The sequence below is a fragment of the Bombina bombina genome, chromosome 4 (assembly GCF_027579735.1).
Source record: "Bombina bombina isolate aBomBom1 chromosome 4, aBomBom1.pri, whole genome shotgun sequence".
Lineage (NCBI taxonomy): Eukaryota > Metazoa > Chordata > Amphibia > Anura > Bombinatoridae > Bombina > Bombina bombina.
The window spans coordinates 614,257,278-614,541,573 of record NC_069502.1 but is presented as its reverse complement, the minus strand read 5'-3'; the positions used below and the strand labels follow the sequence as shown (position 1 = coordinate 614,541,573).

The 284,296-nt window shown below is 38.6% G+C and overlaps 3 protein-coding genes across 3 annotated transcripts in view; all 3 read right to left on the bottom strand.

The window, feature by feature from the left end:
• Positions 1-5,226, bottom strand: part of LOC128657701 (coiled-coil domain-containing protein 162-like) — a 110,462-nt gene extending 105,236 nt beyond the window's left edge. Inside the window, exons 1-3 of the mRNA XM_053712104.1 lie at positions 5,141-5,226; positions 4,851-5,049; positions 3,649-3,869 (exon numbers count right to left, since the gene is read on the bottom strand). Coding sequence (XP_053568079.1) covers positions 3,649-3,869; positions 4,851-5,049; positions 5,141-5,226 — 506 coding nt within the window. The remainder of the gene's footprint in view (positions 1-3,648; positions 3,870-4,850; positions 5,050-5,140) is intronic.
• A 39,090-nt stretch (positions 5,227-44,316) lies between these two features.
• Positions 44,317-158,333, bottom strand: LOC128657700 (uncharacterized). The gene is made up of 13 exons (XM_053712103.1): positions 158,321-158,333; positions 157,237-157,355; positions 150,432-150,628; positions 150,088-150,199; positions 149,304-149,504; positions 132,671-132,792; positions 127,908-128,136; positions 110,559-110,761; positions 104,387-104,542; positions 98,731-98,824; positions 98,437-98,577; positions 74,682-74,833; positions 44,317-44,458 (listed from the first exon to the last, which is right to left on the bottom strand). The coding sequence occupies exons 1-13, from the start codon at positions 158,331-158,333 to the stop codon at positions 44,317-44,319; spliced, it is 1,881 nt and encodes a 626-aa protein (XP_053568078.1).
• Positions 158,334-283,859: 125,526 nt separating this feature from the next.
• The window catches only part of CEP57L1 (centrosomal protein 57 like 1), a 56,257-nt gene continuing 55,820 nt past the window's right edge, over positions 283,860-284,296 (bottom strand). Inside the window, exon 11 of the mRNA XM_053710623.1 lies at positions 283,860-284,198. Coding sequence (XP_053566598.1) covers positions 283,965-284,198 — 234 coding nt within the window. The 3' untranslated portion in view covers positions 283,860-283,964. The remainder of the gene's footprint in view (positions 284,199-284,296) is intronic.

The window sequence follows — 284,296 nt, the reverse complement described above, 5'->3', positions numbered from 1 at the left end:
CAGGTGTATACACATATATATATAGAAATATGTATTTAAGAATAAAAATAACATTATCCTTTAAGTGAACATTTGAATGTTAAATATGTACAGTAAATATAGAGCAAAACACATAAATACATGTACACACAATACATGTACACACACATATACAGTATATATATAAATATATATATATATATATATATATATATAGATAGATAGATAGATAGATAGATAGATAGATAGATAGATATAGATAGATAGATGATAGATAGATAAATAGATGCAGGGACATGGCACACTCCAACAGTTCAATCACCTGGTGCTCTGCAGAAAATATGTATACACGATCACTGGATGTTACCCACGGCTGGCAGCCATAAATCCTGGGATATCCAAAAAAGCAGGCAGACACAGGATTTCCTCAATCGCCTTTATTCAGCAAGGAAAGGCTAATTTCCAAACGTTTCAGCTCTCGCAGGAGCCTTTCTCAATGGAAGCCAAACATGTCTGCTTTTTTGGATATCCCAGGATTTACGGCTGCCAGTCGTGGGTAACATCCAGTGATCGTGTATATAAATGTATATATATATATATATATATATATATATATACTGCATATATATATATATATATATATATTTATATATATATATATACTGTATATATATATATATATACACACATATAGATATTTAGATATTTATATGTATGTATCTCTATGTCAAAGCCCTTTGCACTCTTTTCTTCTAACACCTAAGACCTCATATCTTTGAGCCCTTATAACTTTTTATTGCAATTTTTATTCAATATATTTTTTATCAGACAGTGTTATTATGAGTGTAACTGTACTTTTACATTTATTTTTGATGTTTTTTGTGACACTTTTTATTCAAGCGTAACAGTTAACCTGAGCTCTGTAGTTGCACTACCCCAACGCGCATTAAATTCAATTGTGCTCGAGCAAATGCGTTTACTTCAAACTTGTAATACACACGCTACTTCCGGCATGCGCAAATAGGCGTGATAAACCCGATATCGCTCATGAGCAACCGTTAGCGAGCCACTCGGATTCTGGCACAAAATATTATATTTTCTAAGTCATTTTCATCCATCAGAAAAGCTGCTCTTTGCATTTATCATGTATATTTTTAAACTATCTACTTTAAACACTTCACTTAAACAATAAATGAACATTCTGTTGTCCGTATTTAAAGGGACATAATACTCATATGCTAAATCACTTGAAACGGATGCAGTATAACTGCAAAAAGATGACAGGAAAAAAAATCTCCTGAGAATTTCTATGTAAAAAAGGAAGATATTTTACCTTACAATTTCCTCAGCTCTGCAGAGTAAGTGCTGTGTTAAAAGTTATACTTCAGCTGCAGGTAAACAAATTAAATAAAAAATGAAGAAATGAACTGCAGCCAATCAGCATTAACAGTGCTGAGGTCATGAACTCTTTTACTGTGATCTAATGAGATTTGACTTAACTCTCATGAGATATCATAGTAAACTTCCTTAAACTGAATAGGGAAATAACAGGCTCACTCCCTGGCCTGTCCCGGGACAGGCATACTGATTTGCTGCTTAAAGTCCTTTGCAATGCGGTGTGAATACTTTTTGAGATAAAATATATTTCTTTTTTACATAGAGATGTTCAGGTGATATTTTCTAGTCAGCTTTTTACAGCTATGCTGCATCACTTTCAAGTGTTTCAACATTTGGGTATCATGGCCCTTTAAGATGTTTGCAAAGTTCATAGTATAAAAGTGTGTTATTTTTTTAATAATTATTATTAATTTCTTAAAGCAGGAAGCAAACTTCTTTATTTACATTTGCATGCACAAAAACATTAACCACAACATGGACTGATTTGTGGATGCTCATTAGGTTGCAAAGAGGCATCGTTGTTCAGACGAGTTCATGTTTGAAATTCATTGAGTCTCATTTGACCTATCTTTTTTAGTAGTTTGTTAGTTGGAGTTCCATAACATATTAAGACCTAGTTTCCATTGAGGAGGTAAAGTTTGGAAACTGATGGTAACCTAAAAATTATCCATAAACTTTAATGGAGATAAATGTTTTTAACAACAGTTTCCAAATTCTACTACCTCAATAGAAACTAGGCCATAGTTGGGTGAAGTGCAGCAATACATGAAATCTCACACAGTATACAAAAACTACTAGCTAGGACACAAACCATCAAGGAAAACTCTCAGCTGTGAATGAGCGGCTGACCGTAGGACTTGTGATGTATCCTAGAAGGATGCTACAGGTTTTTACCTAAACTTCTACTCAGCATGCAGAATTTATAAATACAAGATTGCTCTTTGAAGTATCTTACGTTGAGGGGGCGTGTCTTGCTATTTCAAAACTGGCATGTTTTATTTTTCTTTAACAGTTTTTAAGTATTCTTTTATGTATAGGTTTTGCTTGTTTAGCAATGTTTTAAAGGTGTTATTGTGATGCTTAACCATGCATTTTTTTTTTTTTTTTTTTATTGAATATTTGATGCTACCACGGTAATTTATACAACAAAAAGACGTTACAGGTATCTTATCTGGAGACGCAGCTCCAAGTAGCTATACATCTGATAAATCTAATGGCATCTAAACAAAAAACGCCTAAACAGAATGGATATTGTCAGATACAGATTCCAATCTTCTTTAAAACTGAACAATTCTTATCAGGTACCTGACAGGTCATAATGTGATTTTATATTTCTACCTTATATACCTATAATAATAAACAATTATCAAGTTTCTTTATTACATTTTCCTACATTTTTTTCCTTTTCGGGTTCCTTCCCTCACCATTCCCCTATCCCTTTTCCTTCCTTCTCATCTTCCTAACAAAATAACAGGGATCTGATGGAAAACAGAAGGCAGACGAAGAGACAAACAAACAAACAAAACAAAACAAAACAAAAAAAAAAGGGGAAAATACCTGCATAAACATAAGTATTTCTCTCTTTATTTCTTCTTTTGGTATCCTTTGTTGAAAAGCATAACAAGGTAGGCTCAGGAGAAGTAATACACTAACTGCTGATTGGCGGATGTGCATATATGCCTCTTGTCATTGGCTGACCCCAGTTGCGGGCCTACTCAACAGAGGGCCCTGGTGCAAAGATTTGTTAGACCCCAAAAGGTAACTCAGTCCAAAGCATTAGTAAGAATATACCTGCTGCTCTGTATAATGATATTGAGGATAGATAGATGGATAGTTAGACCTGCAATCTGCACTAATAAAATGCTCCCTTGCATTAGGATTGTACAAATTCTGCATTCTGTGTATGTGAAGCTGAGGGCCCACAAAGCATTTGGGACCTGGTGCCACTGCCCCTGCTGCACCAATGATAGTTCCGCCCCTGGCTCACCCTTGGTGTTCAGCTAGCTCCCAGTTGTGCTCAAAAAAAGAATACCACAAGAATGAAGCAAATGTGATAGAAAAGTAAACTGGAAAGTTGTTTAAAACTGTATGCTCTATAATTGAATAATGAAGGGAAAAATACTGCTGCTTTCGTGTCCCTTTACCAAATGATACCAAGAGAATGAGTAAATTTGACAACAGAAGTAGATTGTGTGTGTTTTTCTTTTTGTTTAATATCTGCACAATCTAAATAATTTAAATAAAACAATAAGAAAATAATTTTACATTTACCTGTATTGTTCACAAAATTGCTTGTACAGCTGTGTCGTGTTAATGTTTTCTGCTCTTAGTTTTAATTTGCCCCACTGCTCCTTAAACACTTCTAACTGCTTCCACAAAATCAGAAAGGATCTGAGTAGCTTAAATATTGCAATAGGATTATGAAGTACAAATGGAGGCTGTACTGATCCTCTTCTGAGTGGCTCCTGATAGTCATCACCCACAGGATACATCTGCAGGAATTAAGTAGTCAGTGCATGATCATGAAAAGGCTACCTTGACAACAAAAATGCTAAACATTACTGAAGGCAGCGTTCAAGTTATTTTCTCTTATATTCCTGGACTACAAAAAAAAAAAGAAAGAAACCTGTCATTTTGTTAGTATAAGTTGTATTATTTTTCAGACCAGGAACATGCCCGTTGAAAAGCCATTTTTAGTGGTTTTCAACCAATGAATGAGCAGCGTGTAGGAAGATCATGATTCTGCATTCCATGGAATGCAGTCTCTTGCATCTCTGGGGTCATAGAAAACCTACAATATTCAGATTTAAAGGGACACTGAACCTAATTTTTTTCTTTTATGATTCAGATAGAGCATGCAATTTTAAGCAACTTTCTAATTTACTCCTATTATCAAATTTTCTTCATTCTATTAGTATTAATTTTTTTTGTTCTCTTAGTATCAATATTTGAAAAGGCAGGAATATAAGCTTATGAGCCGGCCCATCTTTGGTTCAGCTTGTTGATTGGTGGCTAAATGAACCAACCACTCAGCAAGCGCTATCCAGGGTTTCCGAACCAAAAATGGGCCGGCTCGTAACCTAACATTCCTGCCTTTTCAAATAAAGATACTAAGAGAACGAAGAAAAATTGATAATAGGAGTAAATTAGAAAGCTGCTTAAAATTTAATGTTCTATCAGAATCCTGAAAGAAAAAAAATTGGGTTCAGTATTTCTTTAAAAAAACACGAAAAGCAGGCAAAATAAATCGAGTACATTGTAATTTTATGTAGCTGTGGATAATTACAAATGAAAATTTTGAATTTACTGTCCATTTAATTAAGATTTTAGAATCATACTTAAATTAAGATAGTTAAAAAAACTTAATATTCAAATGATATATCAAAACATATTGTCCTAAAAGTCTAAAGTCCAATAAAACAATTGATAAGTATTTACATTTCCAATATGTTGTATTTTAAATGTCAGTTTACCTGTTTGGCTTCTTCATCACCCTTGATGTTAAAAGAAATAAAATGATGTTTCTCTTGTAGGATATCCTCCATTAAAAGTTGTACCCCAACCAGCTCTCCATGAGCTACACTGCGTTCCTGGTCATTCAAATCACACAAGCACAGCTGAGAAACAGAGAAGGGAAATGATTCAATGATATGGAAAGATGATAGAGAGATTCTGTGCCAAAGCAAAAGAAGAAACTAAGCTGGTGCAGGCTTATTTATCCTACTGATACCCAATAACATCATCACATGTTGATCACACTTACTGATTTTGGATACATTCATATAAACATAATACAGCTGATTTAGTAATGCAGGGTTTTGATAGTAAGACATAGGTGATAATAAACATGTACAACAATAACATAAAATCATAATGTAGTATACATAAAACTTACCTGCATGTTGTATTCTATTGTGTTCAGACCACTTATTGCCAAAGGGAACAGCCCTCCATTTGCTATAAAAGCCCTCCAAGGATAGTGTAGGAATGTCTATAAACAAATGATAGTTCATTATGTTTTATGTTGAATAGTTTTACTGTGTTCATTTTATTATGTGTACCATTTCCAAAACAAAAGGAATCAAGCACAAACTATATGGAAAAGACTAAATGAAATTACACACTTGAAGGAAACAGTGCTTAAAGGGACATTAAACCCCAAAATTTTCTTTCATAATTCAGATAGAAAATACAATTTTAAACAACATTCCAATTTACTTCTAATATCTAATTTGCTTCATTCTTTAGATATCTTTTGTTAAAGAAATAACAGTGCACATGGGTATACCAATCACATGAGGCATCTATGTGCAGCCACCAACCAGAAGCTACTGAGCCTATCTAGATATGCTTTTCATGAAAGAATATCAAGATAATGAAGCAAATTAGATAATAGAAGTAAATTAGAAAGTTGTTAAAAATGGTATTCTCCATCTGAATCATGAAAGAAAAAATGTGGGTTTAATGTCCCTTTAAAGGGATATAAAACCAAAAATGTTTCTTTCATCAGAAAGAGCATGCAATTATAAACAACTTTCTAGTTTACTGCTATTATCACCTTTTCCTTTTCCTCTTGGTATCTTTTGTTGAAAAACAGGGACGTGAGCTTAAAAGCCGTCCCATTTCTGGAACAAATTTGATAGAAGTAAATTAGAAACTTTTTAAAAATGTTATGCTGGGTCTGACTCACAAAAGAAAATTTTTTGAGTTTCATATCCCTTTAAAGTGATGGTAAACTCTCCCCTTTATAAAAACAGATACAGCATTTTTCTGTGAGCTAATGGTTTGAATTGTTTTCCAATCAGCACTCTAGCTACAACAAAAGTACTTTATGGGGAGAATGTTAATATACACATTTTTTTTTTTTAATAAGGGGGTCTCTAGGCACTTATAATAGGCCATTAAAAAGGCAGAGAGACCCCCAGGACTCCTTGTTTTAAAGACTAGAAGCCCCTCTTTTAAAAAAAAATGTGGTAATACTGATCACCTGGCATGAATAAAATGTCCATTTATTTGAGAATAGTCTCATGTGAGCCCCTATATACACATCAAAGTTATATAATCACTAGTTGGTAAGCCTGTTGTAAATACAAAAAATAAAAAATAGAACAACAGAAAAAAATAAACACATTATCCAAAATAAAAAAATCAACCTACTCTCTATGAAAATAAAAAAGTCCTCCAAAATAAAAAACATAATTTATGCTTACCTGATAAATTTATTTCTCTTGTAGTGTACCCAGTCCACGGATCATCCATTACTTGTGGGATATTCTCCTTCCCAACAGGAAGTTGCAAGAGGATCACCCACAGCAGAGCTGCTATATAGCTCCTCCCCTAACTGTCATATCCAGTCATTCGACCGAAAACAGAGAAAGGAAAAACCATAGGGTGCAGTGGTGACTGTAGTTTAATTAAAATTTAGACCTGCCTTAAAAGGACAGGGCGGGCCGTGGACTGGATACACTACAAGAGAAATAAATTTATCAGGTAAGCATAAATTATGTTTTCTCTTGTTAAGTGTATCCAGTCCACGGATCATGCATTACTTGTGGGATACCAATACCAAAGCTAAAGTACACGGATGATGGGAGGGACAAGGCAGGATTAAGTGGAAGGAACCACTGCCCGAAGAACCTTTCTCCCAAAAACAGCCTTCGAAGAAGCAAAAGTATCAAATTTGGAAAATTTTGAAAAAGTGTGAAGCGAAGACCAAGTCGCAGCCTTGCAAATCTGTTCAACAGAGGCCTCATTTTTGAAGGCCCAGGTGGAAGCCACAGCTCTAGTAGAATGAGCTGTAATCCTTTCAGGGAGCTGCTGTCCAGCAGTCTCATAGGCTAGGCGTATTACGCTCCGAAGCCAAAAGGACAGAGAGGTTGCCGAAGCTTTTTGACCTCTCCTCTGTCCAGAGTAAACGACAAACAGGGAAGATGTTTGACGAAAATCCTTAGTAGCTTGTAAGTAAAACTTCAAGGCACGGACTACGTCGAGATTATGTAAAAGACGTTCCTTCTTTGAAGAAGGATTAGGACACAATGATGGAACAACAATCTCTTGATTGATATTCTTGTTAGAAACCACCTTAGGTAAAAACCCAGGTTTGGTACGCAGAACTACCTTATCTGCATGAAAAATCAGATAAGGAGAATCACATTGTAAGGCAGATAGCTCAGAGACTCTCCGAGCCGAGGAAATAGCCATCAAAAACAGAACTTTCCAAGATAAAAGTTTAATATCAATGGAATGAAGGGGTTCAAACGGAACTCTTTGAAGAACTTTAAGAACCAAGTTTAAGCTCCACGGAGGAGCAACAGGTTTAAACACAGGCTTAATTCTAACCAAAGCCTGGCAAAATGCCTGAACGTCTGGAACCTCTGCCAGACGCTTGTGCAAAAGAATAGACAGAGCAGAAATCTGTCCCTTTAAGGAACTAGCTGATAATCCTTTGTCCAAGCCCTCTTGGAGAAAAGACAATATTCTAGGAATCCTAACCTTACTCCATAAGTAATTCTTGGATTCACACCAATAAGGATATTTACTCCATATCTTGTGGTAGATTTTCCTGGTAACAGGCTTTCGTGCCTGTATTAAGCTATCAATGACTGACTCAGAGAAGCCACGCTTTGATAGAATCAAGCGTTCAATCTCCATGCAGTCAGTCTCAGAGAAATTAGATTTGGATGATTGAAAGGACCTTGTATCAGAAGGTCCTGTCTTAGAGGCAGAGTCCATGGTGGAAAGGATGACATGTCCACTAGGTGTCAGGATTTGACTTCCAAACTTTGCCTTTAAGTCAAATCTCCTCCCCATTCCTGCACCCTATTTAAGATCATTACTTCCAGTGTCCAATGCTTGATTATTGGATCACTGAGGGAAGTACTGCTGCTCCCTTTATTTCTGTTATCCATTTAAAGCCTAAAGTTATCATTACTTATTATAGTACTAATTCTACAATCCTTATACCTCCTCTCTAGTGTGACATCTGAACAGTGTTTGGGAACAAAGATGTCAAACTTATTTATCCAAACTGTTATCTGTTTAACCATTGGATCTACAACAGCGCTGCAACAATCTCCATGAACTAAGTCGGAACTTGGTGACGTCACCCGCTCTTCACTGATCAGCTGGATGTACTACGCAGCTCCCGCTCTGCTCAGATCAGCTGTAGACTGCGCGCCTAAAGACCTAAGCTTCCGTGTTTGCAAACACTAAGTTCTACTCGAACCTCCTTTACTCCTTAAGGCACAGTAAGATATTATTACAACTTTAAGGTATGACTTTATTATCAAATGTCCTCAGACTCAGCATGTCGTTATGAAATCAAAACGTAATATTATTCAAAGCAATATCACTTCTACTTTGATTGAACTATATTTATCCTGCTTGTTCAAACTTACTAAAACGAGATCTTTATGTATCAACAATATCTTGCTTCAAATACATATCCACTTCTTGAAAGCTAGTTATGAAATCTAACCATGAATTACCATTTCATTTTCTGTTAATATCAAAGATAACATATGTTTGTTAAGAATTACAATTTGTGTTATTTCCACCATTTTAAATCCATTCAGATAAATTGCTACCATACTAAATCCTGACATCTAAGATATGATATTTGGGAGTTTATGGTAGCATACACTCAGTGAAATAGTAACATATAATTTAAAATTGTTAAAAGAAATTAACAGATTGTTACATAATAATCAAGCCTTTTAAAAAAAAAAAAAATATATAGTGAATTTTTATATATTCACAATTTCAGAATTGATTATGGATCCTGTTGAAATATCCAATCAAATTACTACATTAAATCAGAAAGTTGAAATATTAGCTCAAGGATTAACTGAGCTAAAAAATTAAAATAGCACATTAAAAAGGGTAATAAATGAATTTATCACTCAAAAGACTAATGAAATGCCTGAACCTCAGGTAAATCCTCCTATTCCATTTTCTGGAGATCGTACCAAATTTAGAGAATTCAAAAACGCCTGTATTTTGCTATTTTCTCTAAAACCTAGAACCTATCGCACAGAAAAAATTAAAGTTTTCACAGCCATCTCTTATTTATCTGGCGAACCCAGAGCATGGGCAGACAGGTTTTTGGAATCTGAGGATTCAATATTAAATTCATTGGAAGATTTTTTTCGTACTATGGCTGTTTTATATGAGGATGTGAATAAACAACAGACAGCAGAGCAACGTTTAAGATCCCTTCGACAGGGCAAACGAGCAGTGGAAGACTACATAGCTGATTTTCAGTTATGGGCCACTGACTCACAATGGAATTCAGTAAGCCTAAAAAAACAGTTTCGGTTGGGCTTATCTGAATATCTAAAAGATGAGCTATCAAGAGTAGATTTCCCTGAGACTCTAGAAGCTTTAATCAAACTATGTATCACCATGGATAGGAGATACTGTGAAAGGAGATATGAAAAACATCAACAAGAAGTAAACCCCAAAAAACCATATCAAGCTTATCCAGAAAAAGAAAGATATCAAACAGCACCTGTACCCATGGAAATAGGCACTATCCGAGCTCCCCTCACTCAAGAAGAGAAACAAAGAAGACGCTTGGCGAATCTATGTTTATATTGTGCCAACAAAGACCATGAGGTGACCTCTTGTCCTATTCTTTTACGCCAAAAGAAGGGTAAGTTGACAAATAACTGTCCTTCTGAATACACCAAAACTTCCTCTCATCTATCCATTACCTTGTCATTACAGTGGGACCAACAACAAGTACAGAACGAAGCTATCATTGATTCTGGGGCTGATGGTGTCTTTATAGAAGATTCTGTTGTAAGGTTAAATAAAATTCCAATTATGCAGAAATCTGCTCCTGTTTTTGTGAGAGTCATAGATGGTTCACAGATTCTAAAAGGTCCTATTACACATCACACCATACCACTCTTAACCATAACACCTGATGGACATAAAGAATATTTATCTTACGATATCATACCCAGTTCTATACACCCTATTATACTTGGTTTCCCATGGTTACAAAAACACAATCCATCAATTGATTGGTTAACAAACAACATCACTTTTGATTCTCATTACTGTCAGAACACATGCTATCCCTATGTAACAATAGGACAGATCACTTCTAAACTACCTGAAGTATATAACGACTACAATGATGTATTCAATCTAAAAAATGCTGAGACACTCCCGCCTCATAGGCATTTTGACTGTCCTATAGACACAAAACCTGGGGTTGAAGTACCTTCTGGAAAAATATTTCCTTTATCACATAAAGAATTAAAACATTTAAGAGATTACTTAGATGAAAATCTGAAAAAAGGTTTTATTTCACCTTCATCTTCCCCCATAGCTTCAGCAATATTTTTTGTAACTAACAAAGATGGCACTTTGAGGCCAATCATAGATTATCGTGCTTTGAACGCAGTCACTATTAAAAACAGATACCCCTTACCACTCATCCCAGAATTAATTGAGCGTCTCCAGGGCGCAACTATTTTCACGAAATTGGACTTAAAAGGAGCATACAATTTAATTCGGATGAGATCTGGAGATGAGTGGAAAACTGCGTTTAAGACAAGGTATGGTTTGTTTCAGTACAATGTCATGCCATTTGGCTTGACAAATGCACCAGCAACTTTTCAGTTTTTCATTAATGAAATTTTTAAAGAGTTGATGGATGTTTGTGTAATAGTTTATCTTGACGACATACTAATATATTCAAAATCATTAGCTGAACACATGAAACATGTACGATGGGTCTTAGCAACATTAAGAGAACATAAACTCTTTGCCAAAATGGAAAAATGCCATTTTCACAAAAACACAATAAAGTTTCTGGGATATATTATATCCCCGAGAGGAATTCAAATGGATCAAGATAAATTAAGTGCAATAGAAAATTGGCCCATACCTACTTCATTAAAATCTTTACAAAGATTTTTAGGGTTCACAAACTTTTACAGAAAATTCATCAACCATTTCTCCACTATTGTTCAACCTCTTACTCAACTTACAGGAAAAAAAAGATTTGTTTGGGATCAAAAAGCTAACCAAGCATTTCTTCGTTTAAAGAAAGAATTCACAACAGCACCCATCCTTCGGTTGCCTGATCCAGAGATACCTTATGTTCTGGAAGTAGACGCCTCAAACGTAGGGATTGGTGCCATTCTTTCTCAGCAAAGAAAAGAGGATATTATACCTCATCCTATTGCTTATTACTCCCGGAGGTTAACCTCCGCCGAACAAAATTACTCTGTGGGTGATAAGGAATTGTTGGCAATGAAATCCTCCATGGAACATTGGCGACACCTTCTTGAGGGAACCAGTATACCATTTCAGGTATTCACTGACCACAGGAATTTACAATACCTCAAAAGAAATAAACTTTGTCATCCAGACAAGTAAGATGGTCCTTATTTCTAGACCGATTCAATTTCACACTAACTTACATCCCTGGAACAAAAAACATTAGGGCAGATGCTCTTTCAAGGTCTTTTGAATTAAAGGAAGACAATGATAGTTTATCACATATCATTCCATCTTCTAAAATAATTGGTTTTACAACCATAACAACTTCCGATTTGTATCAAGCTCAACAAGCAGATAATGCAATTCCTCCAATCTGCGTAACAGATTCGGAAACAGGTCTTTACATGCACAAAGACTTAATATATGTACCAAACTCTCTAAGAAATCAGATCATTCAGCAACATCATGAAACCCCCTTAGCAGGACATCCAGGTGTTGAAAAAACAACTGAATTGATTAAGCGAATGTATTGGTGGCCCCATTTGAAATGGGTTGTTCATGACTACATTTCTAATTGTCAGATCTGTGCAACCAAAAAGAAAGAACATCATAAACCCTATGGGTTTCTCTCTCCACTACCCATACCCCAAAAACCGTGGGATATAATATCTTTGGATTTTATTGTTGACCTACCATTGTCACATGGACATAATACTATAATGGTTGTAGTTGATCATTTCACTAGATTAGCTCATTTTATCCCATTGAAAAGAACTCCCACAGCTTATACAACAGCTATTGCTTTTAAAAATCATGTTATAAAATTACATGGATTACCTACATCTATAGTGTTGGATCGAGGAACACAGTTTACCTCAAAATTCTGGAGATATCTATGTAAAACTTTACAGATTACTTTAAAATTCACTACAGCTTTTCATCCACAATCTAATGGATTAACTGAACGTGTTAACCAAATTCTTGAACAATATCTCAGGTGTTTCATTTCATCTCACCAGGATGATTGGTTTGAATTATTATCTAATGCAGAATTTGCATATAACAATTCAGTGAACAGTTCAACCAAATACTCACCTTTTTTTGCAACTTATGGATATCATCCTCGCACTTATCCGTCTTCTCTTAAGTGTTCTGAATCTCCATCAGTCTCCCAATATACTGACAGATTGAGGGAAGTCACTTCAAGTTTGCAAGAACATTTACTTAATGCTAAAACCACTCAAAAGTATTATTTTGACCAAAAGAGGAAACCAGCTCCTGTATATAAAATTGATGATCTAGTCTGGTTATCTACTAAAAACATAAAATTGCCAGTTCCTAGTAAAAAACTAGCAGATCAATTTATTGGACCATTTCCGATATCGAAAATCATAAACGAAAATGCTGTGACTTTAGGTTTACCCTCTACAATGCATATCCATCCATCTTTTCATGTATCGCTTCTAAAACCCTATTTGGGAAAGGATTGTCCGCACCTTAGTGACTTTCCTATGTCTATCACAGACCCTCTTGAATATGAGGTTGATGACATACTGGATTCTTGGAGACGTCACAGGACTCTTGAATATCTTGTTCACTGGAAGGGATATGATGCTGATGATAATTCCTGGATACCTGTTCGTGACTTACATGCCCCGGATTTGTTGTCTGCTTTCCATGCCGCTTATCCTTTGAAGCCTGGGCCTAAGAAGCCTGGAAGGGGCTCTTGACAGGGGGGATCTGTCAGGATTTGACTTCCAAACTTTGCCTTTAAGTCAAATCTCCTCCCCATTCCTGCACCCTATTTAAGATCATTACTTCCAGTGTCCAATGCTTGATTATTGGATCACTGAGGGAAGTACTACTGCTCCCTTTATTTCTGTTATCCATTTAAAGCCTAAAGTTATCATTACTTATTATAGTACTAATTCTACAATCCTTATACCTCCTCTCTAGTGTGACATCTGAACAGTGTTTGGGAACAAAGATGTCAAACTTATTTATCCAAACTGTTATCTGTTTAACCATTGGATCTTCAACAGCGCTGCAACAATCTCCGTGAACTAAGTCGGAACTTGGTGACGTCACCCGCTCTTCACTGATCAGCTGGATGTACTACGCAGCTCCCGCTCTGCTCAGATCAGCTGTAGACTGCGCGCCTAAAGACCTAAGCTTCCGTGTTTGCAAACACTAAGTTCTACTCGAACCTCCTTTACTCCTTAAGGCACAGTAAGATATTATTACAACTTTAAGGTATGACTTTATTATCAAATGTCCTCAGACTCAGCATGTCGTTATGAAATCAAAACGTAATATTATTCAAAGCAATATCACTTCTACTTTGATTGAACTATATTTATCCTGCTTGTTCAAACTTACTAAAACGAGATCTTTATGTATCAACAATATCTTGCTTCAAATACATATCCACTTCTTGAAAGCTAGTTATGAAATCTAACCATGAATTACCATTTCATTTTCTGTTAATATCAAAGATAACATGTTTGTTAAGAATTACAATTTGTGTTATTTCCACCATTTTAAATCCATTCAGATAAATTGCTACCATACTAAATCCTGACATCTAAGATATGATATTTGGGAGTTTATGGTAGCATACACTCAGTGAAATAGTAACATATAATTTAAAATTGTTAAAAGAAATTAACAGATTGTTACACTAGGTCTGCATACCAAGTCCTACGTGGCCACGCAGGTGCTATCAGAATCACTGATGCTCTCTCCTGTTTGATTTTGGCAATCAGTCGAGGGAGCAGAGGAAACGGTGGAAACACATAAGCCAGGTTGAAGAACCAAGGCGCTGCTAGAGCATCTATCAGCGTCGCTTCTGGGTCCCTGGACCTGGATCCGTAACAAGGGAGCTTGGCGTTCTGGCGAGACGCCATGAGATCCAACTCTGGTTTGCCCCAACGATGAATCAATTGAGCAAACACCTCCGGATGGAGTTCCCACTCCCCCGGATGGAAAGTCTGACGACTTAGAAAATCCGCCTCCCAGTTCTCCACGCCTGGGATATGGATTGCTGACAGGTGGCAAGAGTGGGACTCTGCCCAGCGAATTATTTTTGAGACTTCTAACATCGCTAGGGAACTCCTGGTTCCCCCTTGATGGTTGATGTAAGCCACAGTCGTGATGTTGTCCGACTGAAATCTGATGAACCTCAGTGTTGCTAACTGAGGCCAAGCCAGAAGAGCATTGAATATCGCTCTTAACTCCAGAATATTTATTGGAAGGAGTTTCTCCTCCTGAGTCCACGATCCCTGTGCCTTCAGGGAGTTCCAGACTGCACCCCAACCTAGAAGGCTGGCATCTGTTGTTACAATTGTCCAATCTGGCCTGCGAAAGGTCATACCCTTGGACAGGTGGACCCGAGACAACCACCAGAGAAGAGAATCTCTGGTCTCTTGATCCAGATTTAGCAGAGGGGACAAATCTGTGTAATCCCCATTCCACTGACTCAGCATGCATAATTGCAGCGGTCTGAGATGTAGGCGCGCAAATGGCACTATGTCCATTGCCGCTACCATTAAGCTGATTACCTCCATACACTGAGCCACCGAAGGGCGTGGAATGGAGTGAAGAACACGGCAAGCATTTAGAAGTTTTGATAACCTGGACTCCGTCAGGTAAATTTTCATTTCTACAGAATCTATAAGAGTCCCTAAGAAGGAGACTCTTGTGAGTGGGGATAGAGAACTCTTTTCCTCGTTCACTTTCCACCCGTGCGACCTCAGAAATTCCAGAACTATCTCTGTATGAGACTTGGCAACTTGAAAGTTTGATGCCTGTATCAGGATGTCGTCTAGATACGGAGCTACCGCTATGCCTCGCGGTCTTAGAACCGCCAGAAGTGAGCCCAGAACTTTGTAAAGATTCTCGGGGCTGTAGCCAACCCGAAGGGAAGAGCTACAAATTGGTAATGCCTGTCTATAAAGGCAAACCTTAGAAACCGATGATGGTCTTTGTGAATCGGTATGTGAAGGTAGGCATCCTTTAGGTCCACTGCGGTCATGTACTGACCCTCTTGGATCATGGGTAGGATGGTCTGAATAGTTTCCATTTTGAAAGATGGAACTCTGAGGAATTTGTTTAAGATCTTTAGATCCAAAATTGGTCTGAAGGTTCCCTCTTTTTTGGGAACCACAAACAGATTTGAATAAAAACCCTGTCCTTGTTCCGTCCGCGGAACTGGATGGATCACTCCCATAATTAGGAGGTCTTGCACACAGCGTAGGAATGCCTCTTTCTTTATCTGATTTGCAGATAGCCTTGAAAGATGAAATCTCCCTTGTGGAGGGGAAGCTTTGAAGTCCAGAAGATATCCCTGAGATATGATCTCCAACACCCAGGGATCCTGAACATCTCTTGCCCATGCCTGGGCGAAGAGAGAAAGTCTGCCCCCTACTAGATCCGTCGCCGGATAGGGGGCCGTTCCATCATGCTGTCTTAGAGGCAGCAGTAGGCTTTCTGGCCTGCTTGCCTTTGTTCCAGGACTGGTTAGGTTTCCAGGCCTGCTTAGATTGAGCAAAAGTTCCCTCTTGCTTTGAAGCGGAGGAAGTTGATGCTGCACCTGCCTTGAAATTTCGAAAGGCACGAAAATTAGACTGTTTGGCCTTTGCTTTGGCCCTGTCCTGAGGAAGGGTATGACCCTTACCTCCAGTAATGTCAGCAATAATTTCCTTCAAACCAGGCCCGAATAAGGTCTGCCCCTTGAAAGGAATGTTGAGTAATTTAGACTTCGAAGTCACGTCAGCTGACCAGGATTTAAGCCATAGCGCCCTACGCGCCTGGATGGCGAATCCGGAATTCTTAGCCGTTAGTTTAGTCAAATGAACAATGGCATCAGAAACAAATGAGTTAGCTAGCTTAAGTGTTCTAAGCTTGTCAATAATTTCAGTCAATGGAGCTGTATGGATGGCCTCTTCCAGGGCCTCAAACCAGAATGCCGCCGCGGCCGTGACAGGCGCTATGCATGCAAGGGGCTGTAAAATAAAACCTTGTTGAATAAACATTTTCTTAAGGTAACCCTCCAATTTTTATCCATTGGATCTGAAAAAGCACAATTGTCCTCAACCGGGATAGTGGTACGCTTTGCTAAAGTAGAAACTGCTCCCTCCACCTTAGGGACCGTCTGCCATAAGTCCCGTGTAGTGGCGTCTATTGGAAACATTTTTCTAAATATAGGAGGTGGGGAAAAAGGCACACCCGGTCTATCCCACTCCTTGCTAAGAATTTCTGTAAGCCTTTTAGGTATAGGAAAAACATCAGTACACACTGGCACCGCATAGTATTTATCCAGCCTACACAATTTCTCTGGTACTGCAACTGTGTTACAGTCATTCAGAGCAGCTAATACCTCCCCAAGCAATACACGGAGGTTCTCAAGCTTAAATTTAAAATTAGAAATCTCTGAATCAGGTTTCCCCGAATCAGAGACGTCACCCACAGACTGAAGCTCTCCGTCCTCATGATCTGCATATTGTGACGCAGTATTAGACATGGCCCTTACAGAATCTGCGCGCTCTGTATTTCTCCTAACCCCAGAGCAATCGCGCTTGCCTCTTAATTCAGGCAACCTGGATAATACCTCTGACAGGGTATTATTCATGATTGCAGCCATGTCCTGCAAGGTAATCGATATGGGCGTCCCTGATGCAATTGGCGCCATATTAGCGTGCATCCCCTGAGCGGGAGGCGAAGGGTCTGACACGTGGGGAGAGTTAGTCGGCATAACTTCCCCCTCAACAGAACCCTCTGGTGATAATTCTTTTATAGATAAAGACTGATCTTTACTGTTTAAGGTGAAATCAATACATTTAGTACACATTCTCCTATGGGGCTCCACCATGGCTTTCAAACATAATGAACAAGTTGTTTCCTCTGTGTCAGACATGTTTAAACAGACTAGCAATGAGACTAGCAAGCTTGGAAAACACTTTAAACAAGTTTACAAGCAATATAAAAAACGTTACTGCACCTTTAAGAAACACACATTTTTGTCAAAATTTGAAATAACAGTGAAAAAAGGCAGTTACACTAACAACATTTTTACAGTGTATGTAACAAGTTAGCAGAGCATTGCACCCACTTGCAAATGGATGATTAACCCCTTAATACCAAACACAGAATAATAACTGACAAAAACTGGTTTTTTTGTGTTTATTTTTTTGTTTTGTTTTTAAATAGTCACAACAACTGCCACAGCTCTACTGTGGCTTGTTACCTCCCTCAAAAACAACTTTGAAGCCTTTTGAGCCCTCCAGAGATATCCTGGATCATGCAGGAAGAAGCTGGATGTCTGTGTCTGTAATTTTTGCTGCACAAAAAAACCCTCCCACTCATATTACAACAGTGGAAAGCCTCTAGGAAACTGTTTCTAGGCAAATTCAAGCCAGCCATGTGGAAAAAACTAGGCCCCAATAAGTTTTATCACCAAATACATATAAAAACGATTAAACATGCCAGCAAACGTTTTATATTACATTTTTATAAGAGTATGCATCTCTATTAATAAGCCTGATACCAGTAGCTCTCACTGCATTTAAGGCTTTACTTACATTAATCCGGTATCAGCAGCATTTTCTAGCAAATTCCATCCCTAGAAATATATTAACTGCACATACCTTATTGCAGGGTAACCTGCACGCCATTCCCTCTCTGAAGTTACCTCACTCCTCAGAATATGTGAGAACAGCCATGGATCTTAGTTACTTCTGCTAAGATCATAGAAAAAACGCAGGCAGATTCTTCTTCTAAATACTGCCTGAGATAAACAGTACACTCCGGCACCATTTAAAAATAACAAACTTTTGATTGAAGAATAAACTAAGTATAAAACACCACACTCCTCTTACGACCTCCATCTTGGTTGAGGCTTGCAAGAGAATGACTGGATATGACAGTTAGGGGAGGAGCTATATAGCAGCTCTGCTGTGGGTGATCCTCTTGCAACTTCCTGTTGGGAAGGAGAATATCCCACAAGTAATGGATGATCCGTGGACTGGATACACTTAACAAGAGAAACACCCCCTAATCTAATGCTAAACCACCAATATCCCTTAAAAGGGCTTTTTGTAGGGCATTTCCCTAAGTTAAACAGCTCTTTTGCAGTTACAAAAAATTCTAAGTCCCCCCTAACAGTAAAACCCACCACCCACCAAACCCCCCAAAATAAATAAACCTAACACTAAAAAACCTAAACTACCCATTGCCCTGAAAAGGGCATTTGTATGGTCATTGCCCTTAAAAGGGCATTTAGCTCTTTTGCTGTCATTAAAAGTGCATTTAGCTCTTTTAAGCATTGCCTATACCTAATCTAAATAAAACAGGTTGGTACTCACGGTTCCTGAAGTCCGGCGGAGAAGGTTCTGTTCCAGGCGGTGAAGTCTTGCAAGCGGCGACCTCTTCTTTCTTCTTCCAGGAACAAGCTGGAGCGGAGGGCAGAGCTGAAGACCAATGACCGCAGAGCTGAAGACCGGCAACCCTGGAACTGAAGACCGGCGACCCTGGAACTGAAGACCGGCGACCGCGGAGCAATGGAGTGTGGAGGATCCTCTTCGTACGATCTCCGCCGTACACTCAGCCAATAGGAATTCAAGGGACGCCATCTTTAATCACGTACCTTTAATTCACTATTCAGTGTACGGCGGAGATCGTATGAAGAAGATCCTCCATGCTCCATGGCTCTGCGGTCGCCGGTCTTCAGTTCCAGAGTTGACGGTCTTCAGTTCCAGGGTCGCCGGTCTAAAGCTCCATGGTCATAGGTCTTCAGCTCCGCCCTTCGCCGGCTTGTTCCTGAAAGAAGAGGTCACCGCTTGGAAGACTTCACTGCCTGGAACAGGACCTTCTCCGCTGGACTTCAGGAACTGTGAGTACCAACCTGGGGGTTAGACTTAGGTTTTTTAAATTTTTTTGGGGGGATTTGTTTTATTTAGATTATGGATAGGCAATTCTTAAAAGAGCTAAATGCCCTTTTAAGGGCAATGCCCATACAAATGCCCTTTTCAGGGCAATGGGGAGTTTAGGTTTTTTAGTGTTAGGTTTATTTATTTTGGGGGGTTTGTAAAAGAGCTTAGGGCAATGCCCTGCAAAAAGCCCTTTTAAGGGCTATTTGTAGTTTAGCATTAGATTAATGGGTGTTTTTATTTTGGGGGAGGGCTTTTTTTATTTTCATAGGGATTAGGTTTAATTTTTTTTATTTTTGATCACATATTTATTATTTTAGTTTAATTTAAACTTAGTTTTTTTATTTTTAAAGTAATGTTAGTTTTTTTATTTTAATTGTAATTTTTTATTTTTTATTTAGGTAATTGGTTTTAATTTAGGGGGTTTAGGTTAGGGGGTGTTAAGTTAGGGGGCTTAGTAATTTAATTAGTTATTTGCATTGTGGGTTTTGACGGTTTAAGGGGTTTATAGGGTAATTAGGTTTATTGTGATGTGGGGGTTTTGCGGTTCAGGGGTTAATAGGGTAATTAGGTTTATTGTGATGTGGGTGGTTGACGGTTAAGGGATTAATATGTTAGGTTATTTGTGGATTAAGGGTTAATTACTTTATTATTTTGTGATATGTGGGTTTGCGGTTTAGGTGTTAAAACTTTGTGTGGGAGGTTAGGCTTTTTTTGTTATACTTCGTGCGGGCAGTGTTTTTTTTTTTGTAATGCTCCGTTTTCCTACGCTGCATCCCGGGGGATTATGAAAATGACAGGGTGGCACCACCCTGCCATTTTCGGAATCCACCTGGATGCAGCGCGCAGCAAGCATTCTGTTGAAGGCCTTGCACTGCCAACATTCCATTGAGGATGCGTGCACAACTGCCGACGGGGACGGACCTTACAAACGCAATTATAGTATAGATAACCTAAGGCCCCTATTTATGTGAGGATAACCTCTTCATCTTTTAATAAAAGTGTTTAGATCAAAGAAACACACACACACACACAATTGTTTAAAAATTTTATGAAAATATAATTTTGTTTTGCACATTTTGTTGTTGAGTTTTAACATGCCATGATATATACATAAAATAATGGTATCATTTGAATCTGCTGGCTCTGCTAAAAACAACAAAATATAATATGTGTGGATTTCTCACAGAAAAATACCCTACAACAGGGCTTAAACATGAGAAGCATTTAAACACTCCAAAACAGCTCAGCACAGGGATGGAAATGGCTCAGCGGTTAAGGGGTTAAATCAATAACTAGGGCTCATATTACAAGTTAAAAGTAGCTCAAGAGCACTAACATCTAGAAGTTGGATAAAAAGCCTGTTATGGCTTTCGCTCACACGTTAACTTGAAGATGCAATAGACAAAGTTTCCAAAAGCCAAAGGTGCATTAAGAAATACTTGAAATAGCACTTTTCTTCACTCAGAAGAAAATGTCATTTTTTTAATTTTAATATCTCTCTCTTCTATCTATCTATCTATCTATTTATCTATCTATCTATTTATTTATCTATCTATCTATCTATCTATCTAGCCATGTCACATTTGTTTTAACGGTTGCTTTCAACTTGTGCAAGTTACCTTTTACCAGGAAATACTTGTCAGCTGTCACTCGAGTGGTCCCCCGTACCTATGTCCTTTAGTACTCCTACGTACACAGGTACTTGACCCTCTCCTTGATCAGCAGGACCCGGAATTTGTATATCTGTTGCACTTCCTTAGAAGCAAACAATAGTAGCCAGTAGTTCAAACTGACACTGCCTTCAAAGCGTTTCACCCATATGTGGGCTTTAGCAACTTGAAAGCAACCGTTAAAACAAATGTGACGTCACCGGCAGCTGATTTTCAGTGAGAACAAACACGGAGGTAAAGTTAACGCTCTCCTACAGTGCGGCGGCACTTTTTGCAACATTAACACTCAGTACTGGTGGTACTGGAAGGATATTACTGTGGAGTCTGTTCATCTATAAGGACTTAAAGGGACACTGTACCCAAAATTTTTCTTTCGTGATTCAGATTGAGCATGAAATTTTAAGCAACTTTCTAATTTACTCCTATTATCAAATTTTCTTCATTCTCTTGGTATCTTTATTTGAAATGCAAGAATGTAAGTTTAGATGCCGGCCCATTTTTGGTGAACAACCTGGGTTGTCCTTGCTGATTGGTGGATAAATTCATCCACCAATAAAAAAGTGCTGTCCAGAGTACTGAAACCAAAAAAAGCTTAGATGCCTTCTTTTTCAAATAAAGATAGCAAGAGAAGAAAAATTGATAATAGGAGTAAATTAGAAAGTTGCTTAAAATTGCATGCTCTTTCTGAATTACAAAAGAAAAAATTTGGGTACAGTGTCCCTTTAAGCAAGTAAGGAACTATTTGTCTAGAGATTGATATACCAAGCACTTTTAGGATCACGGACATCTGATCTGGGGAGACATCCCCTTTCTTAAACATATTTTGTAATACTTTCTTACTCTGTGTTTTTTAATGAAGTTAAGGTTTGATTATTATGCTTATTTGAGTCATTTTATGAATTTATATCTGCCTAGTTATTAGATGGTGTGAGACATGTTCGTACATCATTAGCTCTGGGGGTGTATAACTGTTTATGATGATATGAAAGTTGTCTTTTTTTCAAACTGCTTGTAACTTTTAATACTATTCTTTAATTTACTCATTAAATTCACATGGATAAAGCGATTAGATGGTATGAGCACATTGTACTTATTTAAGGATATATTATCACATAGATTTGAGGAATCACATTTTTTATTTTTGGATTTGGATTTTGCACTCTTTGCTTCATTAGCGCCTCACTTTTTTCATTTTTATTATTATCTTTCACTATCTAAGAAGAAGATAGTTATTTGTGTCTAGCAATACGAGTTTCTGAGGTTTTGTGCTGCAATTTTCTGATCCTAATTCTATTTATATGTGTGTATGTATGAGTGCACATATACACATAAACACATATTAATATATACCTTGTCAATTACCATATCACTTAAAAACACTTTTTACACATTTATTTTAATAATAAACATAAATAACAATTTACTTAAATTGTTGCTATCTATATCTGCAGCCCACCCACCCTGCATTGTACTCGCATTAAAACATTTTGGTTTTGCAAACATAAAACAGGTAGGTAGGGTGTGTTTTATTCTTAACATGGAAGTCTCTGTGCAAGCATAATTTATGTGCTAGATTTCCAATTATTCCCATTCAAGTTAGCTACATTTAAAATAATATATAAAAAGATTTAGAATAAATACCAACTTTGTCAATATATTTTTTGAGCTGCAAGTTCAATAGCAGCTAATAATGCAGTGAAAAAATATTTTGTACATCTACCATCATATAACTTATAGTTTTTATGCAGTTCAAGGATACAGCAAGTATATGCTTCTGGAGCAATAATTAGGATTTCAGATCTCAGAAAATGAAGACAGCGAGTGTAGAATGAAAACCTTGTTGCATTCAAGTGATAAAGGAGAAAGGTCACCTACTATGTAGATGTTAGTTAACTTCTTCATGTAAGTGTTATAAAATGAGATGTTAATTAGCTATGTGATATTATGTAGATATTTTTTAAAAGGATACTCAAGTCAAAATTAAACTTTCATGATTCAGGCAGAGTATGCAATTTTAAACAACATTCCATTTTACTTCCATTAATAAAATGTACAGACTTTTTATATTTATGCTTTTTGAGTCACCAGCTCATACTGAGCACGTGCAAGAATATATACGATATATGTAAATGCATTTGTGATTGGCTACTAGCTGTCACATGATACAAGAGGAGTGGAAATAGACATAAAAAAAATGTACTACTCATTTGAAGTTCAGGCTTAGTGCTATTGTATTGTCTTTTTATCATGCATTTGTTGATTATGCAAATCTACTGTATTTACTGGTCCTTTAAGTGAATATAAGGTTTTGGGACACTAGGAATTTAGCATTTGTACATTTACTGAATTTGGCGGCGCTGTACAAATAAATTATAATAATTTACTTACCCTGTGACTACAAGGATCAAGAGGTTGTGGCACTGGCAACAGCGAGGAAAATGCGCTCCTGTTTACGGAGTTACTCAGAGCCAGTAATCCATGACACATATTGTCCGTTGTTGTATCGAACGCACTTGTATTTCCAGCAGACAGAAATGCCTCCCTGCAGCACACAAACACATTTACAAAATTCATACATAGTTTTGTCACATAAAGTGCACATACGTAAGAGTATTATTCAATAGCAAGCAGTATATGATGTATGTAACGTACCACGGCTATGCCAATACCGTGCCTACATACCGAATCAAATGCCGCACTGCTGCATCAAACTGCAGAAACATCACCTCGCGTCGCAACAGCAGGAACGATGCTACTTCCTTGGGATCTTGAGGGTTTTGAAGGTTGTCTATTAATTTCTGTATCTCCCGCAGCTCACTTCCTGCAGAAAACAAAAGCATATCAGCCAACAACTAGGAAAAAACACAGATTTCTTGCAAAATATGTGTCACACTAATTAACAGTAAAATCTTTGTTAGAAGAGCTGGCCAAAAGCAAATACAACTTCATGGTTACCACTGCCATGGTGTTGTCTAGATCAAAGTAGCATTGTAATACAACTACTTATTACTATGAGCATCCTGATAATCTAAGGCATATCCTGGTATTATATAATGTGCTGCTTATTGGGTATGATGTTTTCAAACTAACAGGGAAATATTATTATCAACTATTATTATGAATGGTTAGTATACTATTTCCACACATGCAAGAAAAGTTATTATTCAGGTTGAGTTAGACATTTATTATATTTTGTTAAAAACACAACACAAAATGACAGCTGTGCTTTTGTTAATGCATTAAAAATGAATAGAAAACTATTAATGATAATAGTAATAATGATATTAATACAAATAATAATAATAATGAAAATTAAAGCAAACAAAAAGTATTAGGATGACAGGTGAAAATAATCAATTTGCTTTTTAAAAACGCTCCTTTTAAACGGAGGTAAATGTAGCCCTTAGAACCATTGCTTTATAATGTGTGCTTTTACACTGCCATGATAAGCTGATAGCTCCTAATTGTCTCTATGTGACCCAACTCTATTTATATTTTCAGACATGCCATTATATTTTCAGACATGCCATTATATTTTCAGACATGCCATGAGATTTGCTGTCTCCCAAATACAAACAAGCAAACCAAGATTCGATTTGATGCTCAGTTAATTGTGTGTCAGCAGCAAACTAATAACACTAGACGTGTGATTGTTTTGGGACAAATGCTAACAAATTAATTTTCACTATGTTTTGCGTACATGCTGCTACTGGCTTGTAGCACTAGTACTAGCTACTACATTAACTTTATTTAAGTTTAAACTGCTTTCCAGCTGCTTCTCTGCTGCCCTAACACACAAATTCTGAACAACTCAAATATCAGAAGAACGAACAATTGGTCCAAAACAATTTTTTTTGTCCATTCACGTCTGAGTAGTACCGTGCTGTTAATATTTGCAGCGGATATGCCATTAAATTAAAGGTGAACAAAGTAATACTGACAGCAGTTTTCAAGTTCCCACTGCTTTCTATGGGATGATCTAAAAGCTGCCAATAAATTACTTTAAAACAACAATTTTTACAACAGTTCTTAAAACATATAGGGGCAATACTGATGATTTTTATGTATGCAGCTTTGTGCAGGCATCTTATCTCTAAGGCATTATGTTTAGGTTTTAAATGCTTTTATTCAATTATTTGAATTATTTTACAAAGTATTTCAATGGTAACACTAAGGGCTCCATGTACGAAGCAGCACAAGCTGCTCTGTAGCCCTTGCAGCCTGTTTCCAGCAAAGTAAGAAGCAGCGGTCATCATACCACTGCTTCTTATACTCTTCGCTACCTCTGAGATGGCGGAGAGAAATCATTGATTGACAGGCCATTCTCTAACATGATTGGTCTCACAAAAGAAGGGGCGGGATTTACACGCTCACTTGAGCATGTAATGATACATATGGGCAATGGAGGAACAGAATACACTGTCCACATGCCACAAAGGTGAGCAGACAACTTATTAAGTTAAGAAACATGTCTGCTTGCCTTATAACACATGCAAGCCTAAGAGATATAATTATTGTTAATACTAGTGTCTACTTTTGGCTACTTTCTGCATTTTTGTCATCATATTATGTAATGTAATGTAGGTATTAACCTCGTACCTGACACCTCTCACCTCCCTGATCCCTCCCAAACAGCTCTCTTCAAATCCTTATCCCACCATCTTAGGTACTGGCAGACAGTCTTTGTTGATTTTGCTAGGATTATTATTATAGTCATTATATGTAGTGACTACACATTGTTATCATAACTGAGACCTGTACTGACTTTTTTTTTTTTGGCTGAACCCATTTAGGATTAAAAACTTAAAAACATGTTGTAAATATTGCCAGAAATGGAAATCTCGATATTGGGACCCAATATTGGAAAGCTTATTATCAAGACCCTTGGGGACCAAGTTTGGAGAATTACACTTGGGTGTGTGTTACACTTGGGTGTGTGTTACACTTGGGTGTGTGTTACACTTGGGTGTGTGTTACACTTGGGTGTGTGTTACACTTGGGTGTGTGTTAATTCTTATGAGCTTAGGGAATAGCCTACTCTGAAGAGATTTTTTATGAAGTATTAAAAATATTTAAAAACTTGGGAAGAGTTTGACAGACAGTAGGAACTGTGGTTAATGTAGAAATTGTGTTGTAATAGTTAATACATGATATTATAAGTGAGCAGATCACAGGGGCTGAACCTGAGGAGTTTGGAGGACAGAACAAAGGGAGGTAACTTACCTAAAGATAAACTGAACATTTACTAACATCGCAATCTTCAATAGGATTTTTTGGATTTAATCGCTACTAGCGAACACAAAGACACAGGAGCTGTCAGAATTACAGAGGACCTAACCATTGCCCTCTGACTACACAGAAGTGAGTCACGTGACCCCCGCTGCTCCCGAAACAGGCAGGACAGGACAAGCTGGATGCTTATGTCGGATGCCTAAAATCACAGAGGTCTGTGTACATCACCCACATTGGGACTGTAAGGTAATATACCTCTCTTTTTCCAGGTGTAGATATTCCTCTGGACGTGGCCTGGACCACTGAGGGTACGAATCACACCAACAACCGCACCTTAACAGGGGTACGCTACCCAAGGTATACCACTGACTTTAGAAACTAATTTCCACCACAGAGCTATATAGGCTCCATATAAGTACATCTTGTCTTAAAGGGACAGTCTACACCAGAATTATTATTGTTTAAAAAGATAGATAATCCCTTTATTACCCATTCCCTAGTTTTGAATAGCCAACACAGTTATATAAATACACTTTTTACCTCTGTGATTATCTTGTATCTAAGCCTCTGCAAACTGCCCCCTTATTTCAGTTCTTTTGACAGATATGCATTTTAGCCAATCAGTGCTGGCTCCTAGGAACTCCACGTGCGTGAGCACAGTATTATCTATATGACACACATAAACTAATACCCTCTAGTGGTGAAAAACTGTCAAATGCCCTTAGAGAAGAGGCGGCCTTCAAGGGCTTAGAAATTAGCATATGAACCTCCTAGGTTTAGCTTTCAACTAAGAATAACAAGCGAACAAAGCAAAATGGGTGATAAAAGTAAATTGGAAAATTGTTTAAAATTACATGCCCTATCTGAATTATAAACTTTTATTTTGGACTAGACTGTCCCTTTAAGGCCAATACTGAAAGCACCATATTTCTGCCGCAGATTATAATCAGCCGGAGCATGTTATTTCAGATCTACTTTGTAAAGATATATACTGGGAGACGTCCCAGAATATAATTATTTATTTATTATTTATTTTTTACTTTTGGTTTTTAAGTGCTAATTTTTAACTTGATTCAATAAATATTAATTATATTTTTATATATTGTATCCTCTTTGACCGTTAATCCTAGCTTAAAGCTCTGTCTCATTTCTGTTTTGCCGTGACACCAGGGCCCAAGTGCTGGCAGTAGCCCATAGCAGCAAGTCTATAGACAGACATATAGATATTAATATTATTACACTATAAAGTGTGTTTACTATTAGAGTGGCGGTGGGCTTTGTGTTTTGAATAAGAAATTGACACATATTTGGCTGTTTTGCAAATATAAGTGTTGGGATTTGGTGGCTAGGGTTGAGTATTATTCCAAGTCAGCAGATGTAGCAGATGTAGAACATGGTTATGATAGTAGAGTTGTTGACAGTGATGGAGATTTTTTGTTTTATAGTGTTGATATAGGAAGGAAGCAGTAAGCATTTATTCTTGATTTTGAGGTGGCAGGAGCTCATCCAGTAAGAAGTTAATGAGATAACCTGTGATACATTTTATAAGGGAAGGGATAGGTTGGGATTTTTTATGTGTCATTAGCATAGAAGTGCTGTTTTTTCAAGTGAAGAAGTCTACATTGACAATGGGGGGGAGGATTTAACCTTTGAGTATTTTAAAATTAATCCTAGTAATTTTGAAGTTTTCACAGCCTGAAAAATGACCAGAAAATAATTGCCAATTCTTAATATTTACCTATGCCTTCTGCTCCTCCCCAATCTGCTGTTAATGTTTTGCCTTTTCCATAACTGTAATTGCTGGATGAATTTCCCAGCTGTGCAAAGGCAAATATGTAAGAGATGATGTCATGCATAGCTGCTAAAATCTGTAGTGTGTGGTTCAGGGCTTGAGCACCTGCCTGAAAAGAAAAGACAGTCACAGGTGAAGTTTATTTGGAATTTGTAGCAACACTGTATAATTCTCACAGGATAGTATGTGAGCTTTAAAGACTGTGTAGATAATGTTTGCTTTCACACACAGATTACTTCCAAATCATGTAATCTTGACCATATGCAGATTTGAATTTTTGAAAGGCTTTCAGTATCCTTTTGATAATGTAAAAAACATGCACTTAAACTTGCAGCATAAAATAAATATAAAAAGAATATATTGTATTTAATTGTTGGAACAGGAATACAATGTTATATAATGGTTAAAAATAAATGGCTAGATTACGAGTTTTGCGGTAAGAGCGGTGCGGTATTAACGTTACTGTCACCGCTCACTTTCCTACAGTGCTGGTATTACAGGCTTACAAAAACCCGGCATTATCAAAAAGTGAGCGTAGAGCAAAATTGAGCTCCATACCGCACTCAATACCAGCACTGCTGAAAGCCGCAGTGAACTGGTTTTACGTGCTCTTGCATGATTTCCCCATAGACATCAATGGGGAGAGCCGGCTGAAAAAAAGTCTAACACCTGCAAAAAAGCAGCCAATAGGATTTTTCACCTTTAATTCCGATTGGCTGATAGAATTCTATCAGCCAATCGGAATTCAAGGGAAGCCATCTTGGATGACGTCATTTAAAGGAACCTTCATTCGTCGTTAGTCGTCAGAAGAAGAGGATGCTACACGCCGGATGTCTTGAAGATGGAGCCGCTCCGCGCCGGATGGATGAAGATAGAAGATGCCATCTGGATGAAGACTTCTGCCCATCTGGAGGACCACTTCTGCCGGCTTGGATGAAGACTTCTCCCGGCTTCGTTGAGGACTTCTTGCCGCTTGGATGAAGACTTCTCCCGGCTTCATTGAGGATGGGTGTCATGTCTTCAAAACTGTAAGTGGATCTTCGTGGGTTAGTGTTAGGTTTTTTTAAGGGTCTTTTGGGTGGGTTTTATTTTTAGATTAGGGCTTTTGGGCTGAAAAAGAGCTAAATGCCCTTTTAAGGGCAATGCCCATACAAATGCCCTTTTCAGGGCAATGGGAAGCTTAGGTTTTTTTAGTTAGGATTTTATTTGGGGGGTTGGTTGTGTGGGTGTTGGGTTTTACTGTTGGGGGGTTGTTTGTATTTTTTTTTACAGGTAAAAGAGATGATTTCTTTGGGGCAATGCCCTGCAAAACGACCTTTTAAGGGCTATTGGTAGTTTAGGCTAGGGTTTTTTTTATTTGGGGGGGGGCTTTTTTATTTTGATAGGGCTATTAGATTAGGTGTAATTAGTTTAAATATCTGATAATTTCTTTTTTTATTTTGTGTAATTTAGTGGGGTTTTTTTTGTGGTAATTTAGGTAATTGTATTTAATTAATTTAATTTATTTCATTGTAGTGTAATGTTAGGTGTTAGTGTAAGACAGGTTAGGTTTTATTTTACAGGTAAATTTGTATTTATTTTAACTAGGTAGTTAGTAAATAGTTATTAACTATTTAGTAACTATTCTACCTAGTTAAAATAAATACAAACTTGCCTATAAAATAAAAATAAACCATAAGCTAGCTACAATGTAACTATTAGTTATATTGTAGCTAGCTTAGGGTTTATTTTATAGGTAAGTATTTCGTTTTAAATAGGAATAATTTAGGTAATGATAGGAATTTTAATTTAGATTTATTTTAATTATATTTAAGTTAGGGGGTGTAAGGGTTAGAGTTAGACTTAGGTTTAGAGGTTAATAAATTTAGTATAGTGGCGGCGACATTGGAGGCGGCAGATTAGGGGTTAATAAATGTAGGTAGGTGGCTGCGATGTTAGGGGCGGCAGATTAGGGGTCAATAATATTTAAATAGTGTTTGCGAGGTGGGAGTGTGGTGGTTTAGGGGTTAATATGTTTATTATAGTGGTGGCGATGTCCGGAGCGGCAGATTAGGGGTTAATAATTTTATTTTAGTGTTTGCGATGTGGGAGGACCTCGGTTTAGGGGTTAATAGGTAGTTTATGGGTGTTAGTGTACTTTTTAGCACTTTAGTTATGAGTTTTATGCTACAGCTTTGTAGCATAAAACTCATAACTACTGACTTTAGATTGCGTTACGAATCCTGCAGGATAGGCTGTACCACTCACTTTTTGGCCTCCCAGAAAAAGCTTGTAATACCGGCGCTATGGAAGTCCCATTGAAAAAAGACTTTACGCAAATTGCGTAAGTGAATTTGCGGTACGGCCAAAAAAGTGTGCGGTGCCCCTAAACCTGCAAGACTCGTAATACCAGCGGGAGTGAAAAAGCAGCGTTATAACCCATAACGCTGCTTTTTTACTCATAACACAAAACTCGTAATCTAGCCGATAGTTAGGTAAATACTATATGTTAAACAAAAATGAGAAAACAGAGCGCAAAACCACTCTAAGTGTAAACCAATAAAATGATTTTATTACAGAAAAAACTTATGAATGACACACTCACATGAAGTACCCTCAAACAAATATGAGGTATGATGCAGGCGATTATCGCATAAAGCGATAGTGCAGATCCAAAGTGTCCCTCTGATTACCAGTCTATATCCTGCAGGCTGAGGCAAGTCCACTCCGTAAGCAGGCATTGTGTAACCCGGCACCAACAGATCAAGCAAGTTCTTAAAATCGCCAACTTCCAAAAGATACCATGGACTCTGTGAAGCACCCTCTAAGCCGGCTAAAGGGAAACTGCTTTCAAATTGATCTCGTGGTGTAATAAGAATCTTTAGAACACTTTGAGGCTGATGATCTAAAGCTATCTGGTCTGGTGAGATTATCTAAGATGTCTCGTTAGAAAGTCACATTTTAGTTTTAGAGCTGTTTTATCTAGTTATGCAGCGTTCTTGGTGTGAAGTAGAGACACATTCATTGCAATATAATTCTCAAAACAAGCCCTCTAAAATGATGCCCGATTTCTCTCCATGCTGACGAATTTTTAATCATTAGGCCCTTAGTCTGCTGTTTATTAACATATTTTTCAAAGCCATGAACCATAACCAGCCATTTTATACCTAGAAAATATGTGTGACTGCCAAGTAAATGTGGCTTAATTAATTTAAAGGGATATGAAACCCAATTTTTTCTTTCATGATGCAGATAGAGCATGCAATTTTAAGCAACTTTCTAATTTGGGCCGGCTCCTAAGCTTACATTGCTGCTTTTTCAAATAAAGATACCAAAAGAACAAAGAAAAATGTATAAGAGGAGTAAATTAGAAATCTGCTTAATATTGCATGCTCTATCTGAATCATGAAAGAAAAATGTGGGTTTCATATCCATTTAACTTTATTCATCTACGCTCGGAAGTTGTTGCATGAATATGATATACGTCCATGCAAGTTGGCTCCAATCGTTATCAGAATGTCAAATCCCACATTAAACCAACTGAGGTTTCATTTTGCTTATGTTTTAGAATATAGGCTCACTAGATTCTTGGTATCCGCAATTAATGTTTATATGTCTGTCTATTTTTGTATTCTGCTCTCTCATATAAATGCATTCTGATTTCTGTTTACTTTTAATACATTTTTCATCAAAGTTAATTAAAATCCCCTCTGTATCTATAAACACTTACATTAGTAAATATGAACATGACCAGTTTTTGTTAGTTTCCCATCATACACTTGGCCTAAAGTTGTTTTTTAGTGGCATACATACATATGTTGTGAGTACTCCATGTAACAGCATTTAGACACAACACCTTCTCAGAGAGTCATGTGTGGCTTTTATAACACAAATTAAGTGTTCACTGAAGCAATACAAACCACTGCCAGCTCCCTAAGCAGGCATGGGGATCAAATCCTGATCCTCCCAGGGGTGATCAACTTTGGCAATTAAGTGGTTTTGGAAATACATTTCCCATCATGCTCAGAATTTCAGCTGGCTAAGCATCATGGGAAATGTTCCAAAAACTCTGGAGTTCCAAATTTGATCACTCTTGCTTCTAGCACTTGTAGAATAAGTGTGAATGCTTCATCACCATTTAAAATGTAAATGCATCCATGCACATTTCAACTTTTTATTACTTTAATCTTCAAAATAGTCTTACCATGACCTATGGATCCTTAACATGAATCTGACAGAAGTTATAGGATCTCAATATAAACCTGTCTGTGAGCTGTAGTGGCTAAAGTTATCTTTATAATAAACCTGATTACGAAATATTTACTTAAAATATAATTTTCATGTATGATCCATAAGAATGTTTGATTTTTTTACTCCTGCTATATAGAATTTTCACAAGCAGTTATGGAGGTACTCTACCCATTAAATTGCAACAAATTTAGAAATGTGAAATACCATTACAATATACCTTCTCCGGCAGCAGTTTGAACATCACAAGCACTTCAGATGGGGGAGGAATATACCATAAATTGAGCAAAAATTGTCCATCTTCGGTGAGCAAACTATGTGGGCGCTCCTGAAATATTCTATAGATAAAGACAATATATGTATCTTGTCATTTAATATAAGCAGTTTCTTATCCACTACCACTATTTGATATGACAGCCAGGTAATTTCTGTTGGTAATATTTCATTACTCGAAACTAAGAATAAATGTATTCCTACAAATTCTTAATATTTCCTTGTTGCATTTAAATATAAAAACATGTTTAAATAAATATAATTCACAAAACAGTTTTTATTCAATATTTTTTATAAAACAGCATATTATGGGGGCCGATTTATCAAGGTCCGAATGGAGCATAATTCCCCCTTGTCTAAAGACCGCTGCTTCATAACTTGTCTGCCTGCTCTGAGGCCGAGGACAGAAATGAACCCGATTGAATATGATTGGGTTGATTGACACCCCCTGCTAGCTGCCGATTGGCCTCTTATCTGAAGGGGGCGGTATTGCACAAGTAGTTCTGGCTACATTGTATCATGTCCGCTCGCACTTTCATAAATATACCCCATTGTAAAGTAAGACTGTCTAAATATAAATTCAAACAAGCAGAATAAACAAGCCTGTGAGTTATTAATGTTGTTCCTTTAAAGAGACATTCCAGCCAAAATTGGAAACCACATGGGAGCATTTCGCTATTGAATAGAAGCATTTTTGTCATATACATGTATTAGCAAAAATGCTTCTAATAAAAGCTATAGCTGTTTTAAAAGTGTATTTAAGTATGCAACGTGCACCAGCATTTTAAACACAGCACTTGCTCAGAAGGCCTAAGGTGCTTTTACCATCTGGTAATGACTCAATTTGTTAATTGTTGACATGATACAAGCCCCACTGATAATCTGAGCAGCTGTATTATTTAAAATGTGGGTGCAGTAACAATATCTAGCTATGCTTCACATGCAGAGAAAAATGCTAACACTAAAACAGTGATAACTTTTACTAGAAGCATTTTTCCAATACATGTATATTGCAAATATGTTTCTATTCAAAGATATAATTAATCTATGTGCATTTAAATTTTGACTGGAATGTCCCTTTAAGCTCTTATTGGCTTATAGGGACAACTCCCTTAGTTTTCTTGGTTGGAGTGGAAGAAGATTCTACATGCCTGAGGTTGATCTAGTCTGCACATGAACATTCATTTGCCATGTAATAAGGTAATCGTGTTACAAACCTGGGATCTTCCTGTGTCCTCTCTTTGGATACAGATTTTTTTTCTTGATGTTGACCGATAATAAAATAGGTGTCTCTTATACCTGGGAATTCCTCTAGAAGCTGCTTTATGCTGTTGCAATAAGCAATGATTTGCCCTCTAAGGGAATAGCTGGATATCCTTTTGTTTAACCTAAAGATAAGTTGCATGTCAAAAACAATTTTTGGCTTCTACAATATTATAGCAAATGCACAGTTCTCTAGTACGTACTATAATATGTCAGTAAACACAGTACATTTTATTGTACATTGGTTCTCTTTTGTAAGTTATAGGTAGTAAGATCAACTGACTATGACAACAAAAGCTATGAATGCAACAATTACATTAATTCCATTGAGCCATTTGAATGGTAGAACAAATGTCATGGGGAATTCTGACATTCAAACGTCAACAAAACAGACATTGGGCCTGATTCTCATAAACTCACTGACTTAGACAGAATTCACCATATTGTTTTACTGAGCCCTATGTTGTAAAGTCAGTGGGGCCGAATTATCAAGCTCCAAATGCAGCTTGATTCCCCTGTTTCCGCACGACACTTCAGGCATAACTTGTTCGTCTGCTCTGAGGCTGCAACATCAATCCGCTCAATCCTATATGATCAGGCTGATTGAAACCCCCCTGCTAGCGGCCGCAAATCTGCAGGGGGCGGCATTGCACAAGCTGTCGGCATTTATCAATGTGCAGCGGACATGATACGCTACATCGTATCATGTTTGTCCGCACTTTAATAAATCGGCCCCAGTAGCTCTCCTTCACAAAAAAATGTTGGTGAACTCCCCTTAATGAGATCCCCAAGGTAAGAATTGCCTTTAAAATACTCCATGAGGGGCCTCATAATACTGATGATGAGGTGTCTTATAGAGTCTCATCAGACCAGAGAGCTTTAGAAAATCAGGCTCATACGTTTATCACTTATATAATTTATTTAATTTGATCAAAAACATATGGGAAATTTAAAAAGGTAAGTATGAAGAATTTAAAAAAAATATTAAGCTTGGAATTATTATTAGATGTATTAAAGCTTAAAATAAAACTGCAAAAGAATATATGATTCAGTCAGTTAGAGATACAGTTTTGCAACTGCCCTGCCTGAAACCAAAAATGCCACATTCCACTGTAATTAACTCACACTAAGTTGCCAAGTTTTGCTTGCTTGTGCAATATGCCAGCTCTAAGATTTATTATAATACTTGTAGGCCTATACTATACTCAGTGAGCCATAACACTAAGTGCAGCTCGCTCCTGCTGTCAGACACTATGTGCAGAATTATATAACATTATATTTTATGTTTACTGACACTTTAAACCTTTAAAATGCTGCCTGTTTCTAATTCACTACAGACAGTCTCTTATCACATGTTTTTTTATTTGCGTTTCACAACATGAGACTGCTAGTTCATGTGGGCCATATAGATTACATTGTGTTCACGTCCGAGGAGTTATTTAAGAGTTAGCACAACAAAGTACTAAATGCAAGTCAATAGATAATAAATAAAAAGTCATGTGATCAGGGGGCTGTCAGAAGATGTTTAGATACAAGGTAATCACAGAGGTAAAAAATATATTAACATAACTGTGTTTGTTATGCAAAACAGGGGAATGGGTAAATAAAGGGATTATCTATCTTTTGAAATAATAAAAATTCTATTGTAGACTGACCTTTAACTAACATATTACAAAAATCACCAAATGTAATATTGGGCTACTAGACATACTGGTGTTAAACATACTGCTTCCCTTTGGCAAGTAATGCACCATACATTTTAAATACCAAGAACTCCAAGCAATGAAAGTAGGGGATATTAAAACATAGCTTTTATTTAGTCCAAGAAAGTAAAAAACAACAGTAATGGCTCACTGCCAGTTACACCAACAGACTCATATTAGCTCAGCACTTCGCCAGGGTTCACCATAAATGTTAAAATCGGGGTCTATTCCTATTCATTCAAATAGCAATTAGAAGTAAGTTACACGACCTTTCCAAACCATTAGGAAAGATTGTCAGAATTTTGTATTCCAATAGCTATTTGTTAATTTCACTAATGGTCTAAATCATAAAGGGTCAGATTACAAGTGGGGCGTTATTTAACACTCCCGGTCGAGCATTAACTGCACTAGAAAAGCCAAAGTTAGAATATTGCGTGCGCGTTTACGTATTCCCCAAAGAAGTCAATAGAGCAAGAAAAACACATTAAATATGAATATTGAGTATGTGGAAAAACATGCATTCATATTAGGCAGTCATCAGCAATACTCAATGAAAAGGCTGTCATGTCTTACATGTGTTTTAGCTGTGTATATTTTACTCCTGTATAGGTCTGCAAAAATACTGTGAAAAGCATGTGAAAAGCCTGTTTCTTGTTGTTTTTCCTGAATCAAACAAAATGACCTGTTATATTATGCACAGGTACAAAATAATAGTACCTCCTGACTGCTGGTCACTATAACCAAACACAAAGGAATTTCTAGTCTCATTAATATCTATTTTGCAGAGGCACTAGTATTATAACGCATTACTGCTGCTAATGGGATCCAACCCACAGCAATTAACCCTAACCAGATTCTCCACCATTCTAGGCTATTATTTTCTCTATTATTAACTGCACAACTATTTTTAATGGTGCATGTGTGGCTTTTATTGAGGAGGTTGTCATGAGTTGCTGTTTTTGTAAGTGAAGGAATGGTCACGGCCCAGATATTGGTTTGAAAAGTCAGACAAATAAATTAATGATCTGACAAAAAGAGTACAAAGAGAGATGAAGATTAACCAAAGCAGTTAGAAGTCATATAACTTGAAATGTGTCAAGAGCTGATATGGAACAAACCTGTATCATTTTACAAGGAATACTGTGTCCTGTGGAGTTGGTGGTAAGGTCCTTCAAAGGAGAGAGACAAGAGACGTGATGAAGAGAGACATGCTTCATATGAAGAGAAGGTGAATGAGACCAGGGGGTCAAGGACCTTGGAAAACATAATTTATACTTTCCTGATAGAAATTAATTTATTTCATGTTGGGAATGACTCTTCCTTACCAAAACCCCAAGAGACCTATAAAAACCCTCCCACCTCACAGGTACCTCAGTCTAATGTATAGCCAAGCAAAATTAGGTAAAAGGAATAAGAGCCAAAAGTGGAACAGGGAATAAAGATGTGCTCAAGAAAAAGCTAACCCTGAAAAACATAGGGTGGGGTCTCGTGGACTCTCACCACTATAAAAGAAATGAATTCATCAGGTAAGCATATTTTTTTTTTCTTTTCATAGAGGTGGTGAAAGTCTACAATCCATTACTCTTGGGAACTAATACCCAAGCTGTGAAGTCCACGAGTTATAACATAAAGATAGGGGTTAAGAAATATTTTTTTTCACTGAGAAACTAAATCCACAACCCCACTGAAACCAAAAAGGGCATAAATCTTTCTGTTTTTTTTTTTTTTAATGCACTTAAAAAATAATCAATGAAGTGGCAACTGACTTAGTAGAATGAGCAGTAATCCCTTGTGGTAAAGGCTGACCTACCTCCAAGTAAGCCTTGTGAATCAAGAGTTTCAACCAAGAGGCAAAAAGAAACAGCAGAAACTTTCTGTCCTTTTCTTGTAGCTGAAAAGTTAACAAATCACTCCCATAGTTTCCAGAACTGGTACTTACTGAAAGAAGGCTTGACCTTCAAAGAATTCCTTGGAACATTGGACAGAAAAAAAACCTCCTCTGGAAGGCCTTGTTCTAAATCTTATTCGATAGGGAAAGTATATTCAGAACCCAGGGATCTGGAATAGGCTGGAACCAAGACTCCTGAAAAAGGCATAACCTGCTCCCTACCAAAACCTCTTGATCAGGGGCCTCACCTTCATGAAGTTTTGGTAGTAGGGATAGATTTCTTTGTCTGCTTGTTCCAGTAAGCACTTGGTCTCCAGACTGGGCCAGAGGTAACTTGCTTCTGAACAGAGTAGTCAACATTTTGTTCCTTATTCCAAGGGAAGGAACAATTATTGGAAGCTTTAGATCTTCTCTTAGGCTTCTTTTCCCAAGGAAGAAAAGCCTCTTTACCTCCAGTAACAATAGATATAATATAATCTAAATCAGAACCAAACAATTTCTTTCCCTGAAAAGATAAAGATAAAAGTTTGGATTTAGAGACCATGTAAGGAGACCAGGATTTAAGCCAGAAGGCTCTTCTAGCAAGGACTGCAAAAGACATGCTTTAGATACTGAATTTCATAATATCAAATACAGCATCACATATAAAGGAATTAGCAATCAATAGCAGAGTCATTTGAAGACTAGATAACCAGTAAGATGAGGCAGCAGCCACATTAGGAATATAAATAGCCAGCCTTAGCAAATACCCAGCTTGATAAAAGGCCCTTCTATTAAAGGACTCTAATTTCCTATACAAAGGATCTTTAGAAGTCTTCCAAAGCCCCATCAACTTTAGGAACAATCTCCCCCAATTTAATATTAGCAGCAGGTAACTTCTTATACCTTGCAGAAGAAATAAAGAAATTACCTGGCTTAGACCATTCGCATATCAGAGACAACTTCACGTATAGGAAAAAACTCAGAGAGCTTAGCAACAGTTTAAAAACTGAATCAAAATGATTAAAAGGCTTATCCTCAGAAACCTTAGAATCTTTTACCCCTAAAGTAAGTAAAACCTCTTTCAGAAGAGAAAGAATATGTTCAATTTTAAATTAAAAAAAGATGTATAAGGTTCAACATCAGAGGAAGACTCATCATCTGAGGAAACCTTACCATCTGAAGAAACAACAGTATCCCTGATTTCAGGGGACATAGTACTGGTAGAAGGTAAAATATGAATAGATGTTTTAAACTTACTTGAAGGCGGGAAAGCAGTCGCACCTCAAAAATAGCAGATTTTATGAGATTTTTCACTCCTGGTGATATATCTGTAGCACTATCCTGTAAAGAACAGACAGAAGGAGCAGTAATACCCATAGAAGCAGCATTAGGTTGGTCTCATTGCATTACCATAGATAAACATGAGTCACATAAATTTGGAAGAGAGACATCAGCTTTTTTACAATAAACACACTTAATAATAGTAAAAAGGTGTTCAGGGGACTCGGCTTCTAATGTAGATTTAGAAACAGAATCAGACTCCATTATAGCATTGAGCAAAGCAAAGCAAAAAACAATTATATCCCCTTCTAAAAAAAGCTCTTGCGCAATGGAAAAAATATACTCCTTCCTAATATAGCTTTAAAAGACTAACAAATACAAGGTGCGCTAGGCCGAATGGCAAAACAAAGCAGGAAACAAATAAACTTTTGAAGCCAAATAATGCTCATCAGTATTGAATAATGTGTGCGAAAAAAAAACCATACAGTTAAATAAGAGATTAGCACGCCAAACCTGATGTGCGCAGGACAGAGGACATACGTGCGATAACCCAGCGTGCGCAATCCAGTGTGAAAAAAATGAACACTACAGAGAGCACCAACATGTGCTATCCTAACATCAGACTTGCCCTATCCCGACGAAGGTAAGCGTGCCGGGAAACAAAAGTGCGCAAAAAAGCAAGGTGAATAATGTATAGATTCTTACACAGGACAATATAATAATAATTGCCCATATTAAAGCTATAGAGTGTCTAAACGAAAAAATAATGATACTTACCAATAGACACTCATCTACCTTGCAAACAACCGGTAGACAGCCGGTAGACAGCCGAAACATATCAGCAAAGGTTATGGAATAGGAGTATATTGTAGATCCAGAGAAAGAGGCAGAAGACAAGTCCCTGCAACCAATTATGGAAAGCCTGTGACAGAATTACCATGAGGCAAAGAAAGAACCACAAACCATACCCCATACACGTCCCTCTGACAAGCACTGTACTCTGAGGGGAAAATGGGCCTCAATATAGACTGAGAATTCCTCTCTCTGAAGAATCAAGTGCACATCTTCATTCTTCGATTTAAAGAATGAGGTACATGTGAAGTGAGAGGGGTTTTACAAAGTAATTCCCAGGAGTAATATATCGTGGACTCTCACCCCCTGCATGAAAGAAAGATTCTTATGCATTTAGCATTTGATACATGTAGGCCATTTGTCTCAAGGTTTTGGCACAATTATGTTATTAAGAAATGTAAGCAGTTACTGGAATTGTAAAAAGTACTGTTATCATGAAGATTTGTTCTGATAAAAAATCAATTTCTGCAATTAATTATACGTTCTGTAACAAATGCTGTGGATTTATGAAATTGCTTTCTAAAGCACAGTTCGGCACAACTATACTTAAACAGCATGCTTAATGTATACATAAATATCATTATAGAGGTTTACAATACCCATGGGAACCAAACCTTTACACTTGTGAAACTTTACATTTAATCAGATTTAGATATCCGTTAAACTAAACAAAATGTATGCTGTTTTTTTTTTTGTTTTTTTTAAAGCTTTTTAAAATAAAATTATTTTTGTGTAAAAAGGTTAAATTACAGCTGTTTAAACTGATATTAAAACAGGGAAGTGTTTGTTAACACCTTGGATTTCAGTTACTTATTGATTGCTAAGAACATTTCCCTCAGTTCTGTTGGAACCTGGGATATACCTCTAAAAGCATAAGCAATCTCTATTTAAAAAAATAAAAAACACATTTTAAAATAACCACTTTTAGATGCAGTACAGAAAATGTGTGCAATACTAACAAAGACTAAACGCCCAGAAAAATATAACTCACTTTCTACAGTATTCCGTAACAAGTTCTCTTTTTATTTTTTCAACTTCTTCCTGTAAAAAAGAGAGAATTTTTTAATCTATAAACTGCAACTGTCACTGCTTAAAAGAAAACAAAAATGATAAAGCAATACCACATACAAAGTACAACTGATAAAGGGCTAGATTACAAGTGGAGCGCTAATTTATCACACGTCCGCAAACGGGGAAATTCGCCCATTTGTGGCCATGTGATAAATAACCAGCCATTACAGCTGACAGTAGCAATTAGTGCTCAGAAAATTAACCAGAGATCAGATTACTTGTTAATTTTCTAAAAGTGCCTCTCTCGTTTCTTTTGCTCTCTTTCTCCCCTCTCTTTTGCTCTCTTTCCCCCTCTCTTTTGCTCTCTCTCCACGTCTCTTTTGCTCTCTCTCTCCCCCCTCTCTTTTGCTCTCTCTATACCCCCTCTTTTGCTCTCTCTATTCCCCCTCTTTTGCTCTCTCCCTCCTGTTTCTTTTGCTTTCTTTCTCCCCTCTCTTTTGCTGTCTCTCTCTCCCCCTCTCTTTTGCTCTCTCTCTCCCCCTCTCTTATGCTCTCTCTCTCCCCTCCTTTCTTTTCCCCCCTCTCTTTCCCCCCTCTCTTTCCCACTCTCTCTCTCCCCTATTTTGCTCTCTCTCCCCTTTCTTTTGCTCTCTTTCTCCCCCCTCTCTTTTGCTGTCTCTCTCCCTCTCTTTTGCTGTCTCTATCTCCCCTATTTTGCTCTCTCTCTCTCCCCTTTCTTTTGCTCTCCCTCACCCCTCTCTTTTGCCGTCTCTCTCCCGCTCTTTTGCTTTCTCTAATCTCCCCTCTGTTGCTCTCTATCCCCACTCTTTTGCTCTCTATCCCCCCTCTTTTGCTCTCTCTCTATCCCCCTCTTTTTTGCTCTCTCTCTTCCCCCTCTCTCCCCCCTCTCTTTTGCTTTCTCTCCTCCCTTTAGCTCTCTCTCCACTTGCTCCCCACTCTCTTTTGCTGTCTCTCTCCCTCTCTTTTGCTCTATCTCTCTCTCCCCTATTTTGTTCTCTCTCTCTCCCCTTTCTTTTGCTCTCCCTCAACCCTCTCTTTTGCTGTCTCTCTCCCTCTCTTTTGCTCTCTCTATCCCCCTCTTTTGCTCTCTATCCCCCCTCTTTTGCTCTCTCTCCCCTCTCTTTTGCTCTCTCTCGCCCCACCCGCGTAATGCCCGGCCCCGCCCCATCACGCACGGTTGGCCCAGGTCCAGCTGCCAGGTCAGTGTGTTGAAGGCCAGGTGTGTTTGTCCTCGTGCTGTCTCTACTGCTCATGACAGCTTTGGACAAACACACTTGGCCTTTTATATTATAAGATATATATTAAAATATATATATATATGTTTAAAGATGTGAACATATTTTTATATGTATTTATTTATGTATATATGTATAAATACATATGTATACATATATATATATATATATATATATATATATATATATATATATATATATATATATATATATATATATATATATATATATATGTGCATTGGAGCCCTTTGCAGTTATGTAGATAAAAACATAAAAAAATATTTATGTAATATTCATTTTTAGTAAAAGTTATAGTGTATATTTACTGTAAATATTTCACATTCCAATGTTCTGCACATAGCAGAATATGTTCTATGTATTTATAAATAGATATTCTTTTATATATTTGTAAATATCTATACCTATATACAGTATATATCATCTATATATATTGGTATAGATATATATTGTACAAAAACACATCAGATATATATAGAAATATTTATTTATGAATAAATAGAACATATTCGATGTGAAGAACATTCAAATGTGAAATATTCATATTTTCATGTCGGTTAGCGCCAATGAGAATATGCGATTGGGTTTGCGCGAGAGTAAGGTGTTTTCCACTTTTTTTACTCCATTGACTTCTACGGGGGAATACTTGAATGTACACGGGATAGTCTAAGTTTGGCTTTTTCGCTCTTTGGGTTAGTGCGTGAGTAAAAACAATTTAATGCTTGAGCGGGAGCGTTAATTAGCGCCCCACTTGTAATATGGCCATAAATTGTTAATTCATAAATATGTAATATTAAAACCATAGGGAAAATATTTTAACTAAACATAGGAGTCATAGATGTAAATTAAATATTCTATACTTATCCAAAAATATATGGGCATGTCAATCACAGGTGAGGGTTGCAAGTGTAAAACTAGTCTTCTACAGCATATTGTTATAGTTGCTAAGCAACAAACTTTGAGATTCTAATTTTCCTCTAAAAGTTAACATATTGCTGGACATTAACCTCTTAGCTGCCAATGAAGACATGAGGTCTTCAGCCACACAATGTTTATGTTAATGCTGGTAAATATCACTACGCCCCAGAGACCAGGAAGTGCATGGCTGCAGGAAGGATCTTAAAGGGACACTAAACCCAATATTTTTATTTCATGATTCAGATAGAGCATGCAATTTTAAGCAACTTTCTAATTTACTCCAATTATCAAATTTTCTTCGTTCTCTTGCTATCTTTATTTAAAAAGCAGTAATGTGATGCATAGGAGCCAGCCCATTTTTGGTTGAGAACCTGGGTAATGCTTGCTTATTGGTGGGTAAATGTAAGTGTCCAATAAACAAGCGCTATCCATGGTGCTGAACCTAATATGGGCTGGCTGCTAAGATGTAGATTTCTGCTTTTAAAATAAAGATAGCAAGAGAACTAAGAAAAATTGATAAAATGAGTAAATTAGAAAGTTGCTTAAAATTTCATGCTCTATCCGAATCATGAAATAAAAAATGTGTGTTCAGTATCCCTTTAAGGGAGCTGGATGGTGGAGCGGGGTAAGTATGAAAACCCCTCAATTTCTGCTCCCTTAACCCCTAGAAACCCCCAAGACCCACCATTTGAATTAAGGTAACCAGGGAGTATAAAGCATAAGTACACATTTTGAAAAAATAAAGTTAAAAAATAAAACATTTTAATTAATGAGGAAGTCTCTAGGAACTTATAACAGTTCATCAAAAATACCTACAGTCTCTCTAAAATAAAGCATAAGAATTAAAAGCAAGGTGATCACTGTGGTAATAGTGCTTATCTGGAGTGAATAAATGTGAATTTGAGCAGAGGTATGTGCAAATAAAATTACACAACTATACCCAAAAGTCCTGTTTTATAGGATAATCCCTTCTTTTTACTATAGAGTTTAGGTGTGTGTGTGTGTGGGGGGGGGATATTTTTTCACACTTTTTGTTGCAGGTTTCTCACATGTCATGATATATAAAAAAATAATTTAAAGTTTAAATCTGCTGGGTCTGCTGAAAGATAAATATGTGTGTGTGGGTTTCTTACTGAAACAAATGGCTACAGTAGGACTTAAATGTGACCATCCTCTAAAAACTCAAAAATAGCTCAGCACATGGGTGGAAATGGCTCAGCAGTTAAAAGGTTACATGAAAATGGGGAAGGGTTAATTTTAAAAAGCATACAAATTTTAGAGGAGTTATATAACAGAATGAGGAAATATACAAACTAGGTGAAAAATGTAAGCCGATAACACCAGCTGAATGATTTATTACCAGCAATGGAAACTTGGACATAGAAATTCCAAATGAAAGATAAATATTATTCTCTCAGGTGCATATAAACACTTACAGGATTTCTCATTGCAGTGCTCATAGATTGCTTCTTCTGAATAAACATGTTCAGCATTGTATCTCGCAGACCCACCTTTTCTAACTGAATCGATACAAATGCTTCTGGAAGTCTGAAATAGAACATAATGAATAAATAGTCTTCACATGAGATGGTTTAAGTCAACAGCTAGTTATTTGTAAGAGACTTCAGGAAAGAAAAAGTCCAGTCATCTAAGGATCAAATTGTGCTGTAAGACAAATAGTTTAATATATCTAAATAATGGAACTAAAATTCATAGTCTACAAATATTCACATACTTTTTTTTATTTTTTTGTTTAAAGCATTTTGTTAATATTGTGAGAGGTTACATTTCCACTAACATTCCTCCTTACTGCTGTGTCCTCTGGGCCTATACCTACAATAGTACCTACTAGCCAATATCCACTGCTGTGTCCTGTCGGCCTATACCTGCAATAGCACCTACTAGCCAATATCAACTGCTGTGTCCTGCTGGCCTATACCTGCAATAGCACCTACTAGTCAATACCCACTGCTGTGTCCTGCTGGCCTATACCTGCAATAGCACCTACTAGTCAATACCCACTGCTGTGTCCTGCTGGCCTATACCTGCAATAGTAACTACTAGCCAATATCCACTGCTGTGTCCTGTCGGTCTATACCTGCAAGGGCACCTACTAGCCAATACACACTGCTGTGTCCTGCTGGCCTATACCTGCAACAGCACCTACTAGCTAATACTCAATGCTTTGTCCTGCTGGCCTATACCTGCAATAGCACCTACTAGCCAATATCCACTGCTGTGTCCTGTCGGTCTATACCTGCAAGAGCACCTACTAGCCAATACACACTGCTGTGTCCTGCTGGCCTATACCTGCAACAGCACCTACTAGCTAATACTCAATGCTTTGTCCTGCTGGCCTATACCTGCAATAGCACCTACTAGCCAATATCCACTGCTGTGTCCTGTCGGTCTATACCTGCAAGAGCACCTACTAGCCAATACACACTGCTGTGTCCTGCTGGCCTATACCTGCAACAGCACCTACTAGCCAATACTCAATGCTTTGTCCTGCTGGCTTATACCTGCAACAGCACCTACTAGCTAATACTCAATGCTTTGTCCTGCTGGCCTATACATGCAATAGCACCTACTAGCCAATATCCACTGCTGTGTCCTGTCGGCCTATACCTGCAATAGCACCTACTAGCCAATACCCACTGCTGTGTCCTGCTGGCCTATACCTGCAACAGCACCTACTAGCCAATAATCAATGCTTTGTCCTGCTGGCTTATACCTGCAACAGCACCTACTAGCCAATACTCAATGCTGTGTCCTGCTGGCCTATCCCTGCAACAGTGCCTACTTGTCAATACTCAATGCTGTGTCCTGCTGGCCTATACCTGCAATAGCACCTGCTGGTCAATACTTGCAATACTACCTACTAGCCAATACTCATTGCTGTGTCCTGTTGGTCAATACCTGCAATAGTGCCTAGTAGTCCATACTCTCTGCTGTGTCCTGCTGGCCTATACCTGCAATAGCACCTACTAGCCAATATCCACTGCTGTGTCCTAATGGCCTATACCTGCAATAGTACCTACTATCCAATACCCACTGCTGTGTCCTGCTGGCCAATACCTGCAATAGTACCTACTAGCCAATACTCACTGCTGTGTCCTGCTAGCCTATACTTGCAATAGTACCTACTAGCCAATAACAACCCATTGCTGTGTCCTTCTAGCCAATATCTGGAATAGTACCTACTAGCCAATACTCATTGCTGTGTTCTGCTGGCCTATAACTGCAATAGCACCTTCTAGCCAATACTCACTGCTGTGTTCTGCTGGCCTATACCTGCAATAGCATCTACTAAGCCAATACTCACTGCTGTGTCCTGATGGCCAATACCTGCAGTAGTACCTACCACCCAATACCCACTGCTGTGTCATTCTGGCCTATACTTGCAATAGTACCTACTAGCCAATAACAACCCACTACTGTGTCCTTCTAGCCAATATCTGGAATAGTACCTACTAGCCAATACTCATTGCTGTGTTCTGCTGGCCTATACCTGCAATAGCACCTTCTAGCCAATACTCACTGCTGTGTCCTGCTGGCCTATACCTGCAAAAGAACCTACTAGCCAGTACTCACTGCTATGTCCTGATGGCCAATACCTGCAGTAGTACCTACCATGCAAAACCCACTGCTGTGTCATTCTGGCCTATACCTGCAATAGCACCTACTAGCCAATACCCACTGTTGTGTCCTGTTGGTCAATACCTGCAATAGCACCTACTAGACAATTCCCATTGCTGTGTCCTGCTGGCCAATACCTGCAATAGTACCTATTAGCCAATACCCACTGCTGTGTCCTGCTGGTTAATACTTGCAATAGTACCTACTAACCAATACTCACTGCTGTGTCCTGCTGGGCTATACCTGCAATAGTACCTACTAAGCAATACTCACTGCTGTGTCCTGCTGGCCTATACTTACAATAGTACCTACTGTCCAATACCCACTGCTGTGTCCTGCTAGCCAATATCTGGAATAGTACCAACTAGCATATACGTATTGCTGTGTCCTGCTTCCCTATACCTGCAATAGCACCTACTAGCCAATATCTGGAATAGTTCCTACTAGCCTATACCTACTGCTGTGTCCTGCTGGCCAGAACCCACAATAGTACTAACTAGCTAATACCCACTTTGATGTCCTGCTGGCCTATACCTGCAATAGTACATACTAGCCAATACCCACTGCTGTGTCCTGGTGGCCTATACCTGCAACATATTAAACAATACTCTTTGCTGGCTTATACCTTTCATAAGTAACCTGCTGGTTAGGCTTGCCACGGTATCCATGAATTATTATTATGCAATTAAGCGAATCCTTTTAAAAACCTGATTTTTATAATGCCAGAACTAATGAAATTTAAAAGCACGCCATTTGTAGATGTTATTACCCTGAAGTGACTATAGAAATATGTCCATCTTGCCAAGCTACATATGGCATTAATATGGTTACTGAGTAGAGAGGTTGTATTCTGATTACAATAGGTCAATGTCACACGTGCAAATGAGTATTTACGAAACAGAGAGCGGAGGCTCCACCATAGGGGCAGGAGGGGCAGCACCCCATTAGATTTGGTGCAACAGAAATTAAATAAATAAAAACAAAAATAAATAAATAAAATTAAATAAATACAATTTTATTGTAAGGTGGGACAGTCAAGTTACTATTTTGTTTTCAAAAAGGGGTGGGGGTTTGTTTAAAATATTAATAAAAATGGTTATAACATATAAAAAATAATAGAAAACATTGTAAAACTTTTGAGTAAAAAAAAATGTAAGGGCGTTTTTTTAAATATGCCCTATCTGAGAGCACTTTGCACATCTTCAGTCTGTCCCAATAATACATTTCTGATGTCAGCCATTCAATTTCTTTATGGACGTCTAAGCGCAGACATCCTTAAGAAAAAAGAAAATGTCTCATTGACCAACAGCATAGTGGGTGGGATTACATGTACACGCTGGTTGGTTATACAGTGGCACCCTATCGAACACAAGACACAAGCTTATTATTTGGTCTACTCTTGAAAGTGAAGAAGCGGGAATAAAACAACTTTTATTACTGCATATCAACATTAAAAACTTGTGCAATATGCAGGGGGACAAAACAGCAGTAGAGGGGACTGTTGATTGGCTGACGCACGGGCATATGCTTCCTCACGGGACCTCCCCTCTATCTGTATGTGGTCTGTGGCATGGAGGGCAGCACCAAAGAGCCACTGAGCCAGGGAGGTTGTTGAACATGCCATTGGTGTTGTGGGCCCACACAGCGAGAAGTGTACTACCGCTTACAACCGCTGGATTGATCACATGGATGATAAGAATGGTCCCAGGGATGCTTCCGCTTCTAGGCTAACTGAACAAGTAGGTTGTATGAGCCAGGTTAGTATTGCTCATAAGGCAGCAGACTGGATAAAGTTAAAAGTTACTTCAATTTATTGGATTTAGGCTAAGCACCCATCTGTGACAGATTGTGTAGTAGGGATTTTAACTTTATCCAGTCTGCCGCCATTTGAGTAATACTAACCCGGCTAATAAACCTATAGTCTATAAAAGAGGACATGGGAAATAGTATATCGGGTGAAATTACCCAAGCCTCAACATGGAGGAACTATACACAGATGTGTACATGCATGGAGACATTATTGCACTGTCCTGTGAGTACAAATTGGTCATTGTTCTCCATAAAGCGTGGTGTGCAGTCACTGTTCGCTGGATATATTTTTTTTAACAGCACTGGTGATTATTGCAGTGCGTCAGAAAGACCCGCCGCTGAAACACAGTGAGTAACAATATTTCATTATACTGTTTTTGCATTAATCTCTCATGTGGCACTGTATCAAATGCCTTTGCAAAATCTAAGTATATCACATCAACTGATTCCCCTTTATCTATATTTTTACTTACTTCCTCGTAGAATCTAATTAGATTAGTTGGACATAATCTATTTCTCCTAAAGCCATGCTGATTAGAACTCATAATCTTGTTTACACGAATATGCTCATCAATATAATCCTTTATAATCCCTTCAAATATCTTCCCCACTATTGATGTCAGACTAACTGGTCTATAGCTTCCTGGATCATCCCTGCTTCCCTTTTTGAAGAGTGGCACCACATCAGCTTTACGCCAATCCTGGGGTACCATGCCTGAGGATAATGAGTCTTGAAAAATTAAGAGTAAAGGTTTGTCTATAACAGTGCTAAATTCCCTTAACACCCTTGGATGTATTCCATCTGGGCCTGGAGTTTTATTTACCTTAATATTTTCCAGTTTTTTCCTGGTATCCTCTAAACAAAACCCAGTTAGTGGTATGGACTGGCATGTTCTATTCTGTTCTAAAGTATCATTCAATGGTTCCTCTCTTGTGTATACTGAAGAAAAAAACTGGGTTAGTACCTCAGCCTTCTCCCTGTCATTATTTATCATGCTACCCTCCATGCATTTTAATGTACCTATATTATCCTTCTTAGATTTTTTGCTATTTATGTACTTAAAGAACCTTTTAGGGTTAGACTTAGAATCCTTGGCAATTAATTTTTCATTTTCAATTTTGGCTAATTTGATTGCTTTTTTGCATGCTTTGTTACATTCCTTATAAATATTGTATGTTGAGTCTGTACTATTTTCTTTTAATTATTTAAATGCTCTATGTTTTTTCCTAATTTCTCTTAACACATTTTTATTTAGCCATAACGGCTTTGTTTTTTTATTTTTATAACCATATGGTATGTGTTGATATGTATATTTATTTAACAAATTTTTAAATATTATCCATTTATCCTTTGTATTTTTATTAGAAAATACATTGTCCCAATTTATATTATTTAATGATTTCCTTAAATCGTTGAATTTTGTTTTCTTGAAATTAAAAGTCTTAGTTAAACCTTTAAAACACTGCATATGAAAAGAGATTTAAAATGTGACCATGTTATGATCACTGTTACCCAAATGTTCTTTAACTTCTATGTTTGATATTATATCTGTATTGTTTGATAGCACTAAATCCAATATAGCTTTACTCCTAGTTGGCTCCTCTATTAATTGTGACAAGAAGTTATCCCTGAGAACATTTAAAAATCTATCCCCCTTAGCTGAATTACTAGTTTCATTGGCCCAGTTTATATCAGGGTAGTTAAAATCTCCCATAATTACAGCAGTTATTAGCAGCCTTACCTATTTGTATTAGTAGTTGAATTTCATCCAGGTCACTAATGTTGGGGGGCTTGTAGCATGTTCCTAGTAATATTTTTTTAGGATTTTTCCCCCACTCTTTATTTCAACCCACAGGGTCTCTACATTGTCACTTGTATCATAAATATCTTCCCTTATTGTAGGTTTAAGGTTAGGTTTAATATACATGCATATTCCTCCACCCCTTTTATTATTCCTGTCCCTCCTAAATAATGTATACCCCTCTAAGTTAACTGCCCAGTCATGTGAATCATCCCACCAAGTTTCAGTTATACTGATAACATCATAGTCCTCTTCTGCAACTAAGAGTGTCAGCTCCCCCATTTTACCTGTCATGCTTCTTGCATTTGTTGTCATACATTTAATTTTCATGTGCTTTCTGCTGCTACTTGGTGTGCTTTCCTCTATACTTTCTAATGTGACATTTCTTAAGTCATCCCTTCCTTGAGATATTAAGGGAGTGACATTCACAGACTGATCTCTCTGTTCTATTTTGTTCTAACTGACCCTCCCCCCCTTTGCCTAGTTTAAAAGGTTCTCTAAACGTGCTACCATCCTTTCCCCCAATACACCTGCACCCATGTCATTCTGGTGCAATCCATCCTTACTGTACAAATTGTACCCTAGTGAAAAAAGCCCAGTGTTCTAAAAAGTCAAACCCCTCATTTTTACACCATGTTTTTAGCCATGAATTAACAGACCTTAGCTCCTTCTGCCATAATGAGTTAACACACAGCACTGGCAATATCTCAGAAAATATTACTTTGGAGGTCCTTGCTTTAAGCTTGCTACCTAACTCCCTGAAGTCATTTTTTAGGACTCTCCATCTCCCACCGATTCCTTCATTAGTACCAATATGCACCATGACTGCAGGATCAGACCCACATCCCTCTAACAATCTATCAATGCGCTCCACAATATGCCTAACATGAGCCCCTGGAAGACAGCAAACTGTTCTATGTAAAGGGTCTGGATGACAAATTACCCTATCAACCTTCCTAATAATAGAGTCTCCTACCACCAACATTTGCCTCTGGCCCTGACTTGTATGCCCCTCTTCAATGACTGAAGGACTGCCCACCATAGTATGCTCCTCTTCCACAGCTAAAGGACTGTTCACTATACTAGGCAACACAGCCCTCTCTGACACTGCCACCCCTGAACTGATATCCCCAACATCTTCACTTAATCTGGCAAATCTATTGGGGTGTACCAGCTCAGAACTGGCCTGTCTCTTCCGCTTACCTTTACTTCGCCCTCTAACTGTGACCCAGCTACATCCTGGAGTCTCCTCATCTGAATCCTCCCCATTCCCACTGCTGGAACCATTAACAACCAGCTCAGTCCTATCCATTTCCCTTTCAAGTGTCTGAATTTCATGTAGTATTGCAATTCGTTCCTCCAGATCCCCAATACGAGTTTCTAAAGAGACAATATGCTCACACTTGCCACAAACATATAATCCCAGAAGCGGCTGCTCCAGTGATGCAAACATGTGGCAAGCTGTACACTGAATGAGATTCTCACACATTCTTAATAAAAGGTTTAACTTAAAAGTATAAAATAAATATATTTCCCCTTGGTTACCCCAAAACCTTGTTTGCCTAACTACCTTGGTTAGCTAACTATTATACTTAAACAGACAATGTTACTTTAACAGAGAATCAATAGAGCAACCCTGAAAGAGCAAGCTCACAGAGTAAATTTGCTAAATGTATAGGCTTGCAAGGCCCACACAGATGAAAATAATCCCACCCCTAATTACCCACACAGACAGAAAAAAAAATGGAATGCTAGAAATAAAGTTATTTAGTTATTTCCTTTTTAAAAAAAAAAAAATGCAACCCTTGTAAAGCAAATAATTTATAAATTAGCTTGGTTAGCTATTATACTTAAACAGACAATGTTACTTTAACAGAGAATCAATACAGCAACCCTGAAATATGTGTAGGTTTGTGTGTGTATAGGTATATGTATATGTTTGTGTGTATAGATGTATGCATATGTGTATGTTTGTGTGTATATAGATGTATGCATATGTGTATGTTTGTGTATGTATAGGTATATGCATATGTGTATGTTTATGTGTGTATATAGGTGTATGCATATGTGTATGTTTGTGTGTGTATATATATATATATATATTAATGTCATGGGCGGAATCTTCCGAGGGCAGGGCTTTATTTCAAGGGGTGGGGTCTAGCTCCCCACCATCTTCAAAACTCACCAGCCGCCACTGCAGACTGAACAAAGGAATGAATAGAGTATTTCTGTAACCCGTGAATGGGCTATTGTATCAATCAATTTCAAGAGACCTTTCTATTTTGAAAAAGTTACTTAACACACGAAAAGTCCTTTTCTGGGAGGTTTTTGGTTGTGGCAGGGTTTCAACAACGAAAAGATATAGCATTGTGATCACTCAAGGAACTCGACGGGAAAGCAAACAGAGGCCCAGATTACGAGTTTTGCGTTAGAGGCTATGCGGTGCTAACGAGCAGTTTTGTCTCACCGCTCACTTACCTACATCGCTGGTATTACGAGTTTTCAGAAACCCAGCGTTAAAAGACAAGAAGTGAGCGGTAAGCAAAATTTTGCTCATTACCGCACCCCAATGCCAGCGCTGCTTAAAGGGACAGTAAACACCAGAATTTTTGTTCTTTAAAAAAGGTAGATAATCCCTTTATTACCCATTCCCCAATTTTGCATAACTAACACAGTTATAATAATATACTTTTTACCTCTGTGATTACCTTGTATCTATGGCTCTGCAAACTGCTCCCTTATTTCAGTTCTTTTGACAGACTTGCATTTTTAGCCAATCAGTGCTTGCTCTTAGGAGCTTCACGTGCCTGAGCTCAATGTTATCTATATGAAACACATGAACTAATGCCCTCTAGTGGTGAAAAACTGTCAAAATGCTTTCAGATTAGAGGTGGCCTTCAAGGTCTAAGAAATTAACATATATACCTCCTAGATTTAGCTTTCAACTAAGAATACCAAGAGGACAAAGCAAAATTGGTAATAAAAGTAAATTGGAAAGTTGTTTAAAATTCCATGCCCTATTTAAATCATGAAAGTTTTTTTTTTACTTTACTGTCCCTTTAAGTCAGCGGTGAGCTGGTGGTACGTGCTTGTGCACGAGTTCCCCATAGGAATCAATGGGGAGAGCCGGCTGAGAAAAGTCTAACACCTGCAAAAAAGCAGCGTAAAACGCAGCCCCATTGATTCCTATGGGGAAATAAAATTTATGTCTACACCTAGCACCCTAACATGAACCCAGAGTCTAAACACCCCTAATCGTACACTTATTAACCCCTAATCTGCCGCCCCCGACATCGCCGACACCTACATTATACTTATTAACCCCTAATCTGCCGCTCTAGACACTGCCGACACCTACATTATACTTATGAACCCCCCAATGTCGCTGCAACCTACCTACACTTATTAACCCCTAATCTGCCGCCCCCAACGTCGCCGCCACTATAATAAACATATTAACACCTAAACCGCCGCACTCCCGCCTCGCAAACATTAGTTAAATATTATTAACCCCTAATCTGCCGTCCCTAACATCGCCGCCACCTACCTACATTTATTAACCCCTAATCTGCCGCCCCCAACGTCGCCACCACTATACTAAATGTATTAACCCCTAAATCTAAGTCTAACCCTTACACCCCCTAACTTAAATATAATTTAAATAAGTCTAAATAAAATTACTATCATTAACTAAATTATTCCTGTTTAAAACTAAATACTTACCTATAAAATAAACCCTAAGATAGCTACAATATAACCAATAGTTACATTGTAGCTAGCTTAGGGTTTATTTTTATTTTACAGGCAAGTTTGTATTTATTTTAACTAGGTAGAATAGTTACTAAATAGTTATTAACTATTGACTAACTACCTAGCTAAAATAAATACAAAAGTACCTGTACAATAAAACCTAACCTAAGTTACACTAACACCTAATACTACACTATAATTAAATAAATTAACTAAATTAAATGCAATTACCTAAATTAAATTAAATTAGCTAACGTACAAAAAACAAACAAACACTAAATTACAGAAAATAATAAATAAATTACAGATATTTAAATTAATTAAACTTAATCTAATAGCCCTATCAAAATAAAAAAGCCCCCCCAAAATAAAAAAAAAACCCTAGCCTAAATTAAACTACCAATAGCCCTTAAAGTGAAGGTCAATTTTCATCAATGAGTGCCCGGTTTTTAAAAATATTTTTAAAAACAGGGGCACTTTCATTGATGAAAATTTACATTGCACTGGATTTGAAGAAATACTTACCTTTTACTTCTACAAAACCGGATCGCCGATCTCAGTCTCAGTTCCTCTGTACTGACGTCAGAAATGACAAAACCGGCTTCCTCCAATCATGGCTTGCACCCCAGAGCGTCCACCTCGTGATGCCCGGCTGTGATTGGAGGAAGCCAGTTTCCTCATTGCTGTGGTCTACAGCAGGAAGAAGAAGGAGGGGGATCGTCGATTCGGCTTTGCAGGAGTAAAAGGTAAGTATTTCTTTAAATCCAGTGCAATGTTAATTTTCATCAATGAAAGTGCCCCTGTTTTTAAAAGTATTTTTAAAAACCGGGCACTCATTGATGAAAATTGACCTTCACTTTAAAAGGGCCTTTTGCAGGGCATTGACCTAAAGTAATCAGCTCTTTTACCTGTAAAAAAAAAATACAAACAACCCCCCCAACAGTAAAACCCACCACCCACACCACCAACCCCCAAATAAAATACTATCTAAAAAAACCTAAGCTCCCCATTGCCCTGAAAAGGGCATTTGGATGGGCATTGCCATTAAAAGGGCATTTAGCTCTTTTGCAGGCCCAAACCCTAACCTAAAAATAAAACCCACCCAATACACCCTTAAAAAAACCTAACACTAACCCCCTGAAGATCGACTTACTGGGAGAAGTCTTCATCCAAGCCGGACCGAAGTCCTCAACGAAGCCAGGAGAAGTCTTCATCCAAGCCGGGCGAAGTGGTCCTCCAGAAAGGCAGAAGTCTATCTTCATCCATCCGAAGCGGACCTTTAAGTGACGTCATCCAAGATGGCATCCCTCAGATTCCGATTGGCTGATAGAATTCACTCAGCCAATCGGAATTAAGGTAGAAAAAATCCTATTGGCTGATGCAATCAGCTAATAGGATTGAAGTTTAATCCTATTGGCTGATCCAATCAGCCAATAGGATTGAGCTCGCATTCTATTGGCTGATTGGAACAGCCAATAGAATGCGAGCTCAATCCTATTGGCTGATTGGATCAGCCAATAGGATTGTACTTCAATCCTATTGGCTGATTGCATCAGCCAATAAGATTTTTTCTACCTTAATTCCGATTGGCTGATAGAATTCTATCAGCCAATCGGAATCTAAGGGACGCCATCTTGGATGACGTTACTTAAAGGTACCTTCATTCATCTTTAGTCGTCGGATGAAGAGCATGCTCCGCGTCGGATGTTTTGAAGATGGACCTGCTCCGTGCCGGATGGATGAATATAGAAGATGCCGTTTGGATGAAGACTTCTGCCCGTCTGGAGGACCACTTCGCCCGGCTTGGATGACGACTTCTCCCGGCTTCGTTGAGGACTTTGGCCCGGCTTGGATGAAGACTTATCCCGGTAAGTCGATCTTCAGGGGGTTAGTGTTAGGTTTTTTTAAGGGTGTATTGGGTGGGTTTTTTAAGGGCAATGTCCATCTTTTATTTGGGGCTTGGTTGTGTGGGTGGTGGGTTTTACTGTTGGGGGGGTTGTTTGTATTTTTTTTACAGGTAAAAGAGCTGATTACTTTGGGGCAATGCCCCGCAAAAGGCCCTTTTAAGGGCTATTGGTAGTTTAGTTTAGGCTAGGGTTTTTTTATTTTGGGGGGGCTTTTTTATTTTGATAGGGCTATTAAATGAGGTTTAATTAGTTTAAATATCTGTAATTTGTTTATTATTTTCTGTAATTTAGTGTTTGTTTGTTTTTGTACTTTAGCTAATTTAATTTAATTTAGGTAATTGTATTTAATTTAGTTAATTTATTTAAATATAGTGTAGTGTTAGGTGTTAGTGTAACTTAGGTTAGATTTTATTTTAAGGTACTTTTGTATTTATTTTAGCCAGGTAGTTATTAAATAGTTAATAACTATTTATTAACTATTGTACCTAGTTAAAATAAATACAAACTTGCCTGTAAAATAAAAATAAACCCTAAGCTAGCTACAATGTAACCATTAGTTATATTGTAGCTAGCTTAGGGTTTATTTTATAGGTAAGTATTTAGTTTTAAATAGGAATAATTTAGTTAATGATAGTAATTTTATTTAGACTTATTTAAATTATATTTAAGTTAGGGGGTGTTAGGGTTAGACTTAGATTTAGGGGTTAATACATTTAGTATAGTGGCGGCGACGTTGGGGACGGCAGATTAGGGGTTAATAATATTTAACTAATGTTTGCGAGGCGGGAGTGCGGCGGTTTAGGTGTTAATATGTTTATTATAGTGGCGGCGACGTTGGGGGCGGCAGATTGGGGGTTAATAAGTGTAGGTAGGTTGCGGCGACATTGGGGGCGGCAGATTAGGGGTAAATAAATATAATGTAGGTGTCGGCGATGTTGGGGGCAGCAGATTAGGGGTTCATAAATATAATGTAGGTGGGGGGTGTCCGGAGCGGCAGATTAGGGGTTAACATTTTTATTATAATGTTTGCGATGCTGGAGGGCCTCGGTTTAGGGGTTAATAGGTAGTTTATGGGTGTTAGTGTACTTTTTAGCACCTTAGTTATGAGTTTTATGTTACTGCGTTGTACCATAAAACTTTTAAAGGGACACTGAACCCAAATTTTTTCATTTGTAATTCAGAAAGAGCATGCAATTTTTTTTTAATACATTTTTATTGATTTCCAACAGATTTATACATACAAGAAAAGCGAAAATAAATAATTACAAAACATAAATATTCAATACAAAGTCAAAGAAACATTATATATCTAGTTTATTCCTAGATAAATTTAAATAAAAAAACGAAAAATATAAAAAAACAATCTTTTTTAACTAATATTTCATGTTCTTTATAATTTTCTGTTGGAAATATTTTTTTTCTTTTTTTTTCCCCCCTTCTTCTCCCCTTTCCCTCTGTCTTCCCCTTCATCTCTTCCCCTCTCTGCTTCTGCCCTTCCTTTGTGTGCTCCCTTCCCTTCTCTCCGAGAAGGAAAGACAACACAGAACAGAGCTTTCCAAGGAGTAAAAACAATTAATAATAAATAAAAAAAAAAATAAATAAAAAAAAAAAAAAAAAAAAAAAAACACCCCTCTGTGTAGTGGAATATTACCATAACCCCAAAAGGACTAGTTCTGTATTTCTAAACGGATAAATTAAGTATTCAGTTTCACTTGGGGAAAAGGATTTAATGAAAATTGACCACTTTCTGAAGAATCGTATTACGTTATTTTCATCATTTGGGTCTGTGTCTATCTGCTCAAGGATGCACTGTTTTTTAAGGCAGTTTTTAACCTCTTGGATACTGGGGGGTGTCCTATTTTTCCACTTTTTAAGAATTAGATATCTTACTGCTAAGATAGTTAAGTTTACAATCTTGGTATTTATGAGCCGTTCCTGCGGATCTTTCCAGAGATATATTATATGTAATGGTGATAGAGTCGGAGGGGAGGCTCCTATTACCCCAAGCCAGTACTGTATTTTTAACCAAAGTTGTTGAATAATTGGACAATCCCACATCATATGTATAAGATTTGCCAAAGGTAAAGAGCATTTGGGACAGCTTATAAAGTCAGCACTCCCACATCTAAAGCCCTTCTCGGGAGTGAAAAAAGTCATCAATAATAATTTTACATGGGACTCTCTCCATGTGGATGAAAGAGTAATTTTTGAGACCTCAGCTATTGAGAATCGGATTACTCCAGAATCTCCGCAGTTTTGGGGAATCACTGCTGCCCATTTGGAGGATATTTTTTCCAAGTTCAGGTCTCCTTTCAAGGAGCTTAAGTCTAGATAACTAGAGGAAATAGACATAATACCATTTTTGGCTAAGACTAGCCATTTTTCTATGGGCCCAAGTGTCCAATTCCATCCAAAATTATGTACTAAAGTCGAGGCAAAATGCCTCACTTGCAAAAAGGCAAAGAAGTCCTTATGTGGAATATTAAACTCCTCTCTTAGGGAACCAAAAGTTTTTATACATTTCCTATCAAGATCAAGTAATTGTGAGATCTTACTGAGGCCCAGCGTTTCCCATCTTTGAAAAAAAGATGATTGGATTCCAGCTTGAAACTGCGGATTCCCTGTTAGCGGCATGAGTTTGGACACCCTATGTTCTATATTTAAAAGTTTGCACACTTTCCACCAAGCCTTAAGTGGGTTAAACATGGATCTCATTTTTTTCACCCCTCTAGGTATGGCACTAGGTATACAATGAATAATTGCCGATGGTGCATAGGGGAATATTACATTTTTCTCGAGTTCATTATCAGTCACATAATTTCTTTCTGAAATCCAGTCCATTATTAAGCGGACCTGGCATGCATAGTTATATATCTTAATATCGGGTAGGGCCACTCCCGCGTATCTTTTGGGAAGAGATAATTTAGATAGAGAGATTCTGGGCTTTTTATTTTGCCAGATAAATTTTCTTAATGCAGTATTAAATGTTAAGACGTCTTTTCCCTTAAGAATTAGAGGGGTATTTTGTAAAATATATAATATTTTAGGGAGGCAGACCATTTTAAAGAGAGCAATTCGGCCAGACAATGAGAGTGGAAGGGTTTGCCAATTTTTTAAATTATCTTTAATTTTATTCAGAACTGGGGGAATGTTAAGACTATACCACGTATTAAGATTGGATGAAATTGTAATACCCAAATATCTAAAAGAATTAATCACTACTTTAAATGGTATGTTCACTAAAGAATCCTTAGTTTGCCTAATCCAAAGTAGTTCAGTTTTTGAAGTATTTACCCTATAGCCCGAGAAAGAACCAAATTGCTCTATAATAGAAACTAGCTTAGGAATATTTGTAGAGGTATTAGAAATGTATATTAGAATGTCGTCGGCATAAAGTGCGATTCTCATTTCTTTCTTACCAATTCTAATGCCATTAAGATGTTGCCTAATAAATATGGCTAAGGGCTCAATGGAGATGTTGAAGAGAAGGGGAGAGAGAGGGCACCCCTGACGAGTTCCTCTTTTGAGAAAGATGTCTGAGGAGATCAGTCCGTTGACTAGCAATTTAGTGGAGGCTTTTTTATATAAATTATTAATGATATTAAGAAAGTTACCATAAAAGCCAAATTGTTGAAGAGAATGTAACAAATGGTCGAAATGGACTGAGTCAAAAGCTTTCTCCGCATCTATAGATATAATTGCTGCATCAGGGGGGTCCCTCTCATCCGCCCTCTCTGTCCCCTCCTTGGTTTTATGGTAATCTATAGTGAGAAAAAGTTCTCTTATCTTGGCCGATGAGTTTCGTTTAAACATGAAACCTGCCTGGTCTTTGTGGATAATTTTGGGGAGCAATGTTTGTAGTCTTGAGGCTAAGATTGATGACATTATTTTATAGTCTACATTTAACAATGCTATGGGCCTGTAGGATTCTTTTTTATCAGGCTCCTTCCCTGGTTTAAGTATTAAGGTAGTGTATGAAGCTGTGAAGCTCGATGGTGGAGTATTATTCTTTATATAAATATCATTGTATACTGAGGATAAATATGGTAATACTGTCGAAGAAAGCAATTTGTAGAATTCATTAGGGAGCCCGTCCGGGCCCGGGGCTTTATTAAAAGAGAGGTCTTGTATTGCTCTAGAGATTTCGGTTTCCGATATAGGGGAGTTAAGGGGTTCAACTAGGTCCGAAGACAAAGTTTCAGACGTAATTTTTCCCCAGAAGTTTTCTTGTTCCGTATAGTTCGAGACCTTTAAAGAGTATAGATCTTGGTAATAATCAGAAAAATATTGTAAAAGTTCATCTGGTGCCGTTATAGTTTTACCTTCTTTCTTTAATGAGTCAATGATTGGAGATTGTTTCTCCCTTTTTACTAGACTAGCTAAGAGTTTTCCTGTTTTACTACCATATCTGTACATTCTAGATTGAAATTTTAAATCTTTCTGGGTAGTCTTATATAGAAGGAAGGAGTCTCTCACTTTCAACGCTTGTGTGTATCGTGCCCAATTTTCAGACGTTTTTTCTAGCAGGTAAGAATTGTATGAGTTAGAAATAGATTTCAAGACTTCTTTTTCCCTGATCTTAAATTTTTTTGTTCTACTTATACTGTAGGCTAGAATCTCTCCTCTTAGTACTGCTTTAGCAGTTTCCCAAAAAATAATAGGACGGTTTATATATTCTTTGTTAAATGAAATAAATTCTTGGAATTTGGTATTCAGCCAATTCTTAAACTTAAGGTCTGTTGCTAAGTAACTTGGGAAAAAGAATCTGGAATATCTTGGGGTGGTGTTAGTGGGACAGAACTCTAGAAAAATTGGAGCATGGTCTGAGATACAAATAGGGAGGATTCCTGCGGTTAATCTTAATTTAGATAATCTTTCATCCACAAGAAATAAATCAATTCGCGAAAGCGACTTATGTGCCTTAGATAGACAAGTATAATTTCTAGAGTCTGGATTCTGTGTCCTCCATATATCTGTGACCCTAAGGTTCTGATAAAGTTTTAAAAACATCTTAGATTCTAAATTATCCCTCTTGGTTCGGGGAAAGGAGTTCTTATGTCTTAATCTATCTAAAGGATATTGAGGTGCCATGTTAAAGTCACCTCCTATTATTAAGAATCCCTCTGCATAAGTCATTATATTAGCTTGGAGAATGTCCCCAAAGGAAAAACTGAACACATTAGGGGCATAGATATTGCATAGTGTATATAATGTTGTATCTATTTTTATTTTTACCATTAGGAACCTCCCCTCCGAATCTGTTTTTGTATGTTTAATTTGATAATTTAATTTTTTCCCCAGTAATATCGCTACTCCCCCCTTACGTTGACTACTAGGTGAAGCAAGAACCTCTTTGACCCAGGAACTTTTTAATTTAGAAACTTCTTCTGTTTTTAAGTGAGTTTCCTGTATGAAGGCAATGTCTGTGTTTATTTTTTTTAAGTGGGCAATTATGGTTTTACGTTTGATAGGTGATGTTAAACCCCCAATATTCCAAGAAACTACCTTAAAACCCTTTATTGTTTCTATCATCTAAATAAAAAAAAAATTAAAACCAGTCCCCCTTTTCATATAGTAGTCAACATGGTCCAAAACTTTTAGCCTTATCAAGGCCCTTGAAGTAACTTTTATAATCTTAGCCATTCTTTTGAGACTTATTTAATTGCTATATGCTTGCATAAGTATTAGCTTGAGGCCCTATCCTGTTCCGTCGGGAGCTGCTGAGTGATAAATCTCTCTGCTTCTCTCACGGAATCAAAAAATTGTGTCTCATTATTAATTGTTATTTTCAGCTTCGCTGGATATGTAATGGTAGTGCGGTAACCCTGCCTTATCAGCTTAGTACATAGTGGGGCCAACTCTCTTCTTTTAGCAGAAGTCTCTGCTGAGAAATCTTGAAATAGCATGATTTTAGCGCCCCCCCAGTGTTATAGGCTGATTCTTTTTAAAGTACTGTAATAGTAAAAGTTTATCCTGGTAGTTAAGTGCCTTGGCAATGATTGGTCTGGGTCTGGCTTCCTGTCTGTCTGGGTTCTGCCATCCTAATCTATGGGCTCTCTCAAGCACTATCCGTGGGTGGGTTTGGGGAATTTGTAAAAGTAGGGGCAATGTTATAGTTAACAATTTGTCAAGGTCTTCATATTGTTTTTGTTCGGGTACCCCTATTACTCTAAAGTTATTGCGTCTAGCGCGGTTCTCTAAGTCTTCTAGCTTTGCCTGAACTTTTGTGAGCTTGGAATTCATTATGTCTATCTTAGTCTTATAGGTTGCTGTGTTGTCTTCTAACTCTGAAATTCTTTGTTCTGCCTCTGCAATTCTATTTGAGAATTGACGAATTTCTACTGTAAGTACATTTATATCCTGTTTAATTTCATTTCTGAGAAGATCCAATTTTGGTGTCAGGGCCTCTGAAATACTTGTAACTAAAGCTTGTAAGTCTATTGATTCTTTTGTCTGTGGAGTATTCATGTTAATGGGGTGCGTGTCTACTGTGGTATCTACCGTGTTTTTGTTTCTCTTATCTCGTGATCTCCCAGCCATATTGGAGGGGGGAGTTTTTGTGTTTGTGGAAAAAATTTTATCCATGTGTTAATAAAATGTGAAGAAAAAAAAAAAAAAAAATTCTCTCTCCTTTTTCTTTTATCTGTGTTGGGAATGTGTATTGTGAGGGGGGGGGTGTGCCAGTTAAGTGTATAAGTGTGAAATTGATAAGTAATTTAATTATTTCCTTTCTCTCCTTCTTCTTTTATTCAAATAGGACTTAGTAGCTCTGTTTTTGGCTGATATTTTTCTTTTAGTGACTACTGAAACTCAAATTTTTTTTTATTTTTTTTCCCCCTTTATCCTGTTTTTGACCCTCTCTTGGTAATCCTTCTTGATTATTAATTAATCAAGAGGAGTCAGATAGAATTTCTAAGGTTCTCAGGAAAAAGAGAAAAAAGAACAAGTATTTCTGAGTTGTTAATATATCTTTAAATAGTCAGATTATCTCTCATCTAGTTACTATCAGCAACCAGTTGATAAGTAAAATTTTTATAGTTCAGGGATAATGTCTTATACTTTACAATTAAGCGTTTTCTTCTTTTCTCTCTCCTTCCCCTCTCCTTCTCCTTCCCTTCCTTTTCTCTTCCCTTTTTTTTTTAAGCCAAAGCCTGTAAACTAAATATTACTTCAGTTTAACTATGTCTTTCAACAAACCAAATGTCTTAATTCAGAAACCCTTTTTCTAATAAGTGATATTCCTTTTGATCATAGACTAGGGTCAATAAATGATAACAATCCTTTACCAAATTTAAAATTGACAGGCTTAGATTGCAAACTTTATGAGATAATTTAAACCACCATTAAACACTTTTTTTGTAAATTGGGGGAAGACTCCCCCTTTCCTTTTCCCTTTTTCTTTATACAAAGCATGTATTCCTAAAACTTGCAAACATTCATTTATTGATTTACTTTTGTTCGTTTTGTCTGAGTAATCTATAATCGTAATAAGACAATTATTGCCCTCCTTCCCCTTCTTTTGTTCTTTTTTACCTCTTTCTCTATCCGTTAGCTATGCAGAGGGAAGAGGGCAGAAAATCAAATGTCAGAGCCCCTTTTTAGCAAATCATAAGTTTTTTTAGACTGAACCCAAGGCTATACTAATTAAATAGGGGAAATCGATTTTACAAATTTGTAACAAGTACCTTAATGCAGATTGAGATATATTGTATTTATATTATAAATTCCTCCTATTGCCCTCTCTTAGTATTTTTCTCTTTTTTTCCCCTTCCCTTTGTCTTCTCTTCCTTTCCCTATCTTATACACCTCTATATATATTCAGGTAACAAAGACAGGTTTATGCAAGAAAAAAGTTCATCCAGTAATCATACAGCTTTGCTTAGAGTGGGATAAGATTTCACCCCTTCCTTCTCCTTTTTTCCTTTCCTTCCCCCTCCTTTGTTACAAAAATAAAAGTACCTGGCCCCTGTCCGTGGGGATCTGGTGTAACAGTTCTTTTGGATCAGGGAGAGGATCTTTAAGTAAATCCTATGTCCGGATCCCCCCCTCGCAGCATCGGTGGGGGGAGGAACACCGGTGTTCCAAATGGGAAGGTATGCAAGTTTCCAGCCCTCTGTTTCAGGGTTAATACAGCAGGCTGTTGCTGGAGCCCTCACAGGGCAGCTCTTTACAACGTGAGGGTATTACTTCGGTGTAGGTTCAAGGAGGAATCCTGATTGAGCCCAAAACAAGGTATGCAGTTCAAACTCTGTATCTGCAGCTCTCTTTGCCAGACAGGGACAGTTCAGCTGTTTGAAAGTATCTGTCTGTGCGGCTAAGGCAACTGTGAGTGTCGCTGCCACTCCCCCTTGACTGATGGATCCAGGCCACCGGGGGGTGGAACACAGCTGGAGCCGATGGTTCACGGAGCAGCCGACCTCCGCTGCTCCCAGGCGTCAGCGCCGCTCAACCTCTCCAGTCGGTCCCGCTGCTAGCCGCCAATGCTCAGCTCCAGGTCCCCGTCTGCAGACAAACAAGCTCCAGGTGAGTCAAGCGGGATTTTGTTTGGGAGCTGGGTCCGTATTGCAGCGTCTTCTCCTTATTCCCACATTGCCGATGTTACTGTTAGTGTGCTGACAGGAGGGCTGCTAGGCTGGAAGACAAGTTATAAAGTTTAGCCTGCTCCTCTCTCACTGTATCCCAGTCTTGTTTTAGCCTTTGATTTTTCCAGTTATGTTTCCTGTTACATAGGAACGGTTTTCAGGTAGGAGCCTTTAGTTTTTAAATCAATTCGTTATCAAAGTAATGGCAAATTATTCTACCATGTTGCCATTTGTTGGTGTGCAATCAGTGCGGTGTCTTAGCACTGTTAGGAGAACCGGTAGCCGAGTGTAAATTACTTTAACAAGCTGCCCAGGGCCTTGGGTGTTCGGCACGTTTTCCCTCTGCCAATAGCTCGTTTAGGAAATGTGGAGCAGGTGTCTACCTGACCTTACACCTGTGCTCCTCCCACCGGATCTCTCCCATAGCATACCAAGAGCATGCAATTTTAAGCAACTTTCTAATTTACTCCAATTATCAATTTTTCTTCGTTCTCTTGCTATCATTATTTGAAAAAGAGGGCATCTAAGCTTTTTTTGGTTTCAGTACTCTGGACAGCACTTTTTTATTGGTGGATGAATTTATCCACCAGTCAGCAAGGACAACCCAGGTTGTTCACCAAAAATGGGCCGGCAACTAAACTTACATTCTTGCATTTCAAATAAAGATACCAAGATAATGAAGAAAATTTGATAAAAGGATTAAATTCGAAATTTGCTTAAAATTTCATGCTCAATCTGAATCACAAAATTAAACTTTTGGGTACAGTGTCCCTTTAACTACTAACTTTTAAATGCGTTAGGGATCTTGACAGGGTAGGGTGTACCGCTCACTTTTTGGCCTCCCAGGACAGACTCGTAATACCGGCGCTATGGAAGTCCCATAGAAAAAAGACTTTAAGAAGTTTACGTAAGTCGTTTTGCGGTAAGGCCAAAGAAGTGTGCGGTACACCTAAACCTTCAAGACTCGTAATACCAGCGGGCATAAAAAAGCAGCGTTAGGACCTCTTAACGCTGCTTTTTTACCCTAACGCACAACTCGTAATCTAGCCGAGAGTTTTCAGAAGCAAATCGCTGATAGATTGTGATTGAGGGCATAATTGTAAAAACTGCATCTACATATGATTCTAAGGCTAATGTTTGATTTAAATACACTACTATGTCTTGCATGTATTTACTGTTTTACATCCATTTAAAGACATGCAGAGCTAACAGGAGAGTCAGACAACAGAAGAGACAGGCATGAGGGGACAGCAGCGAGGAGGGGGAAAAAAAGAGAGTCATTTATCACTTCACATAAAGTGCCAGATTACATTCTATTTTCTTTGTTTACTGGAGCTAACAGCAGTTGCCTAGAGGGAGGCCTATACAAATTTTACATTAGGGAAGTGAAAACATTCTACATTACAAAGTACTGAACAACAGGCACTGTTGGTTCCACAAGCCTAAAGTAAAGAGCAAGTGTATTTACTAAAGACTAAGTTCACACAACTGTAAGCTCTGGTAAACATAACAAGCAATATAATAACATGGTAAATCACCTGAGTGAGTTTAGAAAGGCCTTGTGTACAATTTGCAATTGTTGTGATAAACAGAAATAAAGCAAGTCATTTAGTTCCGAGAGTATCACAAATAAACTGATAAAGGACAATAGTGCAGCACTTAGTGGATAAAAAAAATCAATCTGCAGTTATCATCAGCATCCGTGGGGATGTTTAAACTCAAGCAACAGAACAAACAAGAACACTCATTCAACAAACATTCTGAAATGGAAAGCTGTATAATCAAGTGATTCTCTTCACATCTAATCAGAAAAATGTCAAAATAAAACAGGGTCTACTTTTTTGAAGAAAATTATATTCAGTGGGGTGAAAGGTCTGTAATTTTGTATTACTTTTCAAAGAGCATATTTTAAGAATTGCAAGAGTTTGTCACATGACAAATGTGTAATCTGAGGTACAAAACACGGTCACAGAACAGTTACAGCCTAATTGCACTCTGTATAATGACTGTAATCTCTAAGGCCTAGATTTAGAGTTCGGCGTTAGCCGTGAAAACCAGCGTTAGAGGCTCCTAACGCTGGTTTTAGGCTAACTCCGGTATTTGGAGTCACTCAAAATAGGGTCTAACGCTCACTTTTCAGCCGCGACTTTTCCATACCGCAGATCCCCTTACGTCAATTGCGTATCCTATCTTTTCAATGGGATCTTCCTAACGCCGGTATTTAGAGTCGTTTCTGAAGTGAGCGTTAGAGCTCTAACGACAAAACTCCAGCCGCAGGAAAAAAGCAGGAGTTAAGAGCTTTCTGGGCTAACGCCGGTTCATAAAGCTCTTAACTACTGTACCCTAAAGTACACTAACACCCATAAACTACCTATGCACCCCTAAACCGAGGTCCCCCCACATCGCCGCAACTCGATTAAATTTTTTTAACCCCTAATCTGCCGAACGCCACCTACGTTATACTTATGTACCCCTAATCTGCTGCCCCTAACCCCGCCGACCCCTGTATTATATTTATTAACCCCTAACCTGCCCCCCACAATGTCGCCGCAAGCTACTTACAATAATTAACCCCTAATCTGCCGACCGCAAAGCGCCGCCACCTACGTTATCCTTATGTACCCCTAATCTGCTGCCCCTAACACCGCCGACCCCTATATTATATTTATTAACCCCTAATCTGCCCCCCTCAACGTCGCCGACACCTGCCTACACTTATTAACCCCTAATCTGCCGAGCGGACCTGAGCGCTACTATAATAAAGTTATTAACCCCTAATCCGCCTCACTAACCCTATCATAAATAGTATTAACCCCTAATCTGCCCTCCCTAACATCGCCGACACCTAACTTCAATTATTAACCCCTAATCTGACGACCGGAGCTCATCGCTACTATAATAAATGGATTAACCCCTAAAGCTAAATCTAACCCTAACACTAACACCCCCCTAACTTAAATATAATTTAAATCTAACTAAATTAATTAACTCTTATTAAATAAATTATTCCTATTTAAAGCTAAATACTTACCTGTAAAATTAATCCTAATATAGCTACACTATAAATTATAATTATATTGTAGCTATTTTAGGATTAATATTTATTTTACAGGCAACTTTGTAATTATTTTAACCAGGTACAATAGCTATTAAATAGTTAAGAACTATTTAATAGTTACCTAGTTAAAATAATAACAAAATTACCTGTAAAATAAGTCCTAACCTAAGTTATAATTAAACCTAACACTACCCTATGAATAAATTAATTAAATAAAATACCTACAATTACCTACAATAAAACCTAACACTACACTATCAATAAATAAATTAAATACAATTTCTACAAATAACTACAATTACATAAACTAACTAAAGTACAAAAAATAAAAAAGAACTAAGTTACAAAAAATAAAAAAATATTTACAAACATAAGAAAAATATTACAACAATTTTAAACTAATTACACCTACTCTAAGCCCCCTAATAAAATAACAAAGACCCCCAAAATAAAAAAATGCCCTACCCTATTCTAAATTAATAAATTTAAAAGCTCTTTTACCTCACCAGCCCTGAACAGGGCCCTTTGCGGGGCATGCCCCAAGAAATTCAGCTCTTTTGCCTGTAAAAAAAAACATACAATACCCCCCCCCCCAACATTACAACCCACCACCCACATACCCCTAATCTAACCCAAACCCCCCTTAAATAAACCTAACACTAAGCCCCTGAAGATCATCCTACCTTGTCTTCACCATACCAGGTTCACCGATCGGTCCAGAAGAGCTCCTCCGATGTCCTGATCCAAGCCCAAGCGGGGGGCTGAAGAGGTCCATGATCCGGCTGAAGTCTTCATCCAAGCGGGCCAGAAGAGGTCTTCCATCCGATTGAAGTCTTCATCCAAGCGGCATCCATCCGGAGCGAAGCGCCAGCATCCTGAAGACCTCCACCGCGGAACATCCATCCTGGCCGACGACTGAACGACGAATGACGGTTCCTTTAAATGACGTCACCCAAGATGGCGTCCCTCGAATTCCGATTGGCTGATAGGATTCTATCAGCCAATCGGAATTAAGGTAGGAATATTCTGATTGGCTGATGGAATCAGCCAATCAGAATCAAGTTCAATCCGATTGGCTGATCCAATCAGCCAATCAGATTGAGCTCGCATTCTATTGGCTGTTCCGATCAGCCAATAGAATGCGAGCTCTATCTGATTGGCTGATTGGATCAGCCAATCGGATTGAACTTGATTCTGATTGGCTGATTCCATCAGCCAATCAGAATATTCCTACCTTAATTTCCGATTGGCTGATAGAATCCTATCAGCCAATCGGAATTCGAGGGACGCCATCTTGGGTGACGTCATTTAAAGGAACCGTCATTCGTCGTTCAGTCGTCGGCCAGGATGGATGTTCCGCGGTGGAGGTCTTCAGGATGCTGCCGCTTCGCTCCGGATGGATGCCGCTTGGATGAAGACTTCAATCGGATGGAAGACCTCTTCTGGCCCGCTTGGATGAAGACTTCAGCCGGATCATGGACCTCTTCAGCCCCCCGCTTGGGCTTGGATCAGGACATCGGAGGAGCTCTTCTGGACCGATCGGTGAACCTGGTATGGTGAAGACAAGGTAGGATGATCTTCAGGGGCTTAGTGTTAGGTTTATTTAACCCCTTAATGACCAAGGACGTACGCCACACGTCCTCAAAAAAAAGACAGTTAATGACCGAGGACGTGTGGCGTACGTCCTTGGTCTGGAAAGCAGCTGGAAGCGATCCTGCACGCTTCCAGCTGCTTTCCGGTTATTGCAGTGATGCCTCGATATCGAGGCATCCTGCAATAACCCCCCTTGGCCATCCGATGCAGAGAGAGCCACTCTGTGGCCCTCTCTGCACCGGACATCGGTGGCCGGTATCGTTGGTGGGTGGGAGCAAGTCTGGGAGGCGGGTGGTCGGCCATCGATGTGCCGAATGGAGTGGAGGGGGGCGGGATCGGGGGCGGGAGGGGCGGGAGCGTGCACGGGAGCGCGCGCGTGCACGGGGGGGCGGCGGGCGGGCGCGTGCACGGGGCGGGAGCGGGAGGGAACCGCTGCACTACAGAAAAATAAACTGGGAGAAGTAAAAAAAATAAAGTTTTTAAAGCTGTTAATAAACAGCTAAGGGACATGGAAGGGGTGGGGGGTTGATCTTGGGGGGGGGGGGAAGCTACACTACAGAAAAAATCATTTAAAAAAATAAAAAGGCACATTTTTTTGACTACACTGGGTACTGGCAGACAGCTGCCAGTACCCAAGATGGCGCCCATTAAGGCAGAGGGGGAGGGTTAGAGAGCTGTTTGGTGGGGGATCAGTGAGGCTGGGAGCTAAGGGGGGATCCTACACAGCAGCATATGTAAATATGCTAAAAAAAACACAAATAAAGCCCAAATATAGCTTTTATTTTAGTACTGGCAGAGTTTCTGCCAGTACTTAAGATGGCGGGGACAATTGTGGGGTGGGGGAGGGAAGAGAGCTGTTTGGGAGGGATCAGGGGGTCTCATGTTTCAGGTGGGAGGCTGAGCTCTACACTAAAGCTAAAATTAACCCTGCAAGCTCCCTACAAGCTACATAATTAACCCCTTCACTGCTAGCCATAATACACGTGTGAAATGCAGCGGCATTTGGCGGCCTTCTAATTACCAAAAAGCAACGCCAAAGTCATATATGTCTGCTATTTCTGAACAAAGGGGATCCCAGAGAAGCATTTACAACCATTTGTGCCATAATTGCACAAGCTGTTTGTAAATGATTTCAGTGAGAAACCTAAAATTGTGAAAAATTTAACGTTTTTTTTTAATTTGATCGCATTTGGCGGTGAAATGGTGGCATGAAATATACCAAAATTGGCCTAGATCAATACTAGGGGTTGTCTACTACACTACACTAAAGCTAAAATTATCCCTAAAGGCTCCCTACATGCTCCATAATTAACCCCTTCACTGCTGGGCATAATACACGTGTAGTGCGCAGTGGCATTTAGCAGCCTTCTAATTACTAAAAAGCAACGCCAAAGCCATATATGTCTGCTATTTCTGAACAAAGGGGATCCCAGAGAAGAATTTACAACCATTTAAGCCATAATTACACAAGCTGTTTGTAAATAATTTCAGTGAGAAACCAAAAGTTTGTGAAAAAAATTGTAAAAAAGTGAACGATTTTTTGTATTTAATCGCATTTGGCGGTGAAATGGTGGCATGAAATATACCAAAATGGGCCTAGATGAATACTTTGGGATGTCTACTAAAAAAAAATATATACATGTCAATGGATATTCAGAGATTCCTGAAAGATATTAGTGTTCTAATGTAACTAGCGCTAATTTTGAAAAATAATGGTTTGGAAATAGCAAAGTGCTAATTGTATTTATGGCCCTATAACTTACAAAAAAAGCAAAGAACATGTAAACATTGGGTATTTCTAAACTCAGGACAAAATTTAGAAACTATTTAGCATGGGTGTTTTTTGGTAGTTGTAGATGTGTAACAGATTTTGGGGGTCATAGTTAGAAAAAGTGTGTTTTTTTCAATTTTTTCCTCATATTTTATATTTTTTTTTATAGTAAATGATAAGATATGATGAAAATAATGGTATCTTTAGAAAGTCCATTTAATGGCGAGAAAAACGGTATATAATATGTGTGGGTACAGTAAATGAGTAAGAGGAAAATTACAGCTAAACACAAACACCGCAGAAATGTAAAAATAGCCTTGGTCCCAAACGGACAGAAAATGGAAAAGTGCTGTGGTCATTAAGGGGTTAAGGGGGGTTTGGGTTAGATTAGGGGTATGTGGGTGGTGGGTTGTAATGTTGGGGGGGGGGATTGTATGGGTTTTTTTTACAGGCAAAAGAGCTGAATTTCTTGGGGCATGCCCCGCAAAGGGCCCTGTTCAGGGCTGGTAAGGTAAAAGAGCTTTTAAATTTATTAATTTAGAATAGGGTAGGGCATTTTTTTATTTTGGGGGTCTTTGTTATTTTATTAGGGGGCTTAGAGTAGGTGTAATTAGTTTAAAATTGTTGTAATATTTTTCTTATGTTTGTAAATATTTTTTTATTTTTTGTAACTTAGTTCTTTTTTATTTTTTGTACTTTAGTTAGTTTATGTAATTGTAGTTATTTGTAGAAATTGTATTTAATTTATTTATTGATAGTGTAGTGTTAGGTTTTATTGTAGGTAATTGTAGGTATTTTATTTAATTAATTTATTGATAGGGTAGTGTTAGGTTTAATTATAACTTAGGTTAGGACTTATTTTACAGGTAATTTTGTTATTATTTTAACTAGGTAACTATTAAATAGTTCTTAACTATTTAATAGCTATTGTACCTGGTTAAAATAATTACAAAGTTGCCTGTAAAATAAATATTAATCCTAAAATAGCTACAATATAATTATAATTTATAGTGTAGCTATATTAGGATTAATTTTACAGGTAAGTATTTAGCTTTAAATAGGAATAATTTATTTAATAAGAGTTAATTAATTTCGTTAGATTTAAATTATATTTAAGTTAGGGGGGTGTTAGTGTTAGGGTTAGACTTAGCTTTAGGGGTTAATCCATTTATTATAGTAGCGATGAGCTCCGGTCGTCAGATTAGGGGTTGATAATTGAAGTTAGGTGTCGGCGATGTTAGGGAGGGCAGATTAGGGGTTAATACTATTTATGATAGGGTTAGTGAGGCGGATTAGGGGTTAATAACTTTATTATAGTAGCGCTCAGGTCCGCTCGGCAGATTAGGGGTTGATAAGTGTAGGCAGGTGTCGGCGACGTTGAGGGGGGCAGATTAGGGGTTAATAAATATAATATAGGGGTTGGCGGTGTTAGGGGCAGCAGATTAGGGGTACATAGGGATAATGTAAGTAGCGGCGGTTTACGGAGCGGAAAATTAGGGGTTAATAATATAATGCAGGGGTCAGCGATAGCGGGGGCGGCAGATTAGGGGTTAATAAGTGTAAGGTTAGGGGTGTTTAGACTCGGGGTACATGTTAGAGTGTTAGGAGCAGACGTAGGAAGTGTTTCCCCATAGGAAACAATGGGGCTGCGTTAGGAGCTGAACGCTGCTTTTTTGCAGGTGTTAGGTTTTTTTTCAGCTCAAACAGCCCCATTGTTTCCTATGGGAGAATCGTGCACGAGCACGTTTTTGAGGCTGGCTGCGTCCGTAAGCAACTCTGGTATCGAGAGTTGCATTTGCGGTAAAAATGCTCTACGCTCCTTTTTTGGAGCCTAACGCAGCATTTTTTTGAACTCTCGATACCAGAGTTAATTTTATGGTGCGGCCAGAAAAAAGCCTGCGTAGCGTTAACAGCCCATCTACCGCCAAACTCCAAATCTAGGCCTAAGAAACCACTTGAAATGGCACAATAAACTTTATCTGCAGATTTTCTATGCACTTTAAATGCACAATTTCTAAACTTCAAAGTAATACTACTGTAGCTATAACACATAAAACATATGTATTTAAAGATATTTAAGATTTAAGTGACCCATTAAGGGCCAGATTACAAGTGGGCCATTAACAATTACGCACAAGCGATAAGGGTTTTATAGCGGCTGTTTGCACACATTGGGTTTTCTGCTCGCATAACCAGTTGAAAGTAAACATGATCACTTGAGCACAATCTCAATTTACTCTGGAATGATTACCGCATCCTTAGAGCTCTGGTTAACTGTCTAATAAAAATTATTTTAAACAAACATTGCACAAAAAAGTACAAAGCTCAAAGATATGAGGTCTCAGGTGTTAGAAAAAAAAAGCAGGCAAAGGGCTTTAACATTGAGATACGTTCATATACGTATATAAATATGTATTTGTATGTATGTATATACATATATATATATATATACACATCTATATATAAATATATATGTTTATATGTCTGTACATATGCATTTAAGTATTTATATGTGTGTTTATATGTATTTACAGACATATATACACAAATATACACATACAAGTAGCAAATAAAGCATGTCATTTTAAACAACTTTCTGATTTACTTTTATCATCAAATTTGTTTTGTTCACTTGGTATTCTATGTTAAAAGCTAAACCTAGGTAAGCTCATAAACTGATCTCTAAGCCGTTGAAGGTCGCATTTTATCTCAGTGCATTTTGACAGTTTTTCACAGTTAGACAGTGCTAGTTCGTGTGTGACATATAGATTCCATTGTGCTCGCCCCCGTGGAGTTATTTATGTGTCAGCACTGATTGGCTAAAATGCAAGTCTGTTAAAAGAACTGTGATAAGGGAGCAAGGGAGCAGTCTGCAGAGGTAAAACGTGTATTAATATAACAGTGTTGGTTAATCAAAACTGGGGAACAGATAATAAAGAGATTATCTATCTTTTTAAACAAACAAACTTTTCAAATAGACTGTCCCTTTAAGTAGATGAAACATGTAAACACATTTATGCAATATTCATATTTAATAAAGTTTTATAATGTGTATTTACTGTACTTGAGAATATGCGCTTGTGTTTGTGCGCGAGTCAGTTCTTAGGTTTTTTATACAATTTTTTTTGCTCCATTGACTTATATGGTGGGAATACGTTATTGCTTGCGATATCCTAAGTCCGGCTTTTTACACTCGTTGGGTTAGCCCATGAGTTAAAACAGTTTACTTTCAACTCATAACACATGCGCAAACCGATGCACACAAAAAGCTTACTTCTAGCGCAGTTAACGCTCGAGCGGGAGGGTTAAATAGCGCTCCACTTGTAACTTAGCCCTAAATACATATATTTAAGGAGTGACAGATTCAGCTGAGTACAGAAACGTTTAGGCAAAAGAACCAGACAAAATAACACTCGAAATCCAAAGACATAGAAGTAATAAGTAAACTTAATAAGCTGTTTATGTTGCTTCCTACTGAATTATAAATCAACCAGTTAAAACAAAATATGTGTGACCTGCTCTAGTGCAGTGGTGGACAACTGGAGAATGCAGGTTTCATAGGCTTCACATGCAAGAACAAAAGTAATCTTCTCTTTTACCCCACAGAACACGTGCAGTCCCCTCTCCATTCACTCTCCCCTTCAATCCACTCTTGAAATCTAATATATTGTTGAAAAGTACTTGTGTTCCTCTTGATGACAAATATTGGATACTTTCTGTTGCCCCTCACTGTGTGTACCATCCCTAATGAAATATTAGTATTAATTAGTCTTCCTTATGCAAAGATACCATCTGACCAAGGCTGCTACTACCCAGAGATTGTATACACTCGTACTTTACAATATAACCTGCAATATTACCTTTTTCTGGGCATATTTACTGGTGGGGGAATCCCACTGGCGTGAGACACAGGAGTTAAAGATCGCTGCATTTCTGTTATTGACCAACATGCTGGATTTTTTTCTATCATTGCACTGCTCTTTCTTCGTGCCATTGCGCTTTCACTCGTGTTCTGATTAAAAAAAAAGTAACTTTTTAGAAAACAACTCCGTTTAATACAAATAAAGCCCTAATGGCAGGGTGTTTGTGTTAAGTGCATATCTGATTTTCTATATAGCGTTGTGAATCATGTGTAGTTATAAGAAAACATAATGGGCTAGATTACAAGTGAGGCACAAACTGTTTTGTGCAAGCAATATCGTCTTTTCGCAATGCTTTTTAATTGTGCTGATATTACAAGTTGAGCGATCCTCACCGCGATCTCAGATCTGTGGTAAACTGTTTTCCAAAACAAAAAAGTTGAGCAAAACACATCAAAAATACATTACAAAGTACAGTAACACTCATAATAACACCGTCTAATAAAAAAATAAAAAAAAATATATTGCACAAAAAAGTTATAAGGGCTCTAAGATATGAGATCTTGAGTGTTAGAAAAAAAAGGCCGCCAAATTACTTTAACATAGAGATACATACAGATGCATTAATAAAGATGTATTTGTATGTATATAGATATGTATATATACTGTATGTGTGTACATATATATTAATGCATTTATATGTGTATAAATGTATTGACAGACACATATAAACACATAAATATATATGAACACATATACAGAAATATATATATATATATATATATATATATATATATATATATATATATATATATATATATATATATATATATATATATACAGGGAGTGCAGAATTATTAGGCAAGTTGTATTTTTGAGGATTAATTTTATTATTGAACAACAACCATGTTCTCAATGAACCCAAAAAACTCATTAATTTCAAAGCTGAATAGTTTTGGAAGTAGTTTTTAGTTTGTTTTTAGTTATAGCTATTTTAGGGGGATATCTGTGTGTGCAGGTGACTATTACTGTGCATAATTATTAGGCAACTTAACAAAAAACAAATATATACCCATTTCAATTATTTATTTTTACCAGTGAAACCAATATAACATCTCAACATTCACAAATATACATTTCTGACATTCAAAAACAAAACAAAAACAAATCAGTGACAATATAGCCACCTTTCTTTGCAAGGACACTCAAAAGCCTGCCATCCATGGATTCTGTCAGTGTTTTGATCTGTTCACCATCAACATTGCGTGCAGCAGCAACCACAGCCTCCCAGACACTGTTCAGAGAGGTGTACTGTTTTCCCTCCTCGTAAATCTCACATTTGATGATGGACCACAGGTTCTCAATGGGGTTCAGATCAGGAGAACAAGGAGGCCATGTCATTAGATTTTCTTCTTTTATACCCTTTCTTGCCAGCCACGCTGTGGAGTACTTGGACGCGTGTGATGGAGCATTGTCCTGCATGAAGATCATGTTTTTCTTGAAGGATGCAGACTTCTTCCTGTACCACTGCTTGAAGAAGGTGTCTTCCAGAAACTGGCAGTAGGACTGGGAGTTGAGCTTGACTCCATCCTCAACCCGAAAAGGCCCCACAAGCTCATCTTTGATGATACCAGCCCAAACCAGTACTCCACCTCCACCTTGCTGGCGTCTGAGTCGGACTGGAGCTCTCTGCCCTTTACCAATCCAGCCACGGGCCCATCCATCTGGCCCATCAAGACTCACTCTCATTTCATCAGTCCATAAAACCTTAGAAAAATCAGTCTTGAGATATTTCTTGGCCCAGTCTTGACGTTTCAGCTTGTGTGTCTTGTTCAGTGGTGGTCGTGTTTCAGCCTTTCTTACCTTGGCCATGTCTCTGAGTATTGCACACCTTGTGCTTTTGGGCACTCCAGTGATGTTGCAGCTCTGAAATATGGCCAAACTGGTGGCAAGTGGCATCTTGGCAGCTGCACGCTTGACTTTTCTCTCAGTTCATGGGCAGTTATTTTGCGCCTTGGTTTTTCCACATGCTTCTTGCGACCCTGTTGACTATTTTGAATGAAACGCTTGATTGTTCGATGATCACGCTTCAGAAGCTTTGCAATTTTAAGAGTGCTGCATCCCTCTGCAAGATATCTCACTATTTTTGACTTTTCTGAGCCTGTCAAGTCCTTCTTTTGACCCATTTTGCCAAAGGAAAGGAAGTTGCCTAATAATTATGCACACCTGATATAGGGTGTTGATGTCATTAGACCACACCCCTTCTCATTACAGAGATGCACATCACCTAATATGCTTAATTGGTAGCAGGCTTTCGAGCCTATACAGCTTGGAGTAAGACAACATGCATAAAGAGGATGATGTGGTCAAAATACTCATTTGCCTAATAATTCTGCACACAGTGTATAAGTGCATTAGAGCCCTTTGCCATTAAGTAGATGAAAAGATGTAAACATATATATATATATATATATATATATATATATATATACACATACAATATTCATATTTAATAAAGATTTTAACTATGTATTTACTGTAAATATTTCACATTTGCTAATGCGAATATGTTATTATATTATGTTGTTTGCACATTCTCGGGTGTTAGGGTTTTTTTCTACTTTTTTTTCTCCATTAATTTCTATGGGGGAATATATGCACACGCACGTGAAAACTTATGTTAGGCAGGAAACTTCCGGGCAGCGGCCATCTTAGGTCACAATATTCAGTGCTGCTCCAGCTCACAAGAAAATCTTTTTAAAATCCTTGCTATTCCAGCACATCCGAAGATGTGACCTACAGATACTAAAGTGTAAAGGATTTACACACCGTTTGAACTGAATATTGTGTTGCAGCCTCAATGTACCAGAGACTATTGTGACCCCCCAGCACGTGTCTACAGACAGTCTTTGGCATAAGCTGCATTAACCACATTAATTGCTATTGAACCTGCCTAACCATGGAGTAACTGGGCGCTATTATCAGGGAGCTAATGGCAGACTTTGAAAGGATGTTTTCTGAGAGGGTCGATAGGATTATTGCCTCCTCGCAGTCAAGAGATAATCTGACCCGCAACGCATGTCATAGTCTCGAGGCGGCGGAACTGACTACAGAAGCAGGGCCTGTTGTGCATCAGCAGGCTGTTTCGATCCCTGCTCTGCCATCTTGGAAGCCTTTAAGTATGCCCAGAACAGAGGAGGGAGCCAGCATAGGGTGAACACTGCAGATGATAGAAGATTTCTCTAAAGCAACTACACAATCTTGTGATTTGGGCCTCCTTAACTTACCTAAGGATGCAAACATAGGAACTTATTCATCCCACCTGGATGGGAGAGTGAACATGAGTCTCTGTATGGAGCAGTACAGCGATCGGCAGATGCGCCTGGGAGTGCGACCGGCTCCTATGAGTGCAACGCTGGAGTCCTGAGTGTGCCGATGAAGTTCAGTCCTTCAGAGACCGGGAGACTTATCTCCCTGCTAATCTTTTCTCCACCTGTCCCTATGGCCTTGCGAACAGGAGTGGGCTAGTTGGGGGCCTTAACCTGGGACCTAAGACATTGCTGGAACTTAGTCTTCCCAGAAGTAAACATTCTCAGCTTAGCCGCCTGGATGAGGACTTCGCCGGCTGGATGAATCCTTCAAGCGGGACTTCAAGAACTGTAAGTGGATCGTCGGGGGTTAGTGTTAGGTTTTTTAAGGGTTTTTGGGTGGGTTTTATTTTTAGATTAGGGTCTGGGCAGTAAAAGAGCTAAATGCCTTTTTAAGGGCAATGCCCATACAAATGCCATTTTCAGGGCAATGGATAGCTTAGGTTATTTTAGATAGTTTTTTTTGTTTGGCAGGGTTTGTTGGGTGGTGGGTTTTACTGTTGGGGGGTGTTTGTATTTTTTTGCCAGGTAAAAAAGCTGTCCTCTTTGGTGCAATGCCCCACAAAAGGCGCTCTTATGGGCCATTTGTAGTTTATTGTAGGCTAGGGGTTTTTTTATTTTTATTTTGGGGGGCTTTTTTATTTTGATAGGGCTATTAGATTAGGTGTAATTTTTTTTTTTTATAATTTGGTTTGTTATTTTTCGTAATTTAGTGTTTGTTTGTTTTTGTAACTTAGGTGTTTTTTTGTAATTTAGGACTCTGCAATAATGTTTAATTGTATATTTAAATATTTTTAGTAGGGTTAGGTTTTTTTAATATGTAATTTAGTTTATTTAATTGGTAGTTTAATTTATTTGTAGTATAATAGTTAGGGTAGGTTAATTAATAGTTTAAAATTAGTTTATTTTAATTCTACAGGTAAGTTTTAATTTATTTGCAGATAGGGATGTTGTAATTTTAATTTAAAGTTAAGGGGTTGTTAGGTTTAGGGGTTAATAGCTTAATTTAGTTTTTTGTGATGTGGGGGGCTGACGGTTTAGGGGTTAATAGGTTTAGTTAATGGTGGTGATGTGGGAGGCCAGAGGTTTAGGGTTTAATAAGTTTATTTAGTGGCGGTGGTGTCGGGGAGAGGCGGAATAGGGGTTAATAACATTATGTAGGTGTCGGCAGTGTCAGATTAGGGGTGTTTAGACTCAGGGTTTATGTTAGGGTGTTAGGTGTAAACTGAACTTTTTTTCTACCATAGAAATCAATGGGGTATGCTTCATTCTCTTGCAGCATCAAACAAAAGCTTTCGGTGCTTTCAGACTCCAATTGATTTCTATGGCATCCGCGGCCTCAAGGGTGGTGGATTGAAAACCAGGTACGCTATGTCAGAAAAGACGCAAGCGTACCTGTTAAATGTTTGATAAATGGGGAAAAGTGTCAAATAGAGCTAAATGTGTATTCGGAACATCTGTAATGACGTAAGCATCGATCTGCGTCAGATTGAGATTGCGGGATCGTATGTTACGTCACAAATTTCAACAAATTGCAGATCTTGAGGCTTTAATAACTAGGTTGAATCAATCTCGCAACAATTACGATGTGGAATTCTGGCGTATTTTCGGTTGACACTTTCATAAATAGGCCCCATAGAGTTTATGGGGTCATTACTTGTGGCAGTGGATTGCTATATGCATTCAACATGTTCTAGGTGGCATGTATGTGATATTTTAACTATGGAGCTGTGTTCCCTGTGTAAGACCTAGAACCACGTTTTTAATAGAAAATCTCTGCAGGTCACTTAAAAGTAAGAATTATTGAGTATTGCCCTGCTTATGTATATATTCTTGAACCCAGTATGAGGGTCTTAGATTTGTTGCCTAATAATTCTCTCCTTTATGCCTTAAAATGAGCTACCTCCATACCTTATATTTACTATGTTCTCAGATTTTAAATCATTCTTGGTGGTATATCACCTAGTTAGCAACTATAGTGCATTGCTCATCCCATGATTAACAAAGAGAGTTTAAAAGCTTATATAATGGATATAAGTGATTTACCATTTATGTTATGTTGGACATCTGTTCTAATATTGTAAGCAATGTTTCTGATCATTTACAGTAGCCTAACATAGCTAGATTAAATAACAAATAGGGCACTAAGATTATGGGAGGACTTGCTGTTTGTATATTGCTACTTTACAGCTGTTATTGCTTTAAAGGGACATTATACACTCATTTTTTCTTTGCATAAATGTTTTGTAGATGATCTATTTATATAGCCCATAAAGTTAGGTTTTTTTTTTTTTTTTTTTTTAAATGTATAGTTTTGCTTATTTTTAAATAACATTGCTCTGATTTTCAGACTCCTAACCAAGCCCCAAAGTTTTATGAGAATACCGTCAGCTACCTTCTCCAGCTTGCTCCTGTTTGTGGAAAGAGTATTTTCATATCCAAAAGAAGGGGAGGGGGAGTGTCTTATTTCCCACTTGCAGTGGGCTTTCCAGCCATCTTTTCAACAGAGCTAAACTAAGAGCTTCTAAGTAAGTTTTTAAACAGTTTTATATTGGATTTTTATATCAGTATCTGTGCATCTTATTCTTTATAGTAGTGTCTATTACATGCAGTTATATGAAAATTAGTGTATATTGCCCTTTTAAAATCTTTGCACAATTTTATATAAGAATATGTATAGAGTTAAATGTATGGCCCATAAGTGACATATCAGGTTCTATGTATATTATAAAATGAGGTCTCACCTTTAAATGTGATCCAAAAGTGGTCCCCTATTTACCACCCGCCTTCTATAAGTATTAGGTACTGGAAGGGTCTTACTACCATCTAGAAGGCCTTACTATGATGTGCTATCAGATGTAAATATTGACACTTACAGTGATATATTTGTTTTCTTACTATTGTTTGTGGTAGGATAAATTGACACTGTTTACTATTGTATATATTCTCAGTTTATGCATAAATGCCTCACACTGTAATCTGTCTGATATGTACTGTACGGTGAACCTTAATAAACTTGCTTGCGCAAAATATGTTTTTTTAACTTGTAATACGAACGCAGCCCAACTAGCGCAAAAACCTAGCAGAGTTTTCACGGTTGTGAAATAAAAATACCTCCCCACTAGCCCAATATATACTTACATGGTAAATTCCTCTCTTTCATGGCAGTGAGAGTCAATTAGTTGGGATTCAACTCCTGGCCACTAGGAGGGGGCAAAAATTATTACAAACACCAAGAGCTTTTAAAAACAACTGGCCTCCCTGCATATCCCAGTCAATCTTATAGCCATGCAGAGGAATCTAAAGTAACAGAAAGGCAGGAAAGGAGAAGCAAGGTATAAAGAGGTGCAAATAAAAAACTGCTACCAATGATACATAGAAAATATACTTGGCAGGTCTGTGGACTCTCACCACCATGAAACAAAGGAAGTTATGAGGTAAGGATAAATCATGTTTTTTAGGGGGTGAGAGTCCACGAGCCTTGAACTGTGGGATCTAATACCCAAGCTGTGGAGTCCACGAGAAAACAGGTAGGACAAAAAGAATTAGGCAGTTCCTATTTGCTAGACACGGCGGCCTGAAGGACTTTTCTGCCAAAAGCTGCCTCAAAAGAGGTGAAAACATCAAAAGGATTATATGTAGTAAAGGTATGTAATGAAGACCACGTTCCAGCCTTGCAAATCTGTTCAACAGAAGCTTTGTTCTTGAAAGCCCAGGAAGTAGTGACTGATCTAGTGGAATGGGTTGTAATGTGTTTAGGGGGCGACTTTCCCACCACCAAGTAATCTTTATATATTACCTGTTTAAGTCAAGAGGCTAGAGTGACAGATGTAACCTTATCCCCTTAAAAGGACCAAAGAAATGGACAAATAAATTAGAACTTTGTCTGAAATCTTTCACAGCTTGTAAATAAAATGTAAGGTGTCTAACTACATCTAGATTATGCAAAAGTTCTTCTGATTTATGTTGTCAGACGACACCAACTTTAGGAAGAAAACAATATTGTATTCTCAATAAAGCTTTATCCTGGTGAAAAATAAGGTAAAGAGATTCACAAGAGAGAGCAGATATTTCAGAAACTCTTCTGGCAGAATAAATAGCTAAAATAAATAATACTTTTCATGACAGAATGTCTATATTATGGATAGGCTCCAATGGAGGAGCTTGCAAGACAGTAAGGACCAAATTTAAATTCCATGAAGGAGAAACTGGCTGTATTACAGTCCTGATACTAACTCAAGCCTGAATGTAAGCCTGAACATCTGGAAGCTTGACTATCTTTTCTGTGGTATAAAACAAAAAAGGCTAAAATCTATCCCTTTAAAGAACTAGCTGACAAACCTTTATCCAAGCTATTATGCAAAATTAAAGAATTTTTGGTATTCTGAAAAGGCTCCAGCAAAAAACATGACCTTCACACCAAAAAAGAAAAACTTTCCATGTTTCATGATAAATTATTCTAGTAACAAGCTTCCTAGCCTGAACAAATGTGTCTACCACAGCAACACAAAAACCTCTTTTGCTTAAAAATCAAGCATTCAATCTCCACACTATCATATTTAGAGTGTGTAGATCTTGGTAAAAAGAGGACCTTGAGACAAGAAATCCTAATGCTGTGAAACATTTCAAGGAGGAACACTGGACATCTGAATTAGATCTGCATAGCATGTTCTGCAGGGCCAGTCTGGAGCAATCAGAACAACTGAAGAATGCTCCTGCCTGATCCGAGCTATCATTCTTGAGAGTAGAAAAAATGGTGCAAAATGTAGGCTAGGCTAAATGTCCAAGAAGCTAGCATAGCATCTACAAGCTCCACTCGAGGATCTCTGGATCTGGCACAATATCTGGCGAGTTTGTGATTAAAACAGGAAGCCATCAGATCTATCTCCAGAAGGCCCCATCAAGACAATCTTATTAACCCAAATAAGTTCCAAATTCTGAATGCACTGAAGAAATGCAGCTGATTTTAAGGATAGCTTTGGAACAAGAGTCAGAAGGAACCTTCCTCTAGGAGGACTGGTCTGAAAACCAGTCATGTAACCCTGGGACACAATGCTCAGAACCCAAGGGTCCTGAAGATTAGGGCCAAGCCTCCTGAAAAATTCTCAACCTGCCCCCTGCCAGAACTGAATCGGGGGGCCACACCTTTATGCTTATTTAGGATTTGTGGAAGATTTTTTGTTCTGCTTAGACTTGTTTCAGGAAGAACCTGGCTTCCATGTATTCTTGTAAAGATCAGATTTTTAAGAGGAAGATGACTTTGGATTTTTTGAAGAATGAAAGGAGCAAAAACATCTGTTCTTTCCCTTAGACCTCTTGTGTACTATGTAACTGTTGAAATGATTGAATCCAAACCTGGTCCAAAAAGAATATTTACTTGAAAATAAAGAGATAATATCCTATTCTTGGAAACTATAACTGCAAGCAAAGATTTGAGCAATAATGCTCTTGTCAAAATGGCAAGCACCATATTTTTTAGCATTAATATGAATAATATCAACTACCACATCAAAAATGATATCAACTCTTTAACTTAGGACTCTTCTAGTATAAGGTCAACTAAGGAGTTACACCATAAAGCTTCTACACCTGTTACACAAGCCATACCAATAGCCGGTTTAAACAGGAAACCTGCTTGCAGAAAAATCTTTATATGAAAGGCTTCTAATTTACAATCCATATGGTCTCTAAAAGAAGTACAATCTTCCAATAGGATGATAGTTTGCTTGACCAAAGTTGATAATGCACATCAATGTTAAGAATAGATTCCCATAACTCCACATTTGCAGCACATTCTTGAATTTGGAAGATGGAGCAAAAGGAATTCCAAGTTTTCTTTAGTAATTATTTCTGAAAGAACTTCAGGGACTGGAAAAAAACGTAGAAGAGGGCTTAAAAATGAAGTCCAGTTGATTGACAGTTTTCTCCTCAGACGGTTTTGGTTCTGGAGAACTTCACGTAATATAAAGCGTAAATAGTCAATCTTACGCAGTGTCCTAATCAGGAATAGGAGGTATAGTTGTTAAAACTTTTAATTGAGCTAACAAAATCTTTAAATGCAGGAGCAAAATCCATAGTATCTCTCTGTGGAGTACACAAGAGAGTAGGACAAGCACCCTTAGAGGAGAAAATTGTGACGGACTGACTAGAGGGTGATCCAAACAAGCACTGCATAGTTGAGCAGGAAGATAAATTGAAACATCTTTGCAAAGTACACATAGTGGCCTCTAGTTATCAACGCGTCTACTTACCTGCCTTCGCCGGCCCAATACGCCCGCCTAAGCTTGCCTACCATCGCCACCGCAGACCTGAAAAATCTCGCCAAAGTTATCAATAAAGCTGTCAAAAAGCCGCGCACCAAGTACGGGGCGATGAGCAGTGGACTGTGATAGTTATCACTCATCCGATCTCGCTGCTCTTTGGCTTTTTTACAGCTTTATTGACAAGCTGTCACTAAGCACCCACACTAAACTACACTGTTCTAACCCCTTTCCCGGCGCCCCCGGAGCCCCCCACAACTAAATAAAGTTATTAACCCCTAAACCGCCGCTCCTAGACCCCACCGCAACTCTTATAAATGTAATAACCCCTAAACCGCCGCTCCCGGAGCCCACCGCCACTCTAATAAACTGATTAACCCCTAAACCGCCGCTCCTGGACCTCGCCACCACCTACATAATACCTATTAATCCCTAATCTGCCCTCCCTATACCGCCGCCACCTATAATAAATTTATTAATCCCTTTCCTGACGATCCCGTACCCCGCCGCAACTAAATAAATTGTTTAACCCCTAAACCGCCGCTCCCGGACCCCGCCGCAACCTATATTAACCCCTTAATGACCACAATGTACCCTGTATGTCACTGGTCATTAAGGGTTTTTTCAGGACACAATAGCACAAGTCTAGCAAGAACACAATATTAATGCACTCCCTCCAGCAGACTTTGTGGAATAGAGCAGTCTCAATTCTGGTGGCAAGACCGCGCTATAAAACAATCAAGTCCCAAAAAAAGGCCAGTGACATACAGGGTACGTCGCTGGTCCTTAAGGGGTTAAACTTATTAACAAGGGTGAGAGGAAGCAGCACTCTTAATCCATAGTCAAATTTAAAATCCTATGATTAAGTGCTGCATAGCACGAAACATGTAAGGATTTTGCTCCCCCTCCACTTTTGATGCCTGTATCGTGCTGTGCTGTCTGTCTCTGTTTTATAAGCAAGGAATAAAATTTGGATTTTAAATTTTAAAATAGGTAGCTATTAAATAGTTAATAACTATTTAATAGCTATTGTACCTAGTTAAAATAAATTGAAATTTGCCTGTAAAATAAATCCTAAAATAGCTACAATATAATTATTATTTATATTGTAGCTATATTAGGGTTTATTTTAAAGGTAAGTATTTAGTTTTAAATAGGATTAATTTAGTTAATAATAGTTATAATATTTAGATGTATTTAATTAATATTTAAGTTAGGGGGGTGTTAGGGTTAGGGTTAGACTTAGGTTTAGGGGTTAATAATTTTATTATATTGCGGCGGTGTAGGGGGGGCAGGATAGGGGTTAATACATTTATTATAGGTGGCGACGGTGTAGGGGGGGCAGATTAGGGGTTAATACGTTTAATATAGGTGGCGGCGGGGTCCGGGAGCGGCGGTTTAGGGGTTAATAAGTTTATTATAGTGGCGGTGGGCTCTGGGAGCGGCAGTTTAGGGGGTAATACATTTATTTAGTTGCGGCGGTGTAGGGGGTGACAGATTAGGGGTGTTTAGACTCGGGGTACATGTTAGGGTGTTAGGTGTAGACAGCTCCCATAGGAATCAATTGGATATCTGGCAGCAGCGAACATGAACTTTCGCTATGGTCAGACTCCCATTGATTCCTATGGGATCCGCCGCCTCCAGGGCGGCGGATTGAAAACCAGGTACGCTGGGCCGGAAAAGTGCTGAGCGTACCTGCTAGTTTTTTGATAACTAGCAAAAGTAGTCAGATTGTGCCGAACTTGTGTGCGGAACATCTGGAGTGACGTAAGAATCGATCTGTGTCGGACTGAGTCCGGCGGATCGAAGCTTACGTCACTAAATTCTACTTTTGTCGGTGTGTAGGGCTTGATAACTAAGGCGAATCAGCCTCGCCACAAATACACTGCGGAATTCCAGTGTATTTAAGGTTGACGGCTTGATAACTAGGGTCCATAGTCTAAGAAAAATATGGTCAGTAGATCTCTCCTCTAAAGGGTCTGAGGAAATTGCTGTGGGGACATATTTATAAGGCTCCATGAGAAAATAAATTAGTAAGCCACAGAAATAAAGAATTCCACAGGAAACACGTTTAATGATTTTAAACTGTAAAATATTTGTGCTACTGAAAGAAGTAAAACATAAACACTTTAAAAGATGAATCCCCTTATTAGATACCTGTAGCAAATTAACCAGAAAATAATAAAATCCTTGTACTTAAATTTAATACATTTAATATCCCCGTCGCTCAGAGAAGACCCCTCAAGAGCAGGCTCTGTAACTTAATAAAATATGTTGACAGTGTTACAGAGTTAGAACGCTAAAACATTCTCCAAAACCCACATAGGCAGAATAAATAAAATTTAGTAAATAGTTAATTTGCTACCAGTTGAAAGACAGTGAACTACATAGCACCTCTTAAATAGAAAGCTTATCACACATAAACAGTAAAATGTATATAATATATGTGGCTAAAGTCTGTGTGTAACCTAGCATGTCTATGCTATACATGATAAAAATGTACCTACTAATAGCCTGCGGGCTATGTGAGTGCTTTAAACTTACCTGAAAAGCACCCATTCTACTGTGTTTACCAGCTTCAGAGTAGGCTGACTCTAGTAAAAAAAAAAAAGTCTATCCAGTTCTGTGCAAGCAACAGCAGGGGATTTTGAGAGGGGCACAATGACGACCTAACAGAAGGCTAAGGGACAGGACCCCGCAACACACTTGGCAGGCGTGTGACTATACCCCATAGGGAAATATAATGTCACTATCCAATACTTCATACACCCCTCTGCCCAAGGTCCGCTTCTGAGGGGGATAATGAGTCTCACATAGGTCTGAGATCCCCTTTCAATGTAGAATCTGGAGCACCTCAATTCTTCACCTACTCCTGTGTATATGGAGGGAGGTGCGAGGGTTCAAAAGCTCTTGGTGTTTGGGATATCTTTGCCTCCTACTACATATCAAGGCTCATGGTCTTTCACCCCTAAATGAAAGAAATGCTTGCGTTTTTTTAAAGGGACAGTCTACTCTTGAATTTTATTGTTTAAAAAGAAAGATAATCTCTTTATTACCCATTTACCAGTTTTCATTAACCAAAACACTGTTATATTAATATACTTTTTACCTCTGTGATTACCTTGTATCTAAGCCTCTATTTTAGTTCTTTTGACAGACTGGCATTTTAGCCAATCAGTGCCGACTTAAATAACTCCACGGGAGTGAGCACAATGTAATCTATATTGCACACATAAACTATTGCTGTCTAGCTGTGAAAAACTGTAAAGGGCTTAGAAATTAGCTTATGAGCCAAAGAATACCAAAAGAACAAAAAAAAATTGATGATGATGAGTAAAATGGAAAGTTGTTTAAAATTGCATCTGAATCATGAATCATTCAATTTTGACTAGAATGTCCCATTAAGTAAGCCTATGTTATTGCAAAACCTAGAAATCTGTTACCAGGATCACCTAAAAAGGTAAGAATCCATTTTTACTAGAAATTTAATAAGCAAATAGTTTTTATAGGGTGTTTTATTCCTTTTCTTTGACATGTTAAAAAAAGAGCCAGTGGCTTTCCTAATGTTTTTCCCAATTGAACCTATATAAAATTATTGACAGCAATCATCACTAAAAAGCTACATAGTATTTTGCCATTGAAAATAAAAAAAATGTTTAAAATAAGCTATCTTGATTGGCTCAGGTGTCAGGATTGTTGGCCATAATTTGTTTAAAAAACATATTAACAAATTTGCAGTACTTTTATATGTTCACAGTGTATATGTATATGAGTCCGTGATTGCATGATGACTGTCACATGATATCAGGGCCAGTGTTATTGCATTGATTGATACTGGCTGTCTGCCAGTACCTAAAAAAACGTTTTTTTTAGCAAAAAAATATTTTTAAAATATTTGTATTTTTTATGGTGCTTTTACATAGCGTAGTGTCCTCCCACCTCCCCCCACCCACGATCTTTAGTTTAGGGCCCTCCACACACCCTTTTCCGTAGTGTAGCTGCCCCATCCCTCCCTGTCCCTTTACTTGAATTTTTCCGCAGCGTAGGGCCCCTCCCACTTCCTCTTGCTGCCTCCCGCTTCCACTGCTGGGCCACCCACCCACCACCTAACTTCCTCCAACACCTCCCGCCGGCTCCAGCAGAAGATCGTTACAGACGGTGACACACACAATGTCATCGTCTGTAGCGATCAGGCATCTGCCCTCATATGGAGGCGGAGCACTGATCGGGCTCCGTCTCCATATGCGAGAGATGCCTCAAGCTTCAGGAGCTCCAGATCTCAGCTGTAACTTAACAGCCGAGAGTGCTGGAGCATCCTGAAGTGACAATGTATATATATACACGTTGTGAGGTACAATAGCCAAAGTACCGCAAGACGTATGTATAAGTCATTTTGGGTGAAGGGGTTAAACCTCAAATTTAAGTCCCTAAAGACAGCCCCATGATCACATGCTTTTGTGTTTGCTTTTCACATCAGGGGAAACTAGTAAATGTTAGCCATATAACATTGTGCTGACGCCCGTAGATTCTAACAACACTGCACTAATTGGCATGTATTTATCAAGCCGTCAACCGCAAATACGCTGGAATTCCGCAGCGTATTCGTGGCGACCCTGATTTGCCTTAGTTATCAAACCCTACAAACCGGCAAAAGTAGAATTTAGTGACGTAACATACGATCCGCCGGACTCAGTCTGACACAGACCGATGCTTACGTCACTACAGATGTTCCGAACGCAAGTTCGGCACAATCTGACTACTTTTGGAAGTTATCAAATATCTGCCAGGTACTATTCTGGCCCAGCGTACCTGGAGGCAGCGGATGCCATAGGAATCAATGGGAGTCGGAAAGCAGCTTGAGCTCATGTTCGCTGCTGCCCGATTGATTCCTATGGGAACGTGTACACCTAACACCCTAACATGTACCTCGAGTCTAATCACCCCTAATCTGCCCCCTACACCGCCGCCACATACATTACATGTATTAACCCCTAATCTGCCACGCCGACACCGCTGCCACCTAAATAAAAGTTATTAACCCCTATCCCGCTGCTCCTGGACCCGCCGCAACTAAATAAACTTATTAACCCCTAAACTGCCACACCCGGAGCCCACCGCCACCTACATTATATTTATTAACCCCTAATCTACCCCCCTACACTGCCGCCACCTACATTATATTTATTAACCCCTAATCTGCTCCCCCTACACTGCCGCCACCAACATTATATTTATTAACCCCTAATCTGCCCCCCTACACCGCCGCCACCTACATTATATTTATTAACCCCTAATCTGCCCCCCCCTACACTGCCGCCACCTACATTAAATTTATTAACCCCTAATCTGCCCCCCTACACTGCCGCCACCTACCTACATTTATTAACCCCTAATCTGCCGCCCCCAACGTCGCCGACACTATATTAAATTTATTAACCCCTAAACCTAAGTCTAACCCTAACCCTAACACCCCCTAACTTAAATATAATTTAAATATATCTAAATAAATATTACTATCATTAACTTAATAATTCCTATTTAAAACTAAATATTTACCTATAAAATAAATCCTAAGATAGCTACAATATAACTAATAGTTACATGGCAGCTAGCTTAGGGTTTATTTGTATTAAATTTACAGGCAACTTTGTATTTATTTTAACTAGGTAGAATAGTTACTAAATAGTTATTAACTATTTAATAACTTCCTAGTTAAAATAAAGACAAATATACATGTAAAATAAAACCTAACCTAAGTTACAATTACACCTAACACTACACTACAATTAAATTAATTCCCTAAATTAACTACAATTAAATAAAATTATCTAAAGTACGAAAGAAAAAAACCCACTAAATTACAGAAAATAATAAAATAATTACAAGTTTTTTAAACTAATTACACCTAATCTAATCCCCCTAATAAAATAAGAAAGCCCCCCAAAATAATAAAAAAGCAAATAGAATGCGAGCTCAATCCTATTGGCTGATTGCATCAGCCAACAGGATTTTTCCTAGCTTAATTCTGATTGGCTGATAGAATTCTATCAGCCAATCGGAATTCAAGGGACGCCATCTTGGATGACGTCATTTAAAGGACATTCATTCAGTCGTCGGATGTCGTTAGAAGAGGATGCTCCGTGTCGGATGTCTTGAAGATGGACCCGCTCTGCGTCGGATGGATGAAGATAGAAGATGCCGTCTGGATGAAGACTTCTGCCCGTCTGGAGGACCACTTCTGCCGGCTTTGTGGAGGACTTCGGCCCGGTTGGGTGAAGACTTCTCAAGGTAGGGTGATCTTCAATGGGTTAGTGTTAGGTTTTATTAAGGGGGGATTGGGTGGGTTTTAGAGTAGGGTTGGGTGTGTGGGTGGTGGGTTTTAATGTTGGGGGGGTATTGTACTTTTTTTTACAGGTAAAAGAGCTGATACTTCGGGGCATTGCGACGCAAAAGGCCCTTTTAAGGGCTATTTGTAATTTAGTATAGGGTAGGGCTTTTTATTATTTTTTTTTTTTTTATTATTTTATTAGGGGGATTAGATTAGGTGTAATTAGTTTAAAAAACTTGTAATTATTTTATTATTTTCTGTAATTTAGTGGGGTTTTTTAGTACTTTAGATAATTTTATTTAATTGTAGTTAATTTAGGGAATTAATTTAATTGTAGTGTAGTGTTAGGTGTAATTGTAACTTAGGTTAGGTTTTATTTTACAGGTATATTTGTCTTTATTTTAACTAGGAAGTTATTAAATAGTTAATAACTATTTAATAACTATTCTACCTAGTTAAAATAAATACAAACTTGCCTGTGAAATAAATATAAACTGTAAGCTAGCTACAATGTAACTATTAGTTATATTGTAGCTATCTTAGAGTTTATTTTATAGGTAAGTATTTAGTTTTAAATAGGAATTATTTAGTTAAGATAGTAATATTTATTTAGATATATTTAAATTATATTTACGTTAGGGGGTGTTAGGGTTAGACTTAGGTTTAGGTTAGACGTAGGGGGCGGCAGATTAGGGGTTAATAAGTATAATGTAGGTGGCGGTGGGCTCCGGGAGTGGTGGTTTAGGGGTTAATACATTTATTAGAGTTGCGGCGGGGTCCGGGAGCGGCGGTTTAGGGGTTAAACACTTTATTAGAGTTGTGGCGGGGTCCGGGAGCGGCGGTTTAGGGGTAAACAGTATAGTATAGTGGCGGTGTTTAGTGACAGGGTACCAAGAAAGCTAAAAAAAGCCGAAGAGCAGCGAGATCGATGACTGTTAGTTAACAACAGTCCGCTGCTCATCGCACCGTACTTGGTGTGCGGTTTTTTGACAGCTTTTTTGGTAACTTTGGAGAACGTATTCAGGTCCGCGGCCGCAATGTTAGGCGATCTTAGGCGAGCGTATTGGTGCCGTTGAATGCAAGAAAGTCGACGCTTTGATAAATAGATGCCATTGGCTTAAATGCAAGTCAATAGATAAAGTCATGTGATCAGGAGGCCATCAGAACATGCTTAGAAACAAGGTAATCACAGAGGTAAAACGTGTATTAATATAACCATGTTTTCTGTGCAAAACTGGGGAATGGGTAATAAAGGGATTATCTATTTTTTAAAACAATACAAAAATGTGAGTTAGTAATTAGCAGCTCAGCTCCAGCCCAAGTTAAGTTGATTAGCCAGACAATCCCCTCTCCCTTCCTCCCGTAACCTCATTCTCCCCTCCCTTCCCCCCCTCTCCCCATGTGATCACACTATGATGTATCAACTACATTCTCTCTTCTTTTTGTCTTTGAATATATTTGTTTACCACTTATATTATTATGGTTCCCTCTCCTTAGTTAGAGGGACTGTTGAATATACTGTTACGCAATATTAAACCGGTACATTTGTACTTCTGATATGAACAAACTTGTGTAGGGGTCCTGCGAGTCCCCAGATATGATATGTAATGTTTAAGACTGAATAAAAATGTATATTTATAAAAAAAATAAAAAATAAAAATATGTGAGTTGACTGTCCCTTTAACCATGTTTTTAACAAAATATTTGCTGCTCTTTCATATACATGATAGAAAAAACAAAAGCAATACGTCCCTTTAATGATGAAAAAACATAATTTATGCTTACCTGATAAATTTATTTCTCTTGTAGTGTATCCAGTCCACGGATCATCCATTACTTATGGGATATTAACTCCTCCCCAACAGGAAGTGCAAGAGGATTCACCCAGCAGAGCTGCTATATAGCTCCTCCCCTAACTGCCATTACCAGTCATTCGACCGAAAACATGCAGAGAAAGGAAAACCATAGGGTACAGTGGTGACTGTAGTTTAATGGAAAAATTACCTGCCTTAAAGTGACAGGGCGGGCCGTGGACTGGATACACTACAAGAGAAATAAATTTATCAGGTAAGCATAAATTATATTTTCTCTTGTTAAGTGTATCCAGTCCACGGATCATCCATTACTTATGGGATACCAATACCAAAGCTAAAGTACACGGATGACGGGAGGGACAGGCAGGCTCTTTATACGGAAGGAACCACTGCCTGAAGAACCTTTCTCCCAAAAACAGCCTCCGAAGAAGCAAAAGTGTCAAATTTGTAAAATTTGGAAAAAGTATGAAGAGAAGACCAAGTTGCAGCCTTGCAAATCTGTTCAACAGAAGCCTCATTCTTAAAGGCCCAAGTGGAAGCCACAGCTCTAGTAGAATGTGCTGTAATTCTTTCAGGAGGCTGCTGTCCAGCAGTCTCATAGGCTAACCGTATTATGCTACGAAGCCAAAAGGAGAGAGAGGTAGCCGAAGCTTTTTGACCTCTCCTCTGACCAGAATAAACGACAAACAGGGAAGACGTTTGTCGAAAATCCTTAGTTGCCTGTAGATAAAATTTCAGGGCACGGACTACATCTAGATTGTGTAGCAGACGTTCCTTTTTCGAAGAAGGATTAGGACACAAAGATGGAACCACAATCTCTTGATTGATATTCCTGTTAGTGACCACCTTAGGTAGGAACCCAGGTTTAGTACGCAGAACTACCTTGTCTGAATGAAAAATCAGATAAGGAGAATCACAATGTAAGGCAGATAACTCAGAGACTCTTCGAGCCGAGGAAATCGCCATTAAAAACAGAACTTTCCAAGATAACAACTTGATATCAATGGAATGAAGGGGTTCAAACGGAACCCCCTGTAAAACATTAAGAACTAAGTTCAAACTCCATGGTGGAGCAACAGTTTTAAACACAGGCTTGATCCTAGCTAAAGCCTGACAAAAAGCTTGAACGTCCGGAACTTCTGACAGACGTTTGTGTAAAAGAATGGACAGAGCTGAAATCTGTCCCTTTAAGGAACTAGCGGATAAACCCTTTTCTAAACCTTCTTGTAGAAAAGACAATATCCTCGGAATCCTAACCTTACTCCATGAGTAACTCTTGGATTCGCACCAATATAAGTATTTGCGCCATATCTTATGGTAAATCTTTCTGGTAACAGGCTTCCTAGCCTGTATTAAGGTATCAATAACTGACTCAGAAAAACCACGTTTTGATAAAATCAAGCGTTCAATTTCCAAGCAGTCAGCTTCAGAGAAATTAGATTTTGATGTTTGAAGGGACCCTGGATCAGAAGGTCCTGTTTCAGAGGTAGTGACCAAGGTGGACAGGATGACATGTCCACTAGATCTGCATACCAAGTCCTGCGTGGCCATGCAGGCGCTATTAGAATCACTGATGCTCTCTCCTGTTTGATTCTGGCAATCAATCGAGGAAGCATCGGGAAGGGTGGAAACACATAAGCCATCCCGAAGGTCCAAGGTGCTGTCAAAGCATCTATCAGAACCGCTCCCGGATCCCTGGATCTGGACCCGTAACGAGGAAGCTTGGCGTTCTGTCGAGACGCCATGAGATCTATCTCTGGTTTGCCCCAACGTCGAAGTATTTGGGCAAAGACCTCCGGATGAAGTTCCCACTCCCCCGGATGAAAAGTCTGACGACTTAAGAAATCCGCCTCCCAGTTCTCCACTCCCGGGATGTGGATTGCTGACAGGTGGCAAGAGTGAGACTCTGCCCAGCGAATTATCTTTGATACTTCCATCATTGCTAGGGAGCTTCTTGTCCCTCCCTGATGGTTGATGTAAGCTACAGTCGTGATGTTGTCCGACTGAAACCTGATGAACCCCCCGAGTTGTTAACTGGGGCCAAGCCAGAAGGGCATTGAGAACTGCTCTCAATTCCAGAATGTTTATTGGTAGGAGACTCTCCTCCTGATTCCATTGTCCCTGAGCCTTCAGAGAATTCCAGACAGCGCCCCAACCTAGTAGGCTGGCGTCTGTTGTTACAATTATCCAGTCCGGCCTGCTGAATGGCATCCCCCTGGACAGATGTGGCCGAGAAAGCCACCATAGAAGAGAATTTCTGGTCTCTTGATCCAGATTCAGAGTAGGGGACAAGTCTGAGTAATCCCCATTCCACTGACTTAGCATGCACAATTGCAGCGGTCTGAGATGTAGACGTGCAAAGGGTACTATGTCCATTGCTGCTACCATTAAGCCGATCACCTCCATGCATTGAGCTACTGACGGGTGTTGAATGGAATGAAGGACACGGCATGCATTTTGAAGCTTTGTTAACCTGTCTTCTGTCAGGTAAATCTTCATTTCTACAGAATCTATAAGAGTCCCCAAGAAGGGAACTCTTGTGAGTGGAAAGAGAGAACTCTTCTTTTCGTTCACCTTCCATCCATGCGACCTTAGAACTGCCAGTACTAACTCTGTATGAGACTTGGCAGTTTGAAAGCTTGAAGCTTGTATCAGAATGTCGTCTAGGTACGGAGCTACCGCAATTCCTCGCGGTCTTAGTACCGCCAGAAGAGCACCCAGAACCTTTGTGAAGATTCTCGGAGCCGTAGCCAATCCGAATGGAAGAGCTACAAACTGGTAATGCCTGTCTAGAAAGGCAAACCTTAGATACCGGTAATGATCTTTGTGAATCGGTATGTGAAGGTAAGCATCCTTTAAATCCACTGTGGTCATGTACTGACCCTTTTGGATCATGGGTAAAATTGTCCGAATAGTTTCCATTTTGAACGATGGAACTCTTAGGAATTTGTTTAGGATCTTTAAATCCAAGATTGGCCTGAAAGTTCCCTCTTTTTTGGGAACCACAAACAGATTTGAGTAAAACCCTTGTCCTTGTTCCGACCGTGGAACCGGATGGATCACTCCCATTAATAAAAGATCTTGTACGCAGCGTAAAAACGCCTCTTTCTTTATTTGGTTTGTTGACAACCTTGACAGATGAAATCTCCCTCTTGGGGGAGAGAATTTGAAGTCTAGAAGATATCCCTGAGATATGATCTCTAACGCCCAGGGATCCTGGACATCTCTTGCCCAAGCCTGGGCGAAGAGAGAAAGTCTGCCCCCCACTAGATCCGTTCCCGGATCGGGGGCCCTCGATTCATGCTGTCTTAGGGGCAGCAGCAGGTTTCCTGGCCTGCTTGCCCTTGTTCCAGGACTGGTTAGGTCTCCAGCCTTGTCTGTAGCGAGCAACAGCTCCTTCCTGTTTTGGTGCAGAGGAAGTTGATGCTGCTCCTGCTTTGAAATTACGAAAGGAACGAAAATTAGACTGTCTAGCCTTAGGTTTGGCTCTGTCTTGAGGCAGGGCATGGCCTTTACCTCCTGTAATGTCAGCGATAATTTCTTTCAACCCGGGCCCGAATAAGGTCTGCCCTTTGAAAGGTATATTAAGCAATTTAGATTTAGAAGTAACGTCAGCTGACCAGGATTTTAGCCACAGTGCTCTGCGTGCCTGAATGGCGAATCCGGAATTCTTAGCCGTAAGTTTAGTTAAATGTACTACGGCATCTGAAATAAATGAGTTAGCTAACTTAAGGGCTTTAAGCTTGTGTGTAATCTCATCTAATGGAGCTGATTCAAGTGTCTCTTCCAGAGACTCAAACCAAAATGCTGCTGCAGCCGTGACAGGCGCAATGCATGCAAGAGGTTGCAATATAAAACCTTGTTGAACAAACATTTTCTTAAGGTAACCCTCTAACTTTTTATCCATTGGATCTGAAAAGGCACAGCTATCCTCCACCGGGATAGTGGTACGCTTAGCTAAAGTAGAAACTGCTCCCTCCACCTTAGGGACCGTTTGCCATAAGTCCCGTGTGGTGGCGTCTATTGGAAACATCTTTCTAAATATCGGAGGGGGTGAGAACGGCACACCGGGTCTATCCCACTCCTTAGTAACAATTTCAGTAAGTCTCTTAGGTATAGGAAAAACGTCAGTACTCGCCGGTACCGCAAAATATTTATCCAACCTACACATTTTCTCTGGTATTGCAACTGTGTTACAATCATTCAGAGCCGCTAACACCTCCCCTAGTAATACACAGAGGTTTTCCAGCTTAAATTTAAAATTTGAAATATCTGAATCCAGTTTGTTTGGATCAGAACCGTCACCCGCAGAATGAAGCTCTCCGTCCTCATGTTCTGCAAATTGTGACGCAGTGTCTGACATGGCCCTAATATTATCAGCGCACTCTGTTCTCACCCCAGAGTGATCACGCTTACCTCTTAGTTCTGGTAATTTAGCCAAAACTTCAGTCATAACAGTAGCCATATCCTGTAATGTGATTTGTAATGGCCGCCCAGATGTACTCGGCGCTACAATATCACGCACCTCCCGAGCGGGAGATGCAGGTACTGACACATGAGGCGAGTTAGTCGTAACTCTCCCCTCGTTGTTTGGTGAAATATGTTCAATTTGTACAGATTGACTTTTATTTAAAGTAGCATCAATACAGTTAGTACATAAATTTATATTGGGCTCCACTTTGGCTTTAGCACATATAGCACCGATATCTTCCTCTGAATCAGACATGTTTAACACACTAGCAAATAAACTAGCAACTTGGAAATACTTTTCAAGTAATTTACTATAATATGAAAACGTACTGTGCCTATAAGAAGCACAGAAAAAGTTATGACAGTTGAAAATTAATAAACTGAAAAGTTATAGCATCAAATCTTTGCAAAAAAACACAATTTTAGCAAAGGATTGCTCCCATTAGCAAAGGATAACTAACCCTGATAGCAGAAAAAAATAAATAAAAAAAAAATACAGAAATAAACGTTTTTTTATCACAGTCAACTACAATCTCACAGCTCTGCTGTGAGTGATTACCTCCCTCAAAACAAGTTTTGAAGACCCCTGAGTTCTGTAGAGATGAACCGGATCATGCAGGGAAGACAATAAACTTCTGACTGAATTTTTTTGATGCGTAGCAAAAGCACCAAAAAAGGCCCCTCCCCCTCACACATAACAGTGAGAGAGATCAGTAAACTGTCATAAATTAAATAAATTGACTGCCAAGTGGAAAAAAATAGTGCCCAAAACATTTTTTCACCCAGTACCTCAGAAAATTAAACGATTTTACATGCCAGCAAAAAACGTTTAACATTAATAAATTGAGTGTTATTAAAAAGCCTGTTGCTAGTCCCTGCAAATTAGGCTAAAGTTTTATGCATACAGTATAATTCCAGTGAAGTGCCATTCCCCAGAATACTGAAGTGTAAAATATACATACATGACAGCCTGATACCAGTTGCTGCTACTGCATTTAAGGCTGAGTTTACATTATATCGGTATGGCAGAATTTTCTCATCAATTCCATTGTCAGAAAATAATAAGCTGCTACATACCTCTTTGCAGATTAATCTGCCCGCTGTCCCCTGATCTGAAGTTTACCTCTCCTCAGATGGCCGAGAAACAGCAATATGATCTTAACTACTCCGGCTAAAATCATAGAAAAACTCAGGTAGATTCTTCTTCAAATTCTACCAGAGAAGGAATAACACACTCCGGTGCTATTATAAAATAACAAACTTTTGATTGAAGGTATGAAACTAAGTATAATCACCACAGTCCTCTCACACATCCTATCTATTCGTTGGGTGCAAGAGAATGACTGGTAATGGCAGTTAGGGGAGGAGCTATATAGCAGCTCTGCTGGGTGAATCCTCTTGCACTTCCTGTTGGGGAGGAGTTAATATCCCATAAGTAATGGATGGTCCGTGGACTGGATACACTTAACAAGAGAAATAATACATGTGTGCAAATAAATAATTACCAGTACTTACCTTAAAGTCCATGCTCTGCATTGAGGACTGAGTTGTATGGCAAAGGGAAGCCAGCTGAGCAGCAGCTAGCAGAGCATTTTTCTGGGTAATTTGACAGGCCAAGGCTACCTGCATATTCTCTACACCGGATTTATGTAGAAGCTTAAAAAATAAATAAATATATAAATCACCAAGTGGAATGAAAATTATTGTGGCAATTGCATATTTACACTATTTACACAATGGAAAAAATAACAGTTAAATATAAAATAAATGTAAAATAAAAGTAGCCCTGAAAAGCTGCCCAGAGCTTACCTGCAATATACCATCTCTTGTCCAGAAACTAAATTTGCCAATTTGGTTTTCATCAATTTCATGAATTGCAAGAAGGTTTGTTGACGGAATGTACCTAAATTAATGGAAACAATATATATTCATTAGTTATTTACTTTTGCTGTAAATCCCCTCTGTGTGCCTGTTCCCCAGAGCTCAAATTCTGTAGCCTAAGTATGTTACAAAAATGCTGCCAATAACCTGACCCTGCACTACACTGGGATAGGCAAACTTTTTCAGTAAAGGGCCAGATAGTAAGTAATTTATGCCTAGATTACGAGTTTGGCGTTAGCCTTAAAAAGCAGCGTTGAGAGGTCTGGCAGGTACAGGTGTACTGCTCACTTTTCTTCCGCGACTCAAGGCTACCGCAAATCCCCTTACGTCAATTGCGTATCCTATCTTTTTAATGGGATTTGCCTAACGCTGGTATTACGAGTCTTGGAAGAAGTGAGCGGTAGACCCTCTCCAGTCTACCGCATTTAAAAGTCAGTAGTTAAGAGTTTTATGGGCTAACGCCGGAACTAAAGTGCTACAAAGTACACTGACACCCATAAATTACATATTAACCCCTAAGCTGAGCCCCCCCCCCACATCGCAAACACTATAATACATTTTTTTAACCCCTAACCTGCCGACCGGACATCGCCGCCACCTACATTATACTTATGAACCCCTAATCTGCTGCCCCTATTATCGCCGACAACTACATTATAATTATTAACCCCTAATCTGCCGACCCAACGTCGCCGTAACCTAGCTACACTTATTAACCCCTAATCTGCCAACCCCAACGTCGCCGCTACTATAATAAATGTATTAACCCCTAAACCTAAGTCTAACCCTAAGTCTAACCCCCCCTAACTTAAATATAATTTAAATTAAACGAAATAAATTTACTACAATTAAATAAATTATTCCTATTTAAAACTAAATACTTACCAATAAAATTAACCCTAATATAGCTAGAATATAACTAATAGTTACATTGTATCTATCTTAGGGTTTATTTTTATTTTATTTTACTGGCAAGTTTGTATTTATTTTAACTAGGTACAATAGTTATTAAATAGTTAATAACTATTTAATAACTACCTAGCTAGAATAAATACAAAATTACCTGTAAAATAAATCCTAACCTAAGTTACAATTACACCTAACACTACTCTATAAATAAATAAATTAACTAAATTAAATTAAACTAATTACATTTAAATGAAATAAACTAAATTACGGAAACCCCCCACTAAATTACAGAAAATAAAAAAAGAATTACAAGAATTTTAAACTAATTACACCTAATCTAATCCCCCTAATAAAATAAAAAAGCACCCCCAAAATAATAAAATTCCCTAGCCTATACTAAATTACAAATAGGGCCTTTTGCGGGGCATTGCCCCAAAGTAATCAGCTCTTTTACCTGTACCTCTTTTCTGAGGCTAAAAAAACTCATAATACCAGCGTTGTCTTAAGGGAGCAGTAAGAAAAAAAGGAGCGTTAGCACCGCACAGCCTTACCGACAAAACTTGTGATCTAGCCGTTAGTATCTGCAGGCCAAGAGGCAAAATCAAGCATAGTTATGTATATAAGTAAGTAACTTACTTTGGTTGCGGCCTAACTTTTATTTTTTTTATTTCTCTGATTCTTGCTTGTGTGCCCGAGTCTTCAGACTGGCCAGAAACACAAGTTATGGAGCAGCAGTCACAAAGACCGCTGCTCCATAACCCTGTCCGCCTGCTCTGAGCGGACAGGAATCGCCGGAATTCAACCGGATTGAGTATAATCGGGTTGACACCTCCCTGCTGGCGGCCCATTGGCCGCGAGTCTGCAGGGGGCGGTGTTGCACCAGCAGCTCTTGTGAGCTGCTGGTGCAATGCTGAATACGGTGAGTGTATTGCGCTCCGCATTCAGCGATGTCTTGCGGACTTGATCCGCATTGTCGGATCAGGTCCGCAAGACATTTGATAAATAGGCCCCATTGGCCTCTATTTAACAAGGTCTGGCGGACCTGATCCGACAGTGCGGATCAGGTCTGCCAGACCTCGCTGAATACGGAGAGCAATACACTCTCTGTATTCACCATTGCAACGCCGCCCCCTGCAGACTCGCGGCCAATGGGCCGCCAGCAAGGGGGTGTCAATCAACCCGATCGTACATGATCGGGTGATTTCCGGCGATGTCTGTCCGCCTGCTCAGAGCAGGCGGATAGGTTATGGAGCAGTGGTCTTTGTGACCGCTGCTTCATAACTGCTGTTTCTGGCGAGCCTGAAGGCTCGCCAGAAACACGGGGCATCAAGCTCCATACGGAGTTTGATAGATAGGCCCCATTGTCTCTGTCTCAACTATTCAACTCTTTGCTAAATCAACCATAGATAATACATAAATAAATGACAGTGGCTGTTTTCCAATAAAGCTTTGTTTATGGACACTGAAGTCTAATAAATATATATACAGTATATAACTTTCAAGCATCATTAAATATTATTATTTTCCCACACATTTAAACATGTAAAAACCATTCTTGGATTGCAGACCATACAAAAACAGGCAGCGTGCCTGATTTGGAATCCAGGCAGTAGGTTTGGAGCAGTGCACAAACTTATTTACAGCTATACAATCACAATCAGCTAACATAAACATTGTTTTAAAGAGACAGTAATCACCAGCTAGCTCCCAGTGCTGCACTGGTGCTCCTAAACCTACCTAAGTATGTTTTTCAACAAAACATACCAGAAGAATAAAGTAAATTTGATAAAAAAAATAGTAAATTGAATGCTCTTTCTGGATGACCAGTTTAATTTTGACTTTAAAGTCTATTTAAGTGAGTTGATTGAAAAGTTATTTTCTAGGTTCCAGACAATTATTTTCCAGCTACCCTGACACTTCTTTTTAAATGTACCCACTTTATGGATAAAGGGTATCTGGAAAAAAAATTCCAAATGTGGAAATGAAAGAAGAATGTAGGTTTCAAGCAAAGGGGTTAAACACATATAAGTACCGCTTGGGACCAAGAGCACCGCAGATCCTAAGTGAAAACTGTTGCTGACCCAATCATCAGCTCTAGTCGCTAGTTGCATGGTTGTGCAACTAGCACTGCGAAAGATTCCTCTTAGGACCTGCAGTGCTCTGCAGGTCTTGAATGGTTCCTCTAATATGTGTTTAACCTCTTTGAGGGGCACTCTTCTTAAAATCACATCCTGTAACTAATTAGAGTATGCAATTTTTTGGAATAAAATGGCCCTTTAAGATTAAAAGAGCAACAAATTGAATGTGTATTAGTCAAAGAACTGTTTACATAAAGAAACATAATGACCTAATAGAAATGTGGCATGAGTGCATTTAAGTTTAAAATAATCATTTTTGCATTATATTAATATTAGCAAAAAATGAGAAAGCCAGCACTGGCATGTATCAGGAATGTCTGAGCAGGTGCTATGTTTGCATTTGGGTAAGTATGCTCAGCATATGTGCATATGCTGCTAAAAAATGGTGGATTTTACTATCAGCATTTTTACCAATGCAAGTATATTGCAAAAATGCTTATAATCCCAATTGTAATGCACTCATGCATGGTTCAGTTTTGACTATTATGTCCCTTTGATTGCAGAACTAAATCAGTTACTAAGAAGAAGATGCATATCCTAGGTATGACAATATTCTCTATCGGCTAGATTACGAGTTGTGCGTTAGGGTTAAAATGCAACGTCATATGTCTTGAAGATAGACCCACTCCGCGCCGGATGGATGAAGATAGAAGATGCCGTCTGGATGAAGACTTCTGCCCATCTGGAGGACCACTTCTGCCCGGTTGGGTGAAGACGTCTCACGGTAGGGTGATCTTCAATGGGTTAGTGTTAGGTTTTTTTAAGGGGGGATTGGGTGGGTTTTAGAGTAGGGTTGGTGGTGGGTTTTAATGTTGGGGGGTATTTGTACTTTTTTTTTACAGGTAAAAGAGCTGATTACTTTGGGGCAATGCCCCGTAAAAGGCCCTTTTAAGGGCTATTTGTAATTTAGTGTAGGGTAGGGCTTTTATTTACAAAGTAACAGGAGCGGCCGCTCCAAGCTCACTTGTCGGCGTCCGATTGCAGGCTCAGGCGGATGACGTCACAGGCGCTTCCGTATAGCAGCTTGACTCTAACACTCGCGGTGGCAGGGTGCAATGCCCGAAAGGCAACAAATCACTTGCCATATGGTATCCAAACGAAAAAAGAGGTCAGGCAGCACATAGCAATAAAATATGATAAGCTTTATTCTTCACTCAGGGCACACAGGTACAACATGGGATAAACGTCTGATGCGTTTCACGCCCCCTAGTGGCATTTCATCAGAGTCTCTGATGAAACGCCACTAGGGGGCGTGAAACGCATCAGACGTTTATCCCATGTTGTACCTGTGTGCCCTGAGTGGAGAATAAAGCTTATTATATTTTATTGCTATGTGCTGCCATACCTCTTTTTTCGTTAGGGCTTTTTTTTATTTTGGGGGCTTTTTTATTTTGTTAGGGGGATTAGAGTAGGTGTAATTAGTTTCAAAATCTTGTAATTTTTTTTATTATTTTCTGTAATTTAGTGGGGGTTTTTTTTTCGTACTTTAGATAATTTTTTTAAATTGTAATTAATTGTATTTAGTTTAGGGAATTTATTTAATTATAGTGTAGTGTTAGGTGTAATTTTAGAGGTAAATTTGTCTTTATTTTAACTAGGTAGTTATTAAATAGTTAATAACTATTTAATAACTATTGTACCTAGTTAAAATAAATACAAAGTTGCCTGTAAAATAAAAATAAACCCTAAGATAGATACAATGTAACTATTAGTTATATTGTAGCTATCTTAGGGTTTATTTTATAGGTAAGTATTTAGTTTTAAATAGGAATTATTTAGGTAATTGTAGTAATTTTATTTAGATTTATTGTAATTATATTTAAGTTAGGGGGTGTTAGGGTTAGACTTAGGTTTAGGGGTTAATACATTTAATATAGTGGTGGCGACATTGTGGGTAGCAGATTAGGGGTTAATAAATGTAGTTAGGTTATGGCGACATTGATTAGGTGGAAGATTAGGGGTTAATAATATAATGTAGGTGTCGGCGATGTCGGGGGCAGCAGATTAGGGGTTAATAAGTGTAAGATTAGGGGTGTTTAGACTCAGGGTTCATGTTAGGGTGTTAGGTGTAGACATAAATTTTATTTCCCCATAGGAATCAATGGGGCTGCGTTAGGAGCTGAACGCTGCTTTTTTGCAGGTGTTAGGTTTTTTTTTCAGCCGGCTCTCCCCCATTGATTCCTATGGGGAAATCGTGCACAAGCACATTTTACCAGCTTACCGCTAACGTAAGCAGCGCTGGTATTGAGGTGAGATGTGGAGCTAAATTTTGCTCTTTTTTTGAGGTTAACACCGGGTTTGTAAAATCCCTTAATACCAGCGCTGTCTGCAAGTGAGCGGTGAGGGAAAACTGCTCATTAGCACCGCACCTCTCCTAACGCAAAACTCGTAATCTAGGTGTATGTGTTTAAATCTGTCCTTCACAGCTTTTTGATGGCAAGTACTTCCATAAAACACAATTTTCTACTTCCATCACAATAGGATGATAACATGTCACATGACCACCACACAAGTCAATGAGAATAATTTATACTCACCTGTCCACAGAACTTTCCTCTCCCAGTACAGCAGTGATGAACAATGGTGGGAGCTGAACTGCCTCAGTCTTGTGAGATGCAAACTCAAAATGGACTGGCCTTAGGTAGAGGTGAAAATCACTGAATCCCATTTCTGCAGCATAACTCTTATAGGTCCTGTAATGCAGAAAGGATAAATATGTTGCTGATCTTTTCTGCAAACCACTGTTTGTTTTTTTACTAAATATATTTTAAATAAATCTAGGAAAAAAATAAATTGTAAAAAAATAACATTAATGCTAGAGTTTAACTCTTCATTCAAATGTGAAAAAGATGGAAAGTTCCTACTTTAATAAGTATTACGATAAACTGTTAGTAAATTCAAATTTTCAAAAAATATTTATAACTTTTCAGTGGATTAACAAATGGGGCTAAATTGTATCATTTTATATCAGACATGATCCACTACAAATCTTGTTTCAAGGAAATTGGATTAGTACTTTTGAGTAATTTAGATTTGAAAAATGATGTTCTTTGTATGACAATATCAGAAATTTCTGCCAATGATTAAAGTGAAGGTACATTTTGGTGAATGAAAGCCCATTTTTTAAAAATACTATTAAAAACAGGGGCACTTTCATTCATCAAAGTTTAGAAAGCAGCCGTTTTGATTAAAAATGTACCTTTCTTCTTTTCACAGCCGGAGCAGCTTCCCCCACCCGGAGATCCTCTCTTCACACGTCATCAATGCCTAATCCGGCTTCCTCCAATAACGGCTTTCCCGCCAGGGGAGTCATTGCCTGAGGCCATGCCGTGATTGAAGGAAACCGGATTAGGCAAAGTTAAGTAGATGAAACATGTAAAATCATATTTATGCATTATTCATATTTAATAAGATGTTATACTGTGTATTTAGTGTAAATATTTCACATTCTAATGTTCTCCAAAAGGCAGAACATATTGTTATACATAATCATGTATGTGTGAATATATATATATATATATATATATATATATATATATATATATATATATATATAGGGATAAATATATATTGTGTCAAAATACAATCCCATATGTAGAAATATGTATTTATGGATAAATAGAACACATTCTGCTATGTGACGAACATTGGTATGTGAAATATTCATATTTTTATGCCGGGTTAGCGCACATGAGAATATGTGATCGGGTTTGCATGCATATTGGGTGTTAGTTTTTTTTCCCATTTTGTTTGCTCCATTGACTTCTATGGGGGCACAAGTGAACATGCACAAGATATTCTAAGTTCGGCTTTTTGCGCTTGTCAGGTTAGCGAAAACAGTTTACTTTCAACTCATAATACGAGTGCAACCTGAAAAACACAAAAAGCTTACTTCTAGCGCAGTTAAAGTGATTGTAAAATTCAGACTATAAGATTGTTGCAATGAAGAATATATTAGTTTGCAAGTAAAACACATATATATATATTTTTTAAATGTATATATATTTTCTAATAAAAGATTTATAATCCTAATTGGTATTGTCTATTCCTCCATGCCCCTTCATTTCCTCTTTTGGCTGGGCTGTGATGTATAGAGCAGTCCCACACACTCTCTACGTAGGCTTTCTAAGGCCTAGATTTAGAGTTTGGCGGTAGCCGTGAAAACCAGCGTTAGAGGCTCCTAACGCTGGTTTTAGGCTACCGCCGGTATTTGGAGTCAGTCAGGAAAGGGTCTAACGCTCACTTTCCAGCCGTGACTTTTCCATACCGCAGATCCCCTTACGTCAATTGCGTATCCTATCTTTTCAATGGGATCTTTCTAACTCCGGTATTTAGAGTCGTGTCTGAAGTGAGCGTTAGAAATCTAACGACAAAACTCCAGCCGCAGAAAAAAGTCAGTAGTTAAGAGCTTTCTGGGCTAACGCCGGTTTATAAAGCTCTTCACTACTGTGCTCTAAAGTACACTAACACCCATAAACTACCTATGTACCCCTAAACCGAGGTCCCCCCACATCGCCGCCACTCGATTCAAATTTTTTAACCCCTAATCTGCCGACCGCCACCTACGTTATACTTATGTACCCCTAATCTGCTGCCCCTAACACCGCCGACCCCTATATTATATTTATTAACCCCTAACCTGCCCCCCACAACGTCGCCGCCAGCTACCTACACTTATTAACCCCTAATCTGCCGAGCGGATCTCACCGCTACTATAATAAAGTTATTAACCCCTAATCCGCCTCACTCCCGCCTCAATAACCCTATAATAAATAGTATTAACCCCTAATCTGCCCTCCCTAACATCACCGACACCTAACTTCAATTATTAACCCCTAATCTGCCGACCGAATCTCGCCGCTATTCTAATAAATGGATTAACCCCTAAAGCTAAGTCTAACCCTAACACTAACACCCCCCTAAGTTAAATATAATTTAAATCTAACGAAATAAATTAATTCTTATTAAATAAATTATTCCTATTTAAAGCTAAATACTTACCTGTAAAATAAACCCTAATATAGCTACAATATAAATTATAATTATATTATAGCTATTTTAGGATTAATATTTATTTTACAGGTAACTTTGTATTTATTTTAACCAGGTACAATAGCTATTAAATAGTTAAGAACTATTTAATAGCTAAAATAGTTAAAATAATTACAAAATTACCTGTAAAATAAATCCTAACCTAAGTTACAATTAAACCTAACACTACACTATCAATAAATTAATTAAATAAAATACCTACAATTATCTACAATTAAACCTAACACTACACTATCAATAAATGAATTAAATACAATACCTACAAATAACTACGATTAAATAAACTAACTAAAGTACAAAAAATAAAAAAGAACTAAGTTACAAAAAAGAAAAAAATATTTACAAACATTAGAAAAAAATTACAACAATTTTAAACTAATTACACCTACTCTAAGCCCCCTAATAAAATAACAAAGACCCCCAAAATAAAAAAATGCCCTACCCTATTCTAAATTACAAAAGTTCAAAGCTCTTTTACCTTACCAGCCCTGAACAGGGCCCTTTGCGGGGCATGCCCCAAAGAATTCAGCTCTTTTGCCTGTAAAAAAAAACACATACAATACCCCCCCCAACATTACAACCTACCACCCACATACCCCTAATCTAACCAAAACCCCCCTTAAATAAACCTAACACTAAGCCCCTGAAGATCTTCCTACCTTATCTTCACCATACCAGGTTCACCGATCGATCCAGAAGAGCTCCTCCAATGTCTTGATCCAAGCCCAAGCGGGGGGCTGAAGAGGTCCATGATCCGCCTGAAGTCTTCATCCAAGCGGGAGCTGAAGAGGTCCATGATCCGGCTGAAGTCTTCTATCAACGGCATCTTCAATCTTCTTTCTTCAGGATCCGTGTTTATCCCACCGACGCGGAACATCCATCTTCACCGACGACTTCCCGACGAATGACGGTTCCTTTAAGGGACGTCATCCAAGATGGCGTCCCTCGAATTCCGATTGGCTGATAGGATTCTATCAGCCAATCGGAATTAAGGTAGGAATATTCTGATTGGCTGATGGAATCAGCCAATCAGAATCAAGTTCAATCCGATTGGCTGATCCGATCAGCCAATCAGATTGAGCTCGCATTCTATTGGCTGATCGGAACAGCCAATAGAATGCGAGCTCAATCTGATTGGCTGATCGGATCGGCCAATCGGATTGAACTTGATTCTGATTGGCTGATTCCATCAGCCAATCAGAATATTCCTACCTTAATTCTGATTGGCTGATAGAATCCTATCAGCCAATCAGAATTCGAGGGACGCCTTCTTGGATGACGTCCCTTAAAGGAACCGTCATTCGTCGGGAAGTCGTCGGTGAAGATGGATGTTCCGCGTCGGCGGGATGAACACGGATCCTGAAGAAAGAAGATTGAAGATGCCGTTGATAGAAGACTTCAGCCGGATCATGGACCTCTTCAGCTCCCGCTTGGATGAAGACTTCAGCTGGATCATGGACCTCTTCAGCCCCCCGCTTGGGCTTGGATCAAGACATCGGAGGAGCTCTTCTGGATCGATCGGTGAACCTGGTATGGTGAAGATAAGGTAGGAAGATCTTCAGGGGCTTAGTGTTAGGTTTATTTAAGGGGGTTTGGGTTAGATTAGGGGTATGTGGGTGGTGGGTTGTAATGTTGGGGGGGGTATTGTATGTGTTTTTTTACAGGCAAAAGAGCTGAATTCTTTGGGGCATGCCCCGCAAAGGGCCCTGTTCAGGGCTGGTGAGGTAAAAGAGCTTTGAACTTTTGTAATTTAGAATAGGGTAGGGCATTTTTTTATTTTGGGGGTCTTTGTTATTTTATTAGGGGCTTAGAGTAGGTGTAATTAGTTTAAAATTGTTGTAATTTTTTTCTAATGTTTGTAAATATTTTTTTATTTTTTGTAACTTAGTTATTTTTTATTTTTTGTACTTTAGTTAGTTTATTTAATTGTATTTATTTGTAGGAATTATTTAATTCATTTATTGATAGTGTAGTGTTGTTTAATTGTAGGTAATTGTAGGTATTTTATTTAATTTATTTATTGATAGTGTAGTGTTAGGTTTAATTGTAACTTAGGTTAGGATTTATTTTACAGGTAATTTTGTAATTATTTTAACTATTTTAGCTATTAAATAGTTCTTAACTATTTAATAGCTATTGTACCTGGTTAAAATAAATACAAAGTTACCTGTAAAATAAATATTAATCCTAAAATAGCTATAATATAATTATAATTTATATTGTAGCTATATTAGGGTTTATTTTACAGGTAAGTATTTAGCTTTAAATAGGAATAATTTATTTAATAATAGTTAATTTATTTCGTTAGATTTAAATTATATTTAACTTAGGGGGGTGTTAGTGTTAGGGTTAGACTTAGCTTTAGGGGTTAATACATTTATTATAGTAGCGCTCAGGTCCGGTCGGTAGATTAGGGGTTAATAAGTGTAGTTAGGTGGAGGCGACGTTGGGGGCGGCAGATTAGGGGTTAATAAATATAATATAGGGGTCGGCGATGTTAGGGCAGCAGATTAGGGGTACATAGGGATAATGTAGGTGGCGGGGGTGTACGGAGCGGCAGATTAGGGGTTAAAAATAATATGCAGGGGTCAGCGATAGCGGGGGCGGCAGATTAGGGGTTAATAAGTGTAAGGTTAGGGGTGTTTAGACTTGGGGTACATGTTAGAGTGTTAGGTGCAAACAATGGGGCTGCGTTAGGAGCTGAACGCAGCTTTTTTGCAGGTGTTAGGTTTTTTTTCAGCTCAAACAGCCCCATTGTTTTCTATGGGGGAATCGTGCACGAGCACGTTTTTGAAGCTGGCCGCGTCCGTAAGCAACTCTGGTATCGAGAGTTGCAGTGGCGGTAAATATGCCTGTACGCTCCCTTTTTGGAGCCTAACGCAGCCATTCTGTGAACTCTCAATACCAGAGGTATTTAAAAGGTGCGGCCAGAAAAAAGCCAGCGTTAGCTACGCGGATCGTTACCGACAAAACTCTAAATCTAGGCGTCAGGGATTTAAAGGGGCTGGACTTCAAGATTGTCATATGACACACACGTTAATTGGATGCTCACTGGAATTGTCATAAAAATAATAAGAAAAAAAAGTTCATCCAAGTGGGCCGGCATAACATTGCAATAGAAGCATTACTATAAGAACTAATTTAACCCTGTCACAGATGGATTAAAAACAAAAAAGGTACACATATAATTTTTTAATGGCAAAGATTACATATATGGCATTTGATTAGTTAACGCTCAAGCGGGAGCAATAAATAACTCTCCACTTCCAATCTAGCCCTATGAGTTTTAAAGTGGGTATTAGGAGCACGGGGTATTAGAAAAAGTAAGTTACAGCGCATCCTCATTAGAATTGATCAGTTAAAGTCCCTGTAAAATAATTCTTAGATTCCGGACCTGATTTTAAAACATGTAAAGTTTACCATCACTTTAATTCCAGCAGGTACAGAAGGTTTTTTCAATAGTGGATCAGCATTTTATTTTTATTTTAAAAGACAATCCAACATTGATTTAAGTCTTATGATAATTTTGCAAACCATTGTGATAGGAAGTGGCTTTTTTAACGTTGGATGTTGATGTTAATAACTAATTTGATTGTAGACCTTGTTTGTGGTTTGAAATACCTGAGTCATGTGATTGTTTCAATAGTGCCCGCTCACCTGGACAAAACTGCTGTTTCTGCTGCAGTCTCAATTAACCGATGACGCAGAGTTATCAACTCAAGAATCTTGGAGAATGTGTCCAACACAAAAACTGGTCTTGCTCTGCTTTGTCTTTTTTCTTCATCTGTTTCGGACTCCAATGCAGACAGGCAAATTTCTCTTATTAACAAAGGATCTTCAGCAACCACGTCTTCAAATAACTGTCATTCAGGAAAACAGTAAGCAAACAGCACTAGATAATAGTCTTAACAATTATATTTTAAAGGCAGGCTACTGTGGTAATAATAGTTGGCAAACTCAGTCCATGTAACCAATGTAACCAATTTTAGAGTAAAAAAGAAAAGAGTATACTTATAACTAGCAAGTAGGTAAGCAAAGTTGATCAAGACAGCTGTAATAATATAATGTAATGGATAAACATTCTATAATATCATTTTAACTGTTCCATCATGCTACTGCTATCTTGATTAATAGACACACAATGACTGAGTATTGATATGAAAGTGAAAATATAGATTAAAGGGACAGTTAAGTCCAAAATAAACCTTCATGATTCAAATAGGGCATGTAATTGTAAACAACATTCCAATTTTCTTTTATCACCAATTTTGCTTAGTTCTCTTGGTATTCCTAGTTGAAAGGAATACCTAGATAGGCTCATATGCTAATTTCTTAGACCTTGAAGGCCACCTCTTATGTGAATGCATTTTGACAGTTTTTCACCACTAGAGGGCATTAGTTCATGTGTGTCATATAGATAACATTGAGCACGTGAAGATACCTAGGGGAGTAAGCACTCATTGGCTAAAATGCAAGTCTGTCAAAAGAACTTAAATAAGGAGGCTTTCTATTGCATACATATTTTGATTTCACTGTCTTTTACTGCCCCCATGCAGCCCTTAAAAAGCATTAAATATTATATAAGATATAATCACAATAAGAGAAAAGCTTACAGACAGCTCATCATAAAAATAACATTGATAAGTGCCAGAAAACAAGTGACCAATGAAAGTGAGTAATAAGAATGTTCAAAATGTAGCCAGTCAGTATGCAGAAACCTTTCTTTTAAGTCTTGTATTTACATTAAACTCATGTTGTCTTTGGAATAAGACAACATGATTTCATCATATACACTAGAATAACAGGAGGCAGGGAGCTTAAAGGGACACTGAACCCAATTTTTTTTCTTTTCATGATTCAGATAGAGCATGCAATTTTAAGCAACTTTCTAATTTACTCCTATTATCAAATTTTCTTTGTTCTCTTGCTATCTTTGTTTAAAATTTAAAATGTAAATCTTAGCAGCCAGACCATTTTAGGTTCAGCACCATGGATAGCGCTTGCTTATTGGAGGCTGACATTAACCCATCAATAAGCAAGCATAACCCCAGGTTCTCAACCCAAAATGGGCCAGCTCCTATGCATCACATTTCTGCTTTTTAAATAAAGATTGCAAGACAACGAAGAAAATTTAATAGGAGTAAATTCGAAAGTTGCTTAAAATTGCATGCTCTATCTGAATCATTAAAGAAAAAAAAGAAAATTTATGCTTACCTGATAAATGTATTTCTTTTTTGACACGATGAATCCTCGGATCATCTTAATTACTAATGGGATATTCACCTCCTGGTCAGCAGGAGCCGGCAAAGAGCACCACAGCAAAGCTGTTAAATAGCTCCTCCCTTCCCTCCCACTCCAGTCATTTGACCGGAGTTAAGGATAGAAAGGAAAAACCAAGGTGCAGAGGTGTCTGAAGTTTATAACAACCCACAACCTGTCTTACAAGAACAGGGCGGCCATGGACTCATCGTGTCAAAAAAGAAATAAATTTATCAGGTAAGCATACATTTTCTTTTTTATGACACGCTGAGTCCACGGATCATCTTAATTACTAATGGGATTCAATACCCAAGCTAGAGTACACAGATGATACGGGAGGGACAAGACAGGGAACCTAAACGGAAGGCACCACTGCTTGAAGAACCTTTCTCCCAAAGGTGGCCTCAGAAGAGGCAAAAGTGCAGCCTTGCCAATCTGATCCACAGAAGCTTCATTTTTGAATGCCCAAGAGGAAGCAACAGCCCTCGTGGAATGAGTCGTAACTCTCTCAGGAGGCTGCTGTCCAGCATTATCATATGTAAACCATATGATACTCTTCAGCCAAAAAGAAAGAGAAGTAGCCATAACTTTCTGTCCCTTATATTTTCCTGAGAAAATCACAAACAAAGAAGAAGACTGATGAAAGTCCTTAGTCGCCTGCAGGAAAAAACTCTAAAGCACGGACCACGTCCAAATTGTACAGAAGTCGTTCTTTCTGAGAAGGATTAGGACACAAAGAAGGAACAACAATCTTATGATTAATGTTCCGATCAGAAACAACCTTAGGAAGAAATCCTAATTTAGTACGTAAATCTACCTTACCTGAATGGAAACTAAGGTAAGGAGACTCATACTGCAATGCCGAGAGCTCTGACACTCTACGAGCAGATGAAATAGCAACAAGAAATAAAAGATAAGATTTCCAAGATAACAATTTAATATCTAATGAATGCATAGACTCAAACGGAGCCCAACTAAATTAAGACTGGATGAGTAACTGTCTTGAACACAGGCCTAATCCTGACCAAGGCCTGACAAAAAGATTGTACATCTGGGACATCCGCCAGACATTTGTGTAACAAAATAGATAAAACCGAGATTTGACCCTTTAGGGAACTTGTCGATAAACCTTTCTCCAAACTTTTTTGGAGAAAAAGCAAAATTCTAGGAATCCTAATTCTACTCAATGAGTAGCCCTTGGATTCACACCAATAGAAATAATTATGCCAAATCTTATGGGAAATCTTTCTAGATACAGGCTCGTAAGTCTCTATGACCAAGTCAGAAAACCCCCCGCTTGGATAAAATTAAACGTTCAATCTCCAAGCAGTCAGCTTCAGAGAAACTAGATTTGGGTGAAGGAAGGGCCCTTGATTAGAAGGTCCCTCCTCAACGGAAGTCTCAAAGGTGGCAGAGATAACATGTTCACCAAATCTGCATACCAAATCCTGCGAGGCCAAGCAGGAGAAAAGAGGATCACTAACGCCCTCTCCTGCTTGATTCGAGCAATGACCCGAGGAAGAAGCGCAAACGTAGGAAATAGGTATGCTAGACTGAAGGTCCAAGGGACCGCCAGAGCATCTATCAGTTCCGCCTGGGGGTCCCTGGACCTCGACCCGTATGGGATCTTGTTTGTTGTAATGATGGTGCCTGGACTAGGGTGTCGACCACATAGGGCGCCACTGCAATGTCCCATAAACAAAGCACCACTAACAGTGATCCCAGAACCTCTGTGAAAATTCTGGAAGCAGTGCCAAGACCAAAAGGAAGAGCCACAAACTGGAAGAGTTTGTCCAGAAAGGCAAATCTTAGGAACTTAAACGTCCTTTAAATCCACTGTTGACACAATTGACCCTCTTGGATCAAAAGGAAGAATGGAACGAATAGTATCCATCTTGAAGGACGGTACTCTGAGAAATTTTTTAAGGCTCTTGACTGCCTCCTCTTAAAATTGGTCTGAAGGTTCCCTCTCTTTAAGAGATTGGAATAAAACCCCTGACCCTGTTCCTGTACTGTAACAGGAACAATCACTCCCAGGTCTGAGAGGTCTTTTACACAGTGTAAGAACGCCTCTCTTTCTGTCGGGTCTGCAGATAATCTTGAAAGTAGAACCTGCCTCTGGGAGGAAAACCTTGAACTCCAGACTGCATCCCTGGGACACTATGTCTACTGCCCAGGGATCCTAAATATCTCGAACAGGGGCCTGACCTTCATGCTATCCTTGATTCAATGGCAAGCTTCTAGGACTGACTTCCCCTATTCTAAGACTTATTGGGTTTTCTATAAAGGCATAGACTTCTCCTGCTTGGGAGAAGGAGGGAAGGACTTCCCTAAAATTCTCGAAAGAACCTAAAATTCTCTCTGACGTTCGAACGCTTATATATCTTATCCTGAAGATGAAACATCCGCAGACCAAGATTTTAACCATACTGCTCTGTGGCTAATATGGCAAAGCCTGAGTAATAGCTCCCAGCTTAAGAAAACTCTGAGTTAAAGGAGTTTACAAACTTAAGGGCAACTATTCTATCCCTACGAGAGGGATGTCTGTTCAACTGAAACAGATAATGCATAAAACCAATACACCACCGAACTGGCGACAGATGCTATACCAACCGCAGGTTGTCAATGTAAACCCCCTAACTTCCGATCATAGGGTCCTTATCCTGCATAGCATCCAAAAGGAACTACTATCCCCCCTCTGGCTTCTTGATAGAGTCTTGATAGAGAAAACATCCTCTTAAATATAGGGAAGGAGAGCAAAAGGGATACCCGGTCTCCCATTCCTGAGCAAATATCTGTATAACCCTATCTGGTACAGGAAATACTTCTACCATGAAGGGCCCATATACTATAATTTATTGGAATCTCTAGGATCAACTACTCCGGTAGTAACAGAGTCATCCAAGGTAGCTAAAACCTCTACAAGTTATAATTGGAGGTATTCAAGCAAAAACTGAAGGAAAACAACCTCAGTATCAGATAAAGGTATTACCCCATCTGAATCTGAGAATTCCCTTTCAAATGCTACCTAAGTATCCTCCTCTTCCAAGATACATGTCCTTTTTGTATTTTTTCCTACAGAGGGAAAAATCAGGTAACTCCAGGTGGAGTAAAAGCACAGGGCACTGCATGTCAATCTGCAACTATTCACTGCTCTCTGGTGTTTTTTACTCTCCTGTAACTCTCTTCTGGTACGTGAATAGAGACCCTGTCAATCTGCAACTATTCACTGCTCTCTGGTGTTTTTTACTCTCCTATAACTCTCTTCTGGTACGTGAATAGAGACCCTGTCAATCTGCAACTATTCACTGCTCTCTGGTGTTTTTTACTCTCCTATAACTCTCTTCTGGTACGTGAATAGAGACCCTGTCAATCTGCAACTATTCACTGCTCTCTGGTGTTTTTTACTCTCCTGTAACTCTCTTCTGGTACGTGAATAGAGACCCTGTCAATCTGCAACTATTCACTGCTCTCTGGTGCTTTTTACTCTCCTGTAACTCTCTTCTGGTACGTGAATAGAGACCCTGTCAATCTGCAACTATTCACTGCTCTCTGGTGTTTTTTACTCTCCTGTAACTCTCTTCTTGTACGTGAATAGAGACCCTGTCAATCTGCAACTAATCACTGCTCTCTGGTGTTTTTTACTCTCCTGTAACTCTCTTCTGGTACGTGAATAGAGACCCTGTCAATCTGCAACTATTCACTGCTCTCTGGTGTTTTTTACTCTCCTGTAACTCTCTTCTGGTACGTGAATAGAGACCCTGTTAATCTGCAACTATTCACTGCTCTCTGGTGTTTTTTACTCTCCTGTAACTCTCTTCTGGTACGTGAATAGAGACCCTGTCAATCTGCAACTATTCACTGCTCTCTGGTGTTTTTTACTCTCCTGTAACTCTCTTCTGGTACGTGAATAGAGACCCTGTCAATCTGCAACTATTCACTGCTCTCTGGTGTTTTTTACTCTCCTGTAACTCTCTTATGGTACATGAATAGAGACCCTGTCAATCTGCAACTATTCACTGCTCTCTGGTGTTTTTTACTCTCCTGTAACTCTCTTCTGGTACGTGAATAGAGACCCTGTCAATCTGCAACTATTCACTGCTCTATGGTGTTTTTTACTCTCCTGTAACTCTCTTCTGGTACGTGAATAGAGACCCTGTCAATCTGCAACTATTCACTGCTCTCTGGTGTTTTTTACTGTCCTGTAACTCTCTTCTGGTACGTGAATAGAGACCCTGGCAATCTGCAACTATTCACTGCTCTCTGGTGTTTTTTACTCTCCTGTAACTCTCTTCTGGTACATGAATATTTACATAGAGCAAATGATTTTAGTTTGTTAATTTAGTCCTACATCTGTTGTACTGTTATCCAATGTGTTATTTCTAATGTTCATTTAATTGCCATGTGATGTTCAATCCTTATCTATACTTGCTATTATTCTAAAATGTATAGCTGTCTTATTCCATAGAATTAACCTCCCCCAAATTTTATTGTCTGTTTACTTAACATCTCACCCTGACCAGACCAGAATCTAACTTTCCAATTGGCCTTTCCAATTGTCTTTGATTAGCAATCAACTAAATTTAGTGGACTCAGCTGACTGCCCTCCCTGCATATATTTCACACCAGTCTGGCCTGTGCATTGCACTGGCCTGTGCATTGCTATAACAACATATGTTCACATTTTCAAAGTGAACATTTTATAAGTGATTCACTAGCAATAGAATTATACAAGAATTAAGTGAACATTTTATAAGTGATTCACTAGCAATAGAATTATACAAGAATTAAGTGAACATTTTATAAGTGATTCACTAGCAATAGAATTATACAAGAATTAAGTGAACATTTTATAAGTGATTCACTAGCAATAGACAATATACAAGAATTGAACAAGGATTGGGCAAGGGGCAAGACACAAGGCAAGTACCTTTGTAATATTATGTTTGATATACCTTACTGTTTTCAAATGCAATTGCTACTGTAATACTGTGTCTTATGTGTTTAACTGGTTCCCTCTTTTGTAAAAATGCCTAATATCTTCTTAATCCTTTTTGCTGCCTTTTGTCTCTATAGCAAATTACTTTATTCAATTACTCCTTCTCCCTCTCCACCTGCACTGTTCATTAGCCCATCTCTCTTAAACTCACATAACTTTTGTACTCATGAACTTTACCTATTCCTAAACACTCTCTCTCCCCCCTGCACCTTGTCTCAAAAGCAGTCTCACTACTGCAAATCTGTATCTCATCTTATGTCACTCTCCCTCTTGCTTCTACTAACTGCTGGTGACATCTCCCCTAAACCTGGTCCCCAACAACTACCTAGCCATGCACATCCATGTATACCATCCCACAGACTCAAAAAAAACAAAACTCTGACAACCTTACTCACATTCCTCTTGCATCAAAAGCCACTTCCCCTTTCACTTGTGCACTTTGGAACTCTCACTCTGTTTGCAACAAACTCACTTATATACATGACCTCTTTATCTCCCACTCCCTCAACCTTCTGGCCCTAACAGAAACCCAGCTCTCTCCCCTAGACACAGCATCCACTGCTGCTCTGTCACATAGGGTCTCTTTCTATTCGTGTCACAGTCATATACCGTCCTCCTGGCTCCTCAACTCAATTTCTAGATCACTTGGCCGCATGGCTACCTTATTTCCTTTCCTCAGACACCCCTTCCCTCATTCTTGGTGACTTCAACATCCCTCTTGACAATCCCACTGCCTCCTCTGCAAAATGACTTCTGCAACTCACTTCCTCTTTTGGTTTGTCACAATGGACTGATTCTCCCACTCACAAAGATGGTCACTCCCTTGACCTGATCTTTAGCTATCGATGCACCCTCTCAAACTTCACAAACTCCCCGTTTCCTCTTTCTGACCACCATCTACTTACTTGCAACATATCATCCCTCCCTACAACTCTCCCTCCTTCTGCTCCTCACACCAAACTTCACAGAAGCATTACGTCATTAGATCAACAACAGCTCTCTAATTCCCTCAAACCTCTCCTCTCATCCTTCTCCTCCTTTTCATGCCCTGACCAATCTGTCTGCCACTATAATTCCACCTTTACATCCGTCCTTGACAATCTCGCCCCTCTTACCATAGCTCGGAAATAAAACATTCATCCTCAGCCCTGGCATACTCCTCTGACACGATACCTATGCAGATGTTCCCGTACTGCTGAGTGGCACTGGAGGAAATCTAGGAGTTCAGCTGATTTTCAACACTACAAATTTATCTTGAACTCTTACTACTCTGCCCTTAATATCCATAAGCAACACTACTTCTCTACTCTTATCTCTAATCTTTCTTCAAACCCAAAATGTTTGTTCTCCACTTTCAATACTCTTCTCCGCCCTCCCCCACCTCCTAATACAACTTCTCTGTCAGCTCAAGACTTTGCCAACCACTTCAATAACAAAATCAACTCCATCAGAAATGAAATCAGCTCTCAACATAATTCCATTCTCTCACCCCCTCAAATGCTCTCAATCAACCACAACCCACATAACCTTAAACTTAGCTCATTCTCCCCTGTTACTGAGGAAGAAGTTTCGGCACTTATACTGCGCTCTCACCTCACTACCTGTCCCCTTGACCCTATCCCCTCACAGCTACTCCCCTCCCTCTCTGCCACCCTTACCCCTATACTCACACACACTTTCAACCTCTCCTTCAGCACCGGTATATTTCCCTCATCGCTGAAACATGCACTGGTCACACCTATCCTCAAAAAACCTTCCCTTGATCCTACCTCCCCATCCAACTACCGCCCTATTTCCCTCCTCCCTCTTGCATCAAAGCTTCTCGAAAAACTAGCTTATTCACGCCTATCCCATTTCCTTACAATAAACTCCCTTCTTGACCCATTGCAATCTGGATTTCGTCCCCATCACTCCACAGAAACAGCAATTGTTAAGGTTACCAACGACCTACTTACAGAAAAATCAAAAGGCCACTTTTCTCTGCTTGTTCTCCTTGATCTGTCCACAGCCTTTGACACTGTTGACCACCCTCTCTTGCTCCAAACCCTCCAATCCTTCGGCATATGTGACACAGCCCTCTCGTGGCTCTCTTCCTACCTGTCAAACCGTACCTTTAGTGTAGCCTTCTCTGGGGCCTCCTCTGCCCACGTCACCACTTTCTGTTGGAGTACCGCAAGGCTCTGTCCTCGGCCCCCTTCTCTTCTCAATCTACACGTCATCACTAGGTTCCCTAATAAAGTCCCATGGTTTACAATATCATTTGTATGCCGATGACACCCAAATCTACTTCTCTGCACCAGACCTTTCTCCTTCCTTGCTAACCCGTGTCACTAACTGTCTTTCTAACATCTCCAACTGGATGTCCTCTCACTACCTCAAGCTAAATCTCTCCAAAACTGAGCTCCGTATTTCCCCCCCTTCTTCAACACTCTCCACCCCCAATCTCTCTATAACTGTCGACAACTCCATCATTACCCCTACCCCGCATGCCCGATGTCTCGGGGACACATTTGACTCAGATCTTTCTTTCACTCCTCACATTCAGTCTTTGGCTAAAGCCTGCCGCTTCCACCTTAAAAACATCTCTAAAATTAGACATTTCCTTACACAAGACACAACTAAGATTTTAATCCACTCTCTCATCCTCTCCCGCCTCGATTACTGCAACTCTATCCTCTCTGGTCTCCCCACCTACCGCCTAGCTCCTTTACAATCCTTAATGAATGCCTCTGCCAGACTCATCTTTCTTACAAGTCTCTCTTCATCTGCTGCACCTCTCTGCCAATCTCTTCACTGGCTTCCTCTTGCCTCTAGGATCAAACACAAAATTCTCACTCTGACATACAAAGCCCTCAACTGCACTGCTCCCCCCCTATATCTCAGACCTTGTCTCCAGATACTCTCCCTCCCGTCCCCTTCGCTCTGCTCACGACCTCCTACTCTCCTCCTCTCTTGTCACCTCATCACACTCCCGTTTACAGGACTTCTCCAGACTGGCTCCCATCTTGTGGAACTCTGCCTCGCTCCACAAGACTCTCTTCTAGTTTTAAAAGCTTCAAGTGCTCCCTAAAGACTCTATTGTTCAGGGATGCATACAACCTACGCTAACCTTTCTTTATACCAGTTCCTCTCCTTCATTGCTATCCCCTGAACCCCCCTAGCATGTAAGCTTAAGAGTCCAGCTGTTTGTTGAACACCTTCTCAAGAGCTGACTACAACAGTGCAACTCTTGGCAGGGCCCTCTACCCATTTGATCCCTATAACTGTTTTTTTGTACTCCGCCTTTGTTAATAGCGCTGTGGAATCTGTTGGCGCTCTACAAATAACCGATAATAATAAATAATAATAATAATGTGGGCCATAAATTCTTAGGAAAACATTAGGAGACAATATCTTGACCTTTGTCAACAACGACTAAACAGCATGTGCTTAAAAAAGGAGTAGGTTCAGAATCTATTTTTATAAAGAACCTAAAACCAAGAGACACCTCTTCTGAGTTAAACAAATAAACATGTTAAATTTTGTAATAAAAGTTAACACATAAAAAATGTTACTGTCTCTTTAAAACTTAAAATGAGACTTTATATTTTTGAGAGCAGCAGAAAGATAAATTAGTACGTAACTATATTAAAACCTATCTACACCTCAGTCTAATCATTGCTGAGGTGCCCATCTGTCTTTGAGGAACCTAAAAATCCCAAACTTTATTAATAAAACGTTACAAGGAATAGAGAAAGAATACTGGATTCTATTTTTATTCATAAAGGATCCGGAATGCAGCAGTAGCACTGTCCGGTCCCACATAAGTAACAACACTAACTACTGTGCTACAAGACTTTCCTCTCCGATATCGGAAGAGAAATAGGAAGCGCACAGTCCAAAACGGCACCAAACATAGCTCCGCCCTCAATGGGCGTGATAACAATTACTCTGTCGTTCTTAACTGACAATGTACTAAAAACAGTAGCGTGCGCCCTAAAATCAGCACTAACCAAGCTCCGCCTATCGTGGGCGTAACCACTATCGATCTCTCGGTCGCCATTATCATAATGTTAAAAATAGACACCGAGAGTAAATGAGGCTCTTGTTCCAACCTGAGTGAAAATAGTGCTACCGCTTGATAGGTAGCATCTTAGTCCAAAAATGTGAAACTAACTGAACCTGTCACAAAAATATCACCTCCTACTGAGTTCTTCTTATACTCAGCTATAGAGATTAAGCCCTTAGTCTCCTAAGCCCCAGTGCCTGCTTACAACTTGCTGTCACAGGGTCCCCTCCCTATAGAAATAGGAGTTATGTCCCCTTTGGAATTTAATAAAGTGCTCCACTTCCTCTGAGATCACCCAGACCCAGATAAAAAGTTAGCACTTACCTTTAAAATCTGCCCGACAGCAGGGCAGCTCAGCAGGTTTGAGAGGTCCACTCCCTCACATAGACCTGTGGAAAAAGGATAAAGCCTAAGTAATCTTGTTTAGGCTATCAGGATTAGGGCATCATAAATGTATGGGAGGCGCAGTGAGAATTATGTCCCACAAGTTCCCATTGCTCTAAAGCCACCAATGCTCTACTGAAGAGACTGATATGGACTACGGCTACACCCTAGGACAAAGCAGCACAATCTTGCACTACTTTGAAAATAATAAACTCTTAATTGAAGAATCTAATCTAACACCTCACTTTGCCACTTCCTATCACTAACATAGGCAAAGAGAATGACTGGAGTGGGAGGAAAGGGAGGAGCTATTTAACAGCTTTGCTCTGGTGCTCTTTGCCGCCTCCTGCTGACCAGGAGGTGAATATCCCATTAGTAATTAAGATGATCCATGGACTCATCGTGTCATAAAAAAGAAATTGCGGGGGACGTGTCCTGATCGCGGCCATGATTAGCAGCAAAATTGAGAAGCTCCGCAAGCCAATATAATAATTTGTTGATTTTCTCCTCACTAACATGATATCTTGCTATGCAACTCAATAAATAAGCTAAGGAGAAGACATGGAGCTGAACAATACCTTCTTTATCACGTTTGCAACAGCTGGACCCTAACCAGACTAGTTGAGGATACAGGCTGCAATATCAATACACCTACAATTTACCCCCATCAGTTACCTACGTAATCGAATAAAGCAGTACTAATCTGCTATCATTCTCAGCATCTATTCATTAATAGCTAACTCCAACATTCTAATATAAGTAAGGTGACCTGGACTAATTGTTTATAAATATAATGATGATTGATCTTAGAGACCTGATTACCGCGTTCATGCAACGGGTGGATGCACATGCGGTACTGCTCATATCAGTGATCAGAAGTGCGTCCCTCGCTACTAACACAAGGGAAAAAATAACTAGATCCCAGGCTGTTTGAGGGAAGTTTGACAAGCAGGAGAGTTTGAGATGGGTCCATATGGCCGCACAAGAGACAAGCAAGACAAACACTGATTCCTCCTCATCACAGAGGGTACAAGCTTTTTGCCCTGCTAAGCTAGATAGCGATCTTAAACCTGAAGAACACATCTACCTGAAAGAGGATCGCCACTTACCCATTAAACCACTCAAGAAGCCAAGCCACCCTTGTGTAGCACCTCCGTCTGATTCTCATCTCTTGTCGCTTATGATGCGACCGGGCAGCCTGGAGCAGTTGCATTACAGTGTCTGTGATATGGGCTGATCATCGGCAAAGATGGATTCGAGCATTGTCGCTTGTTGGGGTTCTATTATGGGACCCGGGTGGAGATTATCTACATACCATTGAATTAACCACATAGCCGAGAATACTGGTAGACTAAAACTTGGTTGCCGACAAGCACTAGAACAACATGTGGGGCTGCAGTTAATATATGTCCTGTTTACTTTCGATTCTTTTAACTGTGACTCTAATGCTAACACAATTTAAAATAGCTGTCCTGAAAAAGTTTGGGTTCATTATTTGGGTATATTCATATTGCTTTCCTCAAGCATGATTATATAAAAGAAGACCGGCACTCCTTGACAGGATATATACAGAAGCAATACACACTTATCTCATTACATATTGTTGATTAGAGGAAGGACAGACCTATGAGATAAAAGTATTTTTAGCAGTTATACTGTATGTTGAATTTGGAGGACATGTTCTAATTGGCTATCCATAGATGAGTATATTACCGTAACACCGGTTTGCTGAATAGTACCTGAACAGCCTGTGAATATGTAGATAATATACGTCTTCTTTTTTTATCTAGATTATTTGAATTGTGCCACTACTGTTAACACAGCCTTAAATAGTAACCCTGAAACAGTTTAACTTTATTACTGGTATATATGCATATTGCTCTGAGATATTTTTTTCTGTATTAATACAATAAGTACGTGGGCACTCTTCTGTAACACCCCGTTACGATGGCTGGGTTGCTCTGGATAGTTTGGTTGGCCTACCTCTACATCAGAAATAGCTTTCAGGGATAGATTGTTGTGAGGGACTAGCTATTAGCCTATAGATTATATCAGATCACTAGGGTTTTTTTTTAATCTAAATCTCAGGACTCAGTCCTACTGCCTGCGGCCGAGGCAGTGTGATAGGAGAGTAATATCATTGAACCTATTATTACAGAGCTCTAGCGTAACGACATGAAGGGTCCTTACTCATATGCACTCTTATTTCTGAGAGCTTGACACAATAGCAGATATTATCTTATAGGTCCTATCTAATCACCTTCTCCCCCTAAATACCTAATACTTTTTCAAAATTGTACCAAGAACCTTATCTGGGTCTGGTATAAGAAACGCTATAATCACAGATTAAGTAGCGGCATATATACTTTCCTAGCCTATTCTTTACAGACTGATGTATATGGAACACACTAACATTTAATGTTTAGGGACAGTAACCATTATGGTAGGAGCAATATCGTTGACCCTGTAAATCACTACATGTAGGCCTTAAGTGACATAAAGGTACAGATAAAATAATATGATGAAACCTAAATGAATATCTCCTTACTCGTTTCAATCATAATTTTTTTGAGTCCTCTTCACATACCTCTGAGCTTTCTTGTGACCGGTTCATAAAGGCATCAAATTTAACTTAGTGTTGTTGGGTCACTCAAACTCACGTAATATGGTTGTTAGCTAAGCATTGTATTCTTTTTTCACATTTAAATGCTGTGAGAATATATCTTTAGATATAGAATTGTACCTCTCATATTGTTTGCTATTATTCTAAACATGCCAGATTAAAGTATCACCATATCAGGCAGTATATCCTGACAAAGAGGTACCACAGACATCTCGACAAGTATAATAAAAATCTAAGGTATCAAATTGGATTACCATACTTGCACTAAGAATGGCTGTTATAATACTTTTATTTAATATGGTTCTTATGTATAGGTTCATTTAAACAATTCTTGGGTAGTTCTCTGGAGTATTATCTCTGTATTTATATGTGTAATTCCAGAGGTCACATATGTATACTGTATTTGTCACTCTGTGCAGAGGATTGTTTGTGTAATGTAGTAATGGTATTTTCGCTGACATGACAAGAATGTTGTATTACTAAATACCTTAAATAAAAAAACTTTGATTTAAAAAAAAAGAAAAGAAATTGCGTTTAGACTATTTTGATTATTTATTTTGTCCTCTTCATCTAATTTAACTCTGACAACTAAGCAATATCTCAGAACTTGAAATCCAGGCTAACCCTGCTACATTTGTGTGCCTAATTGGATTTATCAAATAGCCAGTGGTGTATTTAGGTTTTGTGCTGCCCTAGGCGCTAAAAATTCTGCTGCCCCCCCCCTAAGGTTTTACTTCCCCAAACACAATACTGAGTACTGAAAGCCAACAGAACTAAAAGGCAATAGCCAGATAAAAAAATGTTCAAAATGACCTCTAAACTGTAAGCTCCATGGACATTTTCTTATTATACTCCCCTAGAATGTGAGCTCCTTGGGCAAAATCTCTAATTATATACCTGTATAATACTTCTAAAATAACTGTAAGCTTCTTATAAATATAGCCACAAAAATGTGCTGCACCCCCCTCCAATCTGCTGCCCTAGGCAAGTGCCTTGTTTGCCTAGGACAAAATATGCAGATAGCAACTGCAAAACAATTTAGTTTATATTTACTTTATGACCGTGGATAGCCTTGTTGTCTGCAGACTAAAGCCCAGATTGGCTCCTCCAAATAAGGTAAATTGTGTGTGTAGTTTGTGTATTGAAAAATAATTGCAGTTAAAGGGATGTTAATTTGTTTAAAATACATTTACTTGGTTGTTTTGAAATTCTATAGCAACACAACATACATATCTTGTAATTACATGATTATTTAAACAAACAATGCCCTGAGCAAGTCCCAGATGTGTGCCACAATGTAGTGAGGTTAGTACATTTGTATAAAAAAATCAACCATTAGCACCTTTCTCACTGCTCAAAATGAAACTAATGGAGGTCTCAACCAATTACTCTCCTGCCTGATACTTCCAAAGTATACAGATCCACAGCACCAAGACTTTCAAAACTTGTATTCACACATTAGGAACAGATACAAATACAAACCGATGTTTCAGGAGCCATTCCCTTAATCATGCTTACACTATACATGTTTGCACTGTCCATTTATAGGGTAATGGATTTAACCCTTCACATATCAATTAATCTCATGATGATACGGCGCCCCCTCGCTAACACTTACATCTAATGCATCTAACTGTAAAACAATTCAATTATATTTATGATATCATTCTTCCAAATATAAAGTTAAGTGCAAACAAATTTAAAAACCTAATATAGACTAGATCTGCATTGGACCTCCTCCATAGTTAAAGAAACACTGCAAAGTATAGCTCCCTATTCAGGCCCTTAGGTACCATGGAGTTTAACTTGTGAATCCAAAAAGACTCCTTTTGTTTTAATAAAAGTTCTCTGTTACCTCCTCTTCGTAGTTTTCCTAAACCATCTATGATCTGCCATCTAAGCTGACTTGTTATGTCCAGCCTCCAGAAAATGGTTAGACACTGTGGCATTTAAATCCCCACATCTGATGTTAGACCTATGTCTTATCTTTCTTATAGTCTCGCCTATATAAATTCTTGAGAATGGACATTTATTAGGTAAATGACATTGGAATCACATGAGTAATGTTCACGTATTTTAAATTTCTTCCCAGTTAATGGATGCAGAAATTCTTTACCTTTAATAAACGCACTGCAACCCCAGACATGGGAAGGTACCAGTATTTTTAGAAGTTATATATGATTGACAGGAAACCTTTCTAGAGCCTACATCTCATTTAACTAACATATCCCTTAAATTAAGTACCCTTCTATAGGCCATCATTGGAGGACTATTAAAGGCCAAATCATTTGGATTACAATCCCTCAGTACATTCCAATTTTTATATATGATCCTAGAGATTTCTTTGCTATATGGGTTATATTGAGTAACACACGCAATGCATTGTGACATGCTCCCTTTATTGTTGTTTTTATTGCAAATATCTTTTTTGTACCCTACTCATCTCATTCTGGATCATAGACAACAGATATCCCCTTTCCTCAAATCTCTTGGCCATTTCTTTTAGTCTCTGTTCCTGATACTTCAGCTTCCACATCACACGTAAATTGAACATTTAAAACAACAAGTGCCTCTTAGAGGAATAGCTGAATTATTGTTATAGATTTAAGACTCCACCATTTATATTATTCTTGCACAAATTAATACTTTGGATAGTTTTTATAAGATAAAGCTTTCATCAAGGTTGGCACTTCTTTATCACTAACCTGTTCATATAGTCAATCTGTGAGACTCAGACACTCAGTTATTTTTTTCTTTCTAACAATAAACTCCCGCACAGAGATTGCTCTATAACTAAATGCTCTGTTTTTTTGAGGCATTGTGTGAGTCAAACTCCTGCATAAGCCAGAAATGAGTACTGTAGGAGCAAAAGAATGTCCCAGCTGGTTCCAGCTCAACAAAATTAAAATACAAAATTTTAGCTGCTTACAAACGCTAAAGAAGGGATCCTTGGGCCTTAGAGAGTTTGTATGTAGTATATTAGCCAACTGCAGATATTGGATATCTCAGGGGTTGACAAATCTGTTTAAAATTTAGGAGCCGGTAAGAATATTTAAGTTCCAGACATACTTTCATGAGCAAGACAGTGGTATTTGTATATAGATATATGGAGAATAACCCAGAAAGTTAGATGTCAACAGTAAAATTCTAGGAGCCAGTGGCTCACTGGCTTTTGGGTTTATCGAGCCCTAGCTTATCTTACTAAGAGTTAGTAAGCTGCTGATATCTGCTACAGTATGAAACCGCATGTAAAGAGCAAGAATTTTTTTTTTCTCTTCTGTATTGAAAAAGTATTGATCAATATTTAAAAGACGAACAAACAGAATGGAAGCCAGAGGGCATATTTAGGTGGAAGGCGAGCTCAAAAGACATTTGGGAAGCTCTTAGCTTATTCCAAGGAGTAATATGGTACATACCCACAAGTAATCGATTAGTCATACATTATAAGACAAATTTAGCTTTCATGCTCGTGAGAATCTTCTTGTAGGAGATTGATTACAATGTCTTTAAAATGAATCAGTGACTTTTTGGGAGAACTGAAATTTAGGCCAAAAAAGAAATGTCAATTTAAAGTGACATTATTTATATATTCTTGTTTGACAATCTTTATTTCTAAATTTCAAGCATGTCTGTTTTAGCAGTATATGTTGCACTTTTAACATAACACATTTGTTAATACACTAAAATACTTACATCTTTGCGAACATTTGCACTGTAGAATGACTGGGGGTCTTGCATGGACTTCCATTCATTTAATGCCATTAGTAATACTTGCTTTTCAAGACTGGCAACCTGACTTGCTGCTTTTGCTTGGCAGATGTTCTGGAACTCTTGACAGATATGTTCCAATGTTCTATAGATCAGATAAATTGACCCCAGGGAAGGATGAAACTCCAGGAGATGAACATTGTTTACAGCTGAACTGGGAGGAAAATATGTAACAACTGATGAATATTTCATGTGATTTCAACTAGTATTAAGTTTAATCCCTGGCATTAATACGTCAAGAATCACTGATGGAATTGTTTATGTATGTACTGATGTTAAAATTTCTCAAAAATGGAAAAAATGTAGGGTCGGAATACAAGTGGTGAGCTAATGATATCGCACACGATAATCAATATCTCTTGACCACGCTACCATTAGCACGCAACTTTGATATTACAAGTCCATGGTAAAGTGCCTTAACCAGAAAAGGGTTAGCACGGATAACTTCACTTTAGCACATTTGAAAGTTATAGTTTGAGCTTGAGTGCAAGCCAAAACTGTAATAGTATATTTAGTGCAACTTCAGGTGTGAAGTAAAGTGCATGGGTTAAATTTTTTTTTAAAAAACACATAACAAACACATTAAAATAAAGTATTATACACATAAATACACTTTTTCTAAAATATAACATAAATATATATATATATATATATATATATATATATATATATAATACGTATGTATATATATATATATATATATATATATACACGTTGGTGTTCAAAAGTTTGGGGTCACTTAGACATTTCCTTATTTTCCATTGAAACATACATGAAATTAGTTTGAATAGGAAATATAGTCCTTAACAAGGTTAAAAATAATAAATTTTAAGTGAAATAATAATTGTGTTCTTCAAACTTTGCTTTCGTCAAAGAATCCTCCATGTGCAGCAATTGCAGCCTTGCAGACCTTTGGCACAACAGCTCAATAGGGTTGAGATCTGGTGACTGTGCTGGCCCCTCCATTAAAGACAGAATATCAGCTGGCTGCTTCTTCCCTAAATAGTTCTCACATAGTTTGTAGCTATGATTTAGGTCATTGTCCTATTGAAGGAGAAAAATTGGCTCCAATCAAACGTCATCCACAGGTATGGCCTTTCTTCTTCATGGCCCTTTTTACGCTGTATAAATCTCCCACTTTACCACTACCAAAGCACCCCTAGACCATCACATTGCCTGCACCATGCTTGACAGATTGCGTTATGTACTCCTCCAGCATCTTCTCATTTGGTCTGCGTCTCACGAATGTTCCTCTTTGTGATCTGAACACCTCAAAATTAGATTAATCTGTCCTTAACACTTTTTTCCACTCTTCCTCTGTCCGGTGTCTGTGTTATTTTGTCCATCTTAATCTTAAGTTTTTATTGGCCAGACTGAGATATGGATTTTTCTTTGCAACTCTGCCTAGAAGGCCAACATCCCAGAGTTGCCTCTTTACTGTTGACCTTGATTTCTTTATCCCATAGAAAAGCCTTAATTTCTCGGAACAAGATAGACTGATGAGCTTCAGAAGAAAGTTCTTTGTTTCTGGCCATTTGAAGCCTGTAATCAAATCCACAACTGCTTATACTCCAGATACTCAACTAGTCTAATGAAGTCCAGTTTTCTTTGCTTCTTTAATCAGCACAACAGTTTTCAGCTGTGCTAACAAAATTGGAAAAAGGTTTTCTAATGATCAGTTAGCCTTTCTAAATGATAAACATGGATGAGCAAACACAACGTGCCATTGAAACACAGGACATATAGTTGCTGATAATGGGCCTCTGTATGCCTATGAAGATATTCCATTAAAAAACAGCCGTTTCTAGCTACATAGTCATATACAACATTAACAATGTCTACACTATATTTCTGATCAATTTGATAATATTTTAATGGACAAAAATGTGCTCTTCTTTAAAAAACTAGGACATTTCTAAGTGACCCCAAATTATATTATATAAATATATATATATATATATATATATATATATATATGTGTGTGTTACAGGTAAAGTCAGATACCGCGTAATCCTAGGATTACCCGGGTAAAACAGAAATTACCCAATCGGCTGTGGGTAAAGCCAGATGTACTGTAATTTCCCCATCTACCCTATTTTTTTTTGCCTCTGCCTAGGGGGTTCAAGGGAGGCGCCCTGTTGATCCTCTGGCATCCACCTCAAGTGAACCTTAGGGAATGTAGTTTACAAGGGGGACTTCATCCCCCTTGAACCATCCAGGAGGAGGCAAAAAAACACACACACACACACATATATATATACAGGGAGTGCAGAATTATTAGGCAAATGAGTATTTTGACCACATCATCCTCTTTATGCATGTTGTCTTACTCGAAGCTGTATAGGCTTGAAAGCTTACTACCAATTAAGCATATTAGGTGATGTGCATCTCTGTAATGAGAAGGGGTGTGGTCTAATGACATCAACACCCTATATCAGGTGTGCATAATTATTAGGCAACTTCCTTTCCTTTGGCAAAATGGGTCAAAAGAAGGACTTGACAGGCTCAGAAAAGTCAAAAATAGTGAGATATCTTGCAGAGGGATGCAGCACTCTTAAAATTGCAAAGCTTCTGAAGCGTGATCATCGAACAATCAAGCGTTTCATTCAAAATAGTCAACAGGGTCACAAGAGGCGTGTGGAAATACCAAGGCGCAAAATAACTGCCCATGAACTGAGAAAAGTCAAGCGTGCAGCTGCCAAGATGCCACTTGCCACCAGTTTGGCCATATTTCAGAGCTGCAACATCACTGGAGTGCCCAAAAGCACAAGGTGTGCAATACTCAGAGACATGGCCAAGGTAAGAAAGGCTGAAAGACGACCACCACTGAACAAGACACACAAGCTGAAACGTCAAGACTGGGCCAAGAAATATCTCAAGACTGATTTTTCTAAGGTTTTATGGACTGATGAAATGAGAGTGAGTCTTGATGGGCCAGATGGATGGGCTCGTGGCTGGATTGGTAAAGGGCAGAGAGCTCCAGTCCGACTCAGACGCCAGCAAGGTGGAGGTGGAGTACTGGTTTGGGCTGGTATCATCAAAGATGAGCTTGTGGGGCCTTTTCGGGTTGAGAATGGAGTCAAGCTCAACTCCCAGTCCTACTGCCAGTTTCTGGAAGACACCTTCTTCAAGCAGTGGTACAGGAAGAAGTCTGCATCCTTCAAGAAAAACATGATTTTCATGCAGGACAATGCTCCATCACACGCGTCCAAGTACTCCACAGCGTGGCTGGCAAGAAAGGGTATAAAAGAAGAAAATCTAATGACATGGCCTCCTTGTTCACCTGATCTGAACCCCATTGAGAACCTGTGGTCCATCATCAAATGTGAGATTTACAAGGAGGGAAAACAGTACACCTCTCTGAACAGTGTCTGGGAGGCTGTGGTTGCTGCTGCACGCAATGTTGATGGTGAGCAGATCAAAACACTGACAGAATCCATGGATGGCAGGCTTTTGAGTGTCCTTGCAAAGAAAGGTGGCTATATTGGTCACTGATTTGTTTTTGTTTTGTTTTTGAATGTCAGAAATGTATATTTGGGAATGTTGAGATGTTATATTGGTTTCACTGGTAAAAATAAATAATTGAAATGGGTATATATTTGTTTTTTGTTAAGTTGCCTAATAATTATGCACAGTAATAGTCACCTGCACACACAGATATCCCCCTAAAATAGCTCAAACTAAAAACAAACTAAAAACTACTTCCAAAAATATTTAGCTTTGATATTAATGAGTTTTTTGGGTTCATTGAGAACATGGTTGTTGTTCAATAATAAAATTAATCCTCAAAAATACAACTTGCCTAATAATTCTGCACTCCCTGTATATATATATATATATATATATATATATATATATATATATATATATATATATATATATATATATATATATAGTTGTGGGAGTCTGTACTCACATTTCTCATGCAGCTACTAGGGTGCCAGGTTTCAAATGTCTGTACTCACTTAGTATACACTCACTGGATTTTCAAAGACAAACAGTAGTTTATTTTAGTGTGACGTTTCGATACATATGTCCCTTCCTGAGACAAACAGTATCAATAGTTAGAAAACAAACATTTAAACAACAGCTTAACCCCTGGTTACATTAAATTCATATAAATCAGATACAAATAAATTAAATTCAAATAAATCAGATGTATAACTAGAGCTGCTGATTGGATCAGTGGTGTTTTCCTCTCAGGACCAGCAGTGTGCTGCAAGTCCTGAGCAGTACTTGTACTGTGTGTTTGCTTGGGTTACACACACAGTAGCACAGGGTCGATAGTCATAAAATTACTCGCTCTACTGAATTAGAGCATGTAATTTTTCAATTATTATGGCCCTTTAATTAGATGTCCCAGACCTTTTAACCTACTTAGTGGCCATTAACTTATGCACTCACTGTTGCTATCCCACAACACATATCTGCTTAAGAAGATCATATACATTCCCCAGGTCAGTCTTTGACTATACTTGTCAGCCAACCATACAACAGATCATATAAGAATATAGTAAAGAATACTGTAAAGTGGTATCATATGATGAACTAGGAAGGTTCACCCTTAGCTAAAACAACCCATAACAGTTACTGATTTCTTCAAGTAAATGTGTCCCTGGATTTACACAAAACACTGAAAATTCTTAAAATGAAAACGATGCTTGGTGCACCTTGTAGAATTGACTTACCTACTGGTGTGAAGTGAGACTAGAGGCTTAGTAATTATGTTGAGAGGGAGTCCAAAGTCATAGACGTCTCCATTCTCGCCATTACGCCAAACCTTCTTAATAAACTCCCTCTGGCACTCAATCTGCAAGGATTCATTGCATGCCACCATAAGTATTCTGCATGTTTTTAAAATAATTTTTATCACAAAAGATAACAAAGATAAAAAAGTATATATTTATTTGCCATTGTTACTAATTAACTATATACAATAAAACCACAATCTCTGCTACTTTAAGCAGTTGATTTTTTACATTTATTTTTTGTACTATTCGCTCTCAAACTCTATGGGGCAGATTTATCAAAGACCAAATGTCCCTATTAGCTGCAGGCTCACTCATGCAAGCCTGTAAATGATATTTTTAAAGCAGTGGCTTGATCCACTGCTTCCTAAACTTTCTCCACCACCTTAAAAGTTGTGGATTAAAATCAACCTGGACCGATCTGATAAGGGTGATTGACAAGCCCTGCTCTAACAAGTTAGTTGTACAAGAGCAGGGAGCAGCATATGCTTGTGATAAATACAGTGGCGGCTGGTGATTTTCAAGGTTGGTGGGGCGAAAAACATCACCTCCTGCTAACTCCCCAATATATATATATATATATATATATATATATATATATATATATATATATATATATATACAAAACACGGGGGTGGGGTCAGCACTCTCAGGCCGGACCGGGTACACATCCTATGACCCTGCAACATGCACAGCCCTGGGTGCAAACCAGCACTCTCAGGAAGCTGCACTGTTACCAGAGCCACAGGCAGTTAACCCCAGTCAGGCCTGGGTGCAAGGCCCAAACAGGGAAAATTACAAAAAAATAGGATGTGTACCCGGTCCGGCCTGAGAGTGCTGACCCCACCCCCGTGTTTTGTATATGTTTGGGGAAATTACATAAGCCTGTGCACCCTCCATTTTTTCACAGTTGCTTTTTTTCACAGTTGTTTGATTGTGAGCCTGCATTGTGTGGCTGGTTAGGGACCCAGGTTTATTGGAAGAAACCTTGACGAGGTACCTGGGCTTTTCCCATTTGGCCAGATGCGGTAACTAATTCTTCCATTGCTGCTTTTTATCTTAGTTGAGAGCTTGTGAGTGAGTGCTGGACTTTTTCTGTGTGTTTATATATATATATATATATATATATATACATATATATAAACACGGAAATGGACTGCACCCGGGCTTGTCTAAGGTTAACTGCCTGAGTCACTGAAAGCTGTGCACCTGGCTTTGAGTGCTGATGAGTACCTAGGGCTGTGAGTTTTTCAGGGTCATAGGATGTGTACTCAGTCCGGTTTGAGAGTGCAGTTAATTTACATGTTTTGTATGTGTTTAGGGAAATTACAAAGGACCTCTGTCACCCTTGTTTGTGTCTCAGTGTGTGTACGCTTTGGGTTGTGTCTCAGTGTGTGTACGCTTTGGGCTGCCAAGTGCATCTCTTGCTTTGGTGCAGCAGTGAAGCGGTTAACCTCCTTTAGGTGGCGGACTGCAATCATTACAATCCAATACGATCCAATACGATCAGGTGAATGACACCACCTGCTAGCGGCCGGATGGCCACAAATTTGAAGGGGGAGGCATTGCACAAGCATTTCTATGTTATGTTTCTATGTACTTTGTTAAATGCCCACAATGTATGCTGTCGACATTTAGCGATGCAGGCCAGACATGATTTGCTATAGCAAATCATGTCCGCACAGGGTTTGATAAATCTACCCCTAAGTCTCTATCCCCATCATTATCTGCCTTTCACTATTCCTTTTTCTGTATTAACCTCTTTGTCTCCCAGTGTTCCCCTATCTTGTAATCTAAATCCTCATCACCTCCATTCTGTTTATTTTCTCTTGTTATCCTACTCTATAAAAAAAATAACTAAAGCTGATATTTTTGGTTCAGAACCTGGGTAGCCCTTGCTTATTGGTGGTTAAATGTAGCCACCAATCAGTAAGCACTACCAAGAAAAAATTATAAAAGGAGTCAATCAGAAAGTTGCTTAAAATTGCATGCTTTATCTAAAAATAGGATTTAATATCCCTTTAAATGAAAAGTCTAGTCCAAATTAAAATGTCTTAAACATAGGAAGGCTCATATGCTAATTTCTAAGCCCTTGAAGGCCGCCTCTTATCTGAATGCATTTGACAAGTTTTTACAGCTAGAGGGCGTTAATTTATGTGTGCCATATAGATAATATTGTGCAGTGGAGTTACTTATGAGAGGGTACTGATTGGCTAAAATGCAAGTCTGTCAAAAGAACTCGACAGTTTTTCACAATCAGAAACTGCTAATTTGCGTGTGCCATAATGAATTAGCACTGATTGGCTAAAATGCAAGTCTCTCAAAAGAACTGACATAAGAGGGCAATTTGCAGAGGCTTAGATACAAGGTAATCACAGAGGTAAACATATATTAATATAACAGTGTTGTTTATGCAAAACTGGGGAATGGGTTATAAAGGGATACTCTCTTTGAAACAATAAACATTTTGGAGTAGACTGTCCCTTTAAGAATAGATTAAAGTTTACTATCCTTTGGTTTAAGCATGCCATAAGTTACTATTGATATAAACTAAACAGAGATACAGCAGTCTAGTTCTCCATTTGCAAGTATGCTACATATACATACATATAAATTTATATAACATAGTAGATGAGGTTGAAACAGACCAAAGTCCATTGAGTTCAACCTATACAAATCTAAAATATATACAAAAATCTCCAGTTAAGATTAAATAATCCCACTAAAAGGTGACCCATTTAATACTAGCAATCATATCCATGAATTTTGTTTATAGACAGAAATGTATCCAAAAAAATTAAATGTATCTAGGGTTTTGGAATTTACTACCTTCAACTACCTAGTGAAAAAACGTTTCAGTTGCAGGAGATTAAATCTGCTTTCCTCCAACCTTAAATTGTGACCTCTGGTCACAAACAATTTTCTTGGAATAAACAGAGCTTCTGTCATCTCTGTATATTGGCCTTGAATATATTTATATAAAGTAATCATGTCACCTCTTAAGCGCCTTTTTTCTCCAATCCCCTTATTGGCCCTTCTCTGAACTTTTTCTAGTTCTGCAATATCTTTTTTTGCGATCGGTCCCCAGAACTGCACTCCATACTCAAGGTGAGGTCTTACCAGGGCTTTATATAGTGACAGAATTATGCTTTCCTCCCTTGAATCAATGCCTCTTTTAATACATGCTAGTATCTTATTAGCCTTTAAAGCTGCTGCCCTGCATTGTGCACCCATCTTTAGCTTGTTATCTATTACTACCCCCATATCCCTTTCCTCCTGTGTTTGGCTAAGTCTTGTCCCATTTAAATAATACGTTGCCTGCTTATCTTTACTTCCAAAATGTAGAACCTTGCATTTTCCCGTATTAAATCTCATTTTCCATTTACCTGCCCATACTTCTAATTTTTGCAGGTCCCTTCCTGCGCTGACCTAATGACCTTACTTAACTTAGTATCATCTGCAAAAATAGAGATGTCGCTATTTAATCCTTGCTCCAAGTCATTTATAAAAATATTAAAAAGAATAGGGCCCAGTACTGATCCCTGGGGGACTCCACTGATTACCTTTGTCCAATCTGAGTATGATCCATTTACTACTACTTGTTGCTTCCTATCTTTTATCCAGTTATTTATCCATGAGCTAACATTTTTAGCTATTACCAGTCCCTTAATATTCTCTCATGTGGCACTGTATCAAACGCCTTTGCAAAATCTAAGTATATCACATCAACTGATTCCCCTATATCTTCATATAAGTGAATGCCTGCCCTGCACTTCCAGACAGCACTTATCTGTGTCTTGTTGTAGATGGACATAATCTTGCATGTTCTCTGGAGGCTACAACAGATCTCTGGAGGTGCATAACTTTGTATCTAAAGAGATATGGGCAATTTTGGAGATTACAAAAAGCCTGTTAAAATGTTAAATTGAGTCTGAAATAAATACACAGACATAATGCCAGATGTCTCCAAGAAAGCCTTATAACTCCTGTTATCACTCCTGTAAATACTCCCATATTCAGCATAATTAAAATCGCAGATCCCACTGCTAGGAACTGAAAAGGTCTCTCTTTTTGCAGCTGAATTTCCCACCCTAGTTGAAACAGGAAGTGATAACAACAAGCTACATGATGTGGGAGGGCTACAGTTAGAGCAGCCCCACCACTGGTGAGTAGGGATGGGCGAATGTGCTGAAAGTGTAATCCGTTTGGTAGAACGAAAAGTCCTGTGGACATTCGTTTTGGACAATCAAATGTTGATATGAATAAAAATCCATTAAAATTCAGTAATCTGATGTTATTTCCGGTTTTCGAATGTTACTTTAGTTTTTGAATGTTTATAATTAGATTGAATATCCACATTCAAAATTTTGAATGTAACATTCGATTTAACAAATACTATTCAGAAGTTCAATAGTTCACCTGGTAGGGAATTTAGTAAAGTGATACATAATAGACACAAATATATCAATTCAAATGTTTGTATTTCGAATATTGTATAATTTGAATATTACATTTAAAGAAAGCATTAGTAATACTATCACAAATATGTTGATACAAATTTTTCAAATTCGAATATTGTATAATTCGAATATTACATTTAAAGAAAGCATTATAAATACTATTACAAATATATTGATTCAAATTTTTCAAATTCGAATATTGTATAATTTGAATATTACATTTAAAAAAAGCATTAGAAATGCTATTACAAATATATTGATTCAAATTTTTCGAATTCGAATATTGCATAATTTGAATATTACATTTAAAAAGAGCATTAGAAATACTATTACAAATATATTGATTCAAATTTTTCGAATTCGAATATTGCATAATTCGAATTGAATTATTAGAACATTTTGAATACAATATTACATTTAAAGAAAACATTAGAAATACTATTTATTAAAACAAATGTTAGAATGTTGTAAAAACATTCTTAATTCAAAACAAACTAATGTGTTAAAAATTTGTTTGAACCACTGAAGCCACTAGATGGTGATGCTCTTAATATTAATTATAGGACAAAAGGGGGAAAGATAAGTATTTAGTTGCCTAAAAAATTAACATGCCATGTGAGAATAAAAAACAAAGATTACGATAAAAAGAGTGGAAAATTATTTTTCTTTTTGGGGAGCACTGTAAATGGTGGGGCAGAGCTCTTGCTGCCCATATGGATGAGCCTCCACTGGATAAATACAGGCAGAAGTTGCGATCCCGGGTGGACAGGTTCCCTACCTGTGAACTTTGCCCAGCCAGACAATGATAAATCTGCCCAAAGTATTTATCTCCCACAAAGGGGTTTAAAACATAGCTTAATTCCTGCTGAACACAGTAGCCATTGCTGATTTGCTAATTTCATGTGTCCTGCAAGAGACTAGTAATTCTCTGCACCTCTAGAGCATGACTTTATCTATGTGTTTAAACACACAGAAGTCCAGAGTCCACAGTGCAAACATGACATGCTCTAACAAATTAAAGTATGTATTTTTTACACCATAAAAGAGAATGTCCTAGGCTTGTAATATTTGCAATAGAAATTCCCTTTGAAGTAAAAAGTGACAAGCAAATAGTGCTTGAAATGTAGATAAAATCACAATAAATGGCCGCGTTTGTGTGAAGCTCTGTGTCACCCTCATGTGCAACGACTACCTTAGTGGTGATGGCGCTAGAAAGAGTGCACCTCTAGAGCATGACTTTATCTATGTGTTTAAACACACAGAAGTCCAGAATCCACAGTGCTAACATGACATGCTCTAACAAATTAAAGTATGTATTTTTTACACCATAAAAGAGAATGTCCTAGGCTTGTAATATTTGCAATAGAAATTCCCTTTGAAGTAAAAAGTGACAAGCAAATAGTTCTTGAAATGTAGATAAAATCAAAATAAATGGCCGCGTTTGTGTGAGGCTCTGTGTCACCCTCATGTGCAACGACTACCTTAGTGGTGATGGAGCTAGAAAGAGTGTAGTTAAACAAAGCTCAATGATTGTTGACACTCAGGGATTTGCCTGATGTAAATCCGGAACCGTCAGACACCGGATAAGCCCGGAAAGAGCACAAAAGTGTGAGACCTATAAAAGCAACGGAAGAACCTGCAGCACATCGGTCGCAGCAAACCCAAGCTCATCTGCAGGTGAGACCACCATTACCTCTCCAAACACAAATAACGGCGATCAGCCCCAACTACGGCATATTACACCCTTACGGCCTAGCCTTGACACAGACCTGGGCGGCGCCATGATGGAGTCCTGAATCTAACGCAATCACCAAATAGGCCAGCACATTTTTCTGAACTAATCACACAAGGATGAGAAGGGGTCACAGAGTGAATAAGATAAGATGATCACACATTTACTGTGGATGTTGCAAATATAATTTCTATCACATCGTCTCTCATATATAACACAAGAAAAGGGAAAGAACTGGGACAATTTAATGCCACACAATACATAACACTTTGAGCAGATTATATTTTGGGATAAGTGAGACTGAGGTAATTTATCCTTTGGTATTCCCGGACACTGTTCTTTAATACTCAAATACGTCACAAATAGTTAAGATGGCGACCAGAAGAGTCACAAAAACTGATAAGCCGAACAAACCACTTAGTACTTCTGGAGCCAAATTGAACACTTATTTTAAAGCGATAGAAGCCTCAATAAAGCAGCTTCTCCTACTCACTCCCTTGAACCAGAGGAGATAGAAGAAGAGACAAGTCATATATCACAACCAGATCATAACCCTATCACGAAGGCTGATCTTAATCTCCTACCAACTAAAGAGGACTTTAAATCTTTTATGGTTCAAGTAAGACAGATGATAAAAGAAAATCTCTCAGAGATTAAAAGAGATATTAAAGACATAGGCCAAAGGGTACAATCCTTAAAAGATCAAACAGAAGAAATTTTAGGAGAGTCAGATAAAATGGCTCAAACCATCCTATTTCAAAATGCTGCGATTACACAACTTCAGACACAAATCAAAGATCTCGACAATAGAAACAGACGACAGAACATCCGAATAAGAGGGATATCAGAAGAAGTATCAGCAGCAAACCTTCCACAACACTTGCAACTATTGTTTAATCACTTGCTAACGACAGAAGAACCCGAAATTAAAATAATGGACAGAGCTCATAGGGCACTTCGGCCTAAAGCAACATAAACAGAACCTCAGAGAGATGTCATCATCAGATTTCATAGGTTCCAAGTCAAAGAGAACATACTTGCTGCTGCCAGAAAAAGGTAGCCAATTTCATTTGAAGGTTCAGATTTGCAAGTATTCCCAGATCTCAGCCCAGTGACATTAGCCAAACGATGAGAGGCAAGATACCTCCCACTCCATCTCAGGGAGTTGGGAGTACCATACAGATGGGGGTTCCCATTCTCACTTCGAGTCATGAGAGACAATAAAACTATTATATACCAAGAACCAGATGACATTACGGAAATCTGTTCTAGCTTGAACATACTGCAACCAAAACTTCCAGCTTTAAAAGATAGACAAGGAAATACTTCAAAACAACAAACATTGACATCAAAACCACAATCATCATTGTGGACAAAGGTCCCGAAAAGGAAGAAAAGTCAGATGCCACCTAAACAGACCACTTCACAATCTTCAATAGCACCCACCTGAGACAAGAAAGAGACAAAGACATTGGAGAGAACTCTTTAATATTTGTCATGAATAGACTGTTGCGTTTCAATGAGCAAAGATATATAGAGGCCAGCTCCTTCTGCAGTATAAGGGTGTGTGTGTTGAATAGTGGGAGATAGCAATAGGTAGCGTGATGTGTTCCTTATTTTAATCCGCACCTCAAATTTGAGATAAATCCCTTTATGCTGCTGTGTACCGATCGCAAAAACCCCGGACGTTTACTCACCGCCCTCTGAAATGGGACCACTCTGTAGTCAGGATGGGATTTTTTTTTTTGCGGTGTGTAAGACTCTGAAAACGCTCATCTGATCTCCTTGCCCGGGCTCCGTGTTACATCCGGGTACTGCGTAACGTCACAAACACTCCTCCGTGATTTTGCCCTATAGCGCTCCTCAAGTAGCAGTCACAGCAACAGCTGATTCACAAACATGTGTTGAAAGGTGCTGTGCTTGAAGGGAAAGTGGTAGACTTGAAATGGCACAAAAATAAAGCCGGCACTTCTTCCTTAAAATGTAAAGTGTCTTTATTGTTGTCACATTAAAATAATCTCATGAACATCTTACAAAGCCAAAATAATTACGCCTTACATGTTTCGGCTGACAAGCCTTACTCATAAGCGTTTATAGACTGTTGCGTTAACATACCTGATAAGTAATAATTTCTGATTGTTGCAATGCTAGTATAAAATTGAACAAAGCCCTCAGACAATTACCCCATTTTACCAATTTTACCAAGCCCTTATTTCATCCTGGTGAATATACCAGAGACCTGGTCATTATTCCTACCCAATTCTAATATCCCCTATATTTTTAGCCATGTATAAAATTAAAATAAAAACAAAAAAAAACACAAAACAATAATAAAGTATTTATAGCACATGAGAACTAACTATAATATGTTTATGCAGAGTGAAAACAGAGTTATTTCAGTTTAACTTTTCCAAGACTTCTACTCATCCCTGTCTCTGTTTCTGTTTCTGGGAGAGGGGGAGATACTTGACTGCCAGAAGTGATATTCAGAAAGGTAAGATACACCATCCATCCACATACAATGGCGGATAACACGCAAATAAATAAACGTACACTTCAAATTATCTCACGAAATGAAAAAGCCCTAAATTCACCTATGGAAAGATCAGTAGCCCTAAAATGGTTTACAAAATACAAAGATTCAATAATCTTTATACAGGAAACACACTTTATCAAGAATGCAGAGACTAAATTCACCTCCAAGACATATCCAACAGGTTACTTTCACTCCACAGGTATAAAAAAAAACGGAGTGGGAATTCTTTTTCATAATCAAGTTCCATTCCAGTTAGATAATAAAGTAACAGACAAAGATAGCAGGATACTGATCCTAACAGGCATACTGTTTGAAAGGCCAGTAACATTAGTGAATGTCTATGCCCCAAACAAGAATAAAGTCCCTTTCTTTAAAAGATTATTAACATTACTGTTAGAACACAAAAAGGTAATATTGATTTTCTAGACCCCACCTTAGATTCCTCGACCACAAAACCAAATCCAACATCCAGACCCCCCAATATAATTTTCCATCTTCTAAAACAATTGGGCCTAACAGATGTATGGAGGATACATCATCCTATACAACAAAACTATACCTTTTATTCTAATCCATGGACACAATACTCGCAAATTGACTATTTATTTATTGACCAATCACATCTGAGATTAAGTAAAGATTCAGACATTGGCCCTATCACTTGGTCGGACAATGCGCCTATATAACTGACATTAGACTGGCCCAATTGCCCACTTACTCCATATATATGTTAATTTGGCACCTCCTTACTGACTAGCCCATACTCACCCACATCACGAATCACATCAAGGAGAACTTCTCCCTTAATGCCACTGAAGACATATCACCCTTCACCTTATGGGAAGCCCATAAAGAAGTAGTAAGAGGGGAATGTATAAAACAATCAGCGATAAAGAGGAAAGCATACAATAAAGGAGTTCAACATTGGACTGCACAAATAAACATACTAAAAATACAACACAAAGTAACCCCCAAAAACACAAAGATACTAACATCCTTAACAAAAGCCAGAAAAGAACTAAACTTCATCCTGACAAAAGAACCTCAGAGAAAAACATTATATATTAAAAAAATATTCTTTTATGAAGGAAACCGCGTGAGTAGCCTCTTAGCCAGAACCCTCAAACTAAACATTACTAAATACCATATAACCAAAATAAAATCAGCAAAAGTAGATATGATACACGATAGTAAAGACATTGCAGAAAGATTCAGTAAATACTATAATCTTTTATACAACCTAGATAAAAAAGATACACCCCAGCACGCAGAAAGCAGAGATAAGTATATACATAGAACTGATATCCCTCAACTTACTCAAACACAATCAGATATGCTGACAATAATAGATAGTCTGCCAACGGGGAAGAGTCCAGGCCCAGACGGGTACATAAACGCTTACTACAAAGCCTTTAAAAACAAATTAGCCCCACATCTAACTTCCCTATTTCAGCATTAGATGAGGGTAAATCAATGCCTTCTTCTATGCAGGAAGCATTCATAACAGTAATACCCAAACCAGGTAGATCTCCAGAAGAACTAAGCAACTTTAGGCCCATATCCCTTTTGAATACACTCAGTTGTGGAGGACCTAATACATGTAGACCAGGTGAGCTTTGCTCTGCGTTGGGAGGCAAGGGATAACACGATTAGAGCAATAACTCTAGCAGCATATGATAACCAATACAAAAAGAAATCAGTGTTCCTTACCACTGATGCGGAAAAAGCCTTTGACCGGATTGACTGGGGTTTTCTAAAATCAACTTTGGAAGGTTTTGGGTTTGGTGACACTACGGTCAGTGGCGTAGCGTGGGGGGGGGCCACAGGGGCGTTTGCCCCGGGCGCATAATTATGGGGGGCGCAAAAGCCTCCACCAGACAGTAGACTGTTGTGACAGTCCCAGACTCCAGCGGCGATTTTAGCAACCCTTTTAGCAACCCTGCTGTTCTGTCTTACTGAGTCACTCTCTCAGTCTCAAACGCAAGTGTGAACTAAGTCTTTCATTGTTTGCAAATTGTCACTTTTGTCAGTCAGTGTCGTCTGACTCGTCACGGTCTGTGAGTCTTACACTTACAGGCTGTAAGTGTGTGTATTGTAATTGGTTTGTAATGTACTTATCCAATCCGACTATACACCACTAGCACAGCGGGTCCTGACTCCTCCCACTCCCAGCGCGCAGGTCAGGAGGGACCAAGGGAGCAAGAAGTGGTGGAATAGCCTGAGTCTGAGGACTCATTGTCTCTAGCGCGTCGTGCATGGTGCCTGGCTGCCCTGAGTGCCCGCCCGTGACTTTAAATTTAAGCCTGCCTGGACGGTCCGGTAAGTAATTTGGGGAGGAAAGAGATGTCGGTGGTCATGGTGGTGGCAGGCTGGCAGCGGCTTAGCCTTAGTGGCTATATATTTAAAGATTGACTACAAATTGTCAGGACTCAGAGGGCTGAGAGGAATGTTAACTGTTGCGAGGCTGGGGTGTAAAGGTGAGCTCAGTGTTCTCTTGTAGGAATAATCTGTCTGTAATCCTGTGCTGCTGAGCTCTGCTCCTCTCATCAGTCTGGGTGCAGATTGGCTGCAGTTAAGTCTCAGGCTGGCCGCTGTGAGTTTCCATAAAAGTCCTGCTCTCAGGTCATCTACCGCATTCCAGGCAATCCAAAAGCAGCCTTCAGCTGTTCAGCACACATGGCCTCAACTGTTCTCTATGCTACCCCCTGCATGAGAAACCACTTCATTCCTGGGCTCTAGATTGTGTGTGAGAAGGGGGTGGTACACTTGTGCACTGTAAGGGTTAATAACTCATTTTACATGAAACTGAATTAGAACTGTTACCCCATTCACACATACTATAGTATCCAGCATAATATGAGACATGTATTGGGTTTTACTCTAAAGTTCAGTGAGTGTGATATCCACAAAAGGGGGTGTGATTAATAACTGGGGCCACTGCCTAGCTGCAAATATAAAGTGTGTGTTAAAGGGACAGTTTACTCAAAAAAATTCTCCCCATCAATTTGTTTCTAATGATCCACTTTACCTGCTGGAGTGTATTCAATTGTTTACAATTATTTCCCTTACCCTTATATTGGCACTTTAAATAGTTGATTTAGTCTGTGGTATCCCTATCTATTCTGAAAGTTTCTGACCTTAGGTCCAAGCTACAGATTAGCTGTGTAATGTCCCTTTAAATAGGGCCAAGTTCTATGGCTTTATTTCAAAAAGCACTTGAGCATTGTCTTGCATTTGTGTTACTAATGATTAAGTGAGACAAGAATAGATATGTCTGACTGAAATGGATATTAGTTAGTAAAAAAAATACCAGGTATAATGATGTAGCCAGAGTGCTGTGGACAATTAGGACAGATATAAAACAGGCAGCAGTAAAGTCTCCAAACACTGAACTGTGACTTTGTGGAACAGGACAATGATAAAGTAGTTACTTTACAGGGTTTCCCCTCAGCTATTATTTGTACAGTTCAGTGTTTGGAGACTTCATTGTCTATTTTATTACTGTCCAGTACACGGTCGCAATAGGGGGTTCAATTCTTACCTTGCCCTGGGCGCTGACAACCCACGCTACGCCACTGACTACGGTAAAATGCATTTTCAGTTTATATTCCTCCCCGTCGGCCTGGGTAAAGGCGAATGGAATGTTGTCCCAACCTTTCCAAATTAACAATGGGATCAGAAAGGGATGCCCCCTATCCCCCACTTTGTTTATATTATCAATGGAAATATTAGCCTTGAAAATAAGAGCTAACAATAATATAAAGGGGATAGCAATAGGAAACAACAAATTCAAAATATCACTATATGCAGACGACGTGTTGTTCACAATTACTGAATAAACAAAATCAATCCCTGAGATCAGCAGAGAGCTTACCCATTTTGGGGAGTTCTCTGGTTTCTCAGTAAATATGCAGAAATCAGAGATATTGAATGTTTCTCTCTCTGAAATAGAATTTGAAAGACTAAAAGCTATATGTCCACTACGGTTACAAAAAGAGACCATTAAATATCTAGGAACTTACATATCTGCCGACTATACAACACTCTTTGACAGAAACTACACTACATTACTCAAAAACACCCATATTGACTTAAAAGAATGGAGCTCCAAACTCATCTCTTGGTGGGGACTTAGTCAGTCTATTAAAATGACGACTTTACCAAAAATTCTGTACATTCTCCAAGCCATCCCAATACGCCTATCAAACTGGTATTTATCACAGCTACAGAGAACAATAAATACATACATTTGGGGGAAAAGTAAACCATGCATCAAACAGCAAACACTCTATAAAACCAATGAAAAAGGAGGCCTTGGCCTACCATGCATACAAGACTACTATAATGCAGTGACCTTACAAAGTGTACTTGATTGGCACTTATCGGCTGACACCAAGGCATGGGTCTCAATAGATTCGAACATATTGAAAGTCCCAAGAGTGGGTGCACTATGTTGGGTTTCAAAAAATTCCAGACCCTCTCAATGCTACCAAATGGAGGTCCACAAACATATTTTTCATCTATGCGATCACATAGTATTATCAGGAAGCAAAATTACATCTACACGCTCGCAAATGTTTCCATCCCCCTAAAATGCCGAATTGGTGGGAGGGTTAGACAAGGGGTTTCAGAGACAAGGTGGCTATGAAGGTACCCATAGCCACCTTCATTTCAGACGGCAAACTGCTCAAAAGAGACCAACTTCAAAATCAGGAGAATATTTTCTCTACCAGCTGGCTTAAATATGCACAGATCTCACATCTCATAAACACAAGACCATTTAAAACAGACTTTCTCAGGCCCTTAACCATATTCAAATCTTTATGCCATTAACAGAAACCAAAACATTTGTCATTATCAAGAAAATTACTAGACAACCAGACAAACTTTTCTTCCTGACTACACTGCCAGATGGCAGAGAGACCTTGCCACACAAATAGAGAAAAAAGACTGGGAGAGAATTATAACGGCCACACACAAATCCTCAACATCATCTCAAATACTAGAGATGAATTACAAAATTCTCCTCAGATGGTATCTTACCCCTTCCAAATTAAATAGCATTTACCCAGGGGCCTCAGCTGGATGTTGGAGAGGTTGTGGAGGTAATGGTTCCTTACTCCATATGTGGTGGCATTGCGACAATATCCGTCCCTTATGGCAAGTTGTAGAAACACACTTCAAATTGACATTACACGAAGACATATTACACACACAAAGATTTACTCTGCTAGATGAGTTACCTAAAATATCATGCAAATTAAAAGGGCTCCTCATACAAATTGGCATAAATGCAGCTAAAAATTTGATAGCTACACATTGGAAAACAGCATTCACGCATACCGAGTCTATGTGGCTAGAAAAAATACAAGACCTACTTTCCCTTGAAGAATATGGCCACAAGAAAAATACCAAAAACGCCCCTTTTGCCAAGATAAAGTTCCTTTGGGATGAACATTTAGTAGACATGTCACATCGGACATGTTAAGGATTTATAAAACCTAAATAACCTTGCCAAAACAAACCAAGAACATATAAATTAACTTAAAAACTCTGGGAGAATGGTTCTCCTCCTTCCCCTCTTATCCTGATCTTCCTTCACTACTCTCCATTTTTTTTACCCTAAATCTGGACTCTACCATTCTTTTTCAACATGTGATATAGAAAAGTGAAGGCGCCTAGAAATAGTGCGTGCAGAAAAATATATATATATATGTCCTTTGTATACCCTTCAACAAAGGACAACAAACTTATATATATGTCCTATGTATACCCTTCAACAAAGGACAACATTCTTTTTCAACCCCCATTCACTGGCAAATAATAATTTAACAGAATGTAATTGCTGAATATTTATTGGAGAAAAAAAAAAGTAGTCAAATAAGAAACAGTAGACAAAGAAGAAATTACAGACAACTAAGAACTCTGAGAAGAATTAATAAATTACTTGTTCATATGGACTTCAAAATTCTGAACAATTAGAATGTTATACCATGGATTTTCTGTACTTATTGATATTCAATTACTCTGTATTGTCATTTCACAAACCCAAATAAAATCAACATTTAAAAAAAAAATCACAATAATATATATTTTTTTCTGATCATGTGTTCACAATGAGCAGCAATATAAATAATCTATAGCTTCTAAGGACTATTAATAAACTCAGGCTTCACTTGAAAAAGTAGGCGGATAAGACTCAGACTGATATCCACTGATGTCACTGATAAAATAATTATGTCAACATATAATAAAAAGAAATTATGCACTGTGTGTGTCTAAAACACGATACAGCAGAAACAAAATACCATACTAAAGTTATTAGTGAAAGTTACACAGCGATTGCTTACATTTGAAATTAGTTCTTATATGTCATAAAACATACCATTATGGAATCCAATGGAATTAGTCATTGTACAGGCCTCTATGCTGGTAATGACTTTGAGTCCCATAATATATGATGTTATATGCCCATATACTGCAGAGCCAGAAATCCCAGCACTGCAGAGCCAGGCATCCCAGCCTGTATAGCACATACCCCAGCCCCAAATCTGCATAATTAACGTTTACTACAGTCAGGTAGGAAAAACACATTAAAGGTATACAAAAATGTCCTGCACATACTGTATGTAGTGAAACAAGCACCTTCTTAAAAACTGAGATTTTTATTGTAGATCCACTAAAACATGAGAACTCATATTCAAAAGAAAAAATTATGATCAAGTCAACCTGGCAAGACTAGTTATACATACACATTTCAGCACTTTCTCACTGACTTATTTGTCAAGCTATATTATTGGCCCTCAGGCCTAGCCTTTGGGCATGGTGAGGGGGGCACCCGCTCAGGGCCCCAAGCTTTGGGGGCTCAGCACTTTCAGGGGTGAAAGGATGAGAAGGTACAGTATATATCCTGCTATTCCATATATAGGTAGCAAAGAATGTTGGGACAGGGGTTGGCCATACAGGGGGCAGGGCATACAGTGGGAGAGGAATAAGAGCGCTGGACTGTGGAGGCCCGCAAGTTTGTCTTGCCAAGGGCTCCACAAATGCTATGAATGCAGAAAACCCACAACAAAAAGGGAAACATTTATTCCATCATGAGACATTATCCATATAACGGTGACTGGACTGAAATCTAGCCCCATACTGGCCTAATGGTTGGACCTATTCAGTATAGGTGGAACTGCTCAGTTTACTGTGACTTTTTGTGCACTTTACACACATTTCTTGTTTTAGGTACACACACATATGCTTAGAAAGTAGGCCTATAACTCATTTCAAATACAATTTTATCCCATGTGAAATAAGAATTTCCCCATCAAATCCCACAAGAAAACAATTCTGCAGTTATACTGGTGAGATTCTATAAGATGCCTCATAAGTATTACAAGATCCTTCAGGCATTCTTTTAAAGGCAATTTTTACCTTGTGAACCGTATATCTTATTAAGGGGAGTTTATTAATATAATATGTGAAGGACACTTACTTCACAATATAATGGTCAGTAAAATAAGCTGCTGATTTCTCTCCATACTGGAGAGTTTTTGAGAATCGGGCCCTAAGTGAAAGGAGCATCTATAGGTAATTTTCTAATATCTACAACAACCCTGAGAAGTGAGCAGCATGGATAAGTCAAGTAAACTGATGCACTACTACAGCCATAAAAAGCTTTTAAGTAGACTGAATGAGAAGTAAACCATGTACTAAATCTTGTACTGAGTTTTAAGAGCATACAGCTAATAAATACAAAGATAGTATTTGCTTACACTTACAGTCAATATGTTGCAAAATGAGAAAAAGATTAAAAATAACCAAATGTTTGATAAACATTTGTAGAGTGTATACCTGACTGTTAATTACGTTGGTCACCAGCTGTATATGAAGCCGCAGACACTGGCACTCATCTCTATAAGCATTCAGAAAGTCTTTTGATCCAATATCAAACAAAGGGCGCCTGAACATGATGTCCGTGATCACTTGTGCCAAAGCAAATCGTTCTTCTGGATCAAGGACATGTTGGTAAGCTTCATAGTAACCTTCAACAAGCTGAGAGATTCAAGAAGGCAAATTACTGTATTTGTACAAGATACTAGCAATTAGTAATTCTAAAAATAACAGCAGCTTATTGCCATTCAATTTGCTTTTCTTAAAGGGATATAAAACAACTGTTTTAAAATAATACTTTTAAAAATGTATATTAAATTTTGAAGGCATAAGTGTAAAGTTACAGTTTCCATAATGTAATGGGTGCCACCATGTACAAACCTTGGCTTCTCTCTCTAAATGAATCACTAGACTTGACTAAACAATGGCTGTGAGGGATATTGCAGTGTTAGCCTTGTTAAGTCTGGAGTATGCACTTCCAATTATCAATAGCTTTTCAGAGTTAAATTAAAGGAAGAGAGCACTAAATAAATAATATGCATATTCCCCTTTTTACATTACTTGACTTAAACATACATTTTATATGAATATGCATAATGTCCCTTTAACACCGGTACAATTTGTAAGCAATATTTTAATTATGAAACCTCTCATTCTAAATATACTTTTTTTCTGAACCCCTTTAATTCTAAATACACTTTTTTTGTTTGTTACATGTTTTAACATAAATCCAATGAGTTTCTACCTGTTGCTTGTTTTCTAATAGAGCAGATTCCCAAGTCCACAGATCGAGTATTACGGCAAATCTGTCCACTCTCACATGTGCCCAATCTGAAAGGTCCATGTTGCTTGATTCACTTTTGCAAGAGTTAAAACCTAAAAGAACAGAATAAGATCACTGTGAGAGCTATATAAAGTATGAATGTTGCATAATTCTTAAACTATTGTCCGTAGACACCTGTTTTTATACAGCATTATTTTTTTAGAAGTGTATAAAAAACAGAATATCAATGACACTTCAGAGCCCTAGAATTTCAAAATGGAAAGTCTGTAAAGTAACATCTGGCATCATTCTTTTGATTCAGTGACTTACTTTTATCTTCTTCTATTAAGTGTGTAGTCATAAGTAGTATTTGTTCCTGCAGCTCTTGGAGATCTGTCAGAGCAATATCATACATGATAAAAGCCCCCCTCTGGTCCTGCGTGTGAATGATCCCATCCTCCATCATGTAAAAATCAGTATGATTTTCCACCTCGGAGAACTCCATGAACTGCGCACTCTGCACCTAAATGCAAGTACAGAGAGGTGAGCTTAGCATCATAGCAATATAATAAAGTGCAGATTTTGAAAGATACACAACAAAGAAATAAACATTGGTAAGTGCCAGAAAACGTCTCAGACCATTGTAAATTCTAGCAAATTATTTTGTTTTAGTGAAAGGTGTTAAAGTGATGGTAACTTTTAGCATTTTTGAAATGCTAGCCTGAATCTATGGACTAAATTAAATGGACCTTAATGTTTGAGTGCCGTATTGCTAGCAAGGCTATTGGATTAGAGGTGGAAACGTTACCTCATGAAAAAAAATAGTTTTGTGATGGCCGCCCGGAGGCAGTTATTTTAATAGAACAATGCACAAAAACAGAATTTATGCTTACCTGATAAATTCCTTTCTCCAACGGTGTGTCCGGTCCACGGCGTCATCCTTACTTGTGGGATATTCTCTTCCCCAACAGGAAATGGCAAAGAGCCCAGCAAAGCTGGTCACATGATCCCTCCTAGGCTCCGCCTACCCCAGTCATTCGACCGACGTAAAGGAGGAATATGCATAGGAGAAATCATATGATACCGTGGTGACTGTAGTTAGAGAAAATAATTCATCAGACCTGATTAAAAAAACCAGGGCGGGCCGTGGACCGGACACACTGTTGGAGAAAGTAATTTATCAGGTAAGCATAAATTCTGTTTTCTCCAACATAGGTGTGTCCGGTCCACGGCGTCATCCTTACTTGTGGGAACCAATACCAAAGCTTTAGGACACGGATGATGGGAGGGAGCAAATCAGGTCACCTAGATGGAAGGCACCACGGCTTGCAAAACCTTTCTCCCAAAAATAGCCTCAGAAGAAGCAAAAGTATCAAATTTGTAAAATTTGGTAAAAGTGTGCAGTGAAGACCAAGTCACTGCCTTACATATCTGATCAACAGAAGCCTCGTTCTTGAAGGCCCATGTGGAAGCCACAGCCCTAGTGGAGTGAGCTGTGATTCTTTCAGGAGGCTGCCGTCCGGCAGTCTCATAAGCCAATCGGATGATGCTTTTAAGCCAAAAAGAGAGAGAGGTAGAAGTTGCTTTTTGACCTCTCCTTTTACCAGAATAAACAACAAACAAAGAAGATGTTTGTCTGAAATCCTTTGTAGCCTCTAAATAGAATTTTAGAGCACGAACTACATCCAAATTGTGTAACAAACGTTCCTTCTTTGAAACTGGATTCGGACACAAAGAAGGCACAACTATCTCCTGGTTAATGTTTTTGTTAGAAACAACTTTCGGAAGAAAACCAGGTTTAGTACGCAAAACCACCTTATCTGCATGGAACACCAGATAAGGAGGAGAACACTGCAGAGCAGATAACTCTGAAACTCTTCTAGCAGAAGAAATTGCAACCAAACTTTCCAAGATAGTAACTTAATATCTACGGAATGTAAGGGTTCAAACGGAACCCCTTGAAGAACTGAAAGAACTAAATTGAGACTCCAAGGAGGAGTCAAAGGTTTGTAAACAGGCTTGATTCTAACCAGAGCCTGAACAAAGGCTTGAACATCTGGCACAGCCGCCAGCTTTTTGTGAAGTAAAACAGATAAAGCAGAAATCTGTCCCTTCAAAGAACTTGCAGATAATCCTTTCTCCAAACCCTCTTGTAGAAAGGATAGAATCTTAGGAATTTTTATCTTGTTCCATGGGAATCCTTTAGATTCACACCAACAGATATATTTTTTCCATATTTTATGGTAAATTTTCCTAGTTACAGGCTTTCTAGCCTGGATAAGAGTATCAATGACAGAATCTGAAAACCCACGCTTTGATAAAATCAAGCGTTCAATCTCCAAGCAGTCAGTTGGAGTGAAGCCAGATTCGGATGTTCGAATGGACCTTGAACAAGAAGGTCCTGTCTCAAAGGTAGCTTCCATGGTGGAGCCGATGACATATTCACCAGGTCTGCATACCAAGTTCTGCGTGGCCACGCAGGAGCTATCAAGATCACCGAAGCCCTCTCCTGATTGATCCTGGCTACCAGCCTGGGAATGAGAGGAAACGGTGGGAATACATAAGCTAGGTTGAAGGTCCAAGGCGCTATCAGTGCATCTACTAGAGTCGCCTTGGGATCCCTGGATCTGGACCCGTAGCAAGGAACCTTGAAGTTCTGACGAGACGCCATCAGGTCCATGTCTGGAATGCCCCATAATTGAGTTATTTGGGCAAAGATTTCCGGATGGAGTTCCCACTCCCCCGGATGGAAAGTCTGACGACTCAGAAAAATCCGCTTCCCAATTTTCCACTCCTGGGATGTGGATTGCAGACAAGTGGCAGGAGTGATTCTCCGCCCATTGAATTATTTTGGTCACTTCCTCCATTGCCAGGGAACTCCTTGTTCCCCCCTGATGGTTGATATATGCAACAGTCGTCATGTTGTCTGATTGAAACCTTATGAATTTGGCCTTTGTTAGTTGAGGCCAAGCTTTGAGAGCATTGAATATCGCTCTCAGTTCCAGAATGTTTATCGGGAGAAGAGATTCTTCCCGAGACCATAGACCCTGAGCTTTCAGGGGTTCCCAGACCGCGCCCCAGCCCACCAGACTGGCGTCGGTCGTGACAATGACCCACTCTGGTCTGCGGAAGCTCATTCCCTGTGACAGATTGTCCAGGTTCAGCCACCAACGGAGTGAGTCTCTGGATCTTTGATCTACTTGGATCGTCGGAGACAAGTCTGTATAATCCCCATTCCACTGTCTGAGCATGCACAGTTGTAATGGTCTTAGATGAATTCGTGCAAAAGGAACTATGTCCATTGCCGCAACCATCAAACCTATTACTTCCATGCACTGCGCTATGGAAGGAAGAAGAACAGAATGAAGTACTTGACAAGAGCTTAGAAGTTTTGATTTTCTGGCCTCTGTCAGAAAAATCTTCATTTCTAAGGAGTCTATTATTGTTCCCAAGAAGGGAACTCTTGTTGACGGGGACAGAGAACTTTTTTCTATGTTCACTTTCCACCCGTGAGATCTGAGAAAGGCTAGGACAATGTCCGTATGAGCCTTTGCTTTTGACAGAGACGACGCTTGAATCAGTATGTCGTCCAAGTAAGGTACTACTGCAATGCCCCTTGGTCTTAGCACCGCTAGAAGGGACCCTAGTACCTTTGTGAAAATCCTTGGAGCAGTGGCTAATCCAAATGGAAGTGCCACAAACTGGTAATGCTTGTCCAGAAAGGCGAACCTTAGGAACCGATGATGTTCCTTGTGGATAGGAATATGTAGATACGCATCCTTTAAATCCACCGTGGTCATGAATTGACCTTCCTGGATGGTAGGAAGAATTGTTTGAATGGTTTCCATTTTGAACGATGGAACCCTGAGAAATTTGTTTAGAATCTTGAGATCTAAAATTGGTCTGAATGTTCCTTCTTTTTTGGGAACTATGAACAGATTGGAGTAAAACCCCATTCTTAACAGGTCTTCTACACAATGTAAGAATGCCTGTCTTTTTATTTGGTTTGAAGACAATTGAGACCTGTGGAACCTCCCCCTTGGGGGTAGTTCCTTGAATTCCAGGAGATAACCTTGAGAAACTATTTCTAGCGCCCAAGGATCCTGAACATCTCTTGCCCAAGCCTGAGCAAAGAGAGAGAGTCTGCCCCCCACCAGATCCGGTCCCGGATCGGGGGGCCAACACTTCATGCTGTTTTAGTAGCAGTGGCAGGTTTCTTGGCCTGCTTACCCTTGTTCCAGCCTTGCATCGGTCTCCAGGCTGGTTTGGTTTGAGAACTATTACCCTCTTGCTTAGAGGGTGTAGAATTTGAGGCTGGTCCGTTTCTGCGAAAGGGACGAAAATTTGGCTTATTTTTAGCCTTAAAAGACCTATCCTGAGGAAGGGCGTGGCCCTTTCCCCCAGTGATGTCTGAAATAATCTCTTTCAAGTCAGGGCCAAACAGCGTTTTACCCTTGAAAGGGATGTTAAGCAATTTGTTCTTGGAGGACACATCCGCCGACCAAGACTTTAGCCAAAGCGCTCTGCGCGCCACAATAGCAAAACCTGAATTTTTCGCCGCTAATCTAGCTAATTGCAAAGTGGCGTCTAAGATAAAAGAGTTAGCCAATTTAAGTGCTTGAACTCTGTCCATAACCTCCTCATACGAAGATTCTTTATTGAGCGACTTTTCTAGTTCTTCGAACCAGAAACACGCTGCTGTAGTGACAGGAACAATGCATGAAATTGGTTGTAGAAGGTAACCTTGCTGAACAAACATCTTTTTAAGCAAACCCTCTAATTTTTTATCCATAGGATCTTTGAAAGCACAACTATCTTCTATAGGGATAGTAGTGTGTTTGTTTAGAGTAGAAACCGCCCCCTCGACCTTGGGGACTGTCTGCCATAAGTCCTTTCTGGGGTCGACCATAGGAAATAATTTCTTAAATATAGGGGGAGGAACAAAAGGTATGCCGGGCCTTTCCCATTCCTTATTTACAATGTCCGCCACCCGCTTGGGTATAGGAAAAGCATCGGGGGGCACCGGGACCTCTAGGAACTTGTCCATCTTACATAATTTCTCTGGAATTACCAAATTGTCACAATCATCCAGAGTAGATAACACCTCCTTAAGCAGAGCGCGGAGATGTTCTAATTTAAATTTAAAAGTAATAACATCAGGTTCAGCTTGTTGAGAAATTTTTCCTGAATCTGAAATTTCTCCCTCAGACAAAACCTCCCTCCTGGCCCCTTCAGATTGGTGTGAGGGTATGTCAGAACCATTATCATCAGCGTCCTCATGCTCTTCAGTATCTAAAACAGAGCAATCGCGCTTTCTCTGATAAGTGGGCATTTTGGACAAAATGTTTTTTAATAGAATTATCCATTACAGCCGTTAATTGTTGCATAGTAAGAAGGATTGGCGCACTATATGTACTAGGGACCTCTTGTGTGGGCAAGACTGGTGTAGACACAGAAGGGGATGATGCAGTACCATGCTTACTCCCCTCGCTTGAAGAATCATCTTGGGCAACATCATTATCAGTGGCATCATTGTCCCTACTTTGTTTGGACACTATGTCACATTCATCACATATATTTAAATGGGGAGGAACCTTGGCTTTCAAACATACAGAACATCGTCTATCTGATGGTTCAGACATGTTAACAGGCATAAACTTGATAACAAAGCACAAAAACCGTTTTAAAATAAAACCGTTACTGTCACTTTAAATTTTAAACTGAACACACTTTATTACTGAATATGTGAAAAAGTATGAAGGAATTGTTCAAAATTCACCAAAATTTCACCACAGTGTCTTAAAGCCTTAAAAGTATTGCACACCAAATTTGAAAGCTTTAACTCTTAAAATAACGGAACCGGAGCCGTTTTTACATTTAACCCCTATACAGTCCCTGGTATCTGCTTTGCTGAGACCCAACCAAGCCCAGAGGGGAATACGATACCAAATGACGCCTTCAATAAGCTTTTTCAGTGGTTCTTAGCTCCTCACACATGCATCTGCATGCCTTGCTTTCCAAAAACAACTGCGCATTAGTGGCGCGAAAATGAGGCTCTGCCTATGACTAGAAAAGGCCCCCAGTGAAAAAGGTGTCCAATACAGTGCCTGCCGTTTTTTTAATACATCCCCAAGATTAAAAGAACTATTTATAGTTATAATCCACTAAATATACTTGTAAAGTAATCGTTTTAGCCCAGAAAAATGTCTACCAGTCTTTAAAGCCCTTGTGAAGCCCTTTATTCTTATACTAAACTAAGAAAATGGCTTACCGGTTCCCATAGGGAAAATGACAGCTTCCAGCATTACCAAGTCTTGTTAGAAATGTGTCATACCTCAAGCAGCAAAGTCTGCCCACTGTTTCCCCCAACTGAAGTTAATTCATCTCAACAGTCCTGTGTGGAAACAGCCATCGATTTTAGTAACGATTACAAACAGAAATCTTCATCTCTTTTCTGTTTCAGAGTAAATAGTACATACCAGCACTATTTTAAAATAACAAACTCTTGATTGAAGAATAAAAACTACATTTAAACACCAAAAAACTCTTAACCATCTCCGTGGAGATGTTGCCTGTGCAACGGCAAATAGAATGACTGGGGTAGGCGGAGCCTAAGAGGGATCATGTGACCAGCTTTGCTGGGCTCTTTGCCATTTCCTGTTGGGGAAGAGAATATCCCACAAGTAAGGATGACGCCGTGGACCGGACACACCTATGTTGGAGAAATAAAGGTATGTTTAAGTTAATAATGAGTTGACTTTAAAATCATGAATTAAGGTCCATTTGATTTAGTCCATATATTCAGACTAGTGTTTCAAAAATGCTAGAATTTACCATCAGTACTGAGGGGTAGCTATTTGGTGGGTAGCGCAGCAAACATGTAAAAATAGGTCCCATTTAAAAATACAGGGCAAATGTCACTTTTGCTGGTTGAGGGTACAGTAGAATCAGACCAGAACCAGGAACACGCATACATATACAAGCACTAATTCATACATGCAAGCAAGCAAACATACACATACAAACAAACACGTATTCATATGCATGCAGAAATGCAAACTACTTGCAAACACACTAAAAAAAATTACTGTCAGACTTCCAAAGCAAATGTCAAAAAGCATGACAATTTACAAAACTTAAAGTCATTTTACTGCCTTGCCAGTTTTGAATGACATTACTGATGACATCACACATTAGATCATTGATGACATAATCAATTACATCACTAGGGACATTACCTTTGACATCATCTGAGTTTAAAATAAAGTATAAATAGAAAAGTATTAACAACTATATGCAGAAATTTATGAGAATACATCTATAGACGTATGTATGTATATTGTTTTATTTTCTTTAGTGTAGCTGGTGAATTTTCTAATTATGTATTAAGTGACTTCACTAGTGACTAGGTTTGCCAACTGTCTGGTATGTAAATGGACAGCCCAGTATTTTAACTGTCTGTCCAAGAAAAAAACAAAACTGGATAAATAAATAATTGGGGCTGATCTGAGATATGAATGAGGTCCATAGTGAGCAAATGGCTGACAGTAATTTATGGGGTCTGATCTAAGGTTTTATCACAGCCCCAACTAATGATTGTTCTTGGTCATTCAGATTTACTGCGGACACCTGAAAACCCTAATAGTGATGAAATTGATGATGTCATTAGTAATTATGTCAATAAATAACTAATGTATTATACCATAAGTAATGTAAAAGGGTTGGGGAAGTCTAAGTTTGGTTTGTAAATAGTTTTTTTAACATTTGATATATATATATATATATATATATATATATAACCATAGGGGTTATCCTATATTTACACACATGATATAGAGTATAAAGTTTGTGCTATAATGATGAAGGTTATTTATCAAAAACAAATTAACTTAGAATTTGGTCCACAACTTAACAGTGCTTAGTACAGTGTTCCCACTGCAGTTAAATGTTCTTATTTTCTAGAGTATGTTTTAAAATTTATCACCATTGTCCCCATGGTAAGGCATCTAAAAGTAATTTTGCAGGGGTGGAGCTTGCCACAAGACAGAGTAGTCGCACTACCAGAGAGCTCTGTAGACCGAGTACAATTTAATCTATTTATAATACTTCCCATTACCCACATATCCACCCTCTCTAGTACCAGAGTACCTTTGGTGGTAAAAAAAGAAATAGGGTTACTCAAGAACTTCCTGCAGCAATGAGCAGAAACACTTACATGCTGGCCCCATGATCCGTTTGGCGCCAAACTAAAAAATAGGCCCACGCTGTTTGAAAACCCCTCCTGATCGCCACTGGCTACATCAAGCTGATACCCGGCACAAGAAAAATCACCCAAGTGCATAACCAGGAGGAGTGAAGACTGGTTGCCGCAATCTGAGGAGAGCCGTTCGCGGCCTCTGTGCACTAACGGAGGTCAGATCTTGGGAGGGCCCATCTACACCCAGACGGTGCATGCAGTGATCGGTGCAGACTACATAGCCTACTGGATTGTGAGCTGAGAAACTCTCTGTAGTGGGCTAGGACAGACAGTGTTCTGCTACATGTACTCCACATATCCTCACTACTAAGACCTGAGGGGGCTTTGAAGTGGTCGGATATAGGCAGTAAGTTGATACAACCTAATTAACTATACACTTATAACCGCAATAAAGACTGCCATATACATACAGTCCTCTTGTCAAAATACAAAGCCCCTTCTTATACCACGGTCGTATCTAGAGGTCTTCTAGAGCATTCTCCATCATCGTTTGTAACGTTCTTGGGTGGATCCTAAACAGGGGTATTCAGGCCCCTTGAAGTGTGTCCTGCATTGGTGACACAATATCCATTTAACTGATTGTCAGGGGAAACCTACTGTCTTCTACATACTGTACTGGTGACCCACGCCCGGATTGTTTATCTATACCAGTCGGGCGAGCCAACCCTGCACATCCAGGCCTGTTATACCTCCATACTATTATAAAAATAAGCGATTGAGCTCTCATTTTCTCATTAATATTCACCCAATAGCCTGACAAATTAAGGTACTCACTCACTTGTACTCTCTGCCCTCTCTCCTCCGTTTTCCATCGGCCCTTTTTGCCTACGGGTCATACCCCACGTTCCCTTTTCCTTACCTGCTCAGAGGGAGAACTTACCCAAGGAGAGAGGCAGATATATACTTACCTTGGTAGACCTCCAAGCAAGATATAATCTAAGAAACTCTCTTATTAAAGGTAACCCTATTCATGTGAAAAAGATATCATGATGTGCTAACTCTACCATCTAGGGGGGTGCCAGATCTGCCCTCTCCACCTGCCATACTCTATAGGAGGACACTCATACTACCCTATTGGGAAATACCTGAAGTTCCATTAATCCTACACTATACAATATGGCACACTCTCAAAAGAAGAAGCAGAAACAATATGATGCCCCAAAAAGGACTTTATCAGATCACTTTAATAGCAAAATTAATTATGAACATGACATGTCGGATGACGATTCAAGGGAATCGATTGCCTCTACTAAAGGATCCCATAGAACTACAAGTAACTCTCAAGATAGATCCCTCACCATACATTCATCTATAGTAGACTCTATTAAAGAGTTATCAGATAAGATGGACTCTCATCACTCATCTCCTAAACAAGAACTCGAAATGTCAGTATCCAAACTTAAAAGAGACATCTCCTCCCTAAGAGAAAGGACAGAAATCCTGGAAAGGAAACAAGAAGACCTCAATCTGTACCACTCTAATCTCCTTTCCTATACCCAGTCACTTTCTGAAATTATTTCAGACTTAGAATCAAAAATGGCGAACCTAGAATATGTTACAATTTTTATTTATTAACTGTAACATCTATCTAAAGTTGTTGTTTGCAGATATTTTTATAGTTCAAATATTGGATCTCATTATCCAACACATCATTTGTTTTTTACCATTGTGCCTGTTTTAATATGTTACAATTTTTTTCTATAGTGGTGTTTCAAAAAATGTTTTCCACTCACAAATAGACTATTTGTAACACATTGTATTTCTATAGTCTTTCTTGCAGTTCCCCAAATATCCGTACATGCATAATTAAGTTTCAGATGTTACTCACACACTACACTCAATTTTGCTATACAAAATGTAATTTCTAATGGTTAATCATAATAGACGTCTCCTTTAAGAAATTACTATACTTAATTTATCTCCATCGGTTATATATTTTTCACCTAACAATACACTATTTTTCTTCCATCACCTTAAACATGAATTTTTTATTTCTTGAATCGTTTTTTACGGGAATTTTAATTAAGCATACCTATCCTCCTTTATCATTGGATAATTTGAAAACTCTGGATAGCCAATGAAACACAATGTGGCGCCTTAAAAAAGCGTCTTTTTTATTTGTTTTTATATGTCATTACCTTTGCATGATGAAACGACCATAATATTGGGTCGAGAAACGCGTTGCAATATTAAAACTTTATTTTAACCTTTCTTACGGAGGTGTCTGCCTTTTACTTCCACAGAAGAAACTGCACTTTATCACCCTACCAGTGTTTTTAGCATCTACACTGTTAACAGCACGGTTGCTGTTTGGAAGTTCACAGATCTGAGACAGGATCCACCTTGATACAGGAGAAGTATCCAGTTAGCTGACTACTGCAAGTGTCAGCCAGCCTGTTTGCACTGCATAAGTGCCATCACAAATTGTGAGTTTTACTCTTTCTTTTCTTTGACCATATTGCATATGGATTTCACTATGAGGCGCCCCTTTCTTTTTTGATTTAGATCATCTAGGTGAATTGAGATCGTTCTTCACAAGTGGAGCTGCCTAACATCTTTTGGAATTGGATTCCGACTTGGATTCCTGTTTTTACAAAAGAATGATCTACAAAAGAATCTCTGATTATAAATATATGGACTATACCTGTCACTGATTTTAATATTATTGCACAAAAAAGGTTGTGTTTATCTATATCACATTTGTTTTCACTTTTTCTTTACAACTGTATTATTAATAACTGTGTTATTTTTAATCACACTATTTTATATTGTTTCAATTTATATCAAATAATTATTTTGTTCACCAGTGCACCACCTTCCTAGGTGTTTTTTCACTTAGCATTCGGACCTAGAGGATAGATCACACCGAAATAACATAAGGGTTCGCGGCATCCCAAAAGAAGTGGGAACAGCAGATCTCTCTAAATACCATTTATATCTATTCAGAGAACTTCTGGGATCTATACAAGACCAAGAGGTCCTAATGGACAGAGCTGATCGATCACTCCGCCCGAGAAATACTCCTTCAGGTTCACCTAGAGATGTAATCATTAGATTACATTATTACACATTCAAATAAAAACTACTCAGAGCACCATTTCAAAACAAAACTCTAAGGGATCCCTTTCAGACCATCCAAATCTATCCGGACTTGTCCTCACACACTCTAGCTAAGAGGCGTTCCTTCCAGCAGGTTACCCAATGCCTCCACAAAAACAACATCAAATATAGATGGGGCTTCCCAGTCAAATTATTCTTTCAAATTGATGAACGTTCTTACGCCATATTCACACCAGACCAGGGGTTGAAACTCCTACTCTCTGTAGGTTTACATAACTCTACAAATCAACCTAAAGAAGCAACCGAAAATGCGGATTAAACGCTACTGCTCCAGAGTGGTGCCCACTGCCACAAAGTTTTAGCTACCAAGCTAAAAGAAAGGAAATCTCCTCAACTAATGAGGATCCTTGACTTTAGGTAAACATAGGATAACATCCTGACCGGCATAACTCTGCCTTTGCAAACTTGCACCTCTAATCCGGCAGCTGGCCGTTGCCTGCAGCCTCAGGTGAGGATACCTGACTGTCTCTATGGTAACTGAACAACATCTTCAGAACTATAGACATTTGGTTAAATATACTGTTCAACTTAGTTAACTGTTCATAACACTGTTTCAGTTGTATTATTGTTATACTAACCCCTCATTTTCTTTTTACAGATGAGTCATATAGTCTAAGTCCTTATTAAACGTCTCTTAGGCTAGGTGGTTTTACTAGCTTACAATCACATTAAATACTAACTCATGAGAAAATGTACACTAGTCGCCCAGAACAGAACCATATATATCCTATATGGAACTACAATTGAATCAATCGGCTGACATTAACTCCTACTTATGTCTTTCCTTCTCATAGTTAAGTTGCACTATGGCGTAGAACCACTTACAAAGATGATCTAAGGGTCAGTTTCCACACAGAGGAAATTTTTAAATAACACGTTACATACACTTTGTGACTTTAATGCTATAATGTATTAACTCATACACTTTAGGGATGCATGAACCACTACTTTCTTTCTAGTGTTACCTAAAGATAGAGTACGCTGAGGAACCTCAAAAAATAGAAGGTTCTCCTACCCAGACTAAATCTTTTATATGTTTACTTCACACTATTATGATATCCTTAAGTATGCTATATTTGTGCATAAGTTATATACGTTTATAAATTTATTAACGATGAACAATTGTCATTGATGATGTTATTGTAAGCTTTATTGGTTCTTATCCCTATGCAGACCCATCTATGATCTATAATGTGAAAACTACTATTTTATTGACTCCCCCTCCTATCAAATACTATAACATGTTCACAGCAGGCGGAGACTCTCCCCTTCTCCGGTACCCTCCCTCTTCACCACTAGTTGTCTTAACTCAGAAAACACTTGTTTATCAAGTGCGCGACCTAACAATCCCTTTCCCTACATAAGCTCCATTTTGTTGACCCCGTATCGACAACTCGAAGTACTCGGTCCACTTTAATAACACAATCTATAGTGCACTCTTGCGTGCATTCTACTTACACCTCATATGCAGCTCCTTCTCCTCTTCATACCCCCCCCACAATCTTCGAGGGGCTCTTGCCCGCTGAACATCCCCCCCTCTCCTCTTTGTTACACAAGATTCTGAAAAGAATACCTAGACCCGTTGCTCTCCCATTGTCGATCACACCTTTTTTTTCACCTCCCCTTCCCCCACGCCATGGCAGAAATACGCCTTTTAACACTTAATTCTCAAGGCCTCAACTCGCCCATTAAGCATAGTCTTTTAATGAACATGTTCCAACATACCTGAGTAGATGTTGCATTTATCCATGAGACACATTGGCTCACAAAGACTGGTATCCCCCGGGCTAACAAGAAATTCCCAGTAGTTATAGAAGCCTCATACGAGTCCAAATCCAGAGGAGTAGCAATTCTTATTAACTCTCACCTCACTTATGAACCTATTTACATAGAGTGCGATCCGCAAGCACGTTTTATTATATCACAACTCTACACTATTTTCAGTCTGATTCACATCACTCCCATTTAGACCACAAACTTGTCTCCTGCACTTAGACTTCCTGACAATGACACCAACGCAAAAAACTTTAACTATTCAACTTCTAATGTCCACGAAATTAGAAATTGCGAAATTTTGGAAGCAAAAAACCCCTCCTACCATAGCACAAATTATCTCTACAATAAACTTTGTACAGTTTGGAATCATATTCTTACTCAGTCCTTGATAAAATGGACTTCTATTTTGAAATATGGCTACCCTGGATGGAAATTTTTTCTAACTGAGGCGCTGGGAAAAACCCACCCTCCTCCCCCCATTTTTTTTCTTTAATTCTATTCAGAGCATTCTACGAGAAACAAAGATCTGTAAGGTGTAATATCATAACATGAGAAACAATGTTCCAATCTTGAGCACCCACATTGAGGTGCACTCCAAAGAATAACAGTATCTTCATTCTTACAATAAACTGTTGAATATGTCTGTATGAAGATTACCACTGTAATGATGTTATTAAGAATACATGTTTTTTCTCTTTCTGTTATTAATCTTATTGCTCGAGGTTATAAATTTAATTATAATGTACAAAATGCATGGTTATCCCTGCGTGGATACGAAGGATGATAATATTTGTACCTAACTTTCTCAATAAAATCCTTTATTAAAAAAAAGTAATAATTTTGCATCTAAAAGTCATATGTTACAGTGAGTGTTATTTGTTACAGTGTGTGTCAGTATGTACAGCTGTTTGTTATAGTGGTGGCACGTTGTTTGCTCTGTCTATTTTAAAATTAAATCCATTTAATAACTTTTGAAATAAAAAGTTTGCTTTAATATAAAAAACTGTAGTACAGGCACTAAGCCTAGATATAGGTAGCTTGATATTACCTTGAAGTCTGCCGGGGTATAATGCACATAATGGTGAGATCCAAGCCCCCCAGGGGAACCAGAACCTCCTTGAGCAGCATTAAGTGAGCACGCCTCTTCGCCTGCACTGGATACCAGATTGTCAGCTTTGCCAGTGAGACCACAAGAGTCAATGGTTAATGTTCTCTGAATGGAGCGGAAATTGTTCAGAAATCCCAGGCATACCCTCTGAAATAAACAACCCGATAGTCTTTTTCATTATTTAGGATGACAGAGTGTGAATAATTTTTATTTCACAAAAATGAATTTAAGAGACAACTAATTATAATACCAGATGTTTGTATTGAAAGCTGAAGAATGTTAAACGTAATGCTTATAAGCACTGTTTCACTGTAAGGGATTATAATACAAACATAAATGCACTATAGCACAAGCATTGATTGTCAAATATAGTAAACTGTGTTCTATATTAATATTACAATGTACAAATTAGCCTAGATGGCAAAATAATGGTCACAACATCAGGTGTACAAAATAGACTATATGCAGATTACTTAACTATATAATAGACTGTAACTAACTGTAACCATAGGGGTTTTAAACAAAGGTAAAGCTTTCCAATATTTGAAACTCCATGGACTATGTTCATTGTGAGTGTGTCTATTTATGGTAAACTCAGCACAATGTATGTTTGTGAGGGTTTAGGGGAGTGGTACTCAAGTGCAGGAATACATATAATGCAAACAAAAGTCATTTAAAGAGTTTAATAAAATAAGAAAAGCTTAAACTAAAAATTGTCTAAAGTTTAGGTACCAGGAGATCTGTCCAGTAAAAAGGTACAGTGGTAAAGCAAGAGCAAAGTTCAAGGACAGGCCAACAACAAGGTAAGAACAAGGTTGTCTGCTCAATAACTCAGCCCAGAGTGATGGGCTGTGTGAATTTACATAGGTACTCCCACACCAGTGGCCATTTTGATTGGAGTTCCTAAAATTGGAAGGAAACAGCAGCTGCAGAAAACAGGCTTCGGCGTTCCTCCATGTGGAGCAGGAACCTGTCGCTGGAGCATGGGCAGGTAAGTGCCTGACAATCTTTTGTATTTTCCCCCTACTTGTTTTCATATGATTTGAGTTTATCTCCATATGGACTGAGAGATGTATCATATTCAATATTTATATATTATAATTGTAGCACATAATCCCCTACCCACATATATCTTAATGCTGTATTATTTTTATTGTATCATTTTTTCAAACTAGATAATTACTTAGGGCCAGATTACAAGTGGAGCACTAACATATGTGTGCGAGCTATAAGGGGTTGATTACGAGTGTTTGCACTCGTCGGGTTTACTGCTGTTATTACGAGTTGAAAGTAAATGCGATCGATTGAGGGCAATCGTGATTTAAGCAAGAATGATTACCGCGTCCTCAGTGCTCTGGTTAACTGTTTAGCAAAACAAAAAAAAAGTGTCACAAAACACATCAAAAATACATTACAACGTACACTTACACTCATAACAACACTATCTAATAACAATTATTCCAAACAAATTGCACATAAAAGTTATAAAAGGCTCAAAGATATGAGATCTCAGGTGTTAGAGAAAAAAAAAAGGCAGCCAAAGGGCTTTGAAATAGAAATACATGTCTAAAGATGTAAATATATATATATATATATATATATGTATTATAAACACATATACATATATATACACACATACATACATACATACATACATATACATACAAACACAGTCATGGCCAAAAATATTGGCACCCCTGCTTTCTGTCAGATAATGCACCACTTCGCCCAGAAAATTGTTGCAATTACAAATGTTTATGCATTTCATGTTTATTTCTTTTGTTTGTATTAGTATGAGCGGGGGAAAAAAAAGAAATATGACACATTCCACACAAAACTCCAAAAATGGACTGGACAAAATTATTGGCACCTTCTCAAAATTGTAAGAAATAATTGCATTCCAACTTTGTAATTTGTAATTAAACTCACCTGTATCAATTAACAGGTGCTGACGATATAGAAATCACACCGGCAACCAGTTAAAATGGTGAAAATTGACTTAACCTTTCTGTTGTGTGTCTCTGTGTGCCAAACTGAGCATGGAGAAGAGAAGGAGCTGCAAAGAATTGTGTGAGGATTTGAGAACAAAAATTGGGGAAAAGCATGGACAATCTCAAGGTTACAAATCCATCTCCAGAAATCTTAATGTTCCTGTGTCCACTGTGCGCAACATTATCAAGAAGTTTACAGCCCATGGCACTGTAGCTAATCTCCCTGGATGTGGACAAAAGAGAAAAATTTATCAAAGATTGCAACAAAGGATTGTTCGAATGGTGGATAAAGAACCTTGATCAACTTCCAGACAAATTCAAGCTGACCTTCAGACACAGGGTACAAATGTGTCTTGCACTATACGTCGCCATCTGAATGAAAAGGGACACTATGGTTAGGGTTGCCAGGTGTCCGGTATTAGACCGGACTGTCCGGTATTTCAGGCTACTGCCCGGTAATTTTATTTAAAAAAAAAAAAAAAAACGGACATAGCCTTAGGTAGTTTGCTTTTGAATTTTTGTATTTTTTTTTTTACTATTTATTGATTCTTGATGCTTCCGACCATTGCCGGATTCCAAGCCGCATCCGGGCCAAGCTACCTACCCAGCACTGATTAACCCAAGCCCAGCCCTGGCAGTGGCAGCCACCCGCAGCCCGTGTCCACTCGTGTACAGTACAGGCTCCACTTAGCTGATCCTGATGTGCAGACACCTCTGCCGTGATGCCGGGTGTGCTGCCAAGCTGCCTGTGTGTATTTGAGACTGTCGGACATCACATGATCACGCGCTTGTCGTCATGACAGCAAGAAGACCTGCTCTGTCTACACTCAGTCTATGCTGCTGACCGCTGTTAGAGATGGCAATGATTCAGTTGCTGCCTGCTGGAGTTGTAAAGGTTTGGCTTGATGCTAATAAAAATGTGCACGTGTATTCAGCCATGTCAAATGAGGTTTGGGGAATTTTAGCCATAGCAGAATTAGCTATATTTATTGGCTGTTGTTTGCATGGCTGCAAATCCTTGGTATTTGTGGCTCAGGCATGTTATTAACTTATTAGATACACAATATTAGATCATTAATACATGATCAGAAATATCCCATTATCTATTGGCATCTGGTCACTGATCATAGGTGCATACTATAGAGTACTGTGCAAAGTCTCTGTTAGTTGTAGCTGAGGCTTAGCCTCACACAAACATTATTTAAATTTTTTCTTAGGCAACAGTGATTTAGAGCCAAACATGCTTGGTAAGTATACACCAGACTACTAAAAAGTCCCATGGCAATGCAAATATTACTGGCCACATTATAGGGAAAACTGAATACGAAATAACACTTTACGTGGATGATATATTCGTAACCCTCACAAACCCTGACTCATCTATCCCTACTTTCATGCAGCTATTGCAAACATATGGCCATTACTCAAACCTACGAATCAATGTTACAAAATCAGAATTATTGGGTGTTCACTTAGAACCTATAGTTATAAAAGATATACAACAACGATTTAACTTTAGAATACAGGAGAAAGCGATCAAATATCTAGGAGTCTACATGTCCCCAAACACACAAGACACGCTAACATTGAAATATAAAGCCCTCTCAACACAAATTACTTCATTATTCAGAAACTGGAGCGATACATTTTTATCTTGGATTGGCAAACTTAATGCAATTAAAATGATAATTTGGCCTAAAATATTGTACCTCCTACAGACTTTGCCGATACCTCTTCCAGATCGAATGACTTTTCATCTTCAGAAAATGTTAAACTCCTTCATATTGTCGCATAAGCGTCCGCGTATTGCTACGGCCACATTATATCGCCCTAAAGAGCTAGGAGGACTAGGTGCCCCAAATATATTACACTATAGATTTGCAACTTTTCTAGCTAGGATAGTGGACTGGTGCAAACATGCAACCAGTAAGGAATTATTTCCAGCTGTGGAGATATTTTTCAAAACTGGTTAACATACTCACAAGCCCATCATTTTCTATATACGCACCCTTTTAAAACACAATTGAAGAGTGCTCTCACTCCCTTTGAAAGCTTATGTATAGTACCGCTGCCTAGTAGAGGCATTCTTTCTCTTGCGCATAAACAAATAGTTGCTTCTTATTCTAACACCATGCCTACTTATGTGGCTAGATGGGAAAGGGAGGCAGAAGATACTCTACCTACACAAACATGGCTAGCCATATTCTCTCATATGAGTAGATCTCCCTCTTCTATAGCCACATTAGAAATGAATTTGAAGTTAATGTGCAGGTGGTATTATACCCCAGCACGTTTGCACCAACTTTTCCCTACCACCCCAGCTTTGTGCTGGAGAGGCTGCCAAGAAATAGGAACTCAGTTACATATATGGTGGCATTGCCCAATAGCGAAGAAATATTGGGGATCCATAAAGAGGGAAATTGAGCAAACGTTACAAATCCCCTTATTTTATAATATTTGGACTTTTCTCTTTAATCATTTCCCCAAAATTAGATGTAAGTTTAGGCTTGCATTATTGACGTTAATGATCAACTCAGCAAAACTGATACCTCTCAATTGGAAAAAGGGGAAACTTCCAACAATCGCAGTATGGAAAGACACAGTAACACACAACCTACAACTAGAAAAATACCACTACGGACAAACTAACCGACTAGATGAATACTCTTCCATTTGTTTTATATGGGAGGAATATTTGAATGGCGAACTAACTGACCCTCAGGTGACGTAAGAAAATGGGTGAGACTGAGGCGGCACTGTTGGTAGCTCTGATCTAGGTCACAGGGTCCACCTGACTTGACTCTCCTACTACATAGATTTCTCGGATTTAAGTGAGGAATGTTAGAAATTAAGGTAACCATTCTTGTATATCGGCTGGTACACTGGTACATTACCTACCTATCTATGTATTTATCTAATCATCTAATTATCTAATTATGTAGTTATCTCATTGCTTAATCTTTTAATTGTCTAATTTCATTGTTACCCTGAAGATAGGGGCATTATGACCTCATTATTTGCTTGTTTGATTATTTGATTGCGGAGAAATAACACAATCACAAATCCAGAGATGAACACTTTATTTGACTGATAATAAGGAAGGGAATGTGAAAAGGGTCCTTGGCTCAGAGAGGCAAGTGTCTTCTGCTTCTATAGAATTGTGTTCTCTATGTAAAATGACACTATGTTTTTTGTTTGTACCTGATTTTACAAGGAATGTGATAATTTGCAATCACACCTGTGCTCTGTATCTTTTTATTTCCTTCAATAAAGCTTGTTTTGAAAATGAAAAAAGAAAAAAAAAAAAAGTCCCATGGCATTCCTGAAGCTAAATGCAAACACTAAAAGCATAAAGGTAACTCACTGTATTGTGCTGGCCTAAGCTATTTCACACATACACATAGCATTATGCTGACATCACCTGAACAAATAAGTTAGAACACAAAAAATGTTACCCAGCTGTGTAAATGTTATTCAATTACATATGTAGTCTAAAACTGCAGAATGTATTGTAGGCCAATGACATTTAGGGCTAGATTACAAGTGGAGCACTAAATTATATATATATATATATATATATATATATATATATATATATATATATATATATATATATATATATATATATATATTATTATTATTATCAGGTATTTGTAGAGCGCTAACAGGTTCCTATGAACATAGGTGGTATATAAAAAACAATTACAGGGATCAAATGGGTAGAGTGTCCTGCCAAGAGTTGCACTGTTGTAGTCGGCTCTTATGAAGGTGGACTACAAACAGCTGGGATCATAGGCTTACATGCTATGGGGTTTAAGGGGATAGCATTGGAGATAGGAAGGTTAGTGTAGGTTGTATGTGTCCCTGAATAGTAGAGTCTTCAGGGAGCACTTGAAGCTTTTAAAACTAGGGGAAAATCTTGTCAGTCTGGAGAAATCTTGTAAAGGAGAATGTGAGGAGCTAACAAGAGAGGAGGAGATATATATATATATATATATATATATATATATACATACATATATATACATATATATATATATATATATATATATATATACACACACTTTTTTTTTACCCCAGGAGGACCCCACTGCTGACACAGAAACATAAAAAAGCCAGATTGGAGTTTGTCAAAACTTACCTGAGGAAGCCAAAATCCTTTTGGGAGAATGTGCTGTGGACAGGTGAAACAAAATTACAGCTTTTTGGTAAAGCCCATCATTCTACTGTTTTTAGAAAAATAAATAAGGCTTTTAAAAGAAAAGAATACAGTCCCGACAGTCAAACATGGTGAACTTTGCTGCTTCAGGCACTGGATGTCTTGACTGTGTGCATGGCATTATGAAATCTGAAGACTACCAAAGAATTATGTAGTGCCCAGTGTCAGAAAGTTGGGTCTCCGTCAGAGGTCATGGGTCTTACAGCAGGACAATGGCACAAAGTACACATCAAAAAGCACCCAGAAATGGTTTAAGACAAAGCACTGGAAAGTACTGAGCTGGAGAGAAATAAGTCCAGATCCCAATCCCATAGATCACCTGTGGAGAGATCTCAAAACAGCAGTTGGGAAAAGGAACCCTTCCAATCTGAGAGACCTGGAGCAGTTGGCAAAAGAAGAGTGGTCCAAAATTCCAGTAGAGAGGTTGATGGTTACAGGAAGCGATTGATTTCAGTTATTTTTTCCAAGGGGTGTGCTAACAAATATTAAATTGAGGGTGCCAATAATTTTGTCCAGTAAATTTTATAGTTTTGCGTGGAATGTGTCAGAGTTGGCTTTTTTTTCTCCACTTTTTTTGTGTCATACCAATACAAACAAAAGAAATAAACATGAAAATGCCTAAACATTTGTATTAGCAACAATTTTCTGGCCGAAGTGGTGCATTATCTGACAGAAATGCAGGGGTGCCAATATTTTTGGCCATGACTGTATATATATATATTTATATATATGTGTGTATGTGTACACATGTTTTAATGTATTTATATGTGTATACATATATACTCATATAAACACATAAATACATATGTAGACATATACAGACAAGTAGGAGAGTTAAATAGTGCTCCACTCGTAATCTGGCCCCACTTGGCACAGGAAATAGTTATCAAACCAGATTATGAGTGGATCGTTATTTAATGCTGAAGTGTTAACTGCACTAGAAGTTAGCTTTTTGCGCTCATCAGCTTCAGCGCTCGTATTATGAGTTGAAAGTAAATTGGTTTTGCTTGAGCACTAATCTGACGAGCGAAAAAAAGCTGAACGAAAAATATCACTTGCGCGTTCATGTATTCCCCGTCTTATGGAATGAAGTAACACGTGGTGTCTACATACCAGAGCTGATTAATTAAGAGCTGTGATGCCTTAAGCACATGTGTACTATTCCACGAATCGGAGTACACTACCTGAGAAAAGGTGCGCTGTAGCCAGAGTTGATTGACTAAGAGCCGTGATGCTTTAAGCACATGTGCGTGATTCACCCATACGGAATACACCAACTGAGAAGGGGCGTGCTGCAGTCCAGGTTTAAATTTAGGATTTCTGCATTCACACTATAATATCCTCTGATGAAGAAGAAGCCTTCAGCAATTACCTTAGAAACGCATAAGGATTTTTCAGGAACGCCAGTATTCGGGACTTTTTCAGTTGTTGGATGTTTACTGCTTCAGGTGTCCAAATTGACACTGATTTTATAGAGTGCTGAAATTCCCTCTTACATTATTGAGGTCTTTGAATGTGAGCATAATATTTTTGGGAATTGGATGTGTGTAATAAATACAAATTAAAACAGATAGTATTGCACTATTCTCTCTTTTCTGCTTTTTTACATGTACTATGCAAAAAACATCCTAAGCAAAAAGAAAATTTATGCTTACCTGATAAATGTATTTCTATTTTGACATGATGAGTCCACGGATCATCTTAATTACTAATGGGATATTCACCTCCTGGTCAGCAGGAGGCGGCAAAGAGCACCACAGCAGAGCTGTTAAATAGCTCCTCCCTTCCCTCCCACTCCAGTCATTCGACTGAAGTTAGGAAGAGAAAGGAAAAACCAAGGTGCAGAGGTGTCTGAAGTTTACAAAAACCCACAACCTGTCTAAAAGAACAGGGCGGGCCGTGGACTCATCGTGTCAAAAAAAGAAATAAATTTATCAGGTAAGCATAAATTTTCTTTTCTTTTTTAAGACACGATGAGTCCACGGATCATCTTAATTACTATTGGGATTCAATACCCAAGCTAGAGTACACAGATGATACGGGAGGGACAAGACAGGGAACCTAAACAGAAGGCACCACTGCTTGAAAAACCTTTCTCCCAAAAGCGGCCTCAGGCGAGATAAAAGTGTCAAATTTGTAGAACTTTGAAAAAGTGTGAAGAGAGGACCAAGTTGCAGCCTTGCAAATCTGTTCCACAGAAGCTTCATTTTTGAACGCCCATGAGGAAGCAATAGCTCTCGTGGAATAAGCCTTAACTCTCTCAGGAGGCTGCTGTCCAGCCATCTCAAATGCAAAACGTACGATACTCTTCAGCCAAAAAGAAAGAAGTAGCCGTAGCTTTCTGTCCCTTGCGTTTTCCTGAGAAAACCATAAACAAAGAAGAAGACTGACGAAAGTCCTTAGTCGCCTGAAGGTAAAACCTTAAAGCACGGACCACGTCCAAATTGTGCAGAAGTCTTTCCTTTTGAGAAGAAGGATTAGGACACAAGGAAGGAACAACAATCTCCTGATTAATGTTCCGATCAGAAACAACCTTAGGAAGAAATCCTAATTTAGTACGTAAAACTACCTTATCTGAATGGAAAATAAGATAAGGATACTCATACTGTAATGCCGAGAGCTCTGACACTCTCCGAGCAGAAGAAATAGCAACAAGAAATAAAACTTTCCAAGATAACAACTTAGTATCTAAGGAATGCACAGGCTCAAACTTAGCCCCTTGAAGAACTTTAAGAACTAAATTAAGACGCCATGGAGGAGTAGCTGGTTTGAACACAGGCCTGATCCTGACCAAGGCCTGACAGAATGATTGTACATCTGGAACATCCGCCAGACATTCGTGTAATAAAATAAATAAGGCCGAGATTTGCCCCTTTAGTGAAATTGTCGATAAACCTCTCTCCAAACCCTCTTGGACAAAGGACAACATTCTAGGAATCCTAACTCTACTCCATGAGTAGTCCTTGGATTCACACAAATAGAGATATTGACGCCAAATCTTATGGTAAATCCTTCTAGTAACAGGCTTACGAGCCTGAATCATGGTCTCTATGACAAAGCCAGAAAATCACCGCTTGGATAAAATTAAGCTTTCAATCTCCAAGCAGTCAGCTTCAGAGAAACTAGATTTGGGTGAAGGGAGGGCCCCTGAATCAGAAGGTCTTTCCTCAACGGAAGTCTCCAAGGTGGTAGAGATGTCATCCACCAGATCTGCATACCAAATCCTGTGAGACCAGGTTGGTGCTATGAGGATCACCGAGGCCCTCTCCTGTTTGATTCGAGCAATTACTTGAAGAAGAGCAAACGGAGGAAACAGGTATGCTAGATTGAAGATCCAAGGGGCCGCCAGAGCATCTATCAGTTCCGCCTGGGGGTCCCTGGATCTCGACCCGTATCTCGGGAGCTTGGTATTCTGTCGCGATGCCATGAGATCCAATTCTGGCTGACCCCACTTGAGAATCAGGCTGTTTCTTTAAATTTTAAAAACATACTTCATTTTATTTTTATGTGCAGAAAGAAGTCAACTTAGTATGCAGATACTGCACAACCAGTCAACACTTCAGCATACTCTGCTGAGGTACCCATGTGCCCAAAAAGCTTTATTTTTTCAAAAACAAAGCCTTATTTTATTCCATTAGAAAAAAAACGAACTGACTTCTTAGTTATAAAGGTCCGGAACGTAACTGTAACGCTTCCGGCCTCACTTGTATGGGAAAAACCCTAAGTATAGTGATAAACAGAACTCCTCCTCCTGTTTCCCAATTCGGAAGTAGAGAAGAAAGTGCGCAGCCCAAATTGGCGCCCCACGTTTAGCTCCGCCCATCGTGGGCGTTACAACCTTCACTCTCCCGGTCGCTATTATGATTGTGAAAAACAATAAGCCACCGGAAGTAAACTGATCTGTATGTTAAGCCTGTAATAACCATAACACTTCCCGCTGAGTCTTAGTTTTATCTTCCCTCAGCCCTAGTGAACACAAGGCCCCCAGATAAATAAACCACCTATTCTCCTCAGCCCCAGTGCCTGCATATAATGTGCTGTCGCTGAAAAACCCTCCTTTTGTTATAGGAGATAAGTCCCAGATCAATAAGTGCTACTTCCACTGAGATCCTTTTTCCCAGACCCAGAATAAAAAGTCAGCACTTACCTTTAAAATCTGCCCGACAGCAGGGCAGCTCAGCAGGTTTGTGAGGTCCTCTCCCTCACATAGCCCTGTGGAAAAAGGATACAGCCTAAGTCATCTTACTTAGGCTATCAGGATTAGGGCAGCATAAATTTATGGGAGGCGCAGTGAGAATTATGTCCCACCAGTTACCATTGCTCTAAAGCCACCAAAGCTCTACTGAATAGACTGATATGGACTATGGCTACACCCCAGAAGAAAGCAGCACAATCTTGTACTACTTTAAAAATAATAAACTCTTGATTGAAGAATCTATTCTAACACCTAACTTTACCTCTTCCTATCACTAACGTAGGCAAAGAGAATGACTGGAGAGGGAGGGAAGGGAGTAGCTATTTAACAGCTCTGCTGTGGTGCTCTTTGCCTCCTCCTGCTGATCAGAAGGTGAATATCCCATTAGTAATTAAGATGATCCGTGGACTCATCGTGTCTTAAAAAAGAAAGCCTGTATACAACAAGCAACACAGAGGAAGGATCTTTCTGGGTGTCTGGGATAGACTCTCCTTACACTGCGCGTCCCTTAACTCATACTCGGCTATATTACAAGTGTTGCGCTAGCTGCAGCGCAAGTGTGGTATGATGTTTGCTATGTTCCTACAAGCGTTTTCAGCCTCGCTAGCCTCGCCAATCCTTATGTTATTAAAATAATATTTAATAACATAAGGATTGGTGAGGCTAGCGAGGCTGAAAAAGCTTGCGGGAGCATAACAAAAATCATACCGCACTAATAATATATAGCCGACTGATAGTGTAAGTAGAAACCTGAAAGGGACCAGAATCTTTTTCTGCCACATTACTGCCTATGAACTCTGTGACATTTGATTAATCAATTTCTATAAGACTTTTCTCTTGGTTTATTATATTTCTGTATTTTTAACTTCTATATAAGTACATAATTGAGTGCTAACATTAGATTGTATCTAGATTTTATGATTGCTCTATAGAGATTATTTTGCTTCATTTATTTTTTATATGTCTTATTTGATATATTTGCAGTTTGTGGTGTATTATTGATTCTAAATTGGATTATTTATACCATTGAATTGCGCCAATCCACACTTCCCTCTTTATCTTCTATTGCACACACATATATATATATATATATATATATATATACACAGTATATACATATATACATCTTTAGACATGTAGTATATGTACTGTATGTATCTCTATGTTAAAGCCCTTTGGCTGCCTTTTTTTTCTAACACCTGAGATATCATATCTTTTAGCCCTTAGAACTTTTGTGTGCAATTTTTTTTAATGATTTTTTATTAGATAGTGTTATTATGAAGGTAACTGTATTTTTGATGTATTTTGTGACACTTTTTTTGTTTTGCAAAACAGTTAACCAGAGCTCTGAAGACGCGATAATCATTTTAGCATAAATTGCGATTGCACTCAAGCAATCACTTTACTTTCAACTCGTAATATCAACGGTAAGCCCGACAAGCCCAAACAACTGCTTTAAACCTCTTATCGCTTGCGCGAAAATGTTAGCTCCCCACTCGTAATCTGGCCCATTATGTTTAGTATTTATTGTAGAATTTTGATATGTGTATTATTATTTCCCATAAACATAAAGATAAAGTATTGTGTTAAATTAATATCCATAGGCTTATTTTATGTAATGAATTATACATCTGTTTTGGTGGGGTTGTTGCAATACATATCAATCTAAATCTGCTATTCAGATTACACATTCTAAGAAGATTTAGTACAATCTTATTGCAATGGTAAAGGACAATCATTCGTGCCAATACATTTCATATTCATCAATTATTTTAAGCATCTTTATTCACTCAAGACATACTCAGATTTGTATAGAATGCCGGATTTAATAACTAACTTTACCTGAAGTTCCCTGATTCTAAGGTGGCGCAAGTAGAGAAGTGACAGATATGCTCCTTTCATCATTACAGGATCTTTATTGTCATTATACTCTGCTTCATCTAATCCCAGTAGCTGCAGAGCATTCTGGTAGCTGTACCTTTAATGACAACAAGATGCGAAAAATGAGAGCCAATACCAAGACTGGAAAACCATTCATGTAATATACATTGCTGGATTCTGTAATCCATGAGATTATTGAGGAAGGAAGTGTTTAACCCCCTAAGAACTGTTTATCCCCCTAAGGGTTCTGGGTGTGAAAGAGAGAAACCTATGTTATATTATAAGGGCTACAAATATCTCCCATAGATTTTGCGTGATTTTTCAAGACGCTGGCGCGTGTTTGATCATTGGGTCCATGTGAGAATTATACATATTAGATGGCCCTATAACAATAATTTTATATCATATGATGGGGGATATTTATCAAAGCGTCAACTATGTTGCATTCGTGAGCATCAATACGCTTGCCAAACATTGCGGCCGCAGATCTGAATACGATATCCTTATTTATCAAAAAAGTCTTTAAAAACACGCACGTCAAGTACGGTGCGAAGAGCATCGGACTGTTGTTAACTAATAGTCATCAATGTCGCGGCTATTCAGGCTATTCAGGCTTTTCCCAATTTTATTTATACCATTTCATTACTGTCCATGAACAAGCACATTTCTCTTTAGCACATTATTGTATATAGTGTAAATGTATTCTTTTTCTGAGCAGGACTAATTGCGAATATAGCAAGTAGCGACATATTTGGTGCAAAGTGGAGAGTGAATTATTAGAATTCTTTTTAATATTGGACATACATATTTTAGTATGTATACACACACACACACACACACATATACACTGTGTGCAGAATTATTAGGCAAATGAGTATTTTGACCACATCATCCTCTTTATGCATGTTATCTTACTCCAAGCTGTATAGGCTCGAAAGCCTACTACCAATTAAGCATATTAGGTGATGTGCATCTCTGTAATGAGAAGGGGTGTGGTCTAATGACATCAACACCCTATATCAGGTGTGCATAATTATTACTGGTTTGGGCTGGTATCATCAAAGATGAGCTTGTGGGGCCTTTTCGGGTTGAGGATGGAGTCAAGCTCAACTCCCAGTCCTACTGCCAGTTTCTGGAAGACACCTTCTTCAAGCAGTGGTACAGGAAGAACTCTGCATCCTTCAAGAAAAACATGATTTTCATGCAGGACAATGCTCCATCACACGCGTCCAAGTACTCCACAGCGTGGCTGGCAAGAAAGGGAATAAAAGAAGAAAATCTAATGACATGGCCTCCTTGTTCACCTGATCTGAACCCCATTGAGAACCTGTAGTCCATCATCAAATGTGAGATTTACAAGGAGGGAAAACAGTACACCTCTCTGAAAAGTGTCTGGGAGGCTGTGGTTGCTGCTGCACGCAATGTTGATGGTGAACAGATCAAAACACTGACAGAATCCATGGATGGCAGGCTTTTGAGTGTCCTTGCAAAGAAAGGTGGCTATATTGGTCACTGATTTGTTTTTGTTTTGTTTTTGAATGTCAGAAATGTATATTTGTGAATGTTGAGATGTTATATTGGTTTCACTGGTAAAAATAAATAATTGAAATGGGTATATATTTGTTTTTTGTTAAGTTGCCTAATAATTATGCACAGTAATAGTCACCTGCACACACAGATATCCCCCTAAAATAGCTATAACTAAAAACAAACTAAAAACTACTTCCAAAACTATTCAGCTTTGATATTAATGAGTTTTTTGGGTTCATTGAGAACATGGTTGTTGTTCAATAATAAAATTAATCCTCAAAAATACAACTTGCCTAATAATTCTGCACTCCCTGTATATATATATATATATATATATATATATATATATATATATATATATATATATATATATATATATATATGTGTGTGTGTGTGTGTTATGTCAGAAATCTAATGCAAACATATTTACATGAAGCTCCTTTTTTTTTTTGTTCTAAACAATGTTGTCTGTCATATCTCTGTGTTTATTGATACCACTATATGTATATAGTGTAAATGTATTATTATTCTGAGCAGGAATAATTTAGAATATAACATGTAATCAGAGTATCATATGTATTTATTTGCAATCTATGGATATTTTAAAGGGATAGGAAAGTAAACATTTAAGTTGCACTAGTGGGAGCTAGCTGCTAATTGGTGCCTGCACACATTTGTCTCTTGTTATTGGCTAAATAGATGTGTTCAGATAGCTGCCAGTAGTGCAATGATGTTCCTTCAGCAAAGGATAACAAGAGAATTAAGCAAATTAGATAATAGAAGTAAATTTGAAAGTTGTTTAAAATTGTATGTTCTATCCAAATCATGAAATAATATTTTGGGGTTTCCTGTCCCTTTAAGAGCTGGGCCAGGTTTCTCTCTGCACCTGTCTAACCCCCCCTAATTGCAATGTATTTTTAAAACAAAACACCCCTTCACAGGTGTTATAAAATGGCCTGGTATATAAGATGACATTTCTTACTGAGAAAGAAATTCAAGAGAAGGAAGAAATACATTGAAAATAGCATGACAGTAATGAGGTGATTTAAATTTCTGCTGTATCTGAATCATGACAGTTTAAAGTTAGGTGGGCTATCCCTTTGAGCTATCAGCTTAAGGAAGATTCTATTGAATCAAACATCAATTCGAATTTTGAAATCCTTGTCTAAAATATTATACTGTGTGTCCTAATGTCAGCATCAATGTTTTTCTTTAATACTAATTTCACATATACATACTTTCAAAGTATAATACACAATGTAAACAAATGGCACTTACAAGTTCTGATAAGTGATAATGACACAAGTATCAAGCAATTTGATTCGTTAGTGATAGTTTATAATGTATATTTGAATCAGATTGGCTGATGTCATAAATCATGTGATTATGCATATTCCAATGAAAAGTGGTGGAAAAATTCACTAGTGTGTGGGTTATTTAGGAGTTTGCGTCATAATTGGTATGAAAAGTGTTGCGTCAAATATGGGGCGAAGTGGAGAGTGGGACTTGTATTACATGGCTTAAAGGGACACTGAACCCAAATTTTTTCTTTCGTGATTCAGATAGAGCATTCAGTTTTAAGCAACTTTCTAATTTGCTCCTAGTATCAATTTTTCTTCGTTCACTTGCTATCTTTATTTGAAAAAGAAGGCATCTAAGCTTCTTTTTTGATTCAGGACTCTGGACAGCACTTTTTTATTGGTGGATGAATTTATCCACCAGTAAAATCCAAAGGATGTGGCAGCAATCGGTGAAGTCAAATAATTTTATTTAAGCACAGCAAACACAGCGACGTTTCGGAAACACCTTCCCTTAATCATGTGATTAAGGGAAGGTGTTCCCGAAACGTCGCTGTGTTTGCTGTGCTTAAATAAAATTATTTGACTTCACCCATTGCTGCCACATCCTTTGGATTCTACTTGACATTATTGGTAGGGTTTCGTGGTACCCCTACGTGGCGTGCAAGTGACCCAGGTGCTGGCTGATACTGTTCGCTTTATATGAATTTATCCACCAATCAGCAAGAATAACCCAAGTTATTCACCAAAAATGGGCCGGCATCTAAACTTACATTCTTGCATTTCAAATAAAGATACCAAGAGAAGGAAGAAAATTTGATATTAGGAGTAAATTAGAAAATTTATTAAAATGTCATGCTCTATCTGAATCACAAAACAAAAAAATTGGGTTCAGTGTCCCTTTAATAACAAAAAAAATAAAAAGGAAGTTAGCTATATTATGTTGTGTATTTATTTAATTTTTATCTCTATATCTATTAGTTTGCGACAAGTTTGGGGCAAAACTTTGCACCAAATATGTAGAAATAATATTGTCCCTTTGATTTGTAATGAGAGACAAAGTTGTAGCATAATCCATCAATAGTAATGTATTTTTCATTTTTATCCCTATATCTACTAGTGCACCAAATGTGTAGAAATAATATTGTTTGATTTAGAAAGGGTATACAATTTTAAAAAAGTTTCTAATTTACTTGTATTATGTATTATACTTCATTCTCTTGCAGCATCGAACATAAGCTTTCTGTGTTTTCAGACTCCCATTGAGTTCTATGGCATCCACGACCTGAAGGGTGGCGGATTGAAAACAAGGTACATTGAGTCGGAAAAGATGCGAGCGTAACTGTAGAAATTTTGATAACTTAGTGAGAGCTTTAAATAGTGTTGAATAGGAGGGTGAATGAACACGAATCCGCTCGAATTCCATGGGTTTTCAACTTGCACCGATGTGCGTCGGATTGAGATTGCAGGATCGTATGTTATGTCACAAATTTTAACATTTGCTGATCTTGATGCTTTGATAACTACGGCGGATCAATCTCGCAGAATTCCAACGTATTTTCAGTTGACGCTTTGATAAATATCCCCCAATGTATCCTTTGCAATGTTGTGATAAGCTGGTAGTTAAAATGGATCATGTTATTTTACCCAGTTTCTTTCTTTTGTCTGGAAGACATTGGGCGCTTGTTGTGAACAGTAGAGTCATTAGCCTGCTGTGTAGATAGGCCTTCATTTGACCTTAGGTCCTAAAAAAAAGGGTTCACATTGATTTCTGACATGCTTTCCACTATAGACAGGGATAAATCATAAAATAAATAAGTAGATAATTGCATCATTTAACTTAAAGAGACATTCCAGACAAAATTGGAATCCACACTGGTGCATTTCATTTTTGAATAGAAACATTTTTGTATATAAATGTATTAGCAAAAATGCTTCTAATAAAAGACATAGCTGTTTCAAATGTGTATTTAAGTATGCACCATGCACCAGCATTTTAAACACAGCACTTGCTTAGAGAGCCTATGGTGCTTGTACCATCTGGTAATGACTAAATTTATTAATTGCTGACATGATAAAAGCCCCACTTGCACTCTGATCAGCTGCAGTATTTAAAATACTGGTGCACTGAGAATATCTAGCTATGCTTCACATGCACTTGCAGAGAAAAATATTAACACTAAAGCAGTGATCACTTTTACTAGAAGCATTTTGCCAATACAAGTATATTGCAAATATTTTTCTATTTAAAGATGTAATTCATCTATGTGAAGTTAAATTTTGACCGGAATATCCCTTTAAGCTACACAAACGCTCAAATTCAACTACTACTATTTTTTAGTTTAAAAAATCACAATAAACACATTTCCCATACAGCTTTCATGTTTTTTTTTATACATTTGTTGGTTCCACCTATTACATCTACTTGTAAGTATTAATGTTTTTGTCATTTATATACTGTCTTGCTACTTTTACCTGTGTAATATCCATTGGAGAATATATTTTAAGCCAAATCTCATGGCTGCTTTTGTCTGTGAGTACAGATACAGGTGCAGGATCTATAACCTGTGCTGTGTGATTCTGTAGCACCTCCATTACCTTGTCCTCATTTGAAACCTGGAGTAAAGAGATAGCAAATATAAATGTACTTAAAAGCACCTATAATACAATAGACTCTATGTAAAAGAGTGTGTACAGTCTGTGCAATAAGTACGATGCCAGTAACTCATTTTTTAATCAGCACATATTTAGAAGCCGAAAGTGAAATCTGAGAATGTAAAAAAATATTTACAACTGGAAACAAAGCAAATTTTGCTAACTAAATTATATTTTTATATTCTTTAACATTACTTTAATAGTTGATTCATGAAATTCTACAAATACATTAATGTCTCCTTAAAGTTCAATGCAAAAACATACTATTGATTATCAAGAAAACTCAAAACCAGCACAATTATATCCATTATTCTAGGCATATTTCCTAATCACTACATAGATGAATACCCCAATTGCAAGTCATATATCTGAATACATTGTCAAGTGGTATTGAATTACCTCAATGAAATTGGATTGGAGAAGCAAGAGTTCATCCACTTTTTTATGTTGTTTTAACTTTGTCAAACATTTTTGTAGCCATGGATTTCGTTTGGGCTTAATCTAAAAGAAAAACAAAGACAATAAACAGTGCATATACTATAAACAACATTAGCAGACTGTGCTATATAGAAAGTATTATTACCACATGACGCTATTGTGCATATTGCAAGTGAAAGTAAACAGTTGCACTGGATCGCAAAAAAAAAAATTGCGCTCAAAGGATTAGTGTGCCAAGCGTAAGTAAAGTGTAAGGTTTAAAAAAAATGTTCACCAAACACATAAACATAAATACTTTAAAATAAAAAAATTACATTCATATATACACTTTCTATAAAAAATTTTTTTTACATAAATGGTTATCAAAAATGTTTTATAAGGGTTAAAGGGAATATGGTATATGACAAGGTATTTGACTGGGAACGGCTATTATGTATACATATATGTCTAAATATGTGTATGTATTTGTGTGTATATATATATATATATATATATATATATATATATATATATATACACACATGTGTATTTATGTGTTTATATGTGTAAATATATACATATACAGTATATACACTTTGGAGCCCATTCCACTCAAATACATTTAAACATGAAAAATTATTTTTATTTATTTTGCTATATATTGTAATATGTTTTCATAGAAATATTTAAAATTCCAATGTTCTTCACTTACAAAAAATGTCTTTATTTTAAAATATTTTTATATATATGAATATATTTTTATATATATGAACATATGAAATACACCTTTGAAACGCATAAGGGACTACTTATTGCTCCATTTGGAGTGCTTTTATACTACTTATATATTTTGGACTGTGCAAAATATTTGCAAACTTGAAACACTTATTTGGGTTTGTGTTTAATCACGGAACTATCATCTGCTTATGGGAGGAACTGTTCTCTTCTGATTGAGACACAGCATCTCCGGTTTCCTACACACACAGTTCGTGAATCACAGGCTACTGCTAAGTGTGTTTTACATACCTCATATGTTTGAGGACTTTTAATGTGAGTGGCCATTTGTCTGTTTTAATATATTTTTTCATTTAAATAAACAGTTTTACACTATGTATTTTTCTTCTGCTTTTCATTCTGCATAAATCTGCTGGATCTTTGGAGAAAATTTACAACCAGTCCTCAATCTGGATTCCAACTCCAAACTCTGAGAGGAGAAGAATAAAGACAAGGCCAAGTCCACTTTGCCACTGCAGATCTTCGGAAGTTTCCCACTTACAGAGGCGGCAACTTACCTCATATGATTGAGGTTTGTTCTAGTAAGTGCAATACCTACCGGATATCAGAGTGTGATAAACCAATTAATTATATATTATCTCTTCCATTAACATATACTTTGAATGGACTTCTCAACATTTGTTTTAATTGCTATTTAACAAAAATCCTTCTAATTTTACTTTATAGGATTTTTATTAATAATTGATCATTGTATGTGGTTTAAATACTAATCCCTACCACAGATCTCTTTCTCATCACTATTACTATTATCAAGGGGTTCTTGGAGAATGCTACACATACAAACACAAACATATTTATACTGACTATCCATAACTAGTAATCTTGGAATCTGATCCTTGTTTAGCGCTCCTCTCATCCTTTTCCTCCCAATCTCTTTTGTAGAGATACTCTCACCTCCCTCAGGTGGGACATCTCTCCAATCTCTGAGATATATAGCTGCTTATACAGGATTTCCCACCATCATTATAGCTAACTTCACACACAGCGCCAATCTTGGTGTGTGTGGTGTGTTTCTCTACCCCTCTTCCTCCCAAGAGGGTGGAGGTCCCCCCCACACACTCCTCACCTCCTTCATATATATATATATATATATATATATATATATATATATATATACATACACACTGACCGGCCACTTTAGGTACACCTGTTCAATTGCTTGGTAACACAAATTGCTAATTAGTCAATTACATGGTAGCAACTCAATGCATTTAGGCATCTAGACGTGGTGAAGATGACTTGCTGGAGTTCAAACCAAGCATCAGAATGGGGAAGAAAGGGTATTTAAGTGATGTGGCATGGTTGTTGGTGCCAGCCAGGCTGGTCTGAGTATTTCAAAAACTGCAGATCTACTGGAATTTTCATGCACAACCATCTCTAGGGTTTATATATGTATACCTGTATATATTCATAGAACAAATAATCATATATATATAGAAATAAATATTTTTAAATAAAAAGAAAATGTTCTTCTTTTTTGTACAGCACACTCCATTTAAGTCTTTGGGAGAAGAAGTTAAAGAGACAGTCTACACCTTAGTCATCTTAAAGTCTTACTTTAGATTAAGCGGCAAATATCCTCCTGCACCCTTTCTATATCATTAAGCAGTAACAGTAAAAAAGTTATTTTAAAATTACTATTGTTTCTGGTCACTTTGACATGGCTGCCAAGCTCTGCCCACTGATGACATCACAATCCAGGCAGCATTAAAGGCTTCACTAGTTACAAAAGACTCACTAAGTGGATACAACAGACTGTCAATGCTATTCAGCAGAGAGCATGGATGAAGCCCAGATCATGATGTCATTAGTGGGCAGACCATTTCAAAGTGACCAGAAACAATATTCATTTTAAAGCAACTTTTTTACTGTTACTTCTGCATGATATAGAAAGAGGTGCAGGAGGATATTTGCAAATATTAGGGTCTAATCTCAATCTTGAAGCCAATTGATCTATGCTAAGTGCAAATAACAAAGGAGATAAGGGGAAACCTTGTCTTGTCTCATTTTTTACGTTGATACTGCTAGATTGATACCCTATCACTCAAACAAATGTTGTTGGGTAGGAATAGATAGACCTGATAGCTTTTTGAAAAGCTTCCCTAATACCGAAAGCATCTAATACCCTATTGAATGCCTTCTCTGCATCCAGTGAAAAAAACAGAGAAGGCGTTCCCTTTTTATTGGTGTGATCCACTAAATCTATTACTTTCCTAACATTATCTGGGGCCTCACTTTTTTTAATAAATCCAACTTGATCAAAAGAGATAATTATTTAATCTAGGAGCTAGTATTTTTGTAATCAATTTAACATCTTGATTGATCAAGAAAATAGGTCTATAGTTTTGATATTGTAACTTTTATTTACCTGGTTGCTATCCTTGCAGTTAACATATCTTTGGGGAATCCAGCCCCTTCCATAATATTATTAGAGAAAAATACCAAATGAGGTATTAAATCTGTCAGTAAAGTTTTGTAAAATAAACAAGAAAATCCATCTGGTCCTCATGCTTTAGATGGTTTCAATATTTTAATTGCATTAACCACTTGGGAAAATCAGGCGCAGATCTACGTCATTTGGTATACAGCCCATCGTATCGCATAATGTAAATCTACGTCTGACCTTTACGTAGCCTATGCTTATGTAGTCTCGGTTGTCAAGGGACAGCCGAAAGTTGCTGTTACAGGGCTGCAGCCATCAGTCTTCATATGGTGATGGAGCATGATCGCAGATTGCCAGATTGTTACAGACAGTGACATGGTCTGTGTCACTGTTTGTAATGATCTCCATTGGTGCCAATGGGAAGGATGAAGGCATGTGGGTGGGTGGCACAGAAGTGGGAAGGGGAGATAGTGGGAGGAAGGGGTGGGACCCTACCTACAGAAAATAAAGTTTGGCAGGGAGAGGGAAGGAGGGGATGCTACCACTACAGAAATATGGGTTATCAAAGTGGGGGGCCCTACATAATGATCATGGGGATGGGGGAGACCCCTACACTACAAAAATAATTAAAAAAAAAAATTACTTTTTAATTTTTATTTTCTATGAGGTTGACCTAAAGTTCATCGAGTTCAACCTATACAAATCTAATATACTTACACTAATATTTACAAAAAGCTCCAGTTGAGCTTAAATTAATCCCACTAATAGGTGACCCATTTAATACAAGCAAACATATCCATGAATTTTGTTTCTAGCCAGAAATGTATCTAAACCATTTTTAAATGTATCTAAGGTATTGGCATTCACTACCTCCTTTGGTAATGAGTTCCACAATTTTATTGCTCTTACAGTGAAAAAACGTTTCCTTTGCAGAAGATTAAATCTCCTTTCCTCCAACATTAAATTGAGACCTCTTGTTACAAACAATTTTCTTGGAATAAATAGAGCTTCTGCCATCTCTTTATATGGGCCTTGAATATATTTATATAAAGTAATCATGTCGCCTCTCAAGCGCTTTTTTTCTAGTTTTTTTCCAGTTTGGCTAGCCTCACCTCATAGCTTAAATTCTCCATTCCCCTTATTAGCTTTGTAGCCCTTCTCTAAACTTTTGTTACAGACAGTGACATGGTCTGTGTCACTGTTTGTAATGATCTCCATTGGTGCCAATGGGAAGGATGAAGGCATGTGGGTGGGTGGGTGGGTGGCACAGAAGTGGGAAGGGGAGATAGTGGAAGGAAGGGGTGGGACCCTACCTACAGAAAATAAAGTTTGGCAGGGAGAGGGAAGGAGGGGATGCTACACTACAGGAATATGGGTTATCAAAGTGGGGGGCCCTACATAATCATCATGGGGATGGGGGGAGACCCCTACACTATAAAAATAATTAAAAAAAAATATTTTTTTAATTTTTATTTTCTATGAGGTTGACCTAAAGTTAATCGAGTTCAACCTATACAAATCTAATATACTTACACTAATATTTACAAAAAGCTCCAGTTGAGCTTAAATTAATCCCACTAATAGGTGACCTATTTAATACAAACATATCCATGAATTTTGTTTCTAGCCAGAAATGTATCTAAACCATTTTTAAATGTATCTAAGGTATTGGCATTCACTACCTCCTTTGGTAATGAGTTCCACAATTTTATTGCTCTTACAGTGAAAAAAACGTTTCCTTTGCAGAAGATTAAATCTCCTTTCCTCCAACATTAAATTGTGACCTCTTGTCACAAACAATTTTCTTGGAATAAACAGAGCTTCTGCCATCTCTGTATATGGGCCTTGAATATATTTATATAAAGTAATCATGTCGCCTCTCAAGCGCCTTTTTTCTATTTTTTTCCAGTTTGGCTAGCCTCACCTCATAGCTTAAATTCTCCATTCCCCTTATTAGCTTTGTAGCCCTTCTCTAAACTTTTTCTAGTTCTGCAATATCTTTTTTTTTGCGATCGGTTCCCAGAACTGCACTTCATACTCAAGGTAAGGCCTTACCAGCGATTTATATAGTGACAGAAATATGCTTTCCTCCCTTGAATTTGGCTCTTTTAATACATGCTAGTATCTTTTTAGCCTTTGAAGCCGCTGCCCTGCATTGTGCACCCATGTTTAGCTCGTTATCTATAACTACTCCCAAATCCCTTTCCTCCTCTGTTTGGCTAAGTCTTTTCCCATTTAAATAATACATTGCCTGCTTATTTTTAATTCCAAAATGTAGAACCTTGCATTTTCCTGTATTAAATCTCATTTTCCGTTTACCTGCCCATACTTCTAATTTTTGCAGATCCCTTTGTTACGAAAGTTCATCTAATGACCTTACTTAACTTAGTATCATCTGCAAAAATAGAGATGTCGCTATTTAAAGGGACAGTCTACCATAGAATTGTTATTGTTTTAAAAGATAGATAATCCCTTTATTACCCATTCCCCGGTTTTGCATAACCAACACAGTTATATTAATATACTTTTTACCTCTGTGATTACCTTGTATCTAGGAACCTTCTTCCAGCCCCTGATCACATGACTGTGACTGTTTATTATCTATTGTCTTAAATTTAACATTGTTTTGTGCTAGATCTTAAATAACCCCCTGTGCCTGAACACAGTGTTATCTATATGGCCCACGTGTACTTTCTGTCTCTTTGTGTTGAAAAGAGATTTAAAAAGCATGTGATAAGAGGCAGCCCTCAAAGGCTAAGAAATTAGCACATGAGCCTACCTATGATTAGTTTAAACTAAGAATACCAAGAGAAAAAAGCAAATTTGATGATAAAAGTAAATTGGAAAGTTGATTAAAATTAAAAGTCCTATCTGAATAATGAAAGTTTAATTTATACTAGACTGTCCCTTTAATCCTTGCTCTAAATCATTAATAAAAATATTAAAAAGAACAGGGCCCAGTACTGATCCCTGGGGGTCTCCACTGATTACCTTTGTCCAATCTGAGTATGACCCATTCCCTACTACTCGCTGCTCCCTATCTTTTATTTATTATAGTTATTTATCCATGAGCTAACTTTTTCAGCTATTCACAGTCCCTTAATTTTGTGCATTAATCTCTCATGTGGCACTGTATCGCCTTTGCAAAATCTAAGTATATCACATCAACTGATTCCCCTTTATCTATATTTTTACTTACATCCTCATAGAATCTGATTAGATTAGTTTGACATGATCTATTTCTCATAAAACCATGCTGATTTGAACATACTCTTAATCATAATCTTGTTTACACGAATATGCTCATCAATATAATCCCTTAAAATGCATAAAAAAAAGCTATACACAGGGTACTGGCTGTCTTAAGATGACAGACACCATTAGGAGGGGGAGGTTTAGAGAGCTGTTTAGAAAGGATCAGGTAGGTGGGAGGGTAAGGTGGGATCCTACAGTACAAAAAATAAATAAATAAAATTAATTTATTTTATAAAAAACAACAACAAAACCCCTAAAACGTCATACTTGTAGCCTGTCTGCAGGGAATTGTGAGTTTGCAAGGGCAATCCTTACACTAGGAATACTATTAACCCTGCCGGCTAACTAATTAACCTCTTCACTCCCGGGAATTTCAGAAGTGGGGTGCTCAGCTGCAATTGGTGGCCTTCTAATTACCAAAAAGCAATGGCAAAGCCATGCATGTCTGCTATATCGGAACAAACGGGATCCTACAGAAGTTTTTACAGTAATTTGTCATATGGCTGCAGTAGTTGTGTGTAATTAATTTTAGTGAGAAACCCAAACTTTGTGAAAAATGTAATGATTTTTTTTAATATAATTGCATTTGGCGGCGAATCAGTGAAATATACCAAGTCCAATATGGATCTAGATCAACACCTTGAGTTGTCTACTAAAAAATATATAGTTTTGAATTAGGTAAATAAAAAAAGGCTTTGTTTCTTTTTATTTTGGTCAAGTTTATCTCGGTAGTGAAGGGGTTAAGTACCTCACTAATAGTAATGGGAGCACCTATTACGCCGATTTATCAAGCTCCGTATGGAGCTTGGTGCCCCTGTTTCCGCACAAGCCTTCAGGTTCTCAGAAAACAGAAGTTATGAAGCAGCGGTCTAAAGATCATTGCTCCATAACTTGTCCGCCTGCTCTGAGGCGGCAGACAGAAATCAACCTGATAGAATATGATCAGGTTGATTGACACCCCCTGCTAGCGGCCAAATGGCCGCGAATCTGCAGGGGGCGGCATTGCACCAGCAGTTCACAAGAACTACTGGTGCAATGATAAATGCCGACAGTGTATGCTGTCGACATTTATCGATGTGCAGCGGACATGATACGCTACATCGTATCATGTCTGCTCTCACTATGATAAATTTACCCCAATGTATTTACAGCTTCCACATCAATAGTGCAAAGTTTGCACTCGGCAACAAAAGCCATACGACTAGATTTAGAGATATGCGTTAGCCATCAAAACCAGCGTTAGGGGCTCCTAACGCTGGTTTTGGGCTACCGCTGGTATTTAGAGTCAGTCAGGAAAGGGTCTAACGCTCACTTTGCAGCCGTGACTTTTCCATACCGCAGATCCCCCTACGCCATTTGCGTATCCTATCTTTTCAATGGGATCTTTCTAACGGTGGTATTTAGAGTCTTGGCTGAAGTGAGCGTTAGAAATCTAACGACAAGACTCCAGCCGCAGAGAAAAGCCAGGAGTTAAGAGCTTTCTGGGCTAACGCCGGTTCATAAAGCTCTTAACTACTGTGCTCTAAAGTACACTAACACCCATAAACTACCTATGTACCCCTAAACCGAGGTCCCCCCACATCGCCACCACTCTAATAAAAATTTTTAACCCCTAATCTGCCGACTGCACACCGCCGCCACCTACATTATCCCTATGTACCCCTAATCTGCTGCCCCTAACACCGCCAACCCCTATATTATATTTATTAACCCCTAATCTGCCTCCCCCAACGTCGCCGCCACCTACCTACAATTATTAACCCCTAATCTGCCAACCGGACCTCACCGCTACTATAATAAAGTTATTAACCCCTAATCCGCCTCACTCCCGCCTCAAAAACCCTATAATAAATATTATTAACCCCTAATCTGCCCTCCCTAACATCACCGACACCTACGTTCAAGTATTAACCCCTAATCTGCCGACCGGACCTCGCCGCTACTCTAATAAATTTATTAACCCCTAAAGCTAAGTCTAACCCTAACCCTAACACCCCCCTAAGTTAAATATAATTTTTATCTAACGAAATAAATTATTTCTTATTAAATAAATTATTCCTATTTAAAGCTAAATACTTACCTGTAAAATAAACCCTAATATAGCTACAATATAAATTATAATTATATTGTAGCTATTTTAGGATTAATATTTATTTTACAGGCAACTTTGTATTTATTTTAACCAGGTACAATAGCTATTAAATAGTTAATAACTATTTAATAGCTACCTAGTTAAAATAATTACCTGTAAAATAAATCCTAACCTAAGTTACAATTAAACCTAACACTACACTATCATTAAATTAATTAAATAAAATACCTACAATTATCTACAATTAAACCTAACACTACACTATCAATAAATTAATTACATACAAATACCTACAAATAAATACAATTAAATACACTAAAAAAACACTAAAGTACAAAAAATAAAAAAAGAACTAAGTTACAAAAAATAAAAAAATAATTTACAAACATTATAAAAATATTACGACAATTTTAAGCTAATTACACCTACTCTAAGCCCCCTAATAAAATAACAAAGCCCCCCAAAATAAAAAAATACCCTACCCTATTCTAAAATAAAAATTGAAAATCTCTTTTACCTTACCAGCCCTTAAAAGGGCCTTTTGCGGGGCATGCCCCAAAGAATTCTGCTCTTTTGCCTGTAAAAAAAAAACATACAATACCCCCCAACATTACAACCCACCACCCACATACCCCTAATCTAACCCAAACCCCCCTTAAATAAACCTAACACTAAGCCCCTGAAGATCTTCCTACCTTGTCTTCACCACGCCGGGTATCACCGATCCGTCCAGAAGAGGGTCCGAAGTCTTCATCCAAGCCCAAGCGGGGGCTGAAGAGGTCCATCATCCGGCTGAAGTCTTGATCCAAACGGGGGCTGAAGAGGTCCATCATCCGGCTGAAGTCTTCTATCAAGCGGCATCTTCAATCTTCTTTCTTCCGGCTCCATCTTTTTAACCCCTAATCTGCCGACTGCACACCGCCGCCACCTACATTATCCCTATGTACCCCTAATCTGCTGCCCCTAACACCGCCAACCCCTATATTATATTTATTAACCCCTAATCTGCCGCCCCCAACGTCGCCGCCACCTACCTACAATTATTAACCCCTAATCTGCCAACCGGACCTCACCGCTACTATAATAAAGTTATTAAACCCTAATCCGCCTCACTCCCGCCTCAAAAACCCTATAATAAATATTATTAACTCCTAATCTGCCCTCCCTAACATCACCGACACCTACGTTCAAGTATTAACCCCTAATCTGCCGACCGGACCTCGCCGCTACTCTAATAAATTTATTAACCCCTAAAGCTAAGTCTAACCCTAACCCTAACACCCCCCTAAATTAAATATAATTTTTATCTAACGAAATAAATTATTTCTTATTAAATAAATAATTCCTATTTAAAGCTAAATACTTACATGTAAAATAAACCCTAATATAGCTACAATATAAATTATAATTATATTGTAGCTATTTTAGGATTAATATTTATTTTACAGGCAACTTTGTATTTATTTTAACCAGGTACAATAGCTATTAAATAGTTAATAACTATTTAATAGCTACCTAGTTAAAATAATTACCTGTAAAATAAATCCTAACCTAAGTTACAATTAAACCTAACACTACACTATCATTAAATTAATTAAATAAAATACCTACAATTATCTACAATTAAACCTAACACTACACTATCAATAAATTAATTACATACAAATACCTACAAATAAATACAATTAAATACACTAAAAAAACACTAAAGTACAAAAAATAAAAAAAGAACTAAGTTACAAAAAATAAAAAAATAATTTACAAACATTATAAAAATATTACGACAATTTTAAGCTAATTACACCTACTCTAAGCCCCCTAATAAAATAACAAAGCCCCCCAAAATAAAAAAATACCCTACCCTATTCTTAAAATAAAAATTGAAAAGCTCTTTTACCTTACCAGCCCTTAAAAGGGCCTTTTGCGGGGCATGCCCCAAAGAATTCTGCTCTTTTGCCTGTAAAAAAAAAACATACAATACCCCCCAATATTACAACCCACCACCCACATACCCCTAATCTAACCCAAACCCCCCCTTAAATAAACCTAACACTAAGCCCCTGAAGATCTTCCTACCTTGTCTTCACCACGCCGGGTATCACTGATCCGTCCAGAAGAGGGTCCGAAGTCTTCATCCAAGCCCAAGCGGGGGCTGAAGAGGTCCATCATCCGGCTGAAGTCTTGATCCAAACGGGGGCTGAAGAGGTCCATCATCCGGCTGAAGTCTTCTATCAAGCGGCATCTTCAATCTTCTTTCTTCCGGCTCCATCTTCATCCCGCCGACGCGGAACATCCATCCTGGCTGACGACTTCCCGACAAATGACAGTTCCTTTAAGGGACGTCATCCAAGATGGCGTCCCTGGAATTCCGATTGGCTGATAGGATTCTATCAGCCAATCGGAATTAAGGTAGGAAAGTGATACCTGGCGTGGTGAAGACAAGGTAGGGAGATCTTCAGGGGCTTAGTGTTAGGTTTATTTAAGGGGGGTTTGGGTTAGATTAGGGGTATGTGGGTGGTGGGTTGTAATGTTGGGGGGGTATTGTATGTTTTTTTTTACAGGCAAAAGCGCTGAATTCTTTGGGGCATGCCCCGCAAAAGGCCCTTTTAAGGGCTGGTAAGGTAAAAGAGCTTTTCAATTTTTATTTTAGAATAGGGTAGGGCATTTTTTTTTATTTTGGGGGGCTTTGTTATTTTATTATGGGGCTTAGAGTAGGTGTAATTAGCTTAAAATTGTTGTAATATTTTTATAATGTTTGTAAATTATTAATTTTTTTTTTGTAACTTAGTTCTTTTTTTATTTTTTGTACTTTAGTTAGTTAGTTTAGTTAATTGTATTTATTTGTAGGTATTTGTATGTAATTAATGTATTAATAGTGTAGTGTTAGGTTTAATTGTAGATAATTGTAGGTATTTTATTTAATTTATTTAATGATAGTGTAGTGTTAGGTTTAATTGTAACTTAGGTTAGGATTTATTTTACAGGTAATTTGTAATTATTTTAACTAGGTAGCTATTAAATAGTTAATAACGATTTAATAGCTATTGTACCTGGTTAAAATAAATACAAAGTTGCCTGTAAAATAAATATTAATCCTAAAATAGCTACAATATAATTATAATTTATATTGTAGCTATATTAGGGTTTATTTTACAGGTAAGTATTTAGCTTTAAATAGGAATAATTTATTTAATAAGAAATAATTTATTTCGTTAGATAAAAATTATATTTAACTTAGGGGGGTGTTAGGGTTAGACTTAGATTTAGGGGTTAATACATTTATTAGAGTAGCGGCGAGGTCCGGTCGGCAGATTAGGGGTTAATACTTGAAGTTAGGTGTCGGCGATGTTAGGGAGGGCAGATTAGGGGTTAATAATATTTATTATAGGGTTTTTGAGGCGGGAGTGAGGCGGATTAGGGGTTAATAACTTTATTATAATAGCGGTGAGGTCCGGTCGGCAGATTAGGGGTTAATAAGTGTAGGTAGGTGGCGGCGACGTTGGGGGCAGCAGATTAGGGGTTAATAAATATAATATAGGGGTCGGCGGTGTTAGGGGCAGCAGATTAGGGGTACATAGGGATAACGTAGGTTATTAGACACCTCGGGCACGCGCATCACGTGATCGCCAATATGAGGAGAGAGCGTACGTTACAACATGGTGGCCACCACCGCATTCAGTAGGTGTAAAATTTAAAAAGAAAAATATTTGCAAAGAACTTAGATAGCAAAGTAAAAAAAACAAATACAATTCAAATCTATAAACAGTTTGTAAAAATACATCATAATTACATGGAAACAGAAGGTGTTTAGGGTCCCTTTAACAGGCCTGATGCTAAACAGGTTCTGACAAAAGAATACATGTCTGGCACATACGCCAGACACTGGTGCAAAACCATCCTCCAGACCGACCTGGAGAAGGGCAAAACCCCTAAGAATCCTGATCCTACTTCCAATGTCCATGGATTCAAACCAATTTTGAAAATAACCCATACTTTATGGTAAAAGAAACTAGAAACAGACTTGCGAGTCTGAATCATGATCTCAATGACCGATTCAGAAAAACCACGCTCAGACATAACTAAGCAGACAATCTCCAAGCAGAAAGCATCAGAGAAAAAGAAGTTGAATTAAAGAAAAGACCCTGAACTAGAAGGTCCTTCCACAGGAACAACCACCAAGATGGAAAAGAACACATTTCCGCTAGGTCTTAAAACAAGATCCTGCGACTCAGCAGGAACTTATAACCATACTGATGCTCACTCCCATTTGATACGAGCAAAGACTCGAAGAGGAGAGCCATCAGACTGAAATCCCAAGGAAAACACTAGGGTATTTAGCAGAGCAGCCTGCTAATCACTGACCCTAAACATAACCTGGAGACTTGGTGTACTGTTATCTCCAACTCCAGCACCCCCCATGTGAAAGTTAACCTGGAGAACCCCTCCGAGAAAACTCACTCCCGGGATGAAAAAACTAACAGCTCAGGAAGTCCGCACCTAGTATACACTGAAATGTGAATAGTGGATAAACTAGAATGTGAGTGTCCTCCCACCGAACAATCCACGCCAATCATGGAAAATGAACTTCATGATCCTCCCAGGTAGTTAGTGTAAACCACTGAGAAGAAATAGTAACTATAACCTTAAAAAAACGGATAGGGCAATGGTGGTGATGTGTAGAATAAACTACTCCCAAGAACATAGTCACCAACCCAACAGGCTAGCGACCGTGACTATTACTCAAAAAAGGTCTCAAAAATCAGATACTGCAGTAGCAGGCGGGATCGAACTCTCAAGATCCTGCTTGTAAGCATATAAGGCTACCCACTAGACCACAGAGGTACACCATTAAATCAGCTGCAGCTGGGTTCAAACTCCCAACCCTCTGGTTGCAAGGAGGCTAAGCTATCTACCAGACCATAAGAGCTTGTGGAAGAATGCACCTCAAAACAGATGCTCCTGAGAATTCCAAAAGCCTCTGAAGAATGCGGGTAACAATCCCGCTACCTCTCGCAAACAAAGCGAGCGCTCTACCACGAATTCCCCTCTCAAAATCACAGGGAAATATTTAATTTCGACAGATCTAGATCAATCTTCTAAGACAGGGCCACAAAATCCTTGGTCCACTATCTGAACATGCATAACCGCAAACTTTCAGATAGATCAGACAAAGGGATGATGTCCAAATAAACAATCATCAAACCATTCCATATATCAGGCCCCTAAAAAGCCAAACCATAGAGTGCCGAAAGAGGAAAGAAGAAAAAATCCTTTATGACCTGACCTCTGACAAAAATAACCTCAGAGAGAAGGAAACCAATCTGGAACCAAAGACACTACCTCTGTAGCTGGACCAAGGGAACTTATTTCCAGATTCACCTCCAATCGAGGAATGAAAAAAGACAGCAATATCTCAGAATGAGAGAATGCTTGTTGAACACATGGTGCCTAAACCATTATGACATCCAGGAATGGCACCACAGTAACTCCCTGAAAACTGATTCCTGCCAACACAGCCCCTCTGAGAGCCATGGCAAGGCCAAAGAGAAGAACCACAAACTGAAAGTGTGTGACAGAAAAGCAAAACTCAGAAACTTGCAATATACGCGTCCTCCAGGACAATGGTCACCATGAATTGACCTTTCTCAGATAAGAAGGAAGAATGGTACCCTGAGACAACCCATTGAGACACTTTAGGTCTACTTATAGGAATTCCCTCCTAATCAAGGACCTCAAAGAGGAATGAAAAATTCCTAAGCCCTGTTTTCTTACAGGAACTGAAACTATCCTTCACAGGGAAGAGAAATCCCAAAGCACTCAACGTTATCTGGCCTGCAGATAAAATTAAAAGGTGGAACCTGCCACAGGCAGAGAAGGAAGGACTACTACGAAGAAACCTGATGCACTATGTCCACAGACAATCTGGGACACCTCGTATCTAAGTTTGAAGACAGAGAATCAACCTCCCACTTGGACTAATCCCGGATTGGGAACAAATTCCTTTAATATCAGAACTACGTCTTACAGGTCAGGACCAAACAAGGTCTTAACCTTGTACAGATGTACCAGAAACTTTGACTCAGAGGAAAAATCCACTGTCCAAAATGCCCCACAGGCTAGTACAGCGAAGCCAGATATCTTGACGCCCGTCAGAAAATGCATGGAAGCATCAGAAATAAGGAATGGACTAGCTTAAGAGCCTAAATTCCTTACTGGATCTGCTCCAAAGGAGTCTCTACCAAAATGGAATTCTAAAAGGCATTGCACCCATAAGATGCTACACTTGAAACAGTGGCATACCAAACTTCCATGTAAGACCCAGCTTAGTCCATTATTCCTAGATAACCCCACTAGGAAACGTATTTTTCAAAGCCAGAGTAGAAATGCCCTACTACTTAAGGCACTGTGCGCCCAGATATTTAAAGGAGACAGCGACAGAAAACATCTTATAATGACAGGAGATGAGAAAAAAGGAAACCCTGACCTCTCCCATTCCTATGAAAAACCACCTAGCACAGCCTGGAATAGAAAACAACTTCCACAAAAGAATCCTAGTATCTATAAAGTTTTCTAGATTCTTAGGGTTGACAACAACATGCGTTTTAGAGTCACCCCAAAATAGCCAAAACCTCCTTACAATACACAAAGGTGTTCAAGCTTAAATCTGAAGGAAACTTCTTCAGCATCAGATGAAGGAATTATACTGAACAAATCCGATATAAAAACCCCAGAAGCTACTAGTTACTGCACCGCATGAGACTAATGAGGGAAGCAAAATATATAAATATCCTCTTGCACTTTCCCTGAAGAAAAAGAAAGGCAGATAAAGCTTCAGATATTGCAAGAATACCTGAGCTGCAAAATCTGCAGGCAAATACACTCCTCCAGGAGATTATGAGGAACCGCAGGGCACTGCATGTGACGCCATAGAGGCTTGGGACAAGTAAGGAAAAGCTGTGGCATTGCCTGAACAGCATCATCCTGGGAGACATGAGACTCAGAAATATCCCTTAAAATTCGCCACAGAAAAAAAGAGGCCTGAGAGGCATATTCAGGTAAGACTAACAACAAATACACAAACTATAAACAACACAAAACTTTATTGCTGAAGAAAATACATAAGAAAAAACTTTTATTCTTAGGAACAGATCCTTTAATGAATACATAAATATCCCCTGCATTAAACCTGCTGAAAGCAGAAATGCAAAACACCCTGGTAGAAAACCAGAAATGCAAAACCAGAACTACAGAGGACTTCTCAAAACAAACCGATAAATAATCCAGAAAGTCACACTACTGAAACATGTGTGACTAGCTCAATATAAGTATAACTCGTGGCCATATTCCTGATGCAGGCAGCAGGACATAAAAATAATCTACACCAAAAACCCGGGTCTAATCCGACTCTGATATACCCGAACCGGCTCAGACACTGAGCTGAAAGATCGCCGTTCCGACCATAACCAGAGCAAAGGCGGGGCTACATGAACCTCAGAGCTCTAGCTAAAAGATATAGCCCAGAATGGCGCCGCTCACTGAAAGAAAAGAAGGCTGAGACATACCCGGAACGGCATGGAAATGAAGCACGTAAAAATCGAGCTTCATTCAGCTGTTACAAAGCCGTATATACTCTGCCCAGCAGAAACACAGATAAACAGAAGACTCTAATCTACAGAGGTTCGTATGCATCACACTCAATCCAACATAGAATCTTCCTCATAACAATGGCGCTGGAAGGTTTGAAAGACGCCCAAAACATACAGTCCCTTGATTCCTGACACTAAATATATTTTATGAGTGTAAAACTCAGTGCAACAAGCAGCCAGAGCTGTAACCTGAAAAAGTACCCAGCGGTTATATCATACCCCAACTCACTGCCCCACACGGAGAGATTTGTTTTCAGTGAAAATACTGACAAATTGAGCTTTAAAAAGGTGTTAAATCCATGCGTTGCAGGAAATTAACCCTTAAGTCCCCATAGTATAAAAATATATAGTGCCTGCATGCTGCCAGAAACACCCTTACTAAGGGGTTTGTGTCCCAACTAAATGACAGGACAAATGCTAGAGTCCTTAACCCCAGTAGTGCCCGCCTTCTAGCCACAGAAGAACAAAAGGCACTTACCTGCATTCTAGTCATCCGGCAGTCAGACGACTCACAAAGTTTGAGAGGATGCCGCTCCTCACAGAGACCTGTGTAAAAAGAAAGACAGAGTAAGCTTACTCAGGCTTTCTATACCAGGGCAGCAACATGTTAGGAAAATGCAGCAAAGTCACCACAGCCCTGCTGAAGAGACTAACGTGGAATACCGCTATACCCAGATTGTGATGGAAGGCCAGAGCAATCTTGCCCAGACTTCAAAATAAAATAAAAAATCTCGATAGAAGAATCTTAATCAGGACACCAAATTACTTCACCTCCTCCATGCACTCGAGGCAAAGAGAATGACTGGGGGTTATGGAAAAGGGAAGTGACATATATAGCAGCTTTGCTGTGGTGCTCTTTGCCTCCTCCTTCAGGCCAGGATAGATATTCCCACTAGTAATTGATGATTCCGTGGACTCACCATATCTTAGGAAGGAAATATTGTTTATTAACCTCTTCATAACCCAGCTGAAAATGGAACACCAACCTCCCAAGTAGTCACACCAATAAAATTTACCAGTTCCACAAGGCTAGGTGGGAGAGAGACAATGAGCCACACAACCACCACAGAATCCACATCCAAGTGGCTATTCTGGTCAAAAAAGGATTTTCTGCAAAAAAAGACCTAGAACGCCCACTTCCCCAATAGCAATACAAAACAAATAAACTCATTCCATAAGGCTAGGCAGGAGAGAGAAAAGAGTCACACACCCACCAAAACATCTACATAAAAGTGGCCATTCTGGTCAATATAAGCATTTTGTGCAAGAAAGGCCCAGAAGGCACAGTTCCCAAGTAACAACAACAAACAAACTCACCAGTTCTACAAGATTAGGTGGGAGACAGACAATGAGCCACTCTCTGGCTACAGATATAACATAAAAAGTGGTTGTTCTGCTGAAAAAAAAAAAAAAAACACATTTGTTAAATAAGGCCAGAACACTAATTTTCCAAGAAGTCACCCCACCCAAATGAATTTGTTCCACAAGGCTAGGTGGGAGAGAGACAGTGAGCCATGCACCTACCACAAAACCACATCCAAGTAAGTGGCCATTCAGGTCAAAAAAGTATTTTATGCAAAAAAGGCCTGGAACGTCCACTTCCCAAGTAGCCACACCAACCAATGTCACTGGTTCCACAAGGCTATGTGGAATAGAGACAATGAGCTACACATCAACCACCAAATACACATCCAAATAGCCATTCTGGTCAAAAAAGCATTTTGAGAACACACAAAAAAGCCAGGAGACAATGAGAAACACACCAACCACTGAATCCACATGCAAGTGACTCTTCTGGTAAAAAAAAAAAAAAAAAAGAGTTGTGTGCAAAAAATGCCTTAGATGCTCACTTCCCAAGTAGCTATGGCAGCCAAATTCACCTGTTTCACATGGCTAGATGGGAGAGATACAATGAGCCACACACATACAATGAGCCACACCAGTTTAATAAGGCTAGGTGAGAGAGAAAAAATGAACCACACACATTGATTTACATTTCATGCTTGTACACAATTCATAATGAAGGATCCATTGCTCACTGGCTGATAAAGTAAATTCCCAGAGGTTTATTAAATAAAAGCCCCTATAATTCAAACAAAAGTCACATTAAACAAGGTGCTTAAAGGGACAGTAAACACCTTGAGATTTTAATATAAAGGGCTAGATTACAAATGGAGCACTATTTTATTGCATGCCCGCAAATGGGCAAATTTGCATGTTTACGGGCACTCGATAAGTAACCAGCCATTACAAGTGGCTGGTTATTGCTACCGCAAGCTCACAGTAGCAATTAAGGACTTAAAATATTAACCAGAGGTCAAACCTCTGGTTGATTTTTTTAAATGTCCCCCAATTGCCCCAAAATAACATGTGTGGTCCCTTTTTTAAAAAATAAATAAAAATATATATATATATATATATATATATATCACTTTTTTTGGGGGGGGGGGGTTTGTTTTTGTTTTTTTTAACTGCAATAGGCAGTTTTGGGGCTATAAAGTTGGTGGGAGTGGGGTGTTAGAAAACAAACGGCACTGAAAAGTGCCTTTACATTGTGAGCTATGGGAACTATGTGTTCCCAGAAAATATATATGTATATACACATATTAACACATAAATATAAATGTATATATTCATATACTGTATATATTTATATTTGCTGTGCTACTTACCCCCTTTGTTGCGCTGGTTCTCATCTGGTCTGGACTGGGAATAAAAAGCAGCCCTGGAAAAATATTAAGGCCAGCTCCATTTTCCATTGAGTCAGTAGAATGCACACGCCACATTTTTCTCAAATGGGATTACTGGGATACTCCTTTCCCAATATTTATATTTAGAATTAAATTATATTACTGTGTATTAAATAAAAGTGTCAGATTGTTGTTATATAGGCACCCTACAACCCAATTGCATTGATTAATCCCCCCTTTAAATTGTAGCTTTTCAGCCCCAGTTGCTGCAGCCCACCGGGAAATCTCCTGGTATACTGGTAGGGCAATCCAGCCTTGGTTTTAATGCTGTGTCTCACGGCATGAGAACGAGGCTCCCATTGGAGCCTATGAAAGCGTGCTCTTGTGAGCATAATGCTTCAGTGAAATGCGAATGTGAGGTCGCGTTTGCATTGCACCTCACTTGTAATACAAGCGGACGATAGCTTGTGCTGGTATTACTAAGTTAAGCGAAAATATATTGATTTCGTGGAGGCGATATTTTGCGCTCAGCTTGTAATCTAGCCAAAAATGTTTAGTTATGCATAGTAAAACAACTTTGAAATATACTTTCATGATTTATTTTGTCCCTTTTCATGTAATCAAAAATTGTGGATTTTCTAATTCTCAGAACTTGAAAGGCTCCCTGCTGACTTCTCAATGCTAACCCTAATTGGCTTTATCTGATAACAACTGCAAAACACTGCATTTTATACTAACATAATGACTGGATTGGCTCCTCCAAATAAGGCAAATGGTGGGTGGAGTTTGGCTATTGAAAAACATTTGCAGCAAACACAATGTTAATTTGTTTTAAAAACATGTAGACTTGGCTGATATTTTATTCTATAGTAAGACAACGGAAAGATCTTGTAATTACAAGTTTGTTACTGTCCCTTTACAGTGGTAGTAGTGCATTTCATGTTTGAATAGCTTGTTTGCAATATATATTTGTTTTAAAAAATGTATACAAATTATTAAAGCGTTTGTGTTATATTTTCCTGTGAATGTGTATTCCCCTCTTGCACGACTTTGAGTGGTAGCAGTAAAGCATAACATAACAATTGCCTTGTGAAAAGAGAATGCAGGTGCACTCAACCTTTCATTATATGCTCAAGGGATTGCCATGATAACTTTTGCTACATTCATTTCTACAAATAGATTTATATTACAAAAATGCTTCTATTTAAATTTGAAAGGTAAGTTTCTCTACCTGTCTACAGCAAAGAGGATATGATAAACAAGAGTCTTTTTAAGGGGTATGTCCCTGGAATGCAAAACAAAGGACATTTTAATACAAGATGACATTGTAAATCTTTTTAAATTATGCATTTTGTATGCCAGTCTTTTGACAGCAGTGATTCATTTTGGTTTGTATATAAAAAAAGAGTTTAATGTCCCTTTAAGTTTTATTATAAGTACATCATAAAGTGGACGTGAGCACCATCCATGGTTCATCCCATGATGATCTTCTGAACATTGTGGTACAGTATTATAGACTTGCTCAGTTGATACCCCCCAATAATACTTATCTATAATTATTCTATATGCACATTTACCTTTACAAATGGAATCCAATTGGCATTCTTTTTAAAAGCCATATCTGAGCCTCTAAAGCCCCATCCTTCAGTTGTTTCCATCCCAGAATCATACATGGGATATGTTCTCATGGTCTGCTGTTTTCTAAAAACAGTTCGAAATTTAGAGACCACCTAGAAATAAGAACTAAAGTTACTATAATATAAAATAAGGTACCATTGTCAAAGTGAACAGCATAGACAGAATATTGATTTATGTTCTAACGTTTTACAGCATAGCATCAGATTCTAAATACTGATATAATTTAAGACTGTGGGACAACCAGCAAGCTAAGGTGGTAAGGTGGTGTAATATTGTATTAATCAGCATAAGCAATCAGCATGATAAATACATTTGGACTGGGACTAAAAATAGGCACGGGCATTTTAAGGATGAGTAGCACAATCCCCCCCCCCCCATCTAACCCCTATCTAACCATATCCCAAAACTGACAAGTATAATTTTCTAGCTGAAGTATAAAAACATTTCAAGCTTTCTTAACACCTTCTGTCACTGTATCTTGTAAAGTGGTTGAAATTAAATAATAAAAAAAGTAAAAAGTATTATAAAAAAGAGAAGCTATTAAAGTTCACATTTAAATCAAGAATAACTACGTATTGCTTTTCAGCCTGTGTAGTCAAAGTTAGTCAAAATAGCGGGCACTTGAGTGGGCCAGGCCTAGCCCTGACTTAGCTCACAGACACAGCAAGGCAGTAAGAAGCAGGGCAGGTCTGGTCATCATGCACGAATACTAATGCTGATGACTGGGTGGGACTAAGGCAACAGGCCCTAGCCCACCATGCCTTGTATGCCCTAGGCTTAGTCTGGGCATGTCTCATAAAGACAGTAGTGCAAAAATCATACTGTTTTTATTACATAGACATCATTTTGCTTGTGATGGCTTTCATCAGCCTGTAATAAAAAAAAAACCAATAGAACATATCTTTACATTTCAAACTATTTGTACATACCAAAGACAGGAGTTCCATTTCATTGGCTGTGTTTTTCAGATTTTCTGTATCATACTCTATTTTGAAAGCAGACAACAGTTGTTGAAGCTGTGGCTTAATCTGTTGTGTTTCTGTCTGATGCTGTGGCAGTGTAATGTTTTCCGTGGGTGCATCTTAATAAAAACATATTAAGATAATGAAGTTATCATATAGACTGAGTGTCTTTAACTCTGAATAACTCTGCTAAAAACAGAATTTATGCTTACCTGATAAATTACTTTCTCCAACGGTGTGTCCGGTCCACGGCGTCATCCTTACTTGTGGGAATATCTCTTCCCCAACAGGAAATGGCAAAGAGTCCCTGCAAAGCTGGCCATATAGTCCTCCTGTCCACCCCAGTCATTCGACCGACGGACAGGAGGAAAAATATAGGAGAAACCATATGGTACCGTGGTGACTGTAGTTAGAGAAAATAATTCATCAGACCTGATTAAAAAACCAGGGCGGGCCGTGGACCGGACACACCGTTGGAGAAAGTAATTTATCAGGTAAGCATAAATTCTGTTTTCTCCAACATTGGTGTGTCCAGTCCACGGCGTCATCCTTACTTGTGGGAACCAATACCAAAGCTTTAGGACACGGATGAAGGGAGGGAGCAAATCAGGTTACCTAAACGGAAGGCACCACGGCTTGCAAAACCTTTCTCCCAAAAATAGCCTCCGAAGAAGCAAAAGTATCAAATTTGTAAAATTTGGCAAAAGTGTGCAGTGAAGACCAAGTCGCTGCCTTACATATCTGATCAACAGAAGCCTCGTTCTTGAAGGCCCATGTGGAAGCTACAGCCCTAGTGGAGTGAGCTGTGATTCTTTCAGGAGGCTGCCGTCCGGCAGTCTCATAAGCCAATCGGATGATGCTTTTAAGCCAAAAGGAAAGAGAGGTAGAAGTTGCTTTTTGACCTCTCCTTTTACCAGAATACACGACAAACAGAGAAGATGTTTGTCTGAACTCTTTTGTAGCTTCTAAGTAGAATTTTAGAGCACGGGCTACATCTAAATTGTGTAGCAAACGTTCCTTCTTTGAAACTGGTTTCGGACACAAAGAAGGTACAACTATCTCCTGGTTAATATTCTTGTTGGAAACAACCTTAGGAAGAAAACCAGGCTTAGTACGCAAAACAACCTTATCTGAATGGAACACCAGATAGGGCGGAGTACACTGCAGAGCAGATAACTCTGAAACTCTTCTAGCAGAAGAAATAGCAACCAAAAACAAAACTTTCCAAGATAATAACTTAATATCTATGGAATGTAGAGGTTCAAACGGAACCCCTTGAAGAACTGAAAGAACTAGATTTAGACTCCAGGGAGGAGTCAGAGGTCTGTAAACAGGCTTGATCCTAACCAGAGCCTGAACAAATGCTTGAACATCTGGCACAGCTGCCAGTCGTTTGTGTAGTAAGACAGATAAAGCAGAAATCTGTCCCTTTAGAGAACTCGCAGATAATCCTTTATCCAAACCTTCTTGCAGAAAGGAAAGAATCTTAGGAATTTTTATCTTATTCCATGGGAATCCCTTGGATTCACACCAACAGATATATCTTTTCCATATCTTATGGTAAATCTTTCTAGTTACCGGTTTTCTGGCCTGGACCAGAGTATCTATCACAGAATCTGAAAACCCACGCTTTGATAGAATCAAGCGTTCAATCTCCAAGCCGTCAGCTGGAGGGAGACCAGATTTGGATGTTCGAATGGACCCTGAACAAGAAGGTCCTGTCTCAAAGGTAGCTTCCATGGTGGAACCGATGACATATTCACCAGGTCTGCATACCAAGTCCTGCGTGGCCACGCAGGATCTATCAAGATCACCGAGGCCCTCTCCTGTTTGATCCTGGCTACCAGCCTGGGAATGAGAGGAAACGGTGGAAACACATAAGCTAGGTTGAAGGTCCAAGGTGCTACTAGTGCATCCACTAGAGTCGCCTTGGGATCCCTGGATCTGGATCCGTAGCAAGGAACCTTGAAGTTCTGACGAGACGCCATCAGATCCACGTCTGGAATGCCCCATAATTGAGTCAACTGGGCAAAGATCTCCGGGTGGAGTTCCCACTCCCCCGGATAGAATGTCTGACGACTCAGATAATCCGCTTCCCAGTTTTCCACACCTGGGATGTGGATCGCAGATAGATGGCAGGAGTGATCCTCTGCCCATTTAATTATTTTGGTCACTTCTTTCATCGCTAGGGAACTCCTTGTTCCCCCCTGATGATTGATATACGCAACAGTCGTCATGTTTTCTGATTGGAATCTTATGAATCTGGCCTTTGCAAGCTGAGGCCAAGCCCTGAGAGCATTGAATATCGCTCTTAGTTCCAGAATGTTTATCGGGAGAAGAGACTCTTCCCGAGACCATAGTCCCTGAGCTTTCAGGGATTCCCAGACCGCGCCCCAGCCCACTAGACTGGCGTCGGTCGTGACAATGACCCACTCTGGTCTGCGGAAGCTCATTCACTGGGATAGATGGTCCAGGGTCAGCCACCAGCGGAGTGAATCTCTGGTCTTCTGATCTACTTGAATCACTGGAGACAAGTCTGTATAGTCCCCATTCCACTGTTTGAGCATGCACAGTTGTAATGGTCTTAGATGAATTTGTGCAAAAGGAACTATGTCCATTGCTGCAACCATCAACCCTACTACTTCCATGCACTGAGCTATGGAAGGACGTGGAACAGAGTGAAGAACTTGACAAGTGCTTAGAAGTTTTGACTTTCTGACATCTGTCAGAAAAATCCTCATTTCTAAGGAATCTATTATTGTTCCCAAGAAGGGAACTCTTGTTGACGGAGACAGAGAACTTTTTTCTATGTTCACCTTCCATCCGTGAGATCTGAGAAAGGCCAGAACGATGTCTGTATGAGCCTTTGCTCTTGAAAGAGACGACGCTTGTATTAGAATGTCGTCCAAGTACGGTACTACTGCAATGCCCCTCGGTCTTAGAACCGCTAGAAGGGACCCGAGTACCTTTGTGAAAATCCTTGGAGCAGTGGCTAACCCGAATGGGAGGGCCACAAACTGGTAATGTTTGTCCAGAAAGGCGAACCTTAGGAACTGATGATGTTCTTTGTGGATAGGAATATGTAGGTACGCATCCTTTAGATCCACGGTAGTCATAAATTGACCTTCCTGGATAGTGGGTAGAATCGTTCGAATGGTTTCCATTTTGAACGATGGTACCCTGAGAAATTTGTTTAGGATCTTTAAATCCAGAATTGGTCTGAAGGTTCCCTCTTTTTTGGGAACTACGAACAGATTTGAGTAAAATCCCATTCCTTGTTCCGTCATTGGAACTGGGTGTATCACTCCCATCTTTAACAGGTCTTCTACACAATGTAAGAACGCCTGTCTCTTTATTTGGTTTGAGGATAAGTGAGACATGTGGAACCTTCCCCTTGGGGGTAGTTCCTTGAATTCCAGAAGATAACCCTGAGAAACTATTTCTAGCGTCCAGGGATCCTGAACATCTCTTGCCCAAGCCTGAGCAAAGAGAGAGAGTCTGCCCCCCACTAGATCTGGTCCCGGATCGGGGGCTACTCCTACATGCTGTTTTGTTAGCGGTAGCAGGCTTCTTGGCCTGCTTACCCTTGTTCCACCCTTGCATCGGTTTCCAGGCTGGTTTTGGACTGAGAGGCATTACCCTCTTGCTTAGAGGATGCAGAATTAGAGGCCGGTCCGTTCCTGAAATTACGAAAGGAACGAAAATTAGACTTATTCTTGGCCTTGAAAGGCCTATCTTGTGGGAGGGCGTGGCCCTTTCCCCCAGTGATGTCTGAGATAATCTCTTTCAATTCTGGTCCAAAGAGAGTTTTACCCTTGAAAGGGATATTAAGCAATTTTGTCTTGGATGATACATCCGCTGACCAAGACTTTAGCCAAAGCGCTCTGCGCGCCACAATTGCAAACCCTGAATTTTTTGCCGCTAATCTAGCTAATTGCAAAGCGGCATCTAAAATAAAAGAGTTGGCCAACTTAAGTGCGTGAACTCTGTCCATAACCTCCTCATATGGAGTCTCTCTACTGAGCGACTTTTCTAGTTCCTCGAACCAGAACCACGCTGCTGTAGTGACAGGAACAATGCACGAAATGGGTTGTAGAAGGTAACCTTGCTGTACAAAAATCTTTTTAAGCAAACCTTCCAATTTTTTATCCATAGGATCTTTGAAAGCACAACTATCCTCGATAGGAATAGTAGTTCGCTTGTTAGAGTAGAAACTGCCCCCTCGACCTTAGGAACTGTCTGCCATAAGTCCTTTCTGGGGTCGACCATAGGAAATAATTTCTTAAATATAGGGGGGGGAACAAAAGGTATGCCGGGCTTCTCCCACTCCTTATTTACTATGTCCGCCACCCGCTTGGGTATAGGAAAAGCGTCGGGGTGCACCGGAACCTCTAGAAACTTGTCCATCTTGCATAATTTCTCTGGAATGACCAAGTTGTCACAATCATCCAGAGTAGATAACACCTCCTTAAGCAGTGCGCGGAGATGTTCTAATTTAAATTTAAATGTCACAACATCAGGTTCAGCTTGTTGAGAAATTTTTCCTGAATCTGAAATTTCCCCATGGCCACTTCAGATTGGTGTGAGGGTATGACAGAAAAATTATCATCAGCGCCCTCCTGCTCTTCAGTGTTTAAAACAGAGCAATCGCGCTTTCTCTGATATGCAGGCATTTTGGATAAAATATTTGCTATGGAGTTATCCATTACAGCCGTCAATTGTTGCATGGTAATAAGCATTGGCGCGCTAGATGTACTAGGGGCCTCCTGCGTGGGCAAAACTGGTGTAGACACAGTAGGAGATGATGTAGTATCATGTCTACTCCCCTCATCTGAGGAATCATCTTGGGCAATTTCATTATCTGTGGCAGTACTGTCCTTACTTTGTTTGGACACTATAGCACAATTATCACACAATTTTGAATGGGGAGACACATTGGCTTTCATACACATAGAACATAGCTTATCCGAAGGCACAGACATGTTAAACAGGCTTAAACTTGTCAATAAAGCACAAAAAACGTTTTAAAACAAAACCGTTACTGTCTCTTTAAATTTTAAACAGAGCACACTTTATTACTGAATATGTGAAAAAGTATGAAGGAATTGTTCAAAATTTACCAAAATTTCACCACAGTGTCTTAAAGCATTAACAGTATTGCATACCAATTTTCAGAGCTTTAACCCTTAAAATAACGGAACCGGGCGGAGCCTAGGCAAGCTTAATGGAGGACGCATCTGCCTAGAGCTCCGGGTTCACTCAGCACAACAAATAGATTTTTAGCAATCTAAACTTTTCCAAATGACCAATAACCTTCACCGGACTTCTATCAAAGTGGCTAGGTGCATTATTGCTGACCAAACTCGGTTAATTATAAGAGCCGACAGTGAACTAATGCATCCGCTTCATATCAGACTATGGCAGATTTAGAAGGACACTGGAAATGAAGCCCTGGTCAGAGTAAGCCCTCCGCGGTGAAACTACACAAAATTTACAATCCGGCAGCTATTGCAGGGGAAGCCAGCAACACATGTCAGCTTCTAGACGGAGGGGAGAGAAACTTATAAGGAGCCGCCATCTTAACGGCGCTGCCACGTGGCAACTTAATCAGCCCTCAATGTTGATTTCAGGTGAGCAGGAAAAAAGTTTAACATCACGACATAAGTGAACTGGCTCACACAGTGTCTCAGGGTCGCCCAGTTGTAAAATATAATAGCTTACAGGGAGCCGAAAGACCCGACACACGCTGAGTAATGGCGGATTAAATAGAAACCCAGGGGTAAAGCTCCGGTCACCAAGAATAGATACGACATAATTAAACAGAGGATAAACGGCCCAACAAGCAAGAAAGGGATGTAAAAGGCACATAATCCAGCTTCAGAAAAGTGGTTAAAGAAACAGGTAATAAAATACTTTATCTATGCGATGCTACCACGTGACAAACGACACAGTTCAATTTGCTGAACACAGACAACTCATGTACTGCTAAATACAATGCAAGCAAGAATACTAGTTCACTACTGAATTACCTCACCTCATCAGAGAGGAAAGAGCAGGAGGTGCCACTTAGAAGACATAATAAGTTACTCTATATATATCACTCTGCGAAAAGGTCACATTTAAAAGTATGAGCAAAACATAAATAAATGGGACTTTTCATACCCTGATTTAATCTCTGCATAGCTCTAAAGCAAAAGCATGATAAGGGAGTGATTAAACTTTGTGTGCCTAATATAGCCACCAGTCAAGAATCCAGCCACGCAAGATAAAGGGTTTCAGTACAAATTCTCAATAGCCTTTCTCACACAGTCTACACTACTTCCCAGAGGCTACATAACTTACTTGAACAGCCATCAAAATACAAAATGTCAGTTAGAAGACAGAATAAAACTGGAACCACAAGCAAACCTGCAGTAGCTGACATTTTTCTTAAAAGCCAAAGAGGAGAAAAGCCTCCAGAAAAGAACAATAATATCTCTGAAGATGAGATGGAGGAAGACACTGAGACTACTCCCATAGAAACTATGGACACCCCTGTAACTTTAAAGGATATACAAAATCTCGTATGTAAACAAGACATTACTAACATATTTGATAAGATGTGGGCAAAGATGGATGCACTCCAAAACACGGTCACAAACAGCCTTACTGAAATCAAACATGACATAACAGAGTTGGGTTGTAGGCTGGAAACCCTTGAAGAAAACGAAGAGACAGTAAAAGAAGACATCACATCTATCAATCAACATCTAGCTGACCATCAACGGGAATTAACAGATATTAATGACAAACTGGAGGATTTGGAGAACAGGAGTCGAAGGTGTAATATCCGTTTGAAAGGCATACCAGAAACAATCATTTCCTCAGAACTCCGTAATTATTTGATACATCTATTTCAAAATATTACAGGCTCATCAGAAGAAGGGAAATTTCAAATTGAGAGAGCTCATAGAGCTCTAAGACCGAAACCCAAAGACTCTGATCCCCCCAGAGATGTCATAGTCAAATTCCTCCGTTTCCAAGAAAAAGAAGAGGTCATGGCAGCTTCTAGGAAAAATCTGACATTCAAATACCAAGGAACAATCATTCAATTCTTCCAGGACCTATGTATTAAGACCCTCCAGAAGAGGTTTGCTTTACGCCCACTGACTCAATTACTGAGGAAAAATCAAATTCAGTACAGATGGGGTTTCCCCTTCGCCCTATTTATACAACATGAGGGCAGCACCACATCCATCAGAGAGAAGCAAGACATTCCAGAGATTTGTCAACGTCTAAAGATAGACTGCCCAGAAATTCCAGACAGTTCTCAAGACAACATTAAAGTCCGCTCACAGAATCCAGGTGGTTCAAATCAACCGAATCGCTGGACCAAAGTCTCCAAAAGGAAACAGAAGAGTTGAGAGACTCTAGAGACTCTGTAAAATGTTTAATACCATGGTGTGGTAACTATATCTTTGCCTGCTCCTAGACGAGTGAAATTTTTATGTGAATAAAGATTTTAGCAGTTATATCCAAACAACAATTTAGTTATCCTACCAAGAAGAGGTTGAGGGGTAAGGCTTCATGGGTCTAGCTAACCTTAGATCTTGCTCCCTCCATACTATCTTCTAGTCCGGACCAATAGATGTAATACACTAACATCTATAGATAGGTCACCATATTTTCAGATTTATATATTTTGAGATTGCTTAAGTTTATACATAACGTCACATTGTGCTGTGATTTGCAGATAGTTAGGAAATTGCAAATTTATTACAACACACAAGTGTTGCATTATGTTCTTTATTGTTTGATTATTTATGTTTGTTAAATGTTTGGTTTTGTTTTTTCTTTTCAAACTCTGTCGAGCAGTGGTCCAGAAAGTTTCTCCAGGCCAAAGAAGTTCAGGAGTCAAGGGCAGACATCCCTCAAATTAAAGTCAGGTGTAATATTCAGGTACGAGGAGATGGGGTGGTGGTGATGGTAAATGGATCCTAAGATACAGATAATTTCACATAACGTTAGAGGCCTCAATACCAATACAAAGAGAAAAATAGCACTCACCCAATATAGCACTATGAACGCCAAAATTATCTTTCTACAGGAAACTCACTTCACACACAACCAAATCCCTAAACACTGGAGTAGACACTACACGCAACATTTTCACTCCACAACCGACACTAAAAAAAGAGGGGTAACTATTCTCCTACACAACTCCCTCCCATTTATTAAAGAAGAGGTGATAAAAGACAAAGAGGGTAGATACCTCATTGTGAGAGGAACCATTCAAGACACTCAGATAACACTCTGCAACATCTATGCGCCTAACGAACAACAACACACATTCTTCACTAAACTCTCACACTTGTTAACACAATGGTCTCAAACCTTGATGATTGTGGCAGGAGACTTCAATGTAAATCTAAAGACATTGAGGGAAACTAGCACCGTCAGACTAACAAACAAACAATGTAGATTAAACTCTATTACTAAAATCATTAGAGAAACACTAGAATCACATAATGTGATTGACTCCTGGACTTCCCTATATGGCCAGACGACTGATCATACTTATTACTCACCTGCCCACAAAATTTACACTAAACTCGATTACATTTTTATTAGTCAGTTAATGTTACCTAGTCTAATCTCCTCGTCTATCCATGCATCAGTTTGGTCAGATCACTCAATCATTCAAATACAATTGAGAAGCTTCACTGATGTACACAGACAAAAATCTTGGACGTATGACCCCACACTATTAAAACAACCAGACATATTCAATAGAATCCTCAATAATCTTAAAGAATATTGGAGGTTTAACGTTTCTCCTTCAATCAAACCGGTACTGACCTGGGCGGCCCACAAACCTTATATTAGGGGTTTGCTCATAAAAGAGAAAAACTTGTTCTTAAAGAAGACCAGATTACTGACAACAACACTACAACAGGAAATAGAAGAATTAGAAAAGACACACAGACTCACACTATCCAATCAGACCCTGATCACACTGAACAATAAAAGAAAAGAACTCAATAAAATTTTAACCGACAACTCCATGAGAGCTATTAGCAAACTGAAAACGTACTACTTTCTGCACGCAAACAAACCAGATAGATTTTTAGCCAATAAATTAAGAGAGAAAACCAAATCCTTCACAATCACACAACTACAAAAACCAGACGGCGCTCTGACTTCCCACCCACGAGAGATTGTAGAATGCTTTGCCCAATACTACGAGGCCCTTTATGACGGGAGGAAGGTTTCACATTCACCACAGACAACACAACTCAGACAATCACTCCTAGAATCAGCAAAGCTCCCGAGACTAAACGAACAAGACTCAAAAACCCTAGATGCAGAGATCACATTGGCGGAAATAGCTTCTGCCATTAAAGTACTTAAGATAGGTAAAGCGGCGGGACCAGACGGGTTTCCTGGAGATTACTTTAAATTGTTTAAAACAGATCTATGCTCCCATCTTCATAAGTTTTGCAATGATGCCTTAAGTGGTACTCCAATCCCCTCTGAACTACTTCAGGCGAAAATTATTGTAATCCCCAAACCGGGAAAAGACCCCAAAATAACCTCCAATTACAGGCCAATCTCATTGATCAACCAAGATGTAAAGATTTTTACCAAAATCTTGGCAAACAGACTTAAACACCTTTTGCCCTCATTGATCCATCCGGATCAGGTGGGCTTTATTAAAGACCGTGAAGCACCGGATAATGTCCGCCGCACAGTAGCCCTGGTCGAATATTTAAAAGAAACAAAAACGCCTTCTCTGCTCCTTTCCTTGGACGCAGAGAAGGCGTTTGATAGGGTAGACTGGATATATATGATGGAGGTCTTAGAACACTTGGGATTTGGTGACAAATTTATAGGGGCGGTTAAAAATATATACTCTAATCCAAAAGCTACAATCAGAGCGGCGGGATACCAATCTAGAACGATCCAAATTTTGAATGGTACACGCCAGGGATGCCCTCTTTCACCACTTTTGTTTGCGTTATGCGTGGAGCCATTGGCTGCATGCATTCGGAATTCAAAGGATATCCATGGTGTTAGATTGAACAAAGGAGAATTTAAATTATCCTTATTTGCTGATGACATCCTGCTAACACTTTCTAAACCCACGCTTTCTCTACCCAATCTTTACAAGGTTTTAGACGAGTTCTCTCGAATTTCTGGCTTCAAAATAAATTCTGATAAGTGTGAGGCACTCCCACTACAGCTTCCAGCTCAAACACGGAAACTAATAGAAACTAATTTTGATTTTAAATGGGCCAATCACGCTATTAAATACCTGGGAATATATATCACTGACACCCTGGATACCCTGTATAAAGCTAACTACACACCGCTCATCAAAAACATAAGGACTGATCTAAACAAATGGAGAAAAGGAGGTTTCTAGTGGGTGGGAAGACAAGTAGCAATTAAAATGAATGTTCTACCTCGTCTACTGTACCTGTTTAGAGCCCTCCCTATCAGGATACCACTAAAAGATTTAGATGACCTACAGACTGAGATCCTCAGATTTATTCGAGGCCATAAAACATCCAGAATACCTGCTAACTTATTCAAATTGCACAAACAACTAGGGGGAATAGGGATACCTAATTTACGCGACTATTACCAGGCTGCTAGATTAGCACAAAGCACACTACTAGGGAAAGACTGTAGCAATATGACATGGCCAAATATTGAGGCGGAAGTTGGAGGCTATAACAACCCAGGAGAAATTCTTTGGTCTCACACAAATACTAAACTTCAACCTTTAGCCAAACTTAAAACCACGGAATACACTAAAACAATATGGAATTCGCTGACTAAAACACTGAAACTAATTCCACCACATACAACCATATTACCACTGGGTATGTTGATACCACTAGAATTTCGAAATCAGCTGTCTAAATGGGAAAACAAGGGTCTATACCGGGTGGCAGACTTCTTGGACAAAGGGAAAATACTGACTTATCTACAACTAAGGGACAAAATTAGCCCCAATACATTACAATGGTTCTTGTACCACCAAATATCACACACGATCCATAAATATAGGCAAAATACTCCCTCCAACCCAAACACCATCCTGGAACTAATCATTTTATCGCCAGGTAAAAACAAAAAAATGATTTCAAAACTATACCTAGCTATTCAAAAAGCGAAAAACCTTAAAAAACAAAACCTACACATTCTATGGGAACAAGATCTAGATATAACATATAATGATGAGGAATGGGAACAAATATTCTTCTCGCTGGGTAAAAGTCTAGTAGGGGCTGATCTCATTGAAAACGCATTAAAAACGGCATACAGATGGTACCTAACACCAATAAAAACTTCACATTATACCCCACAGAATAATAGATTATGCTACCGAGGTTGTGCAGGATTAGGCACCTATTTACACATGTGGTGGGAGTGCCCGAAGGTTAGACCTATTTGGGATAAGCTATCTCATTTGATCAAGTCCACATTAGATGACTCATTCACACTCTCAGCTGCTAAAGCTTTGCTCCACATTCCACTAGAGTCACTAAATTCGGCCACTAACAAATGGGTAAATATAGTATGCACAGCTACTAGATTATGCATAGCTAGAAAATGGAAAGAAGGTACTCTGGAATGGAGTGAAATACTTGAAAAAATTGAGAATATCTACACTATGTTTGAATCAGTAGCTTGGATGCAGGGTACTTCTGCAAGCTTTCAAAATATCTGGATCCATTGGATAATGAAAAGGCATATATAGGGTGAGATGTCTGAACCAAATCTTTGGAAATATTTTTAGGCTAAGAGGAACATGCTTTATTAGCTTACAAAAAGGCGACACTGCTTGACGGAAAGAGTTAACAGTTAGTAGTTAGACCAAGTTAAGTGGTCTATTGTTCAGGGGGATGGGTGGGTAAGGAGGGTGGGATATTTGTTCATTTGAAGAAGGGGACAAAACTAGCAACCCATGGGTAAATGTTCCTAAAATAAAGGGGAAAAGTATACTCTACAAAAACAATATGTATCATTGTACTCAAATGAATAGTAACATATCTTATTGTAATGATATACATTGTGACTGTGTTGCATTTTTGTTATGACTCCTCAATAAAAATTATTTCAACTAAAATAACGGAACCGGAGCCGTTTACAATTTAACCCCTATACAGTCCCAGCTACAGCCTTTGCTGAGACCTAACCAAGCGCAGAGGGGAATACGATACCAAATGACGCCTTCTAGAAACTTTTCCAACTACTTTCAGGCCCTCACACATGCATCTGCATGTCTTGCTCTCAAAAACAACTGCTCAGTAATGGCGTGAAAATGAGGCTCAGCCTACAACTGGGAAGGCCCTTCCTGACTAGAAAAGGTGTCTAACATAGTGCCTGACGTTAAAAAACGTTCCCCAAGTTTATAAGTGTGAATTATCAACATAAACATATATAAAATGTCCAAATAAAGCAATCGATTTAGCCCATAAAAGTGTCTACCAGTTTTATAGCCCATATTAAGCCCTTTATTCTGTTTGAAAACTAAGAAAATGGCTTACCGGTCCCCATGAGGGGAAATGACAGCCTTCCAGCATTACACAGTCTTGTTATAAATATGGCTAGTCATACCTTAAGCAGAAAAGTCTGCTAACTGTTTCCCCCAACTGAAGTTACTTCATCTCAACAGTCCTATGTGGAAACAGCAATCGATTTTAGTTACTGTCTGCTAAAATCATCTTCCTCTCACAAACAGAAATCTTCATCCTTTTCTGTTTCAGAGTAAATAGTACATACCAGCACTATTTTAAAATAACTACATTTAAACACCACATACTCTTAACCATCTCCGTGGAGATGTTGCCTGTGCAACGGCAAAGAGAATGACTGGGGTGGGCGGAGCCTAGGAGGGACTATATGGCCAGCTTTGCTGGGACTCTTTGCCATTTCCTGTTGGGGAAGAGATATTCCCACAAGTAAGGATGACGCCGTGGACCGGACACACCAATGTTGGAGAAATTAATGTTTTGTTATATGAACTAGGTGTTGGAGGGTATTTGTAATAGGTGGTTTCAGATGAATATATGACAAGATACATACTGGCACTATTGTGTTATAGGGACTCCCATAAAAAGTAGTATTTGTAATTATTACTTGGAAGCCACCGCTGGGCTTAAACCATTGAACTCCAGAGCAGCTGGCATGTGATGACTGAATCACTGTTTGATAGCAACAGGGCTGACCGGCTGTAGCTGTGCTATAGATCTTTATCTATTGATAGAGCCTTGTATAGGGGCAAGCCCAATATAGTTTACCCAAGGATCTTACTAAGTTGAAAGCCATGTACACTGGCATTCTCAAGCATGGCATGGGTCACCATCTTGGAAGATGTAAGCTTAGATATTCAATAAGACTTGCTGGTGATGGAATATGATCTATACAAAAGATTAGCATGCTTTTTCTACATAAACAGCAAGATTATAATCATCAGGTTCTACGTGAGACAAGATTAAGGAAGCAAATATTTTTCCTACCTTAAATAATTAAATTCAACAAGTTTGTATTGTGCATATAAAAAAAATATTTTTGACAGAAAAAGGACAAGTTAAATATATTTATTTTGAATTTGACAGTGACAGCAAATGCAAGTCTATGCACAGCTGGTCTATGGGATAGAATCTCACTGGCTGATAACAAACACTCACATTGGTGGATATTAAATGATTTTCAGTACAAGAACACCTGATAATAATTACTTTTATATTCCAAGCTAAAACTAAATGGACTGTCCTATTTTTTAAATAAACTTTTTTACTGAGGAAACACAGAACTAAACAGCAGTCAGAGGAACCAAAAAATATTATAAAGGCATAGATGTAGTGATTAATGGAAGCAGAAATGAGTTACAAAACCTCACAATATATATATATATATATATATATATATATATATATATATATATATATATATATATATATATAACGTCCACAGAATGCAGGCACTCACTGGTCTTGTTAAAATGTAACAATTTATTTAGAAATCATTAAAAAGACATAACGTTTCGGCACCAATATGTGCCTTTGTCAAATGTCAACATGTAGCCAAACGAATATGCAGCACACTTAAAATCAATATGACACACAGTTAAAAACATACCCCTTTTAAAGATGTAAGCAAACTATTGCCGCCATGCCTCCACTCACGTCTTCCCATCAATGGCAATGACGTCACGTACGCACGCTACGTGCCTAGCGTGATGACGCATGGCACGGCGTTGCCATAGCGACGTCGGGAAGCCACACGCGTCAGAGTGGGGAGTGACTTGGTCACGAGTATAGAATACTATCAAAGATTACTGTGTATAATTGTTGCTAACAGCAACCAAAGCAATCCACATTATGTTAAGCGTGTTAAAAATTTGGGCATAGCGGTTTATAAACAAAACATTAATAATGTTTAGAAACATATTATTATTTGGCATATTAGTACGTAATCTGTTAAATGATTAGATCTAGTGTGTGATTTCTAGATACAAAAAACTGTCAAACTCAGAAAAAGACCAATCCAAGGGCCATCCTTAGAGAATGGGCACAGAATGCCAGAATAGACAGTAAAGAACATCAGCACAAGAAGAGACAAGGCATCTTGCCATTACTATACATAGTACATATTGCCGATGAGGACTACCGAAAACCAACAGTATTAAATGTATCACTATTGGATTTGTAACCCCTGGTGCACGCCATTAATGGATGTAACAAAAAACATAATCATAATCAGATAAATGTATGTCCAATTACATATACATTGTAACCTCATACCACCCTGGGGTACGGATAGAAACTTTTTAGTGAATAGTGAGCTATCCTTTTAGATAAGTCCGGGGCAATGCCTCTTCAGTGTGATGTTAATAGAATGGGCTGAAGTCCAGTGAGGTGTTGAGGCCTTTAGGGACCAATGTGTCCAACCTGTGGATCCACCTGCTTTCAAGCTGGAGCAGTCTGTTGGCCCTATCACCCCCTCTTGGAATGGGGGGGATATGATCAATTAACATGGACCTTATACTTGACACGGAGTGTTTCAAAGCCACACAGTGGCGTGCCACTGGCTGATCTGATTCGCCAGACTTCAATGCAGCACGAATTGCGCACCGATGGTTTGCCATCCTGTCACGGAAGGGGGTGATCGTCTTACCCACATATACGCTGGAACAAGGGCAAATCAGCATGTATATTACAAAGTTACTTTAGGAAAAAATTCATTCCCAGGGGCTTTCGTGTTAAAAATATACCGACCCTGGGTAGACAGAATGTGGAGTTCTGTAAAAGGTGGTGTTCAGTATTAAATAAATGCTCTTATGACTTGATCCTTTTGGTGATCGAGGAGGTCACCAGATTGGAGGCAAAAATCAAGGCAGAATTGGACACCATCAAAGAGCAGAGCATCCACATTCTGACTAATGATACTAGCCAGGAGTGGGTCACCAAGCTCGATGGCCTTGTAAATAAGTATCGCACTGACTTGATTAATTTCAAAAATAAGAAACTCAATAACGTTGAGAATGATTATAGAGAAAGGAGGGTGTATAGATGGCTATATGGTAAAGAGGATGGTACATACAGACGACGTAGAAATCCTAGATCTAGAAACACATTAAGCATTGTAGACAGCAGTGGGGGTGATTCTTCTGGCACTGAGGTCAGTGCCAGTAATGATCACACCCCTGCACAAGTCAATCAATCTGAACATTTTTTAGGGGTGAGTACTCGCTCAACTGCGAAACCCCCACCAATGCCCCAAGACAAAAGAGGGCAAAAAAATGCAAAACCAGGCGGGGGGGGGCACAAACCAAAATCTAAAACAGATTCGCAAGAAATAGATGTTATATTCAATCTTAGTAGTAGACCACTCAGCAGTGCTGAACGTTCTCTGCTTAATCATGGATTGTCATTTATACCTACCCCAAAACCAGATAAATTTGAACAATTAGTTGATATCCACAGATTCCAACGCCAACTTAAGTTAAAGGATCACTTTAGAGAACAGAGCCCACTGAGTGAAGGCTTTAAGAAAAAATCTACGTTTGAGCCTCCCAACACACACACATCAATTAGGAGCTATACGAGGGTACTAACCAGCAATTTGACAGAAAACACTCCCACACGTCTTTATTCTAATCTAACGTTAGCTGAACAAAAAGCTCTCACTGAACTAGGTAATGACACCTCAATTATCATCCGCCCTGCGGATAAGGGGGGTTCTATAGTTATCCTTGACTACACTGACTACCGACAGGAGGCCTTTAGACAACTGGCAGATGTGAATACTTATGTCAAATTAAAAAGCAACCCTACATCTATCTATAAGTCTGTCATTGATTCCTTCCTTCAAAATGGCCTCATAGCTGGCCATTTGAGTGAAAAGGAATATGCATTTCTCACTACTGACTACCCGGTTGTGCCCACACTATACCTTCTCCCAAAGGTCCATAAGACCTTGGTGAACCCACCGGGCAGGCCTATTGTATCTGCCCGGGGGTCTATACTTACCAACATAGCCATCTATATTGACTCACATCTTCAGAGTGTGGTTAAGAACACAGATGCTTATTTGCAGGACTCACCGAGTCTTTTGAAAATCCTGAGAGATTACTTTGATCTCCAACAGGATGACATTTTGGTCACCATGGATGTTGACAGCCTCTACACGGTGATTCCCCAAGCGGGTGGGGTGGAGGCTGTCAGGTCCATGGTGACAGGCAATGCCAATTACTTTGGACCATCCATTGAATTCCTCTGCACATTGTTATCATTTTGTTTGAACAAAAATTATTTTAAGTTTGAGGAAAGTTATTATTTACAGATTTCGGGGACTGCCATGGGTTCGAATGTGGCACCCACTTACGCCAATATCTTCATGGCATGGTATGAACGTGAACTCATGAAGCCTTTTGAGAACCCCATGGTGAAGTATTATACACGCTATATTGATGACGTATTTCTCATCTGGAGGGGTAGTGAATCGTCTTTGCACGAGTGGGTGTCACATTTGAACCTCATGGAGTCTCCTATACGTTTTAAGCTCGAATTTGATTTAAATTGTGTACATTTTCTTGATTTGAATGTGTTCAAGGTGGATGAATCAGGCAAATTGCGGTTCGGTACATCCTTGTACACTAAACCCACGGACCGCAACTCCTTATTAGATGCCAGAAGCTTCCACCCTGCACACCAAAAACAAGGTGTCATCACTTCCCAGCTCACCAGAGTTTTGAGAAATAATAGTGAGCTATCATTACGGACCACTCAGTTGGAGGAGATGGGCAAAAAATTGAGTAACAGAGGGTATGCCAGGGCTGAAATTAGCAAGACACAAGAGAGGCTGTGTATAGATGGCCCTAAAGAACAGTGCAAAACCAAACGCGAGCAGCTAAACCTGGTCACCACCTATACACCTGGTAATGAAAAGTTGACAGGAGCAGTGCGTAAACACTGGCCGGTCGTGGAGACTGATCCAACGCTACCTTTTCGGAATATGCCACCTCCGCGATTGGTCTATCGCAGAGCCAGAAATCTCAGGGACCATTTAGTTAAATCGGATCCTATTAAACACTACCACAAGGAATCGTGGCTTAAAACCTCCAAAATGGGATGTTTTCCCTGTGGCAATTGCACCACATGCAATAGCATGATTCGGGGTAATTCGTTCCAGCACCCACATTCAAACAAGAGGTACAAGATAAACCATCGTCTGAGTTGCATGAGTAACTTTGTAATATACATGCTGATTTGCCCTTGTTCCAGCGTATATGTGGGTAAGACGATCACCCCCTTCCGTGACAGGATGGCAAACCATCGGTGCGCAATTCGTGCTGCATTGAAGTCTGGCGAATCAGATCAGCCAGTGGCACGCCACTGTGTGGCTTTGAAACACTCCGTGCCAAGTATAAGGTCCATGTTAATTGATCATATCCCCCCCATTCCAAGAGGGGGTGATAGGGCCAACAGACTGCTCCAGCTTGAAAGCAGGTGGATCCACAGGTTGGACACATTGGTCCCTAAAGGCCTCAACACCTCACTGGACTTCAGCCCATTCTATTAACATCACACTGAAGAGGCATTGCCCCGGACTTATCTAAAAGGATAGCTCACTATTCACTAAAAAGTTTCTATCCGTACCCCAGGGTGGTATGAGGTTACAATGTATATGTAATTGGACATACATTTATCTGATTATGATTATGTTTTTTGTTACATCCATTAATGGCGTGCACCAGGGGTTACAAATCCAATAGTGATACATTTAATACTGTTGGTTTTCGGTAGTCCTCATCGGCAATATGTACTATGTATAGTAATGGCAAGATGCCTTGTCTCTTCTTGTGCTGATGTTCTTTACTGTCTATTCTGGCATTCTGTGCCCATTCTCTAAGGATGGCCCTTGGATTGGTCTTTTTCTGAGTTTGACAGTTTTTTGTATCTAGAAATCACACACTAGATCTAATCATTTAACAGATTACGTACTAATATGCCAAATAATAATATGTTTCTAAACATTATTAATGTTTTGTTTATAAACCGCTATGCCCAAATTTTTAACACGCTTAACATAATGTGGATTGCTTTGGTTGCTGTTAGCAACAATTATACACAGTAATCTTTGATAGTATTCTATACTCGTGACCAAGTCACTCCCCACTCTGACGCGTGTGGCTTCCCGACGTCGCTATGGCAACGCCGTGCCATGCGTCATCACGCTAGGCACGTAGCGTGCGTACGTGACGTCATTGCCATTGATGGGAAGACGTGAGTGGAGGCATGGCGGCAATAGTTTGCTTACATCTTTAAAAGGGGTATGTTTTTAACTGTGTGTCATATTGATTTTAAGTGTGCTGCATATTCGTTTGGCTACATGTTGACATTTGACAAAGGCACATATTGGTGCCGAAACGTTATGTCTTTTTAATGATTTCTAAATAAATTGTTACATTTTAACAAGACCAGTGAGTGCCTGCATTCTGTGGACGTTGTGGATTATTTTCAGCAGAGCACCGTGGCATTCAACAAATGGTGAGATTGTGCTTTCCCTCCATGGAACTGTATATATATATATATATTCATGCAAATGTTTAGTCTATTTGAATAAACAACGTTAAATATGTTTTCCTTTTTACGGAACAAAAATATTTTTTAATGTCTAAATCATGTTGAGTGCAATGTCCCTTTAAAAACAATTTTACCCATAACATAAGAACAAATACTGACAATTTCCTAATAGCCCTTACCAGTTTGTTCAGCAGTCAAATTTGAGGTGATTGATTCAAACTCACTGACATACAATTGTGGGTTATCAGATGCCTCTGACTGTAGTGTAATGGCATCCTCAGTTTTTTCACAGATTGGCAAATGCTGAAGTATCTAAAAGAGAGGCAAATACAAATGCTTTAATTAATATCTAACAGAGAAATAGGATTCAGAAAAGTTACACCAGTTATTAGTGTCAACTACAAAAGTTAAAGTTGGTATCCTAACGACTGGAAAAATGTTAGGGAGAAGGAAAATTGTTTAATGGAGAACTCAAATTCATTATCATGAACTATAAGGAAGAACAAATATAAAAGATAAACAAATATTTATTTACTTATTTTAAACATGAAAAGACAAGATTTGGTTTAATAAATTACATAGTTTTGTTATTCCCTTTGTATCCTTTTGGTCTAGGAAAACTCTCTTTGATATCTGTATTGTAATACTATGCATTCATGTAATGTATTGTACATAGGGTTGCCACCTCAGCCATGTTTTCCTGGACACTTATGAGTTACACATGCTGCAGGGTGTGCAGGGAGGAACATGTATTGTGTTTCTGGACAGCTCTATTTATATGCACGATTCATATTCCTCCCTGCACACCCTGCAGCATGTGTAACTTATAAGTGTCCAGGAAAACATGGCTGAGGTGGCAAACCTAATTGTACACCCCATGATTAATTTACTCAGCTCTTTGGAATACAGTGATGCTTCAAAAGTAAAAATATTAATAATAATTTTCTATGGCAGCTAACATCAGTCAATGCTTAAAGACAATAACTACTGTAAAAATGATAACATATGGGGGGGATTGAAAATTAAAATAAAGAATTAAGAATGAACATTTACATTGAACCACACTACTGACATAATGGCCTCTATTTATCAAGCTGTCAACCACAAATACGCTGGAATTCCGCAGCGTATTTGTGGCGAGCCTGATTCGCCTTAGTTATCAAACCCTACAGACCGGCAAAGTAGAATATAGTGACGTAACATACGATCCGCCGGACTCAGTCCGACACATATCGATGCTTACGTCACTACAGATGTTCCGAACGCAAGTTCGGCACAATCTGAGTACTTTTGCTGGTTATCAAATAACTAGTAGGTACGCTCGGCACTTTTCCGGCCCAGCGTACCTGGTTTTCAATCTGCCGCCCTAGAGGCAGCGGATACCATAGGAATCAATGGGAGTCGGAAAGCAGCGAAAGCTCATGTTCACTGCTGCCCGATATCCCATTGATTTCTATGGTAATGTCTACACCTAACACCCTAACATGTACCCCGAGTCTAAACACCCGTAATTAGCCCCCCCTACACCACCGCTACCTACATTAAATTTATTAACCCCTAAACCGCCGCTCTCAGACCCTGCCGCAACTAAATAAAGTGTTTAACCCCTAAACTGCCGCTCCCGGAGCCCACCGCCACCTACATTATATTTATTAACCCCTAATCTGCCCCCCTACACTGCCGTCACCAACATTATACATATTAACCCCTAATCTGCCCCCCTACACCGCCGCCACTATAATAAACATATTAATCCCTAAACCTAAGTTTAACCCTAAACCTAACACCCACTAACTTAAATATAAGTTAAATAAATCTAAATAAATATTCCTATAATTAACTAAATAATTCCTATTTAAAACTAAATACTTACCTATAAAATAAACCCAAAACTAGCTACAATATAACTAATAGTTACATTGTAACTAGATTAGGGTTTATTTTTATTTTACAGGCAACTTTGTATTTATTTTAACTAGGTAGAATAGTTACTAAATAGTTATTAACTATTTAATAGCTACCTAGTTAAAATAAATACAAAAGTACCTGTAAAATAAAACCTAACCTAAGTTACAATTACACCTAACACTACACTATAATTAAATAAATTCCCTAAATTAACTACAATGAATTACAATTAAATAAAATTAACTAAAGTACAAAAAAAACAAAAAACACTAAATTACAGAAAATAATAAAATAATTACAAGAATTTTAAACTAATTACACCTAATCTAATCCCCCTAATAAAATAAAAAAGCCCCCCAAAATAATAAAAAGACCTACCCTATACTAAATTACAAATAGCCCTTAAAAGGGCCTTTTGCAGGGTATTGCCCCAAAGTAATCAGCTCTTTTACCTGTAAAAAAAATTACAATACCCCCCAACATTAAAACCCCCTACCCACACACCCAACCCTACTCTAAAACCCACCCAATCCCCCCTTAAAAAAACCTAACACTAACTCCCTGAAGATCACCCTACCTTGAGAAGTCTTCACCCAACCGGGCCAAAGTCCTCAACGAAGCCGGCAGAAGAGGTCCTCCAGACGGGCAGAAGTCTTCATCCAGGCGGCATCTTCTATCTTCATCCATCCAGAGCGGAGCGGGTCCATCTTCAAGACATCCGACGCGGAGCATCCTTCCAGGCCGACGACCACCCGACGAATGAATATTCCTTTAAATGACGTCATCCAAGATGGCGTCCCTTGAATTCCGATTGGCTGATAGAATTCTATCATCCAATCGGAATTAAGGTAGGAAAAATCCTATTGGCTGAATGGGTAATAAAGGGATTATCTATATTTTTAAGCAAAGCAAATTCTGTAGTAGACTGTCCCTTTAACTCAGAGCTTGTAAAAAGCGCCCAATGATCATGCCAAAAGTATTGCCCGCGCTATTTAAATTATAAGGCATATGAAAAAAGTTCTGCCCGCGTTTAGATGCTTTGGTTAAAATATGTAATCGTCCACTTAAATTTATAGTCGCTGAGGGGTTGTGGGTATATTGTACATGAGTGTGCAATATGTTGTATGTATGCATTATACAGTAAAATACTATATTATGTATTTAAAGTAATATCCCTTAAAATACAATAGCCGCAATTTTCCCCTTTCACCAGTGCAGTTTTTCAGCTTTGCAGCTTGTAAAACCTGTTTTTTGGAATTGACAGCTTTTTTAATATTGTATTTTTAAAGCTGCTATATGTTTTCACTGTACTGTACGTTTTTTAGTTCTAATATCGCAACCGCATTGTACCAAATATGTTCAATAATAATAACAAGTTTGTTACAGTGTGGCTGCAATATTAGAAGTAAAGCCGTTCAGTACTGTCTACATTTGATACATTTCTATTATGATCACACTATTTTAATAACAAATTTGGCATAGTATTTATTTACTTATCTTTGAAATACATTTTGAAACTTCTTTCAGTTAAAATAAATAAAAAAAAGTTTGACTACAGTGTCTGTTTAATATTCAGGGTGCTTCACTAATTTTAGAAATGTTGGACTTAAAGGTACAGTTATACACAAGAATTGTTATTGTTTAAAAAGATGTATAACACCTTTACTACCCATTCCCCAGCTTTGCACAACCAACATTGTTACATTAATATACTTAATAACATTTAAACCTCTAAATGTATGCCGGTTTCTAAGCCACTATAGACAGCCTCTTGCCATGTGCTTTTTTAGTTGCTTTTCACAACAGGGGAGTGCTAGTTCATGTGAGTCATATAGATTACATTGTGCTAACGCCCGTGGGTTGTGGCAGACACTACACTAATTGGATAAAATGCAAGTCAATTGATAAAAAATAAAAAGTCATGTGATTAGGGGCTGTCAGAAAAGGCCTAGATACAAGGTAATCACAGAGGTAAGAAGTGTATTAATATAACTTTGTTGGTTATGCAAAACTGGTGAATGGGTAATAAAGGGATTATCTATCTTTTTAAACAATAACAATTTTGGAGTAAAGTGTCCCTTAATATCAGTATGTTAGAGTTGTTTAGCATCACAAAATCAGAAATCTCTTGCACTGCATTGTGTAGCCAAGTGGGAAGAAAAGAGTTAACAGATTACAAACCCGGATATAGTTGTGAATGTTCTTCATGGAGTGAAGGTGGCAGACTAACCACTGCAAATATATGACAAGGTCTTCATAAGTCACTAGGCTGACAGAATTCTTTTGACCAGTCACAAAATTTTCTCTGGCCACTGACAGTCTCTGAGCTCTCTGTACAGCATCTCTGTATTCTTTCATGATAAGACTAACTTGCTTCTGTGAAAGAAAAAAAGTATATAGTATTGTTATAACACACAAATATTAACAATAGGGTAATTATTTATATTTCTATTGCTGAAATATTGCAGGACTTTTTTATATACACGTTATATGGCTAGACACTATATGGCCAAAAGTATTTGGACACCTAGTTCCAGAGTTTCAGCCACACCCATTGCTAGCAGATACAAAAAAAAAAAAATCAGCATACAGTATCTCACAAAAGTGAGTACACCCCTCACATTTTTGTAAATATTTTATTATATCTTTTCATGTGATAACACTGAAGAAATAACACTTTGCTACAATGTAAAGTAGTTAGTGTACAGCCTGTATAACGGTGTAAATTTACTTTCCCCTCAAAATTACTCAACACACAGGCATTAATGTCTAAACCAATGGCAACAAAAGTGAGTACACCCCAAATTGGGCCCAAACTGTCAATATGTTGTGTGGCCACAATTATTTTAAAGCACTGCCTTAACCCTCTTGGGCATGGAGTTCACCAGAGGTTCACAGGTTGCCACTGGAGTCCTCTTCCACTCCTCCATGACGACATCACGGAGCTGGTGGATGTTAGAGACCTTGCGCTCCCCCACCTTCCGTTTGAGAATGCCCCACAGATGCTCAATAGGTTTTAGTCTGGAGACATGCTTGGTCAGTGCATCACCTTTACCCTCAGCTTCTTTAGCAAGGCTGTGGTCGTCTTGGAGGTGTGTTTGGGGTCATTATCTTGTTGGAATACTGCCCTGCAGCCCAGTCTCCGAAGGGAGGGGATCATGTTCTGCTTCAGTATGTCACAGTACATGTTGGCATTCATGGTTTCCTCAATGAACTGTAGCTCCCCAGTGCCGGCAGCACACATTCAGGCCCAGACCATGACACTCCCACCACCATGCTTAACTGTAGGCAAGAGACACTTGCCTTTGCACTCCTCACCTGGTTGCCGCCACACACGCTTGACACCATCTGAATCAAATAAGTTGATCTTGCTATCATCGGACCACAGGACATGGTTCCAGTAATCCATGTCCTTAGTCTGCTTGTCTTCAGCAAACTGCCTGCGGGCTTTCTTCTGCATCATCTTTAGAATAGGCTTCCTTCTGGGAGGACAACCATGCAGACCAATTTGATGCAGTGTGCGGCGTATGGTCTGAGCACTGACAGGCTGACCCCCCACCCCTTCAACCTCTGCAGCAATGCTGGCAGCACTCATACGTATATTTCCCAAAGACAACATCTGGATATCACGCTGAGCATGTGCACTCAACTTCTTTGGTCGACCATGGTGAGACCTGTTCTGAGTGGAACCTGTGAAACCGCTGTATGGCCTTGCCCACCATGCTGCAGCTCAGTTTCAGGGTCTTAGCATTCTTCTTATAGCCTAGGCCATCTTTATGTATAGCAACAATTCTTTTTTTCAGATCCTCAGAGAGTTCTTTGCCATGAGGTGCCATGTTGAACTTCCAGTGACCATTATTAGAGCGATAACACCAAATTTAACACACCTGCTCTTCATTCACACCTGAGACCTTGTAACACTAATGAGTCACATGACACCGGGGAGGGAAAATGGCTAATTGTGCCCAATTTGGACATTTCCACTTAGGGGTGTACTCACTTTTGTTGCCAACGGTTTAGACATTAATGGCTGTGTGTTGAGTCATTTTGAGGGGACAGCTAATTTACACTGTTATACCGGCTGTACACTCACTACTTTACATTGTAGCAAAGTGTCATTTCTTCAGTGTTGTCACATGAAAAGATATAATAAAATATTTACAAAAATGTGAGGGGTGTACTCACTTTTGTGAGATACTGTATATACATGAAATAATAAACAATAATAAACACTGTACAAATAAACAAACACTGGACAATGGGTTGTACTAAAGAACTCAGTGACTTTAAACGTGGCACTGTCATATGATGCCACCTTTACCACAAGTCAGTTTGTGAAATGTCTGCCATACTAGATCCTCCCAGGTCAACTGTAAGTGCTATTATTGTGAAAAGTTTGGTGGAGTTGGAATAATGGTCTGGGGATCACTGATGTTTTGTGGTTGCTTTGCTGCTTCAGGCACTGGATGTCTTGACTGTGTGCATGGCATTATGAAATCCGAAGACTACCAAATAATTCTGTGGTGCAATGTAGGGCCTAGTGTCAGAAAGTTGGGTCTCTGTCAGAGGTCATGGGTTTTACAGCAAGACACCCAAAGTACACGTCAAACAGCACCCAGAAATGGTTAAAGAAAAAGCGCCGGAGAGTACTGAACTGGCCAGTAATGAGTCCAGATCTCAATCCCATAGAGCACCTGTATAGAGATCTCAAAACAGCAGTTGGAAAAAGGAACCCTTCCAATCTGAGAGACCTGGAGCAGTTGGCAAAAGAAGAGTGGTCCAAAATTACAGCAGAGAGGTTTAAGAAACTCATTGATGATTACATGAAGAGATTGATTTCAGATATTTTTTCCAAGGGGTGTGCTACCAGATATTCAATTGAGGGTGCCAATAATTTTGTTGAGTCCATTTTTGGAGTTTTGCGTGGAATGTGTCAGATTTGGCTTTTTTTTCTCCACTTTTTTTGTGTCATATCAATACAAACAAAATAAATAAACATGAGAATGCCTAAACATTTGTAATTGCAACAATTTTCTGGGCGAAGTGGTGCCTTATATGACAGAAATGCAAGGGTGCCAATATTTTTGGCCATGACTGTATATATATATATATATATATATATATATACACACACACACCTATATGGAACACCTCTATTTGAAGCACTGAGTACATCATCAGTGAATTAATTTACTTCTCTGTCTCTCTCTGGCAAGCAGTAGGAGAGCTAAGTTGCTAGTGATTAAAGCTATATGAAGCAACCTGCTAGGCACATAGTTGAACGATCAGAAGGGAGATATGTGTGTTTGCAGAGCGCTTATATGTGATTTTCACTGGGATCTGATTGCTTAATGGTTAAAATCCTCACCTTGAGACCCAAATCACAAGTGCCCACACACGCGTGTGCAGACACTCACACACATACACATACAAACACAGACACATACAAACACACGCGCGTGCACGCGCACACATACACGCACACATGTACACACACGTGCACACGCACACACACAAATACTTCTTTATCCCACCTGCTACTTATAGTTTCATCTAAATACTACAGAATGACCAAGTTGCTGATTGAACAACTTGCAACATTCCACAAGCTAAAGTACTTATAGTAAAGTAATATACTTTCAAAATCAGGACAAGCAAATCTAATTTGATTTTCTTAGTAAACAATTTATTTTTTTTTATTATAAATTGACAGTGTGGAGTATCTATATTTAAAATCAGTAGCTATATTAAACGGGATCTTAAAAAAATATATAAATTAAATATTAGCTAGTTGTGTATATGTTCTACAGCTCCTCACCTGGTAAAAGGGATAGCATTGTTCCATGATACTAGTGTGCCGACAAAATCTCTTCCATCGTAGCATGTGCAAGTATTTACTGCGGACCAAGTGATGAATTCTGTCTGTGTAAAACTAGACCAATACAAGAAGCATATGATTAAATAATGAGGGCTGAAAGTAAATCTAAGGACATTTCATTTTTTCAGTACCACTTACAGCAATGCTGTAATTCTTCACGCCGATAGAGTAATATCTTTTTTAGGGGTCACCAAAACAGAACCATTGAAAGTATTATGATTTTATGTTGAACAAAGGTTGTAGTTGTTAGTAAATTTTTCACCACACACACACACTTTATATTAACAATGGTGTGCAACCCAGGATTGTATTTAAACTAGTGAAATAATGTGGCATATGGTTACAAGTAAATGATAATAAATAGCTATACAAAGATAATATTTTATGATGATAGCTAATATTCTGAGAAACTAAAAGCATTTTGAACAGTATTTTTAAAATAACTATAAAATGAAAAAGGACAGCAGTTTGCTATGCAAAAAAAGGACAAAGTTTACATATAACTGCTGTATAATCTTTAGGAAGCTCTACCTGGTGAAGTAGAAGTGGTATATTTTCCGCTTTGTATTCTCTTCTTAAGCAGCTCTCTAGCTCTCTCGCCATGACATCTGCCTGGATGATCACAGGTTTTACACCGGCTACCTGCAAGGAAAGGGGACCCATATTACCACTGGCTCACCCAATACTGAACAGTTTTTATTAAAAAGCGAAAGTTAAAAGCACAAAACCGTATGGATTGTGTACAAACTACAGGGATGAACACATTTTAAACAACAATAAACATATATTAGATAGTTTAGATGTGTGATGGCTTAACAAAATATATGGTCCTAAATTACAAGTGGAGCATAAATAGTGGAGCTGACCCATTTGTCTTGAGAAAGTCTGCGCAAGGACAGACGAAACGCGTAGACAGGATCTAAGTGTTGCAGCTGTACCCTTATCTGCATTGTGGTACTTACGTGACAGCAGCTTTTACCTGGACTGTGGATAGAGATAAGGCGGGTTTGTAGCCGACCATCAGAAGAGCCGCAATAAGTCGCACATGAACACTTATTGTTGTTAGAGTAGTTTTTATCACTTCTGTCTAGTAAGTGCATATGGTTATGGGCTTTAATAAATTTGTATCTACTTTACTTTGAATCGAGGATGCGCTTTTTTGCTCTTATTTTGTAGCGTAGTGGTACGCTAACATTGCTAGAGCACAATCCATAGCGCTCCCATATTACAAGTTGAAAGTAAAGCGTTAGTGCTCGAACAAAAGCCTCAAAAGCTCTAACATCTTAAGGTCATATGACTAAAACCCTCCCCTGATAGACTTCTACCAGGGGTTCACTAAAAAACTCAGGTTCTGGCTTTCGCTCGAGCACTAAACCAAAGATGTGCTAGCAAAAAAGAAGAAATTGTGTTATTTACAAAGTCTTTAATTATATTTTAAATTATATATATATATATATATATATATATATATATATATATATATATATATATATATATATAAGAAGCAAGAAATCCCCAAAGGAGGGCAACATAGAGGCCAAAGCTACATCCAAGGTCAGTTCAAAACCAGTTTATTGGCAGAGTGCAGGTACAGAGGTGAAGCCAGGACATTAACACCTGACGCGTTTCGCACATGCGCTTCATACATATATATATATATACACACACACACACAGTATATATATATATATATATATACAACACACAGAGAAAACCCAGCACTCACTTACAAGCTCTCAGCTAAGATTTAAAAGCAAAAATGGAAAGGTTAGTCACCGCATCTGGCCAAATGGGACAAGCTCAGGTACCACGTCAAGGTCCTCTCCAATACCTGAGACCCTAAAACAGCCACACAATGCAAGCTTTCAAATCCAAACAAACTGAAAACAAGGGAAGGGTGCACAGGAATATGTAACCACCCTAGACATATACAAAACACGGAAGGGAACTGCACTCTCATACCGGACCGGGTACACATCCCATGACCCTGCAACATGCTCAGCCCTGGGTGCCACTGGCACTCACAGGAAGCTGTGCTGTCCACAGAGCCACAAGCAGTTAACCCCAGACAGGTCTGGGTGCAAGAACCATAGGGAAAATTACAAAACAAATTAATACAACACACAGAGAAAACCCAGCACTCACTTACAAGCTCTCAGCTAAGATTTAAAAGCAAAAATGGAAAGGTTAGTCACCGCATCTGGCCAAATGGGACAAGCTCAGGTACCACGTCAAGGTCCTCTCCAATACCTGAGACCCTAAAACAGCCACACAATGCAAGCTTTCAAATCCAAACAAACTGAAAACAAGGGAAGGGTGCACAGGAATATGTAACCACCCTAGACATATACAAAACACGGAAGGGAACTGCACTCTCATACCGGACCGGGTACACATCCCATGACCCTGCAACATGCTCAGCCCTGGGTGCCACTGGCACTCACAGGAAGCTGTGTTGTCCACAGAGCCACAAGCAGTTAACCCCAGACAGGTCTGGGTGCAAGAACCATAGGGAAAATTACAAAACAAATTAATACAACACACAGAGAAAACCCAGCACTCACTTACAAGCTCTCAGCTAAGATTTAAAAGCAAAAATGGAAAGGTTAGTCACCGCATCTGGCCAAATGGGACAAGCTCAGGTACCACGTCAAGGTCCTCTCCAATACCTGAGACCCTAAAACAGCCACACAATGCAAGCTTTCAAATCCAAACAAACTGAAAACAAGGGAAGGGTGCACAGGAATATGTAACCACCCTAGACATATACAAAACACGGAAGGGAACTGCACTCTCATACCGGACCGGGTACACATCCCATGACCCTGCAACATGCTCAGCCCTGGGTGCCACTGGCACTCACAGGAAGCTGTGCTGTCCACAGAGCCACAAGCAGTTAACCCCAGACAGGTCTGGGTGCAAGAACCATAGGGAAAATTACAAAACAAATTAATACAACACACAGAGAAAACCCAGCACTCACTTACAAGCTCTCAGCTAAGATTTAAAAGCAAAAATGGAAAGGTTAGTCACCGCATCTGGCCAAATGGGACAAGCTCAGGTACCACGTCAAGGTCCTCTCCAATACCTGAGACCCTAAAACAGCCACACAATGCAAGCTTTCAAATCCAAACAAACTGAAAACAAGGGAAGGGTGCACAGGAATATGTAACCACCCTAGACATATACAAAACACGGAAGGGAACTGCACTCTCATACCGGACCGGGTACACATCCCATGACCCTGCAACATGCTCAGCCCTGGGTGCCACTGGCACTCACAGGAAGCTGTGCTGTCCACAGAGCCACAAGCAGTTAACCCCAGACAGGTCTGGGTGCAAGAACCATAGGGAAAATTACAAAACAAATTAATACAACACACAGAGAAAACCCAGCACTCACTTACAAGCTCTCAGCTAAGATTTAAAAGCAAAAATGGAAAGGTTAGTCACCGCATCTGGCCAAATGGGACAAGCTCAGGTACCACGTCAAGGTCCTCTCCAATACCTGAGACCCTAAAACAGCCACACAATGCAAGCTTTCAAATCCAAACAAACTGAAAACAAGGGAAGGGTGCACAGGAATATGTAACCACCCTAGACATATACAAAACACGGAAGGGAACTGCACTGTAAATGAGCTACGTAGTAAGGGAGAATTAATTAAATAGGGGGAAAAAAGAGAAGAGGTGAATGTGGGGGTAACAGAGAGCTCCTTGCCCCATAATGCCTTGCGGTATAAGGTGTAATAAGAAGTTGCTTTAAACTAATATTGGGACAGCAAGTAGCTAAGCAGTATGTAAACAGCAAAAACATTTTAAATTACCAGCAACCCTTTTTTTAAGATCATCTCTCGTTCTTTCCTGAAGTAAAATATGTCCTTTGGTATTGGAACAGAGCTATAAAAAGAGAAAAGGTTTATTATTAAAGGGACAGTCAAGTCCAAAAAAAACTTTCATTTTTCAAATAGGGCATGTAATTTTAAACAACTTTATAATTTACTTTTATCAAGAATTTTGCTTTGTTCTCTTGGTATTCTAGTTGAAAGCAAACCTAGGAAGGCACATATGATAATTTCTAAGCCCTTGAAGACCGCCTCTATTTTATTTACTTTTCACAGCAGGGGAGAGCAAGCTCATGTAGGCCATATAGATAGCATTGTGATCACGCCCGTGGCTAGTGGCAGACACTGCACTAACTGGCTAAAATGCAAGTCAATAGATAATAACTAAAAGTCATGTGATTAGGGGCGGTCAGAAGATGCTTTGATACAAGTTAGTCACAGAAATAAAAAGTGTATTAATATAACAGTGTAGGTTTTGCGAAACTGGGGAATGGGTAATAAAGGGGATTATCTATCTTTTTAAACAACAAAAATTCTGGTGTTGACTGTCCCTTTAAATATAATTATATACAGCACATGGTATTTTTATGATAAGACAGAGCAGATGTTGTCTTATTACGCAAATACAGCTGTTCTACAAATACCTGGAAAAAAACAAAACAAAGATTTGGTTTCAGAAAAATCCTAATTTTACATACAGCAGCATAACTAGAATCTGCTGGGTCCTAGTGGCCTTCCACTGTTTGCCAAATTCCTAACACGTTCACACACTATATATGTCTAATGTAGATGTATATTTATTGCCAGACTTTTGTTGTCTGTGTTTCAATAAAAGAAATAAAGCATGTAGGCAAATATTGTGTATAAGAGACTTAAAGAACAGTGCAATGCTACCAGCCATACACAGAATGACAAGCACAAGCTAGAAAATACTGACGGAGATTGACAGATAAAAAAACTAAAAAAAGATTGAGACTGTTACTGACATAGACAGACATGCAGACAGGCACTGAGATGCTACTTTGGCAGACAGCAGTATAATGCATGTTTAAACGTAAAGTGACATACAGAGACAACAAGCCAGCAGTCTTAAAACTTGATAAATATAAAAAGTAAAGAAGAGATTCAGGAATTTGCATCCTGAATGATTCCAGAAATGAAAACAGAAAAACATGAAATTCAACAATAACCTTCCTGTTGTATATTTTATTACCAACATTCCTTAATGGCCTCACCAGCCTGTAATACACATTAAAGGGACAGTAAAGTCAAAATGAAACATTCATGATTACGATAGAGTATGCAATTTTAATCAACTTTCAAATTTACTTATATTGTGAATTTTGTATAGTTCCCTTGCTATTCTATGTTAAAGAGTAATCAGGAGTGTGCATGTGTCTTTAGCCATCTAGCAACACTGTTTGCAACAATATTTATAGCAATGTTATACATAGTTGCAAACACTGCAGTCATAGAGTATCTGTAGCATTCTAGGCAGCATTGTTTGCAACTACATATTACATTGCTATAAACATTGTTGCAAATACTGCTGCCAGATGGCTAAAGACATGTGCAGATAGGATCTCACATAGGATTATTCTTTAAAGGGACAGTTAACACGAAGGGCGAGATTACATATGCGGCGTCACCCGCAAAAGCAGGCGTTGCCGTTTTTCTTGTCGGGTATTGCTATCACATATACGGTGCCGCATATAAATGCGGTGCGTATATTTCACCCGACGCCCGTAAATTTTACTCCCATAAGATAACATAGAACCGCAGCGCAAATCTGTATCACATATTCAGCGCAAGGACTTACGCGGCGAAAATGGAGAAATTTTACTCTATTTTCACCTCACCACACTAAGGCAGGCGCAGCAAGCCTTATGCTAAAAATGTAAACAACGTAACTCCCGTAACTCCCTGAAAATATGAACTAACACCTAACGCATGTGCAATATCTACCTGTCAACCGCAATCCCCCACCGCAATAACTAATAAAGTATATTAACCCCTAATTCGCAATATGCCTAATTAAACAATTAACCCCTAATCCACCAAACCCCCACATCGCAATCTATTTATAAACCCCTAATCCGTCAACCCCCACATCGCAAAGTATCTTATAAACATATTAACCCCTAATCTGCCAAACCCCCACAACGCAAGAAACCCAATAAATCTATTAACCCCTAAACTGCCAAACCCCCACAACGCAATAAACCTAATACATCTATTAACCCCTAATTCGCTAAACTCCCACAACACAATAAACTAATAAATCTATTAACACTAAAAAAACTAAACTACCCATTGCCCCTAAAGGGGCATTTGTAAGGGCATTCAGCTCTTTTACAAGTGCCCATTAAATCCCTAATCTAAAAAAAAAAAAGCCTAAATCTAACCCACAAAAAGGTACTCACGGTTCCTGAAGTTTGGCGGTGAAGTCTTCTTCCAGGCGGTGAAGTCTTCTTCCATGCGGGGACCTCTTCTTTCTTCATCCAGGACCAAGCTGGCATGGAGATGACCACGGAACTGTAGACCGGCGACCGCGGAATTGAAGACTGGCGACCGTGGAGCCATGGAGCATGGAGAATCCTCTTCATACGATCACCGATGTACACTGACTATTGAATGCAAGGTACCCGTTTAAATATGGGGTACCTTGCATTCCTATTGGCTGAAAAAATCAAATTCGGCCAATAGGATAAGAGCTACTCAGTAGCTCAAATCCTATTGGCTAATTCAAATCATCCAATAGGATTTGAGTAGCTCTCATCCTATTGGCTGATTTTGAATTTTTCAGCCAATAGTAATGCAAGGTACGCCATATCTAAATGCGTACCTTGCATTCAATAGTCAGCGTATGGCGGTGATCATACGAAGAAGATTCTCCACGCTCCATGGCTCCACGGTCGCCGGTCTTCAGTTCCGCGGTTGCTGGTCTTTAGTTCCGTGGTCATCTCCGCTCCATGCCGGCTTAGTCTTGGATAAAGAAAGAAGAGGTCCCCGCTTGGAAGAAGATGTCGGCCGCTTGGAAGAAGATGTCGGCCGCTTGGCAGAAGACTTCACCGCCGGACTTCAGGAACCGTGAGTACCTATTTGGAGGTTAGACTTAGGCTTTTTTTATTTTTTGAGGGTTTGGTTTTTTAGATTAGGGATTTAATGGGCACTTGTAAAAACATAATTTATGCTTACCTGATAAATTCCTTTCTTCTGTAGTGTGATCAGTCCACGGGTCATCATTACTTCTGGGATATTACTCCTCCCCAACAGGAAGTGCAAGAGGATTCACCCAGCAGAGCTGCACATAGCTCCTCCCCTCTACGTCACTCCCAGTCATTCGACCAAGGACCAACGAGAAAGGAGAAGCCAAGGGTGTAGTGGTGACTGGAGTATAAATTAAAAAATATTTACCTGCCTTAAAAAACAGGGCGGGCCGTGGACTGATCACACTACAGAAGAAAGGAATTTATCAGGTAAGCATAAATTATGTTTTCTTCTGTTAAGTGTGATCAGTCCACGGGTCATCATTACTTCTGGGATACCAATACCAAAGCAAAAGTACACGGATGACGGGAGGGATAGGCAGGCTCTTTATACAGAAGGAACCACTGCCTGAAGAACCTTTCTCCCAAAAATAGCCTCCGAGGAAGCAAAAGTGTCAAATTTGTAAAATTTGGAAAAAGTATGAAGCGAAGACCAAGTTGCAGCCTTGCAAATCTGTTCAACAGAGGCCTCATTCTTGAAGGCCCAAGTGGAAGCCACAGCTCTAGTAGAATGAGCTGTAATTCTTTCAGGAGGCTGCTGTCCAGCAGTCTCATAAGCTAAACGTATTATGCTACGAAGCCAAAAGGAAAGAGAGGTAGCAGAAGCCTTTTGACCTCTCCTCTGACCAGAGTAAACGACAAACAGAGAAGACGTTTGTCGAAATTCCTTAGTTGCCTGCAAGTAAAATTTTAGAGCACGAACTACGTCCAGATTGTGCAGTAGACGTTCCTTCTTCGAAGAAGGATTTGGACACAAAGAAGGAACAACAATCTCTTGATTGATATTCCTGTTAGTGACTACCTTAGGTAAGAACCCAGGTTTAGTACGCAGAACTACCTTATCCGAATGAAAAATCAAATAAGGAGAATCACAATGTAAGGCTGATAACTCAGAGACTCTTCGAGCCGAGGAAATAGCCATTAAAAATAGAACTTTCCAAGATAACAACTTTATATCAATGGAATGGAGGGGTTCAAACGGAACACCCTGTAAAACGTTAAGAACAAGGTTTAAACTCCATGGCGGAGCAACAGTTTTAAACACAGGCTTAATCCTGGCCAAAGCCTGACAAAAAGCCTGAACGTCTGGTACTTCTGACAGACGTTTGTGTAACAGAATGGACAGAGCTGAGATCTGTCCCTTTAATGAACTAGCAGATAAACCCTTTTCTAAACCTTCTTGTAGAAAAGACAATATCCTAGGAATCCTAACCTTACTCCAAGAGTAACCTTTGGATTCACACCAAAACAGGTATTTACGCCATATCTTATGGTAAATCCTTCTGGTAACAGGCTTCCTAGCCTGTATTAAAGTGTCAATAACTGACTCAGAAAACCCACGTCTTGATAAAATCAAGCGTTCAATTTCCAAGCAGTCAGCTTCAGAGAAGTTAGATTTTGATGTTTGAAAGGACCCTGAATCAGAAGGTCCTGTTTCAGAGGTAGAGACCAAGTTGGACAGGATGACATGTCCACCAGGTCTGCATACCAAGTCCTGCGTGGCCATGCAGGTGCTATTAGAATCACTGAAGCTCTCTCCTGTTTGATTCTGGCAATCAATTGAGGAAGCATCGGGAAGGGTGGAAACACATAAGCCATCCCGAAGTCCCAAGGTGCTGTCAGGGCATCTATCAGGACTGCTCCTGGATCCCTGGATCTGGACCCGTAACGAGGAAGCTTGGCATTCTGCCGAGACGCCATGAGATCTATCTCTGGTTTGCCCCAACGTCGAAGTATTTGGGCAAAGACCTCCGGATGAAGTTCCCACTCCCCCGGATGAAAAGCCTGACGACTTAAGAAATCCGCCTCCCAGTTCTCCACTCCCGGAATGTGGATTGCTGACAGGTGGCAAGAGTGAGACTCTGCCCAGCGAATTATCTTCGATACTTCCATCATTGCTAGGGAGCTTCTTGTCCCTCCCTGATGGTTGATGTAAGCTACCGTCGTGATGTTGTCCGACTGAAACCTGATGAACCCCCGAGTTGTCAACTGGGGCCAAGCCAAGAGGGCATTGAGAACTGCTCTCAATTCCAGAATGTTTATTGGCAGGAGACTCTCCTCCTGACTCCATTGTCCCTGAGCTTTCAGAGAATTCCAGACGGCACCCCAACCTAGAAGGCTGGCGTCTGTTGTTACAATTGTCCAGTCTGGTCTGCTGAATGGCATCCCCCTGGACAGATGTGGCCGAGAACGCCACCATAGAAGAGAATTTCTGGTCTCTTGATCCAGATTCAGAGAAGGGGACAAGTCTGAGTAATCCCCATTCCACTGACTTAGCATGCACAGTTGCAGTGGTCTGAGGTGTAAGCGAGCAAAGGGTACTATGTCCATTGCCGCTACCATTAAGCCGATTACCTCCATGCATTGAGCCACTGACGGGTGTTGAATGGAATGAAGGGTGCGGCAAGCACCTTGAAGTCTTGTTAACCTGTCCTCTGTCAGGTAAATCTTCATTTCTACAGAATCTATAAGAGTCCCCAGGAAGGGAACTCTTGTGAGTGGAACGAGTGAACTTTTCTTTTCGTTCACCTTCCATCCATGTGACCTTAGAAAAGCCAGTACTAACTCTGTATGAGACTTGGCAGTTTGAAAGCTTGAAGCTTGTATCAGAATGTCGTCTAGGTACGGGGCTACCGAGATTCCCCGTGGTCTTAGTACCGCCAGAAGAGCACCCAGAACCTTTGTGAAGATTCTTGGAGCTGTAGCCAATCCGAATGGAAGAGCTACAAACTGGTAATGCCTGTCTAGGAAGGCAAACCTTAGATACCGGAAATGATCTTTGTGACTCGGTATGTGAAGGTAAGCATCCTTTAAATCCACTGTGGTCATGTACTGACCTTCTTGGATCATGGGTAAAATTGTCCGAATAGTCTCCATTTTGAACGATGGAACTCTTAGGAATTTGTTTAGGATCTTTAAATCCAGGATTGGTCTGAAAGTTCCCTCTTTTTTGGGAACCACAAACAGATTTGAGTAAAACCCTTGTCCCTGTTCCGACCGTGGAACTGGATGGATTACTCCCATTAACAAAAGTTCTTGTACGCAGCGTAGAAACGCTTCTTTCTTTGTTTGGTTTGTTGACAACCTTGACAGATGAAATCTCTCTCTTGGAGGAGAGTATTTGAAGTCCAGCAGGTATCCCTGAGATATTATCTCTAGCGCCCAGGGATCCTGGACATCTCTTGCCCAAGCCTGGGCGAAGAGAGAAAGTCTGCCCCCCACTAGATCCGATCCTGGATCGGGGGCCCTCAATTCATGCTGTTTTAGGGGCAGCAGCAGGTTTCCTGGCCTGCTTGCCCTTGTTCCAGGACTGGTTAGGTCTCCAGCCTTGTCTGTAGCGAGCAACAGATCCTTTTTGTTTTGGAGCAGTGGAAGTTGATGCTGCTCCTGCTTTGAAATTCCGAAAGGAACGAAAATTAGACTGTCTAGCCTTAGGTTTGGCTCTGTCTTGAGGCAGGGCGTGGCCCTTACCTCCTGTAATGTCAGCGATAATTTCTTTCAAACCGGGCCCAAATAAGGTCTGTCCTTTGAAAGGTATATTAAGTAATTTGGACTTAGAAGTTACATCAGCTGACCAGGATTTTAGCCACAGTGCTCTGCGCGCCTGAATGGCGAATCCGGAATTCTTAGCCGTAAGTTTAGTTAAATGTACTACGGCTTCCGAAATGAATGAATTAGCTAGCTTAAGGATTCTAAGCCTGTCCGAAATGTCGTCCAGAGTAGCTGAACTAAGGTTCTCTTCCAGAGACTCAATCCAGAATGCCGCTGCAGCCGTGACCGGCGCAATGCATGCAAGGGGTTGCAATATAAAACCTTGTTGAACAAACATTTTCTTAAGGTAACCCTCTAACTTTTTATCCATTGGATCTGAAAAGGCACAGCTATCCTCTACCGGGATAGTGGTACGCTTAGCTAAAGTAGAAACTGCTCCCTCCACCTTAGGGACCGTTTGCCATAAGTCCCGTGTGGTGGTGTCTATTGGAAACATCTTTCTAAATATCGGAGGGGGTGAGAACGGCACACCGGGTCTATCCCACTCCTTAGTAATAATTTCAGTTAGTCTCTTAGGTATAGGAAAAACGTCAGTACTTGTTGGTACAGCGAAATATTTATCCAACCTACACATTTTCTCTGGTATTGCAACAGTGTTACAATCATTCAGAGCCGCTAACACCTCCCCTAGTAATACACGGAGGTTTTCCAGCTTAAATTTAAAATTTGAAATATCTGAATCCAATCTGTTTGGATCAGAACCGTCAGCCGCAGAATGAAGCTCTCCGTCCTCATGTTCTGCAAGTTGTGACGCAGTATCTGACATGGCCCTAGCATTATCAGCGCACTCTGTTCTCACCCCAGAGTGATCACGCTTGCCTCTTAGCTCTGGTAATTTAGCCAAAACCTCAGTCATAACAGTAGCCATATCTTGTAATGTTATTTGGAATGGCCGCCCAGATGTACTGGGCGCCACAATATCACGCACCTCCTGAGCGGGAGATGCAGGTACTGTCACGTGAGGCGAGTTAGTCGGCATAACTCTCCCCTCGTTGTTTGGTGAAATTTGTTCAATTTGTACAGATTGACTTTTATTTAAAGTAGCATCAATACAGTTAGTACATAAATTTCTATTGGGCTCCACTTTGGCGTTAGTACAAATAGTACAGGTCTCATCCTCTGAATCAGACATGTTTAACACACTAGCAACTAAACTTGCAACTTGGAAATATTATTCAAGTAAAATACAATGAAAAAACGTACTGTGCCTAAGAAGCACAGAAAGATATATGACAATTGAAATCAATAAACTGAAAAGGTTACAGCATCAAACTTTGTAAAACAAAACACAATTTTAGCAAAGGCTTGTTCCCATTAGCAAAGAATAACTAACCCTGATGGCATAAAAAAGTTAAAGAATAAACGTCTTTTATCACAGTCAACTACAATCTCACAGCTCTGTTGTGAAGATTACTTCCCTCAAACAAGCTTTGAAGACCCCTGAGTTCTGTAGAGATGAACCGGAACATGCAGGAAAAAACAATGAGTTTCTGACTGAAACTTTGATGCGTAGCAAAAGCGCCAAAAAAGACCCCTCCCCCTCACACACAACAGTGAGAGAGATCAGTAAACTGTCAGAATTAGATCAAGCAACTGCCAAGTGGAAAAATAGTGCCCAAACATTTTATTCACCCAGTACCTCAGAAAATGAAAACGATTTTACATTCCAGCAAAAACGTTTAACATAAATTAGTAAAAAGCCTGTTGCTTGCAAATAGGCTAAAGTTTTATATACACAGTGTAATTCCAGTGAAGTACCATTCCCCAGAATACTCAAATGTAAAATATACATACATGACATTATATCGGTATAGCAGGATTTTCTCATCAATTCCATTGTCAGAAAATAAAAACTGCTACATACCTCTTTGCAGATTAACCTGCCCGCTGTCCCCTGATCTGAAGTTTACCTCTCCTCAGATGGCCGAGAAACAGCAATATGATCTTAACTACTCCGGCTAAAATCATAGTAAAAACTCTGGTAGATTCTTCTTCAAATTCTACCAGAGAAGGAATAACACACTCCGGTGCTATTAAAAAATAACAAACTTTTGATTGAAGAAATAAAACTAAATAAAATCACCATAGTCCTCTCACACATCCTATATAGTCGTTGGGTGCAAGAGAATGACTGGGAGTGACGTAGAGGGGAGGAGCTATGTGCAGCTCTGCTGGGTGAATCCTCTTGCACTTCCTGTTGGGGAGGAGTAATATCCCAGAAGTAATGATGACCCGTGGACTGATCACACTTAACAGAAGAGCTGAATGCCCTTTTAAGGGCAATGCCCATACAAATGCCCCTTTAGGGGCAATGGGTAGTTTAGGTTTTTTAGTGTTAGGTTTTTTTATTTTGGGGGGTTTGGTGGGTGGGGGGTTTTACTGTTAGAGAGGGACTTATAAGGTAAAAGAGCTATTTAACCTAGGGCAATGCCCTACAAAAGGCCCTTTTAAAGGCTATTGGTAGTTTAGTGTTATATTAGGGGGTGTTTTTATTTTGGAGGGGCTTTTTTATTTTCATAGGGATTAGGTTTAATTTTTTTATTTGTGATAATTGTGTTTATTTTTTTCTGTGATTGTAGACTTTTTTATTTTTTGTAATTTTAGATTAATTTAATCTTTTTTTTGTTAAAGTGAATTTAAATTTTGATGTTAAAGTGCCCGGTTTTTAAAAATTCGATTAAAAACAGGGGCACTTTAATTAATCAAAATTTACATTTAACTCCTGTTGTGAAAAAAAACTTACCTTTTAATCTTCACAGCAGCTCCAGCTTCCTCCACCCGTTGCAAAGCCTCTTCCTTGGTCTAAAATGAGGAATCCAGCTTCCTCCAATCACGGCGTTGAATCAGACACTGATTCTCCCGGGGGGAAGCTGTGATTGGAGGATGACCTATCCATCATTTCTGACATCAGAAATGGCTTGCGACGACCAGAGGAAGCTGGAGCTGCTGTCAAGTTTAAAAGGTAAGTTTTTTTTCACAACAGGAGTGAAATGTAAATTTTGATGAATTAAAGTGCCCCTGTTTTTAATCACATTTTTAAAAACCGGGCACTTTAGCATCAAAATTTACATTCACTTTAAGTAATGTTAGGTTTTTTATTTTAATTGTAAATTTTTTATTTTTTTATTTAATGTAATTGGGGTTAATTAAGGGGGTGTTAGGTTAGGGGGCTTAGTAATTAAATAAGTTATTTGCGTTGTAGGGGGTTGGTGGTTTAGGGGTTAATAGGTTAATTAGGTTTAATGCGTTGTGGGTGGTTGGCGGATTAGTGGGTTAATAGTGTAATTAAGTAGTTGGCGTTGTGGGTAAATGGCGGATTAGGGGTTAATACATTTATTAGTTAGATTGCTATGTGGGGGGTTGGCGGTTTAGGGGTTAATATATTTATTATTAGTTCCGATATGGGTTTGATGGCAGTTGCGCTGAAGCCTGTGCCGTATATGTAATCTCGCCCTAAAATTGTTATTGTTTAAAAAGATAGATAATGCATTACAACCCATTCCTTAGCTTTGCACAACCAACATTGTTATATTAATATACTTTATAACATTTAATCCTCTAAATGTCTGCCTGTTTCTAAGCCACTACAGACAGCCTCTTATCACATGCTTTTTTATTTGTTTTTCACAACAGGAGACTGCTAGTTCATGTGGTCCATATAGATAACATTGTGCTCTCTCACCTGGAGTTGTGCATGCCCCTGCACTAATTGGCTAAAATGCAAGTCAATAGATAATACATAAATAGCCATATGATCAGGGGGCTGTCAGAAGATGCTTAGATACAAGATGATTACAGAGATAAAAAGTATATTAATATAACTGTGTTGGTTATGCAAACTGGGGAATGGGTTATAAAGGGATTATCTCTCTTTTAAAACAATACAAATTCTATTGTAGACTGTCCTATTAATAGATTATACCAAGAAAACTAAGCAAAATTGATGATAAAAATAATTTGGAAAGTTGTTTAAACGCACATGCTCTATCCAATCAATTTAATTTTGACTTTACTGTCCCTTTAAGCATAATTATGCATATATATTAATGTCTTTAAGCTTAAGAAGCAAGTGTTATGACACTCAGAGCTTGATAAATGTCTCCATCTTAGCATAGCAGATATGAGGTGCATATCTTTTTATCACAAGTAAAGCAGTATAAGCATGGGTAAAATAAGTGCTGCTGCCATTATAGTGTAACAAAGTAAAGATATATCCATTGGTGTCATCTTGAGAAACTGCAGGGGGAATTGATATGTATCTCTTTACATCAACATATTTACCTGTAAGCTCGGCTAGCTGTACCCTTCAATATTCCAGTTTCCTCTATTTCTGTCTTTAACTCAGAAAGTCGAGCAGCCAGTTCCTTTTCCAAGTACTGTATTTTCTCACTGGAGGAGATTTTGTAAACTTCACTCATTTTGTGTTTTACTAGAAGGTAAGAAAAGACACATTGATCTCAGTAGATGTTATAAAACACACAGCTAGGAAACCTACCTATTGGAATAGACAACCATGAGGAGGAAAGGGCAAATATGATCCACCTGTGTAGCTTGTACTTACATCTAAAGTCAAATCCTGAGAACAGAAGTAAAAGAACCCAGAACTCAGCCCACTTACAGGGACATGAAACTGAAAATATTTAATTTATGGTTCAGATAGAGTATATGATTTGAAACAACTTTCCAATTGACTTCAATTGTTGAATTTGCTTTATTCTCTTGTTATCCTTTATTAAAAAGCATACCTAGATAGGCTCAGGAGCTGGGAGCTAACTTCTGATTGGTGACTGCACCTGTATGCCTCTTGTCATTGGCTTACTGTTGTGTACAGCTGACGTTCAGTAGTGCATTGCTGAATAAAGGACACCAAGAGAATGATGTAAAATTGATAATAGAAGTAAATTGGAAAGTTGTTTATAAATTTATGCTCTATCTGAATCATAAAAGAAAAAAAAATGTGTTTCATGTCCCTTTAACCCCTTAACGACACGCGTCATACAGGGTACGTCTTGCACAAACTGGTCTTTAAAGACCAGCGACGTACCCTGTACGACGTTGGGGTTGAAAGCGGCTGGAAGCGATCCTGATCGCTTCCAGCCGCTTTCCGGTTATTGTAGTGATGCCTCGATATTGAGGCATCACTGCAATAACATTTTTCCCCATCCGATGCAGAGAGAGCCACTCTGTGGCCCTCTCTGCACCGGACATCGATGCCGCGATCGTTGGTGGGTGGGAGCAAACGTGGGAGGCGGGTGGGCGGCCATCGATGACTTACCAATGTGCATCGGTGGGCGGGATCGTGGGCGGTGTTGCTGGGGGCGCGCACGGACCTAAGTGATCTGGGAGGGGGTGGGGGTTTAGTCTTGGGGGGGGGAAGCTACACTACAGAAAAGTGGGGAAAAAATAAAAAAAATATACATTTTTTTTGTAAACTGGGTACTGGCAGACAGCTGCCAGTACCCAAGATGGCTCCCAATAATGTAGAGGGGGAGGGTTAGAGAGCTGTTTGGGGGGGGGGGGATCAGGGAGGTTTGGGGCTAAGAGGGATCCTACACAGCAGCATATGTAAATATGCTCCAAAAAAAAAAGAAGAAAAAAAAAGATACCTTTTATTTTAGTACTGGCAGACTTTCTGCCAGTACTTAAGATGGCGGGCACAATTGGTGGGTGGGGGAGGGAAGAGAGCTGTTTGGGAGGGATCAGGGGGTCTGATGTGTAAGGTGGGAGGCTGATCTCTACACTAAAGCTAAAATTAACCCTGCAAGCTCCCTACAAGATCCCTAATTAACCCCTTCACTGCTAGACATAATACAGGTGTGATGTGCAGCGGCATTTAGAAGCCTTCTAATTACCAAAAAGCATTGCCAAAGCCATATATGTCTGCTATTTCTGAACAAAGGGGATACCAGAGAAGCATTTACAACCATTTGTGCCATAATTGCACAAGCTGTTTGTAAATAATTTCAGTGAGAAACCTAAAATTGCGAAAAAAATTACGTTTTTTTTTAATTTGATCGCATTTGGCGGTGAAATGGTGGCATTAAATATACCAAAATGGGCCTAGATCAATACTTTGGGTTGTCTACTACACTACACTAAAGCTAAAATTAATTCTACAAGCTCCCTACATGCTCCCTAATTAACCCCTTCACTGCTGGGCATAAAACACGTGTGGTGCGCAGTGGCATTTAGCAGCCTTCTAATTACCAAAAAGCAACGCCAAAGCCATATAAGTCTGCTATTTCTGAACAAAGGGGATCCCAGAGAAGCACTTACAACCATTTATGCCATAATTGCACAAGTTGTTTGTAAATAATTTCTGTGAGAAACCTAAAGTTTGTGAAAAAATTTGTGAAAAAGTGAACATTTTTTTTTATTTGATCGCATTTGGCGGTGAAATGGTGGCATGAAATATACCAAAATGGGCCTAGATCAATACTTTGGGATGTCTTCTAAAAAAAAATATATACATGTCAAGGGATATTTAGGTATTCCTGGCAGATATCAGGGTTCCAATGTAACTAGCGCTCATTTTGAAAAAAAGTGGTTTTGAAATAGCAAAGTGCTACTTGTATTTATTGCCCTATAACTTGCAAATAAAGCAAAGAACATGTTAACATTGGGTATTTCTAAACTCAGGACAAATTTTAGAAACTATTTAGCATGGTTGTTTTTTGGTGGTTGTAGATGTGTAACATATTTTGGGGGTCAAAGTTAGAAAAAGTGTGTTTTTTTTCCATTTTTTCCTCATATTTTATAATATTTTTAATAGTAAATTATAAGATATGATGTAAATAATGGTATCTTTAGAAAGTCCATTTAGTGGTGAGAAAAACGGTATATAATATGTGTGGGTACAGTAAATGAATAAGAGGAAAATTACAGCTAAACACAAACACTGCAGAAATTTTTAAAATAGCCCTGGTCCTTAAGGGAAAGAAATTGAAAAATGGCCTTGTCCTTAAGGGGTTAAGGACCATAAACACCCTCATTTGAAAGATAAATTCCTCTTTAAAATGATGTTTATTTATGAGTTACACATGCTGCAGGGTGTTCAGAGGGAAACATGCATTGTGCTGCTGGACAGCACAAAAATAGTGATCCTGGACAGCATTATTCATGTTCCTCCCTGCACACCCTGCAGCATGTGTATCTCATAAGTGTCCAGGAAAACATGGCCGAGGTGGCAACCCTATCCAGCAGCACACAGCACTGGAAATACAGCATGGAAGCAGAAAACCATGTACTGGTGCTATTGAACAGTGAGGCTGACAGTTCTGGAGGGTGCTATACAGCACAATAGTGTCTGTCCTCCACTTGTGTAGTATTTTTGCCAGCCATTGGGAGTGAGCACAAATGATCCTATCCTGACTATGACCTCCATATGTGCCACCTCTGTCAAATCTTGCTGGGGCTTGTGTGGCCCATCTGGTCCCATTATAGTATAGAACCAGTCCTATGTGATTGATGTTCATGTCTATAGTAATAAAATGAATTGGGCAGAGAATATGTGTTTGTTTGTTTTAGCCAAAATGAATGTATACATCAATGAGAAGAGGCATAATTTTCAAATAATAAGTAATATGTATCTCTAGATCAGTGTTTCTGAACTACAATCCTCAAGTATATCTAACAGGCCAGGTTCTCATTATAGCTTAAATAGTGAACAGGTGAAATAATCAGTTGATGGGTGAGAGCAGGCTAGTAACTATGGTTATATATCAGCTGATTATTTCACTGTGCACTGGCTAGATATAAAAAAATGATGGCTTGTTAGGGGTGCTTAAAGGGCCACTAAACCCAAAATCTTTATTTCATGATTCAGATAGAGAATACAAATTTAAACATTATAATTTACTTCTATTATTTATTTTGCTTCATTTTTTAGATATCCTTAGTTGAAGAAAAAGCAATGCACATGAGTGAGCCAATCACACGAGGCTTCTATGTGCAGCAATCAATCAGAAGCTACTAAGCATATCTAGATATGCTTTTCAGCAAAGAATATCAAGAGAATAAAACAAATGAGATAATAGAAGTAAATTAGAAAGATGTTTAAAATTGCATTCTCTTTCTAAATCATGAAAGAAAAAAATTAGGGTTTCCTGTCCCTTTAAGGGCTGGAGTTCTGAAACAGTGCTCTAGATGTCACATGATTGAAGAGTATCTGGATATTTTTTTTTAATTATACAAAAAAAAGAAGAAAAAAGAAATGTAGGCATCTTAAATAGTACACACTTAAAGGGACATTAACCACTAAATAAATGCCAGATACAATGATGCATTCAAAGAAAAGATTAGTCTGAGAATAGCAAGTAGATATATATTTTAAAGTTTCATTAGCTGCTTAAATGTTAAAGAAAAAAAAACAATGTCCATGAAATAATGGGGGCTGACGTTGTAATTTAGGTTACTTTCTCTGCTGTGACCAATTAGGGACAGTTATAAATAGGTCACTAGATTGTACAGTCAATGGCTGTGTGGAATATAAGTGCTATTAACGTCCATTTCTAACAGGAACTGAAAAGCTCACAATTTCAGAATGGAATTACAGGAAAAGGGGACAAAATAAATAATGAGAGTATTTTGCAGATTTTTTTTTATATATATATTCGATTTATCATTTTATATTAGCATCTCAAAAGGGGATATATAAGGGAGAGTACCAAGTATGAGGATGCATAACAATAAAACATAACTTTTAGTACTAATATCACTTGTAACGTATCTGAAAATTTTAGTTTTTCACTGCCCCTAGTGAGGCTGTTGTGCAATCCATGAAATTCAGAACCCATAAATTCAGAGCTCATTTATATCTGTACCTTATTGGCCATAGCAAAAGAAATAAGGTAAACAGCACTCAATAGGCATTTTAATGGGTATGTTCCTAGACTGCAAAACAATTCACATTTTGGTAATAAAGCCACAGTTTTAAATGTTTTTAATATATATTTTGGAGGCATTTCTTTGGAATATGGTGATTATTTTATGAAGCACATACAAAAAAAGTATTCCTCTCTATACAGAGTAAAGACTCTTTCAGTTAATGGGTCAAATGACTGTCTAGAAATCATGAACTTTGTAAAAAAATAAATAATATATATTTATGCACTGTTATAAATATCAAAAAGTACATTGATATTTTATTTAATTTTATTTTTTTACCTTCTGATGAAAAATTTCCTGTGGACACCCATGAATATTGTTGATTACATGTACATTTTAACCAACAACCCTGAATAATAAGCCATTTGTTTCAACAAAAAATATTTAGTAAAAAAATGCTGATGGAAAATGAGAAGTCAAGAATTTTTGAACAGTGAGCAGTTTTTTTTAAATAAACAAAGAAAACTTTATAAACAAAGTTAATAGTTCATTTTGGCCTAGATTACAAGGGGAGCAGAAAAATAAAGTGCATTAACATTGCTAGAGCACAATCCTTACTGCTTCAATTTTTAAATGTTTGTGCATATTACAGGTCCACATCTAGTGATAATCTAGTTTAAACTAACATCTTTCATGTGGAATAGTGCAGTGCAGTAACTCCCTCACATAATAGACTTCTATAGAGGCACGCAGTAAAATTCAGGGGCGTGATCAAATATACGGCGCAGGTTTTGGCGCAAGCGTGGGAACCTGTGCCGTCCGTAATTTCACCTCGCACATCGGGGTATTACATAAACCCCGCCGGCAGTTCATAAAGTGCCGTAAGTCTGATAAACTAGCGTTGTCCAGAAATGAGTCGCCAGTCACTTACGGCACTTTAGAAACTGCCGGCGCCTAAGAAAAGTAAAGAAAATAACAAATCTCCCGTAAAAGTCTAACACGCCTCCCAAAAATAAGCCTGACACGTAAAACCCCTATATACGCAACCCCCCCTCTCATTACTAATATTAAATGTATTAACCCCTAGACCGACAACCCCCCAAAACGCAATATGCCTATTTAAACTATTAACCCCTATATCCGCCATCAAACCCACACCGCAAGTAATAACTCAATTATTAACCCCTAAATCCGCCAACCCCAACATCGCAAACTACCTATTAAAAACATTAATCCCTAATCCGCCATTAACCCACAATGCAATAAACCTAATCAAGTATTAACCCCTCAACTGCCATAGCCCACAACGCAATAAACCTAACCCCAAACCTAACCCCCCCTAACCTAACAACCCCTAAATGAACTAAAATGACCTAATTTACAAAATACTAACGTTACTATTAAATGTAAAAAAACTAACACTACTTAAAAAATAAAAATAAACTAAGTATAAATTAAAGGGGCAGTCTAATCAAAATTCAGGAGTAGACTGTCCCTTTAAGCAAGAATTACAGAAAATAATAAAATCTAAGATTACAGAAAATAATAAATAAAATTACAAAATTTTAAATAAATTACACCTAATCCCTATGAAAATAAAAAAGCCCCCCCCAAATAAAAACACCCCCTAATCTAATAAACTAACAGTAGCCCTTAAAAGGACTTTTTGCAGGTCTTTGCCCCAAGATAATAAGCTCTTTTGCACAAAAAATACACACAGCCCCCCTACAACTCCCCCACCCACCAAACCCGCCCCCCCCAAAAACTAACACTAAAAACGCTAAACTACCCATTGCCCTGAAAAGGCCATTTGTTGGGCATTGCCCTTAAAAGGGCATTCCGCTCTTTTGCTGCCCACCCTATCTAAATAAAATAAATCCCCCCAAAAACCCCTTAAAAAAGCATAAGTCTAACCCCCAAGTGGTCCTCATCTGTCCTGAAGTCCAGCGGAGAAGGTTCTGTTCCAGGCGGTGAAGTCTTCTTCCAAGCGGCGACCTCTTCTTACTTCTTCCAGGAACCAGCCGGCGCGGAGCGGAGGGCGGAGTTGAAGACCGGCGACTCTGGAACTGAAGACCGGCGAACGCGGAGCCATGGAGCGTGGAGGATCCTCAGGATTTCAGTAGCTCTTATCCTATTGGCTGATTTGAACAGCCAATAGGATTTCAGTAGCTCTCATCCGATTGGCTGATTTGAATTTGAAGGCTCAAATCAGCCAATAGGAATTCAAGGGACGCCTATTCAGTGTACGGCGGAGATCGTATGAAGAGGATCCTCCACGCTCCATGGCTCCGCGGTCGCTGGTCTTCAGTTCCAGAGTCGCCGGTCTTCAGTTCCAGAGTCGCCGGTCTTCAACTCCGCCCTCCGCTCCGCGCCGGCTGGTTCCTGGAAGAAGAAAGAAGAGGTCGCCGCTTGGAAGAAGACTTCACCGCCTGGAACAGGACCTTCTCCGCTGGACTTCAGGACAGGTGAGGACCACTTGGGGGTTAGACTTAGGCTTTTTTAAGGGTTTTTTGGGGGGGATTTATTTTATTTAAATAGGGTGGGCAGCAAAAGAGCTGAATGCCCTTTTAAGGGCAATGCCCAACAAATGCCCTTTTCAAGGCAATGGGTAGTTTAGAGTTTTTAGTGTTAGTTTTTTTTGGGGGGGGTTTGGTGGCTGGCGGGGGGGTTTACTGGTAGGGGGGGCTGTGTGTATTTTTTGTGCAAAAGAGCTGATTATCTTGGGGCAATGCCCTGCAAAAAGTCCTTTAAGGACCACTGGTAGTTTATTAGATTAGGGGGTGTTTTTATTTTTTTGGGGGGGTTATTTTCATAGGGATTAGGTATAATTTATTTAAAATTTTGTAATTTTATTTATTATTTTCTGTAATCTTAGATTTTATTATTTTCTGTAATTCTTGCTTAAAGGGACAGTCTACTCCTGAATTTTGATTAGACTGCCCCTTTAATTTATACTTAGTTTATTTTTATTTTTTAAGTAGTGTTAGTTTTTTTACATTTAATAGTAACGTTAGTATTTTGTAAATTAGATAATTTTAGTTCATTTAGGGGGTGTTAGGTTAGGGGGGGGTTAGGTTAGGGGTTAGGTTTATTGCGTTGTGGGCTATGGCGGTTTAGGGGTTAATACTTGATTAGGTTTATTGCGTTGTGGGATAATGGCGGATTAGGGGTTAATGGTTTTAATAGGTAGTTTGCGATGTTGGGGTTGGCGGATTTAGGGGTTAATAGACTTTATTAGTTATTGCGGTGGGGGATTGTGGGTGACAGGTAGATAGACATTGCGCATGCGTTAGGTGTTAGTTTATTTTTGCAGGCATTTTCGGGAGTTACGGTGCTCCCATACTCAGCGCAAGGCTTGCTGCGGCTGCCTTTTATAATGGAGTAAGATTTCTCCATTTTCGCCACGTAAGTCCTTGCGCTGGATATTGAATACCGATTTGCGATGCGGTTCTATGTTAGCTTATGGGAGTAATAATTGCGGGCGACGGGTGACATATACGCGCGTAACTTGTATGCTACGCCGTATACGTAATACCAAAATCGCGTAAAATCTGGAGGCGGAGGATTTTGCGGGTGACGCTGCATATGTAATGGAGGCCCAGGTTGGATAATACTTGAGTGCTAAGCTGATGTAGAGCAAAATATCCGCTCAAGTAGTGAAGTTCTTCATTTAGTTCTCTGCTATACGCCATGATTGAGAAACAAAAGCACATAAAAAACTAGCAATTTAAAATGGTGCAAATCCATAGGACCTTAATTACTTTTTTTTACATTACTTAGACCTAGTGATAAAGAGGCATGAAAATCAAGATACAAATATTTCAGGGTTCAGATAAAGCATGCAATTTTAAGAGCCTTTTCAATTTACTTCTATTATCAAATTGACTTTGTGATCCTAGTATCTTTTTTTTTTTCTTTTTGAATTTTAACTCTTTATTCATGAAATATAACATTGCATAAAAAGTACAGTGCAAAATACAATATTTCAAAGACCTGGTACTGGTACAGAAAAGCATGAAAGGCACCTACAATGGTGTAATAACACAAATGTTTTTAGACAATTAGTTCTCATGGTATCTTTTGTTGATAACTAGGTAAACTCAGAAGCAGCAATGCACTACTGGGAGCTATTTGGATTATTGGTGGCTACACACATATGCTTTTTGTAATTGGCTCACTAGATGTGTACAACTATGCCCTATAAGTCTATTGCTAGCATTAATTGTACGTTTAAAGGGATGTTAAACAGTCATTTCATTGCTGTATTAAAAAAGCACTAAGCAGTGGGTTATACCTAGTAGAAATCATTGCAATATGTATCATTCATATATTAAATGGATTTTACCTTCTTTTTTTTTTTACACTACATATGTGCAGTGTCTTTTACTTCCTATCACAGCCCTACAAGGAGGAAGAGGCCTTTGCAGTAAGGTTTATCTTAGCCTGATGTAATAAAGCGTCTAGGCTAGTGAATAGACTTAAAGGGACACTGAACCCAAAAAAAAATATTTTGTGATTCAGATAGAGCATGACATTTTAAGCAACTTTCTAATTTACTCCTATTATCAAATTTTCTTCATTCTCTTGGTATCTTTATTTGAAATGCAAGAATTTAAGTTTAGATGCCGGCCCATTTTTGGTGAACAATCTGGGTTGTTCTTGCTGATTGGTGGATAAATTCATCCACTAATAAAAAAGTGATGTCCAGAGTTCTGAACCAAACAAAAAGCTTAGATGCCTTCTTTTTCAAATAAAGATAGCAAGAGAACGAAGAAAAATTAATAATAGGAGTAAATTAGAAAGTTCTTTAAAATTGAATGCTCTATCTGAATCACGGAAGAAAAAATTGGGTTCAGTGTCCCTTTAATAACAGAGAGTGAGATTTGCTCATGCCCAGAAAACTTTACAATTCTCCACTCTTATTACACTGGAGCAGAGCTACCCTGAGAATGTCTAAGTGCTATTTTTTCAAGAAATCAAGTAAGTTGTTTGCAGTTTTTTTACACAATCTGCTTCTTTTTATGTTTACTTTGATTTAACATATTTGTTTTTACCAAAGGAGCACTGTCTAATATCCCTTTGCAATGGAATAAACAAATAAATCTATGCAAACAATAGTGCAATAAAAAATGTTATAACACATCAAAACATTTTCTTTTTGCATTTTTATATAGATTAAGTATGGGTAAACTCAAACACATATGGAGAACAATATATTCAGTAAAATACATCACTGAATGCATAATTTATTCACATTAAAATGTGTGCAGAACCCAAGTTTTTGCTTTTAAATGTACTATGAATTTTTATACTATGGATAGGAAGTGAGGGCGCTAAGGAAGCTGAAGGAATCTGGTGTTAACGTTTTATTAATGAGATTATAACTACCACTGGTAGATAAATATATACAATGCCTAACAAACTTGTATCAAAGGTGTCTTTAAAGTCATATTTCAAAGCATTACGTGCCTGAATATACAGAGGACTGTTATTTATAATTACGACGAACTGAACTTATGATATCAAGCTAACCTATGTGGCGATAATTAGCACTGATTTTCTTCAGCTATACAAACACCTTGAGATATCTCGATATATCCTGATTGCTACATCTTGCCAAAACTTATGATAGTGTATAGGATTGCTGAAGGGATCGTTGACACCTGAGGATCCGATTACAAGGTACAAGGTACATACACTAGCAAAGTAGCCGAACGGAGGTAAAATCTTGACGTATATTGTACATGGATGCTATGTTTGAATTGGCAACAATACTGAATGTATATGAGTCTTGATTTCACGTAACAATTGTTTATGAGTGTGAAAAATATGCTCAGGCTTTAAAGTGGAATTGCTTCATTTGTAAAGTTTTGCTAAGTGTATAACGGATCATTGTGGACTGACATTGAATATCTCTATAAGGAATCACTATAATTATCTAAAGGCATATTTGGGCTGACTAATATATTGGTACATTTTTTTGCATTTGGGCATTGGTTTTTTAAGGCAGTATATAATCACTAATTTTTTGTGATTAGTGCAAGAAATATGGATTTGGATAACACAATATTATCAAGTTCTCTGTATGATGCTGAGGCTAGGAGGGAGCTGTTTCAACTGGTCTTTTCCTCTGAACGTTCTGAGGGGTTTAGTCCAGGCATGGAGTCTCAGTTTAAGGCTTTGGAAAAATTGCTAATTTCTGATTTAAGGCTCACATGGGACATTGAAGCATTTGAGCAGTATGTCGAACATGACCGGGTTCCAAGGCGGCTGAGAATTAACAAGTTCCCCACCTTTGAAATTGAGAATCAGGATATCATTTTGGAATGGAATGATGCTCTATCTGAGTGCTCTTTAAAGTTATTGAAGATTCTGATCCGATGTAAACAGCTCAAAAGAATTGGCATCAAAGAAAGAATGGAGGATATAGAGAAAGAACTTAAAAAATTTGAAACACATGAAAAATTTCTGGAACATAAGAAAGTGATGAAAGAACATGTGGACAAATTGGATTCCATATTGGCCGAAAGAAAAGGAGAAAAATTCCATAGGGACAGGATGGACTATGAAACTAATAGAGTCTATCAGTGGCCTACATTTCAAAAGAAAGCTTGGAAATATAATCCCAATCGTGGCAGAATAAAGGGTGAAAAAAAGAAAGAAAATGATAAAGATAAAGGACTAAAACCTATCTTAAAAAATAAGAACAAGAAGAAAGTGGTGTTCACGTCCACTGATGCTGATACCTCAGATCAAGAATCAGCCAGCTCTTCTTCCCTATCTTCTTCCCCATCTTCTGTCTCTTCTGTGTCCTCTCTTTCTTCTCGTTCTCTGCAGGTCAGTACAGATGAAGATGCTGGGGAAGCCCGTCCTAAAGATTCTAAAAAAGAGGCAAAAAAGGAAGTGTCCCAGAAAAAAGACAAGAAGGAGCGAGTCCCTTTAGGAGGGTCAGAAGATCAAAGAACAAGAAGAAAAAAGAAATAAGGATAAAGAATTTGGGACTTTCCAGACTCAATGTGATAAATTTGTCTAAACATGTTCTGACTGAGGATCAAACAAATCTATTGAGTAGAGGTTTGGGTTTTGCCCCAACTAGAGAATTTTCTCCGTTTAACACTATAATTGATATCAATAGATTTGTGAGAAAACTCACTCTTAAAAGATTTTTTGAATTGCAACCTGCCCCTAATAATAGTAATGTAGAATACGTTGGTTTAGATATGGTTACAACCAGTAATGTTTTGAGCCAAAATGACGTATCATTTAAGGATGCTTGTACATTGGGAACCCTGATTGATTTACAAGAGGGTTGTGATAATACAATTGAGCAATCACAGCCCCCAGGTCCAAGAAAAACGGGCTCTGATTTCTATCCAATACAATTTAGAGGCAATGCAATTAATACCTTCCAAAAGTGTGTTGAAAGGGAATTACTTGAGCTAGCAGTGTCCAAAAAACCTGATAAGCAAAATTTAAAACTTTGTGAAAGACTGGCTTTGGAGTCTCTCCAGAGTAATCATGAAATAGTGATTAGAAACTCCGATAAGGGAGGAAACATTGTTATTCTTAACAAAGAAGATTACTTTGGAGAGGCTTTACGCCAATTAAGTGATACTTCTACCTACAAATTGCTTAATGGTAACCCTACGGTCAGCTTTAAGAGGGAGTTACTTATGCTTCTGGATGATGGTATTCATCTTGGTGTCCTTAAAAAGGAAGACTTGTCATATTTAGTTCCAGATTTTCCGGTGACACCTTTATTTCATTATTTACCCAAAGTCCATAAAAATCCTGAGCGACCACCAGGTAGGCCCATAGTGTCGGGCATTGGGTCCTTACTTGAGCCATTATCTGAATGGTTAGATTCCATCCTACAACCGCTAGTTAAGAATCTATACAGTTATTTAAGAGACTCTGCTCATCTTTTAGATTGTCTAAAAAACATTGAGTGGGAAAATACATACTCTTGGGCAGTTGTGGATATTGCTTCACTTTATACCTGTATACCTCACACATTAGGTATCAGGGCAGTAAGGTTTTTTCTTGACAAATTTACAGCATATAACAATGAGGTGAAGATGTTCATTTGTTCAATATTAGAGTTTGTCTTAACTCATAATTTTTTGATGTTCAACGATAACTATTACCTACAATGCTGTGGAACAGCGATGGGGGCAAAATTTGCACCCTGTTTCGCAAATTTGTATGTTGGCTTTTGGGAATTAAACTTTTTATACAACTCTGACAAATCTGAAAATACCAAGAATATAATCTTTTATAAAAGATTTATTGACGATTTGATTGTCATCGTTGATGAACCTTTCAATAAGACATCTTTTGATCTTTTTCTTGTTTTTCTAAATGATAATGATATGTGTTTAACCTTTATTGGTGGTTACAGCTGTACAAGTATTGACTTCTTGGATGTGACATTGGAGGGGGATGTGGAGAACAAGCAAATAGTGTCCAGGACATTCAGAAAGCCAACTGCTGGTAACACTATATTACATGCGAGTTCATGCCATCCTCCACACCTTATCCGTGCCATTCCAAGGGGACAATTCATTAGATTACGACGTAATACAGAAATAGATGCAATTTATCAAAAACAATCTGATGAGCTAATTGAGAGATTATCAGCCAGAGGCTATAATAGGAATAGATTGTTGGATACTAGAAGAGAAGTTGGTACAATGAATTTGATGGATACTGGAATTAAAAAATCTGGCAATTCCTTTGAGGGTAAAATAATATTCACTACTGAATATACAGCACAATTCCCTCAAATAGTTAAAATTTTGAAAAAACATTTGCCAATTTTAGCAAATGATAATGTCTTGCATAAATACGTTGAAAACTGTAGGTTTGTGTCTAAAAAACCAGTCACCTTAGCTTCCAAATTGGCTCCTAGCTGTGTAACTAATACTCTTAGACGTAGAGGTGTGAACTGGTTAAACAGAAAAGGAAACTTTAGATGTGGTATGAGAACATGTCTGACTTGTGACATGATGGAAGTCACTAACAGATTTAGATCCTCAGTGGATAATAGAACTTATGATATTTTGTTTTATGCCAATTGTAAGACAACATTTGCAGTTTATATGCTGGAATGTAAACATTGTAATATTCAATACGTTGGAAAAACGACAAGGGAAGTAAATACTAGGATCAGGGAGCATGTTAACGATGTGAAAAACTACAACAAAGATTCTGTGGTGGCCAGACACTTTAATCTCTTTCATTTCACTGACAAGGGTGATTTCTCTGTGAGAATTATTGATGTAGCTAATACACCAACTAGAGGTGGTAACAGGTATAAGATACTGGACAGAAAAGAGCTATTTTGGATATATAAACTTAAATCCAGAACCCCAATGGGTTTGAACCTTGAGTGGGATATTAGCTATTTTTTCTAAAATGTTAGCTGCCCCTTTAAGGTATAAGATATATCTATGTCTCTTACTAGAAACATGGGACATTTAATACAAAAAATTCTGAGAACATAACGAATCTAGTAACTCTATAACTGACCCTTCAGGGCTATCTATGTGGGTTAATGGTATACACAGTGGTTGAATTGAACAAACTTTCAGAGATTCAAATATATGTTCAAATACTCCCATACATTGTCCTGCTGAGTTGGTTATTTTATGATCCAATATAAGTGTATAGAAATTACATTAATATAGAATAACTTCATGAATACTAAAAGCAGTATATTACACTTTATTGCCATTTTGTATAATGGATTTGATGTGACATTTATGTGTGGCACTGTCACTTTAAATATCTGGCTAAGTAATACAGGTTCAAATTTCTTGCTAAATATAGCCTATATTTCTTTATCTTTATATATCCACCTTCTATGATGCATGAAGTGTATAAATTTACTAATTCTGAATGTTTTGAAATTGTAAATAGGATTCATATAGATATATGGATTTAAGGAACACCATGAATAAGTTGTTTATTTATTTATTTTATTGCAAATAATTTTTTTGTATAAAATAATATAATGGTGTTGCTATTAACGTTATGATTTTTGAGATATCTTTTGCCTCAGGTTTTGATATTGAGAACTTGTATAATAATATGAAGTGCATTTTTGTTTTTAACTGTTTTGTATAAGTGCCAGGTGTTTTGTGTTTTTTTAATTACCTGGGCAGTTATATAATGTAGGCTTCAGAGTATTATCCTCAGTCTATGATGAAGCGCCACTAGAGGGCGCGAAACATGTCAGACGTTTTGTCCATTCTTGCATGCATGTAGTCTTACATGTGAAATAAAGGTATTTTGTTTCAATTATACTGCCGTGCTGCTCTTGTAATTATTTTTATGTATTCTTAGCAGTTGGTTTCTGCTTTTTGAGCATTGCACCCTTTGCCCTTTTGCTATGCCCTTATGCCGGTATTATGTGGCGTCTGACGTCACTATTGTGAGCCTAGGAGGCGCCCGGTATGGAGTTTGAAGCGGCTAGCCGACATGTTTATAGGATTGTTTTATCCGTTATATGTTTAGATTATATGCTAATTTTAGAAAAGTTTAAATTTCCTTTTATTTTCCTCATATTATAATTCTGGGAAGACGTCCCCATAAACTGTACAGTTCATCACTATTTTAATATATTCTGCATTAATTTTTAAGATAAATATAATAAATTGTAATTTATTAATTTACTAAGTTTACCCTGGTACTAGTTATTCACTTTCATTGACTTAAGTTCAACACATTGTACCTAAAGGTTTTTTGGTACTAATTTTTTTAAAATTCACATTGTGTATATTTATTAAATTATTCTTCAGACACTATTAATTTTATTATTTGACAATAGTATTTTACACATTAACTTTAGCACTTCTTGCCCTTTATGTATCATTCTTGGAACATATCCACGGAAATAGTAGTACAGCACTATTTTTTGAAACAGCAGCACTTTATATAACCCCCCCTTTTTGGGGGCATTGTATATATTTATCTACTAGTGGTAGTTATAATCTCATTAATAAAACGTTAACACCAGATTCCTTCAGCTTCCTTAGCGCCCTCACTTCCTATCCATAGGGCTAGATTTATTAAAGCCCTATGGCTGCAAGTTCTCATAAGAACTTGCTCGCCGTATTTATCAAGCAGCGGTCACCAGACCGCCGCTTCCCTAACCTATTCGCCACCTCTAAGGTGGCGAAATTCAATCTCCTCGGTCTAGTAAGACCTAGGAGATTGACAGCTCCTGCCCGCGCTTGATTGGCTGTGCGCAGGGGGTGGGATTGCACGCAAGCGCAAAATTGCGCTCGTGTGCAATAGCGAATACCTGCGGGTAATTTGCCCCGCCACAGGCGAGCTGAGGCATACAGGGGCGTGTATACACGCCCCTGTACGCCTCAGCTTTAATAAATCTAGCCTATAGTATTCTAATTTATTTGAAAAGACAGAAGGATCTTTTCCTCTTGTGAGGTGTTTGCAATCCCCTATTTCCAGCGCTCTACTTATCCACACATACACCAATTACTATGAATTTTTCTTTTAAGGGATATAAAAATCAAAATTGAAATCCATATGAACACATTGCAGGTTTAAGAATTATTTTTGCAAAAATGCTTCAAGTAAAAATTATAGTTTTTTCAAAGATAGTGTTCACTGTGCGTGGAGCATATGTACATATGCCCATGGCACCTCTTAGCAAACACCACACCTGCACGCAATTATCAGTGATTAAACAAATAGAATGACAAATATCCCAGTATATGTTCTGACCAGGTGCGTGAGACATATGTACATAATATGTTCTGACCAGGTGCATGAGGCATATGTACATATGTTCTGAGCATAGTTAAAGCTGTCACTGAACTAGTTAGAACTTTTAATAGAAGCGTTTTTGCTTATACATATGTACTGCAAAAGGGCTTCTTTTATATCTAAAATGCGGTCATGCACATTTCACTTCTGATATGTCCTTTTAAGACATGTCTGGTTCCTACGTGTAATTGTCATTAGTCAGAACTTTTAATCATTATAGGACAGACTATATTTAAAGGGACATGAAACCCATATTTTTTCTTTCATGATTTAGAAAGAGAATGCAAATTTTAAACAATTTTCTAATTTACTTCTATTATCTAATATGCTTAATTCTCTTAATATCCTTGCTGAAAAGCATATCTAGATAGGCTCAGTAGCTGCTGATTGGTGGCTGCACATAGATGCCTCGTGTAATTGGCTCACCCATGTGCATTGCTATTTCTTCAACAAAGGATATCTGAAAAATTAGGCAAATTAGATAATAGAAATAAATTGGAAAGTTGTTTACAATTGTATTCTCTATCTGAATCATGAAAGGAAATTTTTGGGTTTAATGTCCCTTTAAGAGTCAATTTACATTAGTAAACCTAAAACTAGACAGAGATTTGGCATAACATACTTTGTATGATGAATTCTATATGTCCATCCCATATACAAATATAGTATTGATCTTAACAATATCTTTACCAGTTGGCCCATACCCTCAAAAAGTACAGGAAATAAAGTGAGGCAGACTACCCTGCTTTACATAAAGTAACAGTGAACTAAGAATACAAGTGGCAAAAGGTTATTAGTTAACAGAATACAAATACAAATTTGTAGACAGGGACTTGAAAGTCAAAATTAAATTTTCATGAATCAAACAGAGCATTTTAAGAAAAACTTCAATTTACATCTATTATCAAATTAACATTCTTCTCTTGGTATCCTTTGTTGAAAACCATAACTAGGTAGGTTTAGAAGCAGCAATACACTACTGGGAGCTAGCTGCTGATTTGTGGCTACACACACATTTGCCTCTTGTCATTGACTCACCAGGTGTATTCAGCTGAGTCCCAATAGGGTTTTGCTGCTCTGGAACGTACTTTAACTTGTGTTTAACACTTTTCAGGGGTTAAACACACTTTCATATGTAAGCAACTGCAATAATAAAATGTTCTACCAAATAACATATTTTTCTTTTTGTACTTGTACATCCCATTAAGAAGGATGCTTCACTTTAAAGTAATTTGCCATATCAAGTTAGCAATAAAGTAAAACAAAGCTAAAAATCAAAAACAAATTATTGTTTTAAAGGCATATTTAGAAACGAGACATCTACATAATTCAATAGTATCTGCCTTCAGATTCACTAAACTCAGTAGCGTTGTTTGCAAAAGAACTTTATCCATTTGAAAACCACCATAATTATATTTCCACACTGCAAATATGTCCATAAACATCACTTATTCCACACAATGCAACAGTCTATATGATTCCCATCAGTGTTTAGGTGCCACAGCCACGGGTGAAAATATAATCCAGGTTGATAATGGTAAATCTGTCTGATATATTGCTAGTAATACACAATTTAATATTGCTTCACAGTTCACACCACTTGAAGAAGCGCAGTGGTGTTCCCTTGTTTTTAAAAGAAAGGCAAACCAATCAAATGAAGGGGAAAAAAGCTCCATATGTAACCAAAATGCAAGATTCTTTAAAAGTAAAAACTATTCTTAAAAAATAATAATGGCAATTTGTTTAGCACATCTCTTTTAAAAAATAGTATTAATTAAAAATAAAAAAAAGTAATGTGGAAGAGAAACCAGACTTTACCTGTTTAAGATAAGTCTATCTTGCGGTAGGTAATGTTCAAGTTGGAGATATGCTTTTCGAGTAGACAGGGAGATTCAAACAGTTCAGAAACAAACTGTTTTCTTAAAGTTTAAATATTAAACAAAATCATATGGTCCCGTAACCCTAGAAAGTCGCCTGTATGGAGCAGTTGCCACAGGTTCCCATAGTAACGCTGGTACACACATAAAGGGACATCCTGTGCAGTCACTAGGTTACACAGTGACATCTCAGCAAGAGAACAATACTGCAAGTGGACGGGAGGGGGCGTGTACCGTCACGATTGACCAGGTAATGCAAACAGTTTTACAACGGTGAACTATTTGTGGGATTGATGTATGTTATGTTGTCAGTAATGGCTGCTTCATATGCACCAAACTCAAGTAAAACAGCAATTCGTTGCAATGTGTAAATTGTATTTCTCACGAAAACAACGTTATTGCATGCACCATTGCACTGTTTACAGTGATTTGATGGCTGGATTGATGTCTAGAAATCTGATAAAAGTTATTTTTTCTTTGCATAACTAAAGAATTGTTTAGATAAAAATGAAAGACAACATGATAAAGAAGTTATCATAAGCAAATACCATATGAATTAAGTTGCTATTTCAATTTGGCTACAGCCTACAGTTACCATATAATATTGTATCTGTTACTATCTTTATATCTAAATAACACTTTAAACACCTCTGGATTTTGCATAAAATGTCCCCCCCCCCTCCCCTCTAGAGAAGACAAACAGCAAATTATGTAATCTAGGTTTCTTTCATGTAATTGGCAAGAGTCCATGAGCTAGTGATGTATGGGATATACAATCCTACCAGGAGGGGCAAAGTTTCCCAAACCTCAAAATGCCTATAAATACACCCCTCACCACACCCACAATTCAGTTTTACAAACTTTGCCTCCTATGGAGGTGGTGAAGTAAGTTTGTGCTAAGATTTCTACATTGCTATGCGCTTCTCAGCATTGTTGAAGCCCGATTCCTCTCAGAGTACAGCGAATGTCAGAGGGACGTGAAGGGAGTATCACCTATTGAATACGATGATTTCCCTAACGGGTGTCTATTTCATAGGTTCTCTGTTATCGGTCGTAGAGATTCATCTCCTACCTCCCTTTTCAGATCGACGATATACTCTCAATTTACCATTACCTCTACTGATAACTGTTTCAGTACTGGTTTGGCTATCTGCTATATGTGGATGGGTGTCTTTTGGTAAGTATGTTTTTTTATTACTTAAGACACCTCAGCTATGGTTTGGCACTTTATGCATTTATATAAAGTTCTAAATATATGTATTGTACTTATATTTGCCACGAGTCAGGTTCATGTATTTCCTTCTGCAGACTGTCAGTTTCATATTTGGGGAATATAACATTTTTTTTTTAAGAAATGTATTTCTTACCTGGGGTTTAGTCTTTTTTTTAATTGACTACTTCTTGCAAATTGCGGGCGGTATTAGGCCCGCGGGTCCGTCAAATGCTAAACTTTAAAGCACCATTTTTGCCGCAAAAATATTTTTGGCACGAAAAAATACATCTATGACGCAACTTCGTCATTTCCGGTGTCATACTTGACGCCGAGACCTTTCACATGGTTGCGTCATTAGTGACGCGAGTGTCATTTCCGGTTATTTTTGGCGCCAAAAAAGTTTGTTACGTTGTGCGTCATACTTGGTGCCAAACTTTTTCATTATTTCTTTACCCCATTGATGTTTGCCTCTTGCCTTTTTCTTTATCAGAGGGCTATGCTATTTACATTTTTCCCCATTCCTGAAACTGTCATATAAGGAAATAGATCATTTTGCTTTATATGTTGTTTTTTCTCTTACATTTTGCAAGATGTCTCAATCTGATCCTGCCTCAGAAGTTTCTGCTGGAACATTGCTGCCTGACATCGGTTCTACCAAAGCTAAGTGCATTTGTTGTAAAATTGTAGAAATTATTTCGCAGAATGTCATTTGTAATAGTTGTCATGATAAACTTTTACATGCAGATAGTGTATCCATCAGTAATAGTACATTGCCAGTTGCAGTTCCTTCAACTTCTAATGTGCATGATATATACCTGTACATTTTAAAGAATTTGTTTCTGATTCTATCCTGAAGGCTTTGTCTGCATTTCCACCTTCTAATAAACGTTAAAGGTCTTTTAAAACTTCTCATTTAGTTGATGAAATTTCAAATGACCAACAACATAATAATTTATCCTCTTCTGATGAGGATCTATCTGATACAGAAGATCCTTCCTCAGACATTGACACTGACAAATCTACTTATTTATTTAAAATAGAGTATATGTGTTCTTTATTAAAAGAAGTGTTAATTACTTTGGATATTGAGGTAACCAGTCCTCTTGACGTTCAGTCTAATAAACATTTAAATGCTGTTTTTAAACCTCCTGTGTTTTTTTCCTATTCCTGAGGCTATTTCTGATATGATTTCTAAGGAATGGAATAAGCCAGGTACTTCTTTTATTCCTTCTTCAAGGTTTAAAAAATTGTATCCTGGGGGCGGAGCTAACCGCTGCATGAAGAGGTTGTGTCACAGTGGAGCTCTGAGTTATCAGTTAGCAAATTAACTCTAAAAACGATAGTAAAATAGCTGGATCTATATAGCTCAGCATATGTTAGCCTGGAGAAACTTAAGGAGCACAAATAGTTTAATTTGCAGATTGACCTGACTCCACAGATACCGCAAACTCTGATCGCAGCACAGCGATCTGGACACAGCTGAAAAGTAAGCTGATATCGCCTATACACGCTGTAAGTGTCTGCTGCACACCCGGAGGGTTGGGGATCCGCTCCGGGGGTCATAGACTTCAGGTCTGTAGGACCCTTCAGCCACACGGACGGTTTTTTTTTTTTTGTCAAAGAGGTGCCGACACACAGACAGCTGCTAACGATCCTTGCGTGAGTCCCAGAAAGCGACGAGGATACATAGTGCCTAGGTAAGACCTCTGGTTAGAAGCTCCGGTGACTGGGGAATATTAAAGTATAAGTGACTGTAATCATCTACCGGTACATACAGTGCCGTTTAATCAACTGGATCCAACAATCGGCATACATCATTCCTAGGTCAGGATTTTCCCCTTACCTCCTATCTCTATACCGTTGAGGGTAACCCGGTTCTGGGTCAAGTGGAGCAACATCAATATTGCTATATTTACATTGTTTGCAAATTTGGGGACATATAATTCCAGCACACAAGATTTGGCGCGAAACTCCGCCATCTTAAGTATCTTACTACGCAACTCTCCCACTTCACTTGTTAGTTCAGTATATAACAGCCAAATCTATTGAGGGACCTGAAACAACATTAACTCGGGCTAGAATTTGCATATGTGTAAATAAAGCCCTAATGAACTGTACAAACTCCCTGGAGGTTATTAATTGAAGATCAGTCTCTGTTACCACGAGAGATCATTCCCCCCCTGATTTAAAGGCACAGAGTGGGAACTTTAAACTGTTTGGAAGCTATACCTGTGTCTAAGACATTACATTGTTAGAATTGAGGCTTTCATTCGATACACCAAGCACATAATAAACCTGTGACACTGCTTTTGATGACTGATTGCTCATTTCTTTTTACCATTTGCTGGGGCCTTTAGCTTAGCCAGACCAGAGACAGGTGGAGTAAAGCCACTTTAATTACACTAACAAAATCATAAGGACTTACAATATTCAAGCCAATAGAACCACAAACAGCTCTCACAGACTCCCTGAAGTAGTGATTAGAGCTTTAGTATCACTTGCTATAAAAGTTCATTATTTTCTTGAATTAAAGTCACAGAGTGGTAATACTGGGACATTTTGAAAAGTTTTTCTCTTCTTCTTCACCATAAATATTGCAATATTTGGATTTTTATTTTAGTCCTACATAATAAACGTATATCAAATCTGCACGGTGCACACCTCTCCCATTTCCTGCTGTACTTTTTTGCAGCAGGTCATACCCACTTACCTTTTCCCGTCTTGGTCCAGTGAGGACATTGTCCCTGAGGTGTTGCGCCAAACGGAAAACTTCCAGCTGAAGGAGTATTTGTGTTTTGACTTTTCTTGTCAACTTCAAAATTACAGAAGATAAAGTGCAGGATTTGCTAATGTTAAAAATCCAAACCATGCCCGCACACTAAAACTCTAAGATGGGGGAGAAGTGGAGGTACTAAGCAACTATAGCAACACTTGGAGCTAGCTGAAGCGGCTTGTATTGGTGACATTGCTCTTCACAGAGGCCAACCTACCAGAAAATAATTGAAAGTTATAGCCCACCCAAATATATTTCCCCTTTGGTTTTCATCACTTCTAGTTGAAGATACTCCCACTTGTGGGCCCAACATGGCACATTCCAATAAGAAAAAACATCAACAAAGATTGGGAGAAGGTCCCAAGCGTACAGTAGCTGATCACTTCAACAATAGAGTGCTTTCTGACAGAGATGGATCAGATGAAGAATCTAGAGACTCACATACCTTATACAAGGAGATACCTGACTCGGAGAACCTATCCAAGGGGAAACAGTCCCAATCTGAATCCAAGGTTCTAGATTCAATTAACGCATTATCATCAAAGATAGACTCCCACTATTCATCCCTCAGGAGTGAAATTAGGAGCTCGGTAGCAGACTTGAGAAGAGATCTCAACACGCAGAACGAAAGAACTGAAGCTTTGGAGAGGAAACAGGAAGATATGGCTGTTGAGCAGGCTAATTTCCTTTTCTATGCCCAAGCATTGGCAGAAACTATAAGTGACCTAGAATCTAAGATGGCTGATAATGAGGATAGGTCAAGAAGGAACAACATTAGGATAAGGGGTATCAAGGAAGACATAAGTCCATCTGAACTATCTGAATATCTGTTGACCCTGTTTAAAGACCTTCTTGGCACATTTCAAGACACGGATGCCCTAATTGATAGAGCTCACAGAGCTATTAAACCGAGAACAATGGCCTCAGAATTACCAAGAGATGTTATTGTACGCCTCCATTATTTCACTTTCAAGGAGAGATTGATGAGGGCTTCATTTTCCAACAAATCCTTTATTGAAAAACATCCAGGAGTACAACTATTTCCCGACCTCTCTTCTTTCACTCTAGCAAAAAGAAGATCGTTTGCCCCTATCACCCTCAGTCTGAGGAAAGCTGGGATTAAATACAGATGGGGTTTCCCGGTGAGACTCTTTTTTCAACATGAGAATAAGAGTTGTGTTGTCTCCTCGTTAGAACAGGGCCTGAGACTGTTGACAACCCTGGGCCTGGGGCAGCAGGCAGCAGGTTCGAATACTGCCTCGGCAGTTCAGAGAGATTTGAGGCCTTCTGCGGTAGAATGGCAACCTTTACCTAATAGACCAAACAAACAGTAAGATAGAGTTTCAGCAGCCGCAACAGGAGATTGAGTCTCCCTTTGAGCCCTTATACAAATTTTCTGGAAGTGCTGCATTCCTGAGTTGACCAATCAACTTTTTGATAACAAGTGGTGCTGATGGGTGTTAATGGACTGTAATGCCTGGAACATAAGGCTAATATGTATATTGTACGAATGTTGAGTTAAAGGTTTCATAAGTACCAGCTTCTTAAAGATAATACAGGTTCAGTAATGGATCTAAGCTGCATGACTATCAATGCCTTAGAATCACTAGTACACAAAATGCTTGTTGTTATTGTAGGTAAGATATAAAAAAAATTCTCCTTCTTTGTTTCTGAAGATGAGACTACAATACTACACTTATAAAAGTACAGATTATTAATCAAAATGAACATCATTAACAATATTTTTCTTTTAGACTCAGTTGCAGAGTCGACCTCCACATAGTTTCTCCCCCTTCCATATCCCCTATACTCTCTTTTGCACAAGATACATTTTAGTGCCCTTCAGAAAAGATAGTGGTGTTCCCCTTTTGCTCTTCACCTGAGGCTGCGGTGTATTGACATTAGAGCTTATAAATTATACTCGCAGTTTAAGTAGCCCTGGCTAGCCCACTATTCTACTTCTAGTGTATCTTCCTACATAATTAAAAGAGCAGTAGCACATTTGAAGCAAGCTCTATTAAGCGGCCTCCGCCCCTCCTCTCAGCCTTCCTATAGATCCCCTCATCCTATATCCTTTTTCTTATCCCTCCCCTCTCCTTTTCCACTTATTCTCCAACTCTCATAATACCCCTCCCCCCTAGACTTTGGTTCCTTATTCTCCCCCTAGCTCTCTCCTTCACTTTCCACGTTTTCCCTTTTTATTAAGGAGTAGTCTATAGTTATAGTTAGAAAGGTTAAACAAGTCTAAACTCCTTAGCTACCGTCCACCCTTATTTCAGGTGGATAAACAAGCGGTGTTTACCCGCTATTGATATTGTAATGATATATGTTGCTCTTATCCTTCATCAAGGTATCCAGCTGCTAGTGGACAGAACTCCTTTTTTGCGTTCTTGATTTTTGATTTCTTTCACTGGGGTTTTTTTTTTTTTTCTCCTCTTCTTCTTCTCTCTTCCCCATCCCACTCTTTTTACTCCTCTCCTAAACTTAATAATCTCTGAAAATGATTGGTTTAAGATTTATCTACCACAATACACAGGGCCTAAATTCCCAGACTAAAAGAAGTCTTCTTCTTAATCAGCTTCAACGAAATAAAATTGACATGGCATTCATCCAGGAGACTCACTGGCAGCAACAGAGAGGTGAGGTCTTTCAATATTGAAATTACTCACATATTTACAGGGCCTCCCACTGCACAAAATCTAGAGGTGTTGCCATTTTGATCATGGACTCAGTGAGCTTTGAGGAAATTTATAGTGAGTCAGACCCCCAGGCACAATATATTTTCCTAGTATGTAAGCTCAACAATATCCTCTTTACTTTAGTAAATATGTATGCTCCAAACGTTAAACAGACACAATTTCTTGGTAAAATGCTCCCACGCTCAAAAGAGACAGGTCCTCACAGTCCAAAGCTAACGCGTTCCAGAAAGTGATGTTTCAGTTCCAACTATATGATGCTTGGAGGGCATATAATCCATCAGTACAGGACTATACTTTCTATTCGAACCCCCACAGATCGTTCTCTAGAATAGACACCTTTTTTGCTACAACCAAACTCTTAGATAAGATAGAGGGTTCCAAGATTCTCCCGATTTCCTGGTCTGATCATAATTCAGTGACTATGGAGATAGGCCAGATTATTCCTCATGAGGATTATACATGGAGATTAGCAGACTGACTGATTCAGTCACCTGCGGAGGTTCAAAACTCTGTTGAGACCATAAGGGAATTCTTGAAATTAAATGATGATGGCCAAACAAGTTCCCAAAACCTATGGGCTACTTTAAAAGCCTATATGAGAGGCCACTATATTAAATTAGCAGCTAAAGCAAAAAGGGAAAGGGGAGGAACGTTATCTGAATTAACTTGTAAACTAAGGGAAAGTCATCTTAAATTGTCCAATACTTACTCTATCGAGGTCAATGACCAGATCCAAACATTTAAAAAACAGATCAGGCACCTAGAACTTTTGAGAGTCCAGAGGACTTTAGATAAGTTTAGACAGAAATTCTACTATTGCAATAATAAACCCACCACATTCTTAGCTAATAAATTACGCAATCGAGCAGCCCAAAAACGCATAGTAGCCATCAATGTAGGTGATTTTAGGGTTTCTTCCCCAAAAGAAATTGGCCTAGCCTTCTATAAATTTTATAGGTCTCTATACAATATTCAGTCACCCCTGGACAGTACAAATTCATTGAAAGATAATATCCGATCTTTTCTGAAGAAAATGGAACTTCCTACTCTGTCGGAAGACAATGCAAAACTCCTAAGCGGTCATATCACGATTGAGGAGATTAAATTAGCAATAAGACAACTCAAGACAGGGAAGGCCCCTGGCCCTGATGGGTATACAGGGAAATTTTTATAAAACATTCACACATATAATTGTCCCTATTTTACATAGCTTATTTAACGAAATCATGCAACAAGGGGAGGTGGCATCAGAGTTTCTTGAGGCAAATATAGTCACACTATTAAAACCAGATAAAGACCCAGCAGAATGTGGAAGCTATAGGCCCATATCGTTAATAAATGTGGACACTAAATTATATTCCAAAATATTGGCAAACCGTTTAGATAAGGTAATACCAACATTAATACACAGGGACCAGGTCGGTTTCATCCCTGGCAGGGAGGGTCCCGAAAATACTAGAAGATTAGTCCACATAATGTCGGAGGCCAAAAGAAGAAAGGTTCCCCTCCTCGCCCTGTCACTAGACGCAGAAAAGGCGTTTGACAGGGTGAGGTGGGATTACCTGTGGGAAACTTTGGGGACTTTTGGTATACCAATCCAATTTACTAAAGCAGTGAAGACCCTATACTCATGCCCCACGGCGGAGGTGAGGGGAGTGGGATTTAAATCAGAAAAATTTAGAGTGTCCAACGGAACTAGACAGGGGTGCCATTTATCACCCCTGTTGTTTGCACTTGCTATAGAACCACTGGCTCAAGCCATCAGAGAAAATAATAGAAGAGAGTGTATTACATTTAGAGATTCCACTCACAAAATTGCGCTTTTCGCAGATGATGTCACTCTCCTACTGACCTCCCCCAGGACTTCTTTGCCTGCCCTTATGAAAGTCATCAAACGATTTGGAGACCTACGTTTTTATAAGTTGAATCTGTCCAAAACAGAAGCCCTGTCAATCGGGATCTCAGACACTGTAGTCTCTAGCATCAAAAGTAGATATAATTTTAAATGGATGGAAAACACTATAAAACATCTGGGGGTTTATCTAGGACCGGATATGGCCACGATGGTCAACAGAAATTTTGCTGATAGAATGCAGGAGTTTAGAAAGATCCTAGAGTCATGGGAGTATTCAGAAATTTCATGGACAGGTAGGATAGCCTCTATAAAAATGTCATTTCTACCAAAAATCACGTATCTATTTCGTTGTATTCCTGTTCAGATACCCAGATCAATAATCAATAGACTGCAAAGTATGATCTCAGTGTACATTTGGAGGGGTAGGAAGCCGAGAGTGTTAGGTTGTATTATGCAAAGAACTATTAAACAAGGAGGCTTGTCGTTACCGAGTATCCTGGCATATCATGATGCCGCTAGGTTATCTCATATAATGGGATGGAGTACTGCAGACTCCAATCTTAGATGGCAGGAAGTTGAGATTGACACCCTACCGCTGAATATGAAACTGACAGACCTGATCTGGATCCCGGCCCACTACCGAGATAAGCTTGGAATAACTCAGCCAGTTATTTTAGATGCACTTAAATTCTGGGACAAAAACAGACATAAACCACATCTAGCTCCACATCCATCCCCCATCCACCCTGTTGTAGACGTGGCTTGGTGCCTTCAAGAAACCCACATGAATATGTGGCTAAAACTTAGAGATGTGTTAGTTGAAGACATAGAAGAGGGAACAGACCACCCTTATCTCGATTCCTTTATGATTAAATACCATATCCCTAACAAATTTCGCTTTGAGGCACTTAGATTACTCAGCTTCTTAAAGAGCTGGGGATTACAAACAACAAATGGAGGGAAAAAACTAAATGGGAAAAATGTTGGTCATCTGATCATAAACCTAAGGGTATGATGTCCTTCCTTTACTTTTTATTAACTAGTGAGCAGGTACTAGTGAAAACTACAGCTCAGTTGGCCTGGGAGAAAGATCTACATAAGACTTTTGACTTAGGAAATTGACTCAAAGAGATGGTGATGGCCAGCAGGTATCTTCACTGCTCAACTCTGTGGGAAAACTACTATAAAATAGTTTGTAGATGGCATTTAGTGCCCATGCGCTTACATCAATTTTATCCTACCTCCTCCCCAATGTGTTGGAGGAAATGTGGTCAGATAGGCACTTGGATACATGTGTGGTGGGAGTGCCCCTTGATCCGGCCCTTTTGGCGGTTTTGTGTGAAACTCCTAGGAGATCTACATTATAATCTCTTTTTTTCACCTGCCCTATGTTTGCTACATTTGGACTCTCCCAGAATGCCCCTACCGAGAAAGATTTTTCTGATTTACTTTCTTACTGCTGCTAAATTGATAATTGCCAGAAACTGGAAACAGGTCTCACCCCCCTCTATCCAGAATATCATAGAACAACTTACTTATATGAAACAAATGGAAAAATACGTCTATACCCTATTGGGGATAACCGACTTACATATTAAGGTATGGGAAGGTTGGACAGAGCTATATGGCCAATGAATAGGTGAGGGTGACAAATAGTGGGGAATAGAGATCTAAATAATAAATTTACCAGTTAAAACTGGATTACCCTACTCCTAGGCCTTCTCCCTATCTTCCCCCCCACCTACATGCTCACTTCTATTCCCATCAACATACCCCTCTCCTCCTTTCTCCTTAATTTTTCTCCCCCCCCCCTTTTTTTTCTTTTCTTCTTTTCTCCCTCTCGACAGAGAGAAAGTATCTCAGATTTTATGAGAAGTGCTGATAATTATGTGTATTTAGTAGAAGCAACTTGTTATGACTCCCTATAATTTGTAAATTTTCAGATAATAAATACATCTACTTTATAATTAACATATCATCCTATAAGAAGTATAAGTTTTCTGGCTGTTTAAATTTTACAACTTTGTTATGTGTTTATATAGGAAACAAAAAAAAACAAAAAAGAGGTAATGCTTGATTATATGTCTTTGTTTTTGTATTCACATACAATGTCCTTTATTTTCATTATGTTTTTTTGGAGAGATACATATATGATGTCTGAATCAAGATTTCTTTATTCTCTTATAAGAAAAGGTTTCATTATCCAATAGGTAAACAATGTCTTGTATGCACAATTTACCAAAATGATACAGAATCTATATTATTTTTATGTTTCTTTTTTCTTTCTTGTATTACCTCAATAAAAAACTTTGATTTTAAAAAAAAAAAATTGTATCCTTTACCAGTAAAATCTATAGAGTTTTGGGAAAAAATCCCCAAAGTTGATGGGGCTATTTCTACTCTTGCTAAACGTACTACTATTCCTATGGAAGATAGTACTTCCTTTAAGGATCCTTTAGATAGGAAGCTTGAATCTTATCTAAGGAAGGCCTATTTATATTTAGGTCATCTTCTCAGACCTGCAATTTCTTTGGCTGATGTTGCGGCTGCATCAACTTTCTGGTTGGAGAATTTAGCGCAACAGGAATTGGATTCTGACTTATCTAGCATTATTCGCTTACTGCAATATGCTAATCATTTTATTTGTGATGCCATTTTTTATATTATCAAAATTGATGTTAGATCCATGTCCTTAGCTATATTAGCTAGAAGAGCTTTGTGGCTTAAATCTTGGAATGCTGATATGACATCTAAATCTAGATTACTATCTCTTTCTTTCCAAGGTAATAATTTATTTGGTTCTCAGTTGGACTTTATTATCTCAACTGTCACTGGGGGAAAGGGAGTTTTTCTGCCTCAGGATAAAAAACCTAAGGGTAAATCTAAGGCTTCTAACCGTTTCCGTTCCTTTCGTCAGAATAAGGAACAAAAACTCAATCCTCCCAACAAGGAATCTGCTTCCAATTGGAAGCCTTCCTCAAATTGGATTAAATCCAAGCCATTTAGGAAACCAAAGTCAGCCCCTAAGTCCGCATGAAGGTGCGGCCCTCATTCCATCTCAGCTGGTCGGGGGCAGGTTAAGGTTTTTCAAGGATATTTGGATAAAATCTGTCCAAAATCAATGGATTCAGAGCATTGTCTCTCAAGGGTATCAAATAGGATTCAGAGTAAGACCTCCTGTGAGAAGATTTTTTCTCTCACGTATCCCAGCAAATCCAGACCTGTGTGTTCAGACCTGGAGTCTTCAGGGGTAATCATGCCAGTTCCTTTTCAGGAAGAAGGTTTGGGGTTTTATTCAAATCTATTCATTGTCCCAAAAAAGGAAAATTTATTCAGACCAGTTCTGGATCTGAAAATTTTGAATCGTTATGTAAGAGTCCCAACTTTCAAGATGGTGATTATAAGGACTATTCTGCCTTTTGTTCAGCGAGGACATTATATGTCCACAATAGACTTGCAGGATGCATACCTTCATATTCCGATTCATCCAGAACATTATCAGTTTCTTAGATTCTTTTTTCTAAACAAGCATTACCAATTTTTTGCTCTTCCATTTGGCCTAGCAACAGCTCCAATAATCTTTTCAAAGGTTCTGGGTGCCCTACTCTCTGTAATCAGAGAACAGGGTATTGCGGTGTTTCCTTATTTGGACAATATCTTGGTACTAGCTCAGTCTTTACGTACTGCAGAATCACACACGAATCAACTAGTGTCGTTTCTTCGGAAACATGGTTGGAGGATCAATTTACCAAAAAGTTTCTTGATTCCTCAGACAAGGCTCACCTTTTTAGGCTTCCAGATAGATTCAGTGTCCATGACTCTGTCTCTAACAAACAAGAGACGTTTAAAATTGGTTGCAGCCTGCCGGCACCTTCAGTCTCAATCATTCCCTTCAGTGGCTATGTGCATGGAAGTTTTAGGTCTCATGACTGCAGCATCGGACACGATCCCCTTTGCTTGTTTTCACATGAGACCTCTACAGCTTTGTATGCTGAACCAATGGTGCAGGGATTATACAAAGATATCACAATTAATATCCTTAAATCCTAATGTACGACACTCTCTGACATGGTGGATAGATCACCATCGTTTAGTTCAAGGGGCTTCTTTTGTTCGGCCAACCTGGACTGTGATCACAACAGATTTGAGTCTTTCAGGTTGGGGAGCTGTTTGGGGATCTCTGACAGTACAAGGGGTTTGGAAATCTCAAGAGGCGAGATTACCAATAAATATTTTAGAACTCTGTGCAATTCTCAGAGCTCTTCAGTTTTGGCCTCTGTTAAAGAGAGAACCGTTCATTTGTTTTCAGACAGACAATATCACAACAGTGGCATATGTCAATCATCAGGGTGGGACTCACAGTCCCCAAGCTATGAAAGAAGTATCTCGGATACTTGCTTGGGCGGAATCCAGCTCCTGTCTAATATCTGCGGTGCATATCCCAGGTGTAGACAATTGGGAGGCGGATTATCTCAGCCGCCAGACTTTACATCCAGGGGAGTGGTCTCTCCATCCAGATGTATTTTCTCAGATTGTTCAGATGTGGGGTCTTCCAGAGATAGATCTCATGGCCTCTCATCTAAACAAGAAACTTCCCAGATACCTGTCCAGGTCCAGGGATGTTCAGGCGGAAGCAGTGGATGCGCTGACACTTCCTTGGTGTTATCATCCTGCTTATATTTTCCCGCCTCTAGTTTTCCTTCCAAGAGTGATCTCCAAAATCATCATGGAACAATCATTTGTGTTGCTGGTGGCTCCAGCATGGCCACACAGGTTTTGGTAAGCGGATCTGGTTCGGATGTCCAGTTGCCCGCCTTGGCCCATTCCGTTACGGCCAGACCTACTATCTCAAGGTCCGTTTTTCCATCAGGATCTCAAATCATTAAATTTGAAGGTATGGAAATTGAACGCTTAGTACTAAGTCATAGAGGTTTCTCTGACTCAGTGGTTAATACTATATTACAAGCTCGTAAATCTGTCTCTAGAAAGATTTATTATAGAGTTTGGAAGACTTACATTTCATGGTGTTCTTCTCATAAATTCTCTTGGCATTCTTTTAGAATTCCTAGAATTTTACAGTTTCTTCAGGATGGTTTGGATAAGGGTTTGACTGCAAGTTCCTTGAAAGGACAAATCTCCGCTCTTTCTGTTTTATTTCACAGAAAGATTGCTATACTTCCTGATATACACTGTTTTGTACAGGCTTTAGTTCGTATTAAATGTCATTAAATACATTTCTCTTCCTTGGAGTCTTAATTTGGTTCTGAAGGCTTTACAGGCTCCTCCATTTGAACTTATGCATTCTTTGGACATTAAACTACTTTCTTGGAAAGTGTTGTTCCTTTTGGCCATCTCTTCTGCTAGAAGAGTTTCTGAGCTATCTGCTCTTTCTTGTGAGTCTCCTTTTCTTATTTTTCATCAGGATAAGGCAGTTTTGCAGACTTCTTTTCAATTTTTACCTAAGGTTGTGAATTCTAACAACATTAATAGAGAAATTGTTGTCCCTTCCTTACGTCCTAATCCTAAGAATTCTTTGGAAAGATCCTTACATTCTTTGGATGTGGTAAGAGCTTTGAAATATTATGTGGAAGCTACTAAAGATTTCAGGAAGACTTCCAGTCTATTTGTTTTATTTTCTGGTCCTAGGAAAGGTCAGAAGGCTTCTGCTATTTCCTTGGCTTCTTGGTTGAAACTTTTGATGCATCAAGCTTTTTTGGAGTCGGGTCAGGCTTCGCCTCAGAGAATTACAGCTCATTCTACTAGATCAGTCTCCACTTCATGGGCTTTTAAGAATGAAGCTTCAGTTGATCAGATTTGCAAAGCGGTAACTTGGTCCTCTTTGCATACATTTACTAAATTCTACAGTTTTGATGTATTTGCTTCTTCTGAAGCAGTTTTTGGTAGAAAAGTTCTTCAGGCAGCTGTTTCAGTTTGATTCTTCTGCTTTTGATTTAAGTTTTTTTCTTTCAATTATGAAAATAAACTTATTTTTTTGGGTTGTGGATTAATTTTTTTCAGCGGAAAATGGCTGTTTTTATTTTATTCCCTCCCTCTCTAGTGACTCTTAAGTGGAGATCCACATCTTGGGTATTGCTATCCCATACGTCACTAGCTCATGGACTCTTGCCAAATACATGAAAGAAAACATAATTTATGTAAGAACTTACCTGATAAATTAATTTCTTTCATATTGGCAAGAGTCCACGAGACCCACCCTTTTTTTATGGTGGTTATGATTTTTTGTATAAAGCACAATTATTTCCAAATTTCTTTTGTTGATGCTTTCTACTCCTTTCTTTATCACCCCACTGCTTCGCTATTCGTTAAACTGAATTGTGGGGGTGGTGAGGGGTGTATTTATAGGCATTTTGAGGTTTGGGAAACTGTGCCCCTCCTGGTAGGATTGTATATCCTATATGTCACTAGCTCATGGACTCTTGCCAATATGAAAGAAATTAATTTATCAGGTAAGTTCTTACATAAATTATGTTTTTTCTAACTTTGACCCCCAAAATCGGTTACACATCTACAACCACCAAAAAAAAAAACCATGCTAAATAGTTTCTAAATTTTGTCCTTAGTTTAGAAATACCCAATGTTTACATGTTCTTTGCTTTTTTTGCAAGTTATAGGGCCATAAACACAAGTAGCACTTTGCTATTTCCAAACCACTTTTTTTTTCAAAATTAGCGCTAGTTACATTGGAACACTAATATTTTTCAGGAATCCCTGAATATCCATTGACATGTATATATTTTTTTTAGAAGACATCCCAAAGTATTGATCTAGGCCCATTTTGGTATATTTCATGTCACCATTTCACCGCCAAATGCAATCAAATAAAAAAAATTGTTCACTTTTTCACAAAGTTTTTCACAAACTTTAGGTTTCTCACTGAAATTATTTACAAACAACTTATGCAATTATAGCATAAATGGTTGTAAATGCTTCTCTAGGACCCCCTTTGTTCATAAATAGCAGACATATATGGCTTTGACTTTGCTTTTTGGTAATTAGAAGGCTGCTAAATGCCACTGCGCACCACACGTGTATTATGCCCAGCAGTGAAGGGGTTAATTAGGGAGCATGTAGGGAGCTTCTAGGGTTAATTTTAGCTTTAGTGTAGCGTAGTAGACAACCCCAAGTATTGATCTAGGCCCATTTTGGTATATTTCATGCCACCATTTCACCGCCAAATGCGATCAATTAAAAAAAAACGTTTAATTTTTCACAATTTTAGGTTTCTCACTGAAATTATTTACAAACAGCTTGCACAAATGGTTGTAAATGCTTCTATGGGATCCCATTTGTTCAGAAATAGACATATATGGCTTTGGCGATGTTTTTTGGTAATTAGAAGGCCGCTAAATTCTGCTGCGCATCACACGTGTATTATGGCTAGCAGTGAAGGGGTTAATTAGGTAGTTTTTAGGGAGCTTGCAGGGTTAATTTTAGCTTTAGTGTAGAGATCAGCCTCCCACCTGACACATCCCACCCCCTGATCCCTCCCAAACAGCTCCCTTCCCTCCCCCACCCCACAATTGTCCCTGCCATTTTAAGTACTGGCAGAAAGTTGTAAATTTTTTTATTATTTTTAGCATATTTACATATGCTGCTGTGTAGAATCCCCCCTTAGCCCCCAACCTCCCTGATCCCCCCAAAAACAGCTCTCTAACCCTCCCCCTCTGCCTTATTGGGGGCCATCTTGGGTACTGGCAGCTGTCTGCCAGTACCCAGTTTGCAAAATAAAATTGTTTTTTTTGGTTTTTTTTCTGTAGTGTAGCTTCCCCCCCCCCCCCCCCCCCGACTGATTTATTTTCAAAAGTTATATTCCCCCCTTTTTCCAACTTTTAAGAAAACATTTTTTCTGTAGTGTAGCAGTTCCCACCCGCTCCCTCCCCGTGCACGCGCCCCACCCCCACCCTCCCGTGCACGCTTCAATGCGCGCTCCCGGCCATCCCCGCCCAGGATCCCGCCCCCTCCAAATCTCTCCAACCCACCAACGAATATAGCCACCGATCTCCGGTGCAGAGAGGGCCACAGAGTGGCTCTCTCTGCACCGGATGGCTAAAAAAGGTTATTGCAGGATGCCTTGATATCGAGGCATCACTGCAATACCCGGAAAGCAGCTGGAAGCGAGCAGGATCACTTCCAGCTGCTTTCCAGACCGAGGACGTGCAGGGTACGTCCTTGGTCGTTAACTAACTTTTTTGTGAGGACGTACCCTGCACGTCTTCGGTCGTTAAGGGGTTAATGTGACCTATAAACTGCACAACTCAATTTAAAAACAAAATGAAAACTTTTAGGTAAAGGGAAATAAAAATAAAAAACTAAAATAATATGGTTGCATAAGTGTGAACACCCTTAAACTAATACTTTATTGAAGCCCCTTTTGATTTTATTACAGCACTCAGTCTTTTTGGGTATGAGTTTTTCAGCATGGCAAATCTTGACTTGGCAAGATTTGCCCACTCTTCTTTGCAAAAAGACTCTAAATCTGTCAGAATGCGAGGGCATCTCCTGTGCACAGCCTTCTTCAGATCAGCCCACAGATTTTGAATTGGATTCAGGTCTGGGCTCTGGCTGGGCCATCCCAAAACTTTAATCTTCTTCTGGTGAAGCCATTCCTTTGTTGATTTGGATGTATGCTTTGGGTCGTTGTCATGCTGAAAGATGAAGTTCCTCTTCATGTTCAGCTTTCTAGCAGAAGCCTGAAGGTTTTGTGCCAATATTGTCTGGTATTTGGAACTGTTCATTATTCCCTCTACCTTGACTAAGGCCCCAGTTCCAGCTTAAGAAAAACAGCCCCAAAGCATGATGCTGCCACCACCATGCTTCACTGTGGGTATGGTGTTCTTTTGGTGATATGCAGTGTTGTTTTTGCGCCAAACATATCTTTTGAAATTATGGCCAAAAAGTTCAACTTTGGTTTCATCAGACCAGAACACCTTTTGCAACATGCTTTTGGGAAACTTCAGATGTGTTTTTGCAAAATTTAGCCGAGCTTGGATGTTTTTTTTTTTTTTTGTAAGAAAAGGCTTCCGTCTTGCCACTCTACCCCATAGCCCAGATATATGAAGAATACGGGCGATTGTTGTCACATGTACAACACAGCCAGTACTTGCCAAATTTTCCTGCAGCTCCTTTAATGTTTTTTTTTTTAAAAGCTTTTATTAAAGATAAGACATATTGAACAATCATAACAATTTCAAACATAATCAATTACATCTTATTGAATTTGTCTCTAGCACATAATCAAGAAAAAGAAACACCAAAAAAAAAAAAAAATCAAGGGAAGAAAGTAAGGGTCCGACACAGTGTTTCACTTTAATGTTGCTGTAGGCCTCTTGACAACCTCCCAGACCAGTTTTCTTCTCGTCTTCTCATCAATTTTGGAGGGACGTCCAGTTTTTGGTATTGTCACTGTTGTGCCATATTTTCTTCACTTGATGATGACTGTCTTCACTGTGTTCCATGGTATATCCAATGCCTTGGAAATTCTTTTGTACCCTTCTCCTGACTGATACCTTTTAACAATGAGATCCCACTGATGCTTTAGACGCTCTCTGCGGACCATGGCTTTTGCTGTAGGATGCGACTAACAAAATGTCAGGAAAGACCTACTAGAACAGCTGAACTTTATTTGGGGTTAATCAGAGGCACTTTAAATGATGACAGTTGTGTACTGACTCCTATTTAACATGATTTTGCATGTGATTGCTTAATTCTGAACACGGCTACATCCCTAGTTATAAAAGGGTGTTCACACTTATGCAACCATATTATTATTATTATTATTTCCCTTTACCTAAAAGATTTCAGTTTGTTTTTCAATTGAGTTGTATAGTTTATAGGTCACATTAAAGGTGGAAAAAGTTCTGAAATTATTTTTTTACATCACAGAAACCTGACATTTTAACAGGGGTGTGTAGACTTTTTATATCCACTGTGTGTGTGTGTTTGTATGTGTGTATATATATATATATATATGAAAAGCACACTGGTCTAAAAGAGGCTGCTTCCGGGTGGTAAATCGCCATATAACTAGCTAATGAGCTGTTGTTCGTTCCTGGTAGAGCGCTTCTCACTTCGGAGAACCCAATATGCAAATTATAAATCACCATGGGGAGGTCTCCCTATGGGTGATGGGGGAAACCAGACGTGGACTCCCAGCCCAGTGTGCCTAGAGGAGTGTGGCTGCACCTCACGGACGAGGCCCATAGGAAGCCGAAACGATCGTCTGGGGTTGTCATGTTCCTTGTTCAGAGGAGAATTGCCTGGTATTTCGGGGCTGGACTGACCTTGCATGGCAGGATCAGACTGATATACTTCAGGAAAGTTTTCCTCTGTGAAAAGCACACTGGTCTAAAAGAGGCTGCTTCCGGGTGGTAAATCGCCATAGAACTAGCTGAGCTGTTGTTCGTTCCTGGTAGAGCGCTTCTCTCTATACATATACACACACATATATATATATATATATACACACACTAAACTCTGTTAGCCGGAACTCAAGCAGCCAGAAAAAACAAACAAAGATATTGTACATTAAAATTAAAAAAAAACTTATGTTGCTCTGCAGCTTCCTTTCTCTATAGTAGGCTCTCAAAGGTGAAAGCAATGCCACCAGACCCTACATAACTGCTCTTGAAAGTTGTGAGCACAAGGCAGTCTGAGAATTAGACACTGGGTGCCCGGGATTGAATTGAGGTGGCATTAATATTAATTAATAATTTGCTTTTATTTACTGTATTTAAATATTAACATCAAGTAAATACAGTGTTTATAGTACAGGTTATATAACCTAATTAGGCCTATTTTTAATAGTAACTCTCAAGCAACCAGAAACTACACTTATCCAGAATCTACCTCACACTTCCCCAACCTCAAACGAATATGAGGTATGACCAAAGCCCCAAAAAGCACATGTTGTCCCACAGTGGAGTTCAGAAAGAATTTCCCAGCATTACCTCCCGCAATCTATACAGATCATCCCATATGTAATGGAGTCGTGCAGAGTATATGGTGATGGAATATCTTATCCTTATGTCTCCGAGTAAGTGGGCATCTAAAAACAGGTGAACTGCCACAAAACAAAATTAGCCGCTCCGATATTTGCCGGCTACAGGTACAGCTGTTAAATGTGGCGTCAAGACTGTGGGCGTGGCATGCACAGCCAGTAATGTATCCTTACAGGTAAAGCAAATTCAATCAGGATTCCAAAATTTTCCAATGTTTTATGAAAGCAAATTGTATGTTTAGTTAAGTTTACAAGCAATCACACATTTGAAAACTTTATTTAAAATAGAAAAATAAGTTAAATTAGAAAGTAAATTTATGAACAAAAGCACAGTGACACAGGTACAAAACAAACAGAAAATTAATGTCATTTCTCCCACATGATGTCATCTTTCTTTAAAGTCATTTGAATCTTTTGCACATTTTTGAGTAGATCAAGAGAAGTCTTGCTTCTGGGAATAGGGGTGCTTTTTGTTAGAATTGCTTGATTTTTTCGTGGTGTGACCTGAACTTCTGAACTCCTAATATTTTTATCTTCAGCAGATTGGGCACTAGTGGCAGGGATCTTCGTAGTCTGGACTCTTTTCTTTAGCTTTACAACCTTAGGGGGGAAAAAAAGAAAAAAAAAAGTTTGAATTAATTAATACCCCTGATTTAAACACACACACACTCTATTTTATCTATCAAAACATTTAAGAC

Coding starts and splice junctions, on each gene's coding strand:
- LOC128657700 (XM_053712103.1), bottom strand. Junction 150,629..157,236: donor GTAAAATGACTTTAAGTTTT/GTAAATTGTCAT, acceptor ACTTGCATTTAG/GTGCAGAGTGCGCAGTTCAT. Junction 128,137..132,670: donor GTCTCACTTCACACCAGTAG/GTAAGTCAATTC, acceptor TTTTCCTCCCAG/TTCAGCTGTAAACAATGTTC.